Source organism: Bufo bufo, chromosome 8 (assembly GCF_905171765.1).
Source record: "Bufo bufo chromosome 8, aBufBuf1.1, whole genome shotgun sequence".
Classification (NCBI taxonomy): Eukaryota; Metazoa; Chordata; class Amphibia; order Anura; family Bufonidae; genus Bufo; species Bufo bufo.
In genome coordinates, this window is record NC_053396.1 from 186,403,250 (window position 1) to 186,691,607 (window position 288,358).

The 288,358-nt window shown below is 43.7% G+C and overlaps 2 protein-coding genes and 1 pseudogene across 5 annotated transcripts; all 3 read right to left on the reverse strand.

Annotated features, from left to right (window-relative positions):
- Positions 1–41,380: 41,380 nt before the first annotated feature.
- Positions 41,381–172,258, reverse strand: LOC121009418 (cytochrome P450 2G1-like). Of its 4 annotated transcripts, none has more exons than XM_040442527.1 (9): positions 172,010–172,256; positions 59,725–59,887; positions 57,003–57,152; positions 55,464–55,624; positions 53,683–53,859; positions 51,744–51,885; positions 44,294–44,481; positions 42,779–42,920; positions 41,381–41,795 (listed from the first exon to the last, which is right to left on the reverse strand). In XM_040442527.1, the coding sequence occupies exons 1-9, from the start codon at positions 172,187–172,189 to the stop codon at positions 41,611–41,613; spliced, it is 1,488 nt and encodes a 495-aa protein (XP_040298461.1). In that variant the 5' UTR covers positions 172,190–172,256; the 3' UTR covers positions 41,381–41,610. The 4 variants fall into 4 exon arrangements, with proteins under 4 accessions (XP_040298461.1, XP_040298462.1, XP_040298460.1 ...); XM_040442528.1 differs by lacking the exon at positions 172,010–172,256 and adding an exon at positions 67,984–68,216 and having other exon boundaries at positions 41,381–41,791; positions 42,775–42,920; XM_040442526.1 differs by lacking the exon at positions 172,010–172,256 and adding an exon at positions 67,984–68,215.
- A 69,978-nt stretch (positions 172,259–242,236) lies between these two features.
- LOC120978129 (cytochrome P450 2G1-like) lies at positions 242,237–277,890 on the reverse strand. Its single transcript, XM_040406357.1, has 9 exons — positions 277,711–277,890; positions 268,727–268,889; positions 254,278–254,427; positions 253,173–253,333; positions 252,220–252,396; positions 247,396–247,537; positions 245,096–245,283; positions 243,948–244,089; positions 242,237–242,421 (listed from the first exon to the last, which is right to left on the reverse strand). Exons 1-9 carry the CDS (start codon positions 277,888–277,890, stop codon positions 242,237–242,239), a joined length of 1,488 nt encoding a protein of 495 aa, XP_040262291.1.
- A 4,019-nt stretch (positions 277,891–281,909) lies between these two features.
- LOC121009432 lies at positions 281,910–283,374 on the reverse strand (annotated as a pseudogene).
- Positions 283,375–288,358: the final 4,984 nt, after the last annotated feature.

The window sequence follows — 288,358 nt, forward strand, 5'->3', positions numbered from 1 at the left end:
CGCCGATCACCCCCATAGGCTTCAGGCCTAGTACGCCTGAAGCCTATGGGGTAGTGAAATCCCGGCACAAGCGCGCGTGATGACACATTGCGCGTGCCTGTGCCGGGACTCAGCAGCACAGTGCCAGGACTCTGCAAGCAAGCACAGGTAAGTATTTAGCTTTTAGGTTTTGCCAACTTTGGGGGTGCACACAGCAGGACATTTCGGGGGAAAATATAGTGGGATACTGTGTGGTGGCAAATTATTATGGAAGGGATTACTATGTGGGGGGAAAATTACTATATAGGCAATGTGGGGGACTCTACTGTGTGGGGGCAGCGTGGGGGACTCTACTGTGTGGGGGACACCACTGTGTGGGGGCAGCGTGGGGGACTCTACTGTGTGGGGACACTACTGTGTGGGGCACACTACTGTGGGGGAAATTACCGTGTGGGGGAAATTACTGTGTGGGAGGCAGCATGGGGGACGTTGCTATTGGGGAGGCACTGTAGGGGCCATTCTATTACTTCTGGGGACACTATACAGGGATTATTACCTGGAGTACAATATAATGTGTTATTATTACTGGGCTCACTCTAGGGGACATTTTAATTGCTGTAGACACTATAGGGACATTTGGGGTAATTTTATCAAACTGGTGTAAAGTAGAACTGGCTTAGTTGCCCATAGCAGCCAATCAGATTCCACCTTTCATACTTGACAGCTCTTTTGGAAATCCAGTTTTACTTTATACCAGTTTGATAAATGACCCCAATTAGGTCTATTAGAGTCACAATTTTTTCAGCAGTATAGTACCTGGGGCATTGGGGGGCACAACGGGCACAGTATTGGGGGTGGCAGCAGAATGACACTGTGGGGACACCAGGATGGGGAGGTTAATGGAAAAATTGAGAAATCTAACGTGTTTGTGTTACAAACTCTGTAGAGATGACATGTGGCTGAAAGACCGCCATGAGAAATTCTAACGGAGGAGAAGAGGAAAGAGAAGGTCTACATGACAGGAGATGTCCCTGGATGTAAGAGGTATGTGGTCAAGTATTGGGGGGGAGGTGCCAGAGAAATGACCCGCCCCGGGTGCCAAAAACCCTAGGCACGCCACTGATGCATAGGACATCCTGCAGAAACAGCATTGCTTTTGTCTCTATAGAAACTCAGCTCAATTTAATTGGTGGGGAAAATCAAAAGATTTTTTTTGATGCTCCAAACTCCACAATTAGCCACATAAACATATTCCCCCTGAATTATAAAAAGCAAACTCTAGCTTGATGAACAAAAACACAATTTTAAAAAGGCCAACTTCCCTGGATTGAGGGCAGCTCTTCAGGGCAAAGACTGGGAGTAGCTATTGTCAGATAATAGTACCTATATTTTAAAACAAAAGTGTGTGTCATGGTGCGGGGACGGCCGGGGCGCGCTCGCATCATCAGCGCGCCCGGCGTCGCCCGTTCCCGTGGCAACCGCAAGGTTACGGGGTGCTATGTGCGGGGACGGCCGGGGCGCGCTCGCATGATCAGCTCGCCCGGCGTCGTCTGTTCCCGGGGCAACCACGATGGGGCTGAGCGCCGAGCTGCTCACTCGGCGCTCGGCTGTATTGGTAGTCTGGAGTCATGTGACGCTGGCCACGTCACATGATTCCACTAGCGCCCTATTTAAACAGGCAATCTGCTGGCCACAGATTGCCTGTTATTGAGGTCATTCCTGTGTGTTCTCATCTTCTGTTCGTGTTTTGACTTCCCGGCTGTCTCATCCCTTGGTCTTGGCATTTCCCCCTGGTTTTGACTTTGGCTCCTTCCTGACGATCCTCCACTTGCTCCTCTGGTACCGTGCTTCTCTCTTGGTTTTGACTCGGCTTGTTTACGTCGCTTGTATGTTTATCCGTCTTCCCTGCACTTACCTAAGTTAGGGTTTGTAGACCAGTTGTCCCTTGTCACTACGACTTGCGAGGCAAGTAGGCAGAGACAGGGGTGCGGGTTGAGCTCAGTGGTCACTTCCCCACTCCCTGTGTGCGTTATAGTTTGCATAATGACTCTGCTTCTTTGTACAATCATAACTGTGAAGGAACAGTTATGTTTGGGCTTCCCTAATGCTTTTTTCAGCCATATTATTCTTTTTCAGCTGCACAGCTAGATGCATTTCACTCAGAAATAGAGGTTGTATCCCTTCAGTCTGCACAATACTGCTATTAAATCCATTCCCTTCCTTCCCACTATGTTTTGTTTTAGCTCAAGAGATCACAGGACAGATAAGGAGTGATAAATCAAACTTAAAGACACATAGGCTTACAATCTCATCTAGCTCTGACACCCTCCCATTGTCTGTGAGAGACTTATGAGTCTGTTAATCAGGGACACATCTTGCCTGACAACAGGCAATGAACTACAATTTAGGTGGAAGTGAGACTCCTAGTGGCCATGACTTTACAGATTTCTTTTCAGGTGGATGCAGGCAGAATTTTTAAATGAAGTAATTTAGAAATCTGCTAGTTACACCATTCTCTATTAAATAAAATTGTGAGTGTTGAGGGAAGTGTTATATTTAAATATACACTCACCTAAAGAATTATTAGGAACACCTGTTCTATTTCTCATTAATGCAATTATCTAGTCAACCAATCACATGGCAGTTGCTTCAATGCATTTAGGGGTGTGGTCCTGGTCAAGACAATCTCCTGAACTCCAAACTGAATGTCAGAATGGGAAAGAAAGGTGATTTAAGCAATTTTGAGCGTGGCATGGTTGTTGGTGCCAGACGGGCCGGTCTGAGTATTTCACAATCTGCTCAGTTACTGGGATTTTCACGCACAACCATTTCTAGGGTTTACAAAGAATGGTGTGAAAAGGGAAAAACATCCAGTATGCGGCAGTCCTGTGGGCAAAAATGCCTTGTGGATGCTAGAGGTCAGAGGAGAATGAGCCGACTGATTCAAGCTGATAGAAGAGCAACGTTGATGGAAATAACCACTCGTTACAACCAAGGTATGCAGCAAAGCATTTGTGAAGCCACAACATGCACAACCTTGAGGCGGATGGGCTACAGCAGCAGAAGACCCCACCGGGTACCACTCATCTCCACTACAAGTAGGAAAAAGAGGCTACAATTTGTTCGAGCTCACCAAAATTGGACTGTTGAAGACTGGAAAAATGTTGCCTGGTCTAATGAGTCTCGATTTCTGTTGAGACATTCAAATGGTAGAGTCCGAATTTGGCGTAAACAGAATTAGAACATGTATCCATCCTCTGATGGCTACTTCCAGCAGGATAATGCACCATATCACAAAGCTCGAATCATTTCAAATTGGTTTCTTGAACATGACAATGAGTTCACTGTACTAAAATGGCCCCCACAGTCACCAGATCTCAACCCAATAGAGCATCTTTGGGATGTGGTGGAACGGGAGCTTCGTGCCCTGGATGTGCATCCCTCAAATCTCCATCAACTGCAAGATGCTATCCTATCAATATGGGCCAACATTTCTATCAGCACCTTGTTGAATCAATGCCACGTAGAATTAAGGCAGTTCTGAAGGCAAAAGGGGGTCCAACACCGTATTAGTATGGTGTTAGTATGGTGTTCCTAATAATTCTTTAGGTGAGTGTATATTGGCACTTTTCTATGGGCCCGTCCAGGTGGGACATGTGTGTATACATGGAGATGTATGTATGCCCCCTTGGCAGCATATATCTCTATGTATATGGGTGGGCTTATTGGTTATATCTATCTATATGCATGCATATAAATATTTATGGATGTGCCCCAAACATCCATGAATATATATGTAGGCATGCCTCCCACCAGAAGATTGGTATATATATATATATATATATATATATATATATATATTAGATAGAACCGGCACTCAGAACAATAAGAATTCACGTGGAACTAAAATAAAATATTTATTAAACAATATACCCTGTGTGCACCAGGTTAAAATTTATATAAAAGAGCATATATAAAACATATCGATAAAAACATATATCAAAAAAGAAGATATATCAAAAACACAAGAACACACACAGCCCGTGTAATTGACTGTGACACAGAAGGCTGCATCCGTATCTTTCCAATTGGGTATGACTAGTTGAATCACAGCCGTCTGTGGCAGAGCAAACCAGGACTGACCATATAGCTGCGCTCTAGATATATTTAATTGCATACAAATTTCATACAAATTTCATATATTCTTGGGTATATACAAAAAGAATATCATATGCCACCATATAGGATGCAAGGTATAGAGTGTTCGGATGTGATCCGTAGTTTTACTTCACACGATATGTGAATTGTCCATCTGCTATAGTCGTCTCAAAGGTCTGAGTACGCTATATGTGAAAAATCGACTGTCCAGCAAGTCTATTACAACCGCACTTGTGTCGCCTTTCGTTCAGCGATGCGGTGCAAATCCACTTAAGTTTATATTGTATGTTTACTCACTGTGTCCCATGTAGGCTCACTACGTTCATTCCGCGGGAGGATTACTGCCGTGGTGTCCCACGCTTCAACCTTTCTCCGCTGTAGTTGTATCAGATCCGGTTTTTGCTGGGATCTCGTATCTACTCTCGCGAGAGACCTGTGTCGGATATTTCACTTTCGTGAGTCCTACACCAATTCTTTATCTTACGTGAGTAAAAATAGATGGATTTTTCGTCCTTCAGTACATGGCCATGCACCGCTGAGATGGTTGTTTCACAGGTAGACTATATACCAATCAGAACCAGGGGGTGTTTCTCTGAACCTGTGCACCTACCGTGATAAATCAGAGTGAGCCACCTGCTTATTACTCCTGGTATATATATGTGTATGGATGTGCCCCAAGGATCTATACACATATAGTATACAGATAAAGATGCCCCCTGTTCGGGTGCCCCCCCCCTCCTCCTGCATCCCTACAGGAGATGAGAAGGTCACCAGATGGCTGGACAATTATGTCCAGCCTCTGGTGACCTCAAAAGGCATAGGATCAATAGAGATCCGATGCCATTTGGGATTAGCTATCTCCAGCTCCTGGGGATAGTTAACATAACAGAGAGAGGGAAACAAACGTCATTCCCTCTGTTATCTGCATACCTCCGGCGCGATAATTATCGCGCCGCAGGGTATGCAGATGCGCTACAGGCGGAGGATCAAAGGAACCCTCCGCCTGGAAGCACGCTCTGGGATGAGCGGGCTGGCGCGGTGACGTCCTATCATCGTGCCGACCCACGTGTTCTGGCCGGCGGCGCGCATGCGCGCCACAGGACGGGCTGCCTCGGGAGCGAGCGCCGCCGAACTTAAATAGTCTGGCGGTGCTACGCTGAGGCACTTTTGGAACCAGCCCCCAGCCGGAGAGGATCATCCCCTAGGAAAACGAGCACCACCTGGACAACGAGCATACCGGCTGAGTATCAATATTACCCCCTATACCACCAACGATTCCCCTGCATTAACCCTTACTCCTCCCCTATACCACCAACCAATCCATGGTTCCCCTGCATTAACTTTTACACCCCCTATACCATCAACGATTCCCCTGCATTAACCCTTACTCCCCCCTATACCACCAACGAATCCCCTACATTAACCTTTACACTCCCTATCTACTCCCCCCTATACCACCAACGAATAACCCTTACACCCCCTATCTATTCCCCCTATACCACCAACAAATCCCTTATTCCCTGCATTAACCCTTACTCCCCCTATACCACCAACGTACCCTAATTCCCCTGTGTTATCCCTCATTCCCCTATATCCCCTCTGCCCTAGTTTTACCCCTGTTACCCTTATACCTCCCCCGGTATAGATCATCTCATCTTCTACCCCTGAAACCCCTTGATACCCCTTCATGGCTGCCCTGCATACCCCAGCAGCAGCAGTGTTTGTATTAACCCCTTGTTATTCCCTGTAGGGATAGTATATTGACAGGATTGGGTGGGCTGCTGTTAACATGTATGTAAGTGTTAGGTATAGTTAGATTGTGGGGGTGAGTATTATAGTGGGATTGTGTCTTGTGTAGATAATACCGTATTAGTGTGTTGTTATAGTATATTGTTGTGTACTGCTGTAAATATATATATCTATTCCATTGATATAGATATATATAATTATAAGCAGATATCAGACTATAACGTATAGTGTTTTAATAAATACCTTTTATTTAATCACTGTGTGTGGTCTCTTATTGTAATAGGCGCCGCAGCAATAGCCGCAGGTAGTTCAGTGTAGAGTAAGGTAATCAGTAGTGATTTGTTGTTTATTTAGGCATAAATAGGCGGAGTCATTACTAGACGACTCACGCCTATTTATGAATATTAATTATTTAGATTTGCAGAAATATCAATAATATCCCCTGTAACAGTGAGAAAGTACAGTGACTTTTTAAATCTACTTTGGGTAATAATACTGCAAAATTTATTACTGTAAGTAACAAGCATAAATTGCTAAAATTAAACCCCACATGGCTAACAGCTACTGTAAAAAGGGTAATAAAGACAAAAAGGGCTGTTAAAAAATACAAATCTGAGGGGTCCGCTTCATAAAACCTGTCAAAAAGAGATATTTACTGCAAAAAAAAAAAAATGGTGCCCAAAGAGACCAAAACCAATCCCAAAACACTCTTTGGCTATATGCACACGACCATTGTGTATTTTGCGGTCTGCAAATTGCATATCCGCAATTTGCGGAACGGCATGGACGGCCTTTAATATAACTGCCTATTCTTGTCCGCAAAGCGTGGACAAGAATAGGACATGTTATATATTTTTTTTCCGGTCCACGGAATGGAGCCACGGATGCGGACAGCACACGGAGTGCTGTCCGCATCTTTTGCGGCCCCATTGAAGTGAACGGGTCCGCATCCAAGCCGCAAAAACTGCGGCTCGGATGCGGACCAAAACAACGGCCGTGTGCATATAGCCTTTAAATGCTAAAAACCCAAGGTCAGAGCAGGTAGAGACCCTAAATAATGGTAATGGGGGGATGGTCTTTAGAGATATAGAAAAGGCAGAGTAACTAAATATTTTTTTTTTAGCTCTGAATGTATAAAAGAGAAAGAAACTGGGATTGATGGTGCCAGGGCTGTAAGTATATCCAGTAATACTCTCAAATGGCTAATTATAGATATGGTCCAAGCTAAGGGTACTTTCACACTAGTGTTATTCTTTCCCGGTATTGAAATCCGGTAAAGGGTTTCAATACCGGAAAAAACGCATCCGTTTTGTCCTAATGCATTATGAATGGAAAGCAATCCATTCAGTATGCATCAGGATGTCTTCCGTTCTGTCCCTTGTACGGTATTTGACCGTACAAAATACCGCAGCTTGCTGCAGTATTTTTTCCGGCCAAAATTCCGGAACAATACCGCACTTGCCGGATCCGGATTAATTTCCATTGAGATATATTAATGCCGGACCAAGCATTCCGGAAATTGCCACGTCGCCGACTCCGGTTTTCCGGTCTGCGCCTGCACCGGGATATACAGTTATTCAACCCCCACTGAAATTGAGTGTTTTGGCCAGTTTGACATTGATTTTGATCATTTCAGTCATCTTGTTTACAATTAAATCAAAGAGGCACTTGTAAGTCAGACAAATATAACATAACATTTATAATGAAATAACCACAAATGTCTTTTCTGTGCTCACATCATTATCAGTTTTATTCAACCCCCAAGTGACATTCAATCTTAGTACTTAGTACAACATCCTTTTCCAGTTATAACAGCTTTTAAACGTGAAGCATAGCTTAACATAAGTGTCTTGCAGCGATCTACAGGTATCTTCGCCCATTCTTCATGGGCAAAAGCCTCCAGTTCAGTCACATTCTTAGGCTTGCGCGCTGCAACTGCTTTCTTTAAGTCCCACCAAAGGTTCTCAATCGGATTTAAGTCTGGTGACTGCGATGGCCACTTCAAAATGTTCCAGCCTTTAATCTGCAACCATGCTCTAGTGGACTTGGAGGTATGCTTGGGATCATTGTCCTGTTGAAAGGTCCAACGTCTCCCAATCCTCAGGTTTGTGACGGACTGCATCACATTTTCATCCAATATCTCCTGGTACTGAAGAGAATTCATGGTACCTTGCACACGCTGAAGCTTCCCTGTACCTGTAGAAGCAAAACAGCCCCAAAGCATGATTGACCCCCCACCATGCTTCACAGTAGGCAAGGTGTTCTTTTCTTCATAGGCCTTGTTCTTCCTCCTCCAAACATAGCGTTGATCCATGGGCCCAAACAGTTCTAATTTTGTTTCATCAGTCCACAGAACACTATCCCAAAACTTTTGTGGTTTGTCCACATGACTTTTGGCATACTGCAGTCGACGCTTCTTATTCTTTGGAGACAGCAAGGGGGTGCGCCTGGGAGTTCTGGCATGGAGGCCTTCATTACGCAGTGTGCGCCTTATTGTCTGAGCTGAAACTTCAGTACCCACATTTGACAAATCTTTTTTCAGTTCCTCAGCAGTCCCACGGGGACTTTTCTCCACTTTGTGCTTCAGGTACCGCACAGCAGTCGAAGTCAGCATCTTCTTTCTGCCACGACCAGGTAGCGTTTCAACAGTGCCCTTTGCCTTGAATTTGCGAATGATGCTTCCTATGGTGTCTTTTGGTATGTTTAACATCTTTGCAATCTTCTTATAGCCATTGCCCTTCCTGTGAAGAGAAATCACCTCTTCTCTTGTCTTCCTGGACCATTCTCTTGACTTCACCATGTTTGTAAACACACCAGTAAATGTCTAGAAGGAGCTGAGTATCACAGTCCTTTTAAATCTGCCTAATTGGTGCTTATTATGCTTGATTGCTGCTCCTTGACATCCACAGGTGTTTTCAATACCTGATCGAAAACACTTGAATGAACCTCTGTTCTTAGGAGTGGTAGTCTTTAAGGGGTTGAATAATTGTGTCAATGAAGAAATCACAAAAAAAAAACATTTAATACTGTATTTGGTTCTTTAAAAAGTCCTTGTAAGATTTCATTCTGAACACAATTACAAATGTACACTAAATTCCCTAAAACCCTTTACAGCATTGGGGGTTGAATAATTTTGAACACAACTGTAGGGGGAGTTGTTTTTGCAGCTTCCTGTTTGCTTCTTTGCTCCAGCCTGTGAGGGAGTTAGCAGCATGCCATTGAAGTTGAGTATAAAGTTTTTTTAGTTTTTTTATTGTGCAGCATAATTTTTTTTTTATAAGCAGCTCCTATGTACTTATACATAGGAGCTGTAAGTTATACAGTACAGACCAAAAGTTTGGACACACCTCCTCATTCAAAGAATTTTCTTTATTTTCATGACTATGAAAATTGTAGATTCACACTGAAGGCATCAAAACTATGAATTAACACATGTGGAATTATATACATAACAAACAAGTGTGAAACAACTGAAAATATGTCATATTCTAGGTTCTTCAAAGTAGCCACCTTTTGCTTTGATTACTGCTTTGCACACTCTTGGCATTCTCTTGATGAGCTTCAAGAGGTAGTCCCCTGAAATGGTTTTCACTTCACAGGTGTGCGCTGTCAGGTTTAATAAGTAGGATTTCTTGCCTTATAAATGGGGTTGGGACCATCAGTTGCATTGAGGAGAAGTCAGGTGGATACACATCTGATAGTCCTACTGAATAGACTGTTAGAATTTGTATTATGGCAAGAAAAAAGCAGCTAAGTAAAGAAAAACGAGTGGCCATCATTACTTTAAGAAATTAAGGTCAGTCAGTCAGCCAAAAAATTGGGAAAATATTGAAAGTAAGGGCTATTTGACCATGAAGGAGAGTGCTGCGCCAGATGACCTGGCCTCCACAGTCACCGGACCTGAACCCAATCGAGATGGTTTGGGGTGAGCTGGACCGCAGAGTGAAGGCAAAAAGGCCAACAAGTGCTAAGCATCTCTGGGAACTCCTTCAAGACTGTTGGAAGACCATTTCAGGGGACTACCTCTTGAAGCTCATCAAGAGAATGCCAAGAGTGTGCAAAGCAGTAATCAAAGAAAAAGGTGGCTACTTTGAAGAACCTAGAATATGACATATTTTTAGTTGTTTCACACTTGTTTGTTATGTATATAATTCCACATGTGTTAATTCATAGTTTTGATGCCTTCATAGTCATAAAAATAAAGAAAACAGTTTGAATGAGAAGGTGTGTCCAAACTTTTGGTCTGTACTGTAAGTACATAGGTGATGCTAGGAGTTGCAGTACTTATGACTACTACTCCTATTATCCCCAATGTACTTATAGTACCTGCAGTTAGTGATGTCGCGAACATAAAATTTTCAGTTCGCGAACAGCGAACGAGAACTTCCGCAAATGTTCGCGAACTGGCGAACCGGGCGAACCGCCATAGACTTCAATAGACAGGCGAATTTTAAAACCCACAGGGACTCTTTCTGGCCACAATAGTGATGAGAAAGTTGTTTCAAGGGGTCTAACACCTGGACTGTGGCATGCCGGAGGGGGATCTATGGCAAAACTCCCATGGAAAATTACGTAGTGGACGCAGAGTCGGGTTTTAATCCATAAAGGGCATAAATCAACTAACATTCCTAAATTGTTTGGAATAACGTGCTTTAAAACATCCAGTGTGTGTATACGATCAGGTATGATGTTGTATCGATCAGGTAGTGTAAGGGTTACGCCCGCATCACAGACATTGACAGACCAAACTCCCCTTTTAATGCACCGCAAACAGTTCATTTGCACAACCGCAAACTCCCCATTTGCACAAGGTTGGATACCAAGCTAGCCACGTCCCGGTGATGTCATTGAAGGTTTCTTCCTCCACCCAGCCACGTACAACACCAAGGGTCCCCGAAAGGTCAATTGAATTGATTTTTCGAACGGGGAGATGGTTAAAAAAACGCTGGCTCCCTCCCCTTTGTTTTTATCCACGGTGACTGCGTCTGCGCCGTGCAATTTACTGTCACACCCGATATGAGTGGTATTTTCTGTAGTACTATTCTCATCAGTTTAATCCCTCTAACGTCCCCAATCTGGGTGCCATTTATTGAATAGATTTTTCGAACGGGGAGATGGTATCAGTGGTTGGCACTGGCAGTGGGCACACTACAGTCAGTAGAAGCGGGCCTGACACACACTGGCAGCAGGCAAGCAACTGAAATTACACTAAAGTGTAAAAATTAAATGCCTTATTTATCGGCAAGCTACTGTGCCACCCGGTATGAGTGGTTGGCACTGGCAGTGGGCACACTACAGTCAGTGGAAGAGGGCCTGACACACACTGGCAGCAGGCAAGCAACTGAATTTAGACTACTGTCTAAAAATTAAATGCCTTATTTATCGGCAAGCTACTGTGCCACCCGGTATCAGTGGTTGGCACTGGCAGTGGGCACACTACAGTCAGTGGAAGCGGGCCTGACACACACTGGCAGCCGGCAAGCAACTGAATTTAGACTACTGTCTAAAAATTAAATGCCTTATTTATCGGCAAGCTACTGTGCCACCCGGTATCAGTGGTTGGCACTGGCAGTGGGCACACTACAGTCAGTTGAAGTCGGCCTGACACACACTAGCAGCAGGCAAGCAGCTGAAATTACACTAAAGTGTAAAAATTAAATGCCTTTTTTATGCAAAGTCCTGTGCCAGCCGGTATGAGTGGTGGGCACTGGCAGTGGGCACACTACAGTCAGTGGAAGTCAGCCTGACACACACTGGCAGGCAACTAACCTTAGATTAAAGTGTAAAAATTAAGTGCCTATTTTTTAAGCAAAGTCCTGTGCCACTCGGTATGACAGGGGTGGGCACTGGCAGTGGGCACACTACAGTCAGTTGAAGTCGGCCTGACACACACTAGCAGCAGGCAAGCAGCTGAAATTACATTAAAGTGTAAAAATTAAATGCCTTTTTTAAGCAAAGTCCTGTGCCAGCCGGTATGAGTGGTGGGCACTGGCAGTGGGCACACTACAGTCAGTGGAAGTCAGCCTGACACACACTGGCAGGCAACTAACCTTAGATTAAAGTGTAAAAATTAAGTGCCTTTTTTTAAGCAAAGTCCTGTGCCACACGGAATGACAGGGGTGAGCACTGGCAGTGGGCACACTACAGTCTGTGGGCCTGCAGCTCCTCACACACAGGCAGGCCAGGCAACTGCAATATGTATATAAAGGAAAAAAAAAAAAGCAGACTAATGTTGCAGCCCTAAAAAGGGCTTTTTGGGGTGCTGTCAGGACGCTGTCCTTACAGCAGAGATCAGATGAGTCTTTCAGGACTGGAGTGGACACTGAATTCACTAGCCTAGCTATCGATTTCCCAATTAAATCAGCAGCAGTTACAGTCTCCCTCCTCTCACTAAGACTGCAGCTTCAGAATGAATCTAAAATGGATGCTGTGCAGGAGGTGGGAGGGTCTGGGAGGGAGGGTATGCTGCTGATTGGCTGGAATGTGTCTGCTGACTGTGAGGTACAGGGTCAAAGTTTGCTCAATGATGATGTATAGGGGGCGGACCGAACATCGCATGTGTTCGCCCGGCAGAGGCGAACGCGAACAAGCTATGTTCGCCGGGAACTGTTCGCCGTCGGATAGTTCGGGCCATCTCTACCTGCAGTCCCTATGCAATAGTACATAGGGACTGGAGGTAGCATAAGTACATAGGGGATACTAGGAATAGTAGTCCTAGGTACTGCAACTCCTAGCATCCCCTATGTATAAATACAACCTGCAGTCCCTATGTACTATTGCATAGGGACTGCAGATAGTATAATTACATAGGGGATGCTAGGAGTAGTAGTCATGGGTACAAGAATATAACTACCACTCATCGTATTAATTTTTTTGAAAAAACAAAGCAAGCCTGTCCACCTGACAGACGGCCCTCTGCCTGCCAGACAGCCCGCAAGACAGGAAAAAAGTTGGTTGGAAAGTAAGTAATATTTACGTGGGTCTGCTTGTCTGCTTGTCGTGTGTAAAGCTCAAATATTATTATTTTTATTTGATTTTTAATAAACATATCTTCAAGTTAGGCTGGGAGCACTGCTCCTCGCCGACGTCGCCGACATGATACGGTATGTCAAGTTAGATTATAGCAAGCCCCACTGTAATAGTTTGTCATTATTCTAATTATGTTTTTTTATTTTTTCTCGCAGTCATATTCTGTGGAGGAGTTGCATCCCGGCCAAGAAGCAATAGCAGAGAAAAGTGGGGGTGGAGGAAAGCAAATGGTAGGTGTTCACTTTTCTATTTTTTCCCTAAAAATACAGGTTATTGCATGTTCTCAAATCATATCACTTTTTCTGATGTAAGGTGACAAAAAAATGGCTTTTTTTTTTTTTTTACGGTGTTCATCTGAGGGGTTAGGTCATGTGATATTTTTATAGAGGAGGTTCTTACGGACGCGTCGATACCTAATATGTATACTTTTATTTATTTACTTAAGTTTTACACAATAACATTTTTAAAAACAAGGTAGGTTCTCATTTTTTTTGCGGGATGAGGTGACTGGTTAGATTGGTACTATTTTGGTAGGCATAAGCCTTTTTGATCGGTTGGTGTTGTAATTTTAGTGATGTAAGGTGACAAAAAAATGGTTTATTTAGCACAGTTTTTATTTTTATTTTTTACGTGTTCATCTGAGGGGTTAGGTCATGTTATATGTTTATAGACCTAGTCGATATGGACGTGGCAATACCTAATGTGTCTACTTTTCTTTTTTTCCCTATTTTTGACAAAAAAAATTATACTTTATTTGTAGAAAAAGATTTTTTTTTTTACTTGAAACTTAATTTTTGGGGGGGAAAACTTTATTTTTCAACTTTTTTTTTCACTTTATTCTTTGTCCCACTTTGGGGTTTGATCCCCTTTACAGTGCATTCCAATACTTCTGTATTGGAATGCATTGGCTGTATGTGTATTACTCATACAGCTTCCTGCCTGTGAGATCCAGGGGACACATCGCACTGCCTTCCATGCCATTGGGTCCCCGTAACAGCAGCACGGGGACCCAATGGCTAGGGTTGAGCGAACCCGAACTGTACCGAACTTTAGGATTTTTGGACCCCGAACTTTTCAGTAAAAGTTTGGTTTCGAGTTCGGTGTTCGGCGAGTTAATGGCGCTTTTTGAAAGGCTGCAGAGCCAATCAACAAGTGTTTAACTCTTGTGACCTTAGAAGCCATAACAGCCATGCCTACTAATTGGCCAGTGCAGCAGGCTCTATACACTGCGTGCAGAATTATTAGGCAAATGAGTATTTTGACCACATCATCCTCTTTATGCATGTTGTCTTACTCCAAGCTGTATAGGCTCGAAAGCCTACTACCAATTAAGCATATTAGGTGATGTGCATCTCTGTAATGAGAAGGGGTGTGGTCTAATGACATCAACACCCTATATTAGGTGTGCATAATTATTAGGCAACTTCCTTTCCTTTGGCAAAATGGGTCAAAAGAAGGACTTGACAGGCTCAGAAAAGTCAAAAATAGTGAGATATCTTGCAGAGGGATGCAGCACTCTTAAAATTGCAAAGCTTCTGAAGCGTGATCATCGAACAATCAAGCGTTTCATTCAAAATAGGGTCGCAAGAAGCGTGTGGAAAAACCAAGGCGCAAAATAACTGCCCATGAACTGAGAAAAGTCAAGCGTGCAGCTGCCAAGATGCCACTTGCCACCAGTTTGGCCATATTTCAGAGCCGCAACATCACTGGAGTGCCCAAAGGTGTGCAATACTCAGAGACATGGCCAAGGTAAGAAAGGCTGAAAGACGACCACCACTGAACAAGACACACAAGCTGAAACGTCAAGACTGGACCAAGAAATATCTCAAGACTGATTTTTCTAAGGTTTTATGGACTGATGAAATGAGAGTGAGTCTTGATGGGCCAGATGGATGGGCCCGTGGCTGGATTGGTAAAGGGCAGAGAGCTCCAGTCCGACTCAGACGCCAGCAAGGTGGAGGTGGAGTACTGGTTTGGGCTGGTATCATCAAAGATGAGCTTGTGGGGCCTTTTCGGGTTGAGGATGGAGTCAAGCTCAACTCACAGTCCTACTGCCAGTTTCTGGAAGACACCTTCTTCAAGCAGTGGTACAGGAAGAAGTCTGCATCCTTCAAGAAAAACATGATTTTCATGCAGGACAATGCTCCATCACACGCGTCCAAGTACTCCACAGCGTGGCTGGCAAGAAAGGGTATAAAAGAAGAAAATCTAATGACATGGCCTCCTTGTTCACCTGATCTGAACCCCATTGAGAACCTGTGGTCCATCATCAAATGTGAGATTTACAAGGAGGGAAAACAGTACACCTCTCTGAACAGTGTCTGGGAGGCTGTGGTTGCTGCTGCACGCAATGTTGATGGTGAACAGATCAAAACACTGACAGAATCCATGGATGGCAGGCTTTTGAGTGTCCTTGCAAAGAAAGGTGGCTATATTGGTCACTGATTTGTTTTTGTTTTGTTTTTGAATGTCAGAAATGTATATTTGTGAATGTTGAGATGTTATATTGGTTTCACTGGTAAAAATAAAGAATTTAAATGGGTATATATTTGTTTTTTGTTAAGTTGCCTAATAATTATGCACAGTAATAGTCACCTGCACACACAGATATCCCCCTAAAATAGCTAAAACTAAAAACAAACTAAAAACTACTTCCAAAAATATTCAGCTTTGATATTAATGAGTTTTTTGGGTTCATTGAGAACATGGTTGTTGTTCAATAATAAAATTAATCCTCAAAAATACAACTTGCCTAATAATTCTGCACTCCCTGTATAAGCTGGAGTTACGTAGCGCTGCACGTCACTCTGCTCTTACTAGTGTAGGGATAGGATGCTGCTGCTGTGAGGGAAAGAATAGGAAAGAATCTGTCATCAGAAGTGCTTGTTAACTGTGAGAAATACAGCGATTTCGTTTTGTGGGCGCAGTGCACCATTTTTTTACCCTGCCCTGAGCCCAGTGACACAGAAAAATAACTTTTATCCGTCTGTTATTAAGGTGGGTGCCATTTTGTGCAAGTTCAGTACACCAGCACAGCATATGTGCATTTGTGACAGTCAAATACAAGCATTAAATACTGCAGTTATATTCAGCGTTTAAAAAAACACCACTTTTTTGCAAGATAATACATTTGGGGCCTTTGCTGCATTTTTGACAGTCCAATAAAAGCGTTAGATACTGCTGTTGTAGTCTGTGTTTTTTTTTAAAAACACCCATTTTGTGCAAGACCCTACATCTGGTGCCTTTGCTGCATTTGTCACAGTCAATTACAAGCGTTATAAACTGCTGTTATATTCTGGTTTTAAAAAAAACACCCATTTTGTGCAAGACACTGCTGTACATTTGGGACCTTTCCTGCATTTGTGACAGTTCAATAAAAGCATTAGATACTGCTGTTATATTCTGGTATTAAAAAAAACACCCATTTTGTGCAAGACACTACATTTGGGGACTTTGCTGCATTTGTCAGTCAAATACAACCAGTCAATACTGCAGTTACATTGTTGGTTGACAAATAACATTTTTTGTGACCGTCAAGTAATTGTATAAAATTCGTCTGTCACACTATTGTGTGTGTGACCTCAAGAAATTTTTACTCTTTATGACACTGGCACTGCCTTACTCTCAGTGAACATAATTGCTGACTATTGGCGGTTACATAGTCGCCTGACATAAACCATCTGTTAGTTTGGTGGGTGAACGCAAAGAATAAGGAGAGCGTCAAATAAGGGACGTGGCCCCGGTCGTGGTGCTACTGGTGGAGCTCCTGTTGAAGGGAGAGGACATGGTCGATCTGTGCCAGCTGCATGCACAAGTAAAACACCTTCCTCAGGTGCGAGTAGGCAACAGAACCCTCAGCGTTATTTGGTAGGGCCGAATGCGGCTCTACGAATGGTGAGGCCAGAACAAGTACAGGCGACAGTAGATTGGGTTGCTGACAGTACCTCCAGTTCCTTCACATTGTCTCCCACCCAGTCTCCTGCTGAAAGATCAGAGTTAGCACCTGCAGCCCATGGCCATCAGTCTTTCACCTCACCCCCATGCAAATCAGCCAAGCAGTCTGAGCCCCAAGTCATAGAGTAGTCTCTTCTGCTTTTTGATGGCTCTGCTAGCATGGTTTCCCAGGGTCATCCACATAGCCCTGCCCCAGAAGTGGAAGAGATTGAGTGCACCGATGCCCGACCACTTATTTTTCAAGATGAGTACATGGGAGAACCACCGCAGCACGTCTCGGATGATGACAAAACACAGGTGCCAACTGCTGTGGCTTTCTGCAGTGTGCAGACCAACAAGGAGGGCAGGGGTGAAGACTGGGTGGAAGCTGATGTGGAGGATGACCCCACATGAAATCAAGGTCATGCGAGTGAACTGTGTAGTTCGGAGGAAAAGGTTGTGGTCGCACAGAGCCACCAGCACAGAAGAAGAGGGAGCAGGGTGCGAAAGCGGAGCGGCCATCTCCTAGACAGTACACCTGATACTGCCCACCACACCAAGGGACCGAGCACACCAAAGCCAGCTCCAAGGAGTTCCCTGGCATGCCAGTTCTTCAGACAATGTGTTGAAAACAAGACACGAGTGGTTTGCACGCTGTGCAATTAGAACCTGAAGCGAGGCATAAACCTTCTCAATTTAGTAATCTAAGTGCAAAGCACGATCTGCAGTGAAGTAGACACCTCAAAAACCAAGAAAGGTCTCTGGCTCCTCCTGCTTCCTCTTCTGCTGCAGTCTTGGGCTCTTCATCACCCGTAAACAGAGGATGTGCCAGCAACTCCACCACCTGGGTCACCAAGCATCTCCACAATGTCCCATGAAAGCGTTCAACTGTCTATCTCCAAAAACACTGCAGCGAAAGAGGAAGTACCCCCCTACCCACCCGCGATCCATGGCCCTGAATGCCAGCATTTCAAAATTACTGGCCTTTGAAATGCTGTCATTCCATCTGGTGGAGACGGAAAGTTTTAAAAGCCTTATGGCGGTGGCTGTCCCACAATACGTCGTGCCCAGCTGCCACTGCTTTTCCAGGCGAGCCATCCCTTCCCTGCACAACCAAGTGGGGGACAAAATCAGGTGTGCACTGCGCAACGCCATCTGTGGCAAGGTCCACCTAACTACGGATACGTGGACCAGTAAGCACGGTCAGGGACGTTATATATCCCTAACAGCACACTGGGTAAATGCAGTGGCAGCTGGGCCTGAGGCGGATAACAGTTTGGCGCATGTCCTTCCACCACCGAGGATTGCAGGGTGCTTCTCTTTGCCTCCTGTTTTTTCCTACTCCTACTCCACTTCCTCATCCTCTACCAGCTCCTAATCTGGTCAGCATAACACCTTCACCACCAACTTCAGCACAGCCAGGGGTAAACGAGAGCAGGCAGTTTTAAAACGTATCTGTTTGGGGGACAAACCCCACACCGCGCAGCAGCTGTGGCCGGGCCTTGAACAACAGACTGATGAGTGGTTGGTGCCAGTGAGCCTCAAGCCCGGCCTGGTGGTGTGCGATAATGGGTGAAATCTCGTAGGAGCTCTGGGCCTAGCAGGTTTGACGCTCATCCCTTGCCTGGCGCATGTGCTGAATTTGGTGGTGCAGAGGTTCCTTAAAAATCACCCCGATATGTCAGGGCTTCTGCAAAAAGTGCGGGCCGTCTGTGCGCACTTTAGGCGTTCTCACCCTGCTGCTGCTCGCCTGTCAGCGCTGCAGCTTAACTTCGGCCTTCCCGCTCACCACCTCATATGTGACGTGCCCACAAGGTGGAACTCCACCTTGCACATGCTGGCCAGACTGTGCAAGCAGCAGCAGCCGATAGTGTTGTTTCAGCTGCAGCACGCACGGGTGAGTCGCTCTGCGGAGCAGCACCACTTGACCACCAATGAGTGGGCCTCCATGCGAGACCTGTGTGCCTTGTTGCGCTATATCGAGTACTCCACCAACATAGCCAGTGATGATGACGCCGTTCTTAGCGTTACTATTCCACTTCTATGCCTCCTTGAAAAAACGCTTGTACGATGATGGAAGAGGATGTGGCACAGGAGGAGGAGGAAGAGGAAGAGGGATAATTTCCAAGGGTTTCAGGCCAGCCATTCACAAGTGTCTACAAGGGTGGGTTCCTGCACCCACAAATGGCAAGTACACAATTGTCCAGCCGTGGCACAGTTCTGGAGGATGACAAGATGGAGGTGGAGGAGGAGGAGGAACCGTGTTCACAGCAGGGTGGCACTGAAACCAGCTCATGTCCATCACTGGTGCGTGGCTGGAGGGATACAGAGGACACAAACGATACATCTCCCACAGAGGACAGCTTGTCGTTGCCTCTGGGCAGCCTGGCACACCTGAGCGATTACATGCTGCAGTGTCTCCGCAACGACCGCCGAGTTGGCCACATTTTAACTTATGCTGGTTACTGGGTGGCTACGCTGCTGGATCCCCGTTACAAGGACAACGTACCGTCCTTAATTATGTCACTGGAGCCTGATCGTAAGATGCACGAGTACGAGCGCACGCTGGTAAATGCGCTGCTGGTGGCATTCCCACCTGACAGCGGGGGCACAGTGGAAGCACAAGGCAAAGGCAGAGGAGGAGGAAGAGGTCGCCAATGCTGCTGGGGCACCGCCAGCACCTCAGAAAGCAGGGTAAGCATGGCCACAACAACCAGCACCACCAGCTGATATGGAGCGTCTTAGCAGGAGGCAGCATTTCAGCAACATGGTGGAGCAGTATGTGTGCACACACCTACACGTACTGAATGATGGGTTTGCCCCCTTCAACTTCTGGGTCTCCAAATTGGGCACATGGCCTGAGCTTCCCTTTACGACTTGGAGGTGCTGGCCTGCTGGTATACCGGCCTTACCCAGCCATTGTTATACTCCAGCGCAATTGCTCATTGTTGTATTTTTTATATTTTCCGCTCTTTTGGTGTGTACCCTAATTTAAAAAAATAATTAAAAAAATATTTAAACCAAAAAACAGTGTTGGCTACCTCCTCCTCCTCCACTTCCACCTACACCGCCACATCCACCGGCTCCTCAACCTCCTACCCCATATGGACCTCCTCCTAGATCAAGATTATTATTTTTTATTTTTACGTTATTTGAAGTAATTTACCTATCCACATTTGTTTGCAGAGCACTTGCCATGTGCTTTTAAACACATTTTGCTGCCATTTGCAGCCCTCTAGCCCTTTTCATGACTTTTTTTTAGAGCCATTTTAGTGCTCAAAAGTTCGGGTCCCCATTGACTTCAATGGGGTTCGGGGTTAAGTTCGGGTCCCGAACTCAAACTTTTTTGTGAAGTTCAGCCGAACACCTCGAACCCGAACATCCAGGTGTCCGCTCAACTCTACCGATGGCAGCTCCGATCCCCCCCCCGACTTCGCACATGCCGCGGTCAGCGCTGGCCGCGGCACATGTAGGGTTAATGCGCCAGCATCTTGATTTCACTGATCCCGGCACATGCAGAAGGGGTCCGGCTATCAGTGACTGTTGGACCCCTGCTGCGAATCAGGCAGGCGCCGCTCCTGCACCCGCCCGATCCCCTTTAAGTACATGTACATTATGGGTCCTTAAGGGGTTAAATGTTAAACCATTTTTGATGTCACAAAATCATGCATTTTAAAGACTAACCTTTATTTATTTTTTATTTTATTTTTGTTTTCCAGGGGCGACATTCATGGTTCAGTGGCGGTCCATCAGGAACTGCTATAAGAAAGATTACAAGCGAGGAACTTCGGACCCCGAGTGGTTCGGGAACAACTTCAAGGCGGGAATATCGTTATCATTCCACCTTGAAGTTCCTACGAAGAACCCTAGAGCTGCGAAGGTAGGAGATTATGTTTATAGAGATTCTGAATTATGTTATCCAATCTATGTGTATGGCCCAGGCAGACTGTCATTTGGCACTCTGTCTTGGACATCCACATAGTATTTTATGGAGTAGAGATGAGCGAAGGGTGCTTCAGATTATTCATCTGAAGTTGCTTTCACAAAAAAATTTCATACTGTACATAGATACTTCTCTGTATACTAATAGAATGTATGGGCTCTATCTATGTACAGTATTTGTATGACATTTTTTTTGTAATGCAACTGCCTATGTAGCATCAGACGTCGCTTCGCTCACCTCTATTCGAGAGGTTCTCCATTGAAATACAATTGCTAATTGTGTTTTTTTTTCCTTTACTTTACAGAACATCAAGCAGTACTTGGGTGCCCGAAGTTCCTCAGGAGGTGGTCCCTGATGAGCCGGCCACTGCGGCCCTTCTCGTCCTGCTCAAGCAACTGGTCTGGACTCCGATGTTCCCCTACCTCCGCCCCCTGGCGACGCATCAATGGCCTGATTAGCCCCATTATTTGAGGCCATCATGCATCGCCAGAGGGTAACAGCTTATACTGATACAGCCCCTCTGGTGTGATGAAGGCAGTTTTCTCTTTGGCAGCCTCCATTAAGGGTACCTGCCAGTACCCTTTGGTGAGGTCCAAAACAGAAAAATACCGGGCTTGGCCTAACCTCTCAATAAGCTCATCCACCCGAGGCATGGGATACGCATCAAATTTGGAAATCTCATTTGGTTTGCGAAAATTGTTACAGAACTATAACGTCCCGTCTGTCTTCACTTTTTGTAGCATTAGCTGCACTTCTTCCGAGATGGCTTGTTGCCGAGCTTCGGGTACCCAGTATGGTTTCAACCGGAATCTAGCCTGAGGCTCAGTGACAATGTCATGTTAGATGATAGAAGTGCATCCAGGGAGGTCTGAGAACACGTCTGTGTTCCTGCTGATGAACTCCCTGGCCTTCGGAGTCTGTTTAGAGCAAAGGCTGTCAGCAATCTTTACTGTGACAACTGCTTCCCTTGTATCAGACCGTAAGCTGGAACCTCTTACCCTAGAAAACCTAGGTCTGTACTGGTCTCCCTATCTTTCCAAGGTTTGAGTAAATTCACATGGTACACCTGCTCTGGCTTTCGCCGCCCTGGCTGGTGTACCTTGTAGTTTACCTCACCAACTTTTTCGAGTACTTCATAGAGTCCCTTCCACCTAGCCAGGAACTTACTGTCGACCGTCGGTACCAAAACCCGATCTCCCGGGTTAAAGATCTGGACCTGAGCCTGCCGATTTTAGACCCTACTCTGGGCTCGCTGGGCTGTCTCCATATGTTCCCTAACAAGCGGCAACACTGTCTCTATCTGCTCTTGTATCTGGGTGACATATTCAATTACACTTTTATATGGTGTGGGTTGCTGTTCCCACGCCTCTTTGGCTATGTCCAACAGACCGCGAGGATTTTAGCCATATAGCAGTTCGAAGGGCGAGAACCCAGTAGAAGCCTGGCGCACCTCTCGCACTGCGAACATGAGATTGGGACCTTCTTCTGCCCTTTCTCTCCCATACTTAGACACCACTCTTTTCAACATGTTTTTTAATGTTTGATTAAACCTTTCTACCAGGCCGTCAGTTTTGCGGATGATAAACGGACGTCCGTAGCTGTTTTATGTGCAGTAATTTACAGAGTTCTCTCATGACCTTTGACATAAAAGAGGTCCCTTGGTCGGTCAGAACCTCTTTAGGTAGCCCCACTCGGGGAAAACATCTCCATTAACTCCTTAGCTATGAGTTTGGCTGATGTATGTCACAGGGGCACCGCCTCTGGGTAGCGAGTGGCATAGTCTAGGACGACCAAAATGTGTTGGTGCCCTCTAGCAGATTTCGGTACTGGGCCTGATCCATAGTGATTCGCTCAAACAGAACCTCGATAATCGGGAGAGGTACCAGGGGACTATGGAAATGTGGCTGGGGACTAGTTATCTGGCAGGTTGGGCAAGACTTACAAAATTCTTCCACCTCTCTGAACACACTGGGCCAGTAAAACCGCTGTACTATCCGGTCCTGCATTTTCTGTCATCCCAGGTGTCCCCAAAGAACATGTTGATGGGCTAGCTCCAACACAAGCTTGCAATACACCTTGGGCACCACCAGCTATTCAACATGCTCACCCCGTAGTTGGTTTACCCGATAAAGCATCGACTCGGCCCCTGATTGTTGATGTTCACCATCAACTATTACAACATTTTCCCAAGCCTGAGATAGTGTTGGGTCCTGATGCTGTGCTGTACCGAAATTTTCCTTGGAGACTTTGAGGTCTGCCAACTCCGGTGGCAAATCCTACATGTCTCCCACCATTACACTCAGCGGGGTTGGCTCCCCCTCTTCCACCGAAGTGGCTGCCACCCATACCGCTGCCCCTTCAGTCTCAGGTTTCCAGGGTTCTGGCTTTCCCCCTGAGCAAGGTGACTCTACTAGGGTTACGCCACTGTCAAGGGTAAATTTTGTATCAGGCCATAGTGCTGGGAAACCCGGGAAGTCTCTCCCAATTATAAGTTCATAATGTAAATTGGTGGTGACGGCCACCTCGTGTGTCCACCTGCCGGCCACTGTGGACAGAGACACCAGGGAGGAGGGATAGTCCTTTAATTTTCCATGGATGCACACGACCCTGACTTCAGCCAGTATACTCGGCGGGCTGCACCAGGGAAGCTCTTACCAGGGACATCAGACTCCCTGAGTCCAGCAAAGCTACCGCCAGAGTGTCTCCCACTTCCACCTGGCAGAGGTGGCTATTGTCTATAGTCTCTGGGGTACCTGTTGCACACAGCTTCCTGGCATACAAGGAGTTTTGGTAGGGGGTATATCCCATGCGGGTTTTGCTGGCACCAGTCACTGGGTGTGGAGTGGAAATTTCCGGGGTTTGACTTCCCCTCTCCCAAAAGAACCCCCCTGTAGAGTCCTGATAGCCTCATAGCACTCCACCAGGTCGACCATCTCAAGGGTATTACCAGGAGACACCTGGCCGATCCAGTGCTGGAGAGGGCACGGCAAAGCCCTCTAGAATACATCAGCCAACAGACGGTCCAGAATAGCAGTGGAACTCAGCATGTCAGGCTGCAGCCATTTTTGCAACCGGTGTAACAGATCATAATACTGAGGACTCGCGGGTTCAGCCGGGTTAAATTCCCACTGATGCAACTGGGCCTGGACCAGCATATTCACCCCCAGTATTGACAGAATCTCACCCTTTACTGTCGTAATCCGTCGCTTGATCATCTGGCAAGTCGAAAAACATCTGCTGGGGTCCGGATGCTAAGAACGGAACGACGACCTCAGCCCACTGATTTTGGGGTAGTTTCTCCCTCACGGCCACCTTTTCGAACACCACCAGATAGGTCTCGACATCGTCCGAGGGGGTCATCTTAGGGATCGCCGCACGGACCAGGCTGAGATCACAACACACAGGGCGTTCTTTGCTGCTGAGCCCAGCTGCCTTTTTAAGGATAGCCAGGTGCTGTCAAAACTCACCCTGGAACGTGGGGAGTAGTTACCCACCCAGCACTTTGACTACTCCCAATACGAGCTGTCCTGGATCAGCTATTTATAGCCATACTAAATGGCAAAAGTGTCAATCAGCATTAGCTGCCGCTGGCACCTGAAAATACTCGCTCTTACTTCACCGAGGCCAGGAACCTCGTGACACAAACCTACCATCAATGACGACCCCTTGCACCTTCCTACAAAATATATAATAAAACCACATAAAAAAATATCAAAATAAAAATATAAAACTATAGAAAATATAAAAACATAAGATATCAATTCATAGATGATATTGTGTGTTCCCGTCTAGCCCAGGGGAGCCAATCTAGGCTAACAGATGGAGTACCTGAGGCAGATGGGGGTACACGCTATCAGATGTGTATATTATAGCAGAGTCAACAATGAGGTCTATTTAAAACTATAACCGTTAATAAAGCAAATGTCCTTTTTGTAGGGCAAATCAGTATTCAGTTTTCTTTAGCCATAGATGTCAGACAAATGTTGTCCTTATTTCATGATCCCAGTTGACTTAATTGATGACAATGATTATGTAGAAACTTTGGCATGAACTTCAGTCTATACAAAATCCTATATTCTAGCTACTCCAACTTCATTGTTAAATCAATGCATATGATTAGAATGAGAAATCGATACAATGATTGTAGATTTAAATAAAGCAATGTCCAATTTCATTCATAATCACATGTGCATGATGAGTAATATTAATAAGTGACTTAGTTCAGATACAGCTGATTAATGTTCATAAATCATATTATATACTGTGAGGGATTAGCTCTTTTTCGGGGGTCATTCTCACAATTATCTTCACAACAGCCGGATTGCAGGTCCAAACGTGAGGTTTATTTTCACATCAACAAAACATCAATTAAACAAAACAAGCACCTGCCCATCTAGGCACTTGCTAATACAAAAACACAAGCCCTAACTCCGCTAGATCGAGGGCTGTTCACATGTGGAACATAAATGCGGCTTTCTCCAGCCATACAGTCCAGGTGATCTTTCAACACCTTTTTGGGGGATTGTAGCCCAGTAGTCCTCCCGGCTCTGGCCTCGTGACCCTTGTTCCCAGGCATCACGGCGTCCCCCAACATCCTGGCTAGCACCTAGCCCCGTGGCGCCTCAGCCAGCCCGACTGACACCACTTGTACAGAGTCTACAGCAGGACTCTGTTTCACAACGACTCTCTCTCCCCTAACTGACAGTCTGGGCTGGGCTCTTATCCCAGACTGATTGTGGCACCTGGTGCTGCTTCAGACCTGATGACTAACAGGGAAGACATGGAAACTCCTGCCATAAATCTCCCCTAGCAGCTATGAGGCCTGCCACTGCCTTACACTGCATATCATCTTCCATGTTCCATGTGAATGGCAATATAATTAGTGGCTTATATCTGTTATAATGACTGCTTTCGGTATCTTATATGCCGTTCTTTGTTACTGAATAAAATGTTTCCGCCTTATTCGTCCAGAGTGGGTCTTTACTCGAGTGGTGTTACACTCTAAGAACGGGCCTCCCGACTCTCCGTGCTAAGACCAGTGCGTGTAGCTTGTTCGGCGTCCCATGTGGTCAGGCTGTTAGTTAGATCACCGATAATGTGCACTTTGCCTTATAAGCTTTAGGTCTTGAAAAGGATTAACAGGTTACATTTGTGGTTACCAGTGTCCCATAACAGTTGTACCAAAACACCCTCCAACAGCAACTTCTTCCAACAATCCAACAACAGTTTGGTGAAGAACAATGCATTTTCCAGCACGATGGAGCACCGTGCCATAAGGCAAAAGTGATAACTAAGTGGCTCGGGGACCAAAATGTTTACATTTTGGGTCCATGGCCTGGAAACTCGCCAGATCTTAATCCCATTGAGAACATGTGGTCAATCCTCAAGAGGCGGGTGGACAAACAAAAAAACACTAATTCTGGCAAACTCCAAGAAGTGATTATGAAAGAACGGGTTGCTATTAGGGATGAGCGAACCCGAACTGTATAGGGGTGACACGGACCCGAACCCGAACATTTTCGTAAAAGTCCGGGTTCGGGTTCGGTGTTCGGCGCTTTCTTGGCGCTTTTTGAAAGGCTGCAAAGCAGCCAATCAACAAGCGTCATACTACTTGCCCCAAGAGGCCATCACAGCCTTGCCTACTATTGGCATGGCTGTGATTGGCCAGTGCAGCATGTGACCCAGCCTCTATATAAGCTTGGGTCACGTAGCGCTGCACGTCACTCTGCTGATTCAAGCATAGGGAGAGGTTGCTGCTGCGACGTTAGGGCGAGATTAGGCAGATTAACTCCTCCAAAAGACTTCATTCTGTGATCGATCTCCAGCTGTGGATATATGAGGCCTACTTGAAATCTATCCCAAAAAAGATATCTTAGATTCAAGGTGCTGATAGTGTCATTCAGAAAAACTTAACACACACGCTACCGTGCAGATACTAGTCTAATTCTGTGATTAAACGTATACCTGTCACACGGCGCAAAAAAAAATAGGCCTCACATTTCTATTCAACCAAATCTGTACTGTTTGAGCTGGTCAAGTTATTTGTAGTGACCGTAAAAGCACAGTTTTTGTTCTGGGGTGAAAAACTATTCCCAAATTTGCCATTCTCAAAATTGTGGTGAACGGGAACAATGAGGAAAACATCTAATAAGGGACGCGTACGCGGACGTGGACATGGTCGTGGTGGTGTTAGTGGACCCTCTGGTGCTGGGAGAGGACGTGGCCATTCTGCCACAGCCACACGTCCTAGTGAACCAACTACCTCAGGTCCCAGTAGCCAGCAGAATTTACAGCAATATTTGGTGGGGCCCAATGCCGTTCTAAGGATGGTAAGGCCTGAGCAGGTACAGGCATTAGTCAATTGGGTGGCCGACAGTGGATCCAGCACGTTCATTATCTCCCACCCAGTCTTCTGCAGAAAGCGCACAGATGGCGCATGAAAACCAAGCCCATCGGTCTGTCACATCACCCCCATGCATATCAGGGAAACTGTCTGAACCTCAAGTTATGCAGCAGTCTCTTATGCTGTTTGAAGACTCTGCTGCCAGGGTTTCCCAAGGGCATCCACCTAGCCCTTTTTCCAGGGGTGGAAAAGACAGAATGCACTAACGCACAACCACTTATTTTTCATGATGATGAGGACATGGGAATACCACCTCAGCACGTCTCTGATGATGACGAAACACAGGTGCCAACTGCTGCGTCTTTCTGCAGTGTGCAGACTGAACAGGAGGTCAGGGATCAAGACTGGGTGGAAGACGATACAGGGGACGATGAGGTCCTAGACCCCACATGGAATGAAGGTCGTGCCACTGACTTTCACAGTTCGGAGGAAGAGGCAGTGGTGAGACCGAGCCAACAGCGTAGCAAAAGAGGGAGCAGTGGGCAAAATCAGAACACCCGCCGCCAAGAGACTCCGCCTGCTACTGACCGCCGCCATCTGGGACCGAGCACCCCAAAGGCAGCTTCAAGGAGTTCCCTGGCATGGCACTTCTTCAAACAATGTGCTGACGACAAGACCCAAGTGGTTTGCACGCTGTGCCATCAGAGCCTGAAGCGAGGCATTAACGTTCTGAACCTTAGCACAACCTGCATGACCAGGCACCTGCATGCAAAGCATGAACTGCAGTGGAGTAAACACCTTAAAAACAAGGAAGTCACTCAGGCTCCCCCTTCTACCTCTTCTGCTGCTGCCGCCTTGGCCTCTTCTGCTGCTGCCGCCGCCTCGGCCTCTTCCTCCGCCTCTGGAGGAACGTTGGCACCTGCAGCCCAGCAAACATGGGATGTACCACCAACACCACCACCTGCGTCACCAAGCATCTCAACCATGTCACACGGCAGCGTTCAGCTCTCCATCTCACAAACATTTGAGAGAAAGTGTAAATTCCCACCTAGCCACCCTCGATCCCTGGCCCTGAATGCCAGCATTTCTAAACTACTGGCCTATGAAATGCTGTCATTTAGGCTGGTGGACACACACAGCTTCAAACAGCTCATGTCGCTTGCTGTCCCACAGTATCTTGTTCCCATCCGCCACTACTTCTCCAAGAGAGCTGTGCCTTCCCTGCACAACCAAGTGTCCGGTAAAATCAAGTGTGCACTGCGCAACGCCATCTGTGGCAAGGTCCACCTAACCACAGATACGTGGACCAGTAAGCACGGCCAGGGACGCTATATCTCCCTAACTGCACACTGGGTAAATGTAGTGGCGGCTGGGCCCCAGGCGGAGAGCTGTTTGGCGCACGTCCTTCCGCCGCCAAAGATCGCAGGGCAACATTCTTTGCCTCCTGTTGCCTCCTCTTTCTACTCGGCTTCCTCCTCCTCTTCTACCACCTCCTCATCCGGTCAGCGACAGACCTTCACCACCAACTTCAGCACAGCCAGGGGTAAACGTCAGCAGTCCGTTCTGAAACTGATGTGTTTGGGGGACAGGCCCCACACCGCTCAGGAGTTGTGGGGGGGTATAGAACAAACGACCGACGAGTGGTTGCTGCCAGTAAGCCTCAAGCCCGGCCTGGTGGTGTGCGATAATGGGCGAAATCTCGTTGCAGCTCTGGGACTAGCCGGTTTGACGCACATCCCTTGCTTGGCGCATGTGCTGAATTTGGTGGTGCAGAAGTTCATTCGCAATTACCCCGACATGTCAGAGCTGCTGCATAAAGTGCGGGCCGTCTGTTCGCGCTTCCGGCGTTCACACCCTGCTGCTGCACGCCTGTCTGCGCTACAGCGTAACTTCGGCCTTCCTGCTCACCGCCTCATATGCGATGTGCCCACCAGGTGGAACTCCACCTTGCACATGCTGGACAGACTGTGCGAGCAGCAGCAGGCCATAGTGGAGTTTCAGCTGCTGCACGCACGGGTCAGTCGCACTGCGGAAAAGCACCACTTCACCACCAATGACTGGGCCTCCATGCGAGATCTGTGTGCCCTGTTGCGCTGTTTCGAGTACTCCACCAACATGGCCAGTGGCGATGACGCCGTTATCAGCGTTACAATACCACTTATATGTCTCCTTGAGAAAACACTTAGGACGATGATGGAAGAGGAGGTGGCCCAGGAGGAAGAGGAGGAAGAGGGGTCATTTTTAGCACTTTCAGGCCAGTCTCTTCGAAGTGACTCAGAGGGAGGTTTTTTGCAACACCAGAGGCCAGGTACAAATGTGGCCAGGCAGGGCCCACTACTGGAGGACGAGGAGGACGAGGATGAGGAGGAGGTGGAGGAGGATGAGGATGAAGCATGTTCACAGCGGGGTGGCACCCAAAGCAGCTCGGGCCCATCACTGGTGCGTGGTTGGGGGGAAACACAGGACAGGTCCTTACCTCTGGGCAGCCTGGCACACATGAGCGACTACATGCTGCAGTGCCTGCGCAACGACAGCAGAGTTGCCCACATTTTAACGTGTGCGGACTACTGGGTTGCCACCCTGCTGGATCCCCGGTACAAAGACAATGTGCCCACCTTACTTCCTACACTGGAGCGTGATAGGAAGATGCGCGAGTACAAGCGCACGTTGGTAGACGCGCTACTAAGAGCATTCCCAAATGTCACAGGGGAACCAGTGGAAGCCCAAGGCGAAGGCAGAGGAGGAGCAAGAGGTCGCCAACGCAGCTGTGTCACGGCCAGCTCCTCTGAGGGCAGGGTTAGCATGGCAGAGATGTGGAAAAGTTTTGTCACCACGCCACAGCTAACTGCACCACCACCTGATATGGAACGTGTTAGCAGGAGGCAACATTTCACTAACATGGTGGAACAGTACCTGTGCACACCCCTCCACGTACTGACTGATGGTTCGGCCCCATTCAACTTCTGGGTCTCCAAATTGTCCACGTGGCCAGAGCTAGCCTTTTATGCCTTGGAGGTGCTGGCCTGCCCGGCGGCCAGCGTTTTGTCTGAACGTGTATTCAGCACGGCAGGGGGCGTCATTACAGACAAACGCAGCCGCCTGTTTACAGCCAATGTGGACAAGCTGACGTTCATAAAAATGAACCAGGCATGGATCCCACAGGACCTGTCCATCCCTTTACCATTATATTGCGGGGCAACCCAAAGTTGAATGAACCTCTCCTCTGTCTGGGTGCCGGGGCCTAAATGTGTAACAGTGGCCTGTTCCAGTGGTGGGTGACGTGAAGCCTGATTCTCTGCTATGACATGAAGACAGATTCTGTGCTGACATAAGGCCAGATTCTCTGTTACGGGACCTCTCTCCTCTGCCTGGGTGCCGGGGCCTAAATGTGTGACAGTGGCCTGTTCCAGTGGTGGGTGACGTGAAGCCTGATTCTCTGCTATGACATGAAGACAGATTCTGTGCTGACATAAGGCCAGATTCTCTGTTACGGGACCTCTCTCCTCTGTCTGGGTGCCTGGGCCTAAATGTGTGACAGTGGCCTGTTCCAGTGGTGGGTGACGTGAAGCCTGATTCTCTGCTATGACATGAAGACAGATTCTGTGCTGACATAAGGCCAGATTCTCTGTTACGGGACCTCTCTCCTCTGCCTGGGTGCCGGGGCCTAAATGTGTGACAGTGGCCTGTTCCAGTGGTGGGTGACGTGAAGCCTGATTCTCTGCTATGACATGAAGACAGTTTCTGTGCTGACATAAGGCCAGATTCTCTGTTACGGGACCTCTCTCCTCTGCCTGGGTGCCTGGGCCTAAATGTGTGACAGTGGCCTGTTCCAGTGGTGGGTGACGTGATGCCTGATTCTCTGCTATGACATGAAGACTGATTCTGCGCTGACATAAGGCCAGATTCTCTGTTACGGGACCTCTCTCCTCTGCCTGGGTGCCTGGGCCTAAATGTGTGACAGTGGCCTGTTCCAGTGGTGGGTGACGTGAAGCCTGATTCTCTGCTATGACATGAAGACAGATTCTGTGCTGACATAAGGCCAGACTCTCTGTTACGGGACCTCTCTCCTCTGTCTGGGTGCCTGGGCCTAAATGTGTGACAGTGGCCTGTTCCAGTGGTGGGTGACGTGAAGCCTGATTCTCTGCTATGACATGAAGACAGATTCTGTGCGGACATAAGGCCAGATTCTCTGTTACGGGACCTCTCTCCTCTGCCTTGGTGCTGGGGCCTAAATGTGTGACAGTGGCCTGTTCCAGTGGTGGGTGACGTGAAGCCTGATTCTCTGCTATGACATGAAGACAGATTCTGTGCTGACATAAGGCCAGATTCTCTGTTACGGGACCTCTGTCCTCTGCTTGGGTGCCGGGGCCTAAATGTGTGACAGTGGCCTGTTCCAGTGGTGGGTGACGTGAAGCCTGATTCTCTGCTATGACATGAAGACAGATTCTGTGCTGACATAAGGCCAGATTCTCTGTTACGGGACCTCTCTCCTCTGTCTGGGTCCCGGGGCCTAAATATGTGACAGTGGCCTGTTCCAGTGGTGGGTGACGTGAATCCTGATTCTCTGCTATGACATGAAGACAGATTCTGTGCAGACATAAGGCCAGATTCTCTGTTACGGGACCTCTCTCCTCTGTCTGGGTGCCGGGGCCTAAATATGTGACAGTGGCCTGTTCCAGTGGTGGGTGACGTGAAGCCTGATTCTCTGCTATGACATGAAGACTGATTCTGCGCTGACATGAAGCCAGATTCTCTGCTATGGCATGAAGAGACTGATTCTCTGCTGACATGAAGCTAGATTCTTTGCTATGGCATGAAGAGACTGATTCTCTGCTGACGTGAAGCCAGATTCTCTGCTATGGGACCTCTGTCCAATTGATATTGGTTAATTTTAATTTTTTTAATTTTTATTTTAATTCATTTCCCTATCCACATTTGTTTGCAGGGGATTTACCTACATGTTGCTGCCTTTTGCAGCCCTCTAGCTCTTTCCTGGGCTGTTTTACAGCCTTTTTAGTGCCGAAAAGTTCGGGTCCCCATTGACTTCAATGGGGTTCGGGTTCGGGACGAAGTTCGGGTCGGGTTCGGATCCTGAACCCGAACATTTCCGGGAAGTTTGGCCGAACTTCTCGAACCCGAACATCCAGGTGTTCGCTCAACTCTAGTGGCTATCAGTCAGGAATTGTCCCAGAAGTTGATTGAGCGCATGCCCAGTCGAATTGCAGAGGTCCTAAAAAAGAAAGGCCAACACTGCAAATACTGACTCTTTGCATAAATGTCATGTAATTGTCGATAAAAGCCTTTGAAACTTATGAAGTGCGTGTAATTATATTTCACTACATCACAGAAACAACTGAAACAAAAATCTAAAAGCAGTTTAGCATCAAACTTTGTGAAAACTAATATTTGTGTCATTCTCAAAACTTTTGGCCACGACTGTACACAATTTGTAATACAGATTTATGAAACAACTACCTCTAAATTTATTTTTAGGGAATATACAAGAGCACCGAACTTGGGGTTAAAGGTTGCCCCTTCACATAAAAAAAAATATGACAATGAAGACATGTAATTGGCTGGGATTGAAAGGATTCTTTAGATGTGGGACATGTAACAACTATAAAATCACCAAATTTCCCAAGAAGACTAATGACTAATGTGCTACACTCTACAAAAAATTCCTTCCTAACACTGAGTGTTTGGGCATCCACTTGGCAAATGAGGTTCAATGTGGATAAATGTAGTGTAAAACTATGTACAGGGTGGGCCATTTATATGGATACACCTTAATAAAATGGGAATGGTTGGTGATATTAACTTCCTGTTTGTGACACATTAGTATATGTGAGGGGGGAAACTTATCAAGATGGGTGGTGACCATGGCGGCCATTTTGAAGTCGGCCATTTTGAATCCAACTTTTGTTTTTTCAAAAGGAAGAGGGTCAAGTGACACATCAAACTTATTGGTAATTTCACAAGAGGGTGTGCTTGGTTTTAATGTAACTTTATTCTTTCATGAGTTATTTACAAGTTTCTGACCACTTATAAAATGTGTTCAATGTGCTGCCCATTGTGTTGGATTTTCAATGCAACCCTCTTTTCCCACTCTTCACACACTGATAGCAACACCACAGGAGAAATGCTAGCACAGGCTTCCAGTATCCGTAGTTTCAGGTGCTGCACATCTCGTATCTTCACAGCATAGACAATTGCCTTCAGATGACCCCAAAGATAAAAAGTCTAAGGGGGTCAGATCGGGAGACCTTGGGGGCCATTCAACTGACCCACGACGACCAATCCACTTTCCAGGAAACTGTTCATCTAGGAATGCTCGGACCTGACAACCATAGTGTGGTGGTGCACCATCTTGCTGGAAAAACTCCGGGAACGTGCCAGCTTCAGTACATAAAGAGGGAAACACATCATCATGTAGCAATTTCGCATATCCAGTGGCCTTGAGGATTCCATTGATGAAGAATGGCCCCACTATCTTTGTACCCCATATACCACACCATACCATCAATTTTTTTGTTCCAACAGTCTTGGAGGGATCTATCGAATGTGGGTTAGTGTCAGACCAATAGCGGTGGTTTTGTTTAAGGGCTTCTGTCACCCCACTAAACAGTTTTTTTTTGTGTACTTATAATCCCTATACTGCGATTTATCCATACATAATGTGATTAATCATTTTTGTTCAGTAGATTCTGCTAAAAACGTACTTTTATAATATGAAATTACCTGTCTACCAGCAAGTAGGGCGGCTACTTGCTGGTAGCAGCCGCATCCTCCTATCATAATGATGCCCCCTCCGCATGTTGATTGACAGGGCCAGCGAACGGGATCTTTCTCTGCTGGCCCTGTCTGCATTCAAAATCTGGTGCCTGCGCCGTAACGGTATTCAATCGGCGCAGGCGCACTGAGAGGTGTACGCTCGCTCGGCCGCTCCATCCTCAATGCGCCTGCGCCGATGACATCACATCTACACCCGGCGCAGGCGCATTGAGGAAGGAGCGGCCGAGCGAGCGTCCTCCTCTCAGTGCGCATGCACCGACTGAAGACAGGTATGGCGCAGGCGCCAGATTTTTTATGCAAACAGGGCCAGCAGAGAAAGATCCTGTTCGCTGGCCCTGTCAATCAACATGCGGAGGGGGCGTCATTATAATAGGAGGATGCAGCTGCTACCAGCAAGTAGTGAAAAATATTTGACCGCGGGGATCAGAAACTACAGAAAGTGCAGCAAACCGCAGGTCTGAATTGACCTGCGGTTTGTTGCGATCGCCGACATGGGGGGGGGGGGTCACGGGACCCCCGCGCGCATTTAGCCGAGGTGCCTGCTCAATTATTTGAGCAGGCACCTTGTTCCGATCACAGCCGGCCGGTCGGCAGTTATCGGAACAACACATGACGTATCGGTACGTCATGGGTCCTTAAGGACTCGGAAAACATGCCGAACCGGTACGTCATGCATCCCTAAGGAGTTAAGGGTATGTTCATGATTAGACTGTAATGCTTATGTTCACTGGTTGAGCATGTACAGAGTTGCTGATCAAGGTCATGTTCATTAATTAGTTATCATGTTAATGTTTATAGTTTGCTTATCATGGGCATGTTCATTAATTAACTAACATGGGTATGTTCATTAGTTAACGATTAACAGCAATTGCTGGCTATGATAGGGTCCAGGTTCATATCACTCCAACATGACCAAAAACACATTGTTAGGAAATTTGTGGATGGGCCCAAAACATTTGGTTTGCTTGGTGGCTGTACTTATAATTATATCATGCTTACTAACTTGGATTTAAGTGGTAGGCAATTAAGAGTGCCGCATTTGTGTGAGGGGAGGCGGGGCGTTCACTATTTAAACCTGGCCCTCCTCCCCCCATTTGTCGGTTCGAACTATTTCGAATCGGCTTGTGGGTTGGTGCCAGAGAAGGGCATGCGTCACTGGAGGATCGGGGGATCGGCTGCGTCGGGCTCGTCGCTACGGTGATTAGGTAGGCAGGGTGGCTTGCACACCCGTCTTGCTATGTATAACATGTGGGGCTGCCGAGCGTGCCGACGGTCCCCAGCTGCGCTGGAGACTGCCCGCACTCCCGATCGCTTCCGGCACCCCGAGACAGGCACCCCGATCCGCTCCAGGCCCTGCGCTAAGCACCCCCGCTCCCACATGCAGCATCCCCCAGGCGGGCACCCCTCACCTGTGGCTCAGCAGCGACAGGTCCCGACGTCCGCTCGCATACCCTGAGCATCGGTCACGCCGGCCGTCGGCTCCACGACGCAGCGTTAGATATCACTCACTCCCGTATCAGAACATAAACATTCGTTCCGCCGTAGAGGAAAACGCCGTCCGCTCACACAGGGATCCATTCATTAGCTGCAATCAGTAAGCGGAGGTCCAGCTGCAGGATCAGGGGGCGGAAGCCGAAACCTATAGGCGATTAATACGCCGCGGCTTTCCCTGTACAAATAGTCGATAGCGGTGGGCACGGGATGCAATGTTCCACATGGCGGAGCGCAAATCCCTCGCAGCCGCTCCTGATGCACGTTCTCCTGGTAATTACAATTAGCGAGGCAGTGAAGGTGGACATGCTGATGTGACTTTCAGTCATGTCTAGGAATCCGCTGCAGAATAAACTCGTCTTCTTTACTGCGCCAAACTCAGGCAAGACAAGATAAGCAGATACTCAGACATGTGCACTGTATAACAAGTTAGGATTTCAATGGTGAATTCTAACCTAGAAGGGAATCACTGGCTTGCTGCGCTCCAGCAGGTCCTGGCTTGATAGAGGGCGACACCTACAGGCCCATACTGGTACTGCAGTCCAGGTGCAGGGCTCCTTTGCTCAGGCACAGTGGCTAGGTACTAAGGCAGGAGTAAAAAAAAAAAAAAAAAAATTAAATAAATTTGGAATATGTTCAAGGATCAAAAATAAAGAGGGCTTCAAGGAGGGGGGCTGGCCACGTCACTTTGCGCACGCAGCCGGGCCGCCCGTAAGCCCATACGGTCAGTCAGGGGGTTGGTTCGGGCGCAGTCACAATAATCCGGTGGTTAGCTAGGGAGCGGTGGCATGAGTGAAGGGTCGCCCAGCCGGCGTGCGCTCACTCACACGTCTGTCCTTGGTTATTCAGGTCCACAGGTGGTGGGCTAACTTACGATACTGTGGGGTTCGTGGCTGTCATGGCCGCCAGGTGAGTCAGGGGTGGTGCATGCGGGGGCCAAACCCCTCTTTTCTCCTGCATAGGCTTGGGGGACGGGGGATGGTGGACTATTATGTCCAGGCCTCTGGCGCATCTCTTACAGGGTGGCGCCTACAGTCGTGGCCTTTGGTGGGGGAAAAAAAAAAAAAAAATGGTATAGATAGGAATGTTGCTTTGCCAGGTCTGTCACGACTACAGACTCCTTATAAAGCCCTGCCACGACTGCAGGCATCAGTCTGTCACAACTACAGACCCGCTCTAAAGCCCTGCCACGACTGCAGGCAACAGTCTGTCACGACTACAGACCCGTTATAAAGCCCTGCCACGACTGCAGGCATCAGTCTGTCACGACTACAGACTCGTTATAAAGTCCTGCCACGACTGCAGGCATCAGTCTGTCACGACTACAGACCCGTTATAAAGCCCTGCCACGACTGCAGGCATCAGTCTGTCACGACTACAGACTCGTTATAAAGTCCTGCCACGACTGCAGACATCAGTCTGTCACGACTACAGACCCGCTCTAAAGCCCTGCCACGACTGCAGGCACAAATCCGTTACGACTACAGACTCATTATTAAGACCGGCCACGACTGCAGGCATTAGTCTCATGTCAACAGACTCATGAGGTAATACTACCACGTCTACAGGCGATGGTCCGTTACTGCTACTCTCGATGTAGGGTCCCCTCACGACTACAGGGGCTAGTCGGTCACATCCACAGACTCTGTCGCACTCCCGTTAACTACAGGCACTGGGTGGGCATCTACGGGTAGTTGCGTCACGACTACGCACGTGGGTCAGCCACGGCCTGGGAGGTCAGCCTTCACGGTCACAGGTAGGTCCAGTTAGGCTTCAGTCTCCCAGCGGGTTCCAGTCACAATAACCAGCCCCTAGGTGAGGGGGGGCACTCCCGCATCAGCGCACAATGCCAGGGAGCTGTGCGGCTCCTCACGCGGCACACGGTTCAAACCAGCGGGGGCCGGGGCCCACGGTAAAGGAAGGGCTCCCTCTGATCCGGTGCACATTGCCAGGGAGTGGCGCTGCTCCCCACGCGGTACGAGTGTCCAGCCGGCGGTGGGTCGGCCCTAGCTGAGGAGGGGGGCTCCCCCGCACTGGTGCATTCTGCCAGGGAGCAGCGTGAGCTCCCCACGCGGCTGGGGGGGTAAGGCTCCTCATCTTCAATAAAGTCTGGCATGGGCCGCCATGCCGTTAGGTAGGCAGGGATCAGGGGAAGGAGTACTAGGCTCGGTCAGAGGGAGCAGATCATAGGCGGTGGCTGGCTTCCTGCTGCCGGCCGTACATAAGGTTCCAAGGGGGTTATTTAGGCACAGGATGTTAGTTAGTCCGTGCAGGTGATCTGCGTTATACCATGCTCTTCATGCTCGTACTCAGAGCTGTGCCCATACGGGAGCTGCTTAAGTGGTTGATAGTGAAAAAAAAAAATATATATATATATATATATATATATATATACATTTTTGAGTCTCTCCCGCATGGCTCCGCCATTAGAGTCTCTCACGCATGGCTTCTCCGTTTTAGGTTTACACATATGACTCCGCCATCGGAGTCTCACGCATGGCTTCTCCGTGTTAGTTTTACACATACGGATCCGCCATTAGAGTCTCTCACGCATGGCTTCTCCGTTTTAGGTTTACACATATGACTCCGCCATTAGAGTCTCTCACGCATGGCTTCTCCGTGTGAGTTTTACACATACGACTCCGCCATTAGTCTCTCACGCCTGGCTTCTCCGTTTTAGGTTGGCACATTAGAATCTCTCACGCATGGCTGCTCCGTTTTAGGTTTACACATATGACTCCGCCATTAGAGTCTCTCACGCATGGCTTCTCCGTTTTAGGTTACACATATGACTCCGCCATTAGTCTCTCACGCATGGCTTCTCCGTTTAGGTTCACACATATGTCTCTGCCATTAGAGTCTCACGCATGGCTTCCCCGTTTTAGGTTACACATATGACTCCGCCATTAGTCTCTCACGCATGGCTTCTCCGTTTAGGTTCACACATATGTCTCCGCCATTAGAGTCTCACGCATGGCTTCCCCGTTTTAGGTTACACATATGACTCCGCCATCTGAGTCTCTCACGCATGGCTTCTCCGTTTTAGGTTTACACATATGACTCCGCCATTAGAGTCTCTCACGCATCGCTTCCCCGTTTTAGGTTACACATATGACTCCGCCATTAGAGTCTCTCACGCATGGCTTCTCCGTTTTAGGTTTACACATATGACTCCGCCATTAGAGTCTCTCACGCATGGCTTCCCCGTTTTAGGGTACACATATGACTCCGCCATTAGAGTCTCTCACGCATGGCTTCTCAATGTGAGTTTTACACATGCGACTCCGCCAGTAGTCTCTCACGCCTGGCTTCTCCGTTTTAGGTTGGCACATATGACTCCGCCATTAGAGTCTCACGCATGGCTTCCCCGTTTTAGGCTACACATATGACTCCGCCATCTGAGTCTCTCACGCATGGCTTCTCCGTTTTAGTTTTACACATATGACTCTGCCATTAGTCTCTCACGCATGGCTCCGCCATTAGTCTCTCGCGCATGGCTTCTCCGCTTTAGGTTTACACACAGGACTCCGCCATTAGAGTCTCTCACGCATGGAGGTAAAAAAATAAAAAATAAAAAAAAATTCCTCACCAGGCCCAGCTGCGCCGGGACTAGTCTCTCATCTCACCATAGCTAAGAGACTGATGGCCAATTCCTTGGCCAGTAATACTCTGAGGGCTTACAAGACAGCTTGGCGCCTGTTTCAGAGATATGAGAACACCTACCCGGCCGCTGGCTGGGGGCCTATCACTCACCTATTGGGCTTTGTCGGGGTTTTTGCCACTCTCAATTAAACCTGTCCTATAGCATTGTTAACTATACATGGCAGGTATTCAGCACCATTGGTACAGGCTACATCCGGACATACCGTCACTCTTCTCCGCCCACCCGATCAAAGCGGCGTTGAAGGGTTTGCGCAAGATGTCTGTTGTGAAACGACATGGGCATCAGCCATTTACCGGTAGCTTGTTCAGGCCGTGACAGGCAAACTGCAGGGTAAACCGTTCGGGCCGCAGGTTAGCGCTCTGGTAGAAACAGCCTTGTACCTGGCTTTCCATGGATTCCTCAGGTCAGGCGAGCTCATGGGCACCAATACGCTGGCTGGGTGCTTGCGGAAAGGTCAGCTCATCCGGCGCGGGTCCATCTATGTCCTCACCTTGGCCTCGTCCAAGACGTCACGGCCGGGGCAATCAGTGGCGGTCAGATACTTTCCCACGGACAGCAGATGGTGTCCGGTGCAGGCCTTGGAGGCTTGGCTGCGTAGTATTTAGTCCAAGCGGCATGTTCTCCCGTACTCGAACTATGCAATGCCCGGCTAACCACCGCAGCCTTTCTTACGTAAATTCAGGTTAGTTGACAGGTTCAGGGGTCGGTCCTCGCTGGATCACAGGACATTCCTTCCGCATGGGCGCGGCAGCGTCCATGCATAAGGTGCCAGTACATGTCATCAAACGGTTGGGTCGTCGCAGTTCCGCGTGTTCCATGCGTAATATCCCGGGTCCTTATACGAAATATCATTGGCTTTCGAGTTTTGGTCTGTAGTTTCTGTTATCAAGTTTTCAAACTCCTATGCATGGTTCTTTTGGCCCCTTTAGGCTACCCTTCGATAAACAGTTCCGGCATAACTCTGCTGCTTCTAGGTTGGGGGGGTGGAGTATAGGCTTAGGTAGGGTACCCTCTCAGCATGAGCCGATCCGAGCACAAGTGGTAGGCAATTAAGAGTGCCGCATTTGTGTGAGGGGAGGCGGGGCGTTCACTATTTAAACCTGGCCCTCCTCCCCCCACTTGTCGGTTCGAACTATTTCAACCCACCCAGGAGCCCTCCCTTCTTTCAGGTCTCATCATTGGGGTAGCCCCCTTTAGGCTACCCTTCGATAAGCAGTTCCGGCATAACTCTGCTGCTTCTAGGTTGGGGGGGTGGATTATAGGCTTAGGTAGGGTACCCTCTCAGCATGAGCCGATCTGAGCACAACTTGATCTTAAAATTCAATCGGGGTCTGAATCGGCCAAAATATTTGATTAAAGTATGAATTGATTCTACCTGAATCTAAAGTACTTTTTACTACCCGAAACATCTTTCTCTCTTAGAGCCCTTAGAGTGCAGCCTCCATTTCTAAAATTTGTGTCAGCTGGCTATCATGGGCATGTTTTTCGCTTAGAATTGGCATGTTGTTTGGTTGACTACCATGGGCATGTACATTGGTATTGGTTGCCAACCATGGGTGCGTTCACTGTTTGTTTTTTCAAATTAGTTCAGAATGGAAAGAAGACAATGAGCTGGGAAGGGACAGTTGCATATTTATCTGACAAGGGTGCTATGTAAATATTTTTCACCTGTCAAAGTACTAGAAAAAAAGGGCACATACACAAACTACAAATACATTCAGATCTGCAACCACACAATTCTTGTTCCAACATTGCCTAAAGCTAACCATACACATAAGATCAAGCTAAAGCTGACCATACACATAAGATCAAGTTTGACTACCACATGGTGGATCAATCACAAATTAGACTGATTGTGCAACAATCCACCAATAGACCTCATGCACAGGACCGTATTTTCCAAATGGACATATGGATGTGGACAACAAACCATATGCTGTCTGCATCTTTGCGGCCCAATTAAAAAGGAATGGGTCCGCATCTGATCTGCAACAAATGGGGATTGGATGCGAACCCATTTATTTTTAATTGGGCCACAAAAACGTAGACAGCACACAGTGTGCAGTCCACATCCATATGTCCATAAAACATGGCAGCATGCACATGGAACGGATTCATGTTTTGCAGATCTGCTGACCACAAAACACATACGGTCATGTGCATGAGGCCTTCACCATATATACCAGATATAGACACATGAAGAAAATGCAATAAACTGTTTCATAGATACCAGGTAGCATACTAACCTCAATAAAATAAAATAAATGAAAAACAAAAATATTACATACAAGAGACACAATACAGTCTAAAGTTTTTTTTAACACAGAATTATTACAGAAAATGAGAATTATGTTATATTGTTTATGTTAATCCAGACATGATCAATAAAAAAAAAAGATATATGATATTTTGTGGAAACTAGTCTATTGTTTTTTTTTACTTGATATCTTTCATACATTTAAGTTGCCTTCTTAGTTAGTAAATTCTAGAACTTCTAGGCTTCTTTTATGTAAGAAGTTTGTCCTGAACTCAGAAACGAGGGACAACCCTCATCTGGTATGAATGAGGTCTTGAAGCATTGGTTTTGGGCTCTGGTCTTATGCTCAAATTCTTTCTATCAACAGTGGGCTCCAAGGTAAACTTTTGCAGTATGGTGGTTAGAAAGAGGAAGAGCTCCATGCGAGCCAGGCCTTCTCCCATACACATGCGTTTACCTGAGAAGACAGAACAAGCACATACAATTAGAAATCACTCTAAACAAAGAGGTTCTCCGGTTTACAAAAGCCATTTTAATTGCCTCAATTCTGAGTTAATAGAGGAGGGGAGACTTCTGTTCAGTACCCCCATCAACAAACCAGTATGCAGAGTAAGTTTCAATGGGTATTGTGTAATGTTTCTTTTCTCCTGTGGGGGCACTGCAGTGTAATTGAACACACTGCTGGGTTCCATCACAGATCACAGCTAATATGGAAAAAATGTGTTCACTTAAGTTCTTCATACAATTTTTACAAAATAAGAGGTTTGGATTAGCATGCCTATTTTATGTATAAGGATATAGGAACCATTACTGTTATAAGGCCAATGTAACTGACATTTGTAGTTGTTATACTCTACTGTATATTACATTATCAAATGTAACAGAATCACGATTGTCCATGCAGTATCATGGAATCTGTCACTTAGCATGATTTGACATGAAGTATCGGTAGTATTCCATAGGACTGCCGGTAAATCAAATGAGTTATCTCAACTCAATAAGTCATAATAGTGTGCAAAAGAGATAGCTTAAAGACAAAGTTAGTTCTGGTTCATTAGTATTCTTTGATGTTCTTCCATGGGCCATATCAAAGAGGTAAATGAGAACAACTTTTCTAGCATGAACACTAGCTGAAGACTGTTAGATGTTACACATATGTTGCATCTGCTCAATTTCTAGCCATGACTTGACTGCAACCTGTGTCTTGTGTGCATATGATGTGTGCAAAGTCCAATGATGTCATAGATTCCTATGTTCTATCAAGTCATGTCCTTGGTCTTCCAAAACAGAACTTAGAAGTGCCAACTGCATCAAAATAGGAAGCACTCAAAATATTTTTCTATGGCAACCTGGATTAGTATAAAGCTCATTGTCATTTATAGCTCACAGATCCTTTTTTCTAGTTAGCACTGAACTAATAGGCAATGTATGATCACTTACCTGTAGAGAATGGCATGAATGCATCACTTTTCTTAAAACAACCATTCTCATTAAGAAAATGTCCAGGATCAAATTCTTCTGGATTCTTGAATTGTTTTGAGTCTTTCAAAACAGAAGTCAGGACTGGAAACACCATTGTTCCCTGAAAGTAAATGTATGAAATATATACATCTAGTAAAACCAGAAGTGTTAAAAGTCAGGTCTATGTCAGGAAATTACAGCCATGATACAGTGCATGGCTGTTTTAGGAGGGTTGCTATGCAGACCAGTCAAGTCCCAGATATTCAATGTATCTGTGAGACTGTTTCTAGTTCAGTCTCTGGCTGAAGTAGAGGATTTCATCCTTTTGCTCACTGCTACCCTTACCTGTGATTTTGTGTCCTGGTTCCAGATAAAGGTGCTACTCATTTGAACTCCTGGTAAACTGACTATAGTGTGTTTTCTGGATTTACCTCTAAACTGCTGGTTTGGCTTCTACTGATTCTGTTGGTATTCTAACTATATCTCGTTTTCTGGATTAACCCCTTGTCCACTATTTTGAGTCTATCCATCTCTCTTTGTTCTCGCCCTACTTACAGTATCTACTACTCTTTGCACTCTGGTCATTCTGTAGGTTTGTTCTAATGAACTTGCACCAGCTTTCTGCTACCTTACTCCACAGACATTACATGAGCCCCTAACAGCCAAATCCAATATTCCTTATGGCAGGCCCTGGTAAAGAACCTAAAGGTCCCCCTAGCTTCCTATCAGCCAGAGTGGTTAAGTAAGCCTGGTAGCACTTTTTGAGTTTGCTGGCTGTGGTTTTGGATCATGACTATAGTTTTTCTGACAGTATGGTTGGTAACAAGAAATGAACCAAGGCACTGAGAAGATCCGCACACCTTCTGCAGGAAGGGATATTCCCCAAAGGTAGTTCATGTTAATTTGCCATGATGCATATAGGTACCTTATTAATATGAATAATATAAGGTTTTAAACAGTAAAAGTTTAATATTGGCCTTCATTTGTATGCATTAGGGTTGAGAGAATCGAAGTATCCGAAGTGGACTTCGATCCGAATTTCAGGGAAAAGTCGATTTTCCACAAAGCCAAATTTCCTCATGCTTTGTGGTAACGGTAAAAAAAAAACCTGATCCATTTGAGTGCGAAGAGGCTTCCACGGCTATCTTGTTTGGAGATCCCACGTGATTGAAGACGCAGGCCAGTGTGATGACTTGATCACGCATGGTGGAAGATTTTGCGCAGGTTCTTCAATCAAGATGACCACAGTGGCCTCATCGCACTCAAACGGATCATGTATGTATGTTTTTTTCTTTTTTACTGCAATTTTAGGGAAATGTTTTTTTTCTTAACCTCTAAAAGGCCTACATTTTTACATCAGATGCCACGATCAGCAGTGAACGTGGTATCCGAGAGGTTCAATGGTAGGGGGGTAGCACTTCACTCGACACTGGTAAGCATAAAGGATAGGAATATGTGAAGAACTAATAGGTTGAGAAGACCAGCATAATGTACCTTTGGAATGTGATATCCTCTGAAGCTTGTGTCTTTGCTGGCAGCATGGGGTACTCCTAAGGGGACAATATCAGCAAATCTCTGGATCTCATGGATTACAGCTTCTGTATACGGCATTTTACTCTTATCTTCTATTGATGGACTACGTTCTTTGCCGATTACATTGTCAATCTCTTTGTAGATCTTCTCTAAAAAAAGAAAGAGAGTCCTGGTATAATTGTATCCATAGTGCAGCTACAATCAAACTAATAACTGAAGACTATCTGATTTTGATGAGTACTTAGGTGATATGCAATTAGTTACAACACAGATTCATAATGTGACTATAAAAATCTATGGCTGCAAATAACGTACTTCTATATGCCTCATTGAATATGAGAAACACACAGTCCTTTTTTATGTAGTCTTATGAAAATATTGCCATGTTCCATCACATGCCATATACAGAGATATCTTCCCTCACTAAATACAGAATCTTAGTGTGTTGTGGGGACAGTCTAGGACATATTTAGTTAGATAGGTGTGTGTTTTATACTGAGGTATAGCACACAGTCTTTTTCAGGTGAGTCCCCGTCCTCTTTTTACCCATACGGCATTCAATACAGGTTATACTTAAACCTGGCTTTCATTGTAGTTTGTTGCTTATTTTTTGCACTTGCAACACAAACCTTGCCATGTGGGTTCATTTTTGACTGCTGACTCACCTGTGTATTATATCCACCATACTTTTCCCTGGTCATTGGTCGGTCATTGTACCATGTATATTCCATTGATCAATATAAAAAATTCCTACATTTGATATGTGTGCTATCCCAGGGTGGCGCTGTTTTTCTGCTCCCATTCACTTTTTAATGGCATATCATTTACTTCTTTCCTTATATTTATATTGTTTTATCTTGTCATAATTTAATAAAATATATTTTTACTTTTTGGTACCATGAGCTCCGTTTTCTTGTTTTTTCGCTTATTTCACTCGGGAGCTAGTACCGAGTTACAGCTACGGGTGTCCTTCGTGACTATATTAGGTGGACACTGTTCTCTATCTTCCATCTGGACACCCTTGGTCTTTTTTGTTTTCCTTTTATAATAGATAGTAATACCTCCAAAAATAGTTATTACTTTTACATTCCCCATATGTCTACTTCATGTTTGGATAATTTTGAAAATGACATTTATTTATTTTTTGGGACATTAAAAGGCTTAGAAGTTTAGAAGCAAATCTTAAAATTTTAAGGGAAATTTCCAAAACCCAATTATTTCAGGACCAGTTCAGTTATGAAGTAACTTTGTGGGGCTTATATATTAGAAATCACCCATAAATCACCCCATTTTAGAAGCTACACCCCTCAAGCTATTCAAAACTGATTTTTACAAATGTTGTTAACCCTTTAGGTGCCCCACGAGAATTAAAGGAAAATGGGAATAAAATTTCAAAATTTAAATTTTTTTTTAGCAGATTTTAAATTTGTATCTCTTTTTTCTGCAATACATCAAGGGTTAACAGCCAAACAAAACTCAAAATCTATTACTCTGAATCTGGAGTTTACAGAAACACATGTGTGTTCAAAAACTGATGTATGGGCGTACAGCAGGCTCCAGAGTAGAAGGAGCACCATATGGCTTTTGGAGAGTGGATTTAGCTGGAATGGTAATTGGGAGCTATGTCGCATATGAAGACACCTTGAGGTGGCCCCACAGTGGAAACCCCCCAAAAGTGGAAAAAAAAGTGACACCATTCCAGAAACTACATCCCTCAAGGAATCTTTCAAGGTGCGTAGTGAGCACTTTGACTCATCATGTGTTTCATTTGTTTCACAGAATTAGGAAACACTTGGCTGTGAAAAGTAAAAATTGCAATTTTTTCCTGAAAAAGTTGCTTTACACCCCCATTTTTCACTTTCTCAAGGGGTAACAGGACAAAATGCACCACATATTTTGTTACCCATTTCCCCCCAAATACGGCAACACCCCATATGTGCTCAAAAAATGATGTATGGGCGCACAGCAGGCTTCTGAGTGGAAGGATCACCATATGGCTTTTGGAGAGCGGATTTACTGTAGCTGGAATGGTAATTGGGAGCTATGTCGCATATGAAGACACCCTGAGGTGGCCCCACAGTGGAAACCCCCCAAAATGTATCACATTCTGAAACTACACCCCTCAAGGAATATTTCAATGTGTGTATTTAGCACTTTAACCCATCAGGCATTTTACAGAATTAGGAATTGGAAAAATTGTGAAATTGTGAAAAGGAAAATTTTTTTTTTCCTGAAAAAGTTGCTTTACACTCACATTTTTCACTTTCAGAAGGGGTACCATGACAAAATGCACCCCACATTTTGTTACCCATTTCCCCCGAATACGGAAACACCCCATATGTGCTAAAAAAAATGATGTATGGGCGCACAGCAGAGCTCTAGAGTCAAACTGCTAAATATGGATTTTGCTGACCTGAATTGGCAGACATTGAATTTAGGTGCCATGTCGCATTTAAAAGATTCCTAAGGTCCCCAGAAATTAAAAACCCCATTTTGGAAAGAGCACCCCCATACGAACATTTTAAGTGGTAGAAAGGGTACTTTTCAGCAAACAGGTGTCTCACAGAAGGCAGAAACACTTGTTAAAGTATTTCAAAGCACACATTTCTGAAAATAAAAAATTACTAGCAGACCTCAGTTTTTCACTTTCACAAGGGGTTAAAGGAGAAAATACACCCCAGTATATGTTCCCCATTTTCATCCCATTCAGTAAACACTCCATATGTGCTTGTAGCCTTCTGTATGGGCGCACCGCAGGCAAACAACTAAATGTAAATTGGGCTGACCTGAATTTGCAGACATGGATTTTAGGTGCCATGTCACATAAAAAGAAATTCCTGAGGTCCCCAGAAATTAAAAACCCCAAGAGGTGACCCCATTTTGGAAAGAGCACCCCCGTACGAACATTTTAAGTGATGGAAAGGGTACTTTTGACCTAACAGGTGTTTCACATAAATGAATATGTAGTGTTTGGCGAAAAGTGGATCTGTAAGCGATGCGGACTAAATCAGAGATATAAGGTGGTAAAACTACAGGGTACATCATGGATGAAATTAAATTAATATTCAATGGATGAGTGGTAGATTTTAAAACACTCCTGCATGCACAGGCCACGTATTTCAGAGCAGGTTTCGAAGTGGTAAATGGTGTCTTTCCTTATCCTCCTTGTGACACACCCTGCATCTTTTTTGGGTCCTTCCCTTCCTTGCTGTCTGGGGGACTTGACCTGGAAAATGTTGCCCTGGTGCAACACGGGCACCATGAATTCCAGAAGTACTGGACCCTCCCCGGCCTGCTTTGAAAAATTACGGCCTTCATAACCACCTCTTGAAACCGAAGGAAAGTTCCTGTGTGGCCTGCAGATTGAAAAAGCACGTACGCATTGCACATTGCCATCTGTACAATGTGAACGGCCAGCTTTTTGTACCACACTTTCGTTTTTCGTGTAGGGCTTCAGAAGTTGATCTGAAAGATCCACCCTTTCCGTGTGCCTGTTTTAGTCCAAGATACAAATTGGTTTGGGGGTAGTGGTTGTGGTACCTCGTACAGGAGCAGGGGAGCTAGCATTAGTGTGAATGGTGGTCAGTACAAGTACGTCCCTCTTGTCCTTGTACTTAACCACCAGCATGTTCTCATGGAGGAGAGCCATGCTTTCACCCTTTCTCAGTGGTTTCCCTACCAGGGATCTAGGAAGGGCTCTGATTTTTGAGTAATGTGCCTCAAGCCACAGTACCTCTGGCAGTTAGGGACATGAATAGGGGGATGCTGGTATAATAGTTATCCACATAGAGGTGGTAACCCTTATCCAGCAGTGGGTGCAGTAAGTTCCACACGATTTTCCCACTAACTCCTAGGAAGTGGGGGAATTCTGGGGGTTCTATCCAGGAATCTTTCCCTTCAAAATGCGGAACTTGTGTACCCGGAGCTACTCTCACAAAGTTTGTATAACTTTATGCCATACCTTGCCCGTTTGCTAGGCAGGTACTGGCGGAATCTAATCCTCCCTTTTAAAAGTAATAGGGACTCATCTACACAGACATTTTTATCTGGGTTGTACACCTCAGAAAACTTGGTGTTAAAGTGGTCAATGACAGGCCTAACTTTGAACAGACGGTCAAGTGTTAGGTTGTTTTGTGGTGGGCACTGTGCATTGTCATTGTAGTGTAGGAATTTCCTAATTGACTCAAATCACTTCCGGGTCATGGTGTTACTGTAAATTGGAGTCTGGTAGAAAATGTCCGAACTCCAATATTGTCTAACGTTAATTTTTACAACGCCCATATGCAGCACGAGTCCCCAAAACTTCATCATCTCTTCTGCACTTACTGGGGTCCAAACTAGGGGTCTAGCGTATGGCGATGTAGGGTTCTGATCAATAAATAGTTGGGCGTATAAATTGGTTTGGGCCACCATTAAATTTACAAAATCTTCAGAGAAGAAGATTTTAAATAAAAATCTAGTTCAGTGAAGCCCGCACAGTCTATCTGTATTCCGGAGCTACCCTCAAAATCCGAAATTTGGGGCTGATAATAGTCAGGGGGTGGGGTCCGTAAGGGTTCACTCTGGGGGGCTGCCTCCCCTGCTACCCTGGGGTGCCTTCTAGAGGGTCCCTCATCAGCGGATGATGATGGGGTAGAGGTAAGTGGCATCCTCTTCTCCCTCACTGGCAGACTCAGTATCGGAGGCAAGCATGGTGTATGCCTTTTCAGCTGTGTATACACGTTGGGACGGACGGGCCATTTTTATTTTGTTGGGGTGTGACATGTGAAATATGTAAACCTTTATTTTGTGTGAGGTGTGTATGTTGTGTTTTCACACGTAAAGGGGCTTGTAATAAATTTGAAATTAATTTTAGAAGAAAAAAAAGGAGAAAAAAAAAGTATTTTCTGCACAAAAAAAAACTTGCAGTGCAAACTGAGCAGATGCAATCAGTAATGGACACTGCTAATCGGTGCTCAGTAGTTGCAAAATGCAGGCATGCAGATGGTGCGTTCATGCAAAATTCTAAACTGAAATTCATATATATATATTTTATTTATTTATTTTATTTTTTATATATATCTAACTAGCTACTACTAACTGCAGGTCTTTTTTCACACAAAAAATAAAAAAATAAAAAAATCTAAAATGTGCAGATGTAAATGAGCACACTACTGATCAGTGCTCTGCAGCACGAACGCACACAGATCGTGCGTGAGTGCAAAAACTGTAGTATAACTACCACTTACTGCAGGTCTTTTTGGAGCGTTGTTCCAGCCAATCACAGCGCTGGCAGGGGATGCCAAACACAGGTGTCCCCTGCCTCATCTCGGAGGAGACCAGTGCTGACCAGTTCAGCACCAGTCACCTCCCCTCAACCCGCCCCACAGCTGTGCATGCTGGTACGGTGTCATTCTATATATTTTGCCCAGGTCCTCCATATTGTGCATTTCCTATGTTTGAAAATGTTGTGTTCATGTAATGTACCTGGTTCACCAGAGGTGGCAGCAGACTTGACAGTGCTACTGTTAGAGAGAATGGAACCCACTCTCCATTCTGACTCTCGCTAAGGAAGGGAGAAGACTAGTTGGCCAGAGATTAGTTCAGCTTACCCCCTTCTAGGGAAAAGTTCTAAATTACAGTACCCCAGATAAGCAAAGTTAGCCAGCAGAGGACCTTCAGGTCTTCAGCATACAGCAAAAGAAAAGTTCCTATTTAAGCCTGTCTGCATAGCAAAGCCGAGATTTCTATTGCCTGACATTTTATGCTAAGACCTTCTGGTAACCAAGCAAATGTTGGAAGATTGTTTTTCTGATGAAAGTTTTTTCAAGTAAAGCTGCTAACAACTATATACAAGGTCTGGACTCAATTAATTCTACGACAAATTTACTTAAAAACAACCCCAGACGCATGTACGGACGCTGCATATACAGCTTCTGGAACTGCGATGTGCCTGTCTTCATTAACCAGCCAATCGCACTGCTTGGAGCTGCAGGGGGGCGGTGCAGCACCATGCTGCCCTTACCCGGTATGGATGCCTGCCGGTAAGTACAGCTATGGTTCCCCGATTCCCCCACGATCGTGCCCCAGGGCCCAGCGGACCTTGTGATATACATGTATGTCACTGGCCTTTAAGTCCCATCCAGATATGACATACATGTACGTCACAGGTCCTTAAGGGGTTAAGATATATAAAATTATTTTTCCGATATGGCGAATGGCGTAATGGAAAAAAGGTGCAAAATGGTCAATTTGTCATTTTTTTATTAGTTCTCCTACCCAAAAAAATGTAATAAAATGTGATCACAAAGTCACAAACATGTCAAAATGGTATCAATAAAAACTACAGATTGTTCCGCAAAAAAATTAGCCCCCACACAGCACAGTAGATATAACTATAAAAATGTATGGGGGTCAGAATATGGCAATATATAAAAAAAAAGTTTTTCAAAGTTTACATTTATTTTTACACTATTTAGACATAAAAAACCTATACATATGGGGTATCGCTGTAATCATACTAGAGATAGGGAATTGCAGGGAGATTGGAACAGTGGCTGGAACTGGATCAGTTTACACTCTACTGTCTTGTCCAGCCTCCATTGTCATCTCAGAGAGGATTTTTTAGGTTCTGATATGGCGTCCTCACACCCAAATGGACAACCTTGTCCTCCACAAGTGCATAAAACATCACATTTGTCAAAGTCAATGAGGCATGAATCTGGGAGTATTTTTCCCACACCTGCAGCTGATATATAGATCCACCATGCTGACAGTAGCTTTTTACCATTGGCCTGATCATAACACTGCCACTATCTGCCTACCATCATGTTCAATGCTGCATGAATGGTGCTGCTTCCGCTGCAACAGTTGCTACTCCACCATTACCTCTACCATTAAGTCTGCCAGCAGCACTTATACTGTCTTGTCTGTCCCATGCTGTGCTGCTACTGCTACTATTGCTGCCACTAATATATCTACACAGCTTACCTCTTCCACATCCACACTGCACTGCTTCTAAAAAAGGACTGAAAGGATAATTTTTTAAAACTTGTTCAGAACAAGCCACTGTTTCTTTTGACATTAGCAACTGTGTGAGTATATACAGGAGCAGGCATTTACCCCCATTAAGGCATTATTTTTGGATGCTTGTTCAGGACAAGTGCTTCCCACACTGTGTATATATACTGTGTGTATATAAATACAGGCAAATAAATGCTCCTATTAAGGCATAATATTTGAACCGCTTATTCAGGACAGGACACTTTTTTTGTATAACACAGTGTGTGACTTAAAAAATAGCTCTCAAAGACAACAGGTTGAACTGGATGTACTTAATGTCTTTCGGCCTTACAAACCATGTTACTATGTAATACTAGTGTCATTTCGGCATCCTCAGATCTACGTGTTGTGAAAAATAGTGTGATTTTACCTTGTATTTCGGGATATTTCATGAGTATAAGTAAACTGTATCTCAGTGTCAAACTTGAAGTCTCAGTTCCAGCAAAGAATAAGTCTAATATTGTTGCCTGTAAGTTCTCTTCATGAAATTCTGTGGCTGGATTACTTTTTTCCTAAAATAATTTAAATAACCATTATTTTAATTGTAAAACATTATCAAAGCCCCCAAAGGTTTTTAGATAAAATAGAAGTAAAGAAAAAGTGCAATGTTTTCCATGGCAATCAATAGAACCAGGGCCGTCTTTAACAAGGGGCAAAAGGGGCAGCTGCCCCAGGCCCAGTTGCTCCTGGGGGGCCCAAGGCAGCTGCCTCTTGAGCCCTGCTAGCCACTGCCCTGGGTGTCAGGCTGTCAGCTACACAGGGGGTGCTGCAATGCCAGGCCTGCCGGCACTCCAGGCAGCGTACTGTGAGAGCTGTGATTCTCTAGGACCTTAGATGACATCATCACCATGTAACCAGTAACCTAGCAATATTACTGGTCACATGGCTATGAGGTCATCAATGTCCTTTCTACCAGGAGTGTTGCTGTAGAAGTTTGCCTTAACTGTGGAGCTTTTTTTGTGAAGATTCAATCAGAAAAAGGTGACAGGGGCTGTTATGCTAATATACTGTAAACTACTGTATAGTGGGGTGCTGTATAGTGTGGGGGCCTGTATACTGTGGGGGGCTGTATACTGTATACTGTGGGTGCTGTATATTGTGGAGTGCTATACTGCTGTACTGTATAGTGTGGGGGGCTGTATACTATGGGTGCTGTATATTGTGGAGTGCTATACTGCTGTACTATATACTGTGGGGTGCTGTATACTGTGGGTGCTGTATATTGTGGAGTGCTATACTGCTGTACTGTATACTGTGGGGGTCTGTATACTGTATACTGTGGGTGCAGTATATTGTGGAGTGCTATACTGCTGTACTGTATAGTGTGGGGTGCTGTATCGTGTATAGTTTGGGGTGCTGTATACGGTGAGGTGCTATACTGCTCTACTGTATACTGTGAGGTGTTGTATACTGTGGGCTGCTATACTGCTCTACTATATACTGTGGCGTACTGTATAGTGTGGGGTGCTATACTACATACTGTGTGGTGCTGTATACTGTGGGCTGCTATACTGCTCTACTATATACTGTGGGGTACTGTATAGTGTGGGGTGCTATACTACATACTGTGTGGTGCTGTATACTATAGGGTGCTATACTGCATACTGTGGGTTGCTGTATACTATAGGGTGCTATACTGCATACTGTGGGGTGCTGTATACTATAGGGTGCTATACTGCATACTGTAGGGTGTTGGGGTGCACTGGAACACTAGGGTGAGCCGAGCCCTGGTCTCCTTCCTGCAGAGCGGTGCCCACTTCCAGCCTGAGCCCAGCTGCCCAGAGCACTGATCCTGAGCCGCTGGAGTCTTCAGCACTGGAACTATTTACAGTCATTCACTGTACTCTAGCAGATGTGTGGATTTTTGTGTGTGTGTTGTGATGGAGGGCGTGATTGCCTGCTAAGGTGTGGGAAGGCGGGATCCAGGGGGCCCAAGTAAATTTTTGCCCAGGGTCCAATCAATATTAAAGACGGCCCTGAATAGAACGATTGCTTAAAGATCTTATACTTGAACTTTTTATGGACTCCCTACAAATATTTTATCTCAAAAGTCCATGAGATACTAATTCTCCCTGTGGAGAGTGTCTAATAAGTTAATTAGACTCCTTACATCTATTTGTTGCTCTCAACAAAAATAAATAATACCTCCTTGATCTTGACAAAGGCATCTCACCCAGTTTTATCTGCTCTGCAATCATCCTGAAACACCAGTCTGCAGATGAGGTACTGGCTTGGCTAAGTTGTCCTGGCGGTTTAAATGGTGAAACAATGACTTACACGATAGCTATTTTAATAATCTATAAACTCACCTCTTCCATCTTCATGAGGAAGCAGTCTATGAAGTCTCGAGGGCAGTTCTCATCTAGGGTGGCTCGGTGGCTTTTCATTGCATCCTTAATAAATTGTTTCAGGTTGTTTACAATTTTGAAGATCCCTTGGTGAGGACCAGGAATGTAGGCCATCATGGTTGGGAACATGTTAAAAAGCTAATTGAGAAAAAGTGTGGAAAAAGTGTGATAGAAAAAAATCAGCATTAATATTCTTCTGTTGCATGAGTGTGATATTTACATTCATTTCATAGTTCAATATTTTGTATGCATACTTTTACAATATATTTTGTATTGCCACAGTGCATCTAAAATAAAATAAAAAATTCTATCTTTGCAGATAGTCTTGATTGAAAAAATATATTTTGTGTCTACAGCTTTTATGCTGTCTTGTGTATTTCCATGGTTACAGAGTACAAATAAACCTTGTCTGGTCTGATCCTGCAGTCATGCTATTATTTTTTCCTTATTTCTTGCTAAGCTGGCAAATCCAAGACGATGAGGGCTGATCAAAGGGCATATGATCACAATATTAAACTACAACAGGCTTGTTTTAGTCTGTAACCATGGATACACATAGGTTTGCATGCTGAGGAATACCTTGTAACTCCTGAGAGCCAGTTCTCACCTGCCATGTGCCATTTATAATACCTGTGTCTCATTATATTTGTAGCTCAGTGGGCTAACACCTTGACCTGGGGGCAACTGTTACCTCTGCCACATAGGTACACCCCTTTATAAAAATTGCAGACACAATATTATAGGCTATATTAATCAAGACTATCTGCAAATCTCCCTTATTATAATAGCTTCTTTGAAGATGTTCTGTTCAAATTTTGTGCCAAGGCTGCGAGAATCTCTGATTCAAACCAAAGTGTCCAGACATCCGATAATAGATGCATCCATAATTATATATTACTATATTCTCAGTCTAAACAGACCAATAGGATATATAGAATAGATATAGGAAATGGGCACCAGGCAGTTTACTTTAAACCATGTGAGCAGTGAAACCCTATAATTCTTGTAAATTTACATTACTTACATTGCACCCATATACCTAACATAGTATCAAAGTTTAAGGATAAAAAAATACATATGTCCATCCGGGTAGGCTTGATTTCCTGCAAATTTGATCCACAGGAAGGCAAAAATCACTCATAAGGGAGAAGAAATTTTTTCTCATTTTAAGGGAAACCATTCCTTTCCGACTCCAATCAGGCAATCAAATAACTCCCTGGATCAACAAACCTTCTCCAGAATTCTAGTTACTATAACCAGTAATATTATTACACTCCAGAAATAAATCCAGGCCTCTCCTGGTCTCTCATGAGTTCACCATCACCACCTCCTCAGGCAGAGAGCTCCATAGTCTCACTGCTCTTAACGTATAGAATCCTCTTCTATGTTTGTGTAGAAACCTTCTTTCCTCTAGCCATAGAGGATGTCCTGTTTTCACGGTCACAGTCCTGTGTATAAATAGATCATGGGAGAGATCTCTGTACTGACCCCTGATATACAGTAGTTATACATAGTTAGTAAATTATCCCTCAGTTATCTTTTTTCTAAACTAAAAAAAATATATTTTTCATAATCTTTCCGGATATTGTAGTTCACTCATTCCAGTTATTACTTTAGTTGCCCTCCTCTGAACCCTTTCTAGATCTTCTTTGTATTTCTTGTGCATTGGTGCCCAAAATATTACTCAATACTCAACGTGTGGTCTGACTAGTGATTTGTGGCAGATATTTCGTAATGCTTACCTGCCCTGGACGACTGTTGAACAACTGGAGAAGATCATGAACATATGACAAGAGAGTCAAGTATTTTTGGTCTTCATAGTCAAATCTTTCACCAAACACAACCGAGCAAATGACATTGGAAACAGCGAGCCGTAGAGCATATGTGGGGTCAATTGGAGCATCTGTTATTCAAAATAAAAAGATGGTCAGTCACGGCTTTAACCATATGATATACACTCACCTAAAGAATTATTAGGAACACCCGGTGTTGGACCCCCTTTTGCCTTCAGAACTGCCTTAATTCTACGTGGCATTGATTCAACAAGGTGCTGATAGCATTCTTTAGAAATGTTGGCCCATATTGATAGGATAGCATCTTGCAGTTGATGGAGATTTGAGGGATGCACATCCAGGGCACGAAGCTCCCGTTCCACCACATCCCAAAGATGCTCTATTGGGTTGAGATCTGGTGACTGTGGGGGCCATTTTAGTACAGTGAACTCATTGTCATGTTCAAGAAACCAATTTGAAATGATTCGAGCTTTGTGACATGGTGCATTATCCTGCTGGAAGTAGCCATCAGAGGATGGATACATGTTCTCATTCTGTTTACACCAAATTCGGACTCTACCATTTGAATGTCTCAACAGAAATCGAGACTCATCAGACCAGGCAACATTTTTCCAGTCTTCAACAGTCCAATTTTGGTGAGCTCGTGCAAATTGTAGCCTCTTTTTCCTATTTGTAGTGGAGATGAGTGGTACCCGGTGGGGTCCTGCTGTTGTAGCCCATCCGCCTCAAGGTTGTGCGTGTTGTGGCTTCACAAATGCTTTGCTGCATACCTCGGTTGTAACGAGTGGTTATTTCAGTCAACGTTGCTCTTCTATCAGCTTGAATCAGTCGGCCCATTCTCCTCTGACCTCTAGCATCCACAAGGCATTTTCGCCCACAGGACTGCTGCATACTGGATGTTTTTCCCTTTTCACACCATTCTTTGTAAACCCTAGAAATGGTTGTGCTTGAAAATCCCAGTAACTGAGCAGATTGTGAAATACTCAGACCGGCCCGTCTGGCACCAACAACCATGCCACGCTCAAAATTGCTTAAATCACCTTTCTTTCCCATTCTGACATTCAGTTTGAAGTTCAGGAGATTGTATTGACCAGGACCACCCCCCTAAATGCATTGAAGCAACTGCCATGTGATTGGTTTACTAGATAATTGCATTAATGAGAAATAGAACAGGTGTTTCTAATAATTCTTTAGGTGAGTGTAAGTCACACATTTGAAAAACATGGAAAATGCTAAGAATTACTACACAGAGTATGTCAATCTCACTACAGCTAGCCCCAAATCTCAAGTATTTGGCAGATTGACAGTCTGCTTATCACATATCTTGGTGCGAAAGAAAGATTGAGCATGCTGGATTTCAACATGCCAAATCTTTTATTCGCCCAGAAACCAAGCATGCATGTTTATTGGAGTGTTCAAGGAGATGGCTGCTGGCCAACTTTTGGATGACTGACCTGAGAGTATAAAACATTTTGAAACTTCACACACCTTTTTCCTTCATTAATTTGTCAGCAAGAAATCTGGCTTCTTCTTGGATTCTTTCTTCAATGCTCCTCTTTCCCATTCCAAAATTTCTCAAAGTTGTCAGAGAAAATCGACGAAGTATTTTCCACCTTTCTCCACTGCTTGCAATGACCCCTGTAAGTTCAAGTATACATTTAAAGCAATTGGCTAGGACAGGGATGGGCAAAGTGCGGCTCTCCAGCTGTTGTAAAACTACAACTCCCAGTATGCCCAGTCTGCCTATAGCTATTAGCCTGCAGCAGGGCATGATGGGATTTGTAGTTTTACAACAGCTAGGAGAGCCGCAGTTTGCCCATCCCTGGGCTAGGATTAGAAAAACATGGATGACTTCTTCAAGCAACCTACTGTCATTCATAGCAGGAACCATTATAGTGGCCAGAGCAGGTAGGATTAATGGAGTTTTCTTGGTATGACCCCAAAGTAGTTTTTCCATGAAATATGATTGAATCTGCGGCAGATTCTCTGATACCGATGTGAACAGAGCCTGAGTGTTTCACGCAGGAAGCCTTACATTTGGACATTGGTCATCTTGTGTGTGCGCAACAGTCAATGTTGGCGAAACAGCTAGGAGTGCACCACCAATGAGGTGAAGTGATGCGATTGCCTCAGGCAGCACCAGGTAGGGGAAAGAGGGGGGCAGCAGAAGGGGGATTATTACCCTGTATGTTTTGTAGCTCTCTATGTAATGTTTTCCAAGTATGTCTTTAAGAGTAGGGCTGGAGGGAAGGGGTTAGGTTAAGAAATTGACATTGGGGAGTTGTGGCGCGATTTCAGTTTTTGCCTCAAGCAGGAGAAAAACTAGGTGTATCCCTGAACACAGAACCAAGAATGTTATTTCACTGCAAATATAGGCAAATGCAGTGGAAATCAAAATATTGGACAGTGTTCTCCTGTGACCTCTACCTGCTGATAAACTACACCTCTCAGCCTTCCCTAAAAGCCAGCTGCTGCCTGGATATGTAAGGAGTTGTAGTTTTCTAACATATGGGGGTAAATGCTAATGCAGATAATGTAGACTTTTCTTGGTCTCCATGCCTCTCAATTGTCCTGAATCTGGTGGGACAGGGACAGATTTCAGCGACTGCCCTTCAGTCCCATGAGGGATGCAGCATGTCCCACTTTCAACTGCATCTACATCCTCAACACACAGATACAGTCGAAAACTTTGTTGAAGCAGGGTGACATCAGCTCCCTGTTCTACCATGTTCCTGTCCTTTACCCTCTGCCACAGGCAAGCATGATGCAGTAATGTCATTGCATCTGCTGAGCTGAACAGGAGAGAGCACAAGCCAGAGGATGATGTGCTCTGATTATTGGGGCCAGGTGAATTTCCTAGTTTATTGTTTTGAAACTACAGGGGTATCACTATTGTAAGGGGGTCACTAAGAGGGCAACACTATTGTAAAGGTGGAACTAAGAGATCAACACAATTGTGAGGTGCCCCCTCACATTAATGTTGCCCTCTTAGTGAGGGGGCACTAAAGGAGAAAAGCTTTTGTGAGGGGGCAACACTGTTGAGAAAAGACACTAAGGGAGAAACATTACTGTAATGGAGAACTAATGGGGCAACACTATTGTGAGAGGGGCACCAAGGTTGCATTGTTTGTGTGAGAGGGTGAAAAGAGAGCATAGCTATTGCAGAGTCATAACTACTGTTTTGGAGCACAAAGGGGTAATTCTTATTGTAAGGGAAACTCTAAGGGAGCACTGAAGGGGCTTAAATACTGTGAAGGGGAACAAAGGAGGCCCAATCACTATGTGGGGACACTATTATAGCATGTCACACAAAGTGGTCACTGTCAAAGTGTGCAAGGTATAAAGGAACACAGAAGAATGGAAAAAGAAACGGTGGCTTAACCAAAAATGTACTGTATAAATACAAATTTTGTCTGTCTTTGCTTTCTGTTTCTCAAGAAATATATATATTTTTTTATATCTGAATTATATAGTAAACCTCAAGGTACCAAGCAGGGAGGACACCACATAAAGAAATTCAGAGTAACCAAGAAAGCAGAACCTGATAAATCGGTTATAGAAAGAAAAATCTGCTCGTGAAATAGCCATACATCCAGAAGCAGACTGGAAACTGGAAAAAAAAAATCTATAAAAAACGGCTCGATGTAGGTGGCTCTAAAATGGACCAAAGGCAGGGCGGCAAAAGTAGGGGGTCAGCAATACCATAGTGCAACTTATAATACTGCCATTCTCAATAGGCTTGAGAAGGGCTAAGGAGTAGCCGAAACGTCGCACGTCTGGGTTGCTTGTACTCTGCCTTTTAATGGTGGTCAGCACCAGCTGCTTCATCCTGAGGACGGTGATACAATTTAATTCAGGACACCAGCAGTCGTCAACCAGATAAATACTGTAAGTACCCGATGCTCCAGCATTAATTAGCACTGAGAACATCAGATAATTATGTACCAGCCCACCAGGAAATGACCTTGTACTGTCTATGGCCAGACTGTACCTGCATAAACCCCCCACATTGTTATTTGTCTTATATGTGCTGTATGAGAAATATCATTTAACACTGTTAAGCACTTTAAATAATGACCCCCTTCAGTACAGTATTACAAATATTACCAGAGATGGATGGCTTCTGCACAGTAGTATGAAGTAATTCACACTGAAGTCAAATAAAACAAATGATGTTTTTTTATGTTAGTCATTTACTATATCAACTTACCAAAATCTTTAGAAAAAAACTCTCCTGTTCCTATGTCTCCTCTATCAGTAAATGCATCGCTGCGGTCCACCAATGCTTCCTTTACAGCATCGTACCCAATCAGTACTATAGTACGAATGTTGGCCATGTAGAGGGTATAGACAGGTCCATATGTCTCACTCAACTGGGGAAACATAGAAAACATAAAAACAGTGAACGTAACACATACCGTAGGCTGTTTTTACACAAGTCTATTACAAGTCTGAGCAGGAGATGTATACTCAAAGCAGAGGATCATGACTAGTGAGATCAAGATCTCCTTACCTACAAGGTTTGGGAAAATCTTTCTGGATCTCATAAGGTGTGGTATGATTTCTGCATGGACCACTATTAAGCTGTCAGGGAATTCTGAGTTAATGGGGGAGGTAGGACTCCCTTTTTGTGACTAGATTGGAGAACAGCTCCAAGAGCACCTCTCTGGAGGATAAAAAAAGGTCCATGTATTCATTTAACCTATTAAATTCTGTTCACCGTAAAATACTTCATTTTCCCTGTGGTGGTGCTGCAAGCACATTTAGCAGTTGATGCCGAGTTTCCATAATTCACTTCTAATTGCGGCAAACCCTGTAATCAGCTTAGTGGCAATGAACCCTTCTAACAAAATTGTGTTGACCAATGTAGACAATCCCTTGAATTTTTCGGTGAAACCTATATGATACAAATTCAATTCCAAAAAATTTGGAAAATATAAATGCATGTAAATAAAAACAGAATGCAATGAGTTTCCAATCTCATAGATCTGACAATAGATGAGAGAAAACAGATCAGATGTTGAAAGTGAGACACTTTACCATTTCATGAAATTTTTTGAACTCATTTAAAACATGATAGCAATGAACTCGAAAAAGTTAGGACAGGGCCATGCCTTCCATTGTGTGGCATCCCCTTTTTTTTTTTTAAAGGGGTTATCTCATATCAGACAATTGGGGCATATCGCTAGGATATGCCTCCATTGTCTTATCTCCTAAACAGAGCCTCGTAAAGTGGTGGCTGGAGGACTCTGGTGCTCTCCCCATAGCAGTCAATGGAAGCGCACCGCGCATGACTGTCCACCACTTCCATTCACTTCTATGGTTAGCGCTCGGCTATTTTCGGCGGCCCCATAGAAATGAACAGAGGGCAGACAGGTATAGAAGTCTGCATCATACAGTGGACATCTACAACCTACAGCCACAGTAGTACAGCCATAGGGAAGGGAATCAGGAGAGAGAATTTGTCAGCTAGCAAACCTTTGAGTGTCAACTTCTGCCACATTGGCAGCCACCATATCTCATTATCTGGGAGAAGAAATTGCACATTGCATGAACTCCTGCTGGATGTGCTGCTATAAGTTTTTTTGCACTCAGTAAAGAAAGATGTTCTTCATTTATAATCTGTGCCTTGTTTCTTTAATTCACTTATTTAACTTTTTCATCCTGCCCTGTTCCTTCTGATTTGCTTGAGGCCTAATGCCTGTAGCTTATCAAAGGCCGGCACAGATGGCACAATAACTCATTCTCATTTTGCCGCCTGAGTCCGGGAGCATACAGTGCTGGACAAGGCCAGAAGCGTGATGGAGTTAAGTATTAGTGATTATTATTTTTCATTTGACACCATACTGTTTGGCCAATTTGGGGAAGGGGGGTAAGAAGCACTATGGGGGCATCTACTGAGGAAACTGTATAGGGGCATTATATACTGGCACACATTATGGGGAGCACTATAGGGATGGGGGATTCACTATGGGGGCATCTACTGGGAGCACTGTATAGGGGCATTATATATTGGCACACATCATTGGGGCACTATGGGAAAGTGGGGAATAGGAGCACTATGGAGGTATATACTGGGAGGAATTTTATAGGGTAATTTTATACTGGCACACATTATGAAGGGTACTATGTGGATGGATGAGAGGGAACATTGGCTCAACTGGGGGCACTAAAAGGGGGTATTTTTTGTATTGGTACCGAGAGGGGGGCATTTTTTGTACTGGCACACATTATGGGAGCACTAGCACTATGGGGGCATTGGCTCTACTGGGGGCACTAAGAAGCAGTATTTTATACTGGCACACACTATGGGGAAGGGGGGAAAGGAGGACTATAGGGGCATCTACTGGGAGCATTAAATAGGGTATTATATACTGACACGCATTGTGGAGGCACTATAGAGACATTGGCTCAACTGGGGGCAATAAGAGGGAGTATTATTTGTAATGGCACACACAAGGGGCATTGACACGCATTATGGGGGCACTATGAAGGACATTGGCTCTATTGGGGGCACTAAGAAGATGTATTTTTTTGTACTGGCACAGAAAAGAGGTGCATTATTTGTACTGGCACACATTATGGGATCACTATGGGGACATTGGCTCTATTGGAGGCACTGAGAGGGGGTATTTTTTTGTACTGGAACACAGTAGGGGGCATTGGCACATATTATGGCGATATTGGCTTTACTGGGGGTACTAAGAGGAGGTATTTTTAAACTGGCTCACAATGGGGCATTTTTGTACTGGCACACATTATGGGGGATATTTTGTACTGGCACACATTATAAAGGGGCATTTTTTGCATTGGCACACATTATAAGGGGGCATTTATTGTACTAGTGAACATTATAAGGGGGCATTTGTTGTACTGGCACACATTATAAGGAAAATTATTACTACTGGGGACATTATGGTGAACTTTATTACTACCAGGGGCTATAGGGAACATGATTACTATTATGGGCACTATGGGAGCATTATTACTACTGAGGCACAGTGGGGACATTAGTACTGTTGGGGGGGCACTGTAGGGGCACTATTGGCAGAGAATTATTACTATTAGTGGGACTTTTGGGAGCACTATTCCTGTGGGAGGCACCCAAGCACAGTATCAACTTAGCACAATTATTTTTTTGGGGACGTTATGGTTAAATCATTAATGTCAGGGCCCTATTTGCTAGGTACAGTTATGTTTTAGGGCACTTAATGCCAATAAGTATTGAAGAGGGAACTATCTGTGTGGTATTAGATTTTATGGGGGGACTGTTTCTGCAGTATAGTATTGGGAAGCACAGCTGGCACAGTATTGGGGGTGGCAGAATAGGGTGTTTGTCAAATTCTGCAGAGAGAAGAGATAGCTGAAAGAAATCATCAAACTGGTCTGGGTTGAAAGGAGAAGATGAGAAAAGAGAGGAGACACCACTGGATGTAAGATGTACGTATGTGGTGCTGTATTAGGCTACATGCACACGAACGTTGTTTGTTTCCGTGTCCGTTCAAATTTTTTTGCGGATAGGATGCGGACCCATTCATTTCATTGGGTCCGCAAAAAACGCGGACAGCACACCGTTTTCTGTCCGCATCAGTATGTCCGTTCTGTTGCCCCACAAAAAAAATTGTGCATGTCCTATTTTTTTCTATTTTGCGGACAAGGATAGGCATTATTACAATGGATACGCGAAAAAAACGGATCCGCAAAAAAAAAAAACGGATGCCATACGGAATGTCATCAGTTTTTTGGCGCATCCGCAATTTGCGGACCGCAAAACACATACGGTCGTGTGCATGTAGTCTTACCCTCTATGTTTTGTAGTGCTGTATGTAATGTGAGCAGGGAAGAGGTTAGGTTGAGAATTTGGCAAGGGGATGGGGGGGTGTCGCCGCTTCCATTTTTGCCTCAGGCAGCAGAAAGGATAGGTGCACCCCTACTACTACCACTCCCATCCTGTGACCCGGCTCATCGGGGGCTCGCTGCAGTGTAATATTGGACATCTTTGCATTTTTCTGAAATAGTTTCACAATTTTAGACACAGTTTTTCACAGATTGGTAAATCTCTGCACATCTTTGCTTCTGAATAACTTGCATGTTCTTTTTATACCCAGTCATGTGACTTAGCAATTGCTCCTCCAGCTATCTTTTCTTAGTGCCAGCCTTTTATTGCTCCTGTCCTAAATTTTTTGAGATACTGCCATCAAGTTCAAAATGCATAATCTTTTTTATGACCTGTGAATAAAATATGAATAAAGTAAGGTCTATGAAATTTGCAGGTCATTGCATTCTGTTTCTATTTGCATGTATTTATATATTACACAGCGTCCCAACTTTTTATGGAACTGGGGTTGTAATAATAATCGTTGGTGTGTATCAGCCTCTGAAGTGACTGTTTTTAAATGATGCACCTCACTTATTCCAGGTCTGCTTTTCTTTCTTGAAACACACAGCGGAGAGAGTGCATCCTCTGTCATGTGAGGTTAACATACTATGTAATAGATACACATTATATATATATATATAAAGAGAGAGAGAGATGGAAAATAGTGCATGATATATAATGAGAAACATAGACACACTGTAAGTATTTCTGACAGACGGATTGACAGACACTCAATAATACAGAAACAGACAACTACAAACAGACGGCTAAGTAAAAGGTAGAAACATACAGTATCAAGACTAGTGATGAGCGGCAGAGGCAATATTCGTTTTCGCGATATTTCGCTAATTTTTCACTTAATATTCGCAATCTCCAGTCATTATTTTCACGATTGTGCAAATCGGCACTAATGAAGCGCATATTTTTTGCGCAATACGTGCAACTTCACATTTTATCAGGTCTGAGTAGATATTACTGATTGGTGCACTAAGTATTGTTGTGACTAGTTTTGGGCGAGCATTCTCGAGTCAGCGTATTTAAATGTAATTCAGCCTGTATTTCTGAAAAGATTGAGGCAGGATTCAAACTCACAGGCTTTGACATTACAGCCTAGAATGTTATCCACTACACTACAAGAGCTGCATGGCCAGCTACTATAAATAAAAAAATAAAAATTATAATATATATATATATATATATATATATATATCTATATCAAACTTCAGCTGTATAGGAATACTTAGTAGTAGTAAGTGTTCCTATAGCGCAGAAGTCTCAAATGTTTTCTTTTTCTTAGTAGCTTGCCATCCAGCTCTTATAGTGTAGTGGTTAATGTTCTGGGCTGTAATGTCAAAGCTTGTGTGAGGTCAAATCCAGTCATAAACTTTTCAAAAACACAGGCTAAATTTAATTTAAACATATATATATATAAAACTTTTTAGCCATAATATATTTACATACATTATTATATATTTAGAATATATAATATATTATAATATATGTAAACATATTATGGCTAAAACATCAGTAGTATTTTTCCACATATTATGCATTCATATACAGTATATCAGAAGTTTGATTTCATCTATATATATACTAGCTGAAGGACCGGGTATATTTAATCTATTTCATTTAATGTTTGTGTGTGTCGTTAAAAGATATCAACACTATCCACTATAACAGTGACATCTACAGCGCCCCACCCCCAAAACAGTGACCTCCACAGCCCCCACCCCTTAACACTGACCCCCCCACAGTGCCCCATCCCTTTAAATTGGACCTCCACAGCAGCCCACCTCCTTAACTTTGACTATTATAGCAGCCTTCCCCTTTAACAGTGACTTTTACAGCATACCACCCCCTTGACAGTGACCTCCACAGGGGCCCGCCCCCTTAACAGTGGCCTTTACTGGATCGGGGCGTGTTATTTCGAACAGCTCACTCTAAGACAGCAGCACTGTACTGTCTGAGTGTGAGCTGCAGGGAGAAAGTCACCGTCCCTCCCACCTCTACAGCTGACAAAAGTTGATTTTTACCTTCATTTTTTCAATCCCTGTCGGCTGAGGAGTGGAGGGGCGTGGCCTAACTATATCTGGGCGTGGCTTAGTGGTACCTAGAAGTTGATTTCTAACTTGATTTTTTCAATCTCAGTCGGCTGAGGAGCAGGAGGGGGCTTGGCCTAACCGGATCGGAGGCATGTCCTTTTGAACAGCTCACTCTAAGACAGCAGTACTGTGCTGTCTGAGTGTAAGCTGCAGGGAGAAAGTCACCCTCCCTCCCACCCCTGCAGCTGACAGAAGTTGATTTTTACCTTCCTTTTATTCAATCCCCGTTGGCTCAGGAGTTGGGAAGGGCGTGGCCTAACCAGATCTGGGCGTGGTTTGGCAGACCTGGGGGGGGGGTTTAAGTCTTTTGAGGGTGGCGTGTCTGGACTCCTTCTTGCAAGAGTGATGCCCCTCTAGGCACCTTACTGTCTCATTTGAATATAAAAATAACTGGATTTTCAGAGGATAAAAACATCTATTGGTGGAAAAAAGGCACATCTTGAAATAAGGTACTAAGTGCTATTAGGCCATGGCTTTACTTCAATAGCAATTATCCTGATGACAGATTTCCTTTAAAGCTCTCCTACAGCAGTGAAGTTAAATGGCTGGGTTATTATGGAAACCTGGAGTAAAACTGTGTATGTGGAGGCTGGAGGACCTGCTAGCTTCTATTGGCTGATAATGGTCATATGACCAAGCTTGTATTGGCTAATGCATTTTTTGGGGAATATCTCAGGAACGGTACGTCCTAGAGAGCCGTGACCTGGTCTAAAACCTTCCTGGATTTGGCACACGGTACCTGTGTGCCAAATTTCGTGATTGTAAATGTGAGGATGCGGATTCCTTTAGCATACATACACACACACACACACTCAGCTTTATATATTAGATAAAATCATACTTCTGATACATATGTATCAGAATATGTGGGAAACTACTACTGATGTTTTAGCCATAATATATTTACATATATTATAATATATTATATATTCTAAATATATAATAATATATGTAAATATATTATGGCTAAAAAGTTATATACAGTTGCAAGAAAAAGTATGTGAACCCTTTGGAATAATATGGATTTCTGCACAAATTGGTCATAAAATGTGATCTGATCTTCATCTAAGTCACAACAATAGACAATCACAGTCTGCTTAAACTAATAACACACAAAGAATTAAATGTTACCATGTTTTTATTGAACACACCATGTAAACATTCACAGTGCAGGTGGAAAAAGTATGTGAACCCCTAGACTAATGACATCTCCAAGAGCTAATTGGAGTGAGGTGTCAGCCAACTGGAGTCCAATCAATGAGATAAGATTGGACCAAAGTGCACTATGTCTGTAGCATGTATGTATGGACAGCAGAGAAACAGTAATTCCTATCACACTATCTAACACCCTGCGCTGGAACCTATCAGCTACACTATATCACTATCTAACCTACACTGACTATCTCCTACTAACTATCTGTATTATATATATGAGCTTACTAACTATCTAATGTATCTAGATGAAAGTATGGAGCACAGCAATGTCACTGCTCTCTCACAACTACAAAAAAACAGCAGAAAATGTCTGATGGGGAGGTTCTTATATAGTAAGGGGTAGGCAACTTTCCTATTGGTTGCTAGGGATAATGCTAAGCTCTCACAAAGATATTGCAGCCTTCTCATTGGCCCACAAGCAAGAAGGGAGGTTACTGATGAAAACAAAATCTAGAATATCCGCGATTACGAATATATAGCCCTATATTCTACATCTTCGCAAATTCTCGAAGTGCCGATGTTCGCGATAAAAATTTGCAAATAGAATATTGGCGATCAACACTGATAAAGACACACAAAGCAGTTTGAAACAGAAAGAACAGAAGAAACCGATAGGGAACGACCAAGTGACACTGAGCAAGATCTACATAGGCAAGCTGGAAAAAGAAACAGGAAAAGTTGCAACAAAACCTCAGTTTTACCGCTATGTGTCAGGATTATTCAGCAAGCCAGCTTTACGTGATGTAGAGCACTGCTCCCTTACATGCCTTGTGGAATCAGCAGACAAATAGTTCAGAGCAGAGAAGCCCTGACCAGAGCTTGTCCCAGGTGCAAGAGCCACCGGCAGCAGGAGAGAGCAGACAGGTTGTAAATAAGAAATGTAAGAGTGTAAACGAGGTAGAGGGAGACTAAGAAGTAAGTAGGTATTATTAGAGAACAGGGCAAAAATGTTTATTACAATATATTAGACATTCGTAAAAGCTGCACAATGCTTTCAAAGCAGACCCAAATCAGGGAACCGGAATACCCCTTTAATTCAAATGCCCCTGTCGGTGAGTTTGCAGGCAGAATATAGGCCGCTGTTTACCGTACTCTATTATTAGCTAATTGAGCAGCAGACACAGATATCCCATATACACTAATGTACATGTACAGCATCTTCATGGCATATTAGTTCCCTATGGTTTCCTTTGTCTATTACCATATCACTCTGCCTTGTGAGCTTGTTCAACAACAGATCTATATATTGAAAACGAGTGTACGTACATACCTTAACTAAAGACTGTGGAAGTTCTGAGGGGCTTAGCTGAAGGATGTTCCCCAAGCCTGGTAGAGGTGTAGGTCCTGGAGGTAGGTTCTTCTGTTTAACCCTATTCCACCATTTAAGGAGATAAATTAGAAGAATAAGACCTGTAGCCAGGAGAAGTGTGGAAGCAATGTTCAGAGCCATCCTGTGATTACTGCTCTGTCTGTACTATGTCCCTCTGTATTTATACATGACCAGAGCAGCATTCCAGATAACATGATCATTGAGAACAGGAAGGGTGTATAGAGTTACAGCTCTATTGCATAATATGTTCTAATTGTTAGTATAATTACCAAGTTTATCTAAAATGATTTTGTATTTAAGGTCCCTTGCTATTTTATAACCCTTGGGTTTTCTTTCTATTTGCATTAAAAGGTGAATTTATATGGACTGAATATAAGGCCCGAATATCGGAAATGAACGTTCCTACAAATGCTCATTCCCAATAATTTGCCTTTCTAAAGGTGTTGCAGATCACCCGATGAATGCGCAAAACACTTGTTCATCAGGTGAAATGATTGGAGATGCAGACACCTCAATCATTGTCCCCGGGCAGCAGACTGTGATGTCTAAACAGCTTCTGCTCCGTACAGTATTAGAACAAAGTTTTTATGCAAATCGACTTCGGATATTTCATTCAAAGTCGATTTGCTCATTCCTAATACATACATTGATAAAGTTTTCAGCTTCACCTTACAAAGCTGTTTACCTACAGATACCACTAGGGGAGCTCAGTGATAGGAGTTTATATAGTGCAATGGAAGCTATCATAATGTCTTTGGACTGACCTCCCCCTAGTGGCATCTGCATGCAAATGCAGTGTTTTCACCTCCCAACAGAAGGAAAGAAGTCGGAAATGAGTGATGGGCCCCCTCTCCCGGGGCCCGGAGCAATTACATGGTCTGCCTTTATTGAAGGCATGCGATAGACCCATAGACATTAGTATATTGTCAGCCGAACCCATGAGGGGGGGGGGGGGCTGTAATAACAGGGACACATTCAGGGAGGCTTTCTGGGCCATCAAAAGCCTAGCAAATGGGCTATCCATATGAAACCCTGCCTTGAATATAGTGAGGTGTGCCGGCATCAGTGCTAACTGCCTTGTAGGCACTGTTTAGCCTCAGGCCTCCTGCACACGAACGTGTGCGCCACGTGGCCGTGCTGAGGCCCACAAAATGCGGGCCGCAATGCACGAACACCGTCCGTGGGGCAGCCGCAGCCGATCGCGGACCCATTCACTTTAAATGGTCCGCGATCCGGCCGTTCCGCAAAAGATAGGACATGTTTTTGCGGAACGGAAGAACGATACGAAACCCCACGGAAGCACTCTGTAATGCTTCCAAAGGGTTCCGTTCCGTGCTTCCGTTCCGCACCATTCCGCATCTCCGGATTTGCGGACCCATTGAAGTGAATGGGTCCGCATCCGTGATGTGGAATGCACACGAAACGGTTCCTGTGTATTGCGGAACCGCAATTGCGGTCCGCAATACGGCAACGGGACACCTGCAGTCATGTGCAGAAGCCCTCACACTGAGTACATGGAGTAGATCGTTCATTTTTCAGTCACCCCACATCTTACCTGGGGGTGTGGACACAGGACGCACATTTGTTTTTGGTCCTGACACACTGAAGGTGCGCCATTATAGTGCAACCCTCAGGACACCGCTGGGGATACATCAAGCAATACAGGGTGGTTCCTGGTTGTTCACAATTGGTGTAACTCTCCAGTTTCATTAGGGGGTATCTGCCTTAAATTGGGCGGTGCTCTACAATACAGTTTTTATTTATTTTTGTACTTATATGGTGCTGCTATATTGTGCTGCGCTTTACAGCCATTAGCATCAAGCTGTCCCCAATTGGGCTCACAATCTAAGGGCTCGTGCACACGACCGTACATATTTTGCGGTCCGCAAAAAAAAGAGATCCGCAAAAAACACAGATGGCGTCCGTGTGCATTCCGTATTTTGTGGAACAGAACAGCTGGCCCCTAAGGCTGGGTTCACACAGGCGAGTTTTTCACGTGGGTGCAATGCGTGAGGTGAACGCATTGCACCCGCACTGAATCCGGACCTATTCACTTCTATGGGGCTGTGCACACGAGCGGTGATTTTCCCGCATCACTTGTGCATTGCATGAAAATAGCAGTATGCTCTATACTGTGCGTTTTTCACGCAACGCAGGCCCCATAAAAGTAAATGGGGCTGCGTGAAAATCGCAAGCATCCGCAAGCAAGTGCGGATGCGGTGCGATTTTCACGCATGGTTGCTAAGATGAAAGTCTATTCACTGTATTATTTTCCCATATAACATGGTTAAAAGGGAAAATAATATTCTTTAATACAGAATGCTTAGTAGAAGGTCAATTGAGGGTTAAAAAAAATAGAGATAACTCACCTTCTCCTCTTGATCGCGTAGTTGCCGATCTCGTCTTACTTCTTTAAAGAGGACCTTTCACTACAATAAAAAATCTAAACTAAGCATACAGACATGGAGAGCGGCGCCCAGGGATCGCTCTGCACTTACTATTTTCCCTGGGCGCCGCTCTGTTCTCCCGGTATAGGCTCCGGTATCTTCAGATTTTTGGCTCAACTGGGTGGAGCCTGCTGGCGTCTCCTTCTTACAGGCTGTAGCGCTGGCCAATCGCTGCGCTCAGCTCATAGCCTGAGAGTTTGTTTTTTTCTCTCAGGCTATGAGCTGAGCGCTGCGATTGGCCAGCACTCCAGCCTGGGAGAAGGAGACGCCGGCAGGCTCCACCCAGTTGAGCCAAAAATCTGAAGATACCGGAGCCTATACCGGGAGAACAGAGCGGCGCCCAGGGAAAATAGTAAGTGCAGGGAGATCCCTGGGCGCCGCTCTCCATGTCTGTATGCTTAGTTTAGATTTTTTATTGTAGTGAAAGGTCCTCTTTAATCATGAGCTGCCGGCTAAAGGACCTGTGCTGACGTCACATCACATGGTCCAATCACATGGTCCATCACCGTGGTGATGGACCATGTGATGAGCTCAGTGACGTAACCACAGGTCCTTTGACAGGTCCTGAAGAAAGAACAGGAGACCGGCAGCTACACCATCAATTGGAGGAGGTGAGTTAATTTATTTTTATTTTTTTAACCCTCAATTGACCTTCTACTAAGCATTCTGTATTAATAATGCTATTATTTCCCCTTATAACCATGTTATAAGGGAAAATAATTACATCTACACAACCTTGAACCCAAACCTGAACTTCAGTGAAGAAGTTCGGGTCTGGGTACCACATTCAGATTTTTATCATGCGCGTGCAAAACGCATTGCACCCGCGTGATAAAAACTGAACACCGGAACGCAATTGCAGTCAAAACTGACTGAAATTGCATACCTACTCACGCGGATTTGTCGCAATGCACCCTGGACGCATCCTGAGCCAAAACATGACGCCCGTGTGAACCCAGCCTAATAGAACAGTACTACCCTTTCACACAAGCGAGTTTTCTGCACGGGTGCAAAGCGTGACGTGAATACATAGCATGAATCCTGACCCATTCATTTTAATGGTTCTGTACACATGAGCGTTTTTTTCACGCATCAGTTCTACGTTGCGTGAAAAACGCAGCATGTTCTTTATTCTCACGCACCCCTGGCCCCATAGAAGTAAGGCCTCATGCACACGACCGTTGTGTGCATCCGTGGCCGTTGTGCCGTTTTCCGTTTTTTTTCGCGGACCCATTGACTTTCAATGGGTCCGTGGAAAAAACGGAAAATGCACCATTTGGCAGCCGCATCCGTGAGCCGTGTTTCCTGGCCGTGAAAAAAATATGACCTGTCCTATTTTTTTCACGGCCAACGGTTCACGGACCCATTCAAGTCAATGGGTCCGTGAAAGAACACGGATGCACACAAGATTGGCATCCGTGTCCGTGATCCGTGGCCGTAGGTTAGTTTTTATACAGACGGATCCGAAGATCCGTCTGCATAAAAGCTTTCTCAAAGCTGAGTTTTCACTTCGTGAAAACTCAGAACCGACAGTATATTCTAACACAGAAGCGTTCCCATGGTGATGGGGACGCTTCTAGTTAGAATACACTACAAACTGTGTACAAGACTGCCCCCTGCTGCCTGGCAGCATCCGATCTCTTACAGGGGGCCGTGATCAGCACAATTAACCCCTTCAGGTGCGGCACCTGAAGGGGTTAATTGTGCTGATCACGGCCCCCTGTAAGAGATCAGGGCTGCCAGGCAGCAGGGGGCAGACCCTCCCCCCCCTCCCCAGTTTGAATATCATTGGTGGCCAGTGCGGCCCCCCCCCTCCCTCTATTGTAATAATTCGTTGGTGGCACAGTGTGCGCCCCCCCCCCTCCCTCCCTCTATTGTAATAATTCGTTGGTGGCACAGTGTGCGCCCCCCATCGGCCCCCCCTCCCTCTATAGCATTAACAACATTGGTGGCCAGTGTGCGGCCTCCCATCTCCCCCCCCCCCATCATTGGTGGCAGCGGAGTTCCGATCGGAGTCCCAGTTTAATCGCTGGGGCTCCGATCGGTAACCATGGCAACCGGGACGCTACTACAGTCCTGGTTGCCATGGTTACTTAGCAATAGTACAATAGTAGAAGATTCATACTTACCTGCTGCTGGCTGCTGCTGCGATGTTCGTGTCCGGCCGGGAGCTCCACCTACTGGTAAGTGACAGCCTCAGGTCTGTGCGGCGCATTGCTAAATGAACTGTCACTTACCAGTAGGAGGAGCTCCCGGCCGGACACGAACATCGCAGCTCCCAGGTAAGTATGAATCTTTCACTATTGTACTATTGCTAGTAACCCGCTGCCACCAATGATCGGGGGGGGGAGATGGGAGGCTGCACACTGGCCACCAATGTTGTTAATGCTATAGAGGGAGGGGGGGCCGATGGGGGGCGCACACTGTGCCACCAACGATTTATTACAATAGAGGGAGGAAGGGGGGGCGGGGGGGCGCACACTGTGCCACCTACGATTTATTACAATAGAGGGAGGAAGGGGGGGGCGGGGGGGCGCACACTGTGCCACCAACGAATTATTACAATAGAGGGAGGAAGGGGGGGGGGGGCGCCGCACTGGCCATCAATGATATTCAAACTGGGGAGGGGGGGGGGTCTGCCCCCTGCTGCCTGGCAGCCCTGATCTCTTACAGGGGGATATGATAGTACAATTAACCCCTTCAGGTGCGGCACTTGAGGGGTTAATTGTGCTGATCACGGCCCCCTGTAAGAGATCGGATGCTGCTAGGCAGCAGGGGGCAGTCATGTACACAGTTTGTAGTATATTCTAACTAGAAGCGTCCCCATCACCATGGGAACGCCTCTGTGTTAGAATATACTGTCGGAAATGAGGTTTCACGATCTAACTCATATCCGACAGTATATTCTAACATAGAGGCGTTCCCATGGTGATGGGGACGCTTCAAGTTAAAATATACCATCGGATTGGAGAAAACTCCGATCTGATGGTATAAAAGGGACTCCAGACTTTACATTGAAAGTCAATGGGGACGGATCCGTTTGAAATGGCACCATATTGTGTCAACGTCAAACGGATCCGTCCCCATTGACTTGCATTGTAATTCAGGACGGATCCGTTTGGCTCCGCACGGCCAGGCGGACACCAAAACGACTTTTTTTTCATGTCTGTGGATCCTCCAAAAATCAAGGAAGACCCACGGACGAAAAAACGGTCACGGATCACGGAAAAACGGGACCCGTTTTTGCGGACCGCAAAAAAATACGTTCGTGTGCATGAGGCCTAAATGAGGCTTCAGTGAAAAATGCATTGCATCCGGAAGCAAGTGCGGACGCGATGCGTTTTTCACTGATGGTTGCTAAGAGATGTTGTTTGTAAACCTTCAGTTTTTTAACACGCGCGTGAAAAACGCATCAAAACGCATTGCACTCGCATGGAAAAAAACTGAACTCAACTGCAGACAAAACTGACTGAACTTGCTTGCAAAATGGTGCGAGTTTCACTGAATGCATCCAGACCTAATCCGTCACGCTCGTGTGAAAGAGGCCTAATGCGGAGAATCATAGGACATGTTCTATTTTTTTGAGGAATGGAAATACGGACATATGGAAACAGAATGAACATGAAGTAAGGCTGCGTTCACACGGGCGAGATTTCCGCGCGGGTGCAATGCGGTAGGTGAACGCATTGCACCCGCACTGAATCTGGACCCATTCATTTCAATGGGGCTGTTCAGATGAGCGATGATTTTCACGCATCACTTATGCGTTGCGTGAAAATCGCAGCATGCTCTATATTCTGCGTTTTTCACGCAACGCAGGCCCCATAGAAGTGAATGGGGTTGCGTGAAAATCGCATGCATCCGCAAGCAAGTGCGGATGCGGTGCGATTTTCACGCACTGTTGCTAGGTGACTGTCTATACACTGTATTATTTTCCCTTATAACATGGTTATAAGGGAAAATAATAGCATTCTGAATACAGAATGCTTAGTAGGTGATCAATTGAGGGTTAAAAAATAAAAAAAATTAACTCACCTTGTCCTCTTGTTCGCGTAGTTCCCGGTCTTTAGTTCTTTAAAAAGATGAACTATGGGCTAAAGGACCTTTGGTGACGTCAGATCACATACTCCAATCACAGGGTCCATCACCGCGGTGATGGACCATGTGATTGGAGCATGTGATCTGATGTCACCAAAGGTCCTTTAGCCCATAGTTCATCTTTTGAGAAGTAAAGAAGAGACCGGGACTTACGCGAACAAACGGAGAAGGTGAGTTAATTTTTTTTATTTTTTTTAACCCTCAACTGATCACTTTCTATGCATTCTGTTTTCAGAATGCTATTATTTTCCCTTATAACCATGTTATAAGGGAAAATAATACAATCTACACTACAACTAACCCAAACCTGAACTTCTGTGAAGAAGTTCGGGTCTGGGTACCACAGTCGGTTTTTTATCACGCGCGTGCAAAACACATTGCACACGCACGATAAAAACTGAACATCCGAACGCAATCGCAGTCAAAACTGACTGCAATTGCATTCCTACTCGCGCGGGTTTGCCGCAACACACCGGGACGCATCCGGAACTAATCCGGACACGCTCGTGTGAACCCAGCCTAACTTCCGTGGTTTTTTTGGACCCTTTGAAATGAATGGTTCCGTATACGGTCCGCCAAAAATCCGGAACAGACACAAAATAAGTTTGTGTGCATGAGCCCTACGTTCCCTATCAGTATGTCTTTGGAGTGTGGGAGGAAACCAGCATACCCAGAAGAAACCCGCACATACCTGGAGAGAACATACAAACTCCATGCAGATGTTGTCCTTGGTTGGATTTGAACCTAGGACCTCAGCGCTGCAAGTCACCAGTGCTAACCACTGAGCCACCGTTCACAAAAAAGTTATTTATTGTTTTGCATTTTATCATATATTACAGAGATGTAGCAAACCTCAGGTATGCTTTAAAACCCACTGCTAAAATGAAAGTATTGGGGGAAGCGCGATGTGGAGTCCTCAAAAATGGTAATGACCTAATTGGACTTTGCTACCTAAGGCCTCTTTCACACGGGCAAGATTTCCGCGCGGGTGCAATGTGTGAGGTGAACACATTGCACCTGCACTAAATCCAGACCCATTAATTTCTATGGGGCTGTGCACATGAGCGGTGATTTTCACGCATCACTAGTGCGTTGCATTAAAATAGCAGCATGCTCCATTTTGTGCGTTTTTCATAGAAGTGAATAGGGCTGCGTGAAAATGGCAAGCATCCGCAAGCAAGTGCGGATGCGGTGCGATTTTCACGCACGGTTGCTAGGAGATGATCGGGATGGGGACCCAATCTTTATTATTTTCCCTTATAACATGGTTATAAGGGAAAATAACAGCATTCTTAACCCCTTCAGGCTTTATTTCACCTTAAGGACCAGGCCATTTTTTGCAAATCTGACCAGTGCTGATAACTTTAAAACGCTTTGACTTATCCAGGCCATTCTGAGATTGTTTTTTGTCACATATTGTACTTCATGACACTGGTAAAATGAAGTAAAAAAAAAAACATTTTTATTTATAAAAAAATACAAAATTTACCAATTTATTTTTTTTTGAATTGCAAATTTCCAAGTTTCAATTTCTCTACTTCTATAATACATAGTAATACCTCCAAAAATAGTTACTACTTTACTTTCCCCATATGTCTACTTCATGTTTGGATCATTTTGGGAACGATATTTTTACTTTTTGGGGATGTTACAAGGCTTAGAAGTTTAGAAGCAAATCTTGAAATGTTTCAGAAATTTTCAAAAACCCAATTTTTAGGGACCAGTTCAGGTCTGAAGTCACTTTGCAAGGCTTACATAATAGAAACCACCCAAATGACCCCATTCTAGAAACTACACCCCTCAAGGTATTCAAAACTGATTTTACAAACTTTGTTAACCCTTTAGGTGTTCCACAAGAATTAATGGAAAATTAATTTTAGTGTTTCCATAGTCTGAGAGACATAATTTTTTCAGTTTTTGGGCGATTACCTTGGGTAGGGTATAATTTTTGCGGGATGAGATGACGGTATTATTGGCACTATTTTGGGGTGCGTGTGACTTTTTGATCGCTTGCTAGTACACTTTTTGTTATGTAAGGTGACAAAAAAAGATTTATTTAGCACAGATTTTATTTTTTATATTTAACGGTGTTCATCTGAGGGGTTAGGTCATGTGATATTTTTATAGAGCCGGACCATACGGACGTGGCGATACCTAATATGTATACTTTTTTTTATTTATGTAAGTTTTACCCAATAATATTTTTGAAACAAAAACAAATCATGTTTTAGTGTCTCCATATTCTGAGAGCCATAGTTTTTTCAGTTTTTAGGCGATTATCTTAGGTAGGGTCTCATTTTTTGTGGGATGAGATGACGGTTTAAGTGGCACTATTTTGGGGTGCATATGACTTTTTGATCGCTTGCTATTACACTTTTTGAGATGTAAGGTTACAAAAATGGTTTATTTAACACGTTTTTTTTTTTTACGGTGTAGGGGTTAGGTCATGTGATATTTTTATAGAGCTGGTCGATACGGATGCGGCGATACCTAATATGTATACTTTTTTATATTTATGTAAGTTTTACACAATAACAGTTTTTTTAAAACAAAAAAAATGATGTTTTAGTGTCTCCATTTTCTGAGCCATAGTTTTTTTTATTTTTTGGGCAATTGTCTCAGGTAGGGGCTCATTTTTTGCAGGATGAGGTGATGGATAGATTGGTACTATTTTGGTGGGAAAACTCCTTTTTGATCGCTTGCTGTTGTACTTTTTGTGATGTAAGGTGACAAAAAATGGTTTATTTAGCACAGATTTTATTTTTTACGGTGTTCATCTGAGGGGTTAGGTCATGTGTAGAGATGAGCGAACTTCTGTTTTAAGTTCGGCGTCTAAAGTTCGGCTTCCGGTTAGCGGAGGATCCCGATATGGATTCCGAATTCCGTTGTGGTCCGTGGTAGCGGAATCAATAATGGTCATTATTGATTCCGCTACCACGGACCACAACGGAATTCGGAATCCATATCGGGATCCTCCGCTAACCGGAAGCCGAACTTTAGACGCCGAACTTAAAACAGAAGTTCTCTCATCTCTGGTCATGTAATATGTTTATAGAGCCGGTTGATACGGATGCGGCGATACCTAATATGTATATTTTTTTACCCCCATATTTTTTACCATTTTTTTTTACTTTATTTCGGGAAAATTATGTTTTTGTTTATTTTTACTTGAAACTTTTTATTTTTTGGGGGGAAAACTTTTATTTCACTTTATTTTTTGTCCTACTTTGGGACTTGAACTTTTGGGGGTCTAATCCTTTACAATGCATTCCAATACTTCTGTATTGGAATGCATTGGCTGTATGAGTAATACTGTGTGTACAGTATTACTCATATAGCTTCCGGCCTGTGAGATCCAGGGGGCTGGATCTCACAGGCACGTCACAGGAAGGCAGCGCGATGCCTTTCTTAGGCATTACGCTGCCTTCCATGCCATCGGATCCCCCTTACAGCCGCATGGGGAGCCGATGGCACGCCCGATCCCTGCCGCAAACCGCAGGTAAAGCCGCAAACCGCAGGTCTGAGGGGGACCCCCCCACGCATTCAGCCGAGGTGCCTGCTCAATTATTTGAGCAGGCACCGGGTTACGATCACCACCCGCCGGGCGTCGGTAACCATCTGAATTTATGATGACATCAGTGCTCTGAACCGCTGGATACGAGTGCCTTGGAGGAGAGATCGGACGCAGGCGCATTCATTTACAGGCTTGGGAGGGTGCTGGGGCATGCGCAGATGGTCCGATTGAGGCCCATGCCCATAAGTATCTATCGGGCATGCGCGGGAACTGACAGGATCGGGGAATGTAAGAGCCGCCCAGCGCAGTGAATAATAATGAGCTGGGCGGCGGCGGTAGGAAACGACAGTTGGGGCACGGCTGGGCACAAAGGTATGAGAAAAAAACGCCCCTTGGGCATAAAGAAATGTGAAAAAACGCCCCTTCGGGATAAAGAAATGTGATTGACAGATGAATATAAAGTTGTTTTTACATGGTTTACAATGCGGACAGTTGGTACTCTTATATCATTGGAATATACTTTAATAGATCTATGACTGCATAGGAATAACTAAATATGTTTATAGGGCCTGTCAGTGTCCCTTTAAGTACCAGGACATCAGGGCGTACCGGTACACCCTGTGTCCAGAAGAGGTTAATACAGAATGCTTAGTAAAATAGGGCTGGAGGGGTTAAAAAAAAAATATTAATAATTTAACTCACCTTAATCCACTTGTTCGCACAGCCCGGCTTCTCTTCTGTCTTCTTCTTTGCTGTCCCGGAGGAAAAGGACCTGTGCTGACATCACTCACCACAGGTCCTTTTCCCCTGGGACAGCAAAGAAGAAGACAGAAGAGAAGCCGGGCTGCGCAAACAAGTAGAATAAGGTGAGTTAAATTATTATTATTATTTTTTAACCCCTCCAGCCCTATTTTACTAAGCCTTCTGTATGAAGAATGCTATTATTTTCCCTTATAACCATGTTATAAGGGAAAATAATAACATGTAAAGAACACCTAACCAGAACCCGAACTTCTGTGAAGAAGTCCGGGTTCGGGTTCGGGTACCAAACATGCTGATTTGTCTCACGCGCGTGCAAAACGCATTAAAATGTTTTGCACTCGCGTGGAAAAATTGTGCATTTGCCCCCGACGCACTCGCATACTATCCGGGCCAAATCCATGACGCCCGTGTGAAAGAGGCCTAACAGTATGAAATGCTGCAATAACGGGGTCCATATTATGGGGGATTTTAACTCTCCTGACACTAATTGGGACATTCAATCTGTTGGTTGTTCTAGAAGCTATACGTTTTTATCGACCATTCAAGACAACATTTCTCTCAGCTTGTCAAGGAACGGACCGGAGCAGATAACTTGATGGATCTGATCTTGTCTAACAGACCGTGTACAATATCAGATTTTTTTCAGTTTGCGGGGAAAATGAAACATGAAGAATGTAGAAGACAAATTGGTAATTATTTTTTATTAAGGTCGAGTTGGAAAAATTATTTTTAGTAGAGATGAGTGAATTAATACGACTCAAATTGGTTTTGTTGCGATTATTCAGAAAAGTTTTAGATTTCAGCACATCCAAAAGTTTTAGTATTCATCCTGCACAAATCATTAAAAATGGTGTCTGCCATTTACTAGATCAGAAGACAGAGTAGAGGCCATCCTGGCACCAAAAAGGGATACATATATATATTTTTTTAACCATACAGTGCTCTTTTAAGCAGCCTGTTACTACCATTCGTTTAACCATTGTCACTATGACATTACCAATGTTGTCTTAGCATTAACCCCTTAGTGATCAGCCTGTTTTGGGCCTTACTGACCAAACGTTGTTCTTCCTTTTTTCATTGTGACGTTCCAAGAGCTATAACTTTTTTATGTTTCCATCTATTTAGCTTTATTAGGGCTTGTAGTTGTTTAATGGTACCATTTTGGGGTACACATAACTTTATGATTAACTTTTATTAACTCTTTCTGGGAGGCAGATGGGAAAAACAGCAATACTGCCACTGCGTTTTTACATTATAAATTTTATAGCGTTCATTTTTCTGTATAAAAAACATAATATCTTTATTCTCTGGGTCACTACATTTACAGTGATACCAAATACATTTTATTTTTTTTCGTTTTACTACTTTTTTGCAATAAAACCCCTTTTTTCAAAAATAAAAAAATGTTTTTGCATCACCACTTTCCAAGACACATAACTTTTTTTTTTTCTCTCTATGGAGTTGTGGGAGGGCTCCATTTTTTTCGGGATGGCTTGTATTTTTCATTGGTATCATTTTGGAGTAAATGGCGCTTTTAGATTGATTGTTTTTTGGTGGCAACTAAGCAATTCTGTATTTTTTTTATTTCTTTTTTATGGCGTTCACCATAGGGGATAATTTATGTGATATTTATGTCGTCTGGGTCGTTACGGACATGGCAATACCAAACATATGAGAGAGATTTTTTTTTCTAATTTTTTTCATTGAATAGCGTATTTTCAATGGGGAAAAAAAAGCGTAATTTTTATATGGCATTTTTTTGTATTCAATAAATGAAACTTTTTTTACCACTTAATAGTCCTACAAGGGGACTATAACAGACAACAGTCTGATTTTAAAATGCAGTGCATTATCCCTATAGTGCATGGCATATTAATTGCAATGCTATTCTGACATTGAACAGCAGGCTGCGCCAGAGATGCGTAGCCTTCTGGAAATTACTGAAGGCTGGTCTAGGGCTTACACGAGACCCCAGTCAGACACACACACACATCGGACCCCACGATTGCATTTGGGGGGTGCTGATGGGAGACAGAGGGAATCCGCGCTCTCTGTCAGCACTTTACATGCGGCGAGCGCCATTGCCCACAGCATGTAAATTGTTAAACAGCCCAGATCGGCACTCCTGCCAGTCCTGGCTGTTAGAGCATGGCCGCGGCTCTCATGTGAGAGCCGAGTCCCTGCTCCCCACTGCAACGGGGACCTGTGCAGCGCTTAGACCGTTGGAAAAAAGGCGTATGGGTGGTCACTAAGGGGTTAAACGGGTTGACTGCCTTTTTCTTACTGATGATCTATCCTTTAGATACATCATGAGTATCTGATCGGCAGGGTTCCAACACCTGGGACCCCGTCGATTAGCTGTTTAAGAAGGCAGTGGCACTCGTAGTAGCGCCTTCTAGCTGCTAGGAAGCCTGCACCTCTGAATAACTCTGGCGGATCAACGGTCAGGTATAGGGGTCTAAAACGCCGGTCTTAATAAATGTGCCCCACAGTCTTTGTAATTGGTACATACTCAAAATGGGCTAAAGTCAACAGACAAGCAAGCAGCATGGCCAAGAACATGGCAAATAACCATAGTGATAGTATTACTTTATATACTGTACATTAAATGTAATAAAACAGGGAAAAATGAACGCAAAAAAAAATATATTTTTGATATTTTGGTTTCAAGTCAGCTAAGCAGCAATACACATTGTCAAGCAGCAGGGGTAAAAGGTGGGAAGACAATGAGATGTGGAGCGACAGCGGCTTACTGATTTGACCTTACCTTACCTGTAGAAAATGGCATAAATGCATCACTTTTCCTAAAGCAACCCTTCTGATATGTTACCTTTATAAGATCGGATTCTATTGCGATTGTATGTGTGTGGGGTCTGAGCAATTGGATATTGGCCTCACCATGGTGCACCCTGGGTAACTCTAAATGAACCAGCAAATACAAGGCGGTAAGACAAAAAAAAGCTTCTCCTGAGTCCTCACCATTCCAACAGGATACAAACTCTAATCTATAGACTGTGTGTGTGTGTGTGTGTGTGTGTGTGTGTGTGTGTGTGTGGTATATAGTGTGCGGCCAGAAAACGGATGTGCAATGTGCATGTGAGAGATATTTATCTGCTGTCCATACATACATGCTACAGACATTGTGCTGTGATGTCACAACAATACTTAGTGCACCAATCAGTTAAATCTACTTAGATCTGATAAAATATGAAGTTATATGTATTGCGAAAAAAAAATTGGATCATAAGTGGCGATTTTCGCAATCACAAATATTTTATAACACTCTATCTGCATATAAGGGTACTTTCACACTTGCCTACGACATGTCCAACATTTATCCCGGCAGCCTCTCGCCGTGTGCTGCCGTGCCTCCACAGGATCTCCGCCCCGCCCCCATTATAGTCATGGGGGACGGAGCGGCAGTCTGGGGGCACACTTTCACTAGCGGCAGGACGGATTCGACAGGCTGTTCACCCGACGGAACAGCCTGCTGGAGGTCCGTGCCTCTAGTGTGAAAGTAGCCATAGAGTTACATCCTAGGGGCTCTACACCGGAAAATAACTGATCAGTTTCATCCCCATGCATTCTGAATGGAGAACAATCCGTACAGTTTGCATCAGGATGTCTTCAGTTCAGTCTTTTTGACTGTTCAGGATGGAGAAAATACCGCAGCATGCTACGGTTTTATCTCTGGCCCAAAAAACTGAACACTTGCCTGAATGCCGGATCTGGCATTTTTTTCCATAGGATTGTATTAGTGCCGGATCCATCCTTTCGGTCTGCGCATGCGCAGACGGAAAAAAATAAATTACACCGGAAAGACGGATCTGGCATTTCAATGCATTTGTAAGACGGATCAGGATCCTGATCAGTCTTACAAATGCCATCAGTTGGCCTACGTTTTGACGGATCTGGCAGGCAGTTTCGGCGATGGAACTGCTTGCCGGATCTACTCTGCCGCAAGTGTGAAAGTAGCCTAAAGCGATTGTTCTGACATGCATGTGAAATGTAATCAAATACACTGCTGTAATGTGAAATTACTTACAGTGATCAGGAGTTCTTCCTCACTGTCGCAAAAATTGCTTCCAACAATCTTTTCTAATCTCCACAAACTTCCGACAGTTGCTGAACTTGGCCACTCCCGTTTTGCGCATGAGCAATACGCAAATTTTAAATTGCGATTTAAATTTGAAGATCGGGAATTCGCAAATATATAACGAATATTCACCCATAAATTCGCAAAATAACGCTAATTTGAATATTGCCCCTGCCGCTCATCACTAGCGACAAAGAAGAACAGCAGCAGAAGCCATTTTAGTCTCCGCAACATGATGGATCGGTTTTTGCACATGCAGTGCCAGGCTGAGGCCACTTAGCAAGCTTAAAATTCCCACCTGAACGCCCAGGTTTAGGTCTACCTACAATAAGCCCAGTCTCTGGTGCATACCCTGTTCCCTGACCCAGTGGATTTCTGGGCAGGCAGACTGGAACAGTGGCACAGTCTCTTACTTCTTTCTTGCTCAGCCTCCAGTTGCATCTCAGAGAGGGTTTTCATTGACGTAGGGAGCCTGGTGACACCCAAACATCACTTTTGTAAAAATGATCCAAGCCTGGATTAGGGAGGATTTTCACACTCCACTGGCTGAGGCAAATGTATAGATCTGGCCTTGCTGACCGTGCCACGTCTTGCCACTGTTGCTGCCTGCCTGCCTCCATCATGCCACTCCTGCCATCATGTTTATGCTGTGTCCTGCCAACTGTCATGTTCTGTACTGCTTCTTCTTCTGCTGCTTCCTCAATCGTGCAATTTCTGCCATCATGCCACTACTGCGGCCTACCAACCATCATTTTCTGTATGAATGCTGCTGCCACCATGCCACCACCGCCGCCATGCCACTGTTGCGTAATAACTTAATAAATTGATTTCTACTGTAAAAAAAACATTTCCCGAACTCGGGTTCGGTTCCAAGTGGAACCAAACCCGAGTTCGGGATATGTACTTTACAGTAGAAATCAATTTATGAAGTTATTACGCAAAGTCTCGCAAAGTAATAACTTTGGCTCATCGGAGCCAATACATTCTAATACTGTACGGAGCGCTCGCTCCGTACAGTATTGAAACAAAGTTTTATGTGAATCGACTTCGGATGTGTCATCCATAACAGGATCCCGAACTTAAAACACAAGTCCGCTCAACACTAATAACAATACATAGACTTATACTTCAAATTCTGAGGGGAATCCAGTCCCTGCCCCTCATTGCACTATTAGAAATAGTAATAAGGCAATGAGGGGCAGAGCCTGAAACACCCTTCAGAATTTCAAGCATATGTGTATTTGCTCTGGTAGACAGCCTAGCGGACACAGTATAGAGGCAATTACAAAGTCCTTAACTTAAACAGTTCGGTGTTTATACACACATTAAGAAAAACAAAAAATGACCGTTCACATTCTTGGTGTTTGTTCAGACCATGCAATGTTCATAGAACAAAATCTTCACCTGGTTAGCAGTCTTTCTCCCAGCCGTCCACAGCAGGCTTTAGGTGCCTGTTTCCCAGCATGTGGCTTTTTAAGACTTTAGCACGGCACCAATTCACAGATTCCAAAACAGAGTCTCCACAGCTTCCCTGCCAGATGGAGGATCATGCACACCCAGATGAGACTGCTGGCTGGGTTTTATATAGGCCAATGGAGCGTGGAGAGAAGCCACCCACCCAGCACTTTGGCTACTCCCAGTAAGAGCCGGATCGGCATTACAGCCATACTAACAACAAACAGTGTCAATCAGCACTAGCTGCCTCTGACACTTAAAACTACCGGCTCTTACCTCACCGAGGCCAGGAACCTCGGTGACACATACCTTCGATCAATGACGGCCCCTTGTGCCTTCTTACAGAAGCTACAGTGAGGTGAATAAGCTGTGAACAGGTCTCTGTGTGTGTATGTGTGTATATTTATATATATTATACACACACATATTCATACACACACCAACACAACTACTAACTCCCTGCTACACCTACATAACACCATAGGTTTAACCAGCCGTCAGCACCCTAGTGTGTCCCCCTCTGCAGCTCAGCGTGTGAGCGATTAGATAACGGTCATATAGAGTGTGCAGTCTGATGCTTGTGTCCCTGTGGGATATGGGAATCCCAACAGCTCATAGAATTTACACTACCTTGCAGGCCATTGCTCTCCAGGTCAGTGGTTGGAGGTCAGGAGGTTAGAGCCGTGAAGCGCTGCTAACCCTGCCGGGCCCTCTCTCTCACACAGTGCTCTGCTGCTGTAGCGATATTAGGCAGGGGAAACAGCAGAGCACAGCAGACGAAAGGATTTGGTGGCTGGCTGCAGGGCCAAGGAGGAAGGGAGACGTACTTTGATTGGGAAAGGGGCGGGGCGTCTGAATGGAGAAGCTGAAGAAAGAGAACATCTACATCAGAGGAGACGTGACTGGATGTAAGAGGTATGGGGCGCTGTATTACCCTGTATGTTTTGTAGAGCTGTATGTAATGTTTTCCAAGTATGCCTTTAACAGTAGGGCTGTAGAGAAGAGGCTAGGTTAAGAGTTTGGCATGAGGGGGAGTGCCATTTTAATTTTTACCTCAGGCATCAGAAAGGTTAGGTGCACCCCTGCCCCTTGCCACAAGTCGCTGAGGGATGGGGGCCCAAGCTGAACTCTTGCACCAGGGACCATGAGGCTTTAGCTATGCCCCTGGTATTGGCTATTTTTGAAAGACAAAGAATAAACTAACCAAAATAAGGCCTCATGCACACAGCCGTACCGTTTTTTCAATCTGCAAATTGCATATCTGCAAAACACGGATACCGGCTGCGTATGTTCCGCAAGGTCTGGCCGTAAATAGACCAGTCCTATCCTTCTCTGTGATACAAACAAGAATAGGACATGTTCTGTTTTTTTAGCAGGGCCGTAGAACGGAGTTACTCTGTGTGCTGTCCGCATCTTTTCCGGTCCCATTAGCCCTAATACACATGCAACAAGCAAAAAAAGATTTAGCTCAGTTCAAAAGGTACCAGGTAGCATATTAGCCTCAATTTAAAAGAAAAATCCTGAAAAACAGAAAAAGTACATACAGTGTACAGGGGACACGGTGCATTCCAAAGTTTTATTAAAACAGAATATTTCAATTAATCCTGACATATCAAATACTAAAAATAAAAAAGTGTATGCTTTTCTTTTTCATTTGATATCTTTCAAACATTAGAGCTTCCTTCTGAATTTGTAAGTTCTAGAACTTCTAAATTTCCTTTATGCAAAAAGCTTGTCCGGAACTCAGAAACGAGGGACAACCTTCATCTGGTATGGATAAGGTCTTGAAGCGTTGGTGTTGGGCTCTGGTCTTATGCTCAAATTCTTTCTGTCTATTGTCGGCTCCAAGGTAAACTTTTGCAGTATGGTGGTTAGAAAGACGAAGAGCTCCATGCGAGCCAGGCCTTCTCCCATACACACACGTTTGCCTGAGAAGACAGAACAAGCATACACAATAAGAAGTCAAGCTAAACTTAAAGTGGTTGAGAGATTTAAAAAAAGAAACATTTTAATTGTCCTTTAAGGCAATTCTGAGTTAATAGAGAATGGGGTCCCTATTCACTACCTCGATTGATAAACCATAGTGAAGAGCAATTTTAGTGGCCACTGTGTGAATATTTATTTCCACTGTGGGAGCATTGGAGTACAATTGAACCCATACTGTTGGGTTTCATCACATATCAGTGATTTTTTTGATCTCTTAACCACTTCACATCCGGGCCATTTGCTCCCTTCCTGACCAGGCCTAATTTTGCAAATCTGACATATCTCACTTTATGTGGTAATAACTTTGGAACGCTCTTACTTATCTAAGTCATTCAGAGAATGTTTTCTCGTGACACATTGTACTTCATGCTAGTCATAAATTTGAGTCAATATACTTCACCTTTATTTATGAAAAAATCCCAAATTTACCAAAGATTTAGAAAAATCTGCAATTTTCTTTTTTGGCAGATTTACAATTTTAATCCAATTTTTTCGTTAACACATCGATGGTTAACAGCCAAACAAAATATTTATTACCCAGATTCTGCGGTTTACAGAAACACCCCACATGTGGTAATAAACTGCTGTGTGGGCACACGGCAGGGCGCAGAAAAAAAAGGAGCGCCACATGGTTTTTAGATGCCATGTCCTATTTGAAGTCCCCTGATGCACCCTTACAGTAGAAACTCCCAAGAAGTGACCCAATTTTGGAAATTAGGGGATAAGGTGCCAGTTTTATTGGTACTATTTTTGGGTACATATGATTTTTTGATCATTCATTATAACACTTTATGGGGCAAGGTGACCCAAAAATTGGTTGTTTTAGCACAGTTTTTATTTATTTATTTTTACAGCGTTCACCTGAGGAGTTCGGTCAAGTGACATTTTTATAGAGCAAATCATTATGGACGTGGCAATACCGAATATGTATACTTTTTCTTATTTATTTAAGTTTTACACAATAATAGCATTTTTGAAACAAAAAAATTGTTTTAATGTGTCCATGTTCTGCGAGCTATATATTTTTTCTATTTTTTTTGCGATTTTCTTATGTAGGGATAATTTTTTCCGGTATGAGGTGACGGTTTTATTGGTACTATTTTGTGGGACATATGCCTTTTTGATCACTTGGTGTTACACTTTTTGTGATGTAAGGTGACAAAAATGGCTTTTTTTTTTTACGGTGTTTACCCAAGGGGTTAGGTCATGAGATATTTTTATAGAGCTGGTTGTTACGGACGCGGTGATACCGAATATGTATACTTTTTATTTATTTATTTCACTTTAACACTATAATAGCATTTTTGAAACAAAAAAAAGATGTTTTAGGCCTCTTTCACACACGCATTGCGGGAAAAGGTGCGGGTGCGTTGCGGGAACATGCGCGATTTTTCCGCGTGAGTGCAAAACATTGTAATGCGTTTTGCACGCGCGTACGAAAAATCGGCATGTTTGGTACCCAAACCCGAACTTCTTCACAGAAGTTCGGGCTTGGGATCGGTGTTCTGTAGATTGTATTATTTTCCCTTATAACATGGTTATAAGGGAAAATAATAGCATTCTGAATACAGAATGCATAGTACAATAGCGCTGAAGGGGTTAAAAAAAAACAACAAATTAATTTAACTCACCTTAATCCACTTGATCGCGCAGCCCGACTTCTCTTCTGTCTTCATCTTTGCTGTGCACAGGAATAGGACCTTTGATGATGTCACTGTGCTTATCACATGGTCCAATCACATGGTTCATCAACATGGTGAGGGACCATGTGATTGGATCATGTGATGTGACGTCACCACAGGTCCTTAGCCGGCAGCTCAACATTACAGAAGAAGACAGAGATCCGCAACTACGCGATCAAGTGGACTCGGTGAGTTAATTTTTTTTTATTTTTAACCCTCCAGCCCTATTGTACTATGCATTCTGTATTCAGAATGCTATTATTTTCCCTTATAACCATGTTATTAGGGAAAATAATAAAGATCGGGTCCCCATCCCGATCGTCTCCTAGCAACCGTGCGTGAAAATCGCACCGCATCCGCACTTGCTTGCGGATGCTTGCGATTTTCACGCAGCCCCATTCACTTCTATGGGGCCTGCGTTGCGTGAAAAACGCACAAAATAGAGCTGTCACGAGGGTGTCAAGAGCCACGCCTGACTCCGTTATACCCGGTATACCCTGTTTCGTAATGGTAGCTTTCTGGGTTTGCCTTGCAACCCTTTTTGGCTCACTCAGGGATCCGTAGCTCTTTCTCCTCAGCTGTTTCTTCTCCAGCACTCCCAACCTCCTTATATTCCCCTCTCCCACTTCTCTGGTTGCCAGATATAGAGCTTCCTGCCTGGACTTCTATACTGACCCACTGGAGCTGTGTAACTGTGTTCCCTGGTTGTTGTTCCAGAACGTTACCCTCCGGATCCCTGTTGGGCCTTTGTTGTCTGCTGTTGTCGCCCACCTGGGATTATATGTTTGTATGTATTGTCTGTCCTCTCCTTGGTGTTTTCCTCTTAGTGTCAGTGGTGCGGACTAATGATCCCACCGCCCCGTTCACTACATAGGGCTCATCTTAGGGAAAGCCAGGGTTAAGGCACGTGATCAGCGTACGGGTGAGGAACCCGTCTAGGGACGTCAGGGCAGTCAGGTGCCAGCCTCAAGGTGAGTCAGGGGTCAACACCTTTCCCTCTCCCTTGGACAGGGCCTTCCCATTTCCCTCCCTTTGCGTGACGCCGGTCATTACATTATATCTGGCCCTTATTTTGTGTAGGTAAAAAAAAAAAATATATATACTTTTTCTTTCTACCTACTTAGAATCCAGTATGGATCCAATTGCTGCTTTGTCAAAGCAACTTCAAGGCCTGTCTTTGGAGGTGGCAGGATTGAAGGCGTCGATCCTCCAGCAACAGCAGCAATTGCAACAGACTGCAAGCCCAGCGGTTGCTACAGGTAACCAGGTTGTTGCAGAACCCAAGGTTGCTCTTCCTGACAGATTTTCTGGGGGAAGGGACAAATTTGTGACGTTCCGTGAGGCCTGTAAATTATATTTTAAGCTGCGCCCTTACTCCTCTGGTAATGAAGAACAGCGTGTGGGGGTTGTTATTTCCCTGCTGCAGGGGGACCTGCAATCCTGGGCGTTCTCTTTACCCACTGATTCCCAGGCTCTCCGGTCAGTGGATGAATTTTTTGGGGCCTTGGGTCTCATATATGACGACCCTGACCGAGTCGCACTGGCTGAATCAAAATTACGGAGACTCCTACAGGGAGAGCGGCCAGAAGAGGAGTATTGCTCAGAGTTCTGTAGGTGGGCTACGGATACCCAGTGGAACGACCCAGCTCTCAGGAGTCAGTTCTGCTCTGGGTTATCCGAAAAGATTAAGGATACGCTTGCGCTGTATGAGACTCCCTTTTCCTTTGATGCGGTTATGTCCCTTTCTATCAGAATAGATAGACGTCTTAGGGACAGATTGAAAAATCCGAAGCAATTGGTAACCCCTCCCAAGCAGCAGTTAGTCTGTACGGACTTAGACGAGCCTATGCAGCTAGGAGGAACTACTCGTCAGGTCCATCCTCCTGAGGCTCGCCGTAGGCGTGTGGTTTGTTTTTTCTGTGGGGAGAGGGGTCATTTTATTAATGTCTGTCCTTCCTTCCTCAAAAACAAAAGACCGTCGGAAAACTACTAACCCCAGGCTGTGTGGAGGATGTCAGCCGGGGGGTATACGTTTCCTCCATACGAACATCGCAATTTGTGTTGCCAGCGGTTGTTGTTTTTGGCGTTAAGACGGAGACAGTGGAGCAGGAGTAAATTTGATAGATGCCCATTTTGCCCACACTATGGGTTTGTCTCTCTGTACGCTACATAGACCTATTCCCATATTCGCTATTGATTCTGCTCCTCTGTCTCAGAGAAACCTCACTCACATTGTCCATAACTTACACCTTCGGGTAGGGGACCACCATAACGAGTTGCTTTCATGTTATGTTCTGGAGGGGCTTCCCACTCCGGTGGTGTTGGGTCTTCCCTGGTTGGTAGCGCACAATCCAGTGGTGGATTGGCAGGCCAGGGAGATATTGGAGTGGAGTGAGCATTGCAGAGAAAATTGCTTAAATAGCAATTGTTTAGTCGCCTCCATAGCTACCCTACCTACATTTGTTTCGGACTTTAAGGATGTTTTTTCTGAAAAGGGTTGTCAGAAGTTACCACCTCACCGTCCTTATGATTGCCCGGTTAACCTGATTCCCGGTGCAAAATTACCCAAGACCAGGTTATATAATCTTTCGGGTCCCGAGAGACAAGCCATGAAAGATTATATCTCCGAGAGCTTGGCTAAGGGACACAAAAGAAAGATGGGGGCCTGCGTCCTTGCCTAGATTTTCGCGAATTAAACCGGATAACCATCCGAGACCCATACCCTCTTCCTCTCATTCCTGACCTATTTAATCAGATTGCGGGTGCTAGGTGGTTCTCCAAACTTGATCTTAGGGGGGCCTACAATCTGATTCGTATCAAGGAAGGGGATGAGTGGAAGACAGCTTTTAACACCCCTGAGGGGCATTATGAAAATCTAGTCATGCCTTTCGGTCTGACCAATGCTCCTGCTGTCTTCCAACATTTCGTTAATGACATTTTTAGTCATCTTATCGGCAGGTTTGTGGTGATATACCTAGATGATATTTTAAATTATTCGTCTGATCTGAAAACACATGAGGTGCATGTCAGACAGGTACTGCAGGTCCTACGGACGAATAAATGATATGCTAAAATTGAAAAGTGTGTCTTCGCCGTTCAGGAAATACAGTTCCTAGGTTATTTATTATCGGCTTCAGGTTTCCGTATGGATCCTAGGAAGGTCCAGGCAATTTTAGATTGGGATCTTCCTGAGAACCTCAAAGCACTGCAACGGTTCTTGGGCTTCGCAAATTTCTATAGAAAATTCATTAAAAATTATTCGGTGATTGTAAAACCCCTTACTGACATGACTAGGAAGGGGACTGATTTTTCTAAATGGTCTGACGCCGCTAAAATTGCTTTTTCCTCTCTAAAAGAGAGGTTTACCTCGGCACCTGTACTAATCCAACCTGATGTCTCCCAACCTTTTATTGTTGAAGTAGATGCGTCAGAGGTGGGAGTGGTGGCTGTGCTGTCTCAGGGTCTGTCTCCTGGCAAATGGCGTCCTTGTGCGTTCTTTTCTAAAAAACTATCTGCAGCAGAAAAGAACTATGATATTGGCAATAGGGAACTATTAGATATTAAACTAGCGTTTGAAGAATGGCGTCACTTTTTAGAGGGGGCAATCCACCCCGTCACTGTGATTACGGTCCACAAAAACCTTCTGTACCTCGAATCAGCTAAGCGTCTCACCCCTAGACAAGCTAGGTGGTCGCTATTTTTTACCAGGTTTAACTTTGTTATTACCTATCGTCCTGGGGCAAAAAATACCAAGGCAGATGCATTATCTCGTTGTTTCCCTGGAGGGGGTAATGTGAGTGATCCGGTACCCATTCTACAAAGAGGAGTGGTTGTCTCTGCGGTACACTCTGTTCTGGAGGGGAAGGTGTTAGAGGCCCAGGGGGACGCCCCGGCCTCTTGCCCCTCAGAGAAATTGTTTGTACCGTTGAACCTGCGTCTCGAATTATTAAAGGAACATCATAATTCGGCACTTGCTGGGCACCCGGGTAGTAAAGCAACCTTGGAGCTATTGTCTCGTCGTTTTTGGTGGCCAATGTTGCGTCAGGATGTAATGGATTTTGTGTCTTCTTGTTCTACTTGTGCGAGCGCGAAAGTCTCTTATACATGTCCTGCAGGGTCTTTATAGCCACTTGTCATTCCCAATAGGCCATGGACACATCTGTCAATGGATTTTATCACTGACTTACCTTTGTCTGCGGGTAAAACAGTTATCTTGGTAGTAGTGGACAGGTTTAGCAAAATGGTACACTTCATTGCGTTACCCGCACTACCTAATGCTAAGACTCTTGCTCAGGTATTAATCAGTGAAATCGTGAAGCTTCACGGGGTCCCTTCCGATGTTGTTTCGGATCGGGGAACCCAGTTTATTTCTAAATTTTGGAAAGCTTTTTGTTCCCGGTTGGGGATACACTTGTCCTTTTCCTCAGCTTTCCATCCTCAGTCGAATGGACAGACTGAGCGTACCAACCAAAACCTTGAGACATATCAAAGATGTTTTGTGTCTGAAAAACAAGAGGTGTGGTCATCATATTTACCGTTAGCTGAGTTTGCCATAAATAATCGCCGTCAGGAATCTACGGGTAAGTCACCATTTCTTGGTGCATATGGTTTTCATCCCCAATTCTGTACTTTCAAAGAGGGGGGGTCTTCTGGGGTTCCCGAAGAGGAACGGTTTTCGTCATCTCTTTCATCTGTATGGCAGAAGGTGCAAGCTAACTTGAAAAATATGGGAGGTAAATATAAATGCATGGCTGATAAGAGACGGTCGCCAGGTCCGGACCTAGGAGTGAATGACTATGTGTGGTTGTCTACTAGGAATATTAAATTAAAGGTTCCCTCTTGGAAACTGGGTCCTAGGTTTATTGGCCCTTACAAAATAGTAGCCATCATTAACCCCGTGGCTTTTCGCCTGGAGTTACCTCAGACTTTTAAAATCCATAACGTCTTCCATAAGTCGTTACTCAAGAAATATGTTCCACCTCTAGAACCGTCACCGCTGCCACCCCCTCCTGTTGTTGTAGATGGTAATTTAGACTTTCAAATATCCAAAATTGTTGATTCTCGTCGGGTCCGCCGCTCTCTTCAATATCTGGTGCATTGGAGGGGTTACGGTCCCGAGGAAAGAATGTGGGTTCCAGCGTCTGAGGTAAACGCCGACAGGTTAGTTCAGGCTTTTCATGCCTCTCATCCTGAGAGACCTAGTCCTGAGTGTCCGGAGGCCCCTCGTAGAGAGGGGGGTACTGTCACGAGGGTGTCAAGAGCCACGCCTGACTCCGTTATACCCGGGGTCAGGAAGTCGCAGCGGGTGGCTGCGGCTCTATGTAGAAAGATAGTGCTGTTTCGTAATGGTAGCTTTCTGGGTTTGCCTTGCAACCCTTTTTGGCTCACTCAGGGATCCGTAGCTCCTTCTCCTCAGCTGTTTCTTGTCCAGCACTCCCAACCTCCTTATATTCCCCTCTCCCACTTCTCTGGTTGCCAAATATAGAGCTTCCTGCCTGGACTCCTATACTGACCCACTGGAGCTGTGTAACTGTGTTCTCTGGTTGTTGTTCCAGAACGTTACCCTCCGGATCCCTGTTGGGCCTTTGTTGTCTGCTGTTGTCGCCCACCTGGGATTATATGTTTATCTGTATTGTCTGTCCTCTCCTTGGTGTTTTCCTCTTAGTGTCAGTGGTGCGGACTAGTGATCCCACCGCCCCGTTCACTACATAGGGCTCATCTTAGGGAAAGCCAGGGTTTAGGCACGTGATCGGCGTACGGGTGAGGAACCCGTCTAGGGACATCAGGGCAGTCAGGTGCCAGCCGCAAGGTGAGTCAGGGGTCACCACCTTTCCCTCTCCCTTGGACAGGGCCTTCCCATTTCCCTCCCTTTGCGTGACGCCGGTTATTACAAGAGCTTGCTGCGATTTTCACGCAACGCACAAGTGATGCGTGAAAATCACCGCTCATGTGAACAGCCCCATAGAAATGAATGGGTCCTGATTCAGTGCGGGTGCAATGCGTTCACCTCACGCATTGCACCCGCGCGGAAAACTCGCCCGTGTGAAAGGGGCCTTAGTGTCTCCATGTTCTGAGAGCTATATATTTTTTTTTTTTTTAGCGATTTTCTTATGTAGGGGCTCATTTTTTGCAGGATGAGGTGAAGGTTTTATTGTTACCATTTTGTGGGACATAAGCCTTTTTGATCACTTAGTATTGCACTTTTTGTGATGTAAGGTGACAAAAATAGCTTTTTTTGAGACCGTTTTTTTATTTTTTTATGGTGTTTATCGGACTGGGTCCATCATTTGATATATTTATAGAGGCGACCTTCACGGACGCGGCAATACCAAATATGTCTATTTTATTTTTTCTATTTTCTTTTATTCCTTACATGGGGAATTTTTTTTTGCTTCCCCCATAAGGTCATACAAGACCTCTGGGGGACATTTACTTCCCTTTTTTTTTTTTTTCATACATACATTTTTTTCTGACATTACAGTACATTTCTGCCAGCTACAGGAGAAATGCACCCCCCAGAGAGGCTGTACAGCGCAATACAGCGATGTACAGCCTCAGTGCAGGGCTGATCGAGGTCTCTGAAAGACCTCACAGCTTCTGCACTCTCCCGGCCCAGGCGATCACATGACCACCGGGCCAGAACAGGAAGCGCATAGCGCTTCCTGCTCTGTACACACAGCGCTCGGTAAGCGCTGTGTATACAGCGATCTAGAAGGCAGGGACACCTGGGAACTGTCCTTGCCTTCTCTAAGGGTTGCCCTGCATTCACTGACAGCGGGCAACCTGATCAGCAGCTGCATGATTAGCGTGCAGCTGCGATCTCTGAATGGATGTTTTAAAACGTCCATTCAGAGATAGAGAACCACCTCCCGGACGTTTATATTCAATGGGCGGACGGGAGGTGGTTAAATTCTTCATACAATTTTTATTTGATGAGAGGACTGGTTTACTGCACTTATTTTCTGCATGAGTTCCTAAGTAATATAACTAAAGATGAGCGAAGTTTTGAAAAATTCGATTTGGACGCTTTGCTGAATTTCCCCCCCAAAATTTGATTAGATCTTAATTATTAGTGACGAAATGTATTAAAAATCTGCTATTTCCCGGCTGCAAGGTGAATGTATTTCGGTGTACCTCACTGTGCATTGCAGAAACATGTATGGCTAGTGCGCTGTGGTAGTGAAAAAGTTACTGTGCGTCAGTATGACAGGCAGGTGACAGGTGTCACTCTTAGGCCCCTTGCAGACGAGCGTGTCCGGATTAGGTCCGGATGTGTCCCGGTGCATTGCGGCAAACCCGCGCGAGTAGGTACGCAATTGCAGTCAGTTTTGAATGCGATTGAGTTCCGATGTTCAGTTTTTATGGCGCGGGTGCAATGTGTTTTGCACGCGAGTGATAAAAAACTGACTGTGGTACCCAGACCCGAACTTCTTCACACAGGTTCAGGTTTGAGTTATTTGTAGTGTAGATTGTATTATTTCCCCTTATAACATGTTTATAAGGGAAAATAATAGTATTCTGAATACAGAATGCATAGTACAATAGGGCTGGAGGGGTTAAAAAAAAAAATATATAATTTTAACTCACCTTAATCCACTTGTTCGCGCCGCCGGCATATCTTCTGTCTTCTTTTGTGAGGAATAGGACCTTTGATGACGTCACTACGCTCATCACATGGTCCGTCACATGATCCATCACCATGGTGGTCATACTTTTTACACATGAGTATGACCACTTCCTACTTTTGGCTTCAGCAACAGTGCGTAGCTCATGAAGGAAGCCATGTGTTGTGAACTGGCTTGGTGGGTATATAGGTTGTACAATAGTAATGCCTGCACTCATATCCCTTAATGCTGTCATAGGTAAAAGGGGTGAGTTGCAAAAATCGGAGTCAATGTTTCAGCTGCTCAATGCAGCTATGGTTTGAAAATGGATGCAATCAGTTGCTTTCTGTCATTTAGCAAATAAAACAACCTCCTTGCACTGGAGAGCTGCCTTCTTCATTGTTTTTGTGGACTGGTGAGAGCTTGGATCCGATCTGACTGGAGGCGTGCACCCAAATGTTCTATTTTGGCTTTTTTTGTAACAGTCCTGCTTCAGTTGTCTTTTCTCTGATGTGAGAGGTGAATGTGCAGGGGTGGACCGATACGTTAGATTGAGCAGATCACCACCAAAATGAACCAGTGGACTACCAGATGTTTATATAAAAGAACAGTTCAGCAAACCCTACAGCATACGGTGCTCCAAAGCAGGCAGATGATCACTGCACCTCTGTTAAAAAAAAATTTGCATCACCAGAAAAGGCAGTTTTCTCAGCAGTATCGAATTGGACCTCCACTGATTGCCAAAGGGCAATGAGTCATGTTTTCTGCTTCATTAAATGGATCAACATTGGCATGTCAGAAGAGAAAAATCAGAGAACCATTGCAGGAAGTACTCAAGCTGGTGGTGGCAGCGTTATGGTCTGAGGAATGTTTTAATGGCATGTTGTGGGCCCATTCATCCATGTATAAGGGAATGGGAATCCACCCTTGCAGATCACTTACACCCATATATGCTGTTTGTGTTCCCTGGGGTGGATGGGATCTTCCAGCAAGACAATGCAACATGTCACAAAGATAGAAATGCTGGAAGACATTGGTTGGAAGAGCATTACCAAAACTTCCATATACTACCTTGGCCCCCTATTCCCCAAGTATTGACCAGAATTGGGCATCTGTGGGACCAATTTGATCATAGTGTTATCTCTTTGGATCCCTCCCACACACACCTTTCAGCAGCTGTGGGATGCACTGTAGTGATGTTGTGCTTTTTCATAAGTATAAAAAACATTTATCTAAATATTATAGTTATAGTGGATTTGATTATATAAACTTATGAGAGGCCATATTATTATATGTTATGTATTTTAAAGATGGCCGAGACAGGTTCATGGGAAGTTCATATAATTTCTTCTCCGTAGATGTACCAAGATGAGAGGAGTCGTTCTTGTCTCCTTATGGATTTATGACAGGAGATAAGGATGTTCTCTGGACGTAGCTGATGCTAATTACCTCTACAGTTTGGCATTTATTAATGAAGCAGAAAATCTGTAATATCTATATACCCGTATAATCAACCTTAGTTTTGTATAAGAAAACCAATAAGACATATGTATTGTTTTATATTGTTACATATTATTAAGAATGTTTATGTATTTGTTATCATATATATTTCTCAGTAAGAACACATATATTCCTATTATATGATGGAAACAGTTTAAGTATAGACTTTGTTAAAGAGTATCTGTAAAGATGTGTTATTTTAACTAACCATCAATCACCCATTGGTGTAGCAGAGGAGGCACAGATATCTCTGTGAGAAAACAAGCTCATCAAATTATTATCTGTTAGATAATTTTGGGAGTATGGGAAACATTCAAATGGTGCCTAAAGGTCTGTGCTTAATTGGTAGAAGTGTCAGAATAAATCCCTCTAGCTTTGATTTAGGTTCCAAAGGTCATGTGTATAAAATATGAGATAAAGTCATACTTGGATATTTAACCCTTAATAGAATGATACTAATAGCTTAGGTATTAGTGTCACCTAGGGGTAAATGAGTAACATTACACCAACAGCAGAAGTGCATTTTGGGAATACAATGACATCACAGTTCTTATCATATGTATACGCCTAGCCGACAATGATTGGAAAACTCCAAGCTAGGAAGGTGTATCTAACTGATAAATTTTTGAATAAGAAAGCACACATTAGAGTTAGAGGGGAGTAAAGAAAAAAAACAAGAAAAAAAAAAACAGGGAGCAACATAAGACTCAGAAACACAGAGAAACAAAGAAAGGAGAGACCCCTGGAGAAAAATTCCAATGATCATTACAGACTTTGGAGTTTACTTCCCTTAGGCCTCTTTTACACGAGCGTTCTGGATTTGCTCCGGATGCGTCGTGTGTAGAGTTGAGCGGACACCTGGATATTCGGGTTCGATGGGTTCGGCCGAACTTTGGAAAAAAGCTCGAGTTCGGGACCCGAACTTGACCCCGAACCCGAACCCCATTGAAGTCAATGGGGACCCAAACTTTTGAGCACTAAAATGGCTGTAAAAATGTCATGGAAAGGGCTAGAGGACTGCAAATGTCATCAAAATGTGGTTAAGTGCATGGCAAGTGCTCTGCAAACAAATGTGGATAGGGAAATTACTTTAAGTAACATAAAATACGGAAAAATAAAAAATAATAATCTTGATCTAGGAGGACCAGGTCCATATGGAGTAGGAGGTTGAGGAGGCGGTGGATGTGGCGGTGTAGGTGGAAGTGGCGGTGGAGGAGGTAGCCTACACTGCTTTTTGTTTTAATTTTTAATTTTTATTTTTTAAATTCGGGTACACCCCAAAACATTGGAAAATATAACCAATGTGCTAAACACAAGTTCAGACAATACACCGGCTGCAGGGCAGGCCAGCACCTCCCAAGCGTAAAGGGCAAGCTCAGGCCATGTGCCCAATTTAAAGACCCAGAAGTTGCAGGGGCTGACCCCTGTCAGTTAGTTAGTGTAGGCGTGTGCATACTTACTGCCCCACCATGTCGCACGTCCCCGTGATATTCACGATCCAATTTGATATCTGTTCTATCAACTTTCGATGTTCTTTTATGCGCCTACCATGGTGATCACGGGTGCCGGGGAATCAGGGTTCCAGGCCGGAGAGGGAGCATTGAGAAAAAGAGACCAAATTTAAGGGAGATAAATTTATTTAAAAAATTTGGGATCGAGAAGAAATGTGGGAAAAGCTATTGAGGCGCAAATGTGGGACAAATTACAGAAGCCCAAATGTGGGCCAAAAGAGTCAAGCGGAATTGTGGAAAAAGCTATTGAGGTGCAAATTTTGGCCAAAAGAGTATAGCGGAAATGTGGGACAAAGTATTAAAGCTTAAATGTGGTACAACTTGTTTAAAGGGAACCTGTCATGTGGATATTTGATTATAATCTAACTAATTATATACAATCATTAACTACTAAAAAGTACCTTAGATGTATTCACTTACTGGTGTGACAGATGGTTATCTCATAATATACACATGCCGCATGATATTGAGTTGATTTGAGTCCAGCGTGATGTCATTGAGTCCAGCGTTTATTTAATTAACAGCTATAGCCACTCCCCTGCCCACCTGCTGCTGATTCATATGGAAAATAACTGTCAGTCAGCAGCAGGTAGGCGGGGAGAGTCAGGAGCTCATAAATATTCATGACTCATCATTATGAGCTGGAGCTTTTCAATACAAGATGTTGGCAGATTGACTGGGTCAATTAAAGAAAGTGACCCAGCACTTTGCTAAGAGAATCGGTCACTTATTTATGTTGTCCTTAGTTAGGACACCATAAAACTGGTGACAGGTTCCCTTTAAGTTTAAGCATTGAATCAAAGGAGGTGGCGCGCATCAATTAAAGAAGCATTTCAAAAATTTTATTCCCTGTCACCTATGCAGAGCAGGCGTTTATTCACGTCTAAAATTGTATAATGTCAACCCAAGAATGTAACAGAAAAATTACAGAAATTAATTAACCTGTCAACTTGGTAGAGCAGGGGTCTATGACAGAAAACAATTATTTATTGTCACCCGAAAATGTAAAATAAAAATTATTGAAATTTATTAAGCTGTCAACTAGGTAGAGGAGGGGTATATTACACCCAAAAATTGGTGAATTTGACCATAAAATGTAACTGACAAATGTTTTTTTTTTTTGTTAACCTGTCTACTAGGTATAGCAGTGGTACTTCACACCTAAAAATTGCTGAATTTCACCAGAAAATGTAACTGACAAATTTAATTTTTTTTGTTAACCGGCCTACTAGGTATAGCAGTGGTACTATACACCTAAAAATTGGTTAATTTCACCAGAAAATGTTAATGACAATTTTTTTTTTTTTTTTACCGGCCTACTAGGTATAGCAGTAGTACTATACACCCAAAAATGGGTGAATTTCACCAGAAAATGTTAATGACAATTTTTTATTTGTTGGCAACAGAATATGAAAGCTGTATATATTAAACTTGAATTTAACACTTGCAGATCATGAAAATACTGTTTTTTTTTGAAAAAAAAGTGTGTTTTTCAAACCCCAGAAAATGATGGGTGTATTTCTAGCTTAAATTGCACACTGACTAATCCAGATGTTGTAGAATGCCAAAAAAGTGTTTTTTTTGGTAACAGAATATGAAAGCTGTATATATTAACCGCCTCACGTCCGCCCATAGGATATAAACGTCCTATGGGTGGACGTCTATTTCTGACAGCACGTTTTAAAACGTCCTGTCAGAAATAGCAGCTGCACGCTAATCGTGCAGCTGCTGATCGGGTTGCCCGCTGTCAGTGACAGCAGGGCAACCCAGAGAGGAGGCAGGGACAGTGCCCAGGTGTCCCTGCCTTCACGATCGCTGCAGACACAGCGCTCACCGAGCGCTGTGTCTGCAGAGCAGGAAGCGCTGTGCGCTTCCTGTTCCGGCCCGGCGGTCATGTGACCGCCGTGACCGGAGTGTGCAGGAGCTGTGTGAGGTCTCTCAGAGACCTCGATCAGCCCTGCACTGAGGCTGTACAGCGCAGGATTGCTGCTGTACAGCCTCTCTAGGGGTGCATTTGTCCTGTAACTGGGGCTACTATGTCAGCCCCAGTTACAGGAGAAATCAACAGTGTAAAAAAAATAAAAAGTGAAGTAAATGTCCCCCAGAGGTCTTGTATGACCTTATGGGGGACGAAAAGTGTAAAATAAAATAAAAATAAAATAAAGGGTTGAAAAAATAAAATAAAAAAAAGTTTCACATGTAAAAAAATTAAAAAAATCCCAAGTAAGGAATAAAAAAATAAATTAAAAATAGAAAAAATAAAATAAAATAGACATATTTAGTATTGCCGCGTCCGTAAAAACCAGCTCTATAAAAATATCACATGACCTGACCCCTCGGGTGAACACCGTAAAAAATAAATAAAAAAAACGGTGTCAAAACAAGCAATTTTTGTCACCTTGCATCACAAAAGGTGCAACACCAAGTGATCAAAAACGCGTATGTCCCACAAAATGGTACCAATAAAACCGTCACCTCATCCCACAAAAAATGAGCCCCTACATAAGAAAATCTCTCAAAAAATAAAAAAACTATAGCTCTTAGAACATGGAGACACTAAAACATCATTTTTTTGGTTTCAAAAATGCTATTATTGTGTTAAAGTGAAACAAATAAAAAAAAGTATACATATTAGGTATTGCCGCGTCCGTAAAAACCAGCTCTATAAAAATATCACATGACCTAACCCCTCGGGTGAACACCGTAAAAAAAAAAAAAAAAAAAACGGTGTCAAAACAAGCAATTTTTGTCACCTTGCATCACAAAAGGTGCAACACCAAGTGATCAAAAACGCGTATGTCCCACAAAATGGTACCAATAAAACCGTCACCTCATCCCGCAAAAAATGAGCCCCTACATAAGAAAATCTCTCAAAAAATAAAAAAACTATAGCTCTCAGAACATGGACACATTAAAACATAATTTTTTGGTTTCAAAAATGCTATTATTGTGTAAAACTTTAATAACTGAGAAAAAGTATACATATTAGGTATCGCCACGTCCGTAACAATCTGCTCTATAAAAATGTCACTTGACTGAACCCCTCAGGTGAACGCTGTAAAAATAAATAAATAGAAACTGTGCTAAAACAACCAATTTTTTGGTCACCTTGCCCCATAAAGTGTTATAATGAATGATCAAAAAATCATATGTACCCAAAAATAGTACTAATAAAACTGGCACCTTATCCCCTAGTTTCCAAAATGGGGTCACTTCTTGGGAGTTTCTACTGTAAGGGTGCATCAGGGGGCTTCAAATGGGACATGGCATCTAAAAACCATGTGGAGTTCCTTTCCTTCTGCGCTCTGCCGTGTGCCCATAGAGCAGTTTACGACCACATGTCGGGTGTTTCTGTAAACCGCAGAATCTGGGTAATAAATATTGAGTTTTGTTTGGCTGTTAACCATCGATGTGTTAAAGAAAAAAATTGATTCAAATGGAAAATCTGCCAAAAAAGTGAAATTTAAAAATTTGATCTCCATTTTCCTTTAATTCTTGTGGAACGCCTAAAGGGTTAACAAAGTTTGTAAAATCGGTTTTGAATACCTTGAGGGGTGTAGTTTCTACAATGGGGTCATTTATGGGGGTATCCACTATGTAGGCCCCACAAAGTGACTTCAGACCTGAACTGGTCCTTATAAAGTGGGTTTTGGCAATTTTCTTAAAAATTTGAAGAATTGCTTCTAAACTTCTAAGCCTTCTAACGTCCTAAAAAAATAAAATGACATTTCCAAAATGATGCCAACATAAAGTGGACATATGGGGAATGTTAAATAATAAATATTTTATGAGGTATCACTTTCTGTTTTAAAAGCAGAGAAATTGAAATTTAGAAAATTGCACATTTTTCAAATTTTTGGGTAAATTTGGGATTTTTTCATAAAAAGAGGTGAAATATTTTGACTCAAATTTATGACTATCATGAAGTACAATGTGTCACGAGAAAACAATCTCTGAATGACTTGGATAAATAAAGGCGTTCCAAAGTTATTACCACATAAAGTGAGATATGTCAGTTTTGCAAAATTTGGCCTGGTCAGGAAGGGGGCAAAGGGCCCAGATGGGAAGTGGTTAAACTTGAATTTAACACTTGCAGATAATGAAAATACAGTTTTTTGAAAAAAAGTGTGTTTTTAAAACCCCAGAAAATAATGGGTGTATTTCTACCTTAAATTGCACACTGACTAATCCAGTAGTTTGACAAAAAAATGGTGCAATGTCCCAAAAGCTCAGATGCAGTGCTGGTGCACTGAGCTTGCATAGAAAATGGCCGCGGCCGCCACCCACCTAACTAACAGAATTATAAAAGTTTTTTTTTTTGGTCAATGGCCTCAGGGAAGGGTAAAATGATTGTGTCCTGCACCCACACAACTATTTCTTTGTAGATCGCTGAGTTAGATTCTCTCCTATTCTCTCCCTGAAATCACAAGTCCAGCAGCATCCTCTCCCTACACTAAGCACAGCAGAGTGACGTGCAGCGCTACGTGACTCAAGCTCATATAGAGCCTGGGTCACATGCTGCTCTGGCCAATCACAGCCATGCCATTAGTAGGCATGGCTGTGATGGGTTCTAAGGTCAGACAGTTAACCGCTTGTTGATTGGCTGCTCTGCAGCCTTTCAAAAAGCGCCAAGAAAGTGCCGAACACCGAACCCAAACTTTTACGGAAATGTTTGGGTTCGGGTCCGGGGTTTAAAAATCCTAAAGTTTCGTTACGAACCTGAACTTTACAGTTCGGGTTCGCTCAACCCTAGTCGTGTGTGCATTGCGGGAAAACCACGTGAGTAGTTTATTTATTTTAATTTTTTTTAACCCCTCAAGCAACATTTTAGTAAGCATTCTGTATTAAGAATGCAATTATTTTCCTTTATAACCATGTTATAAGGGAAAACAATGCAGTAAATTGACTTTTTTAAATTTACTAACATCATCTCCTAGCAACCATGCATGAAAATCGCATTGCATCCGCACTTGCTTGCGGATGCTATGCGATTTTCATGCATCCCCATTCATTTCTATGCCTGAAAAACGCAGAATATAGAACATGCGACTTTCACGCAATGCACAAGTGATGCGTGAAAATCACCGCTCATCTGCACAGCCCCATTGAAGTGAATGGGTCCGGATTCAGTGCGGGTTCAATGCGTTCACCTCATGCATTGCACTCGCGCGGAATTCTCGCACGTGTGAAAGGGGCATTAGTCTCTGCACATCATCTGCATTCTCAGGTAACGTATAACTTTATTTAGTGCAGGTAAACTCTCTGATTGGAATAATTTCATTCTATAATCATACCAGGCTTGATAATTTATAAGTTGTGTGACAATCCTACCCGATTATCCGAGATTTGTCATAGTTTTGTGCAGAGCAAGGGTTTGTATCTATTATTAACATTATTCAGTTTTATATCTGATGATTGTGGTTAAGACGGATCGTATTACATTTTCTGTTTATGAGGTACTGTGTATATGCTGATATTTGTGTTGAATTTTGGGTACTGCATATCACTGTATATCATTGCAGATTGAGTTTCACATTGATTAATCTTTGACTATATTTTAAATTATTGTATAATAAATCATTTATATTTTTGCATAGACGCTTGTATCATGTATTACTGATTTCACAATATAATTAAGTTACCCATCAAACTCTTTTTGAGGTGTTTTATATGTCCACCTCGAGTATCAAATTCCCTTGACATTTTTCCTTTGATCCTTTATTTTTATATAAAGCATGTGCTTTATATCCCCGACATACAATGGAGGCACTGCTGAGATCAGGTTAATTTTTTATTATTTGTGCGAATAATAAAACGTTCCATATTTTTCTTGGCTGACCAGACTGTTGATATATCTATTTACTGATTATTGATAAGAAAAATTAGCGCAGCCAGTAGTGAAGCGGGTTCTGGTGAAGCTGCAGGTGGTAGTCCATCTAGCCCGGAACAGTTAATCCATAACATTGTTGAATATATGTAAATTCACGGTTGTGTTTGGATTAGGATGTAACTGCATGGTTAAGTGAGCTGCAGGCAGAAGCCAAGAGAGAATGTGTGGATATATGGTCATCACTTGGTACAGTCAGGAGACATCTAACCTATTTTGATGTGCTTAAAAGTAACGCCAGTAAAGACCAACACCTCGTAAGGATGTTGCCCCCAGTCCTGTATGCCTTATTAGAAGTCAGTACCCTCTTAAAGAGCAGAAATGCGCATAGAACAGACATGCAGACCTATATATCCTGTATAGAAACAGAGTTAGAATCGGCAAAAGAATCGATTGAGTACTTAAAACGTGAGCTCGATCTCAGCCATGGTGCCTATCATCAACTAAACAGGGAGGCAGATGAGCTGAACCTCCGTATTTGCAGATTTTAGCAAACAGACAGACCAAGCCATAATGTAGTCGATGTTGAAAGTGATCTGAGTGATAATGAGATTTTTGGATCTTCCCGCTCTCACACTCCAAAATACAGAGATGTCATCATCACGTGCTCTTAAAGCAGAATCAATCCGAGACCCTAAGCCACCCGAGGGTAATAACATGATTACACAGGAGGCCTTAACCCAGGCGTTTCAAGCTGTAACCGCCATATTAGGCGCTAGCGACGCCAAAGGCCACAGAAGTGTTTCCCCACTAGTGATGAGCGGGAGGTGCCATATTCGATTTCGCAATATTTCGCGAATATTCGATTGAATATTCGTCTTATATTCGTCGAATTCGAATATTCGTCATTATTCTATTTATCGCGAATAATATGCGATTTCATTATTCGCGTATTGCAAATTTTCTTTTAACAGTATAAGGTACCTTTGCTATGGCTAGGCTACTATGTGAATTTTACGAATATTCTCTATATTGCTATAACTTCTTTTTTTAGAATATTCGTAATATTCTAAAAAACAAAGTTATAGCAATATAGAGAATATTTGTAAAATACACATATACACTGTACTTTAGCTAATATAGTGCTATAATCTTTTTTTTTTTGTCAAATTTTTTTTGCCTTTTCTGAACTTCAGTTTTGGAAAAAATTTACACTATTAAAAAAATACTATAGCACTATATTAGCTAAATTACAGTCTTTAAGTGTATTTTACGAATATTCACTATATTGCTATAACTTTGTCTTTTAGAATATTACGAATATTCTAAAAAACTAATTTATAGCTATATAACGAATATTCGTAAAATACACATATAGACTGTAATTTAGCTAATATAGTGCTATAATCTTTATTTTCTTTATCAATTTTTTTTGCCTTTTCTGAACTTTCATTTTTGGAAAAAATTTACACTATAAAAAAAAAATACTATAGCACTATATTAGCTAAATTGCAGGCTATATGTGTATTTTACGAATATTCTCTATATTGCTATAACTTCGTTTTTTTAGAATATTCGTAATATTCTAAAAGACGAAGTTATAGCAATATAGCGAATATATTCGTTATTTAGATTATTTGTCTTTTTTTTCCCAATGTGTACTGTTATTCCACCTTGGCATACTGCTCCCCGACATGCGTCCCCGTCACCATGGGAACGCCTGTGGGTTAGAATATACAATCGGATCTGAATTTTCACGATCTCAGGGAAAACTCAGATCCGATGGTATTTTCTAACCCACAGGCGTTCCCATGGTGACGGGGACGCTTGTCGGGGAGGAGCATGCAAACAACTGTACAGATAGGAAAAATTAATGCGAAAATTCGAAATAACGAATATCTTCACTATATTGCTATATATTAGTTTTTTTTTAATATTGGTCATTTTATTTTCCATATGAAAACATGACTCCTCCCTGCTTAAGTTGCTTGTGGGCCAATGACTTATTGACCCACAATAAAGAAGCAGGGAGGAATAATGTTTTCAGATGTTAAAAAATTACGAATATTTGATATAACGAATATATAGCACAATATTCGTAATATTTGCGAATTTACAAAGTTGCGATTTTCGCAATTAATATTCGCTATTCGAATATTCGAGCTCAACAATACTCCCCACACCTTCCCCTAAAGAGGAATGTTAGGGTTAATCTCCTGTGCCAAGTGGTTACGATGGAAGTGTGCGGAGTATGAGTGATTATGACAGTGATGTGGAAAAGCGTGTGGCTTATTCCTTACCACGCAGGCATAAGTTTTCCCACAAGGGGGATGAGAGTTCCAGGCTACCGACATATGCTGAGGTGGTCTCTAGAAAGAAAAATGCTCAGTGTTCAGAAGGGGATCAGAGTTCCTCAAGTATCATTAAATTTCTAAATGCCACTATACCTAAATTCTCTAAGAAAGGTTCTCCTGAAATTCCTGATCACTTAGAACTGTACCAGTCCACCATGGAGTCTTTAAAATTGTATTCTGATGCAGACAGGATCAGATTCCTCCCATGGGCATTTGAAAATAAGTATCGCCATTATTTCCTTCAAGGACAGGGGGATCTGGAATTGGCAGGGTGTTTTGCACGAGGTAAAGATAGACTTTAGCCCCTACTGAACTATTACTGCTGCAAAACGTGATATTTATAAACTCACATGTAGGCCCAATCAAAGTCCCCGGGAATTCCTCTCTATCCTTAAAATGCCTATGGGTTAGCGTATAGGTCCCCAAATTGGGAATCTAGGGAATTCAAACAACTGTTTTATGATGCAATGCCCTTGCAAATTAAACTTAGCCTAGCTAGAGATCTGGATCTTAAAGCTCCCTTGGACAGATTGTGATGGCTGCCACTTCACTGTATAATATCAGTGAGTGCCATCCTATGGGTGAGAGGAGATACAAAAGGTCCCCAGGACAAAACGTAGCAGAAGCCAACATAAACCCCAACCTGGGATTTGAAATGCAGCCACGTAGGTACCCTCCGTCTACAGGACCTTCCCAACAAACCCAGCGACAACAGGTAGGACTCAAACAAACAAAACCTTATAGCTCTAATGGGTCAGAGGGGGGTAATAATGGTGATACAAGGTCTAACTACCGTCCCCGATTTCACAACAGGGGTCCCCCGGGATACAGACACTGGAATAACTTAAGGAAGGTAGGCCTGAACCCTCTACTTCACCTAGAAGTTGTTCATCCACTTCTAGTAAGGGTGCACCACAAAGCCAAACTGTGTGCAAATCAAATGATCGGTTTGATCAGTTGGCAAATCAAGTGGCTAGATTGTTAATAAGATGTCCCAGGTGTCCATTGAAAAACAAGCTGAGCCTTTTTTAGGGGTAACTGCAGGTCCCAGCTCAGCCACATAAAGCAGACAGGGCAGGGTCAAAGCCCAGGCAAACGCAAGGCTACTGAGCTGGTGGTAGAAGAATCTAATGTGATTACTAATCCTATTTTGTCTTGCAACGTTTTTGACTCTAAAATTGAGGCCAAAAAGGAGGTGTCTAACATGTTATCTATCTTGCAGTCTAACCATGTAAATTCTTGCACTAATGTGTCTTCTCCAATGAGTGATCCCATCATCTCAGCGTCAATCTGTGAGCTGCCGGGCCAACTAGGGGTTTACTTGACACGGGATCACAAGCCACTATATTGTCATATAGTTATTTCCAACAGGTTATGGATGTGACAGCAAATTTAAATTGTTTGATGGCTCTTTGATAAGTGTAGGCAGAGACGCTTTGCAGGTAAGAGGTACGACATTGTTGAAATTTAAAATAGGCAAGAAAGTAATTAGACATCCCACACTGATTGTGGACCTTCCCTTTGATCTGCTGATCATAGGAATCGACCTCCTGAAAAGAGTGAGTTCCATAGTAGACTTGATCAATGAAGCAATCTGGACTCAGGTAAAGACAACTAATACCTATGAGTACTCTTGCAATGCACAACCCCAACGTAGTTGTCAAGTGATTGAAGAAAGGCTTAACTCTGTTGAAGTTTGTTTTAGGAACAATCGGACGCCGGATGTCACGATCCTGAAAAATGGTAAGCCTGGGGAAGCTGTCAATAGTATCATAACCATCCAGAAGGACAGAATTGAAAAGGTAACCTTGGATGGGGATGTATTAACTATTTCTCTTGAAGGTCAGTTGCAGACCTGACCAAGCTTTCTCAATCCATGGTACATATTGAAAAGGTTAGTGATAACTTATTGATTCCCATACATGTGAACAATATAGCCCTGGTGAAATATGCCAAGTTGGATCTTATTTTCAAATGCCTATGTGCCAAGTGGTTACGATGGAAGTGTGCAGAGTATGAGTGATTATGACAGTGATGTGGAAAAGCGTGTGGCTTATTCCTTACCACGCAGGCATGAGTTTTCCCACAAGGGGGATGAGAGTTCCAGGCTACCGACATATGCTGAGGTGGTCTCTAGAAAGAAAAATGCTCAGTGTTCAGAAGGGGATCAGAGTTCCTCAAGTATCATTAAATTTCTAAATGCCACTATACCTAAATTCTCTAAGAAAGGTTCTCCTGAAATTCCTGATCACTTAGAACTGTACCAGTCCACCATGGAGTCTTTAAAATTGTATTCTGATGCAGACAGGATCAGATTCCTACCATGGGCATTTGAAAATAAGTATCGCCATTACTTTATTTCCTTCAAGGACAGGGGGATCTGGGATTGGCAGGATGTTTTGCACGAGGTAAAGTTAGACTTTAGCCCCTACTGAACTATTACTGCTGCAAAACTTGATATTTATAAACTCACATGTAGGCCCAATCAAAGTCCCCGGGAATTCCTCTCTATCCTTAAAATGCCTATGGGTTAGCGTATAGGTCCCCAAATTGGGAATCTAGGGAATTCAAACAACTGTTTTATGATGCAATGCCCTTGCAAATTAAACTTAGCCTAGCTAGAGATCTGGATCTTAAAGCTCCCTTGGACAGATTGTGATGGCTGCCACTTCACTGTATAATATCAGTGAGTGCCATCCTATGGGTGAGAGGAGATACAAAAGGTCCCCAGGACAAAACGTAGCAGAAGCCAACATAAACCCCAACCTGGGATTTGAAATGCAGCCACGTAGGTACCCTCCGTCTACAGGACCTTCCCAACAAACCCAGCGACAACAGGTAGGACTCAAACAAACAAAACCTTATAGCTCTAATGGGTCAGAGGGGGGTAATAATGGTGATACAAGGTCTAACTACCGTCCCCGATTTTACAACAGGGGTCCCCCGGGATACAGACACTGGAATAACTTAAGGAAGGTAGGCCTGAACCCTCTACTTCACCTAGAAGTTGTTCATCCACTTCTAGTAAGGGTACACCACAAAGCCAAACTGTGTGCAAATCAAATGATCGGTTTGATCAGTTGGCAAATCAAGTGGCTAGATTGTTAATAAGATGTCCGAGGTGTCCATTGAAAAACAAGCTGAGCCTTTTTTAGGGGTAACTGCAGGTCCCAGCTCAGCCACATAAAGCAGACAGGGCAGGGTCAAAGCCCAGGCAAACGCAAGGCTACTGAGCTGGTGGTAGAAGAATCTAATGTGATTACTAATCCTATTTTGTCTTGCAGCGTTTTTGACTCTAAAATTGAGGCCAAAAAGGAGGTGTCTAACATGTTATCTATCTTGCAGTCTAACCATGTAAATTCTTGCACTAATGTGTCTTCTCCAATGAGTGATCCCATCATCTCAGCGTCAATCTGTGAGCTGCCGGGCCAACTAGGGGTTTACTTGACACGGGATCACAAGCCACTATATTGTCATATAGTTATTTCCAACAGGTTATGGATGTGACAGCAAATTTAAATTGTTTGATGGCTCTTTGATAAGTGTAGGCAGAGACGCTTTGCAGGTAAGAGGTACGACATTGTTGAAATTTAAAATAGGCAAGAAAGTAATTAGACATCCCACACTGATTGTGGACCTTCCCTTTGATCTGCTGATCATAGGAATCGACCTCCTGAAAAGAGTGAGTTCCATAGTAGACTTGATCAATGAAGCAATCTGGACTCAGGTAAAGACAACTAATGCCTATGAGTACTCTTGCAATGCACAACCCCAATGTAGTTCTCAAGTGATTGAAGAAAGGCTTAACTCTGTTGAAGTTTGTTTTAGGAACAATCGGACGCCGGATGTCACGATCCTGAAAAATGGTAAGCCTGGGGAAGCTGTCAATAGTACCATAACCATCCAGAAGGACAGAATTGAAAAGGTAACCTTGGATGGGGATGTATTAACTATTTCTCTTGAAGGTCAGTTGCAGACCTGACCAAGCATACTCAATCCATGGTACAGATTGAAAAGGTTAGTGAAAACTTATTGATTCCCGTTCATGTGAACAATATAGCCCGGGTGAAATATGCCAAGTTGGATCTAAAATCCAAAGCAAGTTACATAAGCCTAGGTCTCTTAAAACAGATCGCCAACCCTAAAGTGATAAAAGGTTCCTCTCCATAGGACCAATGGAATTATGATCTGGATGGAGATTCTCAGAGTCATAATGTGATTGCAAGATGTCTATTGTCTATTTCCATAGGAGATAAGACTATGGAACATTTATTCCTCGTATTGAATGAACCACGGTACCAGATTTACATAAGTAATGACCTTCTACATTGATTTGCCATGCAGATTGATCTGGTCAACAATACTCTATGGCCCAGTTTACCTGATGACCCGGAGGGGTTCCAGGATGAAGAGCAAGCCTTGAGATGGGGACAACAGATGCCTTATGCCGTAAGTATCATGGTTGCTGATGAGGTTAAAATCCCTGAAGGGTGCAAGCCATTTCTTCTTCCCATTCAAGTAAAGAAGGGACAAAAATTGAAGAATGCAGATGTCTCGATCTGTTTGTCTAACCGGATACAGCAACTCGGTCTGAAGGTAAAGCCTACTCCTATGTAAACATCCAGCAGAATCCACTGCATATGTTAATTAATAATATGGCTCCCCATAGCATATCCTTACAAAAAGGTACCAAAACTGGTCTTGGTATGGATTCGGAGTATTATACTTTTGGATTCCAAAACGATGTCATTGGACTTATTCCTGATGAATACAAGTAGTGGAACAACATTTTTCCTCAACACCTGAGGGGTTATTCAATATCCAGTGTTGGAAAACAGAAAAAGAAGAACCCGCGCTGACCTTATTGCTACCTATAAGTATACTGATAATGTCACACTGGATGTGGTATATAATGCCATATAATTTCTAGTGGCTGTTTGAGTAACTCTATTCTCGTTAGTTCTTAATCAATTGGTGCACTTGTCCTGTCCAGAGTACATGCGATGAATATTGCAAAAAGGTATAATACTGTTGCGGTTTATTGTGGCAGTGGTTTACACTTACTGTTGTGTGCCCCGCTCGGTCCGTTCCTGAAGAGTCCGCTGTTGTTGATAATGATATTCCTCTTCTCTTGTCCCGTTCTATCTTCAGCTTGCTTTGTGTTGCGTGCGCAGCTCGGGCCGGTAGCTTGCGCGCGCACAGAGCAGCCGTTGTTAGGCACCTAACAACGGCTGCTCTGTGAGCGCATTTCCTAGGTCACGAAATAACTGTTGATGGAATCAACCTGCAGAAAAAGAAGGTGGAAGCAGTGACCAATACGAAGTCACGTACAAATCTCAAGGAATTGAGATCCTTCCTGGGTATAATGAACTATTCATGTAAGTTCATAGACAACTATGCCGAAATTACGAAACCTCTTTTGCAGTTGCTGAAGAAAGGAGTGAAATGGCAATGGAGTGAACGTCACGAGCAAGCTGTGGATGAGCTCAAAGCCATACTCACCCAGGCTCCAGGCCTTGCTTACCCAGAAGGTGGGAAACCTTTCTTCATTGAAACAGGCTTCACCGACAAAAGCGTGAGGGCAGTCCTCTTCCAGAAGCAGGAAAACCTGAATAAGATCATCGCCTATGCCAGCAAGTCCTTATCACCGGTTGAGGTAAAATTCAATGACTGTGAAAAAGCATTACTGTCAACAGTGTGGGCTTTGCAATATTTCAGGAGTTTTATCCAAAGTGCAAAGATAATTGTGGAAACTGCACACCAACCACTTTAATATTTGCAAAGTGATCGAATCAAGGATGGAAATCTGTCAAACAGCAGGATAACCGCCTGGACAATGTCCTTATTGGGATGGCCATTGGAAATCAGGTACAAACAAAATAATATGAATCCAGTTTCTCAAGGATTAGCCGAACTTCACGATTGTACCAATGCAGGACATAAAGATGAATTAACCGGAAATGATTTCCTGGAAGAACAATCTTTATCGCCATACAAGTCTTATGAAGAAGAGTATTGCAAATCCTTACCATGTGTATATGTAGATGGCTGTTCTTTCCATACCAATATAGGAACTGAATGTACATTGGTTGCAGGCATCGGAGTCGTGTAGAATAATATATTCCCAGATTTGTCCGTGGGGTACAAAATTGGTTGCAGAGCTTACCGCTGTGTATAAAGCCGTACAAATGGTTATAGAATCTGGTATTAAAGAGTTTGTTATAATCACAGATTCTTATTATGTTCTCAACAGCTTTGTGGAATACTTCCCTGGATGGAAAAGGTCTAACATGGTAAGAAGCAACAACAAGCCTGTCAAGCATGGTAAAATGTTTTGTAGGATCGACGAGATGGTTATCGCCCACGGTCTTACCATTTACTGGAAAAAGATAAAAGCCCACTCAAAATATCTAGGTGTGGATAGGGAAGGGAATGATTTGGCAGATTCCCTTGCCAAACAAGGAGCCATTAATGGAGAAGACCTGAACATTGATGACCTTATGGGAACTGTTCAAGTGGAGGCAACGACAAGAAGACATGCCCAAAAGGAGGCCGAAGCCAATGTGGTGAAATGGAGCCAAAATTCCACTAGTGAGGATCTCATGGCGAGCCAAAAGGGGATCCAGTCATTGGTATATTTTACAAACACATTGAAGATCCACAGAAATGTCCCATAACTGTGGAAGACGATGTAGGCAAAGAAGAGTTACGGATTTTGATGAAGGGCAAGCCCCAATTCTCGTTACAGGATGGACTGCTGGTAAAAACCTTGAAGAATGGCATCTCACATCTGAGGTTTGATGTTACAGCACGCCCATGACGCCCCAACGGCTGGTCATCGAGGTAAGAAGTTAAAGTATGAATTATTATGGGATTACACTTATTGGCCTCATATGTTGCAAGACGTTCGCACATATTGTCACGGATGTTTAATATGTCCTCAATTCCAGCCACAAGCACCCACTCATTGGGCACCGCTGATGAAAAGGGGGATGTCCATGTCATGGCCAGACATCCAAATTGACTTTATTGGACCAGTAACAACTTCATCAAAAGGCAACAGATATATGTTAACCGTGACTTGCTTATTCACAAAATGGGTGGAATGTTTGCCTTGAAAAACATGCAGTTCAAGTGTGTGTGCGTCTCTCCCCAACGCATCGAGTCCGATCGCGGAAGTCATTTCACTAGTGAGCTGATGACGAAAATGTGGGAGATACTGGGGGTGAAAAGAAAGCTACATATAGCTTATCGGCCAGTCTCCAGTGGTGGAGTAGAACGCTACAACCAAACCATTGTCAACATTCTAAAGAAATTTGTCAATTAATCCAGTAAAGACTGGGATGTGAAGTTGCCTTTAGTTCTCATAGCCATCAGGCCACCCCAAGCGCGGCAACCAAACTTTCTCCCTTCAAAATTATCACAGGCAGGAAAATTGTGTTACCCCAGCATTTACTCTACCGGACAACAGACCACAATTTGATAAATGCTTTAAAAGCTCATCAGTATGTGGAGAATCTACGCAAGCACCTTCAGCATGCTTTTGAGTTTGCCCAGAAGAATATAGAGAAATTAGCAGTAAGCGCCAAAACCTACTATGATCTGAAGACTACTCAAAAGGAGTACCAAATTTTGGATCAGGTTTATCTCTATAACTTTGCCCGGGATCAGGTGAAAGAAAGGAAGTTCCTGCCTTCATGGAAGAGACCCCATGTCATCATTGACGAATTGTCACCTGTGGTCTACAAGATCAAAATTCCTAAGGGGAATGAATTTATAGAGAAATGGGTGCATATTAATCAATTACGTGTTTGTCATCCTAGGTCACAACTTCGCTAAATGGAAGGATTACTGGGGGATGAGGAGTAAAGAGATATCAAGGTTCCAGCTAAAGGCGAAAACCCAGGATTGGTATAGTATAAACATACGAGTGTACTAACCTATCCTCATGTATTTTCCTCTGTATCTCATTATCTCTTAACTCACTTCTGAACCAAGAACTTGCTCTGTTAAAGAAAGATACTATGCCAAATTGAAGATGTATGGTAGTATGATTTCTTTCATCGTAGGGTTGATAAACAGAATAGTGGAAAGATGTATGTGCTTATATTTGTCATCCAATATATTATAGGCGCAAGATGGCATCAAGGATTGTTGCGTCTATCTAAATCGTCCTAATCTTGGGGAAGGAGTTCCACACTGAACCGATCGCTGTGCCAGGCCCTTCATCTGGGATCATGCTGCAGAATACCACGGGATTCATCTTGACGAATAAGAGGATTCTATCCCAGAAGATTTACGACAGTTTGGATCCAGTTCAACGTTTCTGAGATTAAGTCTCCAGAGATAAAGATGTGGTATCAAACACACGTCGGTTATTCCCAAGAACGGGTTACAGAGATCCTGGAACAGACAGGAAAGACCCTGACCAGGGAACAGTTTTCAACAAATCAACAACCAAAGCGTTCATTTCTGCGATTGCAACCGCCATAATCTTTGGCGTAGTAGGCGCTGTCATTCCCACCGGTGTATCAGCTGCTAATTCCATCTTGAGATCAGTGCACTAAAAAGGAATCTGATGACTATTCATGCAGAGATGGAAAATCAGAAGCGACATCTATCGGACTTATATTTCATTGTGGAGGACACCATTGTTACCACCAATTTACATTCAAAATTATTGACTCACTCAATAAATCTTCAATAAGAATAACAAACAATTTAAACAAACTTATATTCATAAAGGAACTCGTAAGAAAGCCCTTTTGACATTCCAATATAATTCAATTTTCTTTTCAATGGATTATATTGTAATGAACTGGGATTTGTTGTGCTTTTTCATAAGTATATAAGTATATAAAACCTTTATCTAAATATCCTAGTTATAGTGGATTTGATTATATATACCTATGAGAGGCCATATTATTATATGTTATGTATTTTTAAAGATGGCCGCGAATAATACATTGCCAATTTTTGTAATCAAGAATATAATCTCGAATTCGTGAATATATGACAAATATTCTACAAAATATTTGCGAAATATTGTGAACTCGAATATTGTCCCTGCCGCTCATCACTACTAATTACTTCTACAGTTTAGTATTTATTAATGAAGCATAAAATCTGTAATATCTATATACCCATATAATCAACCTTAGTTTTGTATAAGAAAATCAATAAGACATATGTATCGTTTTATATTGTTACGTATTATTAAGGATGTTTATGTATTTGTTATATATATTTCTCAGTAAGAACGCAGGCGCAGTGCCGACAGTCATCTTATCATAGCGCAGGCAATCGCCGGCACTGCGCCTGCGCGGGATTTGGGATGCCGGCGAGAGGAGGATCGGGGTGTTTACCGCAGAGCGCGGCGCTGAGGAGGGGGGGTGTTGAGCACTTAGCCGCGCCTCTGGGAGGCGATTTAGATGAACTTGGAGGCGTTATTAGTTTTCAAATTTTGGCGGGCACGGCACTTCAGAGGGGCGTTCCTGGGCACCGTGGAGAAAGAAGAACGCCCTTCTGGGCTCCTTACAGCGTCATTTACATATCATAAGAATCGATTTTTTTAAGAAATGACAAGACGGACAATCAAAAGAACAAGACAGATGGAAAAAAGGTACTCTGTTAAACATGGATTCATGAAATTTTTTTTTTGGTAAATTGCTAGTGGCAGATTCCCTTTAACACTTAATAGAATGATACTAATAGCTTAGGTAATAGTGTCACCTAGGGGAAAATGAGTAACATTACACCAACAACAGAAGTGCATTTTGGGAATACAATGACATCACAGTTCTTATCATATGCATACGCCTAGCCGACAATGATTGAAAAGCTCCAAGCTAGGAAGGTGTTTCTAACTGATAAGTTTTTGGATAAGAAAGTACACATTAGAGTATGAAGGGAGGAAGAAAAAAAACAACAAGAAAAAAACAACAGGGAGCAACACAAGACTCAGAAACACAGAGAAACAAAGAAAGGAGAGACCCCTGGAGAAAAATCCCAATGATCAGAACAGACTTTGGAGTCTGCATTTTCGGGTAACGTATAACTTTATTTAGTGCAGTATTGACATAAATTAATCAGCCTGATATTTTTCAAACTCCCCGCTGTTGGCGGATATATAGTTGTTAAAAGTGCTACATCAATATTGTCACTATTCAGTAAAGATGCATATTACTGAATAAAAGACTTAAATATTGATTTCAGAGGTAAACTCTCTGATTGGAATAATTTCATTCCATAATCATACCAGGCTTGATCATTTATAAGTTGTGTGACAATCCTACCCGATTATCCGAGATTTGTCATAGTTTTGTGCAGAGCAAGGGTTCGTATCTATTATTAACATTATTGAGTTTTATATCTGATGATTGTGGTGAAAGCGGATCGTATTACATTTTCTGATTAAGGGGTACTGTGTATACGCTGGTATTTGTGTTGGTGCCATCTAGTGGCGAAATTCGGGTACTGCATATCACTGTATATCATTGCAGATTGAGTTTCACATTGATTAATCTTTGACTATATTTTAAATTATTGTATAATAAATCATTTATATTTTTGCATAGATGCTTGTACCATGTTTTACTGATTGCACAATATAATTAAGTTACCGATCAAACTCTTTTTCAGGTGTTTTATATGTCCACCTCGAGGATCAAATTCCCTTGATATTTTTCCTTTGATCCTTTTTTTTATATAAAGCATTTGCTTTATATCCCCGACAGTGAGCATGGCTCCAGATACCTGTAACAACCAACCAGGACCTTATTGAGTCAGCGCCAGTCCAGCTACCTGCTGTCCATGCTGTACATGGCAGTTACTCTAGATATTAGCTGGTAAACATAATAATTTGACTCAACCATGTAGTATGGACAATACTGTAGCTCAAACCTTTTGTTAGATGTTGCACAAAGTTTCATCTGCTTGATTTATAACCATGACTCGACTGTAGCCCATGTCTTAATATCGTATGTGTAAAGACCTATCAAGTCCTTCGAAGTCATGCATTCTTAAGTCCTATCAAGTCATATTCTCGGTCTTCATAAACATAACCAAAATCTACCAACCACATCAAAATACGAAGTCCTCAACTATTTTCCTATACCAACCTGGATTAAAATAAAGCTTAATGTCAGTCATAGTTTACAGATAATTTTTGCTAGTTAGTGAACTAATAGTCAATTAACAATCCATTACCTGTAGAGAATGGCATAAATGCATCACATTTCTTAAAGCAACCATTCTCATCTAGAAAGTGTCCAGGATCAAATTCATCGGGGTTCTTGAATTGAGTCGGATCTTTCAAAACAGAGGTCAGGACTGGAAGCACCAAGATTCCCTGAAAGTAAATGTATGACATATGTAGCTCTAGAAAACCAGAAGTGTTAAAAGTCAGGTCTGGATGGTAATTTAAGAAATTAACTAACGCATTGAGAAGATCAGAATATCTTCTTTGGCATGGGATTTAATCAAAAGGTAGTGTCTGTTAATTTACCATGATACATATAGGCAAATAAGAATAATATAAGGTTTCAAAAAGAAAAAGTTTAATTTAAACCATAAATTATAAGCTTAAAAGATGGGAATATGACTTAAGAGCTAAGAGGTTGATAAGACCAACATAATTTACCTTTGGAATGTGATATCCTCTGAAGGTTGTGACCTTACTGGCAGCATGGGGAACTCCTAAAGGGACAATATCAGCAAATCTCTGGATCTCGTGGATTACAGCTTCTGTATATGGCATCTTACTCTTGTCTTCTATTGATGGACAGCGATCTTTGCCGATTACATGGTCAATTTCTTTGAGGATCTTTTCTAAAAAGGGAAAAAACAGAACAAGTCTACCGTCATGTTATCAAGTATCCATACAACTCAGATCCATAATGCAGCAACTTTACAAATGTATGGCCCAAAAATGTACTTCTGTATGCCTCATATTTTATATAGGAACAGAGGTATTTTTATGTAATTTTTGATGTGTCTTTTGCCATGTTACATCACATGCCATATGCAAAGATATAAGTTTTGCATTTTATGTGTATGGAAAAATTCTGCACATATTCTATCTGTTTTTCCCAAAAAGGGAAGCAATGACATTAGTCAATTTAGAAGATATTTGGAGACAGTAACTTAAAGGTACTGGTTTGAATGCAAAATCTCTAACAGGACCCCAACCTACCATGTGCTTTTTATAATACTGCAGTCATTTGGGCATCCTCAGGTCTGATACTGTACATCTACATCCCAGTGTGAGTAAAATAATGTGAATTTTACCTTGTATGTCTGGATATTTCATGAGTATAAGAAAGCTATATCTCAGTGTCAAACTTGAAGTCTCTGTTCCAGCAAAGAATAAGTCTAATATTGTCATCTCTAGGTTTTCTTCATGAAATTCTGTGTCTGGATAATTTTTTTCCTAAAAAAAAAATACAATTCATCTTTATTTAATTATAAAATATTGTCTAAGTCCCGCACACTCTTTGTAGATGTAATACAAATAAATAAAAAGTGCAATGTTGACCGTGGTGACCAACAGAATGATTGCTATGGGAACCCTATAAATATCTTGCCTCAAAAGTCCACTAGGTACGATTCCTCTTTGTAGAGAAAGGCTAGTAGGAGTGTTACTCTTTGCAGAAAGAAAAAACACATCCTGAATCCTAATAAAGGCCTATCAAACTAAAACTGCTGTCTGCAGATGAGGTACTGGCTTGACTAAAATACAAAGTCTTGTTTTAAGCCTTGTTTAAAAGGTTGAACATTGACTTATACTGGGGCGAACTGGTCATAAACTCTACAGGGAGATTTCCCAGTACGCTGACACCCAGAGTGTTGCCAGAACCCACCTCATGGCCACCGGCTGGGTACAAAATGATCTCATGCTCTAGCATCAGCTACTGTACATATGCACCGGGCCAGTGGATTTGCCAGATGCCTTTTTGAAGGTGACAGTAGTTTTTGCTGCACTGTGGTATTTGGTTCTGCTGGGGCAGTATCTTGGGCTGCATTACAGTATTGATGACCCTGCCTGCTTCTGTTGTCTATGGTTACTTATGCTGGCCCTATCTAATTGTGTTTCACCTTCTGTCAATTTTGGCCCATCTACAAAATGAGGCCACTTTTATTTTTTTCTAGGGACACTTTAAGTTCGCAGTCTGTCCCTGGATTTGTGGGATATGCAGTTCAGTTCTGGGCACAAGTCTATAGAAAGAACGCTCTGCAGCTGGAAAAAGTACAGAGGAGAGCGACTAAACTGATAAGGGCATTGTGATGAATACCACACCTTGTGCCCGCTTGACGTCAATTACGCCGAGATCACGAGACGTGGTATGGTCACGGGTCTACCAAAAACGTGAAGTTACGCCCTCCAGTGGAGCACGTAAGGTCAGGTTGGTATAGCTTACACACACCTCCTGTCCACGCGGGCACAGAGAGGCAACAAGCTGAGAGAGCCTTTTCACTGACGCAGTGAAACAGCACTGTCTCAGCCTGGGTATCTGCCACCAGTTCTCGTTTGATATAAGCCCGGTCCGCTAACGGGATTATATAGGGTCAGAAACCAACCCGCGGTAGCGTATAACTAGGCCGAAACACGGACGTGGGGATTTGTGATCGAGATACAAGATAGCACAAGATTAAATTATAGATTTAATCGCCGTATGGGCACACTAGATATAACACAATATACACAGACAATATATACAGTGGTCTGAGGTTACAGATTACAGGTTATATGGTTACAACAGGGTTAAGCAGTGTAAAAGTCAGTTACCGGGTAAGATGAAAGTTCCTTTTAGTTGTGAGATGTTCTTTGCTGGAGTCCACATGAAGGGCCGTGATCTCCGCTATTTCCTGGGTCCCTCTAAACACATTTGTAGGATGTGACCCCTCTTCAGAGAAAGACGCGCCTACTTGCTGGCACCAGACTTTTAACCTGTAGCCGGCCCATCCCCTCCCGGCCTCAGGGAGGGGTCCACTCCCCCTCTTCTGGGCTGGCATCAAATGACCCACAAAACTCTTTAGGGTTCATAGCTCCAGACCAGAGGGTCACAGGGAGATGGTTCTGGGACCAATGGACCTGCCTGGGTTTCGGCTACAAGTAGAGTCCAAACCTGGTACCATTATGTGGTTTCTATGGGGAGATATGGATACCTTCCTCCCCTGACCTTGTCCCATTAAACAAAGACCATGGGCACGTACCTCGTGGCCACCGGGACACAAATATGTATCCGGTTTGCGCCTGCGATGGCCAGGCGATTCATAATTCCTTAGGAAAGGTAGCTGCCAACATGTCTGGGAGGTCTCATTGATCCTGGGCAAGGGCGGATACCCCATGCTGGGGGTTTTCCTGCAGGATTGAGCTTGGCTCCAAACTGGTGGACGGAGGTGTGACCTTCTCCTTGAAGCCTGGACCCCCAGGGGATTTCTTCCTTGCCAACTGACACTCAGATGGCTGGGGGGTGGAAACTAATTTTGCATGTACACTGAACATGCCAAGAGGTGCATCAGATGACAATCAGGGCTGGGGCTTTGAAGCAGGGCCCTCCTGTGGAGTTCACTACCTCCGCTATCTGTCAGCAAATGGGGGTGTGAGGACATGGCTGACAGTAAATATTAATCCATATTCCTCACAGGCATGGAGGGTCTTAGTTATGAAGAAAGATTAAAAGAATTGCATTTATTTACTCTTGAAAAGAGATGTCTATAGGGGGGACATGATTAACCTATACAAATATATAAATGGGCCATACAGAAAATATGGTGAAAAACTGTTCCATGTCAAATGCCCTCAAAAGACAAGGGGGCACTGCCTCCGACTGGTGAAGAAAAAGTTCAGTCTCCAGAAGCGTCAAAGCTTCTTTACTGTAAGAACTGTGAATCAGTGGAATAGACATCCTCAGGACGTGGTCAGAGCAGGAACAATGAACAGTTTTAAAAAGGAAATAAACAGTTTTAAAAAGGGTTTAGATGAATTCTCAAAAGTAAATTACATTAATGCTTATGAAAATGTCTGAGTCTCATATCCTTCTGGGATTCGCGTCCCCATCTTGATGGACTTATGTCTTTTTTCAACCGTATTAACTATGGATAGCTACCTTCCATCTGTTAGTCCCAGAGGCACAGTTTTTTTTTCTTTGTGGAAAATGTATTTACATTATAAGTGTGTGTTTTTTTAATTCTAATTATCTATAAACTCACCTCTAGTGTTGATCGCAAATATTCTAATAGCAAATATTTATTGCGAATATCGCCACTTCGAGAATTCGCAAAGATGTAGAATATAGTGCTATATATTTATAATTGCGAATATTCAAGATTTATATTCATCAGTAACCTCCCTTTTTGCTTGTGGGCCAATGAGAAGGCTGCAATATCTTTGTCAAAGCTTAGCAACATCCCTAGCAACCAATAGGAAAGTTGCCTACCCCCTTACTATATAAGAACCTCCCCAGCAGCCATTTTTTGTTGTTTTTTTGCAGTTCTGAGAGAGAGAGAGAGAGAGAGAGCAGTGATATTGCTGTGCTCTGTGCTTTCATCTGGATCCTATTCCTTATCCAATTACATTAGATAGTTAGTTAGCTCATATATATAATAAAGATAGTTAGTGGGAGATAGTGAGTGTAGGTTAGATAGTGATATAGTGTAGCTGATAGGTTCCAGTGCAGGGTGTTAGGTAGTATGATAGGAATTACAGTTCTTCTGCTGTACATACATACATGCTACAGACATAGTGCTGTGATGTCACAACAATACTTAGTGCACCAATCAGTAATATCTACTCAGACCTTATAAAATGTGAAGTTGCATGTATTGTGCAAAAAATATGCGCATCATTAGTGCCGATTTGCGCAATCGCGAAAATTATGCGAATATTGCCTATGCCACTCATCACTACTCACCTCCTCCATCTTCATGAGGAAGCAATCTAGGAAGTCACGTGGGCAGTTCTCATCCACGGTGTCTCGGTGAGTTTTCACCATATCCTTAATAAATTGTTTCAGGTTGTTAACAATTTGGAAGAATGTTTGATGAGGACCAGGAATGTAGGGCATTATGGCTGGGAACATATTTAAGAGCTAATTAGGAAAAAAAAAGTGATAAAACAAAATATTATAAATGTTCTTCTGTTGCTCGAGTTTCAAATTTATAGTTATAATATGCTTTAAAGTTTTAGCCTTGTCATTACAGCAAATGTTGACATTAAAAAAATGTTTTAGATTGCTTCAGTACATCTAAAGTACCGTATTTTTCGCCCTATAAGACACATCCCCCCCCCCAAAATAGAAGAGCGTCTTATGGAAATAGAAGTGCGTCTTATGGAAATAGAAGTGCGTCTTATGGGGCGAATGCTGCATTTTGCCGAATTTTCAAGGATGCGCCGCGATGCCACGCGGCGGGTATATCAGCTTAAAGGGAGGAGGTGCTGGGGGCCGGCATCTGCTTTTATAATGACAGCGGGGCCCGTGTAGTGACTGTATTCTACTACACCGGCCCCGCTCACTGTATATAATCGTATCTGTAATTGTAGGCATTGTTAATGTATACAAATTCTGGGTGATCAGCGCCTGTATTATGGTACTTACAAGCGCTCGGTAGCAGAGAGGAGGGAGGAGGCAGGCCGGGAGGACGGGCGCTGGCAGCGTGAGTCACTACGTCATGCGCCTGCGCCGCCCACTTTATGAATAAAGCAGGCGGCGTTGGCGCATGACGTAGTGACTCACGCTGCCAGCGCCCGTCCTCCCGGCCTGCCTCCTCCCTCCTCTCTGCTACCGAGTGCTTGTAAGTACCATAATACAGGCGCTGATTACCCAGAATTTGTATACATTAACAATGCCTACAATTACAGATACGATTATATACAGTGAGCGGGGCCCGTGTAGTAGAATACAGTCAATGCACGGGCCCCGCTGTCATTATAAAACCAGATGCGACCCCCACTCCCTGTATTGGAGGTCATTCACACTACAGGGACACTGTTATGGAGGGGATCTGTGGATGAGTCATGTGTCATCCACAGATCCCCCCCATAATAGTGTCATCCACAGATCCCCATAACAGTGCCATCCAGAGACCCCAGTAAGAGCCATCCAGAGATCCCCATAACAGTGTCACCCACAGATCCCTCATAACAGTGTCACCCACAGATCCCCATAACAGTGTCACCCACAGATCCCCATAACAGTGTCACCCACAGATCCCCCATAACAGTGTCACCCACAGATCCCCCATAACACTGTCACCCACAGATCCCTCATAACAGTGTCACCCACAGATCCCTCATAACAGTGTCACCCACAGATCCCCCATAACAGTGTCCTCAACAGATCCCCCATAATAGTGTCATCCACAGACCACCAGTAGTTCAAAACCCACCAAAAGCACACCTTTTTGTTCAAATTTTTTTTCTTATTTTCCTCCTCAAAAACCTATGTGCGTCTTATAGGGTGAAAAATACGGTAATAAAAATAAAGCAACTTTGCAGGTAATTATGATTAAGAAATATATTTTGTGTTTACAGCTCCTATGCTGACCTTTGTGTTTCCATGGTTACAGACTACAAACAAACCCTTTTTGGTCTGATCCTGCAGTCACACTTTTCTATTGGTCCCTTATTTCTTGCTAAGCTAGCCTATGTATGTTAGCAAGAACATAAGGATAGATAGAAGATCTCACAATTGCAAAATGAAGCTGTAACTGGTTTGTTGGTAGTCTTTGGCCCTGGATACATATATATTTGCATATTGAGACATACTTTATCACACCTGAGAGACAATGTAAAAACCTACAGAAGGAGCCTTACAATACTTGTGTCTTCTAATACTTGTGGAGTGTTTGGCTCTAATGCCATTTCTACCTCTGCCACCCCACTGGTACTCCCCTTTCTGCATAACACCTGTAGACACAATATTGTACGCTATTTTAATTGAGGTTATCTGCAAAGTTCCAAACACAGAAATATAGTGGCAAATCTGGGGGAGCTGCTCAACCCCAAACACTGTAGCGTGTTTTTCATTGGGGGAGCAGCCCCACCGCATGTGGACCGCAGCAAACGACCATCCCCAGCAAAAAAATGCATACGGTGGAGGATGTTGGCGCGGTCCACATGCCCCACAAAGGCATCCTACACAAAACGGAGCATTGTGCGGATGAAAATATAATCATATAAATCACAGAAAAAATGCACCAAACGGATATGCCACTGACTATACTGGCTAGTCATAAATGCAGATATTAAAAGCTGAGACTTTTGCCAATATATTCCTGTCAGGAAAATATCGGAGCCCATCATGCAACCATCTGTGTTTGTGTCTTGTTTTATATGTAGTGTATGTGCCTTTACCTGGCATTGAAACACTCTCTTTTGCACCTGGTAGCCTCCATCACACGGTCTGATATGGGTGTGGCTTACAGTCTTGCTTTATTCACATTGCATTAGTTGTCCTGCTATGCGGTTGTGTGGAAGCCTGGCTGTGAGCTGGATTTCATCACCTTCAGACCTTGTTCACACCATAGGTAGCTTAGTGGTAGGACCCCTTGCCATGCTGAGTGACCGTGACGTGGTGCATGATGGGCTCCGATATTTTCCTGACAGGAATATATTGGCAAAAGTCTCAGCTTTTAATATCTGCATTTATGACTAGCTAGTATAGTCAGTGGCATATCCGTTTGGTGCATTTTTTCTGTGATTTATATTATCTGCAAAGTTGCCATATTTTAATAGCTTCTTTAAAGGCTGTTATGTTCTTGTTTTATGCCAAGGTTGTAGACATCTCTGCTCTGATATGAGCAAAGCAGAGCTTGTTGCACTGAGAGGGCTGTTGTACAGAGTTTAGTGGCATTAAAAATTGGCATTGTTGGTGCTGAGTGTGATTCTGTGGCCTGGCTAAGTGGTTGTTTATAGGATAAAGCAAGGTTCTTTTATTTTGTGCAGGTCCATATTGTGTACAACTACTTACACAATTTCCTTTTCTGTGCACCTTAAAGGGGTTCTCTGGGAATTGAGAAAATAAAATAACTGAAAATACTTAGTGTAACTGTCATGTTTTCATTATGCATAAAGCAATCATTAGTTTCTTAGCATACCACTGTTTTTCTTTGTTTTAACCCCTACAATATGAGGTTCTTCATCTCAAATGGCTCCTGTACCAGTTCTCTGAGACCAAAACTGTCTTCCCTCACTTCACATACATACTTGCTGTAGCCAGAAGCTTCCTGCCAGCCAATTAGATTGGATTACTGAGAGAAACGCCTCCTCTATCTAAAGCTTAATGCAGGCATTCAGTGTGAAGGATCGCCCCTCTGTCTTCTGTTTACAATGAGCTGGAGACAGAAAAGCCCTAGTAACAGGCTTTTAAGGGACCAGTGGAAAGGGACATTCATGAAAGCTGTTATTATAAGGAAATTACAAATCTTTCAACAATCATTGACAGACTAACCCAGGTATACATGCCTAGTTCTAATAAACTAGCAAATAAAAAAATATGATAGTTACACTTTATATATTACGTTATTATACATATATTCTCAAATATCTTTCATTAGTTACAATGGCTCATTTTCTCTGGAGAGCAATTGTCAGGCGAAATAAAATGGCCACCGTTCTATTAGTACACACAAAACCTGTCCTAATCCTACAGGAGGACAAGTTACTTCACAACACTGAGCTAAAGAGCTGCCTCATCCTCATTGCCTACTTCTCAGGGATTATGATCCTGAATACTATTTAATTTGATCTCAATCTCTGTAGTAATGGAGTTCATGAGGAGACATGAAGTACAGAGACGAAGGTGGGGATGGGGATAAGGAGCAGCAGCACTTCTATGCAGTCTCCATTACCACAGAACCACATTACCACAGTCTGTCCTGTCTGAACTCTATGTACTTCATGAACTCTATTCCTACATAAATTCAGCTGAAGACCATATTAAACTACAGGGTGAGTCAACAGTCGCAAATACCTTTCATTAGTTTTAATGGCTTGTTTTGTCTGGGGAGCAATCATCACACAAAACCTGTCCTATACACATAGCAGGACTAACTACTTCAGAACACTGAGCTAAAGAGCTGCCTAATCCTTTTCTCTGCTCTACTTGTCAGGAATTATGATCCTGAATATACAGGGTGAGTCAAAACTCACAGGACAGGGGGGCGTAACTACTATATAGTTGGGATCATCTCTTCTTCTACTGGGAGTGAAAACTTATTCAGGACTCTACCCTCTGACCCTAAGTTTACACCTGAGCGTTTTACAGCGCGTTCCTACGCGCTGTAAAACGCTCAACAAGGGGAAACCAATGCTTCCCTATGGGAATGGTTCTCACCTGGGCGTTTTACAGCGCGTTCGAACGCGCTGAAAAACGCCCGACGCATAAGCAAGTTCTTGAGCTTCTTTGGGGCGTTTTGTCGCGCGTTTGTGGCCATAGGTCACTGCTTCAATCAAACAAACGTGCGTCAAACGCGCGTTTGCCATTGCAAAAAACGCGCATAAAAAAACGTGCGTAAAACGCGCGTTTTAGAAACGCTCAGGTGTGAAACCAGGGTAAAGGAACAACTTTTAGCAAATGAGGCAGTGGAAAAAATGGCCCAAGGATCATTAAAAGGGGTTTAGGCGGAAACCCTTCAGTCCTGGCTAAGGAACCAAATGTATGCAAGACAATGCGTGGATAATAAAAAGCAATGTAAAAACAAAGGTGTGGATTAAAATCTAAGAACAGAAAATAAAAACTAAAAAACTAAAAGATATATAAAAAATATATGGTATCACTTTAAAAAATTGTATAACTTAAAAAATCGTCACAGTTCGTGGCGAATAAATGTATATATAAATCCACTTCAGTGTAAGTATGAACATTGATATGTTACTCACTTCACAAGGAAGGGGGGGGTTTACTCAGATAAGCATAATACACCGGTAAACCAATACCCCCCCAGCCAGGTTCGTCTCAAGATGGTGAAAGATGAAGGCAGCCACAGTCAGGAAGCTTCTGTTCAAATTTCTTTATTTTGTATGAAATCTGGCTCAACGCGTTTCGGGACGATGTCCCTTCATCAGGAGTAGTATTGCTTGTGATATGGAAGGGGGAGCTATTTATGGCCTGGGTGTTGGGCTAATTCCATGAAAAATGCGCCAAAAAGAGGAGGGAGTGGTCAAGAAAGGGCGCCAAACGTTAGGGGGCATGTTTGGCTGCTGAGTTAAGTCACGTTTGGTGACGTCAGGGGTCCAGGTCGGCGGTCGCGGTGTGGATTTTTTGTTAGTGTTTGGCTGGTGTGTCCAGAGCGCATTTCTGGCCTACTGCGCATGACCGGAAATAGTGCCGGAGAACGATGCCCGTCATGTCTGGGTGGAACTGTCAGCTAGTGGGGACCTCTTGAAGCTGATGGTGGCCAATCTGAAATGGTGGTGTTTTTTTAAAATAAAAAGATTTGCTATTATTATTTATTGGGGGGTGATCTGTGTACTGTCATTGGTCATAAGTGTGGTCATTGGTCATACTGTTCCTTTTACCTGAATATAAAATGTATTATTGTATAAAAAGTAATTGTGACGTAGGATAAAATCAATGGATTCAAGGATAAACTCTTGATGCCCACCACACAAAAAGAGTTTATCCTTGATTTTATCCTACATCACAATTACTTTTTATACAATTAGGCCCCTTTCACATGGGCGAGATTTCCGCACGGGTGCAATGCGTGAGATGAACGCATTGCACCCGCACTGAATCCGGACCCATTCATTTCTATGGGGCTGTGCACATGAGCGGTGATTATCACGCATCACTTGTGCTTTGCGTGAAGATCGCAGCATGCACCTCTTTGTGCGTTTTCCACGCAATGCAGGCCCCATAGAAGTGAATGGGGCTGCGTGAAAATCGCAAGCATCCGCAAGCAAGTGCGGATGCGGTGCGATTTTCACGCACGGTTTCTAGGAGACGATCGGGATGGAGACCCGATCATTATTATTTTCCCTTATAACATGGTTATAAGGGAAAATAATAGCATTCTTAATACAGAATGCATAGTACAATAGGGCTGGAGGGGTTAAATTTAAAAAAATAATAATTTAACTCACCTTAACCCACTTGTTCGCGCAGCCCGGCTTCTCTTCTGTCTTCATCTTTGCTGTGCACAGGAAAAGGACCTGTGGTGATGTCACTTCGCTCATCACATGGTCCATCACATGATCCATCACCTTGGTAAAAAAGATCATGTGATGGACCATGTGATGAGCGCAGTGACGTCATCAAAGGTCCTATTCCTTAAAGAAGAAGACAGAAGAGAAGCCGGGCTGCGCGAACAAGTGGATTAAGGTGAATTAAATTATGTTTTATTTTTTTAACCCCTTCAGCCCTATTGTACTATGCATTCTATATTAAGAATGCTATCATTTTCCCTTATAACCATGTTGTAAGGGAAAATAATACAATCTACACAACCCCGATGCCAAACCCGAACTTTTGTGAAGAAGTTCGGGTTTGGGTACCAAACATGGCGATTTTTCTCACACGCGTGCAAAACGCATTACAATGTTTTGCACTCACGCTGAAAAATCACGCATTTTCCCGCAACGCACCCGCATCTTATCCGGGCCAAAAACATGCCACCCGTGTGAAAGAGGCCTAATAAATTTTATATTCAGGTAAAAGGAACAGCTATGGGCACAAAATTTGCACCATCATATGCCAATCTTTTCATGGGAGAATTTGAATCCCAACTCAACATACATAATCACCCCAATGTCGTTTTTTACAAAAGATACATCGACGGCATCATTTTAATCTGGCAGGGAGACAACACCGACCTCTGCACATACATCAAGACACTAAACCAAAACAAATGGAACCTACATTTTACTTCTGAGTCCCATCCCACAGAAGCCATTTTCCTCGACCTACACCTCATCAGCCGCAATAATAACATATCCACACGTACACATTTCAAAAAAGTAGATGCCAACAGCTTCTTGGACTTACCACAAATGGAAGACCAATATCCCGTTCAGTCAGATGAAGAGAATTAGACGCAACTGCACAGACAACATCACCATGCACCAACAACTAGATACCCTCAGCAAAAGATTAATCGACAAGGGTAACCCTCCCCAACTTATCAAAGACTCTAGAACCAGGATCTCACAAATCGACCAAAAAATGAGCTTACAACCAAAAACCACTACCCAGAACACCAAAGAAACACAATTCATACCCGGTCTTATAACTTGATACAACCAGAACCACAAACTCATCAGATCAATTCTCACAAAACACTGGCCTGTGTTACTTAAGGACCTGATTCTAAGGAAAACAATACCCAAACAACCAAAATGTCATGCCCTTTCTTGACCACTCCCTCCTCTTTTTGGCGCATTTTTCAGGGAATTAGCCCAACACCCAGGCCATAAATAGCCCCCCCTTCCATATCACAAGTAATACTACTCCTGATGAAGGGACAAAATAAAGAAATTTGAACAGAAGCTTCCTGACTGTGGCTGCCTTCATCTTTCACCATCTTGAGGCGAACCTGGCTGGGGGGGGTATTGGTTTACCGGTGTATTATGCGTATCCGAGTAACCCCCCCATGAAGTGAGGAACATACTTACACCGAAGTGTATTTATATGTACATTTATTCGCCACGAACTGTGACGATTTTTTAAGTTATACAATTTTTTCAAGCGATACCATATATTTTTTTATATATCTTTTTGTTTTTTATTTTTTATTTTCTGTTCTTCGATTTTAATCCACACCTTTGTTTTTGCATTGCTTTTTATTATCCACACATTGTCTTGCACACATTTGGTTCCTTAGCCCTACCCCCCACCCCGCCCCACACCCCCTTTTTTCTATTTTTGCCCCAGCAGCCTTCCCACCCTATTGATTGGCGCTTTTCCAGGGTCACCTCGGAGGGAGATTGGGAGTGTCCACACACCCAATCCCCCCCCTCTTTTTATACTTATTTCAAGATGGTGGCCATGTTCTGGACCTGGGTGTGGACCCACTGGAATAATCTCCAGGAGGTACAATACAACCAGAGGGTGTTAAGAGGTCAGAGGCTGATCAGGTGGCAGCATAGTTAGGTCAAGGCACGCAGCATTGAGGCAAAGTCTGTGATTGTAGTCCTAGGTCAGGGGTAGGCAGAAAATAGGCCATTTTAACAAAAAGCAGGGTCCAGTACACACTAAAGCAGAATTACACTACATACCTTCACACAATTGGGCTAGATAAGCGTCTTCCTGTAGAAGGAGGCGCCTTTAAATACATCCTGCAAACTAGCCATAGGCTGGTGAAGATATAGGGCATGAGCATGCTGCCTCACATAAGGAGAAGAGACACGCCCGCAGACACCCTATATGCACACAAGAAACTCTGAGCTGGGCAACAAGCTCTGCTCAGAGCCAGGAGAGGAATGCTGGCAGCAGGAGCGCGGACCACAGCTAACAACCCCACTGCCTACGCCCATCAGCACGGCGCTCAGCAGTGAGGAAGGCTGATGTGCTTGCCTGCATGTGGGGACAGAATTGCAGGCAAGGGGCGCCGGGTTTACACCCTTTAAATGTGAACAAGTCTCCATGTCAGAGGGATTACACCCTAGTTCAGTTATTACTGTGCCCATGTTCATAATTTCTAGAGATTTTCTAGTGAATCTGGTAGTGCCAGTCACTGGCACAAGCCAAATGTGGTGCCCATATTCAAAAAGAGCTCCAGGTCTTTCCCAAGTGATTATAGACCTTACCTTCCATTGTAGGAAGCACGCATGGGTTGACCAAATACAGAACTTGTCATACTAACTTGATTGTTTTTTATGGAGAATTAAGTACAGGACTAACCTCATTTACATATCTCTCCCTAACACGTGTTGGGACTATATAATATATTATTTACATTTGGTCACTAGGACCATAGATGTCCCTGATTTACACGTGTTATTAAGTCTAAAAATTAGCATTTATTTCTTGTCCTTAAAATGTTGCGAACACTACTATTAAAATAATCAGCAATGCATGCTAGATACATGTATAAATAGTACCAGTGATTCTGTTTGCTGAGTGTTACCACTGGAGGGCGCTTATGTCCAGTAGCTGTTTAAGGCTCTCCTGCCTGTTAGAATAATGCTCCGATATTAAGTAATTGCGCTCTGTTGTTGTCACAGTGCGCTACTTTCAACAGCAATCGCCCTCATGCGGTACACTCTCTCATTCTATATCCTCTACAGATCGCTTCCTAGTCATGCAAACGCTGGCTAAAACACGCTATCTGCCCCCCGACATGTTTCGCCAATGTACTTGGCGTCTTCAGGGGTTTGAGCAGGACAGTACAGGACTGGACAAAAGGACGGCTGTTGATATAGTGCTCTTGGATTTTGCAAAAGCATTTAATAAGAAAAGTAAGGCCTAAAGTAGAGATGAGCAAATTAATTCTAAACAAATCAGATTCTTTACGAAGTTTACAAAAATTTGCCTGCCAAAGGAATCCAAAGCTTTTGTGATACGCTTTAGCAAATCTCTTAAAAATGGTGCTCAGTGCCATTTTACTGTTAATATTGGTGGAAAAAAACACAAGGAAGGAAGAGGTCTCATCAGCCAATCAGGGTGACAGTACATAGAGATATACCTATCCTGAACGAGAAAAAGAGCCTGTGTGTTCAGATTCTCACCTGGAAGGAGTGTGTCTGGCAGTGCCTGGCAAAAAACAATCATAGACACAAGCCACTAATTTAGTGTAATAGGGGCACTATGGGGAGAGATACTTAAGGAATTTGATCAGGGAAGGTTTGAGGGAGTGAGGGTCTGGGTCAGCAGCTCAGCCTGGCAGTTCTGCATTACAAAACCCCCTGCCAGAAATCCAGTAATAATTAGTTTTTTTCTGTATATTAATTGGGACATCTTTTTCTTTCTCTAAAAGTTTCTACGTAGGCTTATTGCCAGCACAGCACCACAATAGCAATCTGCTGCAAACATTGAGCAATTCCACTTTTTTTATCACTACATTATAGCCTTGTTATTAAACAAGGCTGTCTAGCAAAAGCATTTTACGACAGTAACTCCATTTTTATACCTGTGTTATTGAATGCATAGTTCAAAGACATTTTACTGCAAATACTGCATATATTTGAGTTAGCAGCCACATTACGGTGTTTCATAGACAATTCAGTAAAAAAATTACCTTCTTGAACCGGTAACATTAAACACACAGGGGGTCATTTGTTATTCTGAAATTCTAAATTAGGCATATTTCAGGTGCAGATTGTGGTGCAATGGTTAGTGAAGCCAGTAGTAAAGCCTACACAGAGATAACGTTTAATGGAAAGATTTGCACCAGTTCGGTGTTTTTGACCCCACCTGGTTTTGGCTTACTAAATCTAATGGAAATAACTGACCAAAAAACTGAAATGTGATCTTAGCCTAAGTGGTACGGCAGCAACTGCACCACCAGTCAGATGGGAGTCCAGCTTACATACAAGCTAATTGCTGGTTGCAAAAAGGTTTCTCATGACCACACATTTCATTATGGATGAGGAGGAGCAGATGCTGAGATAAAGTGAAAAGTACAGCACCAAGCGCTACATAAGGTAGTATAGTTAAGCTTGGTGCGACAATATAAAAGCAGCTGTAGGTATTGTTCTCACCTTTTTGGGTTGTGAGAAATCACAACCAATATATACGCATGTAATGCAAATTGAAGTCACCATGGCAGCAGATTGAAATACTCTCCAGGAGTAAACCGAACGTCAGATATTTGCGTCAAGGGGGGAGATTTATCAAACTAGTGTAAAGTAGAACTGACTTAGTTGAGCATAGCCACCAATCAAATTCCACCTTTCATTTTTCAAGGGAGCTGTGAAGAAATAAAGGTGGAATTTGATTAGTTGCGATGGGTAACTAAGCCAATTCTACTTTACACCAGTTTGCTAAATCTTCCCCAAGGTGTCTGGGGCACAGCTGTGTCTCAGATCAATGGATAAAGTAACGAACCAGTGCCAGACTCAAAGCTTCAGCAGATATCACACATTTTTATTCCAAAAACTGTGATGCGTTTTGAGGACCAACCCGTTCCTCATACAGACATTGGACATGTATGAGGAAGGGGTTGATCCCCGAAACACGTCACCGTTTTTTAAATAAAAATTAATGATATCTATTGAAGCTTGGAATCTGGAGCTGGTTATTCCTTTATCTATTCAGCTGAGACACAGCTGTGCCCCAGACAGCTTGACTCACAAAGAGGAGGAGTCTGAGCAGGACAAGAAGCAGCTGATGATGATGTCAAGGACAATGCACTGCTTGGGTATACAGGCTGGCTGCCACAAAGAAGAAGAGATGAAAGAATACAGACTTGTTCTGATTCAGAATGTTGGCAAGTTTTATTTTCCCACAGGATCCAGTAATGTGACCTTGTGCTGCTATAGGGCCCTGGTACCTACTGTATGTTTGTGTTTGAACACCCATGGCTTATTTTAATCCTTTAAGATCATGAATACAGCTGTGGTTTTGTATGCCAGCGTTGTGGAGAAAAATCTCTATGTGGTCTGGCATGTTTTGAGCCTGCGACATCACCAGTTTCTGATATGACCACAACAGAAGCAGATCTAACCCTGCCATTTTTTGGAAGGTTTTGGTCATATGTTGCCTCTGTTTGTTTATTGCTGACACGGCCACACGCTTCTCTTCTGATGCGATCTCCTCCTCACAACCCTGATCCAGCTCCCAGTCTCTGTCCAACACCCCATCATAGCCATAGTATTCCCCTCAGCACCACTTTTATCAGACTGTGATGTCATTGTGGGCTCTTTGGTCATTCTCCTGATTCTCTGCTCTGTATTTGCCCCAAGTGCAACTATTGCTACCACTACCCATTCACCACCACCTTAGCTACAAGTGCCACTATTACTACTACTACTTTCCGGATAGCTGGTGCTGCTACTGCTACTATTACCCACATTCTGACTCCTGGATGATGAGGCCTGGGTCTTTTGCTTTGCACTCTTTTGTTTTCCAGCCATATATTTTTTGGGCCTGCAAATGAAAAGTCATGGGTTTCGTACACTATTAAAAGGTTCTAGCAATATTGTGTGTTTTATTTCTATAACAAGACAGTGTTGTCAATGAAATGTTTTTGAACATTGCATTCAAAATCACTGGTTCAACAATAAATTTTTTGCACTAAAATGTCTATGAAACACCCTATAAAGTAATGCATCCACTAGCACAAATAGTGTCCGTGGGCATGCTGGTGAGAATGGCAAGCTGTACTCTTGCTTCCTTACATGATGGCAGGCGTATCATACACATGCAATCTGATGATTACTGGATAACTACCATTTTATACCCTCACTATCAAAGCAAAGTGGGGAATGTTTTCCTGTTGCTGAAAGGGAGGTCAATTGCTCTATTACCAGGACAAACTGTGTTCGCAGCTTGCCACAGCTCTGGTCAAGCAGACGCCTGCCTCTCGTGTGTCTGAGACTCCTGTCCACTCCCCGCAGAGTCGCCTAACTCCCACCGTCTCCGCTACCAGAAGCACCAGAAGCCACAGCAGCAGCCAGATCAGTATCATCAACATGATGGAGCAATTTTTTTATGTTCCATGCCAGGCTGATGCAAATCATCATACATATGAAATGGACACCAGGCAGTTTACCTTCAACCATATGGGCAAAAGTTTTCAGAATCAGTAAAACCATATATTTTTTGTGAATTCATGTTAATTATATTGCACCCATATATCTGTTAGACATATAATGTAATACTTACCAGCCCAAAGCGACTGTTGGAGAATTCAAGAATATCATTTAAATAGGAGAGGAGTGTCAAGAATTTTTGATCTCCATAGTCAAATCTTTCCCCAAACACAACTGAGCAAATGACATTGGAAACAGCTTGTCGTAGAATATATGTTGGGTCAATTGTGGTATCTGTTATCCAATATAAAGAGGTGGTCAGTCATATCCTTAACTATACAATATAATTCAAGCATTGGGAGAATATGTACCATGGTATGGATTGCTACACAGTATGGTGTGGTTTATAGCTATCTCACTACTGCTGACCAACATCAGTTTAATGTTGGCTGAACCCAATGATTCGAGCGGTCAGTAATAAATCTAGTGCTCAATAGTTTCCCAATTTCAAGTTTTGGGGAAAAGAAAGATCACATATGTTGGGTTTTAGGATACCCGATCCTTTGTTCCCCACAGACCAAGCATGCATGTTCATGGGTAATCCATAGAGATGTCTGTTGGGCAATAGCTAACTAGAGTTAGCTGAAAGTATGAGGCAAAACAGACATCCCATACCTGTGTCCTCCATAAATTTCTCAGTGAGAAATCTGGCTTCTTCTTGGATTCTTTCTTCAATGCTCCTCTTTCCCATTCCAAAATTTCTCAAAGTTGTCAAAGAAAATCGACGAAGGATTTTCCACCTCTCTCCACTGCTTGCAAAGATTCCTGTAAGTTCAAGCATACATTTCAAGCAATTGGACAGAATTAGAATTACATAGATACAACATACATAAATGCAACCATTATAGTGGCCAGAACAGGTAGAGTTAATGGGGTTTGACAGATCCTCTGATGACAATTGCATTTGGTCATTAACCGTCTAAGACAGTGTGGTCACCAGTCTGTACCCACTGTGGCCCTGCTGTAACCTCTGGGCATGGACTCTGTGTCCGTCACTATGCCTTCCAGTGTTCTGATTGTCAGAATCCTCTGCATGTTGCTTATTTAATGCTCCTGCCTATGCTCCACCCTATGTTTCCTAAGGTCTTATGCACATAATCGTATCCGTTTTGCGGTCTTCAAATAGCGGATCCACAAAATACGGATGCGGTCCACGTGCATCAGGCAATTTCCATGGTACCCAATGTAAAAGACCTATTCTTGTCAGCAAAATTGACAAGAATATTACAGTTTCTATCATTTGTGGCTCAGCCGCATGGATGTGGACAGCATATGGATGTGTACTGTCCTCTTTTTTTTGCAGATCCATAGAAATAAATGGGTCCATTTCAATGGGTATTTGTGATCCGCATGGATCACAAATACGGTCTTGTGCAAGAGGCCTTAGAAAGCACGTGCTCACCTTCGGCATCTTAAAGGGCCAATGCATGAACCTCCAAATCCTTGGGTATTTAAGACATCCTCTCCAGGCCAGGTGTCTAAGCTTTAGGTTCCCTGGTGACCAGCAAAGGTGTCTGGAAGTTTACTGCCAAATTTTGTAAGGGTTCATTCACATCACCGTTTAGCTTTCCGTTCTTCTGATCCATCAGAGAGAGAAAAAAAAAATGGATTCTGTAAAAAAAAATTATCCTGTTGCATCAGTTATGCATAGGATTGCATAGGATCCGTTTTTTTTACAGGATCCAGTAAAAAAAAAGGATCCTGTTGCATCAGTTGTCATCCATTTAAGGGTACTTTCACATTTGCGGCAGAGTGATCCGGCAAGTAGTTCCGTCGCCGGAATTGCCTGCCGGATCCGGTAATCTGCATGCAAACAGACAGCATTTGTAGACGGATCCAGATGCGGATCCGGCTCACAAATGCATTGCAAGAATGGATCCGTTTGTCATATGGACAAATGGATCAGTTTCTATTTTTTTTTCCACATTTTTAAAGGTCTGCGCATGTGCAAACTGGAAGGACGGATCCGGCATTGTGGTATTTTTAATGCCGGATCCAGCACTAATACATTCCTATGGAAAAAAATGCTGGATCCGGCATTCAGGCAAGTTTTTTTTGACGGAGATAAAACCGCATGCTGCGGTATTATCTCCGTCCTGAACAGTCAAAAAGACTGAACTGAAGACATCCTGATTAGGGTTGAGCGAACCTGAACTGTAAAAGTTCGGGTTCGGTGTTCGCCGCTTTCTTGTCGCTTTTTGAAAGGCTGCACAGCAGCCAATCAACAAGCGGCATACTACTTGCCCCAAGAGGCCATCACAGCCATGCCTACTAATGGCATGGCTGTGATTGGCCAGAGCAGCATGTGACCCAGGCTCTATATAAGCTTGGGTTACGTAGCGCTGCACGTCACTCTGCTGTGCTTAGTGTAGGGAGAGGATGCTGCTGGACTTGTGATTTCAGGGAGAGAATAGGAGAGAACTCAGCGATCTACAGACAAATAGTTGTGTGGGTGCAGGGCACTATCGTTTTACCCTGCCCTGAGCTCATTGACTAAAAATACTAACTTTTAGAATTCTGTTAGTTAGGTGGGCGGCGGCGGCCATTTTATGCATGATCAGTGCACCAGCACTGCATCTGAGCTTTTGGGACATTGCAAATCACCATTTTTTGGGGGCAAACTACAACATCTGTATTAGTCAGGGGGCAATTTAAGCTAGAAATACACCCATCATTTTCTGGGGTTTGAAAAACACACTTATTTGACAAAAAACACTATTTTCAGGTCTTGCAGCATCAGCACGTGTGAAATTACAGGCTTATATACTGCTGTCAAATTCAGTTGTTAAACAAACAGTCGTTTGGGCTCCAAAGATTTAGTTGGCAGCCTTTGATGCAGATGTCATTGTGAAATACACCCTTAATACATTTGGGTTACATTCAGAGATTTTAAATACCGCCATTTGGTGCACCAATATTGAATTCAGGCCCTGTGAGATACCACCTCAACATACAGGGGTTTGAATTAGGCATTTGAAATACAGCTATTTTAAAAACGGCCTTTTTGTGCAAAGATATATTTACTTCAGGCCTACAAAGGTTCAGACCGTGTGAGATACCCGCCTACATACAGGGGTTTGAATCAGGCATTTGAAATAGAGCCATTTGAAATACAGCCTTTTTGTGCAAAGATATATTTACTTCAGGCCTACACAGGTTCAGACCGTGTGAGATACCCCCCTACATACAGGGGTTTGAATCAGGCATTTGAAATACAGCCATTTGGTGCAAATAAATCTTTAATTCAGGCCTACACTGATTTAGGGCGTGTGTGAACCCCCCTATACATACAGGGGTTTGATTCAGCCATTTGAAATACAGCCATTTGAAATACAGCCTTTTTGTGCAAAGATATATTTAGTCAGGCCTACAGAGGTTCAGGCCCTCTGAGATACAACCTCTACATATAGGGGTTTGAATTAGACATTTGAAATACCATCATTTGAAATACATCCTTTTTGTGGAAAGATATCTTTACTTCAGGCCTACACTGGATCCGGGCGTGTATGATCCCCCCTCTACATACAGGGGTTTTATTCAGGCATTTGAAATACAGCCATTTTGGGCAAATAAATATTTAATTGAGTCTGGTTCAGGCCGTGTGAGATACACCCTTTACATACTGTCGTTCTATTCTTCTATTAATTAAACACCCATTTAGGGCAAGATCCGAAATTGGAAAAATATGAGGAAAGATTCAAATAAGGAACGTGGCTCAGGTTGTGGTGCTGCTGGTGGAGCTCCTGTTGCAGGGAATGTACGTGGTCGATCTGTGCCAGCTACATGCACAAGTGAAACCCCTTCCTCAGGTGCGAGTAGGTGACAGAACCTGCAGCGGTGTTTGGTCGGGCCTAATGCGGCTCTACGAATGGTGAGGCCTGAACAAGTACAGGCGATAGTAGATTGGGTTGCTGACAGTGGATCCAGTTCCTTCACATTGTCTCAAATCCAGTCTCCTGCAGAAAAACCACAGTTAGCACCTGCAGCCGATGTCCATCAGTCTTTCAACTCACCCCCTTGCAAATCACCAAAGCATTCTGAGCCCCAAGTTATGCAGCAGTCTCTTCTGCTTTTTGATGACTCTGTTAGCAGGGTTTCCCAGGGACATCCACCTAGCCCTGCCCCAGAAGGGGAAGAGATTGAGTGCACCAATGCCCAACCACTTATTTTTCAAGATGAGTACATGGAAGGACAATCGCAGCACGTCTCGGATGATGACGAAACACAGGTGCCAACTGCTGGGGCTTTCGAAACAGTGCAGACCGACAAGGAAGTCAGGGGTGAAGCCTGGGTGGAAGATGATGTGGAGGATGATGAGGTCCTCGACCCCACATGGAATCAAGGTCATGCGAGTGACCGATGTAGTTCGGAGGAAGAGGCGGTGGTCGCACAGAGCCACCAGCACAGCAGAAGAGGCAGTTCTTCAGACAATGTGCTGACGACAAGACACAAGTGGTTTCAACGCTGTGCAATCAGAGCCTGAAGCGAGGCATAAACGTTCTCAACCTGAGCGCAACCTGCATGACCAGGCATTTAAGTGCAAAGCAGTAGACACCTCAAACACCAAGAAAGGTCTCTGGCTCCTCCTGCTTCCTCTTCTGCTGCAGTCGCGGCCTTTTCATCCACCTCTGGAGTGACAGTGCCACCTGGCACCCTACAAACAGAGGATCTGCCAGCAACACCAACACCTGGGTCACCAAGCATCTCCACAATGTCAGCGTTCAGCTCTTCATATCCCAAACGCTGGAGAGGAAGTACCCCCCCTACCCACCCACGATCCCTAGCCCTGAATGCCAGCATTTCTAAATTACTTACCTTTGAAATGCTGTCATTCCGTCTGGTGGAGACGGATAGTTTTAAAGGCCTTATGCCGGTGGCTGTCCCACAGTACATCGTGCCCAGCCGCCACAACTTTTGAAGGCGAGCCATTCCTTCCCTTCACAACCAAGTAGGGGACAAAATCAGGTGTGCACTGCGCAACGCCATCTGTGGCAAGGTGCACCTGACTACGGATACGTGGACCAGTTAGCAAGGTCAGGGCCATTATATCTCCATAACAGCACACTGGGTAAATGCAGTGGCGGCTGGGACTAAGGCGGATAGCAGTTTGGCGCATGTCCTTCCACCACCGAGGATTGCAGGACGCTTCAGTTTGCCTCCTGTTGCTTCCTCCTCCTACTCCGCTTCCTCATCCTCTACCAGCTCCTCATCCGGTCAGCATAACACCTTAACCACCAACTTCAGCACAGCCAGGGGTAAACGACAGCAGGCAGTTTTAAAACTTATTTGTTTGGGGGATAAACCCCACACCGCTCAGGAGCTGTGGACGGGCCTTGAACAACAGACCGATGAGTGGTTTGTGCCAGTCAGCCTCAAGCCCGGCCTGGTGGTGTGCGATAATGGGCAAAATCTCGTAGCAGCTCTGGGACTAGCCGGTTTGACGCACATCCCTTGCCTGGCGCATGTGCTGAATTTGGTGGTGCAGAGATTCTATAAAAATTACCCCGATATGTCAGAGCTGCTGCATAAAGTGCGGGCCGTCTGTGCGCGCTTTCGGAGTTCTTACCCTGCTGCTGCTCACCTGTCAGCGCTGCAGCGTAACTTCGGCCTTCTCACTCACAGCCTCATATGCGACGTGCCCACAAGGTGGAACTCCACCTTGCACATGCAGGCCAGAATGTGCGAGCAGCAGCAGGCGATAGTGAAGTTTCAGCTGCAGCACGCACGGGTGAGTCGCTCGGCGGAACAGCAGCACTTCACCACCAATGACTGGGCCTCCATGCGAGACCTGTGTTCCTTGTTGGCTGTTTCGAGTACTCCACCAACATGGCCAGTGCCGATAACGCCGTTCTCAGCGTTACTATCCCACTTCTATGCCTCCTTGAAAAAACGCTCCTGGCGATGATGGAAGAGGATGTGGCACAGGAGGAGGAAGAGGAAGAGGGTTTCCGGCCAGTCATTCCCAAGTGGCTCCGAGGGTGGGTTCCTGCACCCACAAACCCAAGGTACACAATTGTCCAGCCCGGGTACAGTTCTGGAGGATGAGGAGGTGGAGGATGAGGAGGAGGAGGAGATGCAGGAGCGGAACCATGTTCACAGCAGGGTAGCACCCAGACCAGCTCATGGCCATCACTGGTGCGTGGATGGGGGATACAGAGGACACAGACGATACACCTCCCACAGAGGACAGCTTTTCGTTGCCTCTGGGCAGCCTTGCACACATGAGCGATTACATGCTGCAGTGTCTCCGCAACGACCGCCGAGTTGTCCATATTCTAACTTGTGCTGATTACTGGGTGGCCACGCTGCTGGATCCCCGTTACAAGGACAACGTACCGTCCTTAATTCTGTCACTGGAGCGTGATCGTAAGATTCGCGAGTACAAGCGCACGCTGGTAGACGCGCTGCTGGTGGCATTCCCACCTGACAGCGGGGGCACAGTGGAAGCTCAAGACGAAGGCAGAGGACGAGGAAGAGGTCGCCAACGCAGCTGGGGCACCGCCAGCACCTCAGAAGGCAGGGTTAGCATGGCCGACATGTGGAAAAGCTTTGTCAGCACGCCACAACAACCAGCACCACCAGCTGATATGGAACGTCTTAGCAGGAGGCAGCATTTTACCAACATGGTGGAGCAGAATGTGTGCACACGCCTACACGTACTGATTGACGGGTCTGCCCCCTTCAACTTCTGGGTCTCCAAATTGGGCACATGGCCTGATCTTGCCCTTTAAGCCTTGGAGGTGCTGGCCTGCCCTGCAGCCAGTGTATTATCTGAACATGTGTTTAGCACGGCAGGGGGCGTCATCACAGACAAGCGCAGCCGCCTGTCCACAGCCAATGTGGACAAGCTCACGTTCATTAAAATGAACCAGGCTTGGATCCCATATGTACCTTGTGCAGAATAGACATTTATACCACCATCAAACATACATTCTTGTACTCAAGTCAAGTGCAATGATTCTTTGTTTTCTTTTTTTTTGTCACAATACCCCCTTGTGCCGTGAATGAACCCCTGCTCTGCATTGCTGACAGGGAACTAAATTTAGTGAAAACATCTGTTACTGATCGGAAGATGCGCGACTACAAGCGCACGCTGCTGATGGCATTCCCACCTGACAGCGGGGGCACAGTGGAAGCACAAGGCGAAGGCAGAGAAGGAGGAAGAGGTCGCCAACGCAGCAGGGGCACCACCAGCACCTGAGAAGGCAGGGTTAGCATGGCCCAATTGTGGAAAAGCTTTGTCAGCCTTGGAGGTGCTGACCTGCCCTGCAGCCAGTGTATAGTGTGAACGTGTGTTTAGCACGGCAGAGAGCATTATCACCGACCACAGCCAATGTGGACAAGCTTACGTTTATTAAAATGAACCAGGCATGGATTCCACAGGACTTGTCCGTACCTTGTGCAGAATAGACAGTTATACCAGCCTCAACCATCTATTCTTGTACTCAAGTGCACTTATTCTTTGTTTTATTTTGTTATATGTCCCAATATTTTGGGGGATACCCCAATTTATAAATAAAAAATAACACAAATCAGTGTTGGCTACCTATTCCTCCTTCACCGCCGCTTCCACCTACACCGCCACGTAAACCTACACCGCTACATCCACCGATCCACCGCCTCCTCAACCTCCTACTCCTAGATCTTGATTGTTATTTTAAAATTTTCTGTATTTTATGTTATTTTAAGTCATTTCCCTATCCACATTTGTTTGCAGAACAGTTGCCATGCTCTTAAGCACATTTTGATGCCTTTTGCAGCCCTCTAGCCCTTTCCAGGACTATTTTAGAGCCATTTTAGTGCCCAAAAGTTCGGGTCCCCATTGACTTCAATGGGGTTCGGGTTCAAGTTCGGGTCACGTTCGGGTCCCGAACCCGAACTTTTTTTTCAAGTTCGACCAAACTCGTCGAACCCGAACATCCAGGTGTCCGCTCAACTCTAATACTGATGCATCCAGAACGGATTGCTCTCCATTCAGAATGCATGGGGATAAAACTGACCAGTTCTTTTCCGGTATAGAGCCCCTAGGACGGAACTCAATGCCGGAAAAGAAAAACGCTAGTGTTAAAGTACCCTATGCCATTTCGTTTTTTTTAGGGTACTTTCACACTTGCATTGTTAGATTTCGGCAGGCAGTTCCATCACCGGAACTGCCTGCCGGATCTGGAACTCTGTATGCAAACGGATAGCATTTGCATACGGATCTGGATGCGGATCCGGCTGACAAATGCATTGAAACACTGGATCCGTCTCTCCGGTGTCATCCAGAAAAATGGATCCAGTATTTAATTTTCTCACATTTTTAGAGGTCTGCGCATGCGCAGACTGGGAAACCGGATCCTGCAATGAAATGGCTTAAATGGATGACAGCTGATGCAACAGGATCTCTCTTCTTCTGATGGATCAGAAGAACGGAAAGCTAAACGGTGATGTGAATGCACCCTAAATCTGACATGTGTCACTTTTCGTGGTAATAACTTGGGAACACTCTTACTTATACAACCAATTTTGAGATTGTTTTCTCATGACACATCATACTTAATGTTAGTGGTAAAGTTGAGTCTATAAGTTTTTCATTCATTTATAAAAAAAATCCAAAATTTTCCCAAAATTTTGAAAAATTCGCAATTTTATAAATTTGAAATTCTCAGCTTTTAAGACGGATAGTAATACCTCATAATATACTTATTACTTAACATTTCCCATATGTCTGCTTTATGTTGGCATTATTTTGTAGATATTTTTTTTTTTTAGGAAGTTAGAAGTCTAATGAAATTTCCCAAACCAATTTTTTAAAGGACAAATTCAGTTTTGAAGTCACTTTGTGGGTATTACATAATATAATATATACAGTATTAGATAATAATATAGATAATACAAACTACCCATAAATGTCCCCATTTTACAAACTACGCCCCTCAAATTTTTCAAAACAGATTTTAGAAACTGTGTTAACATGAATTAAAGGAAAATATAGGAGACATTACAAAATGTCACTTTTCTTTGCAAATTTTCCATTTTAAACCAATTTTCCTGTAAAACAGCAAGGTTTTACAGCAAAACAAACCTAAATGTTTATTACTCTGATTCTGATTTATGTGATCATAAACTGCTGTGTAGCCACACCGCAGGGCTCAGAAGGGACAGAGCACCAAATGGCTTTTGCAGGGAAGATTTTGCTGTAATAATTTTCTGGGCCCAAATTGCATTCGAATACCTTCTGATGCACTCCTACATTAGAAACCCCACAAAAGTGGCCCCATGTTGGAAACCACAACCCCCAAGGAGTATTTCAAGGGTGGTAGGGAGCACTTTGTTTCATAGAAAAAATAAACACTTGGCTGTGAAGATGAAAAATTTCAAATTTTACAAAAATATTTCACTTTAGGCCCAAATTTTTCACTATTTATTATCCATTTTCTCCTGAGCACACCAACAGGGCTAAGAATGAGGCACAATATTGTTTTTGAAGGGCAGATTTTTCTGGAACCGTTTTTGGGTGCCATGTCACATTTGAAGAAACCTTGATGCACCTCTAGAAAGGAAACCCCAAAAAGTGACCCCATTTTGGAAACTACACCTCTCAAGCAATTGAACTAGAGTTATAGTGAGCACTTTAACCCAACAAGCATTTCATAGAATTAAGAAACACTTTGCAATAAAATGTTGCTTTAGCCCCAAATTTTTCATTTTCTCAAGGCATAACAGGAGAAAATGCACTACATAATTTGTTATGCGATTTTTCCTGAATACAAAAACACCCCATATGTCATCGTAAACTGCTGTTTGGGTGCACGACATTTTTATTTGTTTATTGACTGAGCTATGTGAGGGTTTGTTTGTTGCAGGACAAGCTGTAGAACAGTTTCACTACTTTTTCAGCATAAAATCACTTTTAGAATAAAAGTAAATTATATTTTGCATAGCCATATACAAACATCCATAATTTTTTTTTTCTCTATTTTTTTTTATGTGTGAAGATGGGCAGTTTTTATTGGTGTCATGTTGGCATGCATATGACTTTTTTTTATCACTTTTTGTTCAATTTTTTGGGGGAGGTAAGGTGACAATCACAGCATTTTTTAAGGCATTCACTATGCGGGATTACGAACATGATTCTTTTATTGTTACAGATGTGGCAGTACCAATTATGCGTGGATTATTATTATTATTATTTATTTATTTATTACAATTTTTTTATCAATTATAAATAAGTGAATATGGGAAAAAGAAATTCATTTTTATTTTAATTTTTATTTCATTTTTTTACCTTTTATTTTTTTTTACACTTTTTTTTTTATCAAGTCCCACTTGGATCTTGAAGATCCAGTCAACCTGATGGCTATACAGTGCATTGCAATAGTCATTTATTGCAATGCACTGTACTGTTAGATTTACACTGACACCAAGCCTGACACTAAGGCCCCTTTCACACGGGCGAGTTTTCCGCGCTGGTGCAATGCGCGAGGTGAACGCATAGCACCCGCACTGAATCCTGACCCATTCATTTTATATTGGGCTGTGCACATGAGCGGTGATTTTCACGCATCACTTGTACGTTGCGTGAAAATCGCAGCAAGCTCTATTTTGTGCGTTTTTCACGCAATGCAGGCCCCATAGAAGTGAGTGGGGCTGCGTGAAAATGTGCGGATGCGGTGCGATTTTCACGCACGGTTGCTAGGAGACGATCGGGATGGGGACCCGATAATTATTATTTTCCCTTATAACATAGTTATACAGAATGCATAGTACAATAGGGCTGGAGGGGTTAAAAAATAAAAAAATAAAAAATTAACTCACTTTAATCCACTTGTTCGCGCAGCCAGCATCTCTTCTGTCTTCTTCTTTGAGGCATAGGACCTTTGATGACGTCACTACATTCATCACATGGTCCGTCACATGATCCAAGGTGAGTTCAATTATTTTTTTTATTTTTTTAACCCCTCCAGCCCTATTGTACTATGCATTCTGTATTCAGAATGCTATTATTTTCCCTTATAACCATGTTATAAGGGAAAATAATACAATCTACACAACCTTGAACCCAAACCTGAACTTCTGTGAAGAAGTTCGGGTCTGGGTACCACATTCAGTTTTTTATCACGCGCGTGCAAAAAGCATTGCACCCGCGCGATAACAACTAAACAACGGAACGCAATCGCTGTCAAAACTGACTGCAATTGGGAAACTACTTGCCGCAACGCATCCGGACCTTATCCGGACACGCTCGTGTGAAAGAGGCCTAAGGCTTAGATACATGGCAAGTCTGGATGCCTTTGTAAGGCATCTAGTTGCTATTATACCCATCAGGCCACTGCCGTTGCGGAGCAGTGCCCTGATGGGGGAGAAAGGGATTCCACTCCCTCTATTACCCCTATGGATGCCGTGGGTGGCTACTGCCCACAGCATCTAAGCAGTTAAACGGCGGAGATCGATGCCAACATATATGTTACAGCTGACACTTGCTGCATAGGTCGCGCAGCCATCCTGAAACAGGAAAAAGGGGGCATAGTGGGTGCTGCAGGCAGGGGAGGATTGGGAACTTAAAGTGGCCCTGGAAAAAATACTAAAAGTGGCCCAGTTTTGTAGTCAGGTACTAATTGATGGAAGGCAGGGCCAGCAATACCATATTGCGGCACATTAAACCACCTCAGAGCCAAATACCACAGTCCATCATAAAATACTGCCAGCAGCACAAAATACATCCCCAAAATCTCTCAGTGGCCGGCCGTGAGGAGGGCCCAGGCAGCCCTCTGGGCATCGGCCCACCGGGAAATTTCCCTGTAAGGTCTATGGCCAATCCATCCCTGGTTGCATGGCACATTGGGGCTGAATCAGGGCACATTGGAGTCTGAAGAAAAAGGATTGGGGCAAAATGAGGGCCACAGGGGACAGCAGGGGGGAGGCTCTTTATTTCAGCAGGTTAGTATCAGAACCTGCAACCAGCATTAGAATTCTCTAATTGGCTAGTCTTTACAGACTAGCCAATCAGAGCAATCTCTGGCTCTGGACTGCCTTCATTAGTCCTGGGCTGAGTAGCTGAGATACCTTAACATACGGGGCACTAAGGGGGCATAACTACTGTGAGGGGGCACTTAGGGGGTATCATCACTCAGGGGGCACAATTGTAAAGGTTAGAGTCATGGCTTAAAGTGTAACTGTCATAGTTTTTTTATTTTTGTAATGTATAGGAGCAGTGATGCTGACCATTTTTGTAATATACCTTAATTACTTAAATTGTACATTTCTATTAGAAAACTAGTTCTAAAGTGGCCCATTTTGAGCCTTAGCAACACACCTCTGTCTTCTGTTTACATAACAGTGGAGACTTACTCAACATTGACTGTGTTATGTAAACAGAAGACAGAGGAGCATTGTTAAGGCTCAAAATGGGCCACTATTTTTCTAATAGAAATGTATGATTTCAGTACTTAAAGTATATTACAAAAATGCTCAGTATCATTGCCCCTACACATTACACAAAAAAAAAATGACAGTTACACTTTAATATAGGAAGAAAAAAAATTGCTGCACAACACAGAATTTATCCCTCTGTTTTCTTTCTAGGGGGTTTGGGTCTCCAACCTATGGCTCTCCAGCTGACAGAAAACTACAACTCTGTCCTGGCCTGGCAGCCCGAGGCTCTCTGGACATGCAGGGTGTTTCACATGTACTCTTGACTAAGAATAAAAATAAAAAAAATCAGCTTTTTTTCTGAAACAGCTCCATTTCTGTTCTTGGACTGTGTCTGGTATTGCAGGAGTAAGTAGCAATACAGGACACAATGAGAAAAACAGCGGTGCTGTTTCTGGAACGTCAAGCAACTCTTTTAGATACAGGTGAAACTCGAAATATTAGAATATTGTGCAAAAATTAATTTGTTTCAGTAATGCAACTTAAAAGGTGAAACTAATATATGAGATAGACTCATTACATGCAAAGCAAAATATTTCAAGCCTTTACTTGTTATGATTTGGATGATTATGGCCTACAGCTTAAGAAAACCCCAAATTCACAATCTCAGAAAATTAGAATATTGTAAAAAAAGGTTCAATATTCTAGGCTCCAAGTGTCACACTCTAGTCAGCTAATTAATCCATAACACCTGCAAAGGGTACCTGAGCCTTTAAATTGTCTCAGTCTGGTTCAGTAGGAATCACAATCATTGGAAAGACTGATGACCTGACAGTTGTGCAGAAAACCATCATTGACACCCTCCATAAGGAGGGAAAGCCTCAAAATGTAATTGAAAAAGAAGTTGGATGTTCCCAAAGTGCTGTATCAAAGCACATTAATAGAAAGTTATGTGGAAGGGACAAGTGTGGAAGAAAAAGGTGCACAAGCAGCAGGGATGATCGCAGCCTGGAGAGGATTGTTAGGAAAAGGCCATTCAAAAGTGTTGGGGACTTTCACAAGGAGTGGCCTGAGGCTGGAGTTAGTGCATCAAGAGCAACCATACACAGACGGATCCTGGACATGGGCTTCAAATGTCGTATTCCTCTTGTCAAGCCTCTCCTGAACAACAAACAACGTCAGAAGCGTCTTACCTTGGCTAAAGTAAAAAAAAACTGGTCTGTTGCTCAGTGGTCCAAAGTCCTCTTTTCTGATGAGAGCAACCTTTGCATCTCATTTGGAAACCAAAGACCCAGAGTCTGGAGGAAGAATGGAGAGGCACACAATACAAGATGCTTGAAGTCCAGTATTGAAGTTTCCACAGTCTGTGTTGATTTGGTGAGACATGTCATCTGCTGGTGTTGGTCCACTGTGCTTCATTAAGTCCAGAGTCAAAGCAGCCGTCTACCAGGAGATTTTGGAACACTTCATGCTTCCTTCCGCAGAAGAGCTTTATGGAGATAGTGACTTCATTTTCCAGCTTGACTTAGCACCTGCCCACACTGCCAAAAGTACCAAAACCTGGTTCAATGACCATGGGATTACTGTGCTTGATTGGCCAGCAAATTCGCCTGACTTGAACCCCATAGAGAATCTATGGGGCATTGCCAAGAGAAAGATGAGAGACATGAGACCGAACAATGCAGAAAAGCTGAAGGCTGCTGTTGAAGCATCCTGGTCTTTCATAACACCTCAGCAGTGCCATAGGCTGATAGCATCCATGCCATGCCGCATTGAGGCAGTAATTGATGCAAAAGGGGCCCAAACCAAGTACTGAGTACATATGCATGATTATACTTTTCAGAGGTCCTACATTTTTCTATTTAACTTTTTTTTTATGGATTTCATGTAATATTCTAATATTCTGAGATTGTTAATATGGGGTTTTCATAAGCTGTAAACCATAATCATCCAAATTATTACAAATAAAGGCTTGAAATATCTCGCTTTGCATGTCTATCTCATTTATTAGTTTTACTTTTAGGCCTCTTTCACACGGGCGTTGCGGGAAAATGTGCGGGTGCATTGCGGGAACACGTGCGATTTTTCCGCGCGAGTGCAAAACATTGTAATGCGTTTTGCACTCGCATGAGAAAAATCGCGCGTGTTTGGTACCCAAACCCGAACTTCTTCACAGAAGTTCGGGCTTGGGATCGGTGTTCTGTAGATTGTATTATTTTCCCTTATAACATGATTATAAGGGAAAATAATAGCATTCTGAATACAGAATGCATAGTAAAATAGCGCTGGAGGGGTTAAAAAAAAATTAAAATAATTTAACTCACCTTAATCCACTTGATCGCGGAGCCGGTATCTCCTTCTGTCTTCATCTTAGCTGTGTGGAGCAACAGGACCTGTGGTGATGTCACTCCAGTCATCACATGATCCATCACATGATCTTTTACCATGGTGATGGATCATGTGATGGACCATGTGATGACCGGAGTGACGTCACCACAGGTCCTGTTGCTCCACACAGCTAAGATGAAGACAGAAGGAGATGCCGGCTCCGCGATCAAGTGGATTAAGGTGAGTTAAATTATTTTTTATTTTTTTTTCCCCCTAAGCGCTATTTTACTATGCATTCTGTATTCAGAATGCTATTATTTTCCCTTATAACCATGTTATAAGGGAAAATAATAATGATCGGGTCTCCATCCCGATAGTCTCCTAGCAACCGTGCGTGAAAATCGCACCGCATCCGCACTTGCTTGAGGATGCTTGCGATTTTCATGCAACCCTATTCACTTCTATGGGGCCTGCGTTGCGTGAAAAACGCAGAATATAGAGTATGCTGCGATTTTCACGCAACGCACAAGTGATGCGTGAAAATCACCGTTCATGTGAACAGCCCCATAGAAATGAATGGGTCGTATTCAGTGCGGGTGCAATGCGTTCAACTCACGCATCGCATCCGCGCGGAATACTTGCCCGTGTGAAAGGGGCCTTAAAGTTGCATTACTGAAATAAATGAACTTTTGCACAATATTCAAATTTTTCAAGTTTCACCTGTATTTATATACTAAACCTCAAGATACCATGCAGAGAAGATCCATGTAAGGAGGTTCAGAGCTACCGAGAAAACAAAGCCCAATAAACTGATTACTTAACCCCATTAGTGACCAGTCTGTTTTGGGCCTTACTGACCAGGCGTTTTCCTTCCTTCTTTTTATCATCAGCTTCCAAGAGCTATAACCTTTTTTATTTTTCTGTCTATATAGCTTTATGAGGTCTTGAGTTTTTTACGGGACAATTGTCCGTTATAAATGGTGTCATTTTTGGAGACACATAACTTTCTGATTAACTTTTATTCATTCTTTTTGGGAGGGAGAGGGGAAAAAACAACAATACAGCCACTGAATTTTTATGTTATATAATAACATAATATCTTTATTTTATGGGTCAGTACAATTACAGAGATACCAAATACATATAGTTTATTTTTTTACGGTTTACTACTTTTTTGCAATAAAACAAAAAAAAGGAAGAAAATCTTTTTGTGTCACCGCTTCTTTTTTATTTTTGTTTCTGTAGAGTTGTTTGAGGCCTTGATTTTTGCGACATGACTTGTGATTTTCATCTGTATCATTTTGGGGTAAATTAAGCTTTTTGGTCGCTCGTTAATAATTTTTTTCGGTGGCGAATAAATTAGCAATTCTGGCATTTATTGTTGCTTTTGTTTTTTTATGGAGGGGATAATTTACATGATATGTGAGTAGGGTTACTGAGATTGTGAGATTTTATTTTTGCAATTTTTATTAAAAAAATTCAATGGCATTGGAATTTTTTAAATTTATTAAATGTTTTTTTAACAACTTAATAGTCCCATAAGGGAACTATAACAGCTAATCATTTGATTGCTTCTAAAATGTAGTGCACTCTCCTTATAGTACATTGCATTTTAATGTCAGTGCTATGCTGATGTTGACCAGCAGGCTGCACCAGAGAGGCACAGCCTGCTGGAAAACACTTAAGGCAGGCTTGGGGCCTACACCAGGTCACAGCCAGATTTTACACACATGGGCACCCCGCAATCGCATTTGAGGGGTGCTGATGGGAGACAGAGGGAGTCCACTCCTTTTGTCACTGCTGTTATTCAGTGGGCGCCATTGCTAAGCTCTCGCTCTCCACTGCGCAGCGCTTAGACCGGGCCATGCCTCTGTGAAAAGGCGATTGCTCAGCCTAAGGCTCCTTGGTGACTACTGTAAAAAGGCATATTGGTGGTCCCTAAGGGGTTAAGGACAAACCTACTTGTGAAATAGCCATAAATTCCCTCAACTGTGATTTGCTTTTAAAAAAACTGTAAGAGAAATATGATTTCTGTCTATATTAGAGATAGGGCCTGTGTACATTATAGAATAATCAAATAAATCAAAGAAAATAAGATATTTTTATATTATTCATTTACTTTATTAGCTTACCAAAGTCCTTTGAAAAAAACTCTCCTACTCCTGTGTATCCTCTATCACTAAATGCATCGCTGCGGTCCACCAATGATTCCTTCACAGCATCGTACCCAATCAGTACTATCACCTGAAGGTTGCCTATGTAGAGCGTATAGACAGGTCCATACTTCTCACTCAGCTAGACAGATATAGAAAACATAAAAAGTAGTGAGTGTAACATGTACAGTAGGTTCAAATGCAATGGCACTCTGCAACCAGCATTCTGCCCTGCGTCTATGCTTTGTATATGTATTTCGCCATAGCAATGTGCACCTACATATAGGGTTGTGCTGATTGAATCCCCCACATTTTTTCTATGTACAGTAGGTTGTTTTCATATTAGAGTATTACAGATCTGAGCAGGAAATGTATACTTACGGATGAGGATCTTGTCCAGTGAGGTCAAGAACACTTTAGTTAGAAGAAGTTTGGGAAAGGCTTTCTGGAGATCGTGAGTTAGGAGACGAATCCTGCACAGACTAGTAATATGCTATCAGGTAATTCTGTGTAAATGGGGTGGTGGGTACATTTTAGAATTCCCTTTTAATAGCCAGAGAGGAGAACAGCTATAAGATCAGCCCTCTGGAGGACCCAACAGATCCATGTATTAATTTAGCCTATTCATTTCAGTAGACACCATATAATACTTACATTTTCACTGTGGAGGTGCTGCAGGCACATTGAGCACTTGCTGTTGGGTTTCTATAGCTAATTGCTGATTGGTGCTCATGACAAACCATCAGCTACTTGACAAGGAATCCTTTTAACAAAACTAGCGGGAAAACTAGTGTGAAAAAAAAAAAGGGCTTCTTAGCCGTTGTGTGGTAAAGTGCGAAAATTACAGCCCTTTTTGGCGTGTAGCAAAAGTGGCGAGTGGCAAAAAATTATATATTATTTGCCGTTCAGCGGTGCAGTTATATGTTCTAAAGCCCTTTTTGGCGTGTATTAGTGGTAAAAAAATATATATTATTTGCCGTTCAGCGGTGCAGTTATACAGTCAGGTCCATAAATATTGGGACATTGACACAGTTGTAACATTTTTGGCTCTATACACCACCACAATGGATTTAAAATGAAACAAACAAGATGTGCTTTAACGGCAGACCGTCAGCTTTAATTTGAGGGTATTTACATCCAAATCAGGTGAACTGTGTAGGAATTGCAATAGTTTACATATGTGTCTCCCACTTGTTAAGGAACCAAAAGTAATGGGACAATTGGCTTCTCAGCTGTTCCATGGCCAGGTGTGTGTTATTTCCTCATTACCGCAATTACAATGAGCAGATAAAAGGTCCAGAGTTCATTTCAAGTGTGCAATTTGCATTTGGAATCTTTTGCTGTCAGCTCTCAAGATGAGATCCAAAGAGCTGTCACTATCAGTGAAGCAAGCCATCATTAGGCTGAAAAAACAAAACAAACCCATCAGAGAGATAGCAAAAACATTAGGCGTGGCCAAAACAACTGTTTGGAACATTCTTAAAAAGAAGGAACGCACTGGTGAGCTCAGCAACACCAAAAGACCTTTTGAGACCACGGAAAACAACTGTGATGGATGACCAAAGAATTCTTTCCCTGGTGAAGAAAAAACCCTTCGCAACAGTCGGCCAGATCAAGAACACTCTCCATGAGGTAGGTGTATGTGTGTCAAAGTCAACAATCAAGAGAAGACTTCACCAGAGTGAATACAGAGGGTTCACCACAAGATGTAAACCATTGGTGAGCCTCAAAAACAGTAAGGCCGGATTAGAGTTTGCCAAATGACATCTAAAAAAGCCTTCACAGTTCTGGAACAACATCCTATGGACAGATGAGACCAAGATCAATTTGTACCAGAGTGATGGGAAGAGAAGAGTATGGAGAAGGAAATGAACTGCTCATGATCCTAAGCATACCACCTCATCAGTGAAGCATGGTGATGGTAGTGTCATGGCGTGGGCATGTATGGCTGCCAATGGAACTGGTTCTCTAGTATTTATTGATGATGTGACTAGAGTTGAGCGAACCCGAACTGTAAAGTTCGGGTTCATATTGAACTTTAGGCTTTTCGGCACCAGGACCCGAACCCGAACATTTACGTAAAAGTTTGGGTTCGGTGTTCGGCGATATTTATGGCGCCTCTTCTACCACCTCCTCATCCGGTCAGAGACAGACCTTCACCACCAACTTCAGCACAGCCAGGGGTAAACAACAGCAGGCCGTTCTGAAACTGATGTGTTTGGGGGACAGGCCCCACACCGCGCAGGAGTTGTGGCAGGGTATAGAACATCAGACCGACGAGTGGTTGCTGCCAGTGAGCCTCAAGCCCGGCCTGGTGGTGTGTGATAATGGGTGAAATCTCGTTGCAGCTCTGGGACTAGCCGGTTTGACGCACATCCCTTGCCTGGCGCATGTGCTGAATTTGGTGGTGCAGAAATTTATTCACAACTACCCCTACATGTCAGAGCTGCTGCATAAAGTGCGGGCCGTCTGTGCGCGCTTCCGGCGTTCTCATCCTGCCGTCGCTCGGCTGTCTGCTCTACGGCGTAACTTCGGCCTTCCCGATCACCGCCTCATATGCGACGTCCCCACCAGGTGGCACTCCACCTTGTACATGCTGGAGAAACTGTGCGAGCAGCAGCAGGCCATAGTGGAGTTTCAGCTGCAGCACGCATGGGTGAGTCGCACTGCGGAACAGCACCACTTCACCACCAATGACTGGGCCTCCATGCGAGACCTGTGTGCCCTGTTGCGCTGTTTCGAGTACTCCACCAACATGGCCAGGGGCGATGACGCCGTTATCAGCGTTACAATACCACTTCTATGTCTCCTTGAGAAAACACTTAGGGCAATGATGGAAGAGGATGTGGCCCAGGACGAGGAGGAGGAAGAGGGGTCATCTCTAACACTTTCAGGCCAGTCTTTTAGAAGTGGATCAGAGGGAGGTTTTTTGCAACAGCAGAGGCCAGGTACAAATTTGGCCAGCCAGGGCCCACTACTGAAGGAGGAGGAGCTCCAACGCAGCTCGGGCTCATTACTGGTGCGTGGCTGGGGGGGATACGGAGGACGCAGACGATACGCCTCCCACAGAGGACAGCTCGTCCTTACCTCTGGGCAGCCTGGCAAACATAAGCGACTACATACTGCAGTGCCTAGGCAACGACAGCAGAGTTGCCCACATTTTAACGTGTGCTGACTACTGGGTGGCCACCCTGCTGTATCCCTGTTACAAAGACAATGTGCTGTCCTTAATTCCCTCACTGGAGCGTGATCGGAAGATGCGTGAATACAGGCGCATGCTGGTAGACGTGCTCCTGAGAGCATTCCCGACTGATGCCGGGGGGCAAGTGGAAGCACAAGGCGAAGGCAGGGGAGGAGGAAGAGGTCGCCAATGCAGCTATTTCAGCGCCAGCACCTCAGAAGGCAGGGTTAGCATGGCCGACATGTGGAAAAGCTTTGTCACCTCGCCGCAACAACCGGCCCCAACTGCTGATATGGAGCGTGTTAGCAGGAGGCAGCATTTGAACAACATGGTGGAACAGTACCTGTGCACATGCCTACATGTACTCACTGATGGTTCTGCCCTATTCAACTTCTGGGTCTCCAAATTGTCCACATGGCCAGAGCTTGCCCTGTATGCCTTGGAGGTGCTGGCCTGCCCTCCAGCCAGTGTACTCTTTGAACGTGTATTTAGCACGGCAGGAGGCGGCATTACAGACAGACGCAGCCGCCTGTCCACAGCCAACGTAAACAAGCACACGTTCATTAAAATGAACCAGGCCTGGATCCCACAAGACTTGTCTGTACCGTGTGCAGAATAGACAATTCTAACAGCCTCAACCATCCATCCTTGTACTCAAGTGCACTTATTCATTTTTTTTTTTTTAATATGTCCCAATATTTTGGGGGATTACCCCTTTGTAAAAATGCGAACTAACACACATCTGTGTTGTCTACCTATTCCTCCTTCGCTGCCGCTTCCACCTAGACCGCCACTTGAGCCTACACGGCCACATCCACCCATTCACCGCCTCCTCAACCTCTTCCTCCTACATCATTCCTAATTTTTTTTTTTTAAGGTCTTTTATGTTTTTTTAATTCATTTCCCTATCCACATTTGTTTGCAGAGCATTTGCCATGCTCTTAAGCACATTTTGCTGCCTTTTGCAGCCCTCTAGCTCTTTCCAGGGCTATTTTAGAGCCATTTTAGTGGCCAAAAGTTCTGGTCCCCATTGACTTCAAGTTCGGCCGAACCTGCCGAACCCGAACATCCAGGTGTCCGCTCAACTCTAGATGTGACTGCTGACAAAAGCAGCAGGATAAATTCGGAAGTGTTTCGGGCAATATTATCTGCTCATATTCAGCAAAATGCTTCAGAACTCATTGGACGGTGCTTCACAGTGCAGATGGACAATGACCCAAAGCCTACTGCAAAAGCAACCAAAGAGTTTTTTAAGGGAAAGAAGTGGAATGTTATGCAATGGGCAAGTCAAACACCTGACCTGAATCCAATTGAACATGCATTTCACTTGCTGAAGACAAAACTGAAGGTAAAATGCCCCAAGAACAAGCAGGAACTGAAGACAGTTGCAGTAGAGGTCTGGCAGAGCATCACCAGGATGAAACCCAGCGTCTGGTGATGTCTATGCGTTCCAGACTTCAGGCTGTAATTGACTGCAAAGGATTTGCAAACAAGTATTAAAAAGTGAAAGTTTGATTTATGATTATTATTCTGTCCCATTACTTTTGGTTCCTTAACAAGTGGGAGGCACATATGCAAACTGTTGTAATTCCTACACCGTTTACCTGATTTGGATGTAAATACCCTCAAATTAAAGCTGATAGTCTGCAGTTAAAGCACATCTTGTTTGTTTCATCCATTGTGGTGGTGTACATAGCCAAAAATGGTAGAATTGTGTCAATGTCCCAATATTTATGGACCTGGCTGTATGTTCTAAAGCCCTTTTTGGCGTTTGGTATTAGTAACACAAAAAAAAGTATTTGCTGTTGTGTGGTGAAGTGAGAAAATGACAGCTCTTTTTGGCGTGTATTAGTGGCAAAATATATATATTTGCTGTTCAGCGGTGCAGTTATATGTTCTAAAGCCCTTTTTGGCGTGTATTAGTGGCAAAAAAAAATATATTATTTGCCGTTCAGCTGTGCAGTTATATGTTCTAAATCCTTTTGTGTCGTGTATAAGTATAAAAAAGTAAGGGCCTATTTGCCATTCAGCAGTGCAGTTATATGTTCTAGAGCTTTCTTTGGCGTGTATTAGTGGGAAAAAAAGGGCTTATTCGCTGTTGTGTGGTGAAGTGAGAAAATTGCAGACTTTTTTGGGATGTTTGAATTTCCTTTTTATTTATTTATTTGATCTAACAGTATGTCAGACAGAGAAGTGCCAGGACCTGCACAGGGGAGTGGCAGAGGCCTAAATGTTTCTGGCGCAGGCACAGGTCACAATAGAGTAAGGGGGCATGGCAGCAGGAGTTGCTGCGAGAGGCCTGAGCTCCCGGTGTCATCTAGCGGTCGTGTCTTGACCAGCAACCTAGCGGTTCTTGAATGGTTGACTCGGCCATCCACTTCATCCCAAGTGACATCAGACACCCCAACCAAAAGTCGTTGGGTTTGTCAGACACAACCCTTAGTTGGCATGGCTCGGGAGCAGGCCCTGTGTCCTCACCTGTTCTCAACACGCCACTGTCCTTTTCTGTTTCCTCAGCCAGACTAGTATTATATGCTGTGGGCTCAGATCCACTATACAGCGAGGATGAGCTACTAGAGGACAGTCAGCAGCTACTGGCCAACTAAGATGTGGAGGAGACATCTGCCACTTCCTCCATTAGGTGGGCAAGTAGTGATGAGAAGAGTGGCGTGGGAGCTGGTGTTGCGAGAGGTCAGAAACCATTGAGGAGGACATCAGCATGAGGACAGAGCATCGCAATTCAGCGCACAGCATCGCATCATATCAAGAAAAGACACATCTCCTTTAAGACTGACATTTGTTCCTGCTCTTCAGAATAAGGTCAGAGCTTTCCTTTTATTACTTATTGCATATAGGCTTTGGCATAAAGAAAAAAAAAATCTGTGTTCAGAAATAAGAGACTTTAAAGTAAAAACAAAGGACAGTTTGTAGTATATGGACTCTAAAGTATTTAAAGTGAAAGTCATTTATTGCCTGCATTTTTTGCTGTTATATTTAAAGTGAAAGTCATTTATTTCTGCATTTGTCAATATTGCATTTAAAGTGAAATGTCCTTTAATATTCGTATTGATTGTTATAGCATTTAAAGTAAAAATGTCTAAGCCTTGTATGACCATGCCACTATTAAAGGATACAAGGATAGATAGGGTAGAAGATGAAGAGCAGGAGAAACTGTCTGAGTTAGAAGAGTCTGATGGAGCACTAGTCTTGCCTCAAACAAATCTAGCCAAAGCAGATGAACTGGGACGTCCATCGCGTGCCAGAGAACCGACCTCAAAGATGCTGGAAAATTTGGAGCAAGAAGCAGCATTAAAAGAGAGGAAGTTCACCCGGATGTATGATAGGTGGAAATCATACATTAAATACATTCGTAGAAAGCTAAAACAGGAAAGTATAAAAGGGAACTTGAGTGACAAGGTAAGGACGGTGGAAGAATCTGAGTCAGAGCTTATGGCAGCATATGTCAACCTGCGGTCGTTTGCGAGTCTTGCGACACCTTCCCAGGATATTGTGGGGAACATGGACACATGTACTGCAGTCACTAAAGATTTTGTAAAGCTCATGAGAGAACTTTCATCTGCAGCAAACTTTGATGAAGTTAAAGCAAGAAGGAGAATGAATGAGCTTTTTATGAGAGACTATGCTAGGTCCTTGGTGGTAACCACAGTCTCAAGTGTCCTCAGGTACTTCAGCCAAAAGAAAGGAGTTGGTTGAACAGCTTGCTGTCAGGAGAGCAGAAGTTGAGATGGAAGCTGCCATCAAGGCACAGCGCCATCAAATGGAAGCTGAGATGAAAAGTCTGGAAAGAGGCAGAGGGAGGTTGGGATCGTAGAACCTATACTCAGAATACACGAAGAGGATATGAATCAGAGTAGTCTTGTGTTCAGCTCTGTACTAGGTGAAGAAACAGACTCCTACTTTCCTCCATACTCCCAGGAGAATGGAAGAAAATCTCCAGCATTTGGTGAGGAAATAAGTCATTGTCCTTTCATTCCTGCTCAGAAAGACAAAGTGAGACCTAGTCCAAAGCTAGGAAAAAGGTGTGTGAATTTAGAAGAAAGGGACTCACCTAATTCAGAACTAAGTGAGAAAATAGAACCGGGTGATTCTATCCCTAGATGTCACTGCAACGGTCAAGAAAATGTTACAACTATTGTCTCAGCAAGACAACAGAAAACAGTCCTCGCTAGACTTCCTGTTCCAGAACCCACTGTATTTTCAGGAGATGTACTGAAGTTCATAGAGTGGAAGGCAAGATTTGAGATGATCATTGAGCATCATTGCTCCAGTCCAGTTGACAAGTTATTCTACCTTCAGAGATATGTTGGTGGAGAAGCCAAGGAAGTTCTTGAAGGTAAATTCTATAGAAAAGATGAAGCAGCCTACAAGTAAGCTTGGGAAAAATTGAATTCAAGATATTGTCATCCTTTCTTAGTACAAAGAGCCTTTAGAGAGAAACTGAATAACTGGCCTAAAATAGGTCCTAAAGAACACTTCAGACTCCAAAAGTATGGTGACTTCCTGCAAGCATGCAGCAATGCCATCCCACATGTTCAAGGACTAGAAGTACTGAACAACTATCTAGAAAACCACATGATGCTAACTAAGCTACCCGAATAAGTGGCTTCTAGATGGAATCGCTATGTGACAGTTAGATCTAGGTAAGAACTTCCCAAGTTTTAAAGAGTTCTCTGAGTTCGTCAATGAGTAAGCATGGATAGCAATCCAGTAACATCATCTTAAGTCTTAAAATCCTTAGAAAAAAGGCCTGCAAGAGAGATAAGATATGCAAGAGCAACTAGCTTTGCAACCAACACATCAGCTAAAGGTCCAGATACCTACAAGAGCAAGTCCAAAGTCACTACTGGGATCACTAGAGAGACAGAACTGACAAATCTTCATACTACCTTCAATTGTATGTTCTGTGGAGAGAACCATTCCATACACAAGTGCCAACAATTGAAGAAGCCCTCAGATGAAAAGAAAAGGTTTGTACTTGAGAACCAACTGTGTTTTGGTTGTCTAAGAAAAGGCCATGTTACTAAGGAGTGTAAGAAAAAGGCCACATGCAGAATTTGCATAGGACGCCATCCTACACCACTACATGAAGAACGACCAAAGAAAGATAAACCCTCAATACCTAAAGATACTGAGGAAGGAAATAAAGTATCAGTATTCTCTTGCAGAGTGAGGGAAGGAGAAAGCAATGGCACATCAATGGTTGTACCAGTGTGCATTTCAAATCCTAAAAGGAGGAACAAGAAGGTATATGCCTATGCTCTACTGGATGCCCAGAGTGACGTCACCTTCATTGATCAAGGAATCTGCAAGAAATTACAAGTGGCTACAGAACCAGTGAAGCTCAAATTCACCACAATGACGGGGAGAGACACATTAGTGAGCAGTCAAAGGGTCAAAGGACTGAGAGTTAGAGGACTTCATTCAAACTTCACATTAGATCTACCTCCAGCTTAGAAAAAAGACAATATACCTCTAGATTGAGATCGCATACCTACCTGTGAAACAGCCTATAAATGGGAGCACCTACGTATCTGTCATATCACATGAAATGTCCCCGCTGAAGGAGTTTGGTGTTGGACTGTTGATAGGCTACGATTGTCCCGAAGCTTTGGTACCACGAAAGGTAATCACAGGAGGAAAGGGTGAACCCTACGCTGTTCAAACTGATCTAGGATGGGGTGTTGTTGGAGGAAAACAGCAGATCATAAACTCAAGACAGGTGACAGGATTGTGTCATCGAATATCTGTCAAAGAGTTACCAACTGTAAGTCCAGCAAAAGTAATCAAGATCCTTGAATCCGACTTTGCAGACATAAGTTCTAAAGAAAAGAGTGTATCCCAAGAAGACATAAAGTTCGTACACACTCTAGAAGAAAATATTCAGCAAAATCAACAAGGTCATCTTGAAATGCCCTTACCTTATAGAGAACAACCTCATCTGCCAAATAACAGAAATCTTGCCCTAGCAAGATTGAAATGTTTGAAGAAAAGGATAGGAAGAGATCACAAACTCAAAAATGATTATTTGAAATTCATGGAAGGCATCCTCGAAGAAGGACATGCAGAGAAAGTTTATAACCAACTTAAAGAAGGAGAAGTGTGGTACATCCCACATCAAGGTGTTTACCACTCAAATAAACCAAATAAGATTAGAGTAGTATTTGATTGCTCAGCAAAGTACGATGGTGTTGCACTGAATGATCATCTACTTAAAGGACCAGATCTTATAAACACTCTGCCTGGAGTACTCTGTAGATTCAGAAAGTATCCCGTAGCGGTCATATGTGACGTTGAAAAGATGTTTCACCAGTTTCATGTGAAGAATGAAGATAGAAACTTCCTGAGGTTTCTGTGGTGGGAGGATGGAGATACAGATACAGAGCCAACAAAATACAGAATGAAAGTACACTTGTTTGGAGCAGCATCGTCTCCAGGTTGCGCCAATTATGGTATGAAGTACCTGGCCGATCAGAATGAAAAGGATTGCCCATCAGCAGCAAATTTTCTGAAGAAAAACTTTTATGTAGATGATGGTCTCATAAGTCTAGAGTCCACAGAATCTGCAATCAAACTAGTTAAAGAAAGCCAAGAGTAATTTGCAAGAGGAAACCTGCACCTTCATAAATTCATCTCAAACAACAGAGACGTACTGGAATCCATCAGTGACTCTGAACGTGCATAATCAATGAAGAATGTAGATCTCAATTATGATCATCTTCCAGTTCAGAACATACTTGGATTGGGATGGAATGTAGAGAATGACAAGTTCTTCTTTGAAGTGTGTTGAGGAAGGGTTGAGACGCATGCATATATATATATACATACATGCATGCAAACACGTGCGTGCATGTATGATATATATGCATGCATTAATCACGTTATAGGAGGATGTGCGCGGATGTTCCCAGCATCTGCGCACATCTGCCCTTAGTGGCCCACAGGGGCTCATGAAGGCCCCTGTGGGATATATGTGATCCCTTTTAATATATGTAGGGGCTTGTGCCCCCTTATGATGTAGGGGCTTGTGCCCCCTTATGATGTAGGGGCTTGTGCCCCCTGATAATGTAGGGGCTTGTGCCGTGCCCCTTATTATCTGTGCCCCCTTATATATGTATTAATGTGGTCCCTTATATAATCCCCCTTAAAATGTATGATTAATGTATACATGTGTATGGATGTGCCCAAAGCATCAATACACATGTATATTCATATAATGCCCCCTTGTCATATCCCCATACCATATAAATCCCCCCCCCCTTACATGGACACAGATGCATCAATGTAAATGTGCCCCAAGCATTTACATTGATGTAATCTGGGTGAAGGCGCCAGAATGACCGGACAAGGTCCGGTCATTCTGGTGAACTCAAAAGGATTCAAATTCAATAGAATTTGAATCCTTTTGTTCTAATTATCTGCAGCCCTGCTGGAGATAATTAAGCATAATAGAGAGAGAGGAGATACCTCCGCTCACTCTATTATGTGCATTCTGGCATCGCAATTACCCTTGCGATGTCCGGAATGCTGGGAGCTACAGGCGGGAGATCAAAGGATCTCCCGCCTGTCAGCAAGTGCACGCGGCCCTGCGTCATCTCACCGCGCCGGCCCACGTGTCCTGCACTGGTGTGTGCACGCGCGCGCGCCCCCTGGTAGCGCGGGAGTGCGGGCCGCCGCGGGGGGATAAATATCCGGCGGCCCCGGCACTCTGTAGGTTAGGAGAGGGCCCCCACCTGGAGAAGCGCATCGGCGCTTAGGACGCGGCCCCTGCACTCGGAGCTAGGATCGGGGCCCCCCAGCTGGAGAGCGCATCGGCGCTCAGGACAACGTGCCTCCCCCCCCTTCATCCGGCCCAAGGAAGGAAGGGTCTGGGATAGAGGAGCGCGTCCTGCGCTCCAAGCTCCGGCTGAAGAGCCCGACCCCTGCAGCCCTTACCCCCCCCCTTCAGAAGGAGAGCGCGTCCTGCGTTGCAGGAGAGAGAACCGGGACCCCGATATCTTAAGAGGAGAACGCGATCGGCGCTCGATAGAAGTGCCTGGCCGCCCCCTCCTGAAGGATCGGACCCAGGAGAGTGCGTCCTGCGCTACCGGAGCAGACCCCTGGACGACCTTAAGTATCGCACCCCTTGTTACCCCTGGTCCCTTGCCTGACAACCCCTGGTCCCTTACCTATAACCCCTTCCCTGCCATTATGGACCCTGGTCCCTGTGTGCCCTGGTCCCTGATACCCTTGAACCCCTGGTAACCCTACCCTATACACCCCTTGTTAACACCCCTGATTAACTCCTGGTGGTTACCCTGGTTCCCTGGTTCTGTAGAGCATGTCCTCTGCTCTGCAAACAAATCCTTTTAACCCTTCGTCATACCCCGTAGGGACAGTGTATAGTCAGGTGGGGTGGATTGTTAATATACTTGTATGTGTGAACTGTATAGATAGTTTATGAGTGGAATTGGTAATGTGTAGTGTAGTTTAGGATTGTATATTTAGTGCTGTATTGTAGTGTACTGCGTGCGTAGTCTATTGCGTGCGTAGTGTATTGTTAGTGTATTGCGTGGTGTATTGTTAATAAATACTGTTATATTTGTATCTATCTGTGTAACGTGTAGTTATTGGCGATAGTTAGTTAGTAAGGCGCATGCAGCTAGTATAGTGATTAGTGTAAAGCATAGCGAAGGTATTGTTGTTATATAAAGGCATAAATGGGCGGAGTTATCAATAGATGGCTCCTCCCATTTATGAATATTAATTATCGATATTTGCATAAATATTGGTGATTAATATTCCCCCTTTACAAAGTGTCTATTGAATAGAAAGTTACAACTAGACGCACCATTCTTTCTGCAGTGACTTCTATATATGATCCATTGGGATTCTTGGCTCCAGTAATCCTTAGAGCAAAAGAAATACTACAAAAATTATGCAAACAAAAGTTGGGATGGGATGAGCCCATACCAGAGAATTTGAGGCCAAGGTGGGAGAGTTGGATAAGACACTTGCAAAACTTGAGAGAAGTTCGGATACCCAGATGTTTTGTACCTCATGATTTCGGAAAAATACAAGAAAATAGAACTTCATCATTTCTCAAATGCTAGTAGTTATGGTTATGGTCAGTGCTCCTACATCAGAGTGATAGGAGAAGAAAAGATACACTGTTCCCTGGTTATTGGGAAGGCTAGAGTTGCATCTATCAGTATTCAGACAATACCAAGACTTGAACTGACAGCAGCCATGGTTTCAGAATCAGTAAGCAAGTTTCTGAGAGAAGAATTGGAATTGAAAATAGATGAAGAATATTTTTTGACAGATTCACAAATTGCCCTAGGATACATAAACAACGAAGCTCGAAGATTCCATATATTTGTCGCCAACAGATTTGAGAAAATTCGGGAAATAACAAATCCTGAACATTGGCATCACATTGACACATAGCATAAACCAGCAGATCATTCTTCAAGAGGCCTGAATGTGAAAAATTCGAATTGGTTCACAGGCCCAGAGTTCCTTTGGGAAAAGGAAATCATGCCCAGGAAAGGTTATACTGAATTGTCTATGGGTGATCCAGAAGTAAAAAGTCGTACAAACATTGAGCGCTGCAAGTGTCAAGATGAAAGACTAGCCAGATGTTCAAAATGGAATACGGTCATAAATGTAGTAGCTCGAATTTAACATTTGGCAAAGGGAATCAGAAAGAAGGATGTGTTGAATGTAGAAGAAAGAATGAAAGCTGAAGAAACAGTCATAAGACTCATTCAACAGAGATTCTACAGTGAAGAGTTGAAGAAACTTAGTCAAGAACCTAAAAGGCTTCCAAACAACCACCCATTGTACAAGCTTAATCTTGTTCTGCCGGATGGTATACTGAAGGTGGGAGGGAGATTGGAAAATGCATTGTTACCTAGCAGAGTGAAGTATCCAGCAATTCTACCCAAAAACTCTACTTTCACAAGATTGATTATTGATCACTACCACAACAAATCCTTGCATCAAGGAAGAAGCTTTACCCAAAGCTGTTTGAGAGAAGGTGGTTACTGGATAGTGAAAGGAAGTAAAGTTATAGCAAAGTATATAAGTAAATGTGTAGTCTGCAGAAAGGCATGTAGACCTACCGAAGAACAAAGAATGGCAGATTTACCGGCAGATCGCGTAAACCCATCACCACCATTTCTTTATAGCGGAATGGATTGCTTTGGACCATTCATCATGAAACAGAACTGCTAGGAGTACAAAAGATATGGACTAATATCTTTCACCTGGAAATGTTAGAAGATATGTCAACTGACGCATTCAGCAACGCCTTGAGATGTTTCATAGCCATTAGAGGTACTATAGAGAGCTTAGATCTGACCAAGGATCTAATTTTGTCAGAGCGAAGAATGAATTCAAGAAAGCTCTAAAAGAGATTGAGTATTTGTTAGAGAAACAGTGTGATTTTCATATGAATGCTCCTCATACAAGCCATACAGGAGGAGTTTGGGAAAGACAAATCAGAACTGTAAGAAATGTGTTAAGTTCAGTGTTGAAAAAGAACGCCGGAAGAATAGATGATGCTTCTCTTAGAACCCTATTATATGAAGTAATGTCTATTGTTAACAGTCATCCACTTACAGTTGATAACATCAATGATCCAACAAGTTTGGACCCTTTAACTCCCAACCATCTACTTCACCTTAAAGGGTTTCTATCACTTGGTATGACATAATTAGCTGTCAGACACTAGCGATCCGCTAGTGTCTGCTCTGGCCAACCATCCTACTATAATCACTTGTGGGGCAGCGGTTTTGCTAAAAAACTAACTTTTATAAATATGCTAATGAGCCTCTAGGTGCTATGTGGGCGTCATTAGCACCTAGAGGCTCCGTCTACCTTCATACACAGCCGCCGCCCAGCGCGTCCCTCCAGCCCGCCCATGTCCTCCTCCGTGTGACGCAGTGGACGAGTTCTCGCGCATGCGCCGTGTGCGGCTGTATTCGGCGCATTTGAGATCTCAGCTCGGAGCGGTCAGACATACAATGCGCATGCGCGGCTCGTCCGTTAATTATGTCATACCAAGTGATAGAAACCCTTTAAGTCGGATTACATACAGCCACCGCCTGGCAAGTTCACCAAAGAGGATTTATATGCCAAAAGGAGATGGCGAAGAGTTCAATATCTATCAGAACAGTTTTGGAATATATGGAGGAAAGAGTACTTACCCAATCTAATGCTAAGAAGTAAATGGCAAACACCCAGAAGAAATGTCCAAGTTGGTGACATAGTGTTAGTGAAAGAAGAAGATTTACTTAGAAGTCAATGGAAATTGGCCGAAGTTCTAGAAGTTCAAAAGGATGAAGATGGACTAGTAAGAAGAGTGTTGTTACAAATAGGAGACAAAACTTGACAAAAAAGAAAAACGTCTCACTACTCCACTCAAGTTGGAACGTCCTATACAGAAGTTAGGCTACTTTCACACTCGCGTTTGGTGCGGATCCATCTTGTATCTGCACAGACGGATCTGCACCAATAATGCAAACACTTGTATCCGTCAATAACAGATACGTTTGCATTATTCATTAAAAAAAAAGTCTAAGTCAAAACGGATCCGTCTTGACTTGAATTGAAAGTCAATGGGGGACGGATCCGTTTTCAATTGCACCATATTGTGTCAGTGAAAAACGTATCCGTCCCCATTGACTTGCATTGTAAGTCAGGACGGATCAGTTTGGCTCCGCATAGTCAGATAGTCGTCAAAATGCTGCAAGCTGCGTTTTAGTGACCGTAGTGAAACGAAACTGGGGCCAAACGCAGCCAAATTGATGCATTCTGAATGGATCCTTATCCATTCAGAATGCATTGGGGCTTAACTGATCCGTTTTGGGCCACTTGTGAGAGCCCTGAAACGGATCTCACAAGTGGACCCAGAAACGCCAGTGTGAAAGTAGCCTTAGTTGTTCTACTTGAGAGTGATAAAAGACACTTGGAAGTTGAGAACCTGATGAAAAATTCCTCAAATTCATGTTCAAGTCCTACCACTAAGAGAATTAGAATTTTAGGTAATTTTGGTAGGAGTGTAGCTGGCCAGCTAAGACCTGTCCTAGGTTGCTAATATAGCTTATATGTTTATACTTCTAAACCTGACAATAACCTTAATACTGTTCCTATGTTTGTGTGTTAAAGACAAAAGCAGAGTTATTTACAGTGACTTTATGTTTGGATGTCATGTAATAGTTATATTTTGTGTCCACAGAAGCAGAAAAAATAATATGCCTTTAAGATTCATTATATAATGTAAGGTAAGCTCAATGACACAGCAGAAACAACAGAAAGCATAGAGTTAAACTGTTGTTGCTGGGCAGGAGTCTTGACCAATCACAGCCAGCCTCACACACAGCAAGAGTTTTGACCAATTACAGCCAGCCTCACACACAGCTTGTGTAGGAATTTCCCCTAGGAGGAGCTGCTGGAATCATTATTCACCAGAGAGAGGAGCTAAACAGACACACACTCCACTAAGAGCTGTGTTTTATGGAAGCAAGAGGCCAAAATAGGTATTTAAAACAGTTATATAAAGTTCACAATCCAAAATCAAATTCCATATTGCAATCCAAATTGCATACAACCATACCAGATCATACTTAACCAATCTGCAAATAATTACTGCTAACTGCATACTGCAAATTGCGACCAAATTCAGCAAGTAGAACTATTAGTTAGACCTCAGATATACCTCTCAGAGAGATCATAAAGTGCTTAAATAACTTATGGTGAGAGTACAGATACTCAAGAGAGAAATATATCCACCATTTTATGTTGAATGACAAGATTGAACAGTTGAACTACCATCTTATTCATACCGCCATTTTATGAATCTTTATGCAACACATGTTTTGTACATGGACTATCTGCTGCGGAGGGAGGTCATCACCTACTGACTCCAATTAGGATAATGGAATCAACACCTTTGACCCCATGCTGGGTATAATGACCCCTGACCCCATGCTGGGTATAATTACCAGATGTTGATTCAGTTACATATTTATTCCCAGAGAATTCTTGTACAGTCACTCAGATTTGAGAAAGCTCGTTGGAAGAAGGAGTGAAACGTTTTCAAGAAATCTACAGTAAGTCCAGTTGCCTTGATTTATTCTTTACAGATATACCATGACCTGGATAAATAAGAACCTTCACAGACATGTTATATAAAGAAGTTATTTCAAGCATTTGGTGTGCTTTTTAAACCTACTGTTTCCATAGAACAGCGCTAGAGGAATTACAGAGTAACAAACAGTCTGTTTAGACTAAAAGTCAGAGATTTCAGAATTCTTCTAATGCCACAGTGCAAAAGGCACTTCATAGTGCTGCGCCTGGCACATTGGAGCACAAGCAATGTGTAGCAAAATGGGTGTTTTTTCTACACAGGTGACAGGAGAAGAGGAGCAGGAGCAGCCAGAGGAGCTATAGGGCGATGAGGAAGATGAGGCAGAGGACCCAGACACACAGTATGCAGTGAAGATGGAGGCAGAGAGTCCCTCCGAGTCACTTGCACAAATGGCCCGATGCATGCTCACTTGCTTTCGTAGTGACAGCCGAATTGTCAGCATTCGGCCGAGGGATGATTTCTGGCTCTCTGCCTTGTTAGACCCTTGCTACCGGTCCAAAATGGGGGCCTTTTTTACACCAGCTAAGAGGGAGGACTAACTGAACTACTATAGAGACATCCTATGTAGTCAGTTGGCTGCTGCCTATCTGCGCCATCGTCCATCCTATCGCAGGTCTGACTGGGGGCCCTCTGCGCTCACTTTCCTCTACCATGGCTGCTGTGGCAGGGTGGGGAGTAGGAGCAGTTCCAGCTCCATCAGCAGCAACTTAAGTCTAGAGTCGCTGATGAGCAGCTTTCTTCACTGATGAGCAGCTTTCTTCTGGTGAAGAAACTACTTACAGGCAGCAGCAGCAGCAGCAGATAGACCTGGAGCAGGACCTAAACCAGCAGGTGGTGGCATACTTGGACAGCATCCTGCAATCCCACATTGAAGATCCACTGGACTACTGAGCAGCCAAACTAGATTTGTGGCCGCAACTGGCAGAGTTTAACCTGAAAATGCTGCCCTGCTCGGCCAGGAGTGTGGCATCAGAACAGGTGTTTAGTGCGTAGAGGGCCATAGCTACCCCAAATAGAACTTGCCTGTCCACCCAAAATGTGGAGAGACTGACCTTTGTCAAGATGAATCAGGCATGGATCAGTTAGGATTTCCACCCGCCAATGCCTGATGCATCAGACTAGATCATCCATGGTGCCACACCAACACTTTGACAAAAGAGACCGGTTTCTTCTGGCTACCTGCCTCAGCTACTATTCTGATGCTGCCACCTGCCTGATGCCACACATCTGATGCCAAGTGCTCCTTCTTTCACCCACCATCTTCAGGTGGTACTGGTATTTGCCACCCACCTCCCCACTCTATCAACGGGTCACTCTGTGGTCTCCTGATGCTGCTGCCACCTCACCACTCAGGTCTCTTGATGCTGCTGTTGCCACCTCCACACTGTCATCATGCAACCCTGTGGCCTCCTCCTAATGCTGCTGCCGCCACCTCCATGCTCTTTGATTGTGCCACTCTGTGGCCTCCTAATGCTGCTGCTACCACCTCCAAACTGTCATTAGGCCACTCTGTGGTCTCCTCATGCTGCTTCCACCTGACTACTATGTCATAGGGCCACTCTGTGGACTTCTCATGCTGTTCCCAATCTCCCCACTTCATGACTGGACCACTATTTTGCCTTTAGGCCTGGCTGACATCATTATTTATTTGACCCTTCTTCTGATCGGATCCTGTCTATGTAACAGCTGTAAGGCCTGAATGACATGGTCCCTATTTTGCATCAGAATTGGCTTATGATTTAGTAGCCAAAAGCAGGAGTGGGTACGAAACACAGAAGACATGCCAATATTCCATTCACGTGTCATCTCTGTTTTGGATCCACTTCAGTTTTTTTGGGCTTTAGCAATACTGATGGATTACTGACCAAATGCTGACTGAGTGAAGGCGGATGCTCTACAGACAGGATCCGTTTTTTTGGGGTTATTGTTCTGACGGATCAGAGGAAAGGCAAAATAATCTGTGACGTCAACACAAACTTACTGCTGACACCCACTCCACTCTGTCAGGGGGGCTCTACTTGTATAAGCCTTTAATAGAACAGGTTCTGTATAAATCTATGTGGAATCAGTGAATTGGTGTAAAAGGAGTGCGCTCTTTCACGCCATAGTAGGATCTTGTGCCTCTGCATGGTTCTTTATACCTGGCGCTAACATTGACCTGTAAGGCTGAGTTCACACTTGAGTAATTTGATCAGTTTTGGCCCCGTAACTGCCCAAATAGTGAAGTGTGCAGTGATTCTAAGAGCAACACCTGTCATCTGCATGTCATACTGACTCGCAGTATTGTTTCACTACCACAGCAGACTCCCTATGCGTGTTACTGCAAGGCACAGTGTTCTACACCACTCTAAAGGTTCTCTGCAGCCAGGAAATAGCCAATTTTTAACACGATTTACCACAAATAAATTCGGATCTAACCAAATTTTTTCGGAAAATTTGGCGAACCGGCCGTATCTAATTCTTGAGAATTTCGCCCATTTCTACTTCCAACCCTTCAACATTTTTGTAGCCGCTTTTGCACCAGCTCCATTTTATCTATATTTTTTTGTAGGTGGCGTCTTCATAACTATACACAGTATTCCAGATGTGGCCTCACTAGTACACAGTATTCCAGATGTGGCCTCACTAGTACTCAGATCATGACTAAGAGCCAGCTGGCTCGAAACATGTCGGTCTGACCAGGGACATGGAGGGACCTCTTTCACTGCACTGTGTGTACATTTTGAATATCCAATAAAGAACATGCAAGATTCTATCTCCTTCGTGCTGGAAATCTGTTTATCTGAATGAAGCTCACTAGTACTCTATATGATGGATCATGATCTCTCTCTTCCTACTAGTTATACCTCGAGCTTTACAGCCAAGCATCCGACTTGCTTCTCAGGCACCTGACAACACTGTGCACTGATTTTGAAGCTGCCTGGTATAAGGACACTTAAATACTTCTCTTCTGAATTCTTAGTTAACACAGAACCACCAATACATGGTTCCTTCTCCTCAAGTGCATTATTTTACATTGGGACATATGTATCCAGCAAGAAGGAAAAATATATGTCTTTCTTTTATATTTCTGACTCCTTTCTAATCCACTTCTGTCTTTGGCACAAAATCTTGCAGGCAGATTTGCCTCACAACCTTATCCAAAAAACTCTGTGTCAGTATCCTAAGGCTTCCCTTGTCTTTTACTATATCAGCCTGACTTATGAAGTATTTCAACAACAGATTTATAGTAGGAATTGCTAAGTATTTCTCAAATAAGTGTACATACCTTAACTAAAGACTGTGGTAGCTCTGAGGTGCTCATCTGAAGGATATTACCCAAGCCTGGTAGAGGTGTAGGTCCTGGGGGTAGGTTCTTCTGTTTGACTCTGCTCCACCATTTAATAAGATAAATTAGGAAAGCGACGCCTGTAGCCAGGAGAAGTGTCGAAGCAATGTTCAGAGCCATCCTGCACACTAGTGATTACAGCTCTGTCTGCACTATGAACTTCTGTATTTGTATATGAAAAGGAAGAGGAAGAGAGCAACAATCCGGAGAACATGTGATCACCGAGGACAGGCTGGGCGTGTTTGTGAGTTACAGCTGTATTGCATTGTTGTAAATGCTAGTACAATTATAGATCTTATTTAAAAAGATGGAGTTCTCATTCTTGTTTTAACTTGGGCTCCCTCTGTTTCTATTTGCACTGGAAGTAAATTTGAAGCCTTAGTCTTTCAGGTTTGTAAAGAAAAATGCTGTATTCTCGCCATGAAGATGTCAGACACCATGATGGAGACCCTCATTGTAAGTCATATGACCTATCCTGCAATGTATTGTGGCTTTAATTATGCATAAAAACCACAACACATGTGTAAACAGAGCATTACTGTAAATGTAGATTTAGAAAATAAATTCATCTACAGATAAATTGATAACTTTTTGTCTTTTCTTTTTAACATGGCACTAAAAATTGAACTCAACTGTGTGTAATCAGATCAGATGCTACCATTAATAATGCTAAATCAGAGCTTAACCTTCAGAGCTCCCAACTCTCCTCTAACAGATGATTGTTAGGGCTCATTCACACGACTGTATTTTAATGGTGTTGCAAAAGATGCGGACAGCACACCGTGTGCTGTCTGCCACCGTTGTTCCGTTCCACTGAAAAAAAATAGAGCAAGTCCTATTCTTGTCCGCAATTGCGGACAAGAATAGGTATTTCTATGATAGTGCCGGCCATGTGCGGTCTGCAAAATGCGTACTGCAAAACATTGACTGTCTGAAAAAGCCATTACGCTGGTGGTCCATGTCTGCTGCTGTCCCACTCTCCCGGGTGGGCATGGATGCTACTTCACTCACCCCGTGTCTGTTGTAGTTCCAGCACTCTGGTACCATTTACCAAATGTAAACTTCAAACTAAAGCACATGAACAATTGTTATCTTTTTGACCTTTTTTTGATTTAACATGGCACAAAAAATGTAACTCACACTGTGTGTAATTAGATCAGATGCTACCATTAATAATGCTAAATCAGAGCTCAACCTTTAGAGCTCCCAACTCTCCTCCAACAGATGATTGTTAGGGCTAATTTACATGACCTTATGAATGGGTCCTCATCCATGCGGACCCATACATTTTAATGGGGTTGCAAAAGATGCAGACCGCACATCGTGTTCTGTCAGCATCCGTTGTTCCATTCCACGGCCTTGCAAGAAATATAGAGCAGAATATGCAGACAAGAATAGGCATTTCTATGATAGTGCTGGCCATGTGTGGTCCGCAAATGACCGCAAAACACAAAGACTGTCTGAAAAAACCCTTATGCTGGCGGTCCTTGTCCATTGCTGTCCCACTCTCCTGGATGGGCATGGATAATAATCCACTGTTGTAGTTCCAGCCCTCTGGCACCATTTACCAAATGTAAAATACAAACTAAAGCATGAACAATTGTTAGCACATCTGGTCTTGTCAAACAAACTTTATACAATATTGGATGTGCAGGCTGAGGAGCCACATCAATTATAATAGGGTAAGCTTCAATATAATGTCCAATAAAGTCCTACAAAGGGGAGCTACAAAAAGATGGAACTTTACAAAAGCTGAATTCAGCTGACTAAGGGAAGAAATAGGATATGCACAAGTTAGGCCTGTGCACTGCAGAGATTCCTTCAGGCCCCATTCACTATAATGGGGACTGGCGGATATTCGGTCGCTACCAGGCAAATATGGTGAGAAGCGCCTAGACAAAAACTGCTGCGCGCAGCAGTATTTTTTGGCTGCTACTTGGCATATTTGCCGGGTTTTGGGTGGATCTCTGGCTGTCCCATTACAGTGAATTGGGATGGACGGTATCTTAGCACAGTAGTGCCCGGTATTCACAGATTCACTGGAACAGCCTGCTGGTTCTGTTTTAAAGGAAACCTCAATCAAGCCTAAACATACACATAAGATCATAAGACCACCTATTGTCCATGGGTCACAGGTCAGGGATGATTAGCTAAATGCATAAAAAGTGTCAAATAGTTGATTACGAGACCAGTTCTTGAATACACAAAATAATCAAAATTGATATTATTTATATAGATTTAAAAAAAACATAAAAAAGAGAGAAAAGAGAAAAGAAATAAGGAGGATCATTGAAAGGAGACAAGGATGGAGTGTTGCCTTCTGCCTGCCCATAAGTGTCTTTAATGTTAACAGCTAAAAGATAAATATATTGGAAAAATAAATAACTGGCATCCAGAAACCAAAAAATGTATAAAGATGTTTACTATGTTATCGTGATCGTATAGATGATTCAAAAACAGCTGGAGAGGAAATGAGTGTAGCAATAACGAGGAGCGCTTTCTATAAAGAGAAAGTTTTTCACTGGAAGAGTCATTGTTGCTTTGGGAACCTTGGCACACTTCTGTCTGAGCATGACTTTGCACAGCTCGAATGGTGCGGGAGGAATTGCTGTGTGAATGACTCATTTTAGCTGGAATCAGGAATGTTGAGGCTGCAGAGGGACAGGGTGGGGGAAAGTTAAGAGTGTATGGCTGAGAATGTAGCTTGAATGAAAAAGGAGAATTATTCACAAGAAAAATTTAGTATTTTTTAGTATAGCATAGTATACAAGCCTAAAAAAAATCATGAAAATAAAAAAAAGCTCATACAGTGCACAAGACACACTATGCAGTCCAGATCTCTTAAATGCATGAGAAAAATGGAGTGTTCAATTAATAAAAGATTATCAGAATTAATACTGTTTAATGTAGTTATTAGATTTGAGTTGTGAAGTAGGGAGATGTTATGTATACTTGTAATGAAACAGAAAAAAGTGTAGGATGAGATATACTGTAGTCAGGACTAAGAAACTGATATTCATGCTTGACTGAAGGTATACAGATACAAGGTATAAATTAATAAATGATATATAGATTAATAACTAAATAAATAGTGAGTAGATGAAACATATGAATAAATATTGTAAAAATTGATCCAAGAAACGGTCAGTCTGTACTTGATGTTAAAAATTTTTGATTATGCATTCTAGACTTCCAATGAGCTCAATAGGAAATGTAAAAATGGAATAAAGTTTGCTACACAATCCCAAAAATGTTTCTATTGATATAAATTTCAAAATGGAAAAAAGTAAGTAGAGATGAGAGAATTGAAGTTGACAAAGTGGAATTCAATCGAAATTTCAGGAAAAATTAGATTTGCATCGAAGCACCGAATTTCCTTGTGCTTCGTGGTAATGAATCACATTGTTTCCTAAAATGGCTGCTGCACGTGTGAGAAAGGAACTCTGGTAAGACAGGATCACCCATAATACCATGCATGCAGCCAATCAGCAGCCAGCCAGCCCTGTGATGTCACAGCCCTATAAATAGTGGCAGCCATCTTAGATTCTGCCATTTACAAGTGTACTGAGTGCAGGGAGAGATGTCATTAGGTGCTAGGGACAGTGTTAGAAAAAACTTCATTGTGCTAAAAAAAACTATGTACAAGTGCATGGAAAGATTATTCAAGGTGTAGGGAAAGGATAGGGAGGAATCATTCCACAGCATTTATGTTGAACAGGGTTTGTTAGGGCAAAACCCCCACCTCTATAATTGTCGGGATTCCAATTGATGTTTTATGAGTGCTCAGAGGGAGCTGACACAGACACACTGCTGAATCAAATTCTCTCTCTCTCTTTTATTCCATAAAAAAATACATTTTTATAACACAGATAATCAAATCTTCCAAATCTGGCACACCACCAAAGGGGGTGGAAAGCGAAACTAATTATATTATTAGTTATTCATAAAAGACAATACTTCCGCATCATACTATCAGACTTAGTCTTTAATAGTTAAAAACTTCTGCAGCATCTTATCTCAAAGTTAGTATTCATTAGCAGCGTATCCTGAATTCAGAGAGAACATAACTCTCTCTTGTATGTCAGACTCTGATAAGGAAGCGAGGACCTTGGCCTTGCAGCTTGGAGCATTTGATCTATATAAACAGAAACTCCCTACATTCCAGCCGGCTAATACATTTTTCCACATATGTACAAGATGGAGGACATGTTTATACAAAATTGATTCTCATCCCTCACAATTCCCCCATTTTGAGATATCTTGGAACTGACATCTTAACCCAGAGGTACTTCAGGTGGGATAGGTCCAACTGCCAGCCAGAGGCCAGAATCCCTCTTAGGTATTGATGCAGTTCCCAAGACTTCTCAATAATCCTGGTAGTTTCTCCTTTTGGAACAGAACCTGTTGGTGCACATAAACATAAGCTTAATCACAGCATATACTACTATTATAATCAACACTACTTGCATTATTGTTTGTCTTGCCACCAGGAAGCCCCCACCCACCCTGCTATGGTGAGAGGGACTGCAGTGGAGTTATACTTTTGATGAACAGGCCCTGGTCTTCTTTGTGAGACAAACTGCCAACAAGACATATGAATAAGTTCTTTCAAAGTCAAAGAGATTGCCAGATAAGGCAGAGTTCTTGAACTCACGGGACTGTGAGTACAGATCCCACAGTCTATAATTTTACTTTCAGTGTCATTGAGTCCTCTAAACAGCACCTGGTGGTGTCGGGTAAGTGCATTGTCCCAATTATCTTTCAGTTGTTGGTACAGAGCCGTGGTTCTCAGGATTAGGGCAGTCATCAGCAGGAGGATCCTCATCTTTGGGTGTCGGAACTTTCTTGCAGTGAGAAGTGTGTATCCAGTTAGGCTTTCCTTCAACCTTTACTGTTATATGAGTAGTCAACAGGACATGGAAAGGACCATCAAATCTGGGATCCAGGCCTTTTTTCACATGTCTTTTTAACACCACCCAGTCTCCTGGTTGCAGACTGTGTGTTCCTTCTACTGAATCTGGATCTGGAAGGGAAGCAAACACTTGTTTAAACCTGTGCTCAAGCCTCTTTGTGAGGGCCCGCATGTAGCTTGTTATGCGATCATTAGTTTATTTGCAACTGTTGTGGTAAATACAATCCTAATCTGGGGGCGCTTCCAAACAGAATCCCAAATGTGGATATTATGTCTTTCTGTTTGGAGTGGTCCTGACTGAGTATAGGGCTAAAGGTAAACACTCTAGCCAAGGGTGCTGAGTTTCCTGCATCGCTTTCTGAGTTTTCAATTTGAGCGTGCCATTTAGGCGCTCGACGCGGCCGCTGCTTTGGGCATGGTATGCTGTATGGAAAGCTTGGGTGACCCCTAAAGCCTGCATCACTTCACTCATTACTTCTCCTGTGAAGTGGGAACCCCTGTCTGATTCAATAACTTCAGGGACACCATACCTGCACACCAGTTCACTGACCAGCTTTTTTGATGTGTTCATTGCATTTGCCTTTGCTACTGGGAAGGCTTCCGGCCACCCTGAACAGAGATCAACACACACAAGGACCAATTCATATACTCCTACCGTAGGCAGTTGTATACAGTCTATTTGCAGTCTCTGGAATGGGTAAAGTGGCCTGGTGTGTGCTTGCTTGGAGTCTTCACCACTTGACCGGGATTGTTCAATGCACAGACCATACATCCTTGTACAAACCGAGCGGCTACTGTAGAAAATCACGGAGCAATCCACCCTGCATTAACCACGCTTACCATGGCACCTTTTGAAAGGTGAGTTGGCCCGTGGGCCTCCTGAGCCATAGCTGGGTATAGAGGACGTGGTAGACAAATTTTGTCCTTGTTTCTCCAAATTCCATGTTCATCAGGTTTGGCCCCTTGTTTTGGCCAAAGTTCTTTTTCCTCGGGAGGGGCTTGTTCGAGCATTCTTTGAAATGTACTTACAGAATTGTCCTCAAGTCTCAAGGCTCTCACCAGGGTGGCGTCAGCATTTAGTGGCTGGAGTGCAGCTTGTTTAGCTGCCTTGTCTTCTCGATCATTGCCTTTTGCTTTCACTGTGGTACATCTTGTATGAGCCTTTACCTTAATAATAGCAACCTCCTCTGGTAATAACAGAGAGTTCCTAAGTTCAAGTACAGAGTCTTTATTTTTAATTGGCGGGCTGCTGATGTTAGAAAGTCTCTAGCTCGCCATATGGGTCTATAGTCATGTGCAATACCAAAAGCATACCTTGACGCTGTGTAGATGTTCACCTTCTTCCCCTTGGCCAATTTACATGCCTCAGTGAGTTCCTTCAGCTCTGTCTCTTGCGCTGACATGAGAGGTGGGAGGGGTTCAGCTATCCATACATCATGCTGTGTGACCACTGCATATCCAGTGTGAAACAGGCTGTCCTCTCCCATGAATCTGCTTCCATCTACAAAATACTCAAAATCAGGGTTATCAAGGGGGTTTTCATGGACATGATTAAATCCTGACGTTTCTTGTTGCATTAATTGTACACAGTCCTGGGGGTCATGTTCCATCGTGTCATTTAGGAGGCTGCCTGTACCTTCTATACCCCCTTCCCCTTTCTCTGAATCTGTGATTGTTAACAAAGTAGCAGGATTTAGAGTAGTACATCTATTGAAAAAAATGTTAGCAGGCATGAGGAGTGCACATTGGAGTCTGAGTTGCCTGGCCATAGAAATATGCTTAGGTTGAACCTGTGTTGATATGTCCTGTATGTCATGGTGTGCTTGTACAATCACCGGGTACAATCACCGGGTAGTCTAACACAATTTTAGAGGGTTTTTCTATCATTGCCTGCACTGACGCTACCTCCCTGACACAGGAGGGGCTCCTCTAGCGACAGGATCTAATCTGGCTGAAAAGTACGCCACTGGCCGCTGGCGGTCACCATGTTTCTGAGTCAGCACAGCTGTGCTGTGACCCTGCCATTTCTGAACAGAACAGGTTAAATTCCTTGTCATATTTTAGAATACCCAGGGCTGGGGCCGAGGTTATTATGCACAGCTTTAATGTATGGAAATTATTCACTGCCTCTTCTGTAAGGTGAAAAGGGTCAGATGACAGACAATCATACAGAGGCTGGATTAACGTGGAGGCATGCCTAATCCAGGGGCGACAGTATGACACCAGCCCCAAAAACACCCTTAGGCTTTGTGCTCCTTTGGGCACTTGTATCCTTTCAACAGCCTCCTTTCTTTCTGGGGTTAAGTGGCCAGCTCCATGGGAGAGACAGTGTCCTAGAAAGACAACCTTTTTTTTTTTTTTACAAAACTGCAGTTTCTGTTTTGAGGCTTTACACCCGATCTGATGTAGGAAAATTAAAAGAGATATAGTTGCCCCACAGCAAGTCATTGTCTTCAGCACACAGGAGCAAATCATCCACGCATTGTAACAGGACCACTGAGCCGGGCGGTGCCCAGTTTGTAAGGAGAGATTGCAGAGCCTGTCTATACATGGTCGGGGAGTTCTGAGCTCCCTGAGGCAAGATGGTCCAAGTATATTTGTTACCCTTAAATGTAAAGGCAAATAGATACTGACAATCTTTGTGTAATGGGACACTAAAGAAAGCATTTGCCAGATCTATCACTGTGAAACACGTAGCAGTGGATGGAACTTGTGACAGTAAGGTATGTGGGTTTGGCACTATTGGAGTTTGTAAAACTGTCACCTTGTTAACTTCTCTAAGATCATGAACCATCCTGAAACTGACAGGCTTCCCTTAACTGGTTTCTTCTTTATTGGGAACAGCGGAGTATTAGCAGGAGATACTGTTTTTATCAATACACCGGCCTGGAGAAAAGCATCAATTTGACTGGCCACTGCTATCTCCTGGGCATGACTGAATGGGTACTGTTTCACTTGAGGGGGCTGACATCCTGGCTTAAGATGTACAGTGACCGGAGACATGGGGAGTTTTCCTATGTCTGTGTTTTTTTTTTATGTTGCCCATAAATCCTTCGGTACCCCCTGAAGAACAGCCTAGTCTACAAGGAATAATTCTGATGGTTCAGTCTCAAGCAGGGCCAATGTCGCTATTAAGGAACATAATATTTCCTCTGGGGCCCCGAAATCTACATGGGTAGTGCCATTGTGGTAAAAGTGTATGTGGGCTCCCAGAGCTTGCAAAACATCAGTCCCTAAAAGAGGTTCTGGCAGGTTTTCTTTAACTAACAATTGGGTAACAACCGTACTGTCTTTTATCTTTCGTTTAACTGGCTCAGATTCACGGACAAAAACAGTTTCTCCTGTAAATCCCACAGCCAGTACATAACAAGGGGTTAACTGATGAGGCTGCAAGAACCTCTGGTCTACTACTTTTTATTTTATTTTTTTTGGGCTGCCCCTGTGTCAACCAGGAATGGTACTGCCTTTGTTTCTGAGTATGCAACAATCTACCTCGCACAACTTCTCCTCTCCATCCCTTAGTTTCGACCTCACAAGCTACTTTTGTCCATATATTAACCACTTCTTCACATCCATGAACCTTTATCCAACCACAATGTGTCCTACTGTATCTTTCCCAGACTAGCTTCCTCCCTAAATCAGGGTGCCACTGTACTAGTTCTCCTAGGATTAATATTCCCATACCTCATCCCTGCCTTCTGCAACACTCTGTCCACATTCTTCAGACCCTCTTTACCTCATTTACCTTCGGGTATACTAAAATTATTTCCCATTGCTCTTCAACTGTACCAGAACAACTACAGAAAGTAACAAAATTCCAGATGTCTGTTTTCCCCTCAGTTTCCACCAAGCCAGCTCACTATATCACCTAGTGTGCTCTGAGATTTATGTTCTGCAATTTTTCAAACCCAGTAAAGAACAAACAAACAGTATACCGTGACTCCTAAAGCCAGACCAAAAACATCCTATTCAAAGTTACTCATGATCAGAAACTAAACCCAACAATCATAGGAATTTTCAACTTTCAAGGTTCTTTATTAATATAGACTTGACTGTAAAAAGACTTTATATGTACGTTCCTTCAACAATTCCTCGAGCCAGACAAACGGTCAGGGAAGCACAGATATAATGTAAGATAAAGTCTTTTACCTTGCAGCGCTGTCTTTTATATCGGTCTGTCCCGGTCCAGATTATCCAAGTTGTCGGGAGATCAATGAAGTGTCCTTTAGTCGAGCCCCTTGTTGAGGCGCCAAGTTTTGTTGGGGCGAAACCCCCACCTCTATGATTGTCGGGATTCCAATTGAAGCTTTATGAGCGCTCAGAGGGAGCTGACACAGACACACTGCTGTATCAAACACAGCCTGGGTAATAGGAACAATCCTATTACACCTAGCCGCACTGACTGGGTATACAAATTGCCATTATACAGCTCTGTAATTTCAGCAAATCATTATTATTAGGGTGCAAGTGCTGTTTGAAACAGGCATTAACAGGGTTTATTGCAAGGAAATATTTCTATGTCTTATTTGCCCTTGTGCGGTGCAGTTATATGTTCTAACGAATTTTTTGGCTTGTATTAGTGGGAAAAAAGGACTTATTAGCCGCTGTGTGGTGAAGTGCTAAAATTACAGCCCTATTTGTCGTGTATTAGTGGCAAAAGTAAAATATATTTGCCGTTCAGTGGTGTAGTTATATGTTCTAAAGCCCTTTTTGTCCTCTATTAGTTGAAAAAGAAAAAAATATATTTGCCTGTCAGTGGTGCAGTTATCTGTTCTAAAGCCTTTTGTGGTGTGTATTAGTGGAAAAATTAAAAATATATTTGGCGGTCAGCGGTGCAGTTATATGTTTTAAAGCCTTTTGTGGCGTGTATTAGCGAAAAAAGAAAAAATATATTTGCTGTTCAGAGGTGCATTTATCTGTTCTAGTGGAAAAAGAAAAATTATATTTGCCGGTCAGCGGTGTAGTTATATGTTTTAAAGCCTTTTGTGGCGTGTATTAGCAGAAAAAGAAAAATTATATTTGCCGGTCAGCAGTGCAGTTATATGTTCTAAAGCCTTTTGTGGCGTGTATTAGCGGAAAAAGAAAACATACATTTGCCATTCAGGGGTGCAGTTATCTGTTCTAAAGCCTTTTGTGGTGTCTATTAGTGGCAAAATAAAAATATACTGTATTTGCCGGTCAGCGGTGCAGTTATATGTTTTAAAGCCTTTTGTGGCGTGTATTAGCGTAAAAAGAAAACATATATTTGCCGTTCAGCGGTGCAGTTATCTGTTCTAAAGCCTTTTGTGGCATGTATTAGTGGAAAAAGAAAAAATATATTTGTCGGTCAGCGGTGCAGTTATCTGTTCTAAAGCCTTTTGTGGCATGTATTAGTGGAAAATGAAAAAATATGTGTTGCCGGTCAGCATTGCAGTTATATGTTCTAAAGCCTTTTGTGGTGAGTATTAGTAGAAAAAGAAAAAATATGTGTTGCCGGTCAGCGGTGCATTTATATGTTCTAAAGCCTTTTTGTGGCATGAATTAGTGGAAAAAGAAAAATTATATCTGCCGTTCAACAGTGCATTTTTCAGTTGTAAAGCCTTTTGTGGCGTGTTTTAGTGGAAAAAGAAAAATATATATTTGCCGGTCAGCAGTGCAGTTATATGTTCTAAAGCCTTTTGTGGCGAGTATTAATGGAAAAAGAAAAAATATATTTGCCATTCAGCGGTGCAGTTTTCTGTTCTAAAGCCTTTTGTGACGTGTATTAGTGGAAAAATAAAATTATATTTGCCAGTCAGCGGTGTAGTTATATTTTTTAAAGCCTTTTGTGGTGTGTATTAGTGGAAAAATTAAAAATATATTTGGCGGTCAGCGGTGCAGTTATATGTTTTAAAGCGTTTTGTGGCGTGTATTAGCAAAAAAAGAAAAAATATATTTGCTGTTCAGCGGTGCATTTATCTGTTCTAGTGGAAAAAGAAAAATTATATTTGCCGGTCAGCGGTGTAGTTATATGTTTTAAAGCCTTTTGTGGTGTGTATCAGTGGAAAAAGAAAAAATATATTTGGGGGTCAGCGGTGTAGTTATATGTTTTAAAGCCTTTTGTGGCATTTACTAGTGGAAAAAGAAAAAATATATTTGCAGTTCAGCGGTGCAGTTATATGTTCTAAAGCCCTTTTTGGCGTGTAATAGGGGTAATAAAAAAAATAAGCTTATTAGCCGTTGTGTGCTGAAGTGAGAAAATTACAGAGTTTTTTGGGGTGTTTTAATTTCCTTTTTATTTATTTATTTGATCTAACAGTATGTAAGACAGAGAAGTACCAGGCCCTGCACAGGGGAGTTGCAGAGGCCTAAATGTTTCTGGCGCAGGCAGAGGTCGCAGCAGAGTAAGGGGGCGTGGCAGCAGGGGTCCCAGCTAGAGGCCTGAGCTCACGGTGTCATCTAGCGGTCATGTCTTGACCAGCAACCCAGCGGTTCTTGAATAGTTGACTCAGTCATCCACTTCGTCCCAGGTGACATCAGACACCCCCAGCCAAGAGTCGGTGGGTTCTTCTGAAACGACGCTTAGTTGGCATGGCCCCGGAGCAGACCCTGTGCCCCCACCTGTCCTGAACCTTTCTTTGTCATTTTCTGTTCCCTCACCGCGAGAAGTATTATATGTCATAGGCACGGCTCAACTTTTCAGCGAGGACGAGCTACTAGAGGACAGTGAACAGCCACTGCCCAGCCAAGATCTGGAGGAGACATCCGCCGCTTCCTCTGGTAGGCTGGCAAGTAGTGATGATGAGAGTGGCGTGGGAGCGGTTGTTGCGAGCAGTCATGCTCCTAATTCAGAGACGGTTGATGAGGACATCAGTGACGTGCAGACAGTACTCGATGATGATGATGTAGCTGATCGCAATTGGGAGCTGGGTGATGAAGGGGCTTCATCATCATCGGGAAAAGAGGGTGGCAGCTTACCAGTGAGGCAGCAGCAGAGCCGGGAGTCAGCAGGGTGGCAGCAGTGGGAGGTCGGTAGCCATACGTGCCTGGGGTAGACCACCCGCTTCTAAGGAGCCTACCTGCCCGGGAAGTAGCAATGCACAGTTTCACGGAGGCAGCGGTGGTAGCACTCAGTCAGTGTTTAGTGTTGGGGGTAAAATCACCTACTCGGCAGTGTGGCAGTTTTTTGTTAATCTGCCGGAGGAGAACATGGCCATATGTAGAATTTGTGGGCAGAAGGTGAAGCGTGGCCAGGGTGCCAATGTTGGCACCATGGCCCTGCGTCAACATATGCAGCATCACCATAAAGTAGCCTGGGAAAACCGTGGCTCCGATGTGGTGGTCCAGCCTGCCGTAGCAACCACTGCATCACCCAGTGGCACGCACCTGGTTTCAGGCAGTCAAGGCTCCACCACCTCAGCCTGATGCTCCTGCTCCACGCCCTCCTACTCCTCATCAGTCATTTCGTCAGCGATCGATCACTGATGCGATTGCCAAGAGACAACAGTATGCGTGCACTCATCCAACGGCGCAGAGGCTGAATGTGCTCCTGTCAAAGTTGCTGGTGAGGCAGTCCCTCCCTTTTCCAAGTGGTGGATTCTGCACCTTTTTAGAGAACTGATGGCTTGTGCCGAGTCCCAAGCCGTCATTTCTTTGCCAAAAAGGCAGTACCAGCCTTTTACACGTATGTAGAACACAGCCACACCAGCAACTTGGCCAGGTGACACCGCTTCCACATCCAAGTTCTCACACCGTTGGTCCTGCGACAATGTCCGCCTCTGCCTCCTCATCCTCCGCCGTGTCGTCAGCCTCCACTGCAGGGACAATTCATAGTGCCCCTCCAGCATACCACATGTGCAGGACATGGTGGTGTCACGCTGTTCTGCACCTTGTTTGCCTGGGCGAAGGGAGTCACATAGGCGAGGAACTGCTCTGTGTCCTTCATCAAGAAATATAATCCTGGCTTTCTCCGCGACAACTCAAAATCGGAACCATGGTGACCGACAACGGGAAGAACATGGTGTCGGCGCTTAGTGAATGATGGCTGAGCCATGAGCCCTGCATGGCACAGGTGTTCAATCTGATTGTCAAGCGGTTCTTAAAGTCTTCCACCCATCTGCAAGACATCCTAAAAACAGGCAAGAAACTTTACATGTACAGTACAGACCAAAAGTTTGGACACACCTTCTCATTCAAAGAGTTTTCTTTATTTTCATGACTATGAAGGCATCAAAACTATGAATTAACACATGTGGAATTATATACATAACAAACAAGTGTGAAACAACTGAAAATATGTCATATTCTAGGTTCTTCAAAGTAGCCACCTTTTGCTTTGATTACTGCTTTGCACACTCTTGGCATTCTCTTGATGAGCTTCAAGAGGTAGTCCCCTGAAATGGTCTTCCAACAGTCTTGAAGGAGTTCCCAGAGATGCTTAGCACTTGGTGGCCCTTTTGCCTTCACTCTGCGGTCCAGCTCACCCCAAACCATCTCGATTGGGTTCAGGTCCGGTGACTGTGGAGGCCAGGTCATCTGGCGCAGCACCCCATCACTCTCCTTCATGGTCAAATAGCCCTTACTTTCAAAGTTTTCCCAATTTTTCGGCTGACTGACTGACCTTAATTTCTTAAAGTAATGATGGCCACTCGTTTTTCTTTACTTAGCTGCTTTTTTCTTGCCATAATACAAATTCTAACAGTCTATTCAGTAGGACTATCAGCTGTGTATCCACCTGACTTCTCCTCAACGCAACTGATGGTCCCAACCCCATTTATAAGGCAAGAAATCCCACTTATTAAACCTGACAGGGCACACCTGTGAAGTGAAAACCATTTCAGGGGACTACCTCTTGAAGCTCATCAAGAGAATGCCAAGAGTGTGCAAAGCAGTAATCAACGCAAAAGGTGGCTACTTTGAAGAAGGAGAGTGATGGGGTGCTGCGCCAGATGACCTGGCCTCCACAGTCACCGGACCTGAACCCAATCAAGATGGTTTGGGGTGAGCTGGACCGCAGAGTGAAGGCAAAAGGGCCACCAAGTGCTAAGCATCTCTGGGAACTCCTTCAAGACTGTTGGAAGACCATTTCAGGGGACTACCTCTTGAAGCTCATCAAGAGAATGCCAAGAGTGTTCAAAGCAGTAATCAACGCAAAAGGTGGCTACTTTGAAGAACCTAGAATATGACATTTTTTCAGTTGTTTCACACTTGTTTGTTATGTATATAATTCCACATGTGTTAATTCATAGTTTTGATGCCTTCAGTGTGAATCTACAATTTTCATAGTCATGAAAATAAAGAAAACTCTTTGAATGAGAAGGTGTGTCCAAACTTTTGGTCTGTACTGTACTTCAACCACTCGCACACTGCAAATCACACCCTCCTTGAGCTACAGCAGCAGAACGGCATCCCCCAACATAGGCTGATATGCGAAGTTTCCACCCATTGGAATTCCATCCTCCATATGTTGGACCGACTGTACGAACAGAGAAAGGCCATAAACAATTTCTTGATGATCCAAATGGACAGGATTACTCCTCTGTGTAACATTGATGTCATCCAGTGGCAGCTCATGCGTAACACCTGCCGATTGCTCAAGCCCTTTGAGGAGGCCACATTATTTGTGAGACGCCAGGACTAGAGGATGAACAACATCATTCCACTGCTTCATGTCCTGGAACAGATGCTGGTAAATCTGGCTGTTCAGGGGACTGGTGACGTGGTGCCTAGATCTCCCGGCCACATGAGCCCTGTAGGGGCTGAACTGGAGGAAGAGGAGGACATTGGAGCACAAGCAATTTGTAGCGAAATGGTTGGTTTTTACACACAGCTGACAGGAGAGGAGGAGCAGGAGCAGCCAGAGGAGGTACAGGGCAATGAGGAAGAAGAGGCAGAAGACCCAGACACACCATGGCAGTATGCAGTGGAGATGGAGGCAGGGAGTCCTTCCTAGTCACTTGCACAAATGGCCCGATGCATGCTCACTTGCTTGCGTAGTGACAGGCGAATTGTCACCATTCGGGAGAGGAATGACTTCTGGCTCTCCACCTTGTTGGACCCTGTGAGGAATATGGATCATTATTTAATGGCAGCCATGATATTCATCTGATTCACCTTTGTCAGTGTACCTGCAAAATAAGTTCTCACTCCAACCATCTTATTGTCAGATAGCAGAGGTAGTGAACTCCACAGGGGTTCTGGCTTCAAGGAAGCCACATGCGTACGAATTCACACTTCATTCATCCAGCCAGGAACCCCAGCTAAGGGAACAGGGAAGACCTCTCTGCAAGAGGTCTAAGCCATTCCACAGTTCAATCAAATCTAGCAGACAGCATGGAACCAGCGATTTATAAGCAATTATGAGTCTCCCCGCCATCACAGATGCAAACCAGATACATATTTGTGTCCCGGTGGCCACGATGAACATGCCGAAGGTCATAGATTGGAGGTCGAGTGCCAGCAAAGGGAGATATACATATCTCCCCACAGAAACCCAATAACGGTACCATGCTTGGACTCTAATTGTAGCCAGAACCCAGGAGGGTCTGTTGGTCCCAGAACCATCTCCCTGTGACCTCCTGGTCTGGAGCTATGGGCCCTAATGGGTTTTGTGGGTCCTTGTCTGCCAGCTCAGAAGAGGAGGAGGGAACCCTTCCCAGAGGCGGGGAGGGGAGCAGCCGGCTACAGGTCAAAAGCCCATCCAAGCCAGCGGGCGACATCTTTCTCTGAAAGGTTGTCACATCATGCCATGTGTTTGGAGAAACCTGGAAACTGCTGACATCAATGCCCCCATGTGACTGCAGCCAAGGACTAGAGATGTCGCGAACATAAAATTTTCCGTTCGCGAGGGGCGAACGCAAACTTCCGCGAATGTTCGCGAACGGGCGAACTGGGCGAACAGCCATAGACTTCAATAGACAGGCAAATTTTAAAACCCACAGGGACTCTTTCTGGCCACAATAGTGATGGAAAAGTTGTTTCAAGGGGACTAACACCTGGACTGTGGCATGCTGGAGGGGGATCCATGGCAAAACTCCCATGGAAAATTACGTAGTTGACGCAGAGTGTGGTAAGTTGAATTCGCAATGCGATTAATATAACCTGCATTAATCGCATTGCGAATTCAACTTAGAGCTAAGTTCCTAATGGCTGTATTGCTAGCATTGACGAATATAACGAATATAGCACTATATTCTCAATCTTCGTTATATTCTAGCAATACAACCATTAGGAACCCAGCTCTAAGTTGAATTCGCAATGCGATTAATATAACCTGCATTAATCGCATTGCAATTACAACTTAGATCTGAGTTCCTAATGGTTGTATTGCTAGAATTGACAAATATAACGAATATAAATATAGCACTATATTCTCAATCTTCATTATATTCTAGCAATACAACCATTAGGAACCCAGCTCTAAGTTGAATTCGCAATGCGATTAATATAATATTAATTTTAAATTAGAGGGGCAAAGGTTTAAAAGTAATATCAGGAAGTATTACTTTACTGAGAGAGTAGTGGATGCATGGAATAGCCTTCCTGCAGAAGTGGTAGCTGCAAATACAGTGGAGGAGTTTAAGCATGCATTAGATAGGCATAAGGCCATCCTTCATATAAGATAGGGCCAGGGGCTATCCATAGTATTTAGTATAATGGGCAGACTACAGTAGATGGGCCAAATGGTTCTTATCTGCCGACACATTCTATGTTCTATGTATAACCTGTTTTAATCGCATTGCGATTACAACTTAGTCAAATTTGTGACACTGCAGCTTCAGAATGAATCTAAGATGGATGCTGTCCTTGCTTTTTGATAGGAGGTGGGAGGGTCTGGGAGGGAGGGTATGCTGATTGGCTGTAATGTGTCTGCTGACTGTGAGGTACAGGGTCAAAGTTTGCTTAATGATGATGTATAGGGGGCGGACCGAACATCGCATATGTTCGCCCGCCGCGGCGAACGTGAACAAGCTATGTTCGCCGGCGAATACTTCGGGACTAGGGATGAGCGAACCCGAACTGTATAGTTCGGGTTCGTACCGAATTTTGGGGTGTCCGTGACACGGACCCGAACATTTTCGAAAAAAAACGGGGTTCGGGTTCAGTGTTTGGCGCTTTCTTGGCGCTTTTTGAAAGGCTGCAAAGCAGCCAATCAACAAGCGTCATACTACTTGCCCCAAGAGGCCATCACAGCCTTGCCTACTACTGGCATGGCTGTGATTGGCCAGTGCAGCATGTGACCCAGCCTCTATATAAGCTTGGGTCACGTAGCACTGCACGTCACTCTGCTGATTCAAGCATAGGGAGAGGTTGCTGCTGCGACGTTAGGGCGAGATTAGGCAGATTAACTCCTCCAAAAGACTTCATTCTGTGATCGATCTGCAGCTGTGGATCATTGAAGTGCTAATATCGACTTGCTCACTTTTTTGAGGCTGCCCAGAGCGTTTTTAGATCACTTTTTTCTGGGGTGATCGGCGGCCATTTTGTGGCTTGTGGTGCGACAGCACAAGCTATTACCAAGTGTATTTAACCATCAATAGTGTGGTTATTTTGTGCTATATCCTACATCAGCTGCAGGCTGAGCCTGTGTCACCGGAGTGCATTTAACCATCAACAGTCTGGTTATTTTTTGGCCATATACTACATCAGCTGCAGGCTGAGCCTGTGTCACCGAAGTGCATTTAACCATCAACAGTCTGGTTATTTTTTGGCCATATACTACATCAGCTGCAGGCTGAGCCTGTGTCACCGAAGTGCATTTAACCATCAACAGTCTGGTTATTTTTTGGCCATATACTACATCTGGTGCAGGCTGAGCCTGTGTCACCCAAGTGCATTTAACCATCAATAGTGTGGTTATTTTTTGGCCATATACTACATCAGGGGCAAGTTGAGCCTGTCACCCAGCGCCTAAAAAATAGACCAGACATTTCTATTCAACCAAATTTGTACTGTTTTAGCTGGTCAAGTTATTTGTAGTGACCGTAAAAGCACACTTTTTGTTCTGGGTTGAAAAACTATTCCCAAATTTGCCATTCTCAAAATAAATAGTTTCTGCTATATGAGGCCTACTTGAAATCTATCCCAAAAAGGATATCTTACATTGAAGGTGCTGATAGTGTCATTCAGAAAAACCTAAGACACAAGCTACCGTGCAGATGGAAGTCTAATTCTGTGATTAAACCTATACCTGTCACACAGCGCAAAAAAAAAAAAGGCCTCACATTTCTATTCAACGAAATCTGTACTGTTTTAGCTGGTCAAGTTATTTGTAGTGACCGTAAAAGCACACTTTTTGTTCTGGGTTTAAAAACTATTCCCAAATTTGCCATTCTCAAAATAACTAGTTTCTGCTATTTGAGGCCTACTTGAAATCTATCCCAAAAAGGATATCTTACATTGAAGGTGCTGATAGTGTCATTCAGAAAAACCTAAGACACACGCTACCGTGCAGATAGAAGTCTAATTCTGTGATTAAACCTATACCTGTCACACAGCGCAAAAAAAAAACAGGCCTCACATTTCTATTCAACCAAATCTGTACTGTTTTAGCTGGTCAAGTTATTTGTAGTGACCGTAAAAGCACATTTTTTTTTCTGGGTTGAAAAACTATTCCCAAATTTGCCATTCTCAAAATAACTAGTTTCTGCTATATGAGGCCTACTTGAAATCTATCCCAAAAAGGATATCTTACATTGAAGGTGCTGATAGTGTCATTCAGAAAAACCTAAGACACAAGCTACCGTGCAGATGGAAGTCTAATTCTGTGATTAAACCTATACCTGTCACACAGCGCAAAAAAAAAAACAGGCCTCACATTTCTATTCAACCAAATCTGTACTGTTTTAGCTGGTCAAGTTATTTGTAGTGACCGTAAAAGCACATTTTTTGTTCTGGGTTGAAAAACTATTCCCAAATTTGCCATTCTCAAAAAAACTAGTTTCTGCGATATGAGGCCTACTTGAAATCTATCCCAAAAAGGATATCTTACATTGAAGGTGCTGATAGTGTCATTCAGAAAAACCTAAGACACACGCTACCGTGCAGATAGAAGTCTGATTCTGTGATTAAACCTATACCTGTCACACAGCGCAAAAAAAAACAGGCCTCACATTTCTATTCAACCAAATCTGTAATGTTTTAGCTGGTCAAGTTATTTGTAGTGACCGTAAAAGCACACTTTTTGTTCTGGGTTTAAAAACTATTCCCAAATTTGCCATTCTCAAAATAACTAGTTTCTGCTATTTGAGGCCTACTTGAAATCTATCCCAAAAAGGATATCTTACATTGAAGGTGCTGATAGTGTCATTCAGAAAAACCTAAGACACACGCTACCGTGCAGATAGAAGTCTAATTCTGTGATTAAACCTATACCTGTCACACAGCGCAAAAAAAAAACAGGCCTCACATTTCTATTCAACCAAATCTGTACTGTTTTAGCTGGTCAAGTTATTTGTAGTGACCGTAAAAGCACATTTTTTTTTCTGGGTTGAAAAACTATTCCCAAATTTGCCATTCTCAAAATAACTAGTTTCTGCTATATGAGGCCTACTTGAAATCTATCCCAAAAAGGATATCTTACATTGAAGGTGCTGATAGTGTCATTCAGAAAAACCTAAGACACAAGCTACCGTGCAGATGGAAGTCTAATTCTGTGATTAAACCTATACCTGTCACACAGCGCAAAAAAAAAAACAGGCCTCACATTTCTATTCAACCAAATCTGTACTGTTTTAGCTGGTCAAGTTATTTGTAGTGACCGTAAAAGCACATTTTTTGTTCTGGGTTGAAAAACTATTCCCAAATTTGCCATTCTCAAAAAAACTAGTTTCTGCGATATGAGGCCTACTTGAAATCTATCCCAAAAAGGATATCTTACATTGAAGGTGCTGATAGTGTCATTCAGAAAAACCTAAGACACACGCTACCGTGCAGATAGAAGTCTGATTCTGTGATTAAACCTATACCTGTCACACAGCGCAAAAAAAAACAGGCCTCACATTTCTATTCAACCAAATCTGTAATGTTTTAGCTGGTCAAGTTATTTGTAGTGACCGTAAAAGCACACTTTTTGTTCTGGGTTGAAAAACTATTCCCAAATTTGCCATTCTCAAAATAACTAGTTTCTGCTATATGAGGCCTACTTGAAATCTATCCCAAAAAGAATATCTTACATTGAAGGTGCTGATAGTGTAATTCAGAAAAACCTAAGACACACGCTACCGTGCAGATAGAAGTCTAATTCTGTGATTAAACCTATACCTGTCACACAGCGCAAAAAAAAAACAGGCCTCACATTTCTATTCAACCAAATCTGTACTGTTTTAGCTGGTCAAGTTATTTGTAGTGACCGTAAAAGCACATTTTTTGTTCTGGGTTGAAAAACTATTCCCAAATTTGCCATTCTCAAAATAACTAGTTTCTGCTATATGAGGCCTACTTGAAATCTATCCCAAAAAGGATATCTTACATTGAAGGTGCTGATAGTGTCATTCAGAAAAACCTAAGACACATGCTACCGTGCAGATAGAAGTCTGATTCTGTGATTAAACCTATACCTGTCACACAGCGCAAAAAAAAACAGGCCTCACATTTCTATTCAACCAAATCTGTACTGTTTTAGCTGGTCAAGTTATTTGTAGTGACCGTAAAAGCACACTTTTTGTTCTGGGTTGAAAAACTATTCCCAAATTTGCCATTCTCAAAATAACTAGTTTCTGCTATATGAGGCCTACTTGAAATCTATCCCAAAAATGATATCTTACATTGAAGGTACTGATAGTGTAATTCAGAAAAACGTAAGACACACGCTACCGTGCAGATAGAAGTCTAATTCTGTGATTAAACCTATACCTGTCACACAGCGCAAAAAAAAAACAGGCCTCACATTTCTATTCAACGAAATCTGTACTGTTTTAGCTGGTCAAGTTATTTGTAGTGACCGTAAAAGCACACTTTTTGTTCTGGGTTTAAAAACTATTCCCAAATTTGCCATTCTCAAAATAACTAGTTTCTGCTATTTGAGGCCTACTTGAAATCTATCCCAAAAAGGATATCTTACATTGAAGGTGCTGATAGTGTCATTCAGAAAAACCTAAGACACACGCTACCGTGCAGATAGAAGTCTAATTCTGTGATTAAACCTATACCTGTCACACAGCGCAAAAAAAAAACAGGCCTCACATTTTTATTCAACCAAATCTGTACTGTTTTAGCTGGTCAAGTTATTTGTAGTGACCGTAAAAGCACATTTTTTTTTCTGGGTTGAAAAACTATTCCCAAATTTGCCATTCTCAAAATAACTAGTTTCTGCTATATGAGGCCTACTTGAAATCTATCCCAAAAAGGATATCTTACATTGAAGGTGCTGATAGTGTCATTCAGAAAAACCTAAGACACACGCTACCGTGCAGATAGAAGTCTGATTCTGTGATTAAACCTATACCTGTCACACAGCGCAAAAAAAAAACAGGCCTCACATTTCTATTCAACCAAATCTGTACTGTTTTAGCTGGTCAAGTTATTTGTAGTGACCGTAAAAGCACACTTTTTGTTCTGGGTTTAAAAACTATTCCCAAATTTGCCATTCTCAAAATAACTAGTTTCTGCTATTTGAGGCCTACTTGAAATCTACCCCAAAAAGGATATCTTACATTGAAGGTGCTGATAGTGTCATTCAGAAAAACCTAAGACACACGCTACCGTGCAGATAGAAGTCTAATTCTGTGATTAAACCTATACCTGTCACACAGCGCAAAAAAAAAAACAGGCCTCACATTTCTATTCAACCAAATCTGTACTGTTTTAGCTGGTCAAGTTATTTGTAGTGACCGTAAAAGCACATTTTTTTTTCTGGGTTGAAAAACTATTCCCAAATTTGCCATTCTCAAAATAACTAGTTTCTGCTATATGAGGCCTACTTGAAATCTATCCCAAAAAGAATATCTTACATTGAAGGTGCTGATAGTGTAATTCAGAAAAACCTAAGACACACGCTACCGTGCAGATAGAAGTCTAATTCTGTGATTAAACCTATACCTGTCACACAGCGCAAAAAAAAAACAGGCCTCACATTTCTATTCAACCAAATCTGTACTGTTTTAGCTGGTCAAGTTATTTGTAGTGACCGTAAAAGCACACTTTGTGTTCTGGGTTGAAAAACTATTCCCAAATTTGCCATTCTCAAAATAACTAGTTTCTGCTATATGAGGCCTACTTGAAATCTATCCCAAAAATGATATCTTACATTGAAGGTACTGATAGTGTAATTCAGAAAAACGTAAGACACACGCTACCGTGCAGATAGAAGTCTAATTCTGTGATTAAACCTATACCTGTCACACAGCGCAAAAAAAAAACAGGCCTCACATTTCTATTCAACGAAATCTGTACTGTTTTAGCTGGTCAAGTTATTTGTAGTGACCGTAAAAGCACACTTTTTGTTCTGGGTTGAAAAACTATTCCCAAATTTGCCATTCTCAAAATAACTAGTTTCTGCTATTTGAGGCCTACTTGAAATCTATCCCAAAAAGGATATCTTACATTGAAGGTGCTGATAGTGTCATTCAGAAAAACCTAAGACACACGCTACCGTGCAGATAGAAGTCTAATTCTGTGATTAAACCTATACCTGTCACACAGCGCAAAAAAAAAACAGGCCTCACATTTCTATTCAACGAAATCTGTACTGTTTTAGCTGGTCAAGTTATTTGTAGTGACCGTAAAAGCACACTTTTTGTTCTGGGTTTAAAAACTATTCCCAAATTTGCCATTCTCAAAATAACTAGTTTCTGCTATATGAGGCCTACTTGAAATCTATCCCAAAAAGGATATCTTACATTGAAGGTGCTGATAGTGTCATTCAGAAAAACCTAAGACACACGCTACCGTGCAGATAGAAGTCTAATTCTGTGATTAAACCTATACCTGTCACACTGCGCAAAAAAAAAACAGGTCTCACATTTCTATTCAACCAAATCTGTACTGTTTTAGCTGGTCAAGTTATTTGTAGTGACCGTAAAAGCACACTTTTTGTTCTGGGTTGAAAAACTATTCCCAAATTTGCCATTCTCAAAATAACTAGTTTCTGCTATATGAGGCCTACTTGAAATCTATCCCAAAAAGAATATCTTACATTGAAGGTGCTGATAGTGTAATTCAGAAAAACCTAAGACACACGCTACCGTGCAGATAGAAGTCTAATTCTGTGATTAAACCTATACCTGTCACACAGCGCAAAAAAAAAACAGGCCTCACATTTCTATTCAACCAAATCTGTACTGTTTTAGCTGGTCAAGTTATTTGTAGTGACCGTAAAAGCACATTTTTTGTTCTGGGTTGAAAAACTATTCCCAAATTTGCCATTCTCAAAATAACTAGTTTCTGCTATATGAGGCCTACTTGAAATCTATCCCAAAAATGATATCTTACATTGAAGGTACTGATAGTGTAATTCAGAAAAACGTAAGACACACGCTACCGTGCAGATAGAAGTCTAATTCTGTGATTAAACCTATACCTGTCACACAGCGCAAAAAAAAAACAGGCCTCACATTTCTATTCAACGAAATCTGTACTGTTTTAGCTGGTCAAGTTATTTGTAGTGACCGTAAAAGCACACTTTTTGTTCTGGGTTTAAAAACTATTCCCAAATTTGCCATTCTCAAAATAACTAGTTTCTGCTATTTGAGGCCTACTTGAAATCTATCCCAAAAAGGATATCTTACATTGAAGGTGCTGATAGTGTCATTCAGAAAAACCTAAGACACACGCTACCGTGCAGATAGAAGTCTAATTCTGTGATTAAACCTATACCTGTCACACAGCGCAAAAAAAAAACAGGCCTCACATTTCTATTCAACCAAATCTGTACTGTTTTAGCTGGTCAAGTTATTTGTAGTGACCGTAAAAGCACATTTTTTTTTCTGGGTTGAAAAACTATTCCCAAATTTGCCATTCTCAAAATAACTAGTTTCTGCTATATGAGGCCTACTTGAAATCTATCCCAAAAAGGATATCTTACATTGAAGGTGCTGATAGTGTCATTCAGAAAAACCTAAGACACACGCTACCGTGCAGATAGAAGTCTAATTCTGTGATTAAACCTATACCTGTCACACAGCGCAAAAAAAAACAGGTCTCACATTTCTATTCAACCAAATCTGTACTGTTTTAGCTGGTCAAGTTATTTGTAGTGACCGTAAAAGCACACTTTTTGTTCTGGGTTGAAAAACTATTCCCAAATTTGCCATTCTCAAAATAACTAGTTTCTGCTATATGAGGCCTACTTGAAATCTATCCCAAAAAGGATATCTTACATTGAAGGTGCTGATAGTGTCATTCAGAAAAACCTAAGACACACGCTACCGTGCAGATAGAAGTCTAATTCTGTGATTAAACCTATACCTGTCACACAGCGCAAAAAAAAAACAGGCCTCACATTTCTATTCAACCAAATCTGTACTGTTTTAGCTGGTCAAGTTATTTGTAGTGACCGTAAAAGCACAGTTTTTGTTCTGGGTTGAAAAACTATTCCCAAATTTGCCATTCTCAAAATAACTAGTTTCTGGTATATGAGGCCTACTTGAAATCTATCCCAAAAAGGATATCTTACATTGAAGGTGCTGACAGTGTCATTCAGAAAAACCTAAGACACACGCTACCGTGCAGATAGAAGTCTAATTCTGTGATTAAACCTATACCTGTCACACAGCGCAAAAAAAAAACAGGCCTCACATTTCTATTCAACCAAATCTGTACTGTTTTAGCTGGTCAAGTTATTTGTAGTGACCGTAAAAGCACAGTTTTTGTTCTGGGTTGAAAAACTATTCCCAAATTTGCCATTCTCAAAATAACTAGTTTCTGCTATATGAGGCCTACTTGAAATCTATCCCAAAAAGGATATCTTACATTGAAGGTGCTGACAGTGTCATTCAGAAAAACGTAAGACACACGCTACCGTGCAGATAGAAGTCTAATTCTGTGATTAAACCTATACCTGTCACACAGCGCAAAAAAAAACAGGCCTCACATTTCTATTCAACCAAATCTGTACTGATTTAGCTGGTCAAGTTATTTGTAGTGACCGTAAAAGCACATTTTTTGTTCAGGGTTGAAAAACTATTCCCAAATTTGCCATTCTCAAAATAACTAGTTTCTGCTATATGAGGCCTACTTGAAATCTATCCCAAAAAGGATATCTTACATTGAAGGTGCTGATAGTGTCATTCAGAAAAACCTAAGACACACGCTACCGTGCAGATAGAAGTCTAATTCTGTGATTAAACCTATACCTGTCACACAGCGCAAAAAAAAACAGGCCTCACATTTCTATTCAACCAAATCTGTACTGTTTTAGCTGGTCAAGTTATTTGTAGTGACCGTAAAAGCACATTTTTTGTTCTGGGTTGAAAAACTATTCCCAAATTTGCCATTCTCAAAATAACTAGTTTCTGCTATATGAGGCCTACTTGAAATCTATCCCAAATAGGATATCTTACATTGAAGGTGCTGATAGTGTCATTCAGAAAAACCTAAGACACACGCTACCGTGCAGATAGAAGTCTAATTCTGTGATTAAACCTATACCTGTCACACAGCGCAAAAAAAAAACAGGCCTCACATTTCTATTCAACCAAATCTGTACTGTTTTAGCTGGTCAAGTTATTTGTAGTGACCGTAAAAGCACATTTTTTGTTCTGGGTTGAAAAACTATTCCCAAATTTGCCATTCTCAAAATAACTAGTTTCTGCTATATGAGGCCTACTTGAAATCTATCCCAAAAAGGATATCTTACATTGAAGGTGCTGATAGTGTCATTCAGAAAAACCTAAGACACACGCTACCGTGCAGATAGAAGTCTAATTCTGTGATTAAACCTATACCTGTCACACAGCGCAAAAGAAAACAGGCCTCCCATTTCTATTCAACCAAATCTGGTCTGTTTTAGCTGGTCAAGTTATTTGTAGTGACCGTAAAAGCACACTTTTTGTTCTGGGTTGAAAAACTATTCCCAAATTTGCCATTCTCAAAATAACTAGTTTCTGCTATATGAGGCCTACTTGAAATCTATCCCAAAAAGGATATCTTACATTGAAGGTGCTGATAGTGTCATTCAGAAAAACCTAAGACACACGCTACCGTGCAGATAGAAGTCTAATTCTGTGATTAAACCTATACCTGTCACACAGCGCAAAAAAAAACAGGCCTCACATTTCTATTCAACCAAATCTGTACTGTTTTAGCTGGTCAAGTTATTTGTAGTGACCGTAAAAGCGCACTTTTTGTTCTGGGTTGAAAAACTATTCCCAAATTTGCAATTCTCAAAATAACTAGTTTCTGCTATATGAGGCCTACTTGAAATCTATCCCAAAAAGGATATCTTACATTGAAGGTGCTGATAGTGTAATTCAGAAAAACCTAAGAAACACGCTACCGTGCAGATAGAAGTCTAATCTGTGATTAAACCTATACCTGTCACACAGCGCAAAAAAAAAACAGGCCTCACATTTCTATTCAACCAAATCTGTACTGTTTTAGCTGGTCAAGTTATTTGTAGTGACCGTAAAAGCACACTTTTTGTTCTGGGTTGAAAAACTATTCCCAAATTTGCCATTCTCAAAATAACTAGTTTCTGCTATATGAGGTGTACTTGAAATCTATCCCAAAAAGGATATCTTACATTGAAGGTGCTGATAGTGTCATTCAGAAAAACCTAAGACACACGCTACCGTGCAGATAGAAGTCTAATTCTGTGATTAAACCTATACCTGTCACACAGCGCAAAAAAAAAACAGGCCTCACATTTCTATTCAACCAAATCTGTACTGTTTTAGCTGGTCAAGTTATTTGTAGTGACCGTAAAAGCACATTTTTTTTTCTGGGTTGAAAAACTATTCCCAAATTTGCCATTCTCAAAATAACTAGTTTCTGCTATATGAGGCCTACTTGAAATCTATCCCAAAAAGGATATCTTACATTGAAGGTGCTGATAGTGTCATTCAGAAAAACCTAAGACACACGCTACCGTGCAGATAGAAGTCTAATTCTGTGATTAAACCTATACCTGTCACACAGCGCAAAAAAAAACAGGCCTCACATTTCTATTCAACGAAATCTGTACTGTTTTAGCTGGTCAAGTTATTTGTAGTGACCGTAAAAGCACATTTTTTTTTCTGGGTTGAAAAACTATTCCCAAATTTGCCATTCTCAAAATAACTAGTTTCTGCTATATGAGGCCTACTTGAAATCTATCCCAAAAAGGATATCTTACATTGAAGGTGCTGATAGTGTCATTCAGAAAAACCTAAGACACACGCTACCGTGCAGATAGAAGTCTAATTCTGTGATTAAACCTATATCTGTCACACAGCGCAAAAAAAAAACAGGCCTCACATTTCTATTCAACGAAATCTGTACTGTTTTAGCTGGTCAAGTTATTTGTAGTGACCGTAAAAGCACACTTTTTGTTCTGGGTTGAAAAACTATTCCCAAATTTGCCATTCTCAAAATAACTAGTTTCTGCTATATGAGGCGTACTTGAAATCTATCCCAAAAAGGATATCTTACATTGAAGGTGCTGATAGTGTCATTCAGAAAAACCTAAGACACTGTTTTTTGCAGTTTAGTTTGCTGTTTATTAAAATTCCTAGATCCTTTTCCATGTCAGTGTTACCGAGTGTTTTACCATTTAGTATGTATGGGTGACTTGCATTATTCCTTCCCATGTGCATAACTTTACATTTCTCAGTGTTAAACCTCATCTGCCACTTATCTGCCCAAGCCTCCAATCTATCCAGATCCCTCTGTAGTAGTATACTGTCCTCTTCAGTGTTAATTACTTTACACAGTTTAGTGTCATCTGCGAAAATTTATATTTTACTATGCAAGCCTTCTACAAGATCATTAATAAATATATTGAAGAGAATAGGGCCCAATACTGACCCCTGAGGTACTCCACTAGTGACAGTGACCCAATCTGAGTATGTACCGTTAATAACCACCCTCTGTTTTCTATCATTGAGCCAGTTACTTACCCACTTACAGACGTTTTCTCCGAGTCCGAGCATTCTCATTTTATATACTAACCTTTTATGAGGTACAGTGTCAAATGCTTTGGAGAAGTCCAGATACACGACATCCATTGATTCGCCGCTGTCAAGTCTAGTACTTACCTCCTCATCGAAACTGATTAAATTAGTTTGACATGACCGATCCCTCACGAAGCCATGCTGATATGGCGTTATTTGCTTATTTCCCATAAGATGCTCTAACATAGCATCTCTCAGAAAACCTTCAAACAGTTTACCCACAACAGATGTTAAACTTACCGGCCTATAGTTTCCAGGCTCTGTTTTTGGACCCTTTTTGAATATTGGCACCACATTTGCCATGCGCCAATCCTGTGGGACATTCCCTGTCAGTACAGAGTCCGCAAATATCAGAAATAAGGGTCTGGCTATGACATTACTTAATTCCCTTAGGATACGGGGGTGTATGCCATCCGGTCCTGGCGATTTGTCTATTTTGATTTTTTTAAGTCGCTGTTGTACTTCTTCCTGGGTCAGACAGGACACTTTTAATGGCGAATTTATTTCAGCATTCAGCATTTCATCTGACAGTTTATTTTCCTCAGTGAATACATTGGAGAAAAAAATATTTAACAGCTTTGCTTTCTCCTCGTCGCTCTCTGCGACTCCCCCCTCATTACTCTTTAAAGGGCCGACACCTTCAGATTTATACTTTTTAACATTTATATAATTGAAGAACATTTTAGGGTTAGTTTTACTCTCTTTGGCAATTAATCTCTCGGTCTCTAGTTTGGCCGCTTTTATTTGTTTTTTACATGTTCTGTTTTTTTCCTTATAGTTTTTCAGTGCTTCCGTGCTACCCTCCTGTTTTAGGGTTTTATATGCTTTCTTTTTGTCATTTATTGCTTTCTTTACAGTTCTGTTTATCCACATTGGTTTCTTTTTGTTCCTTAACCTTTTATTCCCATATGGTATGTACCTCTCACAATAAGATTTTAGGATGTTTTTAAAGATATCCCATTTTTTGGCTGTATTTTTATTTTTGAGGACTTTGTCCCAGTTAGTTAGGCCTATGGCCTCTCTTAGTTGGCTAAATTTAGCTTTTTTGAAGTTTGGTATTTTTGTTTCTCCCTGTAGAAACGCTCTTTTGAATGATAATTGGAAGGTTATTACTTTATGGTCACTATTTCCCAGGTATCCCCCAACCTGCACGTCTGTTGTTCTGTCAGGTCTATTGGTTAATATTAAGTCCAGTATGGCCGTCCCTCTAGTCGGGTCCTGAACCAGTTGGGAGAGATAATTGTTTTTGGTTATTGCCAAGAATCTGTTTCCTTTATGAGATATACAAGTTTCAGTTTCCCAGTCTATATCTGGGTAGTTGAAGTCCCCCATAATAACCACCTCATTATGATTTGCCGCCTTGTCTATCTCGTTTAGTAGTAGATTTTCTGTGGACTCTGGTATATTAGGTGGTTTATAGTAGACTCCTATTAGTAATTTATTGTTGTTTTTAGCTCCATGTATCTCTACCCATAGTGACTCCACATGTTCATGTCCCTCACTTATATCTTCACGGAGTGTGGGCTTTAGACAAGACTTTACATAAAGGCAGACCCCTCCACCTCTCCGGTTTTGACGATCCTTTCTGAACAGACTGTAACCTTGTACATTAACTGCCCAGTCATAGCTATCATCCAGCCATGTCCCACTATGTCATAGTCCTCCTCACACATCACTAATTCCAGTTCACCAGTTTTATTAGTCAGGCTTCTGGCATTAGTATACATACATATGAGAGGTTTATGTATATTTTTTACCCTACACCTTTCCTTCTGAACTGTTCTTGTCCCTCCTTCCATTTCTCCCCCAGTCCCACTACCTTGCCCCCGGTCTCTATCTGCACTATCTTCCCCTTCTATAGTGTAATTACCCTCCCCCCCAGTCCCTAGTTTAAACACTCCTCCAACCTTCTAGCCATCTTCTTCCCCAACACAGCTGCTCCTTCCCCATTGAGGTGCAGCCCGTCCCTACGATAGAGGCTGTAGCCGACAGAGAAGTCGGCCCAGTTCTCCAGGAACCCAAACCCCTCCATCCTACACCAGTTCTTGAGCCACTTGTTAATTTCCCTAATCTCCCACTGCCTTTCTTGTGTGGCCCGTGGTACCGGTAGTATTTCGGAAAATACTACCTTTGAGGTCCTTGCCCTAAGCTTTTGCCCTAAATCCCTGAAATCATTTTTAAGGACTCTCCACCTACCCCTAACTTTGTCATTGGTTCCGATATGGACCATGACCGCTGGATCTTCTCCAGCCCCTCCCAGTAATCTGTCAACCCGATCCGCGATATGTCGAACTCTAGCGCCAGGAAGACAGCACACTGTTCGGCGATCACGGTCTTTGTGACAGATTTCCCTATCTGTTCCCCTAATAATTGAGTCTCCCACTACCAGCACCTGTCTGGCCTGCCCTGCTCTCCTGGTCCCCTGCTTACCGGAGCTGACATTCCCCTGACTGGCAGAGGAAGTGTCCGGCTGCGGCAGTGCCGTCCCTGGACTGATATCCCCCTCATCTGCCAAACGTGCAAACTTGTTGGGGTGTGTCAGATCAGGGCTAGCCTCCCTGGCACTCTTCCCTCTACCCCGCTTTCTAAATGTTACCCAGCTAGCTACCTCACTTTCCTCAGCCTCCTCTCTGTCACCCTCTCCCTCATCTACCCCAAAGAGTGCTTGCTCGGTGAGAAGCAAACTTTTTTGCAAATTGTCAATGCCTCTCAGTGTTGCAACTTGCCCATTTAGAGACTCGATTAGCGATTCCAAACGGGTAATTTGCTCACATCTTGAACAAAGAAATTCACCCTGGAACGGCTGTTCCAGGACTGCATACATCATGCAAGATGTGCACTGGACTGCGTTGTCAATTGTGCAACACATACTAAATGGGGATTACACCACAAAAGCAAAAAATACAATACAATGTAGTAATAAGATACAGGCTAATTGCAGTCCCCCACAGAAGTCCCTGAATCTAAAGTCACTTAATCTTAAGTCACACACTTACACAACCACACTTAATCAACCACGCGTCGCGGTCAAACTCGCGTTATATATCTGCTTATATTAATATAAATGCAGCTCACTGCACCAGCCTGGTTTGCTTCCCCTCTGGAATCAAAAAGGCTGTGCTGTTCTTACTGCTGAGTTTTTAAAGTCTCCTAATTAGACAGCCACACCCTAATTAAACAGCCACACCCTAATTGCTCACCTGTGCAACCCCTGGAGAAGGAAAAAAAAAGTGTTATCACAGCACAAAATACAGTCAAACACAGCCACTTATCAATGTCCACAAATAATTTAGCTCTCAGATACTCCCTCACTTAATCTTAAGTCACACACTTACACAACCACACTTAATCAGCCACGCGTCGCGGTCAAACTCGCGTTATATATCTGCTTATATTAATATAAATGCAGCTCACTGCACCAGCCTGGTTTGCTTCCCCTCTGGAATCAAAGACAGCCACTGTCTTAGTTGCCAGAGGAGGGCAACTAAAGTAATAACTGGAATGGGGCAACTACAGTACCCTGAAAGATTATCAAAATTAGGGTTATTCACGTTAGAAAAAAGACGACTGAGGGGAGATCTAATTACTATGTATAAATATATCAGGGGGCAGTACAGAGATCTATCCCATCATCTATTTATCCCCAGGACTGTGACTGTGACGAGGGGACATCCTCTGCGTTTGGAGGAAAGAAGGTTTGTACACAAACATAGAAAAGGGTTCTTTACGGTAAGAGCAGTGAGACTATGGAACTCTCTGCCTGAGGAGGTGGTGATGGTGAGTACAATAAAGGAATTCAAGAGGGGCCTGGATGTATTTCTGGAGTGTAATAATATTACAGGCTATAGCTACTAGAGAGGGGTCGTTGATCCAGGGAGTTATTCTGATTGCCTGATTGGACTCGGGAAGGAATTTTTTATTCCCCTATGGTAAAGAAAATTGGCTTCTACCTCACAGGGTTTTTTTTGCCTTCCTCTGGATCAACTTGTAGGATGACAGGCCGAACTGGATGGACAAATGTCTTTTTTCGACCTTATGTACTATGTTACTATGTTACTATGTTACACGCTACCGTGCAGATAGAAGTCTAATTCTGTGATTAAACCTATACCTGTCACACAGCGCAAAAAAAAACAGGTCTCACATTTCTATTCAACCAAATCTGTACTGTTTTAGCTGGTCAAGTTATTTGTAGTGACCGTAAAAGCACACTTTTTGTTCTGGGTTGAAAAACTATTCCCAAATTTGCCATTCTCAAAATAACTAGTTTCTGCTATATGAGGCCTACTTGAAATCTATCCCAAAAAGGATATCTTACATTGAAGGTGCTGATAGTGTCATTCAGAAAAACCTAAGACACACGCTACCGTGCAGATAGAAGTCTAATTCTGTGATTAAACCTATACATGTCACACAGCGCAAAAAAAAACAGGCCTCACATTTCTATTCAACCAAATCTGTACTGTTTTAGCTGGTCAAGTTATTTGTAGTGAACGTAAAAGCACACTTTTTGTTCTGGGTTGAAAAACTATTCCCAAATTTGCCATTCTCAAAAAAACTAGTTTCTGCTATATGAGGCCTACTTGAAATCTATCCCAAAAAGGATATCTTACATTGAAGGTGCTGATAGTGTCATTCAGAAAAACCTAAGACACACGCTACCGTGCAGATAGAAGTCTAATTCTGTGATTAAACCTATACCTGTCACACAGCGCAAAAAAAAACAGGCCTCACATTTCTATTCAACCAAATCTGTACTGTTTTAGCTGGTCAAGTTATTTGTAGTGACCGTAAAAGCACACTTTTTGTTCTGGGTTTGAAAAACTATTCCCAAATTTGCCATTCTCAAAATAACTAGTTTCTGCTATATGAGGCCTACTTGAAATCTATCCCAAAAAGGATATCTTACATTGAAGGTGCTGATAGTGGCATTCAGAAAAACCTAAGACACACGCTACCGTGCAGATAGAAGTCTAATTCTGTGATTAAACCTATACCTGTCACACAGCGCAAAAAAAAAACAGGCCTCACATTTCGATTCAACCAAATCTGTACTGTTTTAGCTGGTCAAGTTATTTGTAGTGACCGTAAAAGCACATTTTTTGTTCTGGGTTGAAAAACTATTCCCAAATTTGCCATTCTCAAAATTGTGGTGAACGGGAACAATGAGGAAAACATCTAATAAGGGACGCGGACGTGGACATGGTCATGGTGGTGTTAGTGGACCCTCTGGTGCTGGGAGAGGACGTGGCCGTTCTGCCACAGCCACACGTCCTAGTGAACCAACTACCTCAGGTCCCAGTAGCCAGCAGAATTTACAGCGATATTTGGTGGGGCCCAATGCCGTTCTAAGGATGGTAAGGCCTGAGCAGGTACAGGCATTAGTCAATTGGGTGGCCGACAGTGGATCCAGCACGTTCACATTATCTCCCACCCAGTCTTCTGCAGAAAGCGCACAGATGGCGCATGAAAACCAAGCCCATCGGTCTGTCACATCACCCCCATGCATATCAGGGAAACTGTCTGAGCCTCAAGTTATGCAGCAGTCTCTTATGCTGTTTGAAGACTCTGCTGCCAGGGTTTCCCAAGGGCATCCACCTAGCCCTTCCCCAGGGGTGGAAGAGATAGAATGCACTAACGCACAACCACTTATTTTTCCTGATGATGAGGACATGGGAATACCACCTCAGCACGTCTCTGATGATGACGAAACACAGGTGCCAACTGCTGCGTCTTTCTGCAGTGTGCAGACTGAACAGGAGGTCAGGGATCAAGACTGGGTGGAAGACGATGCAGGGGACGATGAGGTCCTAGACCCCACATGGAATGAAGGTCGTGCCACTGACTTTCACAGTTCGGAGGAAGAGGCAGTGGTGAGACCGAGCCAACAGCGTAGCAAAGAGGGAGCAGTGGGCAAAATCAGAACACCCGCCGCCAAGAGACTCCGCCTGCTACTGACCGCCGCCATCTGGGACCCGAGCACCCCAAAGGCAGCTTCAAGGAGTTCCCTGGCATGGCACTTCTTCAAACAATGTGCTGACGACAAGACCCGAGTGGTTTGCACGCTGTGCCATCAGAGCCTGAAGCGAGGCATTAACGTTCTGAACCTTAGCACAACCTGCATGACCAGGCACCTGCATGCAAAGCATGAACTGCAGTGGAGTAAACACCTTAAAAACAAGGAAGTCACTCAGGCTCCCCCTGCTACCTCTTCTGCTGCTGCCGCCTCGGCCTCTTCTGCTGCTGCCGCCGCCTCGGCCTCTTCTGCTGCTGCTGCCGCCGCCTCGGCCTCTTCCTCCGCCTCTGGAGGAACGTTGGCACCTGCCGCCCAGCAAACATGGGATGTACCACCAACACCACCACCTGCGTCACCAAGCATCTCAACCATGTTGCCAGCTCAAAAGAGGAGGAGGGAACCCTTCCCAATGCTGGGTGAGAGAAATATCTTGGCAAAAGACAACTTTGTATAAAAAAATGGTAAAAGTTGTCTTTTGCCAAGATATTTCTCTCACCCAGCATGGGTATATGTAAAATGACACCCCAAAACACATTCCCCAACTTCTCCTGAATACGGAGATACCAGATGTGTGACACTTTTTTGCAGCCTAGGTGGGCAAAGGGGCCCACATTCCAAAGAGCACCTTTAGGATTTCACCAGCCATTTTTTACAGAATTTGATTTCAAACTCCTTACCACACATTTGGGCCCCTAGAATGCCAGGGCAGTATAACTACCCCACAAGTGACCCCATTTTGGAAAGAAGACACCCCAAGGTATTCGCTGATTGGCATAGTGAGTTCATGGAAGTTTTTATTTTTTGTCACAAGTTAGTGGAATATGAGACTTTGTAATAAAAAAAAATAAAAAAAAATCATCATTTTCCACTAACTTGTGACAAAAAATAAAAACTTCCATGAACTCACTATGCCCATCAGCGAATACCTTGGGATGTCTTCTTTCCAAAATGGGGTCACTTGTGGGGTAGTTATACTGCCCTGGCATTCTAGGGGCCCAAATGTGTGGTAAGGAGTTTGAAATCAAATTCTGTAAAAAATGGCCAGTGAAATCCGAAAGGTGCTCTTTGGAATATGGGCCCCTTTGCCCACCTAGGCTGCAAAAAAGTGTCACACATGTGGTATCTCCGTATTCAGGAGAAGTTGGGGAATGTGTTTTGGGGTGTCATTTTACATATACCCATGCTGGGTGAGAGAAATATCTTGGCAAAAGACAACTTTGTATAAAAAAATGGTAAAAGTTGTCTTTTGCCAAGATATTTCTCTCACCCAGCATGGGTATATGTAAAATGACACCCCAAAACACATTCCCCAACTTCTCCTGAATACGTAGATACCACATGTGTGACACTTTTTTGCAGCCTAGGTGGGCAAAGGGGCCCACATTCCAAAGAGCACCTTTCGGATTTCACTGGTCATTTTTTACAGAATTTGATTTCAAACTCCTTACCACACATTTGGGCCCCTAGAATGCCAGGGCAGTATAACTACCCCACAAGTGACCCCATTTTGGAAAGAAGACACCCCAAGGTATTCGCTGATGGGCATAGTGAGTTCATGGAAGTTTTTATTTTTTGTCACAAGTTAGTGGAATATGAGACTTTGTAAGAAAAAAAAAAAAAAAGAAAAATCATCATTTTCCACTAACTTGTGACAAAAAATAAAAAATTCGAGGAACTCGCCATGCCCCTCACGGAATACCTTGGGGTGTCTTCTTTCCAAAATGGGGTCACTTGTGGGGTAGTTATACTGCCCTGGCATTTTCCAGGGGCCCTAATGTGTGGTAAGTAGGTAAATGACCTGTGAAATCCTAAAGGTGCTCTTTGGAATGTGGGCACCTTTGCCCACCTAGGCTGCAAAAAAGTGTCACACATGTGGTATCGCCGTATTCAGGAGAAGTTGGGGAATGTGTTTTGGGGTGTCATTTTACATATACCCATGCTGGGTGAGAGAAATATCTTGGCAAAAGACAACTTTTCCCATTTTTTTATACAAAGTTGGCATTTGACCAAGATATTTCTCTCACCCAGCATGGGTATATGTAAAATGACACCCCAAAACACATTCCCCAACTTCTCCTGAGTACGGCGATACCAGATGTGTGACACTTTTTTGCAGCCTAGATGCGCAAAGGTGCCCATATTCCTTTTAGGAGGGCATTTTTAGACATTTGGATACCAGACTTCTTCTCACGCTTTGGTGCCCCTAGAATGCCAGGGCAGTATAAATACCCCACATGTGACCTCATTTTGGAAATACGACACCCCAAGGTATTCAATGAGGGGCATGGCGAGTTCATAGAATTTTTTTTTTTTGGCACAAGTTAGCGGAATTTGATATTTTTTATTTTTTTCTCACAAAGTCTCCCTTTCCGCTAACTTGGGACAAAAATTTCAATCTTTCATGGACTCAATATGCCCCTCACGGAATACCTTGGGGTGTCTTCTTTCCGAAATGGGGTCACATGTGGGGTATTTATACTGCCCTGGCATTCTAGGGGCCCTAAAGCGTGAGAAGAAGTCTGGAATAAAATGTCTAAAAATTTTTACGCATTTGGATTCCGTGAGGGGTATGGTGAGTTCATGTGAGATTTTATTTTTTGACACAAGTTAGTGGAATATGAGACTTTGTAAGAAAAAAAATAATAATTCCACTAACTTGGGCCAAAAAAATCTCTGAATGGAGCCGTACAGAGGGGTGATCAATGACAGGGGGGTGATCAATGACAGGGGGGGTGATCAATGACAGGGGGGTGATCAGAAAGTCTATATGGGGTGATCACCCCCCTGTCATTGATCACGCCCCTGTAAGGCTCCATTCAGACGTCCGTATGTGTTTTGCGGATCCGATCCATGTATCCGTGGATCCGTAAAAATCATGCGGACATCTGAATGGAGCTTTACAGAAGGTTGATCAATGACAGGGGGGTAATCAATGACAGGGGGGTGATCAGGGAGTCTATATGGGGTGATCACCACAGTCATTGATCACGCCCCTGTAAGGCTCCATTCAGACGTTCGTATGCGTTTTGCGGATCCGATCCATCTATCAGTGGATCAGTAAAAATCATGCGGACATCTGAATGGAGCTTTACAGGGGGTTGATCAATGACAGGGGGGTAATCAATGACAGGGGGGTGATCAGGGAGTCTATATGGGGTGATCACCACAGTCATTGATCACACCCCTGTAAGGCTCCATTCAGACGTCCGTATGCGTTTTGCGGATCCGATCCATCTATCAGTGGATCCGTAAAAATCATGCGGACATCTGAATGGAGCTTTACAGGGGGTTGATCAATGACAGGGGGGTAATCAATGACAGGGGGGTGATCAGGGAGTCTATATGGGGTGATCACCACAGTCATTGATCACGCCCCTGTAAGGCTCCATTCAGACGTCCGTATGCGTTTTGCGGATCCGATCCATCTATCAGTGGATCCGTAAAAATCATGCGGACATCTGAATGGAGCTTTACAGGGGGTTGATCAATGACAGGGGGGTAATCAATGACAGGGGGGTGATCAGGGAGTCTATATGGGGTGATCACCACAGTCATTGATCACGCCCCTGTAAGGCTCCATTCAGACGTCCGTATGCGTTTTGCGGATCCGATCCATCTATCAGTGGATCCGTAAAAATCATGCGGACATCTGAATGGAGCTTTACAGGGGGTTGATCAATGACAGGGGGGTAATCAATGACAGCGGGGTGATCAGGGAGTCTATATGGGGTGATCACCACAGTCATTGATCACACCCCTGTAAGGCTCCATTCAGACGTCCGTATGCGTTTTGCGGATCCGATCCATCTATCAGTGGATCCGTAAAAATCATGCGGACATCTGAATGGAGCTTTACAGGGGGTTGATCAATGACAGGGGGGTAATCAATGACAGGGGGGTGATCAGGGAGTCTATATGGGGTGATCACCACAGTCATTGATCACGCCCCTGTAAGGCTCCATTCAGACGTCCGTATGCGTTTTGTGGATCCGATCCATCTATCAGTGGATCCGTAAAAATCATGCGGACATCTGAATGGAGCTTTACAGGGGGTTGATCAATGACAGGGGGGTAATCAATGACAGGGGGGTGATCAGGGAGTCTATATGGGGTGATCACCACAGTCATTGATCACGCCCCTGTAAGGCTCCATTCAGACGTCCGTATGCGTTTTGCGGATCCGATCCATCTATCAGTGGATCCGTAAAAATCATGCGGACATCTGAATGGAGCTTTACAGGGGGTTGATCAATGACAGGGGTGTAATCAATGACAGGGGGGTGATCAGGGAGTCTATATGGGGTGATCACCACAGTCATTGATCACGCCCCTCTAAGGCTCCATTCAGACGTCCGTATGCGTTTTGCGGATCCGATCCATCTATCAGTGGATCCGTAAAAATCATGTGGACGTCTAAATGGAGCTTTACAGGGGGGTGATCAATGACAGGGGGGTAATCAATGACAGGGGGGTGATCAGGGAGTCTATATGGGGTGATCAGGGGTGATCAAGGGTGATCAAGGGTGAATAAGGGGTTAATAAGTGACAGGGGGGGGTGTAGTGTAGTGGTGCTTGGTGCAACATATTACTAAGCTACCTGTGTCCTCTGGTGGTCGATCCAAACAAAGGGGACCACCAGAGGACCAGGTCGCAGGTATATTAGACGCTGTTATCAATACAGCGTCTAATATACCTGTTAGGGGTTAAAAAAAACACATCTCCAGCCTGCCAGCGAACGATCGCCGCTGGCAGGCTGGAGATCAACTCTCTTACCTTCCGTTCCTGTGAGCGCGCGCGCCTGTGTGCGCGCGTTCACAGGAAATCTCGCGTCTCGCGAGATGATGCGTATATGCGTGACTGTGCGCAGCGCTGCCACCTCCGGAACGCGAATCTGCGTTAGGCGGTCCGGAGGTGGTTAAGCATGCATTAGATAGGCATAAGGCCATCCTTCATATAAGATGGGGCCAGGGGCTATCCATAGTATTTAGTATATTGGGCAGACTACAGTAGATGGGCAGAATGGTTCTTATCTGCCGACACATTCTATGTTCTATGTTCTATGTATAACCTATTTTAATCGCATTGCGATTACAACTTAGTCAAATTTGTGACACTGCAGCTTCAGAATGAATCTAAGATGGATGCTGTCCTTGCTTTTTGATAGGAGGTGGGAGGGTCTGGGAGGGAGGGTATGCTGATTGGCTGGAATGTGTCTGCTGACTGTGAGGTACAGGGTCAAAGTTTGCTCAATGATGATGTATAGGGGGCGGACCGAACATCGCATATGTTCGCCCGCCGCGGCGAACGTGAACAAGCTATGTTCGCCGGGAACTGTTCGCCGGCGAATACTTCGGGACATCTCTACCAAGGACTATTCCACCATCATAATGCAAAGGAAAAAATTCAAGAGATCCGCTCACCTCTGTTACCCTCAGGGTAGGTGCACCAAACAAAATTTGAGATCACCCCTCAAAAAATGGTTGAATTGTAGATTAAATATGAATGGGCACTCATATAAGGAGGTATAGAACACAATTTATTAATAAAATTAACAATAAAAATATAAATACAATTTAAGCATAAAAATATTCTATTAGGTAAAAATGGAGAACAATCAATTCTTATTTTTGGCCGCGGCTGGCGGTCCAATTGTCCACAATGTAATGCCTGGTAGCAAATCCTGATTACAGGAAAGGGGTAACTGAAACAGCCAGCCTCCGCCCAATCAGGCAAAGGTTCTCTGCAATTGGGTACATAAACATAGAATAGTCAACACATTTAGCTAAGCAAGATAAAATGCTGTATTTGGTCCTATATATAAAAATGCACGATAGGTGCTGAATTGTCACTGGGTATTCAATAGGTTTAGTTTGTATCCAGGAATGATATTCCACATATGTAGCAATCTCTGTAGAAAATATGTACTTCCTTTTGTATCTACAATGTTGTTACAATTATAACAGAGTTCGGTCTTTGAGTGCAAATCTTAATCTCTTTCCTCCTGGTATCTTGGTGTTATAGCTTCACAAGTTTTGACCCACTGTGTGGGCTTACCTTTGCCGGCGTACCTCTGCTCGCTGGGTGGGTTCACACTTCACAATGTGTGCCGGCGTCCCGGCTCTGGAGTTAGCCGCGTCCCACGTGTCTCTCAGCTGACTGCAGGGTATGACTCGATGGGAGGATTGCGTACTTCTCTGGCGCAGGTTGATGACGTCTTAGAGTCTTTATCCTTGCAAAGTGAAGAAATTATTTTTCCTTTATAGTGCACTATTATTTGTGGATGATGGAGTGTTTGATCCAGGGTATTCCGCCAGACGCGTTTCGGGGAGACGCTGTCCCCTTCCTCAGTGGCATACCCCAAATCTTTCAACGGTCTTAATTTATACTCATTGTCGGTCTGTTTCAAAAGCCGATCTGGATTTTAGTTGTATTTCAAAAGCCGATCTGGATTTTAGTTGTATTTCAAAGACCGATCTGAATCTGGCTTTTCTGTTTCATCTTTTATTTGCGTTTTTGTTGCGGTTTTTCTGCAGAGTTGCCTTTTGTCTTAATCTTTCTTCTATACTTATAATAGTGGTCTGTTTATCATTATTTCAAAGTAGTTTTTCATAAGTCTTCCCATTTTCCTATATATAGGCTCTTTTTTCTTCACATATCATTAAAAATATTTGTTGTCATTTTTAAAAACATACAATATCACTATATAAAAATTCTAATTAAAATAAATAAATAAATGCAGATTTTCACAGCTTTTATATTAAAGGGGTATTCTCTCTTTTTTAGCAGGTATTCACAGATTTATTTGCAGGAAAAAACGCATATGCGGTTTTGTTGCATTTTTTTTAAAATTACCTGCGTTTTAATTTCTAACACTATTCTTGGGGTTCCTAGATTATTAAAATGCATAAAGGTCCACTTCAAATACTTCATATACCAACTTTCATATGTAAAATTTGTATTTTCTCCTTAACTTGTAAGGAGTGTAAAGGAGTGGCCTATGTGGGGCAGAGGGAGAGTTGCAGTGCTGGAAAACAGCCAAACTTGCATCAACTCTCCATCGACACCCACACAGACCACTCATGTCTATATGAAGCCAAATATCTCTAATTCAGCATTTAGGCCTCTTGGTAGCATGCTACCGAATTCATAGATTTTTCTCGATTATGCCCGTGATAGTCTTTCAATTTGATTTCCTCCCCGCCAATGCTTTTCAACCTTCTCCAGTGCCATGAAGGAGAGGCCCCTTGGGTCTTGGTTGTGTGCATCCTTGAAGTGTCTGGACAGCGAGTGTTTATCGTAACCTTTAGTAATATTATTCAGGTGTTCTGCTATCCTGACCTTCAAGGTGCGTTTCGTTCTCCCTATGTATTGTCTTTGGCATGGACACTGGACCAGGTATATAACATTGTTGGAATTGCAGAAAATGTTTAATTGTCGTTGAGTGGGAGTTTTGTGTAGAGACAACTGATGTGGTTTTTTTTGGAAATTTAGTTTTCTGACATCTTAAACATTTTCCACATCTGAAAAAACCCTTAGGTTGGAGCCAATTAGTTATTACACATTTTTTACGTCTCTCTTTTACTGAAGGGGCTACTTGGATTCCTAAATTTGGGGCCCTTGAGTAAATTATTTTAGGTGTTAGAGGCATAAGCATCCCTATTGTTTTGTCGTTATATAGATGGTGCCAATGTGACCTTATGATATGTTCAACCTGTCTTGCCTGGATATTATATGGCAAAATAATCCGAAAACTTAGATCTTCTTCCTGTTTTGTTTTTTGTGCTGGTTGAAAAAAGGTATTTCTATCCAAATTTTTTACCTTTTCAAGGGCATCATTTATAATAGGTTCTGGATATTCTTTTTCTTTAAATTGGTCCCTCATGATATTGGCTTCCTCCACAAATGTATCATCTTCCGTGCAATTCCGTTTTAATCTGCGGAACTGTCCGAAAGGAACATTTGTTAGCCACCTTGGTAGGTGGCAGCTTGTAAAGGGGATATACCCATTTTTCACTGTGGGCTTGTGGAATGTATTACATATATACTTGTTTTCTTTCCGTGTAATCGCAATATCCAGAAATTCGATCCTTTCACAACCAATATTAGAAGTAAATTTTAAGTTGTTTTCATTGTCATTTATTTTTCTGACAAAAGTTTCAAGATTATCTCTTGTTCCACCCCAAATTAAAATAATGTCATCTATGTACCGCCGCCATAGGACCAGGTCTGTCCCCAGTTTGGGATCGATGTTATTAGTCTCCCAATGTAACAAAAATAAGTTAGCATAACTGGGGGCAAACCTGGTACCCATGGCGGTGCCTCTCTTTTGTAAGTAAAATTGTTCTAAAAATAAGAAACAATTATGGTGTAGTATATAATCTACTCCGTCCAGTACATAGTCAATCTGTTCCTTATTCCATAATTTATTTTTGGATAGCTGTTCCCTTAGGGCTAATATGCCCTGATCGTGATTTATAATGGTATAGAGGGACTGGATGTCCAAGGTACCCATAATCCAATGGTCCTGGACACACAGTCCCTCCAAAATACCAATAATTTCGGTTGTGTCACGTATGTAGGACCTGATTTTTCTCACTTCAGGTTGGAGTAAGGTATCTATATATTGCGACAGATTTACAGTTAAGGAACCAATCCCCGAAATAATGGGGCGACCTGGTGGGTCCACAATATTCTTGTGGACTTTTGGTAGACAATAAAATATGGGTAGTCTCCCTGGTGTGTCCATACTGAAATTAAATTCTTGTTGTGTTAGAATATTTTGTTCTAGCCCTTTTTTGCAGAAAAGGGAAAGGGACTGTCTAAAGTCTTCCATTGGATCTTTTTTCAATGGGATATATGTGGCTTGATCTGCCAACTGTCTGAGGCATTCTACATTGTACGGATCCTCTCCCCAGATCACTATGGCCCCTCCCTTGTCTGCTGGGCGAATGACTACTCTTTAATTTTTTTGTAATTCTCTTATAGCCTTCATTTCCCCATTTGTTAAATTGTTTCTATACCCTTTTTTTATTTTTAATTTTTCCAAATCCACTTCCACACCTTTTTGAAATGTGGCCATTTCTGGACCAATTTCAGCTCTCGGAAATTTTTTTGATTTGTTTTTCAGCTGTGTGTGGATATAGGGATCTTTTGTTGGTGATTCTATAACTGGTGGATTTTTTATGAAATTTTTCTTTAAACAGATCTTTCGAATAAATTTTTGGATACCTATGTAGGTATCAAATTTATTCAAAGTGGCTGTCGGCGCAAATTTTAGGCCTTTATTTAAAAGTGTGATCTGTGCATTAGTGAGATTAATTGTACTTAAGTTGATAATGTTGTCATTTAATTTTAATGGTGATTTCTGTGCTCTCTTTCTCTGGGATCTTTGTGCCTTCCTCTTCTTTGGTGATTTTCCCTGTGTTGGTAACTTTCCCGTATATTCCCTAGGTTGTGATTTTCTTGTATGTCTCGTGTCCACCTCTCGTGTGTTGGGTGTCCTTGATTCCTCTGAACCTGTGGTGCCCTGTGTCTCAGGTTGTAAGGTGTTCTGTATGTGTGGGGTGTTGTCTTTTTGTGATCTATTTGTTGTGGTGGTCTGTGTTTTAATCGTGGTGAGTGGTGAGGGGGAGTGTGGTCTAAAAAAGAGTTGTCTGCCAAGGTTTCATATCTGTTTTGTGTCGGTATATTGTATCTCTTTAGTTCTTTTTGTTCACAAATTATTGTATGGGGATTTTCTTCTATATATTCTTCTCTACTGAGTTCTTTCTCATCTTTTTTAGTATTATTTCTATATTTCTTAGTTTTTTTGGCTATAATTTCCTGCTCGGTTTTATCCAGGCTTTTATGTAGTCTTTCTTGCCACATTTCATATATTTGGTCTTTTGGAAGTTTATCAATTTTTATTTTTAATCTCGTTATTTTTTCGGATAAACCATCCAAAAGGGTGGTTCTCCTTTTGATAATCAATTCCATAAGGGCTCGGGATTTTGTGTGTAATAGATCTTCCCATTCTCTATTGAAGTCCTCCCCCGTTAAATCTTGTGCTGGGGTTTTTGACAGTTGTAGGCCTTTCGGCACTTTATTATGGTCTAAATATAATTTTAGGGAACATATTTCCCAGATTTGTCTTAATTTTCTATGTAATAAGTCCTCCAAATCTCGGAAAGACTCAGCTGTAGATCTTCCTTCCTGATCATTATTTCTACCTTCTATATTTTCAAAGCTGTAGTTTTCTGCCTTTAAGCTGTTTTGTCTCCATATAGCTCCATATATCCATGATGGGTGCAGGGGGAGCTTGATCTCAATGGGTGATTAATTAGACAAATTTGAAAAAATTCAAGAGATCCGCTCACCTCTGTTACCCTCAGGGTAGGTGCACCAAACAAAATTTGAGATCACCCCTCAAAAAATGGTTGAATTGTAGATTAAATATGAATGGGCACTCATATAAGGAGGTATAGGACACAATTTATTAATAAAATTAACAATAAAAATACAAATACAATTTAAGCATAAAAATATTCTATTAGGTAAAAATGGAGAACAATCAATCCTGATTTTTGGCCGCGGCTGGCGGTCCAATTGTCCACAATGTAATGCCTGGTAACAAATCCTGATTACAGGAAAGGGGTAACTGAAACAGCCAGCCTCCGCCCAATCAGGCAAAGGTTCTCTGCAATTGGGTACATAAACATAGAATAGTCAACACATTTAGCTAAGCAAGATAAAATGCTGTATTTGGTCCTATATATAAAAATGCACGATAGGTGCTGAATTGTCACTGGGTATTCAATAGGTTTAGTTTGTATCCAGGAATGATATTCCACATATGTAGCAGTCTCTGTAGAAAATATGTACTTCCTTTTGTATCTACAATGTTGTTACAATTATAACAGAGTTCGGTCTTTGAGTGCAAATCTTAATCTCTTTCCTCCTGGTATCTTGGTGTTATAGCTTTAAAAGTAATATAAGGAAGTATTACTTTACTGAGAGAGTAGTGGATGTATGGAATAGCCTTCCTGCAGAAGTGGTAGCTGCAAATACAGTGAAGGAGTTTAAGCATGCATGGGATAGGCATAAGGCTATCCTTCATATAAGATAGGGCCATGGACTATTCATAGGATTCAGATATATTGGGCAGACTAGATGGGCAAAATGGTTCTTATCTGCCGACACATTCTATGTTTCTATGTTTCTATGTTTCAAGTGGGCACCGGCCCCTGTTACATTTTCCATGTCAGTGGGGTAACCCCGACTTTGCCATCTATGTAAGCAGCCAGGACACTTCAAAGCCATGTGTCCCCAGCGCCCGAGGGACCCGTCCTATTTATCGACCCGGAAACCGTCCACTGTGTTGTGTGGGGGTGGTGGGAGGTCCCTTGATAATTTTCAACCGGTCACTGTGGGCCAGGCCGTGGCCATGGGACTTAGAGACACCAGCGCTGAGATGACTCTGGTACAGCCTGAACTGGTGACACCCCATGATTTACTGCCCGTAAGATCCCTTACTGTCTCCGGGATTGGAGGAGTAGAGCCGGTGCTACCCGTCGCCAAGTTCTATTTGGATTGGAGCGCCAGTCGAGGAGTAAGGGAGGTGGGGGTATCCTCAAATATCCCTGCCAGTGTTTTGCTGGGGACCGACCTGGGGCGGTTTGTGTCTAAGTATGTGGCCGCTGACACCCCAATGTCCGATCCCCCAGAATGTGATGGCATGTTCACCCCTGTTGATACTGTGAATGTACCTAACATTCCTGTTGATGGGGATGTGGGGGATGTAATGTGTCCCTCTCCCCTCAGTGGGGAGGGGGTTATCCAAGCCAGCTGTGCTGAGGCCCCAGGGTGTGGCCAGCAAGCATACTGGAACCTGTTGTCCCCAGGTGTGGCTACTGAGGGGACAAGCAGGGGGCAGACAGCTGCAGAGGAGGAGGATGCAAATGAGGTCAGGGCTGTCCCAGGAGAAGTAGGGCTCCCAGGTAAAGCCTCAGTGCAGGATTCCTCCACAACTGGGATGTCAATGGGCCAGGTTAGTCCGTCTGGACTGGCGACTTAGTCGGAAGCCGAGAGGGAAGCAGGCACTACCAGCTGTGGCAGCATCCATAGCTGCTGTCACGCACAGTGGGAGTGCTGGGGCCACTAAGGGGTCTGATGGCTTTCCCCCTTCCGACCAAGTCGCTGCCGAGTCAGACGGAGGCCAGGAGACAGGCCCCGGGGCCTGACAGAGGACAGGGCAGTCTGGTCTATTCTGGCCACGTCTGGTCAGGGGTTTCAGGTGGCATTAGTGGCTGACGCCAGCCTGAACGCTCTCAAGGAACAAGTGGCACAGCCTCCCTCGGACTCAGACCTCGAGCGAGTGGTCTAGGACCAAGGATGGCTGTACCGGGTCACGGTCCAACAGGGCTCACTGGAGGAGTGGCCTAGGGACCGGCAGGTAGTAGAAATGACAGGGGACGTGACAGTCTCGTCTATTCTGACCACGTCCTACCAGGGGTTTCAGGTGGCGTTAGGGGCTATCGCCAGCTTGAAAGCTCTCCCGGAGCAGGTGGCACAGCCTCCCTTAGACTCAGACTTCCAGAGGGCAGTCTGGGACCAAGGACGGTTGTGCCTGGAAATGGTCCAGCTGTGCTCACCGGAGGCGTGGTCTAGGGACTGACAATTTGTGGTACCTTATTAGTTTAGGGCGGAGTTTTTGTGGATTGCGCACGAGATTCGGATTGCCAGATACCTAATGGCCGCTAAGTCAGAGGCCTGGATGGGAGACGTAGCCACCCCTGGGGTGTCAGTCATCAAGTGTGTCGTGCGCTTCCCGGAAAAGGCACAGGCCTTGTTACGGTTGGTGCATGACAGTATGGGGCAGGCCCAGACCAACCAGACGCGGGGGTACGACCAGATGGCTTGTGAGAGGACCCAGCAGATGGACCGCACCAGGAAGAAGCTGCCCTCCGTAGTCGATTCGACAACCGACTGCGAGACGGCCTTCCGGGGGCTGAAGGATGCCCTTTGCAGCTTCCCGATGCTACAGGCAGCCGACTTCACGCGGCCGTTTATAGTACTGACCAATGCCAGTAATTTCGGCCTCTGTGTCATGCCCAGTCGGGGGGACTCTATTGGCCAAAAACGAATGGGAGGTGGGTACGCAGGAGTTTTGCGCTCCAGCTGTACAACTTTGCCATTTGCCACCAGAGAGGGTGCGGATGGGCTCACGGAGAAACACAGGAATGTGCTGCCCCTAGTGCCCTCCAAAAGGGGGAGTTGTGAGGAATATGGATCATTATTTTATAGCAGCAATGATATTCATCTGATTTACCTTTGTCAGTGTACCTGCAAAATAAGTTCTCACTCCAACCATCTTATTGTCAGATAGCAGAGGTAGTGAACTCCACAGGGGTTCTGGCATCAAGGAGGCCACATGCGTACGAATTCACACTTCATTTAGCCAGCCAGGAACCCCAGCTAAGGGAACAGGGAAGACCTCTCTGCAGGAGGTCTAAGCCATTCCCCAGTTCAATCAAATCTAGCAGACAGCATGGAACCAGAGATTTATAAGCAATTATGAATCGCCTGGCCATCACAGGCGCATACCGGATACATATTTGTGTCCCGGTGGCCACGATGAACATGCTCATGGTCATAGGTTGAAGGTCGGGTGCCAATGAAGGGAGATATACACATCTCCCCACAGAAACCCAATAACGGTACCATGCTTGGACTTTAATTATAGCCAGAACCCAGCCGGGTCTGTTGGTCCCAGCACCATCTCCCTGTGACCTCCTGGTCTGGAGCTATGGGCCCTAATGGGTTTTGTGGGTCCTTGGCTGCCAGCCCAGAAGAGGAGGAGGGGACCCTTCCCAGAGACAGGGAGGGGAGCAGCTTGCTACAGGTCAAAAACCTGTGCTAGCCAGCCAGCGGCGTCTTTCTCTGAAAGGGGGTCACATCATGCCATGTGTTTGGAGAGACCTGGAAACTGCTGACATCACTGCCCCCACGTGACCACAGCCAAGGACAATTCCACCATCATAACCCAAAGGAACATTCATCTACCCGGTTACTGACTTGTACTCTGTGTAATCCTGTTTGTACCATACTACCTGTATTCGTAACCTCAGACCACTGTATATATTCTTTGTGTATAGTGTGTTATCTAGTGTGCCCTTAAGGCGAATAAATATATCATTTAATCTTGTGCTGTATTGTATCTCGATCACGAATCCCCACGTCTGTGTTTCGGCCTAGTTATAAGCTACTGCGGGTTGGTTTCTCACCCTATATAATCCAGTTAGCGGACCGGGCTTATATCAAACGAGAAGCTGGTGGCAGATTTCCCAGGCTGAGGAAGCGCTGTTTTACTGGGTCAGTGACCAGGCTCCCTCAGCTTGTTGCCTCTTTGTGCCCGTGTGGACAGGAGGAGGCGGTGTAAACTGTACCAAGCTAACCTTACATGCTCCTCCGGGAGGGCGTAACGTCACGTCTTGGTAACCAGAAACTAATCACCAGCAGCAGCAGCAGCTAGACCTGGAGCAGGACCTGAACCAGCAGGTGGTGGCATACTTGGACAGTACTCTTGGCTCTACTTGTATAAGCGTTTAATAGAACAGGTTCTGTCGACATCTATGTGGAATCGATCTGTAAGGCTGAGTTCATACGGTACTTGAATTATTCGGTCAGTTTTGGCTCCATGAAGTGTGCAGTGATTCTAAGAGTGACGCCTGTCATCTACATGTCATACGGACTCACAGTATTATTTCACTACCAAAGCAGACTCCCTATGCGTGTTACTGCAAGGCACAATGTTCTACACCACTGTAAAGTCTCTCTGTAGCCAGGAAATAGCCGTTTTTTAACGCGATTCAGATGCGAATATATTCAGATCAAACCTATTTTAAAAAAAAAAAAATTGGCGAACAGGTGAATCAAATTTTTGAAAAATTCTCTCATCTTGTGCTTTTATCATCAGAGGATTCTTTACGGTAAGAGCAGTGAGACTATGGAACTCTCTGCCTGAGGAGGTGGTGATGGTGAGTACAATAAAATAATTCAAGAGGGGCTTGGATGAATTTATGGAGTGTAATAATATTACAGGCTATAGCTACTAGAAAGGGGTCGTTGATCCAGGGAGTTATTCTGATTGCCTGATTGGAGTCGGGAAGGAATTTTTTTTCCCCTTAAGTGGGGAAAATTTGCTTCTACCTCAAAGTTTTTTTTTTGCCTTCCTCTGGATCAACTTGCAGGATGACAGGCCGAACTGGACAGACAAATGTATTTTTTCGGCCTTATATACTATGTTACTATGTTACTATCTTTAGTTACAATGTGTTTATGTTTTAAAGTATGTAATTAAATATAATGGGGGAGGGGCAATGAGTCGTAAAATGAGAAAGGTGATGACCGTGCTGGCTATAAAGTAAATGGAAATAAAGGGAAAGGTATAACTGTGATAATAAAATGCACATGAATTATATGGTACAAAGTTTTTAGTGTCAGTTTTGCATCTATTTTGCATCAGTTTAAAATGGCTAATGTAGTTCATTGCCTTTTTTTTTTAACGTGCCAACCCCTGCAGTGCTCTGAGTATACTTAATGTCCCTTCCCTTCCCTTCTCCAAAGTGCCTCCTGAACACCAAATGGCCTCATACTGTCCCCCAGTTTGAAAAATGGCCCCATAGTGTCCCCCAGTATAAATCATGGTCCTTTAGGGCCCACTAGTACTAATAATGTTCTTATAGTGCCCCTTCAGTATGAATAATGGCCCTATAGATCATTATACATATTTGTGCCCTATTGTGCACCCAGTATACATAATACACCCTCCCTCTGTCCTGGTAGTGTTGACAGATACATTAAAAAGAAATAAAAAAAAAGAAATACCTCATCCACTTGCACGCAATGGAACACTTGCTCCTCAATGGAGGCAGCAGGACCGGCGCTACCAACGTGATGAGGTCACATCATGTGATGTCACCACACTTGGAGCATCATGTCCTAAAGCCTGCAGTGAGAAGTAAATGTCCAACTGCATGCAAGTAAATTAGGTAAGTAATGGCTTTTGATGCACCAGTTTTTAATGGATATGAGATCGGTGCACTCCTGTCCATATATACCATATGAATAGTCCCATTGATTTCAATTTGGTTCTAAAAATGTCCTTGTGATGATCTTTACAAAAATGGCCATCACAAGACTGGTTTTCGCTCTTGTTTGAATGTACTAGGGAGATGCCAGAGTGAGACATCACTTAGGCTTAGTGATGAGCAGACCATGGATGTTCGGGTTCAACCAGTTCAGCCGGACTTTGTTTCAAAGTTTGTTTCGGGTCCCAAAGTTGACCTGAACTTGACCCCGAAAACCACTGAAGTCAATGGGGACCCAAACATTGGGCTAAAAAAATGGCTGCAAAATAGTCATATTGAGGGCTGCAAAAGGAACCAAAATGGGGGTAATCGAAGGACAATTGACCTGCAAACAAATGGATAGGTAAAGGATAGAGTTGAGCGAACACCTGGATATTCGGGTTCGAGAAGTTCGGCCGAAAAAGGCTGTAAAACAGCCCAGGAAAGAGCTAGAGGGCTGCAAAAGACAGCAACATGTAGGTAAATCCCCTGCAAACAAATGTGGATAGGGAAATTCCCCATTGTCATATATTTAGGCCCCGGCACCCAGGCAGAGGAGAGAGGTCCCGTAACAGAGAATCTGGCTTCATGTTAGCAGAGAATCAGTCTGCATGTCCTAGCAGAGAATCATGCTTTACATCACCCAACACTGGAACAGTCCATTGTCAGATATTTAGGCCCAGGCACCCAGGCAGAGGAGAGAGGTCACGTAACAGAGAATCTGGCTTCATGTCAGCAGAGAATCAGTCTGCATATCATAGCAGAGAATCAGGCTTTACGTCACCCAACACTGGAACAGTCCATTGTCAGATATTTATGCCCAGGCACCCAGGCAGAGGAGAGAGGTCCTGTAACAGAGAATCTGGCTTCATGTCAGCAGAGAATCAGTCTGCATGTCATAGCAGAGAATCATGCTTTATGTCACCCAACACTGGAACAGTCCATTGTCAGATATTTAGGCCTAGGCACCCAGGCAGAGGAGAGAGGTCCCGTAACAGAGAATCTGGCTTCATGTCAGCACAGAATCAGTCTTCATGTCATAGCAGAGAATCAGGCTTCACGTCACCCACCACTGGAACAGGCCACTGTCAGATATTTTTAGGCCCCGGCACCCAGACAGAGGAGAGGTTCATTCAACTTTGGGTTGCCCCGCAATATAATGGTAAAATGAAAATAAAAATAGGATTGAATGAGGAAGTGCCCTAGAGTACAATAATATATTGTTAAGGGGAGGTAGTTAATGTCTCACTAAGTTATAGTAGGCGGTGTCTGCCCTTATCCTGTGGGCGTCTCTCCCTCCTAGGCTGCAGCACTGGCCAATCGCAGCGCACAGCTCACAGCCTGGGAGTTTTTTTTCTCCAAGGCTGTTAGCTGTGCGCTGCGATTGGCCAGCGCTACAGCCTAGGAGAAGGAGACGCCCACAGGACAAGGGCAGACACCGCCTACTATAACTTAGTGAGTAAAGATACCGGAGGGCATAACGGGAGAACGGAGCAGCGCCCAGGGGTAATAGTAAGTGCAGTGAGATCCCTGGGCGCCGCTCTCCATGGCAGCATACTTAGTTCACAATGTTTTTCAAGGTGAAAGGTCCTCTTTAAATGCACTTGGGTGACACAGGCTCAGCCTGCACCTGATGTAGTATATGGCCAAAAAATAACCACACTATTGATGGTTAAATGCACTTGATGAAAGCTTGACCCTGATGTAGGATATAGCAAAAAATAACCACACTATTGATGGTTAAATGCACTTGGGTGACACAGGCTCAGCCTGCACCTGATGTAGTATATGTCCAAAAAATAACCACACTATTGATGGTTAAATGCACTTGATGAAAGCTTGACCCTGATGTAGGATATAGCAAAAAATAACCACACTATTGATGGTTAAATGCACTTGGTGGTAGCTTGTGCTGGCGCACCACAAGCCACAAAATGTCCGCCGATCACCCCAGAAAAAAGTGACTGAAAAACGCTCTGGGCAGCCTAACAACACTGAGCAATTGAATAGAAGCAGTTCAATGATCCACAGCTGTAGATCGATCACCGAATGAAGTCTTTTGGAGGAGTTAATCACTGCCTAATCTCGCCCTAACGTCGCAGCTGCAACCTCTCCCTACGCTTGTATCAGCAGAGTGACGTGCAGCGCTACGTGACCCAAGCTTATATAGAGGCTGGGTCAGTGCTTGAAGTGGGCCGGAACGCGGCGGTACTCAGTACCGCCACTTCCAAAAATTGCCCTGGAGAGTACCAGCACCTCTCCGTGCGCCCAGTACGTGGGTTTCCGGTACCGGAGCGCAGCGGAGAGCTGGCAGTATCTCCTCCCTAATGTCGTTGGCTGGGCAGCTAGTGGAGGGGGGCGGGTCGTTGCAGAGTACGGCTCAGGCTGGCGCAGGCAGGGAGTTGACCTCACGTTAGGTGACGTCAACTCCTTCCCGCGCGCCTGTGACTGAGGAGCGATCAGTGCGGCGACCAGTGACTGGTCCTCCTTGGAGTCAGGAGTCGGACGGTGCAGCAAAGAACATCGACTTTGCTTTGGAATCCAACTTCTGAAGAGTACTGGTGAGTGACAGGCACCCCCCCTCCCCCCACACACATTAGTTCCTCTCTGTACCAGTACCCCCCCCCCCCTGGCAGGGGGGTACTGGTACAGAGAGGAATTAATGTGTGTGATGAGGGGGGGGGGGGTCTGATGTGCAGGGGGGTACTGGTACAGAGAGGAACGAATGTGCGGTGGTGGGGGGGGGGGTACTGGTACATAGAGGAACTAATATATATGTGTCTGATGGGTGGGTCTGATGTGTAGGGGGCCCCTGCACATCAGACCCCCCCATCACACACATATATATTAGTTCCTCTATGTACCAGGACCCCCCCCCCACCCCCGCACATTCGTTCCTCTCTGTACCAGTACCCCCCTGCACATCAGACCCCCCCCCCCCTCATCACACACATTAGTTCCTCTCTTTACCAGTACCCCCCCCCCCCCCCACCACCACCACACATTAGTGCCTCTCTGTACCAGTACCCCTCTGCACATCAGACCCCCCATCACACACATATATATTAGTTCCTCTATGTACCAGTACCCCCCCCCCCCACCACCGCACATTCGTTCCTCTCTGAACCAGTACCCCCCTGCACATCAGACCCCCCCCTCATCACACACACACACACATTAATTCCTCTCTGTACCAGTACCCCCCTGGCAGGGGGGTACTGGTACAGAGAGGAATTAATGTGTGTGTGTGTGATGAGTGGGGGGGGGGTCTGATGTGCAGGGGGGTACTGGTACAGAGAGGAACGAATGTGCGGTGGTGGGGGGGGGTACTGTACTGGTACATAGAGGAACTAATATATATGTGTGTGATGGGGGGGTCTGATGTGCAGGGGGGGGGAGCACCGGCGCCTAATAGAGTACCGGCACCTCTTTTGGCCCACTTAAAGCACTGGGCTGGGTCACATGCTGCACTGGCCAATCACAGCCATGCCAATAGTAGGCATGGCTGTGATGGCCTCTTGGGGCAAGTAGTATGACGCTTGTTGATTGGCTGCTTTGCAGCCTTTTAAAAAGCGCCAAGAAAGCGCCGAACACCGAACCCGAACCCGGACTTTTACGAAAATGTTCGGGTCTGTGTCACGGACACCCCAAAATTCGGTACGAACCCGAACTATACAGTTCGGGTTCGCTCATACCTAGTAAAGGACTTAGAAAAACATAAAATACATAAAACGACGAATGATGTAGTGTCCCACTCCAGTTGGATGGGAACACTCCAAATTGCTATATGTAATTTCATGCCATTTTATGCATTTCCTTTGTCACAGCTGCTAAATTCCTATTTCAGGCTGGTGAATGCATTACATACATCCAACACTAGAGTTCTCTGTAACATCATTTATATAGGTCAGCCACAGGAAATTAGTGGAAGATTAGGAGTGAGGAGTTAGGAGGAGAGGAGAGGAGACAGACTTGGCTCTGTTCTCCTGGGCCTAGACCAGGGGACCATGCCATTGCAACCTTTGTAGTCCAAGACTAGGGCTTATTGACCCTTTACTGTAATATCTCTTCCAGGGATTAAGAGAATAATTGCTGTATCTTGTGCAACCTTTTCAAAGAATGGAGCAGAGAGTTTGCCTGCCATGAGGGAGACCTCCCTTGGGTTGCAGAATCACTGAAGCACTGAATATTGCAGAATTGCTAATAGAGATGTCGCAAACATAAAATTTTCCGTTCGCGAACGGCGAACGCGAATTTCCGCAAATGTTTGCGAACGGGTGAACCGGGCGAACCGCCATAGACTTCAATAGGCAGACGAATTTTAAAACCTACAGGGACTCTTTCTGGCCACAATAGTGATGGAAAAGTTGTTTCAAGGGGACTAACACCTGGACTGTGGCATGCCGGAGGGGGATCCATGACAAAACTCCCATGGAAAATTGCGTAGTCGACGCAGAGTCGGGTTTTAATCCATAAAGGGCATAAATCACCTATCGATCAGGTAGTGTAAGGGTTACGCCCGCTTCACAGTGACAGACCAAACTCTGACAGACCAAACTCCCCGTTTAACGCACCGCAAACAACCGCAAACAGTCCATTTGCAAAACCGCAAACTCCCCATTTGCACTGATGTCATTGAAGTTCTCTTCCTCCACCCAGCCACGTACAACACCAAGGGTCCCCGAAAGGTGACAACAAGCCCCCTGGGATGCCTGCTGTGGTTGGTCTTCCACCTCCTCAAAGCCACCTTCCTACTCTGACTCCTCTTCTTCAGACTCCTCTCTCTGCGTTGCCGCAGGTCCAGCAATCGACGACAAGGCTGCTTCTGATGGTGATGGTGACCACAACGCTTCCTCTTCATGCTCATCTACGGCCTGATCCAGCACTCTTCGCAGGGCACGCTGCAGAAAAAATGCATAGGGGATGAGGTTGATGATGTTGCCTTGGGTTTGACTGACCAGGTTTGTCACCTCCGCAAAAGGACGCATGAGCCTACAGCCATTGTGCATGAGCGTTCAGTAACGCGGCCAAAAAATACCCAGCTCCGCAGAGGCTGTCCTCTTTTTTTTTTATTAAAAAAATCTGTTTTCACCAGTTTAATCTCTGTTTTATCCCCTATCAGGGGCCGGTGTATGGAATAGATTTTAGGAACTGGGAGATGGAAAAAGATGGTTGGTCGGTCCTCTTACTTCCAATTTGGGGCACTGCGCGTGCGCCGTGCAATGTACTGTGCCACCCTATATGAGTGGTGTGTTAAGTAGTACTATTCCTATCAGTTTAATCCCTGTTACGTCCCCTATCAGGGGCCGGTGTATGGAATAGATTTTAGGAACCGGGAGATGGAAAAAGATGGTTGGTCGGTCCTCTTACTTCCAATTTGGGGCACTGCGCGTGCGCCGTGCAATGTACTGTGCCACCCTATATGAGTGGTGTGTTAAGTAGTACTATTCCTATCAGTTTAATCCCTGTTACGTCCCCTATCAGGGGCCGGTGTATGGAATAGATTTTAGGAACCGGGAGATGGAAAAAGATGGTTGGTCGGTCCTCTTACTTCCAATTTGGGGCACTGCGCGTGCGCCGTGCAATGTACTGTGCCATCCTATATGAGTGGTGTGTTAAGTAGTACTATTCTTATCAGTTTAATCCCTGTTATGTCCCCTATCAGGGGACGTGTATCAAAAAGATTTTAGACAACCGCAAAGAGTTGTCAATAGTTGACACACATGACTTAAATTTTATTCCTCTATGCGTCAATCTTGGTGTAGTGATAACTGTGCTAGTGATGACTGTGCTTGTGCGCATGTTTGGGAGATTGCAGGCGATGGCGGTTTTTCAAAGCCTATGGTCGTGCTTAGGTAGTTTAGTGACAGTTAAGTGACCCAGAAAACAATGATTCTGCAGTGTGGGCCCGTTGTTGGCCTTGTAGGCTTTAATGATCACCTTAGATGATCACAAAGAAAATTAATGTTTTTTCTATGCAAAATTATCCAGCCGATCGCTTTTAGTCTGTTCACAATGAAGCAACGACCTTATCATCTGGGGTGTGCCAACATTGCCAACACACTCATAGAGGTGATCGCTTCATTGTGATACGCAAGCCCCTTCACCACAACAAGGTAACGATCACGAAGGGGAATTGACACATGTATGTGCTTTTTTTCTTGTTTTGTTTTTGCAGCCACAGTGCAGCACCAGAGGCCAGAAAAATTAGGCATGTACACATGCCTGAAAAATTTGGTATTGTTGCAAAATTGATGTTTTCCAGGCAGAAAGTGCACTAAAACATTGCGGCTTGAACCCTAGTTAATGGCGGAGAAGTCACGCAAGTCATCCGGCATGCAGAGATTAAATACAGCAGCGTGTGGACCATTTTTAGCCCAAGGCATCTTATCAGGCCTTTTTTAGTCAAATGCATCCCCCACTGTCAGTCCCTTCGGGATCCATGCCTAATTCATCTTAATAAAGGTGAGGTAATCTAGACTTTTTTGACCTAGGCGACTTCTCTTCTCAGTGACAATACCTCCTGCTGCACTGAAGGTCCTTTCTGACAGGACACTTGAAGCGGGGCAGGCCAGAAGTTGTATCGCAAATTGGGATAGCTCAGGCCACAGGTCAAGCCTGCACACCCAGTAGTCAAGGGGTTCATCGCTCCTCAGAGTGTCGATATCTGCAGTTAAGGCGAGGTAGTCTGCTACCTGTCGGTCGAGTCGTTCTCTGAGGGTGGACCCCGAAGGGCTGTGGCAATGCGTAGGACTTAAAAAGCTCCGCATGTCCTCCATCAACAACACATCTGTAAAGCGTCCTGTCCTTGCCGGCGTGGTCGTGGTAGGAGGAGGATTACTTTCACTTCTTCCCCTGTTAGATTCCCATTGTGCTGTGACATCACCCTTATACGCTGTGTAAAGCATACTTTTTAACTTGTTTTGGAACTGCTGCATCCTTTCCGACTTCCGGTAATTCAGTAACATTTCAGCCACTTTCTGCTTATACTGGGGGTCTAGTAGCGTGGCCACCCAGTACAGGTCATTCTCCTTCAGCCTTTTTATACGAGGGTCCCTCAACAGGCATGACAGCATGAAAGACCCCATTTGCACAAGGTTGGATGCCGAGCTACTTATGTCCCTTTCCTCATCCTCACTGATCTCATTAAAGGTCTGTTCTTCCCCCCAGCCACGTACAACACCATGGGTACCAGATAGGTGACAACGAGCACCCTGGGATGCCTGTTGTGGTTGTTCTTCCTCCTCCTCAAAGCCACATTCCTCCTCTGACTCCTCTTCCTCAGACTCCTCTTCCAGCGTTGCCGCAGGTCCAGCAAGCGATGATGATAAGGCTGTTTCTGGTGGTGATGGTGACCACAACTCTTCCTCTTCATGCTCATCTACGGCCTGATCCAGCACTCTTCACAGGGCACGCTCCAGGAAGAAAACAAATGGGATGATGTCGCTGATGGTGCCTTCGATGCGACTGACTAGGTTTGTCACCTCCTCAAAAGGACTCATGAGCCTACAGGCATTGCTCATGAGCGTCCAGTAATGTGGCAAAAAAATATCCAGCTTTGCAGAGGCTGTCCTAGCAACCCGGTCATACAAATACTCGTTGACAGATTTTTCTTGTTGGAGCAGGCGGTCGAACATTAGGAGTGTTGAATTCCAACGTGTCGGGCTGTCGCAAATCAAGCGCCTCACTGGCACGTTGTTTCGCCGCTGAATATCGGAAAAGTGCGCCATGGCCGTGTAGGAACGCCTGAAATGGCCACACACCTTCCTGGCCTGCTTGAGGACGTCCTGTAACCCTGGGTACTTATGCACAAAGCGTTGTACGATCAGATTCAACACATGTGCCATGCACGGCACATGTGTCAACTTGCCCAAATTCAATGCCGTCAACAAATTGCTTCCGTTGTCACACACCACTTTGCCGATCTCCAGTTGGTGCGGGGTCAGCCACTGATCCACCTGTGCGTTCAGGACGGACAGGAGTGCTGGTCCAGTGTGACTCTCTGTTTTCAGGCAAGTAAACCCCAAGACGGCGTGACACTATCGTATCCGGGATGTGGAATAGCCCCTGGGGAGCTGGGGGGGGTGCCGTTGATGTGGAGCAAGACGCAGCAGCAGAAGAGGACTCAGCGGAGGATGTTAGCGAAGAGGATGGAGTAGGAGGAGTAGAGGAGGTGGCAGCAGGCCTGCCTGCAAGTCGTGGCTGTGTCACCAACTCCTCTGCAGAGCCACGCATTCCATGCTTGGCAGCCGTCAGCAGGTTTACCCAATGCGCAGTGTACGTGATATACCTGCCCTGACCGTGCTTTGCAGAACAGGTATCAGTGGTCAGATGGACCCTTGCCCCAACACTGTGTGCCAGACATGCCATGACTTCCTTTTCCACAATAGAGTACAGGTTGGGGATTGCCTTTTATGAAAAAAAAAATTCGGCCGGGTACCTTCCACTGCCGTGTCCCAATAGGTACAAATTTTTTGAAGGCCTCAGACTCCACCAGCTTGTATGGTAAAAGCTGGAGGGCTAAGAATTCCGACAAGCCAGCTGTCAGACGCCGGGCAAGGGAGACGCCGGGCATGGGGGTGGCTCTGTGACATTGGCTTCTTACGCTCAAACATTTCCTTGACAGACACCTGACTGTGGGTAGATGAGCAGGAACTGCTGAAGGTGAGAGGCGGAGTGGCAGGTGGTTGAGAGGGGGCAAGGAGGACAGCGGTGGTTGACGTGGCTGAAGATGCTGGACCAGGAGGAGGATGGTGGCTTTGAGTTTCTGTGCTGCTTGTACTCATCATGTGTTGATCCCGTAGGCGTTTGTGATGTGAGATCATGTGCCTTCGCAAAGCAGTTGTACCTAGGTGGGTGTTGGACTTCCCACGACTCAGTTTCTTTTGGCACAGGTTGCAAATGGCATCGCTGTTATCAGAGGCAGACACACAAAAAAAATTCAATTATATTACAGAGAAAAATTAAATGACTTTTTTATCTGCAAGGTACTGTGCCACCCGATATAAGTGGTGGGCACTGGCAGTGGGCACAGTACAGTCTGTGGGCCTGACACACACTGGCAGGCAACTGCAATTATATTACAGAGAAAAAATTAAAATACTTTTTTATCTGCAAGGTACTGTGCCACCCATTATAAGTGGTGTGCACACAGTACAGGCAACTGCAATATACTGTATATATATAAAAAAAAAAAGCTGACTGATGTACCAGCTCTAAAAAGGGCTTTTTGGGGTGCTGTCAGGACACTGTCCTTACAGCAGATGAGTCTTTGAGGACTGGAGTGGACACAGAACACTGGCCTAGCTAACGATTTCCCTATTAATTCAGCAGCAGCAGCAGCACTCTCCCTGCTCTAACTAACACTGCAGCTTCAGAATGAATCTAAGATGGATGCTGTCCTTGCTTTTTGATAGGAGGTGGGAGGGTCTGGGAGGGAGGGTATGCTGATTGGCTGGAATGTGTCTGCTGACTGTGAGGTACAGGGTCAAAGTTTGCTCAATGATGACGTATATGGGGCGGACCGAACATCGCATATGTTCGCCCGCCGCGGCGAACGCAACAAGCGATGTTCGCCGGGAACTGTTCGCCGGCGAATAGTTCGGGAAATCTCTAATTGCTAAGTGCTTAGTATTTAGTTACAGGGGATCCATATTATATTGAAAGGTTGAGTAACCAAAGCAAGATCAGGAACCTATTATAGTAAGATCATCACTTCTACACAGTTGAGCTGGAAACCTACCTACACCACCTCACTGAGCCTGCTATTGGGATTTGTATTTCTACCATCATGATGTGTGACAAAGTGCTGCTATTGGATGATATTTATTGCAAGATTACAATTTACAAGTAAAGTTACTGTTTGGTTCAACTACTGCCTTTCTCTTAGCAGAAATAAGGCTGAACTATAAGCCACTCCTATAGAGCCCCCAGTAGTAATAAGAATGCCTATAATGTCCCCTGGATTTCTACTGCCCCCTGTAGTTATATTCCTCCCTCCACCATACAGTCCTATGTAAATAACATCACTCCTCTTCCTTCAGCCCCTCCAATATATAGTCCCATGTAAATAACACTATTTCCCTCCCTCCGCCATAGAGTCCCATGTAAATAACATCACACCATCTCTCCAGCTGCCTCCAACATGTAATCCCATGTAAAAATCACCCCCTAAACATTCAGTCCCATGTAAATAACATCATTCCCCCCAGCAGACACCTTTAAAGTACAGTCCCATGTAAATAACATCCATCCCTCCCCCAGCCCCCTCCAACATACAGTCCCATGTAAATAACATCCCTCCTTTCAGGCCTAACATACAGTCCCAGTTAAATAACCACAACTCCCAGCATTGCTCTGTCTCTCCCTTCACTTACCTCTCCTCATGTAGCAGATATCACCACAGCTTCTTCCCCCAGGACTTCTCCTCTTCACTGCCATCCTCTCCTGCACTGGTCACATGATGGTGACATTATTGCAGGTCCTTCTCAACCACTGCCTGTTTTACTGGTCACATGACCTTTGATGTCATCACAGGTCCTTCAGCTCTTCCAGTGCATTAGATTAAATTGTATTGGCGGCCTGAGGACAGCAATACAGTTGTATCTAGCTGTCAGGCCTGGGACAAAACATCATGGGCCCAGGCCCCGAATGTTTTAACCTAGCAACGCCCCTGGTATATATATATATATATATATATATATATATATATTTTGAAGAAATCCACGGCACTCCTCTAAAGATAAGCATCATAATAGTCAATGCGCGGGGGGGGGGGGGGGTCCCGAAGCCGCAAACCGCAAGTCAATTCGAAACTGCGGTTTTCGGCTTTTACCTTTTGTGGCGGCAGTGCCATCGGGTACCCATGCGGCTGTAGGCGGGACCCGATGGCATGGAAGGCAGCGCGATGCCTTCCGGTGACGAGCCTGTGAGATCCAGCCCCCTGTATTACTCATACAGCCAATGCATTCCAATACAGAAGTATTGGAATGCATTGTAAAGGGGATTAGACCCCCAAAAGTTGAAGTCCCAAAGCCATTTTTTGTCACCTTACATCACAAAAAGTGTAATAGCAAGCGATCAAAAAGTCATACGCACCCCAAAATAGTGCCAATCAAACCATCTTCTCATCCCGCAAAAAATCATACCCTACCAAAGATAATCGCCCAAAAACTGAAAAAACTATGGCTCTCAGACTATGGAGACACTAAAACATGATTTTTTTTGTTTCAAAAATGAAATCATTGTGTAAAACTTACATAAATAAAAAAAAGTATACATATTAGATATCTCCGCGTCTGTATTAACTTGCTCTATGAAAATATCACATGACCTAACCCCTCAGATGAACACCGTAAAAAAATATATATACAAACGTTGTAAAAAAAGCCATTTTTTGTCACCTTACATCACAAAAAGTGTAATAGCAAGCGATCAAAAAGTCATACGCACCCCAAAATAGTGCCAATCAAACCATCTTCTCATCCCGCAAAAATCATACCCTACCCAAGATAATCGCCCAAAAACTGAAAAAACTATGGCTCTCAGACTATGGAGACACTAAAACATGATTTTTTTTGTTTCAAAAAAAGAAATCATTGTGTAAAACTTACATAAATAAAAAAAGTATACATATTAGGTATTTCCGCGTCTGTATTAACTTGCTCTATGAAAATATCACATGACCTAACCCCTCAGGTGAACACCGTAAAAAAAAAAAAATACAAACGTTGTAAAAAAAGCCATTTTTTGTCACCTTACATCACAAAAAGTGTAATAGCAAGCGATCAAAAAGTCATACGCACCCCAAAATAGTGCAAATCAAACCATCTTCTCATCCCGCAAAAATCATACCCTACCCAAGATAATCGCCCAAAAACTGAAAAAACTATGGCTCTCAGACTATGGAGACACTAAAACATGATTTTTTTTGTTTCAAAAATGAAATCATTGTGTAAAACTTACATAAATAAAAAAAGTATACATATTAGGTATCTCCGCGTCTGTATTAACTTGCTCTATGAAAATATCACATGACCTAACCCCTCAGGTGAACACCGTAAAAAAAAAAAATACAAACGTAAAAAAAGCCATTTTTTGTCACCTTACATCACAAAAAGTGTAATAGCAAGCGATCAAAAAGTCAAACGCACCCCAAAATAGTGCCAATCAAACCATCTTCTCATCCCGCAAAAATCATACCCTACCCAAGATAATCGCCCAAAAACTGAAAAAACTATGGCTCTCAGACTATGGAGACACTAAAACATGATTTTTTTTGTTTCAAAAATGAAATCATTGTGTAAAACTTACATAAATAAAAAAAGTATACATATTACGTATTTCCGCGTCTGTATTAACTTGCTCTATGAAAATATCACATGACCTAACCCCTCAGGTGAACACCGTAAAAAAAAAAAAATACAAATGTTGTAAAAAAAGCCATTTTTTGTCACCTTACATCACAAAAAGTGTAATAGCAAGCGATCAAAAAGTCATACGCACCCCAAAATAGTGCCAATCAAACCATCTTCTCATCCCGCAAAAATCATACCCTACCCAAGATAATCGCCCAAAAACTGAAAAAACTATGGCTCTCAGACTATGGAGACACTAAAACATGATTTTTTTTGTTTCAAAAATGAAATCATTGTGTAAAACTTACATAAATAAAAAAAAGTATACATATTAGGTATCTCCGCGTCTGTATTAACTTGCTCTATGAAAATATCACATGACCTAACCCCTCAGGTGAACACCGTAAAAAAAAAATATATACAAACGTTGTAAAAAAAGCCATTTTTTGTCACCTTACATCACAAAAAGTGTAATAGCAAGCGATCAAAAAGTCATACGCACCCCAAAATAGTGCCAATCAAACCATCTTCTCATCCCGCAAAAATCATACCCTACCCAAGATAATCGCCCAAAAACTGAAAAAACTATGGCTCTCAGACTATGGAGACACTAAAACATGATTTTTTTTTGTTTAAAAAATGAAATCATTGTGTAAAACTTACATAAATAAAAAAAATTGTATACATATTAGGTATCGTCGCAACCTGGTCTATAAAAATACCACATGATCTAACCTGTCAGATGAATGTTGTAACTAACAAAAAATAAAAACTGTGCCAAAACAGCTATTTCTTGCCTCACAAAAAGTGTAATATAGAGCAACCAAAAATCATATGTACCCTAAACTAATACCAACAAAACTGCCACCCTATCCTGTAGTTTCTAAAATGGGGTAACTTTTTTGGAGTTTTTACTCAGTCCAGCAAAATCTGCCTTCCAAAAACTGTATGGCATTTCTTTCCTTCTGCGCTCTGCCGTGTGCCCGTACAGCAGTTTACGACCACATATCAGGTGTTTCTGTAAACTACAGAATCAGGGTCATAAATATTGAGTTTGGTTTGGCTGTTAACCCTTGCTTTGTAACTGGAAAAAAATTATTAAAATGGAAAATCTGCCAAAAAAGTGAAATTTTTAAATTGTATCTCTATTTTCCATTAATTCTTGTAGAACACCTAAGGGGTTAACAAAGTTTGTAAAATCAGTTTTGAATACCTTGAGGGGTGTAGTTTCTAAAATGGGGTCACTTTTTTGGAGTTTATACTCTAGGGGTGCATCCGGGGGGTTTCAAATGGGACATGGTGTAAAGAAATCTGTCCAGCAAAATCTGCCTTCCAAAAACCGTATGGCATTCCTTTCCTTCTGCACCCTGCCGTGTGCCCGCACAGCGGTTTATGACCACATATGGGGTGTTTCTGTAAACTACAGAATCAGAGCCATAAATCTTAAGTTTTGTTTGGCTGTTAACCCTTTCTTTGTAACTGGAAAAAAATTATTAAAATGGAAAATCTGCCAAAAAAGTGAAATTTTGAAATTGTATCTCTATTTTCCATTAATTCTTGTGGAACTCCTAAAGGGTTAACAAAGTTTGTAAAATCAGTTTTGAATACCTTGAGGGGTGTAGTTTCTAGAATGGGGTCATTTTTGGGTGGTTTCTAATATGTAAGCCTCACAAAGTAACTTCAGGCCTGATCTGGTCCTTAAAAAGTTGGTTTTTGAAAATGTCTGAGAAATTTCAAGATTTGCTTCTAAACTTCTAAGCCTTGTAACGTCCCCCCCCCCCAAAAAAAAAAAGTGGCATTCCCAAAATGATCCTAACATGAAGTAGACATATGGGAAATGTAATGTAATAACTATTTTTATAGGTATTACTATGTATTATAGAAGTGGAGAAATTGAAACTTAGAAATTTTCCAAATTTTTGGCAAATTTGGTATTTTTTTATAAATAAAAAAATAGTAATTTGACTCCATTTTACCAGTGTCATGAAGTACAATATGTGATGAAAAAACAGTCTCAGAATGGCCTGGATAAGTCAAAGTGTTTTAAAGTTATCACCACATAAATTGACACTGGTCAGAATTTCAAAAAATGGCCTGGTCCTTAACCCCTTAAGGACGCAGGGCGTACCGGTACACCCTATTTCCCGAGTCCTTAAGGACTCAGGGCGTACCGGTACGTCCTAACTTTAAATCGGGATTCCGGCGCCCCGGGGGGTAATCGCAACGGGATGCCGGCTGAAATCATTCAGCCGGCATCCCGTAACAACGCAGGGGGGGGGTCATTTGACCCCCCGTATCGGCGATCGCAGAAAACCGCAGGTCAATTCAGACCTGCGGTTTGCTGCGCTTTCTGCAGTTTCTGATCCCCGCGGTCCCTGGCCGCGGGGATCAGAATCTTTAGTGTCCCTAAAATATGGATTTTACACCCCCCTGCATGATTTTTTGCCGGCGGGTGGTGCAGGGGGGGGAGTTTTGGGCGGTGGGGGTGGTGCGGGAAGCGGGCGGTGTGGCAGGCAGGATCGCGATCCCCCGTCCGCCTCCCCTTGAATAAATCATTGGTGTAGAGTGGGTATACCAGGGTGCCAGCACATTGCTGACACCCTGGTATAAACGGCTAACATCGATGATGCGATGTCAGCCGTTTAACCCTTTCCATACCGCGGTCCATACGGACCGCTGTATGGAAAAAGTTAACAGTAAGAGGGAGCTCCCTCCCTCTCCCATCGGGGGGCTGCAGTGCCTTTGCAGCCCCCCGATGGAGAGGGAGAGAGCCCCCAGACAGCCCCCCGACAGCCCTGTCCTTACCCTTCCCCGTCTGCAAAGTTCTGACCAGTACTGAGCAGACGGGGAAGGTTCCCATGGCAACAGGACGCCGTCTCAGGCATCCTGCTGTCCATGGTGCTGAACAGATCTGTGCTAAAAGGCATAGATCTGTTCAGACAAAGTGTAAAATACAGTACAGTACAATATATATTGTACTGTACTGTATTATACAGACATCAGACCCACTGGATCTTCAAGAACCAAGTGGGTCTGGGTCAAAAAAAAAGTGAAAAAAAGTAAAAATAAAGTAAAAATCAAAAAACATATTTATCACTGATTAAAAATGAAAAAAATTAAATTCCCTACACATGTTTGGTATCGCCGCGTCCGTAACGACCTGATCTATAAAAAGGTCATGTTACTTTACCCGAACGGTGAACGCCATAAAAATAAAAAATAAAAAACTATGATGAAATTGAAATTTTGCCCACCTTACTTCCCAAAAAAGGTAATAAAAGTGATCAAAAAAGTTGTATGTACGCCAAAATTGTAACAATCAAACCATCATCTAATCCCGCAAAAATCATACCCTACCCAAGATAATCGCCCAAAAAATGAAAAACTATGGCTCTTAGACTATGGAAACACTAAAACATGATTTTTTTTGTTTCAAAAATGAAATCATTGTGTAAAACTTAAATAAATTTTAAAAAAGTATACATATTAGCTATTGCCGCGTCCGTATCGACCGGCTCTATAAAAATATCACATGACCTAACCCCTCAGGTGACCACCGTAAAAAAAAAAAAAAAAAAAACGGTGTAAAAAAAGCAATTTTTTGTCATCTTACGTCACAAAAAGTGTAATAGCAAGTGATCAAAAAGTCATATGCAACCCAAAATAGTGCCAATCAAACCATCATCTCATCCCGCAAAAAATAAGACCCTACTTAAGATAATTGCAAAAACTGAAAAAACTATGGCTCTTAGACTATGGAGACACTAAAACATTTTTTTTTTTTTTTAAATGAAATCATTGTGTAAAACTTACATAAATAAAAAAAATTGTATACATATTAGGTATCGCCGCGTCCGTGACAACCTGCTCTATAAAATTACCACATGATCTAACCTGTCAGATGAATGTTGTTAATAACAAAAAAAAACGTGCCAAAAAATCTATTTCTTGTTACCTTGCCGCACAAAAAAGTGTAATATAGAGCAACAAAAAATCATATGTACCCTAAACTAGTACCAACAAAACTGCCACCCTATCCCGTAGTTTCTAAAATGGGGTCACTTTTTTGGAGTTTCTACTCTAGGGGTGCATCAGGGGGGCTTCAAATGGGACATGGTGTCAAAAAAACCAGTCCAGCAAAATCTGCCTTCCAAAAACTGTATTTCCTTCTGCGCCCTGCCGTGTGCCCGTACAGCGGTTTACGACCACATATGGGGTGTTTCTGTAAACTACAGAATCAGGGCCATAAATAATGAGTTTTGTTTGGCTGTTAACCCTTGCTTTGTAACTGGAAAAAAAATATAAACATGAAAAATCTGCCAAAAAAGTGCAATTTTAAAATTGTATCTCTATTTTCCATTAAATCTTGTGCAACACCTAAAGGGTTAACAAAGTTTGTAAAATCAGTTTTGAATACCTTGAGGGGTGTAGTTTCTTAGATGGGGTCACTTTTATAGAGTTTCTACTCTAGGGTTGCATCAGGGGGGCTTCAAATGGGACATGGTGTCAAAAAACCAGTCCAGCAAAATCTGGCTTCCAAAAACCATACGGCGCACCTTTCCCTCTACGCCCTACTGTGTGCCCGTACAGTAGTTTACGGCCACATATGGGGTGTTTCTGTAAACGGCAGAGTCAGGGAAATAAAGATACAGTCTTGTTTGGCTGTTAACCCTTGCTTTGTTAGTGGAAAAAATGGGTTAAAATGGAAAATTAGGCAAAAAAATGAAATTCTCAAATTTCATCCCTATTTGCCAATAACTCTTGTGCAATACCTAAAGGGTTAACGAAGTTTGTAAAATCAGTTTTGAATACCTTGAGGGGTGTAGTTTATAGAATGGGGTCATTTTTGGGTGGTTTCTATTATGTAAGCCTCGCAAAGTGACTTCAGACCTGTAGTGGTCCCTAAAAATTGGGTTTTTGTAAATTTCTGAAAAATTTCAAGATTTGCTTCTAAACTTCTAAGCCTTGTAACATCCCCAAAAAATAAAATATCATTCCCAAAATGCTACAAACATGAATTAGACATATGGGGAATGTAAAGTCATCACAATTTTTGGGGGTATTACTATGTATTACAGAAGTAGAAAAACTGAAACTTTGAAATTTGCTAATTTTTCTAAATTTTTGGTAATATGGTATTTTTTTATGCAAAAAAATTAACTTTTTTTACCCAATTTTAGCAGTGTCATGAAGTACAATATGTGACGAAAAAACAATCTCAGAACGGCCTGGATAAGTCAATGCGTTTTAAAGTTATCAGCACTTAAAGTGACACTGGTCAGATTTGCAAAAAATGGCCAAGTCCTTAAGGTGAAATAGGGCTGAGTCCTTAAGGGGTTAATGTCAAAATGAGCCCGGTCCTTAAGGAGTTAAGTATTGAATTTCTGTGTCACTTGTGCAAAGGGGGTGTATTTAATTAAAAATGTCTACAGGCCACCCACAGACTTCACAGTCTAATTAAAACCCTAGCACTCACTGCAGAAGCGTCCTGTCACTAGTTAGAGCAGAATGGTGGTGCAAAACGTGATCCGGCATTTATGCAGGCTGGGTCATGTGCTACGCCGGCCAATCACAGACATGCCATTACTAGGCATGATTGTGATGGCTTCCAAGTGGCCACAGTTTAAAATCTGTTTGATTGGCTGTGCTGGAGGTGACACCAAACACGGACTTTCACGCCAATGAAAGGACACCGGTGAGAAAATTACGGTGCACGGACACAGTAATGTTCGGTACGAACCCAAACATTCTGGTCCGGGTTTGCTCATCCCTAATTACCACATATGTTTAGTTCTAGTGTTGTAATTATGTAGTGATCTTAGTTCTGACACTGCATTTGTTTGTTAAACTTGATGCTATACTTTGATCTGACACTATTTTTTCCCATCTGCATTGGCGACCCCCATTACAGATTCTGTCAAAAACACTGGCCAAAAAGTCCTGCATGCAAGAAAAAACTCTTGCATGCAGGACTTTTTGGCCAGTGTTTTTGACCGAATCTGTAATGGGTCTGGTGAAGAAGCAGCATCCTGAGCATTATAGTCAATGGGATCTGACTAGTTTCAGTTATGTGCTGAATTCGGCACTTCTGTTACTTCTGCTGCAGATATTGCTATGCACTGTACATCTTTCAATGCACAGTGAATAGGCTGTCTGCACATGAGGCACATATACTGTAGATCTACATGTAGTGAGTGTTTGTGAGTAGCTATGTATGTAGAAGTTGGAGGACATGTCATTAAAGGGTTGGGACAAATATGGAACAGTCTAAAAATTGCAAGCGTTACACCCTTGCTAGACAACTTATTAACATGGCATATAGGCTATGATGCATCCTACACTTAAAATGTCTCATGGTTTACTCTAAAGCAGCGTATGCATTTTACTAAATGTCCCTCATTATGTGGTGGAGGAGGGCCTTGTGTTTGTTGGGGGGGCCCAATGAATGGCGTGTTCCGTACTCCTGGAACCCTTAACCTAACCTACCCTGCTAACCTATCGTGGATCCAGCACAGAGCACTGCATCATTCCACTTCCATGGCAGGCTCTTCCCCTGCTCCAGTGTGCTATGTTGCAGTTCAGTGTGTGCTAGTGATGTCACACTGTCAGGTTATTTAAACATGTCTCTGGCAGCTTGGACACTGCCTAATTTGTTATTATTTTCAATACATTATTTAACTGCTCCACCATAATAAGGCTGAGTTCACATCTCTATCACGGAGATCCAGCAGGCTGTTCTGACACGGAGCAGCCTATACAATCTCGCAAGATCTGGCATTGCCAGATTCTCTACTTCACCAACAGATTCCCGTTGATATAGAAACATAATAAAAATGAAGCACATGCAACCATTCAACAAGCAAAACAGATAATTTAGCTCCAAAAGTAACGCTAAAAAGCTAAATAAAAAAAATGAATAAATCACATATTGTGCACAAGACAAGAGACACTGTGCAGTCCAATGTTTTTTTTATTAAAATAGAATAATTACAGAAGATGATATTATATAATATAAACTAAACCAAGTGTCATGCAACACACACCTGCCCATAAGACACATCTAGGTTTTCAAGAAGGAAAAAAAAAATGTTCATCAGACTTCAGATCAGACCCCCAATGTTAATCAGACCACAGATCAGACCCTCAATGTTAATCAGACCACAGATCAGACCCCCAATGTTAATCAGACTTCAGTTCAGATCCCCAATCAGAACCCCAATAATAATCAGACCTTATATCAGACCCCAGTGTTAATCAGATTAGAGAAAAAAAATAATAATCAACTCACTTCTCCTGCTCCAGACGAGACCGCCACTCGGGAGATCCAGCGCTCTTTCTGCTGTGCTGTGACCCAACGTCGAATGAGGTCACAGAGCACGTCTATGTCCTCACGCTCTGCACAGGTCACAGCACAGCTTGCGGCTCTGACAGAAGAAAAGGGAATGGTGAGTACAGCCAGTGCAAGGAGCGCTGTACTAGTGAGAACCTCCATAATGGAAGCAGTCATTAGTATTTATTCTACAAGACTCATTGATATTTTTGCCCTACTCTTGGGGGAAAAAAATGCATCTTTAAGGTCAAAAATATAGTATATGATTTTTTTGTGAAAACTAATCTTTGCATGTTTTTTTTTTTTTTTAAACTTGCTGTCTTTCATACATTAAATCTTCCTTCTTAGTTTATTAGTTCTAGTACTTCCAGGATTCCTTTATAAATGAAGTTTGTCCCGAACTCATAAACGAGGGACAACCTTCATCTGGTATGGATAAGGTCTTGAAGCGTTGGTGTTGGGCTCTGGTCTTATGCTCAATTTCTTTCTGTCTGTTGTAGGCTCCAAGGTAAACTTTTGCAGAATGGTGGTAAGAAAGAGGAAGAGCTCCATGCGAGCCAGGCCCTCTCCTATACACATGCGTTTTCCTGAGAAGACAGAGTAATCATACACAATAAGAAGACAAGATAAATGTAAAAAGGTAGGCTGCTTAAGAAAACCCACTTTTAATTGCTCTATTACTGGAGTTAATTCTGAGAAGAGGGGTGTACTTTCTTCAGTACCCTCAACGGTTAACTAGAGTAAAGAAGACAGTTATTGGGCACTATGTGATTCTTGATTTTTTTTTTCTGTGGGGGCACTGCAGTGGAATTGACCACTTACTGCTGGTTTCTTCACAGATCATAGATGATCCAGAAATATTTTAAATCTCTTTAACTCATCCTACAATTTGAATGTAATAAGAGGACTGGTTCATCATGCTTATCTTCTTCATTAAGTCCTAATCCAACTCACATAACAACCATTACTGTTATAAGACCAACGGTCAAAGTTGGTAAGAGATATATTTACTCTGTGTGTGTGTGTGTATACTACGTGATCAGATATAAGAAGGTCAAAGTTGTCCATCCAGCAGTGTTGAATTTGTCACTTAGCATGATTTGCCAAAATGTCTTAACGTCTTACAAGTAGTTTTCCATAGGACTGCTGGCCAAGCTGATGGGTTATCTTAACTCAATACATTTTTAAAGTGCACAGCAGAGATAGTTTAAGAATAAAGTTAGCTCTGCTCTATTAGTATTGTGTGTTGCTCTCCAAAGGTCTGTATAGATGCCAATGAAAACAACCTTTCTGACATGGACAATATCTCTGATCTGTTCTTAGATGTTGAACAAATGTTGCATTTTCCCTGTTTCTAGCCAAGGCTCCACTGTAGCCTCTATCTAAATATGATGCATATAAAGACCTATTAAATCCTATGAAGTCATAGATTCACAAATTCTATCAAATCATGTTCTTGGTCTTCTTAAACACAACCATATCAAAATAGGAAGTCCTCAAAATACTATATATATATATATATATATATATATATATATATACATACACACACACATTTATTTGTGCCATACATTTTTTACAATTACTAAAGAAAATATAAAATATATAAATCTAATTTAACCTCTATTTCTGAAAAAGTTTGTGATGGGATTTAAACTCACAGCTTCTGCATCACAGCCCAGAACTTTAACCACTACACTATATAGCTGCATATCCAGTCACTTAAAAATATATATATATATGAGACTTCTACTGTATAGGTCGTAGTAGAGGTACAGTACAGTAGAAGTCTCATATATATATATATTTTTTAGTAACTGGCTATGTTGCTATTATAGCTGAGTGGTTAAGTGCCTTGCCTCTAATACAAAAAGTTGTGAGTTTGAATCCCGGCAGAAACTTTTCTGAAATACAGGCTAAATTAGATTTAAATGCACGTGTCCCCAAGCACTGACTCCATATATGGACATAGCTATAAATGGAGTCAGAGCAGGGACTTCTAAGCCGAACTAGAGTCCCAACACCTACTCTTCAGAGCAGGGGGTGCCTGGGGTACTCCCATTGACTTCCATTGTGCTCAAGTTGAACTAATATTTAATTAATAATCTCTTACCTATAGAAAATGGCATAAATGCATCACTTTTCTTAAAGCCACCATTCTCATTAACAAAGCGTCCAGGATCAAACTCCTCCGGGTTCTTGAATTGTTTTGGGTCTTTCAAAACAGAGGTCAGGACTGGAAACACCATGGTTCCCTGTAAGATATTTGTGAAATATAAACATCTAGAAAAACCAAAAATGTTAAAGGTCAGGTCTGTGTAAGGAAATGACCTAGCCATGATCCAGCTATTTTAGAAAGGTTGCTATGCAGTCCAGTCAAGCCCCAGGTGGTCATTCTACCAGTGAGACTGAGCATCAAGCCAATCAGGTTTATGGCTTAGTGTCCAATACTAGAGCTATTTGAGTGATTTAAGCCTTTTGGTCACTGCTGTCTTTACCTGTGATTTAGTATCCTGGATCCAGGGCATTGTACTACTTATTACTATTGCATTTGAACTCCTGCTAATCTGTATGTGGCTCGTTTTTTTATGATTTACCTCTTATCTGCTGATTCTGCGTCTACTGATTCTCTTGGTATCCTGATTGTGGCCCAGCTTTCTGGATTTACCCCTCGTCTGCTGAACTGGCTTCTATTGATTCTCCTAGTATTCTGACTGTGGCTAGTTTCTGGATAACCCCTTGTCCACTGTTTTGACACTATCTCTCTTGGTTCTGACCCTGTTTGTTTACTACTCTTTGCATGCTGGTCATTCTGTGGGTCTGCTTCTAATAAGCTTGCATCAGTTTTCTGCCATTTTACTCTGCAGATGTAACCTGGGTCTTTAGCAGCCAAGTCCACTTGTCCTTGGGGCAGGTTCTGGGGAAGAACCTAGGGAGTACCCTTAGGCTCCTACCAACTGGAGTGGTGAAGGACTAGTAGCAGCTTCTGCATTTGCTGGCTCTGGAAGAGGACCATAGTTTCTCTACCAGAATTGTTAATAATTGAATACATGAACCAAGGCATTTAGAAGATCAGCACACCAGTTTCAGGATAAATTATTCCCTAGAGGCATTGTCTGCTAATTTGTCATGATGCATACAGCGACGTTATTAATGAGAATAGTATAAGGTTTGAAACAAAAAGGTTAATTTTGGTTTTAATTTGTAAGCTTAATAGATAGGAAGAAGCGCTAAGAGGTTGAGAAGACCAGTGTCCTGTACCTTTGGAATGTCATATCCTCTGAAGGTTGTGTTCTTGCTTACAGCATGGGGTACTCCAAAAGGGACAATATCAGCAAATCTCTGGACCTCATGGATTACAGCTTCTGTATACGGCATCTTACTCTTATCTTCTATTGATGGACAGCGATCTTTGCCAATTACATTGTCAATTTCTTTGTGGATCTTCTCTAAAGATGACCAAAAGCAAGTATAGTGTCATGTTATAATTATAGGTAGTGCAGTTTTAACAGCTTTAACAGCAACCATGGAAATCTTCATAATGTACTTCCATATGTTTCATATACCAGACAGAAACAAAGGTTTTTCTATATACAGTCATGTGAAAAAATTAGGACACCCTTTGAAAGCATGTGGTTTTTTGTAACATTTTTAATAAATGGTTATTTCATCTCCGTTTCAACAATACAGAGAGATTAAAGTAATCCAACTAAACAAAGAAAACTGAAGAAAAGTCTTTTCAAGATCTTCTGTAAATGTCATTCTACAAAAATGCCTATTCTAACTGAGGAAAAAGATAGGACACCCTTGCCCCTAATAGCGAGTGTTAGCTCCTTTGGCTGAAATAACTGCAGTGAGACGGTTCTTGTAGCCATCTACCAGTCTTCGACATCGGTCTGAGGAAATTTTACCCCACTCCTCAATGCAGAACTTTTTCAGCTGTGAGATGTTTGAGGGGTTTCTTGCACGTACAGCCCTTTTCAAGTCACCCCACAGCATCTCAATGGGATTCAAATCTGGACTTTGACTTGGCCATTCCAGGACTCTCCATTTCTTCTTTTTCAGCCAATCTTTGGTTGATTTACTAGTATGTTTTGGGTCATTGTCATGTTGCATGGTCCAGTTCCGCTTCAGCTTTAATTTTCTAACTGATGGTCTCACATGTTCTTCAAGCACCTTCTGATACACAGTAGAATTCATCGTGGATTCTATGATGGTGAGCTGACCAGGTCCTGCTGCAGCAAAGCAGCCCCAAACCATGACACTTCCACCTCCATGCTTCACAGTTGGTATGAGGTTCTTTTCTTGGAATGCTGTGTTTGGTTTACGCCAAACATGTCCTCTGCTGTTGTGTCCAAATAATTCAATTTTGGACTCATCTGTCCAAAGAACATTATTCCAGAAGTCCTGGTCTTTGTCAACTTTATCGCTGGCAAATGACAGTCTGGCCTCGATGTTTCTCTTGGAAAGCAAAGGTTTCCTCCTTGCACACCTCCCATGCAAGTTAAACTTGTACAGTCTCTTTCTGATTGTAGAGGCATGTACTTCTACATCAACAGTAGCCAGAGCCTGCTGTAGTTCTCGAGATGACACTTTAGGGTTTTTGGATACCTCTTTTAGCATCTTGCGGTCTGCTCTTGGGGTGAACTTGCTGGGGCGACCAGTCCTGGGCATGTTGGCAGTTGTTTTGAAAGCCCTCCACTTGTAGACTATCTTCCGGACAGTGGAATGGCTGATTTCAAAATCTTTTGAGATCTTTTTAAATCCCTTCCCAGACTCATAGGCTGCTACAATCTTTTTTCTGAAGTCCTCTGACAGCTCTTTTGCTCTCACCATGGTGCTCACTCTCACTTCAACAGTCAGGAGCACACCAAACTAAATGTCTGAGGTTTAAATAGGGCAAGCCTCATTCAACATGCAGAGTAACGATCTACTAATTATGTGCACCTGGTGTGATATACCTGTGTGAGATCTGAGCCAATTTAAGAGGGAATACATGTGAGGGTGTCCTATCTTTTTCCTCAGTTAGAATAGGCATTTTTGTAGAATGACATTTACAGAAGATCTTGAAAAGACTTTTCTTCAGTTTTCTTTGTTTAGTTGGATTACTTTAATCTCTCTGTATTGTTGAAACGGAGATGAAATAACCATTTATTAAAAATGTTACAAAAAACCACATGCTTTCAAAGGGTGTCCTAATTTTTTCACATGACTGTATTTGTATGAATATTTGTGTGAAAACAATATTGATGTGTTCCATCACATGGCATATGCAGAGATATTTCCCTCCTTACAAGCAGAGGCACCATATCGTGGCGCACTGGGGCACAGCCGCGACTAGACTTTCCATCACTTGGGACATATTTTCTGTGTTTTTAGCATAAGGGAATCAATGACATTGCTTAGTATAGCAGATATTTGGCAGTGATATAATTCAAAAGTTTTGGATCAAATACAAAATCTGTGCTATTAATAAAATTTGTGTCATTAGGGCCTCCTCAGGTCTAAGTGCAACTCTTAACTCTACACCCCTGTGTGTGGAAAAATAATGTGACTTTTACCTTGTATTTCTGGATATTTCAAGAGTGCAAGAAAACTGTATCTCAAAGTCAAACTTGTAGTCTCTGTTCCAGCAAAGAATAAGTCAAATATTGCCCCTTCTAGATTCTTGTTACAAAATTCTGTATCTGGATTATTTTTTTCCTAGAAAAATTTGAATTAATCATTATTTTAATTATATAATATTATCAAAGCCTCACACACTTTTGTAGATGGAATAGAAGTAAGTAAAAAATGCAATGTAGCCCATGGCAACCAGTAGAAAGAATTAATGCTTTCAACACCTTATAGTCAACAATAGCTGAATTTTTGTTGCTATGGGAACCCTATTATTGAGTTATATATATTATATAATGGTACCTCAAAAGTCCAGGGGTACTATTTACTCTTGTTGACAGCATCTAGTAGCATATGAGACACCAAGAGAAAATGCACCAAACAAATAAGCTACTGACTATACTGGGAAGTCATAAATGCAGGTATTAAAAAGCTGAGACTTTCGCCAATATGTTCCGGTCAGGAAAATATCGGAGCCCTTCATGCACCACGTCACGGTCACTCAGCATGGCAAAGGGTTCCTACCACTACTCTGACTATGGTGTGAACAGGGTCTGAGGGTGATGGAATCCAGCTCACAGCAAAGCTTCCACACAACTGCCCAGCAAGGATACTGGTGCAATGTGAACAAGACCATACTGTGAGCCACACCCATATCAGACCCTGTGAAGGAGGTATAACAGGTGCAAAAGAGTGTTAGAATGCCAGGTAAAGGCACACACACTACAAATCAAACAAAACAGAAACACCAAAAAAATAGTGGCAATTTTGGAGGAGCTGCTCAGCCCCTGACACGGTGGCGTGTCTAGATTGGGGGAGCAGCCCAGCCGCATGTGGACCGCAATTATCGACTATCCCCAGCAAAATATGCATACAATGGAGGACGTCGGCGTGGTCCACATGCACCACAAGGACAAGCTACAGGGAATGTAGCAAAGCATCATATGAGACACCAAGAGAAAATGCACCAAACAAATAAGCTACTGACTATACTGGGAAGTCATAAATGCAGGTATTAAAAAGCTGAGACTTTCGCCAATATGTTCCGGTCAGGAAAATATCGGAGCCCTTCATGCACCACGTCACGGTCACTCAGCATGGCAAAGGGTTCCTACCATCTAGTAGCAGTAACGAGTCTTAAGGCTGTATTAGACAGCCCTATTCTGCCAGTGATTGTTAGAAAGAAAACATTCCTTCCCGACATTCGCCTGCTCGCTAGCGGAGTAGACTGCTGCTATTATATACAGCAATCTTCTTTTCAGTGTATGGAGGAACGATCGTTATATCATCGCTCTTTCCTATACTTAATGATTGTTTGCTGGCAGCAGATTGTAATTAGACACTATGCACTGCAAACGATAATTTTCAAACATGTAATTTGAAATAGGAGCCATTATGTGGCTCCGAAAAAAAGGTGGTCTCTTTGGTGATAAGGGTCCACAGTGGGGATTTTTTCCATGTGGTGATTGTACCACATGACAATATATGGTGAGGACAGATAAATTCACTAATACAAGCAGGGAGAAGGAATACAAAATTGTACACCATATCTCCTGCAAAACAGAGGCAGTGATTTATCATGCAGAGTGTCCTTGTGGTCTGATCTATATTGGGATGACCACAAGAGCACTCAAGACGAGAGTTTTGGAGCATGTTCGTGATATCAAGGCAGCTGCTGAGATCACTGAATGTGACAAACTCAAAAAACTGAAACCAGTGGCAAAGCATTTTAGGGAAGCCCACAACTGTAACCCGAGAGGTATCTCTTTTAAAGGGATAGACCGTGTACGATTAGGGATTAGGGGGGAGACATAAAACGTTGTTTCCGCCAAAAAGAAACAAAATGGATGGTTCTGCTCAATACTGTAACTCCTCATGGATTGAATGAGGCTTTGAGTTTTAAATCCTTTCTTTAGTTTAGTTTTTATGTTGACTTTTTAGTGATTTGATTTCCTTTCTATGTATACAGTTTCTTGTGTGGCCATATAACCTGATCATTGGGGAGGTGCGAGGAGAGAGATGATCCATATGCACTGTAAACATCAAGACGGACCATTATGGAAATATTATGATGGACTTTTATATGTACAGTATAATCTGTGTCTGATGCATTTTGATCACTTTTATGTATTTTTGGGTATATGTATATTATTAGGCTCTGTGATGCCAGTATTGGTCTATACAATTATTGGCTACAACATAGCATATCACTTACACTATTTATATTAATGTCGTCAATGTTGTTTGTGATGTCAGCAATCGCAACCATTATGTGGGTATACACAACACACTACGTTATTTTTTGCTTTATGCATCTGCTTATAATCTGCTTTGTAGCTCTAATCACATCAGTGATATTTCTTTCACATAGTGATTAAGTATAATCACTCTTGTATTATTATTTTTTATTGTTATTATGCACATAGCACTTTATATGGGATGGTCTGAGATTTCGACCCATGATGTGGGTTGGCCGTAGGACCATCTTGTTTTTATTATTATTGTCTTGCTTTTTATTAGGATTGAATTATGTAGTCTAATTATGGTATTCACACGATTATTATAAATTGTTGTATCATGAACTCTTTAATTTTATGTCTATCAACTGTATGCATCAGGTCTTTATTAATTATTTTGTTTGCTATGTGCTTTTTATCTCTATGTACTGGGGCTTAGATAGACAGTTGGGTATAATCATGATATACATGGTGTATATTGTACAGTTTATACTGTGTATTTCTTATGCTTTTTATACTTTCACGATCATGTACTTCATATGTCTATTGTAATTTTTGTATTATGACTGAATCAATGAAGCACCATATTTCTGGTAAAATGATGGCATGGATATATTGTGAATGGGTATGTCATGCAATAATCATGGTAATATGCACTTATCCCCTTGATAATATCGATGTCTAGATTTATTCAGTCTCACATTTGCGCCCTCTGAACAACCGATATCTCCCATATAGATTCTTTATACAGGGTTTCCCATTATGGGGTTAATACATCAGAAATACCTTAGATATCCTGTTTACTTGATCAGCTGATGCAGCGCTCTGCTGTGATGCGCTGCGCGCCGGGTCACATGGGGACGCCGCTATGTCTCCTTGGGAGGCGGGCTGGAACGCACAACGTGCGTTCCACCCCTCCTCCTGATGAGTGCGGCGGCGTCATCGTGAACTCGGCGTGCATCATCAGGCATGGAGCGCTCGATAGTAAGTATCAGCTGCTGTGATTGTTTATTGAGATCATATGTGTTAGAGCTATATGGGAGATATAAATAGGGGGATATGGCTACACTTTCACTCACCTCCTGACAAAGCTGAGGCAAAACACGCGTCAAGGTTCCTAGCCTGTCCCGTGCCTGCTGCCTTTACCCTCCATCATGTCTCATGGTATGTCTCAACTTTCTATCTGAAGTCCACAGATGAGCTCCTCTATATCCTTTATTATAAGGTTCTGTGTGTGTTTTTCATTTGTGTGAGGGCTTTATTCTCCCTTCTATTGCTAGATTCTAGCGGTTGTTTTATTATTTTTCTTTAACTACATTTTGAGTTGAATTGAGCTTCTTCTAGTGGTTATGTACCAGGGTGATGACCATATGTATCACATTTCAGAATAGTTACACTATCTGGGCTACTATGCTGTGAATCACCCTGATATATATTACTGGCATACTTGACATGTTTTCCATCTTCTGGTGGGTAGCAGTGACACTGGCCAGTGGATTGCGGCATCAGGTTTCCTGCTGATTCTTCACACTTTTTTGCTATTTTGAATATTTTATAAATCATGATATGTTTATTACAATTAAATAAAATATATTTTTGGAATATTTTGGGCATTATTTTGTTGTTTGTTTAACAACACTATAGGTTTATATGTAATTTGAAATGCCTGATGAATGAGTGTTTGCTCGGTCATCGGGTAATCATGGCAGTTTTACACTCCCAGATGATTGCAAACGAGCATAACTACAAATGCTCGTTAGCGATTATCTGGCAGAAAATCTTTCACTCTAATACAATACAGGTTTTATAGGCCATGTAACGCTCCTCTGGGAAAGAGTATGCAAATTAGACTCCAGTCCTTATGTCTCCTTGGCTTCTCACCCAATTAAGCCAATTCTCTCTGCTCTGCACTGATGAGGGGCAATAACCCTAAAACAGCAGTCTGCAGATGAGGTAGTGGCTTAGCTATAATCCTACATTATGTCTTAGCCCTGTTGAAAAGGTTAGACATTGACTAAAGGGTATATTAGACGGGCAGATTTTCTGACTAATAATCACTAACGAGTGTTTGTATGTATGCTTGTTAGCGATCAACTTGCAGTCTAATACTGCCGCCGATTGCATGATGAGCGAGCAAACATTCATTCTTCAGGCAATCCAGATCTTTCAAAATGCTGAAAGATCAGGATTTGCCGGCAGCAGATCGTGCTATCTAATAGCGATCTGCCACCGGCAATCCATTGTGCAGCATGGGAACGAGTGATGGCATAGTGATCATTCCTCCCTATGTTGCTAAGGACATTGCTGCATGTAATAGCACAGGTCTCCTCAGCAAGCGAGCAGGCGATTGCCACGAAGGAATACTTCCCTCCCATCAATCGTCTACGTGATTGGTTGTCTAATACACCCTTAATAGGATAGCTACCTTTTAACTTGTGGTGGCAGAGGCACAAGTTTATTTTGTTTTTGGATAGAAGGCTAATTTATTTACCTTAAATATGTGTTTTTTGTTTTCATGATCTAAGAACTCACCTCTTCCATCTTCATGAGGAAGCAATCTATGAAGTCGCGAGGGCAGTTCTCATCCAGGGTGACTTGGTGGGTTTTGACTATATCCTTAAGAAATAGTTTCAGATTGTCTATAATTTTGAAGATCTTCTGGTGAGGACCAGGAATGTAGGGCATTACGGTTGGTAACATGCTCAAAAGCTAATCAAAAAAAAGTTTTAGTGTTAGTGTCTTAGTTTAACCCTTTCCCAAATACCCACCGTAAATTTATGATGGAAGTCAGAGATTTAAATATGGCATCCACTCGCCAGCTTCATGGGCACCAAGTGTTTTAAACAACAGACACCTGGGTTTAATTTCTACCATCGGCAATAATAGCAAATTGCAGAAATTTAACCCCTCTGATGCCATGGTCAAATGTGACCATGGCATCTGAGAGCTAACAAATTTGGGAGCACACGCCCTTGGGCCTGTAACAGCTCCCCCTAGTGGCGATTGGGGAAGCTGGATACTGTGTTAGGAAATGTCCACCCCATTTAGAATTTATTTCCAGCTTTTTACTACATTGTATGGAACAGAAAGTACAATTTGTCCCGTAGAAAACAAGCCCTCATATGCCTGCATGAATGGAGCTCTAAAGAAAGCTGGTTCTGGGAAGGCCGGAAAGAAAAAAATGAAAAAACAGAAAATGTCTCATTCCTGAAGGGGCTAAAGCATATGTACACCTTTACAAAAATCGTTTGCACATAGTCAGTGCATCTGAAAAAAAAAAAAAAAGACAGTTTCTACATAGTCTTGCTTAAAAGATCTATTTTTCTTCATTAAAAATCTGTTTTGTGTCTACAGCTCCTATGCTTACAAGACAGTTTACCTTCAACCATGTGGGCAGACGATGCTGGAAGTGGTGAAACTCTATAATTCTTGTAAATTTATGTTACTATATTAGACCTATGTATTAGTCATTTTGTAACACTTACCTGCCCTGAACGATTGTTGAACAAAGCGAAAGTATCATTAACGTATGACAAGAGAGTCAAGAATTTTTGGTCTTCATAGTCAAATCTTTCACCAAACACAATGGAGCAAATAACATTGGAAACAGCAAGTCGTAGAATATATGTTGGGTCAACTGGAATATCTGTTAGTCAATAAAAGGAGGTGGTCAGTCATCACTTTAACTATACAATATAATTCAAACACTTGGAAAATATGAACCATAGTATAGATTAGAACACATATGGTACAGTATGCTGTATGGCAACCTCATTACAGCAGACCACAAATATAAGACAAAGGGATGCAAATTAGTTATTAGCAAGCTCTACCTTTGGTGCCACCAGATGTAAAGCAGCTATCCTATAGGTCAATGTTGACTTGTAGGATAGATGCCTTACATCTGGTGGCATAAGAGGCAGAGCTTGCCAAGAGCTCATTTGCATCCCTCCTCCCAGAATTCCAAAGGAGCGTGTATGGCCTATAAGTGTCCTCACACAGATTAAAGGGGTTCTTCGGCAATTAAGAAAATGAAAATGCTTAAATATTACTTTATAATAAATATATTCCCAAATACCTTTCATTATTTATAATGGCTGATTTTGTCTGGGGAGCAATCACCAGGGGAAACAAAATGGCCTCTGTCTCATTAGTTCACACAAAACCTGTCTTGATCTCACATGAGGACAAGTTACTTTACAACACTGAGGAAAATAGCTGCCTCGTCCTCTTCTCTGCCCTATTGGTCAGGGATTATTTATCATAAAGTAATATTTAAATATTTTTATTTACTTAATTTCCGGAGAACCCCTTTAAGGTGCTCTTTGTAAGGAGAGAAGGTACCCCACAAATATGAGTTTAATGTTGGCTAAACCCATTGATATTAGTAGCTTAGCCAATTAATCTAGTGCCCTTGTGGCAGCTCAACAGTGTCTCAACTGCAGACCTTGCGGGAAAGAAAGATCAAGTATGTTGGATTTGAGCATGCCCAATCCTTTGTTCCTTTAAACATAGCTGAGGGCCAACAGCTAACTAATATGTATGGCCGGCTGGAGAGTATGAGACAAAACATTTTGGAAATCCACACACCTTTTTCCTTCATAAATTTCTCAGAGAGACATCTGGCTTCTTCTTGAATTCTTTCTTCAATGCTTCGCTTTCCCATTCCAAAATTTCTCAAAGTTGTCAGAGAAAATCGACGAAGGATTTTCCATCTTTCTCCATTACTTGAAATGATCCCTGTAAGTTCAACTAGGATTAGATAAAACCATGGATGTCTTCTTTCAAAAATATACTATACTGCTGTGCATAGTGGCACCCATTATAGTGGCCAGAGCAGGTATCGTTAATGGGAATTGTTTGCTTTGACCTCAAAATAAGGTGATAGAATGATAGAATCTGCAACAGATCCTTGGATGCAGATGTGAACAGAGCCTAAGTTTGCCATAACAATAATCAGGGGTAGAACTACAGGCATAACGGCTGTTATGGGACCTCCCCTTCCTGACCGTATATTTGGGGAAATTTAAAAGAATCAGACAGAATTCTATGAAAGATTTTTTCCAAAAGGGTCAGTTCAAATTTTATTGCTAAGGTTTATGAACGTGTCAGCCGTGCAACCAATCAGATTGTGTATTACTTAAACTTGGGAACACAGATGTGGAGAAGAAGTGACAACATAACTTTATCACTACATACAGTAAAGCACATGGGTTTATCTGTAAGACTGTAGCCCGATATTGGCTGGTGTTGAGAGAGATCATTCCAACCCAACCACAGGTAATGAGTAGAGTTGAGCGGACACGTGGATGTTCGGGTTCGCCGGGTTCGGCCGAACTTTGCAAAAAAGTTCGAGTTCGGGACCCGAACTTGACCCGAACCCCATTGAAGTCAAGGGGGACCCAAACTTTGGAGCACTAAAATGGCTCTAAAAAAAGTCATGGAAAGGGCTAGAGGGCTGCAAAAGGCAGCGAAATGTGGTTAAGAGCATGGAAAGTGCTCTGCAAACAAATGTGGATAGGGAAATGACTTAAAATAACAAAATATGTAAAAATAAAAAGTAATAATCTTGATCTAGGAGGAGGAGGTCCATATAGAGTAGGAGGTTGAGGAGGCGGTGGATGTGGTGGTGTAGGTGGAAGCGGCGGTGGAGGAGGAGGTAGCCAACAGTGGTTTTTGGTTTTGTTTTTTATTTTATTTATTTATTTTTCTGCTTAAATTTGGGGAGACCCAAAAACATTGGGAAATATAAAAAATAAAACAAAGAACAAAGTGTGCTGGAGTACAACAATGGCTGGGTGAGGCCGGTATACATGTCTATTCTGCACAAGGTATGTATAAGTCCTGTGGGAACCCTGCCTGGTTCATTTTTATGAACGTGAGCTTGTCCATATTGGCTGTGGATAGGTGGCTGTGCTTGTCTGTGATAACCCCCTCCTGCCATGCTAAACAAAGTTTCAGACAATACACTGGCTACAGGGCAGGCCAGCACTTCCAAGGTGTAAAGGGCAAGCTCAGGTCATGTGCCCAATTTGGAGACCCAGTGGTTGAAGGGGGCAGACCCATCAGTTAGTACGCGTAGGCGTGTGCACACATACTGCTCCACCATTTCGCACATCCCCGTGACGTCCCCGATACAATTGGATATCTTCCCTATCAACCTTCGATGTTCTTTTATGCGCCTACCATGGTGATCATGGGTAACGGGGAATCAGGGTTCCATGCCGGAGAGGGAGCATGAGAAAGGGATACCACATCCAAGGGAGGTCAATGGCTGAAATGTGATCAGGCGGAAATGTGGGACAAGTTATTGAAGCAGAAGCATCCAAGTAAAGGAGGGGGCGTGCGGCAATTACCCACTCCCGACTCGTGGAGGTAGTGACAATAAATAACAATACAGGACTCTTAAGATGCCCTGTTATTGGAATGAGTAATAATAAATTACAAGGAATGTGTAATGCTGCAGAACCCCAAGCAACCAGGCAAAGATTTGAACAAACGTGGATTTATTGAAAATACAGCAGTAAAGTCCAAGCCAGAAATCATACAGAAATAACGTAGTCCAAATAATAACCTCTGTGGGAAAACGTCAGAGAAAAGCCAGACCAGGCTAAAGTTTTTACAGAAGAGTCCATGAAACCAGATACCTAAGGATGAGACGGTGAAGTATCCAAGGTCCGATCCAAGGCCACACACGGTGCAACTGTAGAGCAGAGACAAGGTTTCCAGAGGCATTCACTAGATCAAGACACACAGAGTTCATGCATGGAACAAACTTAAATGAATCTGAACCAGCATACTCCCAGGTTGTAGAGACAACAGTGAGCACTGATCAGCCAGGGAGATCACTAGAGTTGAGCGAACCCGTACTGTAAAGTTCGGGTTCGTACCGAACTTTAGGGTTTTCGGCACCCGGACCCGAACCCAACATTTACGTAAAAGTTCGGGTTCGGTGTTCGGCGATTTTTATGGCGCTTTTTGAAAGGCTGCACAGCAGCCAATCAACAAGCGTCATACTACTTGCCCCAAAAGGCCATCACAGCCATGCCTACTATTGGCATGGCTGTGATTGGCCAACTGCAGCATGTGACCCAGCCTCAATTTAAGCTGGAGTCTCGTAGCGCCGCCCGTCACTCTGCTAGGATTAGTGTAGGGAGAGGCTGCAGCTGCTGTGAGGGAGAGATCAGGGAGAAATCCTAATAAGGACTGTTTTTTGTACTCAGCGGTCTACAGCAAATGTGTTTTGTGGGTGCAGTGCACAATTTTTTAAAGCCTGCCCTGAGCCAACTACTACTGAAAACAAACTTTTTTAAATTCAGTTAGTCAATATCAATACACAATCGGCAGCCATTTTATGCAACGATAGTGCACCAGCACAGGCTATCTGCATGTCTGCAAGTCCAGAAATACAGCTTTTTGCTTACTGGGGTTAAAAAAATACATCTGTTAAATATAGTGCACATCTGGGAATACACGTGCATAAGTGATTGTCACATTTAGGCCAGAAATACGGCTTTGGCATACTGTGGTGAAAAAAGCCTCTAATATATTGCACATCTGGGATTACACATGCATAAGTGACTGTCACATTTAGGCCAGAAATAAGGCTTTTTGGTTACTGGGGTGCAAAAACCCTCTAATATACTGCACATCTGGGATAAGACGTACATAAGTGAGTGTCACATTTAGGCCAGAAATACGGCTTTTTGGCTACTGGGGTGAAAAAACCCTCTAAAATACTGCACATCTGGGATTAGACAAGCATAAGTAACTGTCACATTTAGGCCAGAAATACGGCATTTTGGTTACCGGGGTGTAAAAACCCTCTAATATACTGCACATCTGGGATAAGACGTGCATAAGTGAGTATCATATTTTGGGCAGAAATACATATTTTTGGTTACTGGGGTGAAAAAACCCTCTAATATACTGCACATCTGGGATTATACAAGCATGAGTGACTATCACATTTTGGCCAGAAATACGGCTTTTTGGCTACTGGGGTGAAAAAACCCTCTGATATACTGCACATCTAGGATTAGACAAGCATAAGTGACTGTCACATTTAGGCCAGAAATACGGCCTTTTGGTTACTGGGGTGAAAAAACCCTCTTATATACTGCACATCTAGGATTAGACAAGCATAAGTGACTGTCACATTTAGGCCAGAAATAAGGCTTTTCGATTACTGGGGTGAAAAAACCCTCTAATATACTGCACATCTAGGATTAGACAAGCATAAGTGACTGTCACATTTTGGCCAGAGATACGGCTTTTTGGCTACTGGGGTGAAAAAACCCTCTGATATACTGCACATCTGGGATAAGACGTGCATGAGTGTCACATTTAGGCCAGAAATACGGCCAGAAATACGGCCTTTTGGTTACTGGGGTGAAAAAACCCTCTAATATACTGAACATCTAGGATTAGACAAGCATAAGTGACTGTCACATTTTGGCCAGAAATACAGCTTTTTGGCTACTGGGGTGAAAAAACCCTCTGATATACTGCACATCTGGGATAAGACGTGCATAAGTGAATGTCACATTTAGGCCACAAATACCGCTGTCATATAGATTTTAAAAAAAATAATTGAGTGCAATACCCTACATCAGGGGTTTTATTGGCGGTTAATTATTTTTAACAGACTTAAACAGACTTTTTACTTTGCTTTGTAAACGCTAACTATGTGTAATGCTGCAGAACCCCAAGAAACCAGGCAAAGATTTGAACAAACGTGGATTTATTGAAAATACAGCAGTAAAGTCCAAGCCAGAAATCATACAGAAATAACGTAGTCCAAATAATAACCTCTGTGGGAAAACGTCAGAGAAAAGCCAGACCAGGCTAAAGTTTTTACAGAAGAGTCCGTGAAACCAGATACCTAAGGATGAGACGGTGAAGTATCCAAGGTCCGATCCAAGGCCACACACGGTGCAACTGTAGAGCAGAGACGAGGTTTCTAGAGGCATTCACTAGATCGAGACACACAGAGTTCATGCATGGAACAAACTTAAGTGAATCTGAACCAGCATACTCCCAGGTTGTTGAGACAACAGTGAGCACTGATCAGCCAGGGAGATCACTAGAGTTGAGCGAACCCGTACTGTAAAGTTCGGGTTCGTACCGAACTTTAGGGTTTTCGGCACCCGGACCCGAACCCAACATTTACGTAAAAGTTCGGGTTCGGTGTTCGGCGATTTTTATGGCGCTTTTTGAAAGGCTGCACAGCAGCCAATCAACAAGCGTCATACTACTTGCCCCAAAAGGCCATCACAGCCATGCCTACTATTGGCATGGCTGTGATTGGCCAATTGCAGCATGTGACCATCCAGTAATCAGTACCAGTTACAATGTGGGGAACTCAGCGGTCGGTGCGCAGGAACTACAGGACGTAGTCGCTCATGTGTGCCAAGATACCCAGAGGCAGTGGCAGGTTGTCCTCGGTGGGAGGTGTATCATCTGTGTCCTCTGTATCCTCCCCAGTCACACTGCAGTGCTGCCCATAAGCTGATTTGGGTGCCATCCTGCTGTGAATAGAGATCCTTCTCCTCATCATCCTCCTCATCCTCCAAAACTGTGCCCTGGCTGGACAGTTGGATACCTGGCTGCTATTGGTGTAGGAACCCACTCTCTGAGCCACCTGTGGATGACTGGCCTGAAAACCGTTGGAATGATCCATGTTCCTCCTCCTCTTCCTCCTGTGCCACATCCTTATCCATCAGCTCCTGAAGTGTTTTTTCAAGGAAATTTAGAATCGGGATAGCAAGGCTAATGACGGCATCATCACCGCTGGCCATGTTGGTGGAGTATTCAAAGGAGCACTACATGGCACACAAGTCCCGCATGGAGGCCCACTCGTTGGTGGTGAAATGATGCTGTTCCGCAGAGCCACTCACTCGTGCATGCTGCAGCTGAAACTCCACTATCGCCTGCTGCTGCTCGCACCGTCTCTCCAGCATGTGCAAGGTGGAGTGGGCAGTGCATATTAGGCGGTGAGCGGGAAGGCCGAAGTTATGCTGCAGCATAGACAGGTGAGCAGCAGCAGGGTGAGAACGCCAAAAGCGCGCACAGGCGGCAATCACTTTCTGCAGAAGCTCTGACATATTAGGATAATTCTTCAGGATCCTCTGCACCACCAAGTTCAGCACATGTGCCAGGCAAGGGATGTGTGTCAAACCGGCTAGCCCCAGAGCTGCTACAAGACTTCGCCTGTTGTCGCACAACACCAGGCCGGGCTTGAGGCTCAGCTATACCAACCACTAATCAGTCTGTTTTTCCATGCCCACCCACAGCTCCTGCATGGGGTGGGGTCTTTCTACCAAGCATATGAGTTTCAAAACAGCCTGCTTTCATTTCCCCCTGGCTGTGCTGAAGTTGCGCTGACTTGCTGAGGAGGCGGTAGTGAAGGAATTGGAGGAGGAAGCAGAGTAGGAGGAGGAGGCAACAGGGCGCACTGAGAAATGTCCAGCAATCCTCAGTGGCGGTAGGACATGCGTCAAACCGCTGTCCGCCTCAGGCCCAGCCACCACTACATTTACCCAGTTGGCAGTTAGAGAGTTATAACGTCCCTGCCCGTACTTACTGGTCAATGTGTCGGTGGTTATGTGGACCTTGCCACTGATGCCCTTACGTAGCGCACACCAGATTTTTTCCGCCACTTGTTTTTCCGCCACTGATTTTTTCCGCCACACTTTGAAAAGTAGTGGCAACTGGAAAACACATACCGTGTTAAAACTGTCAGTCTCTATTAGATGGAATTAAAGCATTTCAAAGGCCAGCAATTTTGAAATGCTGGCATTCAGGGCCAGGGCTCTCTGGTGGGTAGGGGGGTACTTCCTATTTCTCTCCAGTTTTTGGGGGATGGACAGCTGAACACTTCCATGGGAGATGCTAGGTGACGGTGTGGCTGCCACATCCTCTGTTTGGCTGAGGCTGAAACCGCAGCAGAAGAGGAAACAGGAGGAGCCTCTGAACTTTCGTGGTTCTTGAGGTGTCTATTCCACTGCAGCTCGTGCTTTGGGGTTAAATGCCGGATCATGCAGCTGGTGCTCAGGTTGAGAACATTTATGCCTCACTTCAGGCTCTAATTGCACAGCATGCAAACCACCCGTGTCCTGTCGTCAGCACACTGCCTGAAGAACGGCCATACCAGGGAACTCCTTTGTGCTGGCTTTGGTGTGCTATGTCTCTTGGTGCGTTGGGCAGTAGCAGGCATACTGGCTGGGGGATGACCACTCTGCTTTTGCACCCTGCTCCCTCTTTTGCTGTGCATCGGGCGCTGCGTGCCCCCTCCTCTTCCTCCGAACTGCATACGTCACTGGCATGACCTGGATATCAGCTGAGGTCTAGGACCTCATCATCCTCCCCATAATCTTCCACGCACTCTTCACCCCTGCTCTCCTAGCTGGTCTGCACACTGCAGAAAGCTCCAGCAGTTGACACCTGTGTTTCATAATCATCATCAGAGACCTGCTGCAGTGGTTCTCCCACATCCTCATCCTCAAACATAAGTGGTTGGGCATCAGTGCACTCAATCTCTGTCACTTCTGGGGCAGGGTTAGGTGGATGGCCCACGAAAACACCGCCAACAGAGTCATCAAAAACCATAAGTTACTGCTGCATGACTTGGGGCTCAGACTGCGTGGCTGATGTGCAAGGGGTTGAGATGGAAGACGGATGCCCGTAGGCCACCGGTGCCAACTCTGCGTTTTCAGCAGTGGACCCGGTGGAAGGCAATGTGATGGAACTGGAGGCACTTGTTCTGGCTTCACCCTTCTTAGAGCGGTATTCAGGCCTACAAAATGTCGCAGAACGTCCTGTCACCTGCAGCAGGATCTCCACCAACACCACGGCCACGTCCCCTAGTTGATGCTCTCCTCATTTTGTTACAGTCCTTTACAAAATTGACGGACAGACGAACAATTGAATATCCGTGTCACGGATGCAAAATATGTGTTTTGCACAAAAAAAAATAAGTAGGTCACACCCAATTAACCGGCTGAATAACTATTATATATCCATGTGACAGTGGCAAGTACAGTGTTTTTTCAACTAATAAAATAGGTAGGTCACATCGACCCAATTAACAGACTGATTAACTATTATATTTCCCTGCGATTGGTGCAAAGGAGTAGGATTGCACTGAAAAAAATGCCAACAGGTCACCCTCAGACTTAACATCACAATTGAGTAAGGTATTTCTGTCTCACTGGTGCAAAGGAGCTGTATTGCACCCATCAATAATGCCTACAGGTCACCAGCACACTTTTTAAAAATAATAAAAGACTAACACCTTCCCTGCCTACAGCAGCATCCTGTCCCTACACTAGTTAGAGCAGAATGGCGGCACACCATGTGATCCAGCATTTCTGCATGCATGGTCACATGGTGCGCCGCCACGCCGGCCAATCACAGCGATGCCAATACTAGGCATGACTGTGATGGCTTCCAAGTGCCTACAGCTTAATTGCTTGTTGATTGGCTGTGGTTAGAACTGCAGTTAGTGTGAACTGAGTCCAATAGTAGACATGGTAGTATTGCAGAGAAGACTGGAGTAAAGGCAACAGATGATAATGATGTTGATGATTGGCAGAGGCAGAAGCTGAAACGTGGTCAAAGACAAGCCATAAGTCAGAAGGTGGTATCAGGTAGTAGCATGATGCAGAGGATGAGACAGGCTCAGGGTCAGACAGGTCCAGTAGTTGATGCAGGCGGCAGGCAAACAGAATGGTCAAACAGGCTGGGTCAAACACAGAAGATCACAACAGAACACCTTCGCTATTAATGTTAGTAACTCAATGCTCAGGCAACTTCCTAGGTGAGGAAGCTGCTATTTAAACTTATAACCCCGCCCAGGGGCCGTGCTGGGAGGCGGGACGCACGTGTCCCTGGAAGCATAAATGAAAGGAAGTGGCGGTCACGCGCCCCTATGGGACACCAGCATGAGATGAAGCATTGAGGCATCGTGGCTGGAGGGCGCATCTGGCAGGTGTGCGTCTGCAACATTTGACAGAGACAGCAGAACGCAGTCAGGCAGGAGATGCTGGGGATATGACAGGTGAGACAGTGGGAGATATAGCAGAAGGCCCAGGCCTAACAGCCAAATACGGACGTAATGATCCCATTAAGTATGCGGCAGTTTGTGTCCGGCCTATCCTCCGCTTGCTTGCTGGAACAGCCTGCCAGATTGTAGCTACCTCTGGTATGAAGGTAGCCTAAGTATATTGTAAGTGTGCTTGTGGAAAGGGAAGGACATTTTATTGTGCCTTCCTATCTTTTAGTTCCACAAAACAGAACTGTAAATCATTCCATACTTTGTGTGACTGTGTACATTTATGCCCAAAAATGTCAGGAATATGGAATGGTTCCAAATGAGAGACCAAGACTCAGAATGTGGGTAATAGCAGCACCAGCTATCCGGCCAGAAATAGTAGTAGTATTAATTGTAGTAAGAGGAGGCCGCAGATCTCCCTGACTTTGGAAAGACGCAACATTACCATTGAGGAAGAGGATGAGATTGTGGATTGGATGACTCGCTCCTCCTTTAAATTGCAGCAGGATGACGTGGAGGTGATTTCTGAATTTGAAACTATACCGTGGAGTCAGGGGTCACAGCTTTCCCCCTGCTTTTTCTTTTTGCAGCCCAAGTGAAGGATTTCAGTGGAGTCCACCAGTAAAATTCATTCTGGGGGCCCACTGTACAGCTACATGCTACATACAGGGAAAAGACATCTTAGATAATAAAATATCAAAAAATTAATTTCCTGAAAGTCAAAAATTTGATGCCAACTTAAAACGTATGTTCACAAATGCAAAAAGTCTAGCAAGAAAAATGGGAGCGCTTGAGGCATTGATACTGGAGAAAGATATTGATTAATTTGGTGTTGCTGAGACATGCTTGGACTCTTCTCATGATTGGGCTGTAAATCTTCAAGGTGTTACACTCTTTTGAAATGATCGGGCTAACCGCAAAGGTGGTGGTGTATGTCTGTATGCTAGGAGTGATATGAAAAAAATTGTGAAAGAAACAATTGTGGATGACGTTTGTGAAGATGTTGAAACTTTGTCGGCGGAATTACAGAGTGAAGAAAATAAAGAAAAAAAAATTCTTTGCGTGATCTATAGACCCCCCAATATCACTGAGGAGATAAAAGATCAACTGTAAGTGCAAATGAAGCAGGCAGCGCTCCAAACATAGATCGGGAACAGTGTTAAGCACGAAGTGGAATTTGATCAGAATTTCAGGAATAATTTGATTTGTAACGAATCCTAATTTCCTCACGCTTCGTGGTAACTTATAAGATTTTTTCTAAAATGGCTGCTGCACATGTTACAAAGTGAAAGTAAGAAGCCTGGGAATGAGGGATCACCCATAATGCTGTCCTGCCAGCCATTCAGCAGATAGCCAGCCCCCGTAACGTCACAGCCCTCTAAAAAGCCTCATCCTGCCCGTTCTACACCATTTTACTGTGAACTTAGTGCAGCATCAACACATGCAGCGTCACCATAAAGTGGCTTTGGAAAACCATGGCGCTAATGTTGTGGTACAGCCTGAAGCATCTATCAGCCCACAACCCTTTTCCTGCAGTCAAGGCTCCACCATTCCAGCAGAATGTAGCTGTGTTTCCTTCCCATCATCTACTGGTTCTGATGCCCCTTCTCCTGCTCCACCTACTTCTCAAGACTCATTTCACAAGCAATTAATCAGGGAGGCGATTGTAAAAACACAACAGTATGCTTGCACTAATACAACGGTGCAGAAGCTGAACATGCTCCTAGCCAAGTTGCTTATACTACAGTCCCTCTTTTTACATGTGGTTGACTCTGCACCTTTCAGAGAACTGATGGCTTGTGCTGAGCCAAGGTGGAGAGTCCCAAGCCATTACTTATCCAAAAAGGCTGTACCAGCCCTGCACACGTATGTTCAGCAGAAAATGGGCCATTCTTGAGCCTGTGGGTGTCTGCTAAAGTTCATAGCAGCACCGCTGTGTGGAGCTGTAACTATGGTCAAAGACAATATCTTTCCTTTACGGCCTACTGGGTAAATGTGATTCCTGCCCAGTCACACCAGAAACTAGGCCAGGTGATGGCAATTAGAGATGGCCTTGCGGTTTGCCCGGCGGTTGTTTCACGGCAAACTTTGCTCATTCGCAGTTCGCCAAAAAGGCGAACATATGGTGATGTCCGCCGGCGCCATATTCTTTTGCATTGTGCAGAACTTTGACCCATGACACATCCATCAGGTGGGACAGGACAGACAATTGAGACGTTTCAGCACATGGACAAACCCCCTACCTTATAAATAAACCCGATCTGGCCGCCATTTTACATTCAGTCTTGTGCCACTGTAGGGAGAGGTTGCTGGAGCAGGGACAGACTGTTAGGCCCCCTGCACACGATCAGGATTGCGTGCGGATTTTCCGCACGGATTTGCGTGTGGAAAATCCGCACCGTAGGTCATGTCCATTGTATTCTATGAGAATTTGAAATTCTCAATGCACACGATGCGGATTTTTTCCGCGCGGATTTTGACCTGCGGTGCGGATTTTAAAATCCGCGACATGTCAATTAATTTTTTTTTTCCTTACCGGATTTTCTTCATTCACTTAGTGAAATCCGCATGCGGAAAATCCGCACCGAATTCGCACCAAATCCGCACGCAAATCCGTATGCAAATCCGCACCAATTAATGCGGATTGACCGCACAGATTTGCCTGCGAACACCTGCGGATTTCAGTGCGGATTCTCCGCACATGAATCCTGAACGTGTGCATGTACCCTTAGGGACACCAAACGCTAGCTAATAGGGATACAAAAGTCCTTTTAAGGACTGGTATAGGTGTGCTATCGATAGGTGTGACATACTGAGGGGTGTGATATACTTATAATATACTTTATAACATAGAAAGTACATTATAGTGCATTTGTATTGTGCAGCAGTTGCGTGAGGTTCAGCTGCGATACCGCAGCTACACAGAGTGACAAACACTATTGGCACAACTAATTGCAACTGGTGTGATATACCAGTTGCCCCCTAAAAAAAACAGATTGAGGCAGGGGTGTGATATACCTATAATATAATTTATATATAGTGCATGTGCAGCATTTTTGTGCGGTTCTGCTGAGATACCGCAGCTATACAGAGGGACAAACGCTATTGGATCAACTAATTTCAACTGGTATGATATACCAGTTGCCCCCCCAAAAAACTGATTGAGGCACTGATCACTTGGCTCTGACATATTTCTAAAGAGCAGAGGATCCAAAAGCACAGCACGGTGTGCAGGATGCAGGGCCGTCTTTACCGCAGGGCAAAAGGGGCAGCTGCCCCGGGCCCAGTTGCTCCTGGGGGGCCCAAGCAGCATTTTACTTGGATTTTACTTGGGCCCCCTATATTTTGTTGCCGCCGCCGCCCGCCGGCCATGTAACATCACAAAGTCACGGTCCGGACTATAGAAATAGACTGAGTGAGGAGGGGGCGGCCCGCGGCCGCTCTGCACTCCGCTCTGCTGCCTGGCCTCCTGTCTCTTTAACAGAGCAGACCAGTGGCTGCTGGAGCGTGACGCAGCTGAGCTGCCGCACAGGCAGAGAGAGGAAGGAGGCGGAGCGAGCCCCAGCCAGCAGCCACAACACACAGCCTGAGCCAGCCAAGAAACGAACAGAACTTACAGGTATTTGGTAGCCCTGGGGGGGGGGGGGGCGTCCCTGTGTGTGTGTCTGTGTGTGTGTGTGTGTCTGTCCCTTTGTGTGTGTGTCTGTCCCTTTGTGTGTGTGTGTCTGTCCCTTTGTGTGTGTGTGTGTGTGTCTGTCCCTTTGTGTGTGTGTGTCTGTCCCTTTGTGTGTGTGTCTGTCCCTTTGTGTGTGTGTGTGTGTGTCTGTCCCTTTGTGTGTGTGTGTGTGTCTGTCCCTTTGTGTGTGTGTGTGTCTGTCCCTTTGTGTGTGTGTGTGTCTGTCCCTTTGTGTGTGTGTGTGTCTGTACCTTTGTGTGTGTGTGTGTGTGTGTCTGTCCCTTTGTGTGTGTGTGTGTGTCTGTCCCTTTGTGTGTGTCTGTCCCTTTGTGTGTGTGTGTGTCTGTCCCTTTGTGTGTGTGTGTGTCTGTCCCTTTGTGTGTGTGTCCGTCCCTGTGTGTGTGTGTCTGTCCCTTTGTGTGTGTGTGTGTCTGTCCCTTTGTGTGTGTGTCTGTCCCTTTGTGTGTGTGTGTCCGTCCCTGTGTGTGTGTGTGTGTGTCTGTCCCTGTGTGTGTGTGTCCGTCCCTGTGTGTGTGTGTCCGTCCCTGTGTGTGTGTCCCTGTCCCTTTGTGTGTGTCTGTCCCTTTGTGTGTCCGTCCCTGTGTGTGTGTCCCCGTCCCTGTGTGTGTGTCCCCGTCCCTGTGTGTGTGTCTCTCCCTGTGTGTATCACCATGCCCACAGTGTTCCTATGTCTTGACGCAGCTGCTTCAGAACGTTCTGTGCGGGGCAAGAGGAAGAAGATGGAAGAGGAGGCAGCGCCAGCATGGAGTCTGTGCGATAGACACAGTGAGGCACACTAAGGACGAAGGTAACACTTCCACATGATCTACTAGTGTTATCTGTGGTTTTACATAGGACTGCAGGTAACACTACTACATTATTTAGCACTAGTGTTATCTGTGGTTTTACATAGGACTGCAGGTAACACTACCACAAGGTTAGCTCACATAGGGCGCCTGAACACCTAAGGCCGGCCCTGGCTGCGCACACCAGCGCCAAGGGATGACGTCACTGATGTAATATGCCTCTTATATGTGGAGAGCGGTGATGTCACTGATGTAATATATTACTTATAAGTGATTACATCAGTGACATCACCACTCTCCACACATAAGTAATATATTACATCAGTGACATCACTGCTGTCCACATATACCGGTAAGTAATATATTACATCAGTGACATCACCGCCCATCACATATATGTGGACAGCGGTGATGTCACTGATGTAATATAACATTATATGTGGAGAGTGTTCATGTCACTGATGCAATACAGCGCTCCAGATGGCGACCAAAATGGTCGCCAATGCGCCTTAAAATTTGCAGATGGCGACAAGACTTGTCATAGGCTACAGGCCTGAGGTCTATTTGGTAGTGAAATCCCAGCGCAGGCAGGCGTGATGATGTCATCACGCCCGCCTGTGCCAGGACGCGGTGAGGTGCGCGTGTCTGCGTTGCACCATCCCTCGCCGTACCAGCAGCTAGTGAGCGCCAGTAAAAGGAAACAGGTGAGTATAAGATTTTCGCTTTTTTTTAAGGTGTGGGAAGGCGGGATCCAGGGGGCCCAAGTAAATTCTTGCCCAGGGTCCAATCAATATTAAAGACGGCCCTGGGAGGATGGCTGGCTGCTTTCTCCCGTAGCCAAATTGTAACGCACCTGGCAATCTCCACCTCCACAGAGGCCCCTGCCGTGTCCTCTTCAGAAGTAGAAAATTCATCAGATATATTCTGGCTGGAAACATCATAATATTCTCCGTCAGAAATTTCCGAATCTGTATCTTTAATGTAACTGACCGTTTCTAGGGACCGAGGCTAATTCCGCTACAGGGATTAAGGTGAGGATCTGACTTCAGATCTCACCAAGGCAGCCATCTTTGAGAAGGTAGCGAGTGTCTCACCCTGCCGGCTGGACCGGGGGCCGCCTGAACATGGCCACAGTGGCCCCCCAAGAGGCTGGGAGGAGGCAGGAGAAAAGGCAGACTTGGCCAGCCGCTCCCAAAGGAGACTAACTGGGGAAGGTCTGGGTCTACTAACCGTGAAGGGAACTATCCTAGGCGGTCTAGGATAGGTCCCTTCACGGTTAGTAGACCCAGACCTTCCCCAGCTCTAGGATGTGAACCCAAGGCTATGAGCAAGAGCTCCCTAGGTACATCCTATCCATAGAACAGGAAACCTGAACTGAGGTGTGGAGGGGGTGTGAACCTTTTTATCTTCTCAGGTTTCCTGTCCTGGATGGGAGGTCCTTCTCGCCGCAGGGGTGCAGGAGAAAATTATATTTCATTTCAGTAATTTACTATATCAACTTACCAAAATCCTTAAAGAAAAAATCTCCTGTTCCTGTGTCTCCCCTATCACTAAACGCATCGCTGCGGTCCACCAATGCTTCCTTCACAGCATCATACCCAATCAGTACTATCGTCCGAAGATTGGCTATGTAGAGGGTATAGACAGGTCCATATTTCTCACTCAGCTGGGAAGATATAGAAAACATAAAACATTGTGCATCCTTCCTAGGGACATCAAGAACACCTTACTTAGAGGTTTTGGGAAAGGCTTTCTGGATCTCATAAAGTGGGATATGATTCCTGCACGGCCCAGTAATGTGCTATTGGGGATTTCTGAGTAAAGGGGTTAACCATTACACATTCGTTTTGGTTTTCCTTTTAGTGACCATGAGGTAAACAGTTTAAAGTGCACTTCTCTGTAGGACTCAATAGCTCCATGTATTAATGCAACCTATTAAATTCAATGTTCACCATGTAAAACTTCATTTATCCTGCAAAGGTGACACAGGCACGTTGAACACTTGCTGCTGGGTTTCCATACTTAATAGATGATTGCTAATTGTGGCAAACCCTGTGATCGGAAAGGAATCCTTCTAACAAAGTTGGATTGGTGAAAGTAGACAATCCCTTTCATTTTTTATTGGAAACTATTTTATAAAATCCACTGTTTACACATTGCTATATGGGGTACCTACAGTCCATCAAATTCCCCTGTTTTAGGCCACATGCACACGACCGTGGTGTGTTTTGCGGTCCGCAAATCGCGGATCCGCAAAACACGTATGGCGTCCGTGCACGTTCCGCAATTTGCGGAACGGCACGGACAGCCTTCAATATAAATGCCTATTCTTGTCCGCAAAGCACGGACCAGAATAGGACATGTTATATTTTTTTAGCGGGGACCACGGAACGGAGCAACGGATGCGGACAGCACACGGAGTGCTGTCCGCATCTTTTGCGGCCCCATTGAAGTGAATGGGTCCGCATCCGAGCCGCCAAAACAGCGGCTCGGATGCGGACCAAAACAACGGTCGTGTGCATGAGGCTAATTCTGTGAGTTTGTGCAGAATGGGGTGGCTCTACTAATCAATGGGGATGGGATGGTGCTCTATATCTCGGTGCGAACTCCACACACCAAAAATTGATACAAAAGGATAATACAGGAAGATATGGCACTCATATATCCGGAAGACTGCTCAAATATTTATTTTTATTATATTCAAATATTCTGCAGGTCACAAATTCTAAAAATCATACATCTAAAATCAATATACAAGATACGTAAATTGTACTAGAAATACACAATAAAAGCATTAAAACGTCACTAAATTGACGATTATTTGATGTTAAACTAGCTGAGGAATAGGGTATTCATTAAACCTATGTGCCTAGCAGCAAATGTAGTCAGGTCATCGAATAAAGGTGATCGTTCAGGCTGGATGTCGATCAGACCATCACCCTATATTCGATAACTACAAAAATTCGATAACCGCGATTCACAATATGTTCTGGTTAACAGATATAATAGTCATTCAAACCAGAATCTCGATTAGATGGTCTCCAAATATTCGGCATTAATAATCGCTATTAAACATGTTGGAATGCATTTGTATAATTTTCCCAGATAGCAGGACGTGGTTTCAGTTCGATTATTGGCTGTGAGTTACAGGTGTTGTATCGATCCAACACCATATATTCGGTCGGCTCACAAAGTCAATATTTCGTTATAGAAACACTATATCAGATTTCACAGATTAGCTTGAATAATTCGGGATTCCAGCTCTCTGGTGGCGTCCCACCTCTTTATGAGCTGTACTACTCCCTTACCTCCAAAGCGAAATAAAGCCTTTCCTCTGATCTCCGCTGTTTCAGCGTCCCTCGTGGAGGACCACTGAGGAAGAAGTCAGAATCCACAAGACTTCAAAACGCGTCTGGAAGAAATTTGGACCCTCCAATACCACCATTTCTGCGTACGCTACAGACTACCAGGATCTGCACCTCTCTCTTATCTGCTGGCTGAGAACAGATTGTCCCGTGCCTACTAAAGAACTTCCTGGAGCCATATTGTTCCACTTCACCTTAATTGGAGCAACCCAGGATTTGAGCACGAGGGACGCTGAAACAGCGGAGATCAGAGAAAAGGCTTTATTTCGCTTTGGAGGTAAGGGAGTAGTACAGCTCATAAAGAGGTGGGACGCTACCAGAGAGCTGGAATCCCGAAATATTTAAGCTAATCTGTGAAATCTGATATAGTGTTTCTATAACGAAATATTGACTTTGTGAGCCGACCGAATATATGGTGTTGGATCGATACAACACCTGTAACTCACAGCCAATAATCGAACTGAAACCACGTCCTGCTATCTGGGAAAATTATACAAATGTATTCTAACTAGGGATGAGCGAACCCGAACTGTATAGTTCGGGTTCGTACCGAATTTTGGGGTGTCCGTGACACGGACCCGAACCCGAACATTTTCGTAAAAGTCCGGGTTCGGTGTTCGGCGCTTTCTTGGCGCTTTTTGAAAGGCTGCAAAGCAGCCAATCAACAAGCGTCATACTACTTGCCCCAAGAGGCCATCACAGCCATGCCTACTATTGGCATGGCTGTGATTGGCCAGTGCAGCATGTGACCCAGCCTCTATATAAGCTTGGGTCACGTAGCGCTGCACGTCACTCTGCTGATACAAGTGTAGGGAGAGGTTGCAGCTGCGACGTTAGGGCGAGATTAGGCAGTGATTAACTCCTCCAAAAGACTTCATTCAGTGATCGATCTACAGCTGTGGATCATTGAACTGCTTCTATTCAATTGCTCAGTGTTTTTAGGCTGCCCAGAGCGTTTTTCAGTCACTTTTTTCTGGGGTGATCGGCGGCCATTTTGTGGCTTGTGGTGCGCCAGCACAAGCTACCACCAAGTGCATTTAACCATCAATAGTGTGGTTATTTTTTGCTATATCCTACATCAGGGTCAAGCTTTCATCAAGTGCATTTAACCATCAATAGTGTGGTTATTTTTTGGCCATATACTACATCAGGTGCAGGCTGAGCCTGTGTCACCCAAGTGCATTTAACCATCAATAGTGTGGTTATTTTTTGCTATATCCTACATCAGGGTCAAGCTTTCATCAAGTGCATTTAACCATCAATAGTGTGGTTATTTTTTGGCCATATACTACATCAGGGGCAAGTTGAGCCTGTCACCCAGCGCCTAAAAAATAGGCCTGACATTTATATTCATCCAAATCAGTACAGTTTTAGCTGGTCAAGTTATTTTTTGTGACCGTCAAAGCACAGTTTTTGTTCTGGGTTGAAAAACAATTCCCAAATTTGCAATTCTCAAAATTAGTGGTTTCTGCTGTATCAGGCCTACTTTAAATCTATCCCTAAAAGGGTATATTAGATTCAAGGTGCTGATAGGGTCATTCTGAAAAATTTAACACACACGCTACAGTGCAGATCCAAGTCTAATTCTGTGATTAAATGTATACCTGTCACACAGCGCCTAAATAATAAGCCTCAAATTTATATTCAGCTAAATCTGTCATTACTGGTGTGCCTGTATTAGTGTAATACGGTACCTAAATAGATAGCCAGATAGTGTTAGGTGTCTGTAAAAAAAGGCCTGAATTTTAATTCAATACATTGGCCCGAATAATATTTTTCTTATTGTGGTGAACGGTAACAATGAGGAAAACATCTAGTAAGGGACGCAGACGCGGACGTGGACATGGTCGTGGTGGTGTTAGTGGACCCTCTGGTGCTGGGAGAGGACGTGGCCGTTCTGCCACAGCCACACGTCCTAGTGAACCAACTACCCCAGGTCCCAGTAGCCGCCAGAATTTACAGCCATATTTGGTGGGGCCCAATGCCGTTCTAAGGATGGTAAGGCCTGAGCAGGTACAGGCATTAGTCAATTGGGTGGCCGACAGTGCATCCAGCACGTTCACATTATCTCCCACCCAGTCTTCTGCAGAAAGCGCACAGATGGCGCATGAAAACCAAGCCCATCAGTCTGTCACATCACCCCCATGCATATCAGGGAAACTGTCTGAGCCTCAAGTTATGCAGCAGTCTCTTATGCTGTTTGAAGACTCTGCTGCCAGGGTTTCCCAAGGGCATCCACCTAGCCCTTCCCCAGGGGTGGAAGAGATAGAATGCACTAACGCACAACCACTTATCTTTCCTGATAATGAGGACATGGGAATACCACCTCAGTACGTCTCTGATGATGACGAAACACAGGTGCCAACTGCTGCGTCTTTCTGCAGTGTGCAGACTAAACAGGAGGTCAGGGATCAAGACTGGGTGGAAGACGATGCAGGGGACGATGAGGTCCTAGACCCCACATGGAATGAAGGTCGTGCCACTGACTTTCACAGTTCAGAGGAAGAGGCAGTGGTGAGACCGAGCCAACAGCGTAGCAAAAGAGGGAGCAGTGGGCAAAATCAGAACACCCGCCGCCAAGAGACTCCGCCTGCTACTGACCGCCGCCATCTGGGACCGAGCACCCCAAAGGCAGCTTCAAGGAGTTCCCTGGCATGGCACTTCTTCAAACAATGTGCTGACGACAAGACCCGAGTGGTTTGCACGCTGTGCCATCAGAGCCTGAAGCGAGGCATTAACGTTCTGAACCTTAGCACAACCTGCACGACCAGGCACCTGCATGCAAAGCATGAACTGCAGTGGAGTAAACACCTTAAAAACAAGGAAGTCACTCAGGCTCCCCCTGCAACCTCTTCTGCTGCTGCCGCCTCGGCCTCTTCTGCTGCTGCCGCCGCCTCGGCCTCTTCCTCCGCCTCTGGAGGGATGTTGGCACCTGCCGCCCAGCAAACATGGGATGTACCACCAACACCACCACCTGCGTCACCAAGCATCTCAACCATGTCACACGGCAGCGTTCAGCTCTCCATCTCACAAACATTTGAGAGAAAGCGTAAATTCCCACCTAGCCACCCTCGATCCCTGGCCCTGAATGCCAGCATTTCTAAACTACTGGCCTATGAAATGCTGTCATTTAGGCTGGTGGACACACACAGCTTCAAACAGCTCATGTCGCTTGCTGTCCCACAGTATGTTGTTCCCAGCCGGCACTACTTCTCCAAGAGAGCCGTGCCTTCCCTGCACAACCAAGTATCCGATAAAATCAAGTGTGCACTGCGCAACGCCATCTGTGGCAAGATCCACCTAACCACAGATACGTGGACCAGTAAGCACGGCCAGGGTCGCTATATCTCCCTAACTGCACACTGGGTTAATGTAGTGGCGGCTGGGCCCCAGGCGGAGAGCTGTTTGGTGCACGTCCTTCCGCCGCCAAGGATCGCAGGGCAACATTCTTTGCCTCCTGTCTCCTACTCAGCTTCCTCCTCCTCTTCTTCCACCTGCTCATCCAGTCAGCCACACACCTTCACCACCAACTTCAGCACAGCCCGGGATAAACGTCAGCAGGCCATTCTGAAACTCATATGTTTGGGGGACAGGCCCCACACCGCACAGGAGTTGTGGCGGGGTATAGAACAACAGACCGACGAGTGGTTGCTGCCGGTGAGCCTCCAGCCTGGCCTGGTGGTGTGCGATAATGGGCGAAATCTCGTTGCAGCTCTGGTACTAGCCGGTTTGACGCACATCCCTTGCCTGGCGCATGTGCTGAATTTGGTGGTGCAGAAGTTCATTCACAACTACCCCGACATGTCAGAGCTGCTGCATAAAGTGCGGGCCGTCTGTTCGCGCTTCCGACGTTCACACCCTGCCGCTGCTCGCCTGTCTGCGCTACAGCGTAACTTCGGCCTTCCCGCTCACCGCCTCATATGCGACGTGCCCACCAGGTGGAACTCTACCTTGCACATGCTGGACAGACTGTGCGAGCAGAAGCAGGCCATAGTGGAGTTTCAGCTGCAGCACGCACGGGTCAGTCGCACTGCGGATCAGCCCCACTTTACCACCAATGACTGGGCCTCCATGCGAGACCTGTGTGCCCTGTTGCGCTGTTTCGAGTACTCCACCAACATGGCCAGTGGCGATGACGCCGTTATCAGCGTTACAATACCACTTCTATGTCTCCTTGAGAAAACACTTAGGGCGATAATGGAAGAGAAGGTGGCCCAGGAGGAAGAGGAGGAAGAGGGGTCATTTTTAGCACTTTCAGGCCAGTCTTTTCGAAGTGACTCAGAGGGAGGTTTTTTGCAACAGCAGAGGCCAGGTACAAATGTGGCCAGACAGGGCCCACTACTGGAGGACGAGGAGGACGAGGATGAGGAGGAGGTGGAGGAGGATGAGGATGAAGCAGGTTCACAGCGGGCTGGCACCCAACGCAGCTCGGGCCCATCACTGGTGCGTGGCTGGGGGGAAACACAGGACGATGACGATACGCCTCCCACAGAGGACAGCTTGTCCTTACCTCTGGGCAGCCTGGCACACATGAGCGACTACATGCTGCAGTGCCTGCGCAACGACAGCAGAGTTGCCCACATTTTAACGTGTGCGGACTACTGGGTTGCCACCCTGCTGGATCCCTGGTACAAAGACAATGTGCCCACCTTACTTCCTACACTGGAGCGTGATAGGAAGATGCGCGAGTACAAGCGCATGTTGGTAGACGCGCTACTGAGAGCATTCCCAAATGTCACAGGGGAACCAGTGGAAGCCCAAGGCGAAGGCAGACGAGGAGCAAGAGGTCGCCAACGCAGCTGTGTCATGGCCAGCTCCTCTGAGGGCAGGGTTAGCATGGCAGAGATGTGGAAAAGTTTTGTCACCACGCCACAGCTAACTGCACCACCACCTGATACGGAACGTGTTAGCAGGAGGCAACATTTCAATAACATGGTGGAACAGTACCTGTGCACACCCCTCCACGTACTGACTGAGGGTTTGGCCCCATTCAACTTCTGGGTCTCCAAATTGTCCACGTGGCCAGAGCTAGCCTTTTATGCCTTGGAGGTGCTGGCCTGTCCGGCGGCCAGCGTTTTGTCTGAACGTGTATTCAGCACGGCAGGGGGCGTCATTACAGACAAACGCAGCCGCCTGTCTACAGCCAATGTGGACAAGCTGACGTTCATAAAAATGAACCAGGCATGGATCCCACAGGACCTGTCCATCCCTTGTGCAGATTAGACATTAACTACCTCCCCTTAACAATATATTATTGTACTCCAGGGCACTTCCTCATTCAATCCTATTTTTATTTTCATTTTACCATTATATTGCGGGGCAACCCAAAGTTGAATGAACCTCTCCTCTGTCTGGGTGCCGGGGCCTAAATATGTGACAGTGGCCTGTTCCAGTGGTGGGTGACGTGAAGCCTGATTCTCTGCTATAACATGAAGACTGATTCTGTGCTGACATGAAGCCAGATTCTCTGTTACGGGACCTCTCTCCTCTGCCTGGGTGCCTGGGCCTAAATATGTGACAGTGGCCTGTTCCAGTGGTGGGTGACGTGAAGCCTGATTCTCTGCTATGACATGAAAACTGATTCTCTGCTGACATGAAGCCAGATTCTCTGTTACGGGACCTCTCTCCTCTGCCTGGGTGCCTGGGCCTAAATATGTGACAGTGGCCTGTTCCAGTGGTGGGTGACGTGAAGCCTGATTCTCTGCTATGACATGAAGACTGATTCTCTGCTGACATGAAGCCAGATTCTCTGTTACGGGACCTCTCTCCTCTGCCTGGGTGCCTGGGCCTAAATATGTGACAGTGGCCTGTTCCAGTGGTGGGTGATGTGAAGCCTGATTCTCTGCTATGACATGAAGACTGATTCTCTGCTGACATGAAGCCAGATTCTCTGTTACGGGACCTCTCTCCTCTGCCTGGGTGCCTGGGTCTAAATATGTGACAGTGGCCTGTTCCAGTGGTGGGTGACATGAAGCCTGATTCTCTGCTATGACATGAAGACTGATTCTGTGCTGACATGAAGCCAGATTCTCTGTTACGGGACCTCTCTCCTCTGTCTGGGTGCCGGGGCCTAAATATGTGACAGTGGCCTGTTCCAGTGGTGGGTGACGTGAAGCCTGATTCTCTGCTATGACATGAAGACTGATTCTGTGCTGACATGAAGCCAGATTCTCTGTTACGGGACCTCTCTCCTCTGTCTGGGTGCCGGGGCCTAAATATGTGACAGTGGCCTGTTCCAGTGGTGGGTGACGTGAAGCCTGATTCTCTGCTATGACATGAAGACTGATTCTCTGCTGACATGAAGCCAGATTCTCTGCTATGGCATGAAGAGACTGATTCTCTGCTGATGTGAAGCCAGATTCTCTGCTATGGGACCTCTGTCCAATTGATATTGGTTAATTTTTATTTTTTTTATTTTTATTTTAATTCATTTCCCTATCCACATTTGTTTGCATGGGATTTACCTACATGTTGCTGCCTTTTGCAGCCCTCTAGCTCTTTCCTAGGCTGTTTTACAGCCTTTTTAGTGCCGAAAAGTTCGGGTCCCCATTGACTTCAATGGGGTTCGGGTTCGGGACGAAGCTCGGGTCGGGTTCGGATCCCGAACCCGAACATTTCCGGGAAGTTCGGCCGAACTTCTCGAACCCGAACATCCAGGTGTTCGCTCAACTCTAATTCTAACATGTTAGCGATTATTAATGCCGAATATTTGGAGACCATCTAATCGAGATTCTGGTTTGAATGACTATTATATCTGTTAAGCAGAACATATTGTGAATCACGGTTATCGAATTTTTGTGGTTATCAAATATAGGGTGATGGTCTGATCAACATCCAGCCTGAACGATCACCTTTATTCGATGACCTGACTACATTTGCTGCTAGGCACATAATTCTGTGAGTTTGTCTGCAGAATACAGGCTGCTGTTTATAGCTTTATGAGCAGCACTTGCAGACTTTCATAAAATATCCTGTATATAATAATGGATTTATAATGCAGTTGTTGGGAATATGGGCTCCCTAAGTTTCTCCTTGTCTATTACTTTAATACTCTGCATTGGGAGCTTGTTCAACATATTTACTTCATAGTGATTCTTATAGATAGCAAATAAGTGTACATACCTTAACTAAAGACTGTGGTAGTTCTGAGGGGCTTAGCTGAAGGATATTCCCCAAGCCTGGTAGAGGTGTAGGTCCTGGGGGTAGGTTCTTCAGTTTGATCCTACTCCACCATTTAATGAGATAAATTAGGAGGGTGACTCCTGTAGCCAGGAGAAGTGTCGAAGCAATGTTCAGAGCCATCCTGCGCCCCAGTGAACACTGCTATGTCTGCACTATGTCCCTCTGTATTTATAGATGGCCAGGTTCAAGGCAACAAGACAGATAACATGTGATCACGGAGGACAGGTTGGGCGTGTTGGTGTACAGTTACAGCTCTATTGCATCAATATTATAAACGCTAACATTCTTACCAAGCTTATGTAAAATCACAGAGTTTTCATTCAGGGTCCATTGCTATTCTATTAGGTTTGGGTTCTTTTTCTATTTGTGCTGGAGGTTCAGCTCGAAGCAGGGGCGTACATAGAAATCACTGGGCCCCATGGCAAGAATCTGAATTGGGCCCCCTAGTGAGTGACCCATCGCACCCCTTAGGGTATGTGCACATCTACTGCAGAGGTTCCAGCAAAAGCCTCCGTTGCAGATTCTAGCTAAAACAAAGGGCAAAACAATCTTGAATGACCGCATTATTGTGAATGGGATACGGCAGTGTCAGCAGTGTTTGGCATATGCTGGATCTGGCGATTCTGGAATTCTGCTGGTATGCTGGAACAGAATACCAAAATCTGATGGCAAGTGATTACCTAGCCTTACCCAATGAATTGTGCCCGCTGCTGCTACTTCTTATATTGTGTGTCATCCTTCTCCATGGACTGTGCCTGCTCCTGCTTCACCTCCTCCCCAATGCTAACTTACCGTTTGTGCTGCGGGCATGGGGCCGATCTTCACAGCACTAGTCTGGAGTATCGACTGGTGACGGTGCGGGATCAGGTCAGGTCTGGACTGGTCAGTTAGGTCACAGTGTGACACTTGCTGGCAAAGGAACAGGACAGGGACATTTTCCAAAGTGCAGACACTGAAATCTAAAGTATTTTATCCACTCACAACTAATGTTTTTCTGACTGCTGCAGAACCTCCTAATACACACCTCAGCTGCTGCAGAACCTCCTAATACACACCTCAGCTGATGCAGAACTTCCTAATACACACCTCAGCTGCTGCAGAACCTCCTAATACACACCTCAGCTGATGCAGAACTTCCTAATACACACCTCAGCTGCTGCAGAACCTCCTAATACACACCTCAGCTGCTGCAGAACTTCCTAATACACACCTCAGCTGATGCAGAACTTCCTAATACACACCTCAGCTGATGCAGAACTTCCTAATACACACCTCAGCTGATGCAGAACCTCATAATACACACCTCAGCTGCTGCAGAACTTTATAATACACACCTCAGCTGCTGCAGAACCTCCTAATCCGATGCTAGAGAACATAAAAGGCTTTGACCACATCTGTGTTGGTACCTCATTCGCAGATCAGGTCATAAATGCTGGACACAATTTTCTTGCCTGGCAGATGGAAAACCGTCAGATCTCATCATGGTCAGCGGGATCCGTCGGATGTTGTCATCCATGAAGTGCCAGATCAGGAACTGCAGTGATTTTTGTTGATTTGCTCCTATGACGGCAGAACAGCGACCGTCACCAGCACAGATGTGAACAAAGCCTCATACACACCTCAGCAGCTGCAGAACATTATAATAGTGACAAGGTAACTATAAGTCTCATCATCACCAGTTTGTTATTATTGGAAATTAGGGAGCAACACAGGGAGAGGTAAAATGGAGAGAACTACAACTCCCAGCATATCCAGGCTGTTATTATTGGATACAAGTAGATATTACACAGAGAGAGTATAAGGCCGGGTTCACATCACCGTTTAGTTTTCCGTTCTTCTGATCAGATGAACAGAAAAATAAAGAAAAAATGGATCCTGTAATTTAAGCATCAATTCTGCTCAGTTGGCATCCGTTTATGCCATTTGTGTTAGAGATCCGTTATTTTAGATGGAAAAATGTCCTGCACGCAAAATGGAAAACTAAACGGTGATGTGAGCCTAAGAAGAGAGAACTACAACTCCCAGCATGTCCAGATTATTATAGGACATCATTTAGTTGTACTAGGTGAGAGCTTTAAAAATAAATAACTATAACCTCCAGTATGGCCAGACTAATTATGGGGCATCAGTATACATTACAGAGAGGGGGTATAAGAGGAGAGAACTACAACTCCCAGCATTGCCAAACTGTAATAGGGCATATGTTTAAATTACATGGAGAGGGATATAATAGGATAGAACTAAAACTCCCGGCTATTCTAGGATGTTATGGGTTATCCCAGAACACCACTAACCTCTCCTCTAGGCACCATACAGAATCTCCGCCCCCTCCCAGGGATATGCCACAGGTCTTTCACCAGTCCTCTGCACTGGTCACATGATGATGACATCACCAAAGGTCCTTTAGACTTCTGCTGCTCTGCTATTCGTTGGCTTCCTGCACTGGTCACATGGTTGATGACATCACGAAAGGTCCTTCTCCACCTCTTACATTCTCAGGTAGCCATACAAATGTAATTAGTAGGCGGGGCCTATCCTCCACTGCAGGCGTTGCTTTTAGAATCACTGCACACTTCACTTATTTGAGCAGTCACGGGGACAAAACTAACCAAATAACTCAAGTATGAACTCAGCCTTACAGGTCGATGTTAATGACAAGAAGAAGCGCACTCCTTTTACACCGCCAACAGCAGATTTCACATAGATGTCTACAGAACCTGTTCTATTAAATCCTTATAAAAGTAGAGCCCTCCGACAGAGTGGAGAGGGTGTCAGCAGTAAGTTTGTGTTGACATCACTGATTATTTTGCCCTTCATCTGATCCGTCAGAACAATAACCCCCAAAAAACGGATCCTGTCTGTTGAGCATCCACCTTCACTCGGTCAGCATTTGGTCAGTAATCCATCAGTATTGCTAATGCCAAAAAAAAAAAAAGGAGTGGATCTAAAACAGCTGACACATGATTGTAATATTTTCATGTCTTCTGTGTTTTGTACACACTCCTGCTATTGGCTACCAAATCACAAGTCATTTTTTTATTTTTTTGGAACGGGGGAGAAAAAAAATGTTTATTTCACAAACAGAACACAGCAAGCACAGAAGGGGAAAAACCACAAGATTTAAAAGACAAACTGAAAACAAAATGTAACGGTCGCGTACACACACACACAGGGCTGCGCTCCACTGCGCTCCACCCTTACCCCCGGCCCTGCCTACTTGCCTAGCGAGTCCTAATGACAGGGGACAACTGGACGGCAATCCCTAACTTGGAAAAAGTTCAGGGATGACAGACAGACAAACAACAGGACGTTAACGGACCGAGTCAATACCAGGAAAGCTACAAAGTACAAAGGGAGCAAGCAGAGAATTGTCAGGAGAAGCCGGGGTCATAAATACCAGGAGAGAAGCAAAGTACACAAGGAGCAGGTAGAGGATCGTCAGGAATTCAGCAGGAGGTAAGTACGCCAGTAAAGACCAAATCACAGGTGGAACCTAAATTAACAGGCAACCTGTGGCCAGCAGGCTGCCTGTCTTTATAGTGGGGAGTGAGGGTCATGTGACGTGGCCAGCGTCACATGACCGACAGACCAACCAGTCGAGCACCGAGTGATCAGCTCGGCGCTCAAGGCAGACTTAGGAGCAGGGAGCCACCCAGCTAGTAACACCACCCTGGGAATGAGGTCAAACACACATCCTCATTCCCAAAGCTAAGCAACAGGTCTGCGGGTAATTGGGGACCGAGTGCACCTTCGGAACCCCGTTACACAAAAGTGCTTAATCAACAACAATGGATTGATGACCAGTGTCGGGGTGACCACGATGGTAAGACATATTGATCATGAAATGTATGGGGTTATGGCTGATAACTGGAGGACAGTCCAGCAAACAAGCCGACTACAGCTCATTCCTACTGTGCAGGCTACACAATCACAGCTGGAAGGTAACTGATCGGTACAGGCAACACCCGGAAATCTTCATAAATAAGCCTTAGTATGTGCAGGTCTCATAGCCGCTGTAACAGAATGGTAAGAAGCGGTATAACATGTATTAATCACTGCAGGATCATGTCTAAGATATGTAAGGCATCCGGGGTGTCCCGAACATTGCAGACAAGGTGCGAGATGAGTCGTCCATGTGTTCAATACTGGATGTTATTGATGGCCAGCTCCGTGATGAATCCCAGCTCTCGGATTAGGTAGTCCTTACTGAGGAACTTCACTTTTCCTTCACAATGCGCTGATGCCACAGATGCCGTCACCTTGACGAGCTGGGTTGCTGATAAGTGGATTCAAAAGTATCTGAAGAAATGCGAGAAAAGACATTGGAATAAATTGTCCACTTCCTCCAACGTGACCTCGTCCTTTGATTTATTAATATCATTCCATAAAGTCTTGAAGTCCTCTGCGTGGATGACATAATAAATGTCCATGTAAGTTTTGACGGGCACAGAGAAAACAAGCTCTGTGGCCGACACTGATCCAGACGTCATAGGTCATACCACATTGCTGCTAGCCACGTAAGGTCCTGAGAACTGATCATCAGCTTACTGAAACAACAGTCAAAGTTTCTTTGGAACCACATCCCTACGATAGCCGTGAGCACCTCAGAGCCGTCATACAGGAAGAGCGGGAGGCAAGTAAATGTCTTTGGTAACACCTCCAATAGATCGTCCTCTGTGTACATCCCGCAGAACCAACCTGTCCACACAATCCAGTCCTCTGTGCTTGCCTTGGTGAGTGGAGGCTTGGATGAAATTTGTATGAGTACAGCCACTGAATGTCCTTTCCTTTGAGTCCAGGTAAACAGGAAAATTTGGCTTTTAGGTTCCGCTCTGAGCCCACTTCAATGGCAAGACTCTTCTGCTTTTCGGCAGCTATGTGGGCAGTGAGGTGCTTGGAATACTCTTTCAGTCTGGTGTATGAGAAATTATACATTGGTGTCACACTGTACAGAGTCCATTGTTTTTGAAGGAGCAAAGCAGCCCGTGCCGGATCAAGAGTTTCCTCCAAGGGAGTGCACTGTGGGATTTTTCTTTTAGACAAGCTTCGCAATACAGACCATCGACGTGCAGAGGTCAAGCTTCCGGGAGGATACCTCGAGCTGTGAAAAAGACTGCTCCTTTGTGCCGATGACACAATCCAGTCCTCTGTGCTTGCCTTGGTGAGTGGAGGCTTGGATGAAATTTGTATGAGTACAGCCACTGAATGTCCTTTCCTTTGAGTCCAGGTAAACAGGAAAATTTGGCTTTTAGGTTCCGCTCTGAGCCCACTTCAATGGCAAGACTCTTCTGCTTTTCGGCAGCTATGTGGGCAGTGAGGTGCTTGGAATACTCTTTCAGTCTGGTGTATGAGAAATTATACATTGGTGTCACACTGTACAGAGTCCATTGTTTTTGAAGGAGCAAAGCAGCCCGTGCCGGATCAAGAGTTTCCTCCAAGGGAGTGCACTGTGGGATTTTTCTTTTAGACAAGCTTCGCAATACAGACCATCGACGTGCAGAGGTCAAGCTTCCGGGAGGATACCTCGAGCTGTGAAAAAGACTGCTCCTTTGTGCCGATGACCTACTTCTAATGGGTTAACACCCCATTGGTAGGTGTTTGCATATTCTTATGATAAATGATGTTCCCGTTCACTGACTGTAAACAGAGATCTTGACATACAAATGTATCAAACTCTGCCGCCATCTTTCTAGGCACCACGTCTCTAGTCCCCTGACCAGCCAGATCTACCTGCATCTGTTCTAGGACATGCAGGGCCGTCTTTACCGCAGGGCAAAAGGGGCAGCTGCCCCGGGCCCAGTTGCTTCTGGGGGGCCCAAGCAGCATTTTACTTGGATTTTACTTGGGCCCCCTATATTTTGTTGCCGCCGCCGCCCGCCGGCCCTGTAACATAACAAAGTCTTGGTCCGGACTATAGAAAGAGAGAGTGAGGAGGGGGCGGGGCCCGGGGCCGCTCTGCGCTCCGCTCTGCTGCCTGGCCTGCCTGTCTCTTTAACAGAGCAGACCAGTGGCTGCTGGAGCATGACGCAGCTGCCGCACAGGCAGAGAGAAGAAGGAGGCGGAGCCCCAGCCGGCAGCCACAACAGACACAGCCTGAGCCAGCCAAGCAACTAACAGAACTTACAGGTATGTGGTAGCCATGGGGGGGGGGGCTCATATAGGACAGGGGGGGCTCATATAGGACAGGGGGGGGCTCATATAGCCTATATGAGCCCCCCCCTGTCCTATATGAGCCCCCCCCTGTCCTATATGATATAGGACAGGGGGGGGCTCATATAGCACAGGGTGGGGGGGCTCATATAGGACAGGGGGAGGGGCTCATATAGGACAGGGGGGGCTCATATAGGACAGGGGGGGCTCATATAGGACAGGGGGGGCTCATATAGGACGGGGGGGCTCATATAGGACAGGGGGGGCTCATATAGGACAGGGGGGGCTCATATAGGACAGGGGGGCTCATATAGGACAGGGGGGCTCATATAGGACAGGGGGGGGCTCATATAGGACAGGGGGACAGTGTGTGCTTTCCTGCTACTACATCAACCCCCCCCCAGGGATCTTGGGGGCATTAAGGGTTGGACTTTAACTCCTTGCTGTTGCTGTTGAGTGTGCCAGTGTGTGTGTCCGTCCCTGTGTGTGTGACTGTCCGTCCCTGTGTGTGTGTGTCCGTCCCTGTGTGTGTGTGTCCGTCCCTGTGTGTGTGTGTGTGTCCGTCTCTGTGTGTGTGTGTCTCTCCCTGTGTGTATCACCATGCCCACAGTGTTCCTATGTCTTGACGCAGCTGCTTCAGAACGTTCTGTGCGGGACAAGAGGAAGAAGATGGAAGAGGAGGCAGCGCCAGCATGGAGTCTGTGCGATAGACACAGGGAGGCACACTAAGGACGAAGGTAACACTTCCACATGATCGACACTAGTGTTATCTGTGGTTTTACATAGGACTGCAGGTAACACTACTACATTATTTAGCACTAGTGTTATCTGTGGTTTTACATAGGACTGCAGGTAACACTACCACAAGGTTAGCTCGCACAGGGCGCCTGAACACCTAAGGCCGGCGCTGGCTGCGCACCCCAGCGCCAAGGGATGACATCACTGATGTAATATGCCTCTTATATGTGGAGAGCGGTGATGTCACAGATGTAATATATCACCTATATATGGACAGCGGTGATGTCACTGATGTAATATATTACTTATAAGTGACATATTACATCAGTGATATCACCACTCTCCACACATAAGTAATATATTACATCAGTGACATCACTGCTGTCCACATATACCGGTAAGTAATATATTACATCAGTGACATCACCGCTCATCACATATATGTGGAGAGCGGTGATGTCACTGATGTAATATATCGCCTATATGTGGACAGCGGTAATGTCACTGATGTAATATATCACTTATATGTGGAGAGCGGTGATGTCACTGATGTAAAATATCACTTATATGTGGAGAGCGGTGATGTCACTGATGTAATATATCATTATATGTGGAGAGTGTTCATGTCACTGATGCAATACAGCGCTCCAGATGGCGAGCAAAATGGTCGCCAATGTGCCTTAAAATTTGCAGATGGCGACAAGACTTGTCATAGACTACAGGCCTGAGGTCTATTTGGTAGTGAAATTCCAGCGCAGGCAGGCGTGATGATGTCATCACGCCCGCCTGTGCCAGGACGCGGTGAGGTGTGCGCGTCTGCGTTGCACCATCCCTCGCCGTACCAGCAGCTAGTGAGCGCCAGTGAAAGGAAACAGGTAAGTATAAGATTTTCCAGGGGGCCCAAGTAAATTCTTGCCCAGGGTCCAATCAATATTAAAGACGGCCCTGAGGACATGAAGCAGTGGAATGACGTTGTTCATCCCGTAGTCCTGAAGACTGACAAATAACGTGGCCTCCTCAAAGGGCCTGAGAAAACGGCAGGTGTCAAGCATGAGCTGCCACTGGCTGACATCGAAGTTACACAGGGGACTACTCCTGTACGCTTGGATCATCAAGAAATCATTGATGGCCTTTCTCTGTTTGTATAGTCGGTCCAACATATGGAGGGTGGAATTCCAATGGGTGGAAACGTTGCATATCAGCTTATGTTGGGGGATGCCGTTCTGCCCCTGCAGCTCAAGGAGGGTGTGCTTTGCGGTGTACGAGTGGCTGAAGTGCATGCAACATTTCCTGGCCATTTTTAGGATGTCGTGCAGATGGGTGGAAGACTTTAGGAACCGCTTGACAACCAGATTGAACATGTGTGCCACACAGGGCGCATGGCTCAGCCCTCCTTGACACAGCGCCGTCACCATGTTCTTCCCATTGTTGGTCACCATGGTTCCGATCTTGAGTTGTCGCAGAGAAAGCCAGGATTCGATTTTTTTTATGAAGGACACGGAGCAGTTCCTCCCCTGTGTGGCTCCGTTTGCCCAGGCAAGCAAGGTGCAGAACAGCGTGAGAGTGATGAGAGTGGTCGCACATGGCTTGCATACACTACATGCCTCAAACATAATTCTTGGATCTCTACATGAAAATAATGTATTTAATGTAAATCGCAAGAGGGGCATAGTTGGAGACATTTGCAGTGTCCAACTCTGTGATAGTCATGGGCACTTCAAACTTCTGTATATATCATGTCAATGTATTGCTGTGTAAACTGAAAATTCCTTATAATAGGCTGTTTTAGAGGAGAGTGTCATTACATCTATTCACCCCTAGGCAGTGCTGGCACCACTTTTATATATATCAGAGGGTTAGCTAATACAAGGTAGGACAGGAGAACAGTGGAAGAAAAGGAAGGAAGCTAGTTATGTGTGAGAAGGTGTGGAGCAACACCTGTCCAGGATGTAGCTGCCATTTTCGCCCCTTGGCTTTGGCCAGGCTGAGGGAGCATGGAAACCAGAAGGTACAAACAACAAATCCAGCTCACTCTATGTGTCCAATTCCCAGCACAAGGATCCAACCAGGTAGGTCTTGTATATGCAACGAAAAGAAAACTTGATCCAGCACTTATGGGATAGTTGCTCCAACTTTATTGGTGGAAATCAATCACATACAGTGGACCCCTCTGCACACTGACAACCCTTAAGTTTACGCTTTTCGACCACTCTGCTGTCTTAATCATAACTCACTGTTTGGTCTATACCTCCGGCTTGAATACACCTCCCCCATCTGTATCCTCACGAAGGAAACATTTTAAATATGTTACCAATGTACATGCCACCGGCATTTCTAATGCGGCTAATCACTTCATTACAAGCCATAGCCGCAGTCTAAGTAGTTTTCACACTTTTCCCTTCGAGTCCCTTTAAGAGGTGGAAATATGAAATACAAATTATTGGTGCGTGAAGCTTACTGGATCTTTAAATTAGGAACAAGATCTCCATTGGGATTCAATCTCAGGAGAGTGTGTATACTAACTATCGTATGTTGATTCCTTATACCACAATATATTGAGAATAAGCCATACAGAATCTGGGATAAACAAGAACTAATATATTGGGATTGCAGGTAAATTAGCCTAGAATATAAATGCAATTCCATTTTTATATATACTTGTTTTCCCACATTCATTAACTATTGTTTTTAACCTTGTTTTATATGTCTTTTGTTCACACCATGCGATTTTTACCAGGTTTGATCAGGAGGATCTACATTGCATGAGATCACTCACTGAGGAAAATAAACTGTCAGATGACATGCAGAATGTAAAAATAAATTCCCGATTAAAAGTGTCCTGTCTGACCCAGGAAGAAGTACATCAGCGACTTAAAAAGATTAAAATAGACAAATCGCCAGGACCGGATGGCATACACCCCCGTATCCTTAGGGAATTAAGTAATGTCATAGCCAGACCCTTATTTCTGATATTTGCGGACTCTATACTGACATAGAATGTCCCACAGGATTGGCGCATGGCAAATGAGGTGCCAATGTTCAAAAAGGGTCCAAAAACAGAGCCTGGAAACTATAGGCCGGTAAGTTTAACATCTGTTGTGGGTAAACAGTTTGAAGGTTTTCTGAGAGATGCTATCTTAGAGCATCTCAACGGAAATAAGCAAATAACGCCATATCAGCATGGCTTCGTGAGGGATCGGTAATGCCAAAATAATTTAATCAGTTTCTATGAGGAGGTAAGTTCTAGACTTGACAGCGGCGAATCAATGGATGTCGTATATCTGGACTTCTCCAAAGCATTTGACACTGTACCACATAAAAGGTTAGTATATAAAATGAGAATGCTCGGACTGGGAGAAAACGTCTGTATGTGGGCAAGTAACTGGCTCAATGATAGAAAACAGAGGGTGGTTATTAACGGTACACACTCAGATTGGGTCACTGTCACTAGTGGGGTACCTCAGGGGTCAGTATTGGGCCCTATTCTCTTCAATATATTTATTAATGATCTTGTAGAAGGCTTGCATAGTAAAGTATCAATTTTCGCAGATGACACTAAACTGTGTAAAGTAATTAACACTGAAGAGGACAGTATACTACTACAGAGGGTTCTGGATAGATTGGATGCTTGGGCAGATACGTGGCAGATGAGGTTTAACACTGACAAATGTAAGGTTATGCACATGGGAAGGAATAATGC

Bases quoted from the DNA above. Each gene is read 5' to 3' on its own strand.
- LOC121009418 (XM_040442527.1), bottom strand. From the start codon at position 172,189: ATGGCTCTGAACATTGCTTCGACACTTCTCCTGGCTACAGGCGTCGCT. The intron at 51,886-53,682 runs GTGAGTTTATAG...AAATTATTTTAG, and splicing joins TCCTCATGAAGATGGAAGAG to GAAAAAAGTAATCCAGCCAC. The intron at 41,796-42,778 runs GTAAGTGATCAT...CTGTCTTCTCAG, and splicing joins ATTCATGCCATTCTCTACAG to GTAAACGCATGTGTATGGGA.
- LOC120978129 (XM_040406357.1), bottom strand. From the start codon at position 277,890: ATGGCTCTGAACATTGCTTCGACACTTCTCCTGGCTACAGGAGTCACC. The intron at 244,090-245,095 runs GTACAGGACACT...AATATCTTACAG, and splicing joins GAGGATATGACATTCCAAAG to GGAACCATGGTGTTTCCAGT. The intron at 242,422-243,947 runs GTAAGAGATTAT...CTGTCTTCTCAG, and splicing joins ATTTATGCCATTTTCTATAG to GAAAACGCATGTGTATAGGA.